This window comes from Pseudopodoces humilis, chromosome 2 (genome assembly GCF_049639895.1).
Source record: "Pseudopodoces humilis isolate 2021_Gansu_Grassland_sample_001 chromosome 2, ASM4963989v1, whole genome shotgun sequence".
Classification (NCBI taxonomy): domain Eukaryota; kingdom Metazoa; phylum Chordata; class Aves; order Passeriformes; family Paridae; genus Pseudopodoces; species Pseudopodoces humilis.
In genome coordinates this window covers 27,131,347-27,419,704 of record NC_142201.1, presented here as the reverse complement: position 1 = coordinate 27,419,704, position 288,358 = coordinate 27,131,347, and the positions used below count along the sequence as shown (strand labels likewise).

Sequence of the window (288,358 nt, the reverse complement as noted above, 5' to 3'; positions counted from 1 at the left end):
TCTTTTTTACTTTTCAGGACTTTTTTTCAGGGAGAAAAGTATGATTCACTGATCTTCATGATTTTGAAAACTTTGAATTGAAAATTTTAAAAACTGGTTTTGTTCAAAATTTAAAGAGTTGTTTTAGTCAGCAGAAAACATGTATGATGAATAGAGTACTGATTTTTAATGCTTCTTAGAATATGGTCTTCCCTGCTTCTATGCTTCTATGCTCTTAATATGAGTCTGATGGTAAGCAATGCTGACTCTTTGTGTAGCCTATTAGTTAAACTGTAAGGCTGCCTTGCATCTGTAAATAGTTGGAGAGCATGTTGACCAAGAAAAGGATTGAAAAAATTGTAACACCTAATTTTTCACATGGGAGGTGAGAAGAAAAGAATTATATATTGAAGCGTAGACTTGCTGCTTAGTCATTATTTTCCACTTCCCACCTTTCCCCCTTGACATTATTTGATTTGTCATCAGTTGCTCAGCATATTTGGCCATGCTGAATCAGAAAGGGAACAGAAAACAATTAATTCCACTTCCTGATGCATCATTCCCATTCTGTTCATTTTTCCAGGAAGTGTTCAATCCACTGCTTACAAAGCAATTTTATTCTGAGGCTTTGCAGATAATGATGAAGAAAGTTTAATACATATTTTAAATTATAATTAGGCATGACTGATTACTCAAATTGAAGCAGAAATTATAAAATCAGGTATGTATGTATTTAAATCCAGTACTGTTAAGACCAAAATTAATGGATTTTCTATTTAACATATAAAAGCCAAAAAGCCATATATTGAATACAGAGGGCAACACTACACTCTGATCCCAAACTCATACATAAAGAACAAGAAGCACTCGAATTTGGACTTTGACAGGCTGTCCCCACCAAAGAAACTGAAATTCTGCAAGCTCTACTTAGAATTTGAGAATTTTTATTTTATTCATTCATTATCTTAATAGTGCATTGCAGGTCTCCAGAAGGATCCTAAGAAAAGTTAAACAAGAACATATGTTCTAGAATTAGTAACAGAAAGAGTGGATCACAGTTTGGATTTCATTTCCAAGCTTTGGACATATCGTGAAGACAAGAAGTTCAGCATAGAAAAAGTTTTTGTATGGCAGAAAAGTGATTTATTTATTTTTTAATGTGACAGACAAAACTGTTGACAGGCCCAATGAGTAACCTCTAAAGGTCTTCAACATGGAGAACAATGTCTGAAAAACTGCAGTTTCTCACAGAGTCTATCTATTCTGCTTTTTTAAAAAAATGTTCTGATTAGTTGAGCTTTTATCCAGTAAGATTTATATATGATTTCATGTCTGTCCAAAAATAAGTAGGAAATAATGAAGTTGTATTGGTTTTAATGTGATTTTTAATCATAATAGTGGAATTCACTTCCACAATCCCCTTCTTTCCCCTAAAGTTTCTTATTTTCATTAATATTCCACATGCCTACCAAATATGTAAAAGGACTAATGTGCACATCTAAAATTTATATTTTGGTCTCTATTTTGCTAATGGTTTCATACTACTTCTCCTGATGTAAAGACAAGCAGGTCATAGGAGACATTACTTGCCATTAGCTGGTGCATATTATGGGGATCTGTAGCTGCATCTACATTAGACTTTGCTTTGGTACACAGCTAAAGCCAGGTAGTGAATGCCTCTATCTCTAGTTGTGCACTGGCTGCACTGACTTGTAGAGTAGTCAGATGTGTACAAACTCAATATTCTTTTGATGAATATTAAACAAGAATCTGTGCTCCTACTGTGAATCAAGTGCACCCCAACCCCTAAGAGACCTGTGGGTCTAAATCAATCATGGTCCTTCAGACAACTTCAGTCTGCTGCCAGAGGTGTGGATAAAGGTAAAAGTTCTGTACCATCTTGTACAGCTATAAAAGACAAACACTGCTTCCCTGCTGAGCCACTTCACACCCAAGTACTTGCTAAAGTTGATGTTGCCTCTGATTCTTCACTTCCTATGAAATATTTTAATCTCATTTCACTTTGATGTCTTACATGCCTCTATTTTCCTATGTTTTTAATTTTTAAAAATTTAATATAAGCAAATGGCTCAGAAAGTACTCAAACCCCATGGGATTTCCCAGTCTAGCAGTTGATTTGCTAAATCAGTGCAATACCTTAATATATTGACAGCTTGTTCAGACATGTAACATTCCAATTATCTAGAACAATAATCCCTGGGATGGAAGCAGATAATTTCATAGTTTTTTAAGAATCGACTTTCAGTAGTCTGATTTAGAGGGAGTGCAGTAGTTTAGGATTTACTTAGTGCATTAGCACTGAGCCAAATCAATGTGACATATTTATTCCCTTTAATCACACCACTGTTATCTTGACAATTAACCTTTGATGATTCAAAAGCCTTTTGAAATGACTAGTGGCACTATAATTCTATATTTAGAACTAATTAAAGCTTTTGTTCTGAACATGATTTTTCCCTTTAATGCCAATTGCATTACTATATGTGCTACAAATGCAATCATATAATTGAATGTTTTTGAAGTAGTAACTTGAAAAGAACAAATGGACAGTCTGAGTAGGAAAACACTTCAGGAAAAAATGAAATGGTAATTAGCTGGCTAGCACAGCATTTTTATATTATGAAGAACAGAATATTGACATTTTGTATTTTATTTTCATTGTGTCACCTCTAGATTTTGCTATTTGTATATCTTTGCTCCTTGAACTAATCTAAACCTATGTCTCTATTTATTTTTTTGTCCAAAAGAAGATTTAAAGATAAATATTACTGCCACTCTTCTTGTAGTGCAAGTGACTACTGGGTTTGAGCTAGTTTTAACTGAAAGCAATAGAATGATCTCTCTATTTTCAGTATTTTCAAGATAAGCAGAAGGCTTAGCTATTATTCTGAATTGCAACCACTCTTAATTGTTTCCTATGTTCTAATCTTATAAATTATCTTTTTAATTTCTTTTTAATGAGAAAAATTAAATTCAATGACTAAATTGAAAAATGTGATCCTTTACATGTTGTCTGTATATATATAAACATGTAAAATCCGCAAAAATACCTGTATTTACACTTCTCCCTCCATCCTTATTCCCATAGACAACACCAGAAGCAAATGAATGCTTTATCTGGTAGCTATAAATTAACTGTAGCAAAAATAATTTTGGAATGTAGCAAAAATAATTTTGGAATGTGTGTTTGGTAGCAAGTATCAGCACACAGATTTCATTTAACAGAGCTAGGAGAATGAGCAAATTAATGGAAGAGGTCCCATCAATTTAATTCCTTGTCTTTCTCTGGCCCTGGTTGGGATGGCCTTTATCATGGTGGGGTGGGAGAGAAGAAAGGCCAGAGGAGGTGGAGTGGATTTATTGGAATGTTTTCCTCTGCCAAAGGTAATGACACCTGAGTCAAAAGGGCAGACAAGTGAGAGGCAAAACAAGCAGAGGGGTGATGTAATTTCATTTCAATGGGCAGGGGACCAAAAAGATATAAAGACATAAAGACGAGAATGTAATTTCTTATTTCTTTTTATGTAGTGTATGGCATTCCCCATATTGATGCTGTCCCATTTGCCTTTCTGTGTCTTCTGTAGAGATTTGGTACTTGCAGATAAGGAGTTGCTGCCTGTGAATGATACGTGAAAGTGGAAATAAATAATTCCCATGCTCTTGGGTGGGGATTCACTGGGGTTTGTAAGACCTGCTATGCAGCTGGAAGGGGCAAGTGTTCCTGGCATTGCTGGGAAGACTGCTCAGCTGTGTTTCTAAGTGGACTGGAATGAGTTTGTATTAATATATTCATTAAAAACTCCCTATTTCCAAGGGAGGCAGAGTTTTTGTAAAGCAGAGGAATTGCAAAAGCAAGAATATAGGTGCCTCTCAGATGGTCAGCAATGGTTTGTTAGGCAGTGAGAACTGTCATACAAATTAGCAAGAAATAAATCTCTCCCTGCTGCCTCATGGTGAAATATCTATTTGCCCCTGGAGTGTGTTTTTTCTGCCAGTGATGAGCAGCAACAAAAGTGCAGGGAATAGAGGGCCATGGTATATCAGCCGTAGGCATTTTAAAAAGGTGTTACTTCTGAGGACTGTGCTAACACTTCTACTGCACAAGGAAAGAGAAGTATTGTTTGTGAGGTGGCACATAACACAGTTGGCAAATAGTATTTTGAGGAAATCCCAGAGGGTCTAGGCCATGATGGAGGATAAGAGAGAATTAAAGAATGAGTCTTCTATGAACTATGCTCTGCATAAAACTAGTGACTGATTGAATAAACAAACTGTAAAAAGATGAGTACACTAATACGACATGAAGTTGGAATGATTTTCTTACCGGAGGTTCAAGCTTTCACAGGAAATCAACCATTCTAGACACATTTTGGCAACACAGCCTGACAGAGATGTAACTACTCATCTCCCAAATGGCACATAACTTTGTTTCCCTGAGGTTTCAGAAATCAATTAAGGGGACTAGATAGTCTTGCTTTGACTTGTGATGTGATGGCTCTTCCTTCAATTTAGCTTGTAATTTCTGGAGAACATACTAGCTTCAGGATGATTTGGAGGTGAAGAAAGGAAGGGACATGCTCTCAAGGCACCCTTCGTCATTCAGTTTCTGAAGGGACACAGGAAAAGGTATTTTTCTGTGATGGTACTTCTGATTAGCTCTTCAAAGGCATAGGTGTCACAGTCATCTCAGTGAGGATGAAAACTGTATCTGCTAAGACCATCTGTCAATGAACACATGGAAAGCAAGGAATTCTGTGCACAACAGAACTGAGGTAGCCCAACCTCCTGCATCTCTTTCTCTTCATGTGTTCCCTGCTTCCTCAGCCCTACTAGAGAAACTTCTGGTGTTTAATGAAGAGTAAAACCACCCCTTAATGGGAGCACCAAATACACAATGTGACTCCACAAGCTTTATTTCCTTGTATGACCACAGTACAAGCTGCCCCTTTCCTAGTTTAAACAGTTAATTACAAGCTATTACCCAGGGCAGCAGTAAGGGAAGAAAAAACACTGCAGAAACATTAATCTTTGTTCAGGTACAGCAGTGGAAGCCTAGCATTGCACTGGTCTCTGAAGGGACCTTCAGGTGGGAGTTTACCTGCCTAAAGATCTTGCAGTTTGTGTCATTGTATGTTTCATTTTGGTTTTGTTTTTGATTTGCTCCTGCTCTTGCTGAGACTGGATCACTGGGTACCAAACCCAGTGCCCATAGGGAGCCTACAAGCAACAGAGCTGTACCCCATGTCCTTGGTTTCAAAATTCTAACCCTCTAATGCAATAAGGCATCTCAGAGCCACCTCACAGCAATCTGTTCTGGTTGTATATATGCTTACAATATGAAATTTAAACTCTTCAAAGATGCATTTGCAGTATTTTTATCTCCCTGGGAGAAACTATATGTATGGTGAAACCATAAACAGATGTAAATGTGAAAACAAATAAAATTTGCAATTTAGCATTTCTCAGCATCAGTCAGGAAGGAAATGCATGAATGCATCAGTGTTCTGAAAGAATTAATTTTAATTTGTCTTCCATTTGATTCATTTCACATAGTTAAGTATTGTTTAAATTCCTGTGTTTCACTGGAGCTGTAATTTTAGCATAATTTTTATATAATATCATGTTTCGAAGACTTTGCATAGTATCTACTGCTAGACGAGGATCCAAAGGGAGAAAGGAAGAAAAGAGATCATTTTCTACAAGACCAGAAAAAGAATGTTTGTGATTGTGGTTAAGAAATTTATTCTTTTACTTCACTAAGCATCTCCAGTGTTAGTGCTCTGTTATTCTGCTGTACATTGTTGTATTTTATTAGATGAGACTTTTGCACTCCTTAATTCTCACAAATTCACTGTTCATGTTGTTATCCTAACTAAAATTGTTTTATGAACAATGGGAAGAAATCTGTATTATTTCATTCACAAACATAAGTCAAAACCCTTCTTTCAGGGAATCCCAAGGATTGGCATGGTACAGTCTGTTTCCTATCCTTGTCCCTTTTGCCAACTGAGAGAATGCAGATCTGAGTGGCTGAACAGGAGGCAGAAATTTTGTGTCAGACATGGCCCAGAATTTGTGTATTATGTATAAAAAGGCAGAGTGGGTGAGAAGCAGCACATGCTCTCAAGCCAGAGGATAACAGTGAGGATGGCAAATGGAAGCCCTGTACCAGCTGCTCTCAGCTCACAGCCCAGAAAGCCAAACGTGTCCTGGGCTGTACCAAAAGCAGAATGGCCAGCAGGTCGAGAGAGGCAATTGTACCTCTCTGCTCCTTTCTGTGAGATCCCACTTGGTGTGCTGCATCCAGATCTGGGACCTCCAACATAAGAAGGATGTAGGCCTGTTGGAGAAAATCCAAAGGGCCATGAAGATGGGCAGGAGAGCTGGAACTAGGTGATCAGTAAGGCCCCTTCCAACCCAAACTATTCTGTGATTCTATGATTCAGTCTATGATTCTATGATTGTATTCCCAAGATACTGTTCAGCCTTCAGCATTAGCTACCAAAATCTGCCTGGCATATGTAGCAATTCACACTGCACTGAAGTTCTTTAGGTATGTCTTATGAAAATCTGTTGCATAAGAAGTGCCAGAGTGAATTCTGGTTAAAGTTTTAGTTTCTTCTAATGAAAATTTTTCATTTATTGATTTTCTCAAATGAATCAGTTTAATATCTGTAGGGAAAAACTTAAAATTTACTTGAGTATTTAATGTTGATTTGAATATGTTTTATAATAAAGGAATTTGCACAGCAACCTTTAAAACTGGGAAAAAGTACTTCATAACTTATCATCAAAATCTATTTTCAACTTAGCTCTTGAATGCATTTTCAAAATTCCTACCTAGCTCAATAAGTTGCAATCACCCAGAGTACACATGAATGATTGATTTTGGCATCTGAAATAGTAATGTTATAATACCAGAGAGTAAAGCACCTGTGTCGTTTCTGCCTTGAATGGCTGTTAGAATAGTAATAAAAAGTAATGAACTGTCTAGTGCAAATAGTGAGAACAGTTAAGCTTTCATGGTCTAAACAGCATGCTTTGTGAGGAGCAAGATTTATAAAAAGCTTGTTTTGCAAGATATAGCACCATCAACCCACATGAAGACCTATGTAATCATGGTTCTTACTTTCAGCTAACAGTACCCAGCACTGCATTTTGCATAATTGAGGTAGCATAGGCTACTATGTAATGCTCCTCAGCTGGCATAACTACTAGTTACAGAAAGGCTTGCTACAGTAAGAATACCAATGTTTGATATTTCCATAAATATCAAAAAGAAAGTGGTTCAAGTCTTTGAGCATAAATGGTTCTGGTCAAGTCAGTGGAACTGTACCCTACTGATCTCAGTTCAGCATACAGCTCATCCTGATAAATATTACTAAAGTAACAATTAAGTTTTTCTGAAAAGTATGACAGTCTTATTAGCAAGTGAATCAAACATTTTCAGAGGCAGTTTTTTGGGTTTTTTTCTTTTCACTGGCTTACTAGAACGCTGGATGTCTTTGTTCTTAGATGCTAGAGCAACATGTTGTGCTTATATTTACAATCCACTGCAATTGAATAACTTTCCCCATGTCTGCATGGTCCTTCCATATATGACAGAAAGAGCTGCTTCTCATGATGAGGTTCTTCAAAAGCAAGAGAACATAACAACATTCTGGCGACCCAGACAAAAAGGTATTTTAAAAACAACAGCAACCTCACAAGAGAAAATCCTAACATTGCAGCCAAAAAATGTAGGGATATTGTGGGCCTAAGGAAGAGGATGATGTTTGAATTAGATTGTGATTTTCTTGCTGTTTCTTCCAGTTTTACCTGTAGCAGCTCTTCAGATTTGCTAAAGCACTGAATGTTTTCAGTTTTTCCATATTTCAAGCTGTGCCAGAATCTTCAAGCTGTACCCAGACATTTTAGAGAGGAAGAACTATTGAATGTTTTAATAATACTACTCAAACAAGTAGTACTTGTTTACTACAGTAACTACAAGTAGTACTATTCAAAGAAGACCAAAGAGATATTTACATAAGTAAGAGTTGCTGAAAGATGCAGAAGCTTGGTTCTGCAGAACCAAATGGAAGGCTTATAATGTAATCCCACTAACAAAACACTTCCAAACAGGAGTATTTAATGCATCAGAGCTTCGTAAAAACACAGCACCTTAATTACCATTCAGAGATTGAATGGAAACTGTATTGATACAAACTACAATAGTACATTTCTGGGCAGGCTTCCTTACTGGGTTTTCTAGCTTCACTTCCCATTACACCAGTCTGTCATGACTGGAAAATATAAAAAGTGTATATAAACCAGAGTGGTCTAATGATAGTGGAATGGGGACTATTAACAATAGATAATTTGGGTTAATTTTATTATTGCTTTTGTAAACTCTTTCAGTGTTTTAGCTTTCTACTATTTTTATTTGAATAGTTTTTGATTTTTGAAATTACTTTTATTGCTTCTTCTCCACTTCTAGCATCTCTGACCAGTGTACTGTGCAATTATTAAAGGGTCACTAAGTAGTTGGCCACTTTTATGGTAGCTGTCTCAAACCCTGTCTTTATTTTGATTTTCTGCAGAAGACTGAACTTCTGAAAAGAGAGGCAGGGGGTTCAAATGTTCCTAAGGTATTTGCATGCTGAATATTGTACATGATATTGCTGGAATAATGCATAGATTTGGCATTTAGTTTCTGTAACAGCTGCAGGCCACTCACCATCACTTAGTGTTAAAGAACAGATACTGCAGGAATCACATCTGTTCTATTCTATTAGATATCAAACTTTTAAATATTGACTACATATAATTAGGTATTTATCCTCGTTCAGGAATGTGCAGGCAAATCATGACCTGCTTCATGATAGAGTCCAAAAGGCTGTTAAATAGAACCATTTCATCATTCATTTGAAAGGAAATAGAATGTTGTCTTTCAATATAATGTATTTTTAAAGCAAGATGACAGAATAGATTTTATCACAGCAGTATGATAAAGGGCTGTCAAATTCATGCTGCTTCCACTTCATAAATATTAGTATGTCTGCCTTTTTGTTTACTGAAAAGTCATCTTTGAGAGAAATGACAGCTATCTGTTATTAAACTAATTTTTTACAGGTTTGCATTGCCAAGAATGTATGGCTAGCTGAAAGCTTCAGTTGTGCTGTTGCAGAAAACAATGTAATGTCATTAATTCCAGGCCCTTTGTAAACAGGTTTTCTTTAAAAGGAGCCATATATCTCAAAAGGAACACTTTGACCAGTTTTTGTTAAGAACTGATTTTTTTGGTTATGACTAGATATATTTTTGGGTTTATTTCTCATATCTTAGATTTATGTTTCGCTTTTCATTCACAATTTTAGTTTGTCTTCAGTTTATATGTTAATATTTGAAGTATTTCTATTCATTGTTTTCCATGAAAGCAATTTATTTTCAATTTTATTTTATTTCATTTTTAAAATATGGAAAAATTGTCCAGTTCTAGGACAGTAGCTGAAGAAAATTTTGGCAAAATATTGTGCATTTTCTTAAGTTAAATGCAAATTTCTTTCTTCATATTTCTGTATTGTTTCCAATGTTTTACTCCAAATCTCTGCTCGGTAGAACACCTGCATTTTTGTATTCCCTCTCCAACACTTTTCAGACCTGACAGAATTGTGTTTCCATTGTTTGCCTTGCATTGTAGCTGGAAGTTTTCCCTATCCTCATCTGGTATTCCTAGTAATCTTAGTACAGGATTTTTCATAGAAACATGGAATCACCAAATCTTTTTGTTTATTAGGGGCCTCTGGACGTCACTGAGTCTAATCCCCTTGTCAGCTTCAGTTCAGATCTGCTCCCCAGACAACCAGCCCCCAGCTTGCAATAGTGCAGGGGTTTGTTCTGCCCCACAGGCAAGACCTTGCATTTGGTTCTGTTGCACTTCATAAGATTCCAGTAAACCCATTCTTTTATCCTGTCCAAGTTTTCCTGAAGGATGGTTTTCCATCCAATCTGCAGTCTACAAGAGGATGAAAGAGATCTTTGGATGTTTGTTGCTTAGCTACAGACAATCTGAAGGGATCTTACATACATTAACAAGAGTTAGATTTATCACATATAGTTTAATTTAACCTAGGACTGAAGAGTATCTTACTGCTTATGTGCACTGTACAGAGTTTGGAGGTATCTAGATGCCTCTAGTGATTCCTCCTTTCTTCCCACTCAAAACCCTATTGTCTTCTGAAAACATCTCTTTTGAGCTCTCCCTCTCTCCACTTAATGCAGAGAGATGCTCAAAACAAGGCTCACCACTATTTAGTGTTTGGCAACCTCAGGTCTTATCTCTCTGGGTCATGCTGGACTTGTAGTAAAGTCATTCCATCTGTGCTCAGTAAATAGATATTAGGTGTTGACTACTAGACTTTGCCACTGATCATACATCCATCTGCACAAGAGTAGCTTCCTTTCTTTTTTCCAAATCGCAGCAAGAACAAAGATGGGGATGAATGCATTGAGAAGACTGTGGCTAGCTACTAATAAGAAACCAGTCTCACATATTGGGTCATTCCTTCTGCTATATCTGCTATATCTGCTTTCACTTCTGCCAGCTTACTTTGATGTCAATTTTCCAAATAATAAAAATTTGATCCTGCTGAAATCATTATTTCTACTGTCTTCTTTCTCTGGAGGCAGCATATGCAATGCTGTACTGTCCCAATGGTGTGTGCAAATAGAGGGCACAAAGAGCTATGTGACAAGTGAACCCTTGAAAAGAAAGAAAGAAGAAAAAGGGGTAGGAAATTCTGCAGGACCATTCCAGCCCAATGTACTGTGCTGGGCATTTCTAGATGGAAACAAGAGCTCATGCCTTATGGTTACACCTTTTGCTGCACTCTGGTTGAATGTGTGACAGAGAACACCCCTTGGGGACATCCTGTACATGGAACCAGGCACAAGTGCTGTCACATACTCTTCAGCACCTCCTGCTTGGTCATGTATGCTGCAGGATATGTTAAAAAATAATACAGTTTGGCTGTAAGACTTCTAAATTAGAGTTGTTAATGGCCACCTTCATATTCCTGTGCCTGTATTCTAGTGATTTCTATTTCTACCCAGGTTGCTTTTTCACTGCTAAAACTACATACTAGTCTGACAGTGTATAAATGACACATTGCATATGGCAGGATTGACTTTTTCTTCCAACACCCTGTCACTGAGGGGGAGCAATATAATGTGCATTTCCATTTTCCTACCTCTAGATTTCATTACAACCATTTCCAGCACCACCCCCAAGAAAACCTCAAAGCCTTACATCCTTGCTATTTTAATTTTTATATTCTCAGTTATATTTTAAATTATATAATCTCTCATTATTACACAATTAAATAGAAAGAGTATGTGAACAATCTTTCTCATGAATCTACATGTAGTGAGAATGAAGGAGCAGTGTGTTGCCATATGGGATGAGGTGATCAATATGTGCCTCCCACATAGGTAACAGTTTCTTAAACACATCTGTTTGGTATATTTAAGACTGGTCAATAAAAAGTAATTAAATTCCATTTTACATAACTTATATATAGGTAAACTTCTTTGGATTTCTTTCTGCCACAGCATGGAATTTCCTGCTTCACCCCAAGGTCTTCTTCTACTTAGTAGCTGATGCAAAAGAGTGACCAAGTTAAACTTTATGTTTTAATTTTCAGTGATTCATTGTGCTTTGAGCTTCTAACCCAAGGATTTTTTTCATACCTGTTTACATTGTGCTAAAGAAAATGCTGATAGAACATCTGACACATCCAATTATGTTTCATTCTGAAAGAAATCACTTCAAGCTATTTTAGAATTCAACTTACAGGACTTCTAAAGCTCTACTATTTATAAAGGCATGCAGGAATGGGAGCTTTATAAAGCTCTGGCTCAGATTGGGAAAACAAAATTAGACCACAGACTTCTTTTAGAACAGATAGTTCTTGCTGCTCAGTTCTTCATTGCTGCAAACAGAAAAACCCAAGATCAATGCCTTGGCAGCTAATGGAGATTGTGGGTGAAGTTGTGAACTTCCTTTGGCATTTGCTCTAAACTCCTCATTGCAGCAATACTCAGATACCCTCTTTCAAGGTAAAAGCCAATTACCCAAATTTTATTAAATTGTTCCTTCACAGAATTATTACTGATCTTGACAACGTGTGACAGCAGCTCCTAAATGAAGCCACAGCAGAACACTGTTCTCTTAAGCATTGGTGAGACCATGATGCCCACATCAAGAGTAGAGCAGACCTTTCTAGATTTAGCTTCTTCCCTGTTTAATAGTCTTTGAGCAATGCGGTGAAAATTCATCTATAGACTTCAATATATTTATCAAAGACATAACATTTTTCTATTGCTTATAACAGTTTATCTAGTAGAAATGGTGTATTAATTGGGCTACTGCCACAGTCATGTAATTCAGTTTTATTTCCGTTTAAAAATGTGTAGATCATTAATACTCATGCTTTTTGCAACAAGAAAAATGACAAATCATCAGCTGACTTAATTGGTTTCATTTCATGCACAGTGACTCTGCCCTAGATTCTTGTTCTTCATCCTGCTATTCTGTTTTAACTAATGAAAACTATTTGTGATCAGCTTCCATATGGAATAGTAATTCCAGGTATAGTGAGAAGCAGAAGAGCTGAATGCAAGCCATAAAGAACACAGTTGTTGAGCTGTTTCCTAGCTGGGCTGGTAGACCCTTGATTTTATTAAGTGTATTCATTTTGTAAGCGCAGGGGAACTGAATTCAGAGGATACATTCCTACAGTCACAGCTGTGTTCAGTTTGACCCATGTGTGTTTCCCCTCTATAGTTCTTTTGGATTTTAAAAGATGTTTGGGCGCCTCCTGGGACTGCCAGGTTGTCTATTGGGGTGGCATTAGCCACTGATGTGCTTTTGAGTATCTGTGCCTCAGAGGCACAGAATAGGATGTAAAAGACGTGCTCTGGCATAAGTCTCCTCTTCTCCCAGTGCCAGAAGAGCTGAGCTGAAAAAGAGCATGGCACAGTCCTAAAAACACTCTCTACTCAGGGGCTCCCAAAGCTGTTAGCAAAGACAGAGTTTAAAGAGCAGTAACAACAAAGGGCAACTTTTGGTCCATTTTTCTCCAGGGCAAGCAAGGTCACTATGAAAACTCATGAAAAACAAACATAAAAGCCATGCCTGGGATTTTTTTTGTCTGACACTTCAATACAAGGAAGGTCACACTAACTGAGCACTGCTGCAGCACAGGGAACATAATTAAAATGTAAAATGACAGCCAGCAATATTACTATCAGTGGAAAGTTTGTCTGACTGCTGCCTGCAAGTTGCTCTGAATCACTTCTGAAATGGTGACATCAATATGAGTGTTCCCAGCAGCAAGAGCCACAGTGGAAAACGTTTAGAACTTTGCCTAATTTCTGACAGTTAATGAGACCTAGAGGGAATATTCACAGAGCAAAAAGCAACTTGTTTTGGCTTGTTTGCTTTATAATGCAGAATATTTATTTGTCTCTAGCCACTCCCAAATGACACTTCTGTCTTTCAATCTTCGGCCTGTGCCATTCAGGATATAAATAAATCAGTAGAAAAAGACTTTGAGACTTTGCAAACCATTTTTAAAAACCGTTTCTTTGCATTTCCCCTGTGGGACCTCTGCTCCTGTTAAATATGTGGAGCTGTTTATCGTCCTGGTGCCTAACCCAGGAGAGCCAAGGGGTGTAGTCCTGAGCCATTTTCTCCAGCTTTCATGCAGAAAAGGCCTTAGATGGTACACCCTGGCATGTACACTGACTGCCAAGGTGGCATTGTGGTGCCTGGGGCAGGATGCAAGGGTGATGGCTCTACCTCATTATTTGAAAGAAGGTCTGTTCATTGAAAAGGTGGTATGAAGAATCCTGCCTGTGCAGCCCATTGTGCAAACACTGATTAAGGAGGAAAATTTTGCTCTGAAAATACATTTGTCCTCTTTTGGTACATAATCAGGACAGATATCTTTCTCAGCCTGCCTGGGCTTTGGCATGCATGTACAGACACTGCCTGTGGCACCAGCACTCACACACAGTTACCAAACAAACTGGGGGTCCCACAGGGTAGAACAATTTGGGTCTTGTCTACAGGGACAGGGAGTGGGAGGAGAGAATGGAGAGACTTGTGAAGCTGGACGTTACAGTAGAAGGTCAGTACTAAGTGTGTGTGTATGAAGGCACAGAAAGGGGAAAAAAACCTTCCAACTTTACCCATTTGTTTGACATTTTAGTAGTAATCAAACTGAGTTTTATACTTCCTTTTGAATTTGTCCTGCTATGTCTAAATTGACTCCTTACACTATATTGGTGTGATTTGCTATTTTGCTTATTTTGGAGATGAACTACTTCGTAAATCTTAAAGAAAACACTATGATGCTCTAGGGATGCCAGGTCAATAGATCTTCACAGATAAAGCTGTATGAAGAGATCTAAACCCTTCCTGGTCAGTGTTCAGTGTTGCTTTAGTTGACCCTGCTTTGAGTGGAGGATTGGACTAGAAGGTCTCCAGCATTGCCTTCCAGCCTTAACAATTCTGTGTTTTGGTATTCAAATTCTTTAGTCTAACCCATTATTATAACTTTGTCTATTTTGTATTTTTCATAACAGAGGCATTTGCTGTGATGGGAGTATACTCTAAACATTGCTATATCTGTGGATGTATAGCACATCTGTGTGCTAAACCATGTGGATCTATGGATGTGCAAAAAAATATAAAGCAGCTGAGGCCTTAACATAGGCTAACGCCACGTGATTACTTCTTTTCATCAGAACATTTCAGAGCAGATCTACCTTCAAGTGTTGTCCAAAATAACATAATGAACTGTCTTCAATGAACATAATTCAGAGTGAGAGTGTGGAACATCCACAGGCGTTAAGAGTGAAAGATCAATTCCTTGATTATCAGATTGCTACTTCTCAGTTTGTGGCATTGTGCCTTGGTTTCAGTCCAACAATATATTTCCTTAAAAAAACATGACTAACTCTCAATTATTTTTTATTTTTTTTTATGAAGAGGGGAGTGCAAAATTTAATTTCTCCCTCCTTCATAACAATGTTACTTTTCCTGTCTTTTAATAATTTAATTTTTAAATAATTATTTTTAATAATATATTTTATTTTATATAATATTAAAAATATAAAAATTATAAAATGAAATATTAAATAATATAATAATTATAATTAATTATAAGTAAAATTATAATGAAATTATAATTTTATAAATAATATAAAATTAAATATTGAAATAATATATTTTAATTTTTAAATAATTATTTTTAATAATAAATGAAGTACAGCCAAATTTTGAAGATGACACTTGATTCTTAACCTCCCTGTTGACCTAAGTAAAACTCAGAATCATGGGAAACAGGATTGTGAAATATATCCTTAGACATGCCAGTAAGCTTGCCCAAGAGAAAATTTCTATCTGTCTTTTTTATGTAATAGAAGAAATTATGCCTTATTTCTGGACATTCTTAATGAAGTGTAAAAAAAAAGACAAGTTTGAGTTTCTTTCTTTAATAGCCATAGAAAAACCATCATGGATAGATCAGTAATTATGAGAACTACCACAGCCGAAAAGTCATAAATCTGTCATTGCAGCTTTTGCATTAGTTCTTGGTTTTCTCCTGACTGCTTTTTGTTAAAGTTCTTGCTCAGTTTCAGTATAGCATTTTCTGATATTTGTTGTTGGAAACATGACTGGGAGGTATCTGGACCATTGTGCAGGCAAATATGAATCTGTGTAGTAGGAAGTGAAAAAATTATTCACACATTCCAAGTCCATTCTTATCTCAAAGTACCTATGAACAGAGATGAAAATATCCTTCACACTCAGATCAGTCTATAAATTTTAAGGGTCAGTCCTCCTCTTTTAGGAAAAGAATGCATTGAGTACATCCATACAATTTTTATAAGCTCCTTCAAACTAAGGAGATCTGGCAAGCATCCTTTAGGCTGGGGCTGAATCATCAGGGGAGCAATTGGAATTTTGTGTCCAAGAGTTGAAAAGGACACATTTTATGTGTATGAGCAGCTAGTCTACCAGGGCCTAACACTAAAATACGGATCAAGACAAACTCATGGTGTATATGCACCCTCTGATGGTTGTTTCAATGCACTATTTAATTTTTATTTTTGGGGAGGAGGGAAATTACTGTGGCAATGAGTTCTTATTCTGTCTTATTATATCCTTGGAAATTGAAGTCTACTGTTTTCCAAGCACAGCTTTCCTCGAAGATCAATCTAAATTACCTTTTTTTTTCAAGTGCGAAATGAATGTATTGCAGCTATTGCTGATTGCTGTATGTGGGGACACACTGCAGCAGAGTCATATGCCTGCTTGTGTTTATCTTCATTCATTCTGAAAAGAAAAGGTCACAAAAGGAGAAAATCCAGTGTACAGGACTGGAATTGATTTGGAATGGCAACATGAAGTGTTGTGATAGGAGAAGTGCTAAAACCAGTGAAAACAGCTAAAAGGGTAGAGGCATTTGTAAAAGTACAATGTGCAAAGTGTGAAAAGAGACAAAAGAAACCATGTCTGGCTGATTCCTGTCACGATGCTTTTATGGTCATCAGTGTCTGTGTTGTCTGCTGGTTGTGACCCTGACACAAGATAATGTGTGTGAACTTAAACATTCTTTCTGGTGGGAAGGCTTCTGTTTGGGTGACCTCAGCTGTTAGTTTGTCTCTGCTCACCAATACATCTGCCATGTTTTTTTTAATTCCTCTGGAATAATCTATATAGAGAACAGTAATATCTTTATTAAAAAATTGTTAAAATAAGGACATTAATTTTTCCTTTATAAGCTTGCTCTATAAAACAAGTCTACTCTACTGGTATGGGTGGCCAAGCCACATATGTCCAGTGAGCACTAGCTAAATTCAAGTTTCATATTAGTTTTGTCCAAAAATAAATAAATTCTGCTTGCTTATTTTTGCAGACTAAAATAGTTAAGAAATTCAGTTCCAAAAGTTACACTGAGGATAGTAATTCATAATCATAACCTTCAAGCCCACAAATCTGCAGAATATTTGCCTCTGTGTTTAAGACAAAGAAATGTTTACTCTGAAAATACTGACAGAAGAGTATTCATCAGCTTGTTATACACACAACCAAATAAAAATGCTGTAATGTTTCCAAATCCTGCTTAGCTTGCTTAGGACCAGCAATTTCCATGCATGTATTAGCACCAATTATAAAACTCATTCTTCACTGCCATTTTCCTGAAGAGTCCACTGTTTTCTTAAAGAAAGCACGTATTCAGTGTCTCTATCTCTAGAGTGCAGATGGAGAAGATGCAGAATAATGTGTAATCCAAATTAAGGTATTTGTCATATACTAACAGGAATGAATAACAAGATCACAGATGTTCTGTTGGAGCATTTTCCTTCCTGTATTTCCTAAGTTTTACTTGGCTTCAAGAAAAAGTGCAGCATGGACTATGCTATAGCCTACTATGGAATTCAGTGTGGTCCATCTGGGAAGTAGGTGTCAGTTCTGGACCACTGTCAACTCTGTGCCACTGAGGCCTGGATTTATTGTGGCCAGTAGTAGTGGCCAAAATCATTAGAAAACTCCAGTCAGTAACCATGTCCAAGACTGGCAATTACACATTATCTTCTCTTGTTTCTTCAGACATTCCTGCAGCAGCCTGGATGCTGGCCTGGAACAGTTAACACTGCAGTCACTCAGACAGAAGGGAAGCTCTGAGCACTGCCTTAGTTCCAGGAGGGGACAGTTTGTCAGCACATCGTGTATCACAGATGGGTTTGGATTTTGGGGATGTGTATGAGACACAATGCATCAGGACAAGTCTAGTGCAGAGGTGGCCTGGCAGAGGTTTTTATCCTCTCTTAGTAAAGTGCTAAATTGACATTTTAAATGAAGAATTTTTACCCCTTGGCCTTCTGCTTCACAACGACCTTTTATTTATTTCTTCTATTGGTACTGCAGCTCTTTACGTAGGTTACTGATTCAGTCACAGTGTGTCATCCATTACAATCAAAAGTCTCATTTCCTCTCACGTTTTACTCTCAATTATTTCCTGCCAGCAGGGGTCATACGGCGACCGCAGCTTCTCATCACCACTCTGCCCCAGTCACTGATGGCAGAGCATCACTTCTGGCTAAGAGACACATGGAGATGCCTCTCAGAGATACTGAAAAGACAGCTTGTAATGACTATCATATTGCATATTTTCTGGGATATTGTATTAATATGTAGAATATTTTCTGGGAGAGAACCTGTCTTATCTGTAGCAGGGTTTTATTTTTTTCTGGAAGCTCTAATATTTTTAAATAGCAATACTATTACTGTTAAGTGTTGTAATAGTTCAGATACATATGCCCATTATGCACTTCACTGTGTTTGCACAGTGCTAAACTTGACTCACAAATCTCTGCTACAAGTGAATACAAAACTTTCACTGGGAAAGGAAAAATGAAGTAGTTGGCTGTTGGAACCCCACTAGGAAAAGCAAATTTACAGTCAGGATTTTTTAAAAAACCTTAATGCTTAACTTATCTGATATACATGTTAGAATTGTCTCCTTAGCAAATTTTGCTTCAAGGAAAAAAATTAACAAAAGAAAGTGCAGTTAAAGAATAAAAGGCTGTTATAGTATTTGAAAAAATGCATTAGGAGGATGTAGTGTGAATCCTTTAGCCTACTTGTGCACAATATGGGTACTTCAACTGCAAAAAACTAAGGATTCTACTGAGGGATCAGGGTTCCCTTGCACAAGACACTTTGCACACAAATACCAGAGGGACAGGTTTTTTCCAAGACAACCGGAATCCTGGTTGGATAGATGGAAACACTGGCTAAATATATTTTTCCTGTCACTGCTAGCTGTTTTAGAGATTCACAGTAAGATCTCTCTTACTAAGATGTTGATACCTCTGGATATTACCTACAGGCTGACCAGAAATGCAGTCTCCAAAGGACACAAAGTTCTGCTTTCACCTCCCTTTACATATTTCATCATGGAATAGATGAGAACAACATATTTGACAACTGTGCTGAAGTTTGGGGTTAAATTTTCAGAAGAAATGTTTCAGGCTGTGGCTGTAGGAATACTGCAGAGAAAGACAAGGTTTGCTGCAAGAGGCATTATACTGCCATGCCAGCAGAACTGCATTCTCCAGCTTCATATGGACTCGTATGCAGGTTTGAGCTATAGGTGGCTTGGTGGCTCTAAGAATGGCCTTTGCTGTCACCACATTTCTGCTGGTTGCTGGTTGTCTGAAGCCAATTTGAAGACCTTAGCTGCATGAGAACTTATTCAGATTTAGTTTCAAATGAACAGCATGAAAATATCTTACAATGGAAAAGGGAAAAGAGAAAAAATATTTCAGACTATGATTATGAAGACACTTTAAATTGTCATTTGGATTACTTGATTGCCCTTGATTTTTTTTTTTTTTTTTTTTTTTTTTTTTTTTTTTGGTAGTGAACTGAAGTGCATAACTTCAAAAAGTGCCAGGAGAAGAAATATCATATCAGAAGTGTCAAAGGGTCAGAGTTTTGTAAGCAGTTTTGAAAAAAAAAGACAAGGAATGAGAGGATGACTCTGCTGACCTTAAAGGAAATAAGAGAAGAGGGTTCAAGTAGACATGAGCAATTATTTCTATAAGGACAATACTAAGTAGACATGCAACAACCTGTCTGTAAATGAGAGAATGGGCTCACTAAATGAAGTTAAGGCTAAAATCCGCCTCACTTTATCTCCATACAGCCCTACTTCAAATGCATTCCAAATCAGTAAAACATTGCCATGTTAGACCAAGAGTTTAAAATCAGATGTTAAAATTAGTTTGTTAATTTCTGTGAAAGTTTTCATAACCTTCAACTTCAATTCAATTCCCAAGCAAATGGTCTGAGAGCTATTAAGACAAGAATAGAGGTGCACTCATCAGCTCTCATTTTAAGACTCTGAAGTTCCATATATTATCTATTACAAACACTGAGATGTTGAAGTGAGACCAACTGGTGAGCTTTAAACATTAGATCAGAAATTTTAAGATGAGTGTAACTAAAGAACTGATACCTAGAGAGCTCATTATCTAGCTTCCTAAGATCTTACTGATGTTATTAATTTCCTTCTGTCAAATAGGCAACATAGTGTGAGATGCTGAATGACCAAGTAATTTCAAGAAGGAATAATTAAAACATTTTCAGCTGCAAATGATTCTTCTTTTTATGACAAATGATGGCCTTTTCCTGGCACAAAATTATACTACAAATCATGATGTTAATATGTGAGATGTGTTCTAATTCCATCATAAGCTGCAGGATATCCTTGTTGGAAAACTTGTCTGTTCACACAGAAAGATTATACAGTGCATAGGCTAAAAAGTAGTCAAAGCCTCTCCAAGGGAGGTTCCCATTAGTGCTGTGAATTGTCTTCTACCTGATGGGAAGTCTCCAGCAGGAGGTCTGTCCTGAAGAAATCGAAAGAAAAAGCTCATAAACATCCCAAGTGTAGTACCTCAGAAGAAATTAAGAAGAGATGCAAGGGATGCAAAGGATGTTGGGTGACAGGTTGTGCCTTGACTCAGATTCAGATGGAGATAAAACTGTGCCTCTCGATGAAAGCCTCCATGTGGCAACACCTCAGAGATGATGAGCAGCACAAAGAGAAAAAGAACAAATGATGTCATCTCTTCACCACTGCTCATAAGGCAGGGCCCTTAAAAGGACTTTTGCAAAAAGGAGTAAATAGTGGCTGGGTTCTTTAAGTTCTCTGAGAGAAGCTGTGTCACTGCTTCTGGAAGTGAGCTCAAAATGGTAATGTGGCCCTGTACAGCACTGTGCAGCAACTCGTTATTAAGAGCTCATAATTTTACACTAGCTAGTTCCACACCTTAGTTCATTAACCAGGTCCTCAGACTCTGGTTCTCAAGCTGCCTCTTGGGCCCCCTGCATTACACCAGAAAGATCTGCCCCCACTCCTCTGCACCCTTTTGACCTTGCAATGAGGCTTCTAGAGGAGATGATGTGAAGTTAGGTATGGACAGACATCCTCAGATAGCTGGTGTGTGTCCCTGTGGCCGAGACCCAGAATCTCTGAGACCACACGGTCCCCTGGAAGGTTTCTGTGGCTTTGCTCCTATGAACCAAATTCTCACTGAAGAACTGTGAGAGAAGAGGCTAAAAAACCTTCTATGCCCTGGAAATTGTGAGTGAGTTTTCCTCTTCTTTTGTAATCTTTCTTTTAGAGATGATGAACTGTGAGTAGGACTCAAAGGTCTTTTAGAGGCTAATCGGGTGATGGTAATGATCTGTAAAGGTTTTGTCAGTGCATGTTCTTAACGGATTGTTAGTGTTTAATCACCACTTGAGGGAATGCTTTATGTGTCTGTAAACATCACTATCCCAAAGATGCTGAGAAGATAGTACTTCTAGGCAAATTCTTTTTAAATGTGGATGAAGTTGCCTGGAGAATTGTATTTTGGCACAATGATGTTAATCCTACTAGGCACTGTACTGTCTTTGTTGCTTATGTCACATTTTGCAAGAGGAGGCCATCAAACCTCTGTTGTTTTGGTTTTTTATTTTTCCTTTGCCCTTTACTTTCCTTTTCCTATTCAGAGAAGAATATTCATCTCAACACCTTGTGTTGAATAGAGCTTCTCAGCTGTCATAAATGCTGACCCAGACTGACAATGCTTATTACAAAGTTCAGAAATTGATTATTTTTTTCTCTGTCTGTGATAAAAATAGTCATATATATATATATATATCCAGTCTTCTAAACATCTGACTGACAAACACTGTGCAAACCTTCCACAGTAACAACGTATCTTGGGAAGATTTATTGGCTGCCAGTGGGAAAAGGATTGAGCCTGTATTGGCTACGGACATGCAACGTGCATGTCCAAGGTTATAGCCTAAAGAATATAGTGAAAATATATACTCTTCATAATATAGGGCCACAATCAAGCAACTTGACTACTTTCACAGCATACAGCAGGGTAGAATTATAATTTCTATGTCACCATGACAGTAATTCAGTGAAACACAAGGCATTTTTTTGCATATCAAACACACATTTTTATAAGTATTTTAATTTTGTTCAGAAAAACATGGATTTGATTGTGAAAACATGGCAGAGATATTAGATTTCAGAATACAAAGTACAGCTTCTAGTGTTGCTCTTTCTACTCCATATTTTAAAAGCCACCAGGAAAAATCAGGACATTACAGTGGCTACATTAATTTTTGTGCTTGCTTATAGGTATTAACAGCATGCTTTAAAGAAAGCTAATAGCATCAATTATCATTGTCTTGAGAGAAATGAACAATTGATAATTACCAAGAAATATCTCTCCTAATTTTGAAAAAGTTTGTTATGTTTCAGGAAAGAAGCAAACAAACTAAGATTAAATCACCCTTCCACTCAGGTCTGAAATACGAGCTTTTACAGATATACATGCTCTGGCAAAAAGGAAACATTAAGTGCATCTGATGAAGAAAAAAACAGCAGGTGGAAACAAGTTGTATGTCACTACTGGTAAATTAGATGAATGATAATTCACAGACTAGCAGTAGAGGAATAAAAAGCCCTTAAGTTAAAAAATCTCCCTAAGTATCAAAAATGGTATCACTGCAGAATTTTATCTGCATAAACAAAATTGACACGAGTGTTGTAGGACAGTGAATATATTCATATATTCTTAACATACATCTGACACTACTGGCACCAGACTCGGTTTATGGAAATATGTAAGACACTTGACATTTTGCTGCAGGGCATAAAATCCTATGCATTCAGTGCCCAGCCCTGAAGCTTGTAGCTCATGAAGTCTCTTGTACTGAGAATTAAAAGGATTAATTGGGTTAGTCAAGTCAATTAAGCTTTTGCTCCCCAGCTTTGAGTTCAGTGTTAGATTTTATCTCACAGTTTATCAAACACCAGGCAGTGAAGCTCTAAGGAAGATTTCAGGTCATGGTTTAATTGTGTGGTGTCTTTGTTGTAAGTGCCACTATCTCAACTCCTACTCCTTCTGCCACCCATGGGAAGCTTTTTCTCTGCACAGAGACTGGGGGGGTGGTTTCTTACAGTAGGAGTAAACAGCAAAGGCAGGTTGGTGGGAACCTTTATCCACCCTGGTTAATTCAATAGTGGAAAACAACTTTGCAATTTTTCCATTTGGTGGTGACATAAAACAAATGTGGTTTACTGGGAACAATATTTCCCATTTCTAAGTGAGTCCATTATTTGTGTAAATCTTTTTTCTTGGACAAAAGAAAGCCATTCCTTAATGTTCTATGTGAGACAAAACTTCTTTATTAGTAATTATACATATCCTATTCTTCCAACTCTGAACTTCTTAGGTTTTCATTCAGCGTTGACAGAGTATCAAGAGGGTGACTGAACCTTTACAGTTCAGACACCTAAATGAGAGATGACCAGTCCTCAGAAGTAGTTATCTGTCTGCTCCTAGTGAGCCTAGGAAGGTAGTTCAGTTCACATACGTAATTTCAAAGTGGTTAAAGTCATCAGAGTGGAAACTCATTCCTTGGTAAAATTTAGTAAAAATTATGGGATGTCATAAACTGAGACACTTGGAAGTCTTTTGAAAAAAGCATCCATGTATAGTTGTCTCGTGGCCTGGAATGCAAGTGATTCTGAAAAAAAAAGTTCTTTTTTTTTCCATCTTGTTTTCTTTTTTCCATCTTGTTTTCCTTTTGCTTTGTTTCCATTTTTCCAATCTGATTTTCTGTTGAAAAACATCTGTTTATCACTCAGAAACTCAGATTTTCCAATGGCAAATATGTAAAAAGCAAAACACAATTATTTTGATAAGTTTAGTATGACTGAATGGTGCATAAAGAGGTGAAAATACATTAGACTAAGTAGCTGGAGAGAAAACCAAGAGTTCATTATTATTTCAGTCTTTGTGGTGGAACCAAAAGCAAAGCAAAGTGCTTATCAAAACACTTTTCAAATAAAACAAAGCATAATCTTTGATGTCTGCAGTTCACAGTAAACTATTCATATATAGTTTTATATATGTAGTATATCTATGATATGCTGTATGGTATGATAACTACAGATAAGCCATAAATCCCATTGTGCAGTGATTTTTAGATCAGAAACACAGAAGTTTAATTGCCATATTCAAATGATCACATTCTAAATAACTATCTAATTAAAGTGAAGCAATGATTGTTCAGGGGAATAAGAAAGTGTACAATACAAAAATCTGGAAAATGAAGTGTGTTTATGCCTTTTCCATCCATCACCAAAGCCATAAGGCTTTCCTTTCTTCTCAAAGTATGACAAATTTTAAAAAGGAAGACATAATAAATAGTCTCAAGAAAGTAGAGCCATCAAGAGGGTGCCAAAGGGAAATCAGATGTGTGACATTGAAACTGTATTGAGAGAAGATCACTGACTTCATGAGAATTCTGTTAGCAAAATAATACATGTGTGGAAGAAGCCAAGGGAAAAAACCCAAACAATAACAAACAAACCGAACAAACATATGAAAACCAAACATACACACAGAGGCATAAAGGAGACAGAAAGAATTCTGTTAGGAATACAGAATTATCTGGAAGATGTTTGCTCAACTTAGTTAAAAAGGGAGAAGAAAGAGGGGCCCTGAGGAGGCTTTCCACAGCAGTAGGTCAGCTAGACCTGTTTTCAGTGACAGGAAAAAAAATTAAGTGATAAATTCTTCAGGGTAAATCCATCTAAAAAGTTCCGCTCCAGCTTCTGTATGAATCAGAGATTATTTTCCACTTTAAAAATCAGGTGATTTTCTAGATGAGAGAGCCAGGGGAACAGAGAGGTAGGAGTGCAGAACTTTCAGTTCAGCAGCAGCAATGCTTTGAAAGCACGTTTTGTATGAAGATATACTATAGATAGGACGGGAATGTGAATGCCTCTCACTCCTCTGTTCCCAAAACTGTTTTGTGCAAGCAAAGGAATGACATTTACAGTGACTCATGTTTGTGTGATCCATTGAATATCTGGGTACGTGAGTGCCCCATGTCCTTATTTCAGCCTGTTCACAGCTTGGTGGCAGAAGCAGACTGGCAGGAGATAAGCACTTTTCTATTCCCCAACTTCTGGCCAGCTGTCAGCTCACCTGTGGCCTGGAAATTTACTTTGTTGTATCCTACATCATTGCATTATTATCTTACATATATTTAAAGAGTGAATAGTTACATTCTTCTGGGGTTTAGTTCCCAGCCTTGTTTTTTGTTAACATTTTTAAGCAAAAATCTAAATTTGTCCTTAGAGAATAATACACTGGACAGACAGCTTTCTGAATGTAAAAAGAGCAAAATCTTTAAAATGTCTAGCTTTAAAAATGCCACAGAAATATACTGAAGCACTTCTATGTTTATCTGGGTTATTAGCACATGTTTTCAATTGTTTAGTGTCAGAAAGTTTTCTGTACCCACGAAGCTCGAATTGCAGAGAAACTGTATTATCATATCTTTGTGAGCAATGGTCATGTCTGACTCTCTTCCCCTTTCCCCTCTTCTTCTTCTTCCCTCCATTATAAATTTATAATTATATATATTTTTTTATTTTATATAATATATAATTTTTAATGCTTTCATAAATTAGGCCCCTAGTCTTATGCACTGGTAATCTCTTAGTCTTTAGAGAGGAGAACCAGCTAGTAAGCATATTCAGCCATCATGTTGAGCATTATATAGTATTGATAAACAATATGGCAAATAATCAGACAACTGTGTGGCACACATGCAACATTTGTGCTGCTGCTTCTGAGTGCAATTCATTGTTATTACACTTTTCTGTTAGGAGAAAAAGAAAATCAAGAAACCTGCAGCTTTCTCAGTATCTTTCAGACCACAGTTGTAAATGTGGATGCAAAATCCATTTACAGATGTATATTGATAAATGAGGTGTTATTTAAGGATTCATTTATCTTCATGTTTATGTTTCTGTGTGTGTGAATTACATTACTATAACAAAATCACTGAAGAAGGGTATGTAGCTCTAATTATGAATAATATAGCAACATCTGGGAAGTTTGGGTAGGTGCCAACATAAAAGCAAATGTAATTTTGGGTTAAGATATGGAAAAGGAGTTTCTGAATACAGAATATCATTCTTGCACATTTTATCCCCCTGGCAACTAGCTCTGTCAAACCCATTCAAAGCTTATGACTTCCATAAACGTTCAAGGCATGAATTGGAAGGTAAGATTTTTAGGAACAGGTTTAAAGATAGTTGCTTTAGGTTAAATATCTCAGTAGAGGACATCCAGAAATAAAAGATGGTTTAGTGACAGAGGGAGCATAATCCCAAAAGACAGGCAGTTGTCAGAGTGGTGGTTCAGGGGTGTAAAGTGATCCTAAACAATCATATCAACTAGCTTGGTTTTTGCCAGGCAAAAATTCAGTTTTGATCATAGCTATACCAACAGTAATCTAACCCTATTCTAGTTGCACAAAAAGCTACATATACTGATGAAAGATTTTTAATGTCTCTTTTGCAGCCTCTGAGACAAATAATAAAAATTAAGAATTTTCAAGGAAGTGAGTACAGTTGTATACTGTTTTTATTGAAACAACAGCCCACTAGCTTCCTCATACATTATCCATTTCATGAAACTTAGTTTTCTTAGTCATATGAATTTCCAGGGACAAAGACAGATATTATAATTTTTCAATAGTTAAAATAAGTGTTCAGACATAGAGATTAGAGGTCCCAACAATCTGCACATTTCTGCATATACATTTCTCTGTAAGAAAGAGCAAAACATAGTGCAGATTATATAAATATATTTGTATCTCCACAGGATTTACTATTTTCACTGCAGTGGTATTCTGTTTATCTCAATGATGATAGATGTACCTGTTAACAACAAAAGTAGTTTTTAAAAATTGCATGAGAAAGGGTAAGTAGAAATTCTGAGTGCTTTGCAAAGAGGTTAAAATGCAGCATCAATAGTAGTGTTTTATTCCCTTCAGTATTACCAAATCAGTGCCCTCACAGAGTAAAAAATCATGGATTAAACTTGTAAACTGTGCAGAGCTAATAAAAAGTCATTGAAAATATTCAGAAAGCAGAAGGAACATTTTGGTTTGCCTTCTTTTGGCCCGAATCTTATTTTTATCCAATGTTTCTTATTATGATCTTTCCATAAAATTAAGCCAACTCCTCTCAATATCTCCAGTCCAGTAGACATCTTTTTTTTGGAACTACCCAAATTATTTTGTCATATTTCATCTTCACACAGAGTAAATGCAGTAGTTTATTAACTTGAACAGTGATCTTTTTAGCAGCCAAGATAAATGAGAAATACTGTTAAAAAAAAAAAAAAAGAAAAACATAACTGGAAGAGAATTATAACAATTAATTAAGTCAAGTACAAGCTTTGACTTTTGCTGGAACACATTTCAGGCTAAAACACATTCCTCCAGAGAAACTTATTGTAATAAAATCAGTACCAAGTTATTTTCCTTCTAACTCAGATATAGAGAGTCCTTCTGCATTCTGGTCATATTGTTCCTGAAGAGAAGTACAGGACTTCTGCTCACAGTAAAGGGGATTTCAGAGACACAGCTCAGAAAAATTTAGTGTCTCAAAATTTTGAAAATTATATATTGTCAATTGAAAATGTTCTCCATTTGTATCTGCTGACAAGCATAACACAATGCAACAAATAAATTTATTTGTCTAGATACAGTACAAATGGAGCATATAATACAACTGAACCAGCTGATATGTAATGATTAATTTTTAATATTAATGAGAACATGAATTTGACTCTAGCCCCTCACCATGTCCTTTTTCCTGTTTCTACTGCCAGAAGCTATTAAATAAAAATGTCAGTAAAACTACACACTTTAAGATAAATTTATATATAGGATTATATGTCACAAAGTAATTTGCACAGAAGGGAGGATAAAGAATCTTACTGAAGAGAGTTAATAAGATTCTTAAAAATGTAGATTCTGTATCTGTAACCAAAATAATCTCCCAAACAATTTCTACTTAATAAAAAAAGAATTGGCCAGGTACTCCAGATGACCATGAAGCTTCTTAGATACTTCATTGCACACTTCAGCATAAGATGCAGCTCATTGAAAAGAGCTTCACTGTTCATTACTCAGTCATCAGATGTCTACTGTATATTTCATCGTGGAACACCAAAAACACAGTCATTCTTGAAAAAAATATATACTTTTGTCATGATTTTCTGAAATAAGCAGAGGAGCTTTACCTTTCTCTTCTCCAATTTCATATTTGTATTATTTTTAGTCTGTGTGTGTGCCCGTGTGTAACAGTATAATTATTCTCTCTTCTTGCTTAGAATTTCTGCCTTTCTTCAGGAACAGCTGCTGAATTACCATTGTTCTTACTGTGTTTATGTCCAAGACACTAAAATCTCTGAGCATCAGGGATAAAATAGAGCTAAAGGCAAGCATAAAGACAGAAATCAGTGTGCAGACTGAAGTTATTTCAGTTCCTAGAATCTTCACATGTCTTTTCAAATATAAAATAATTTCTGTGTAGAAGCATGACAGTTCATGACTAATTAAAATGCATCCTGCAGGCCCCTAGAGTGTTTATCTGTCAGCTTACTTACCTACCCTCAAATTAAGAGCTGTTAAAGATATGACCTCCAAATGGATTTTAAAAGCCAAGGATATTCAAGATTTATATTCTTCAAGTGTGTAATATCTGTTCAGTTTGAAAAGCTCATGACATCTCTTATAAAACTGGGGAATGAAAATTTTACAGTCAGGGATATCTTATAACATCCTTGTAGTTTAGGTAAAGCACCCATTCATTTATATCATGCAAAGAAGATTGAAGACCTAATTATTTGTATTTGTACTTGTAAGAGAGAAAAAACCAAGCCACATCATGCCTTGTTAAATAATGTGTACATAAATAATTCCAGCAGTAGTTTTAAATGGTACACATATTATAAATGTATTTTTGGAACTTAAAAGCACAGCTGGATAAATTAAATTCCTAGTCAAATTAAGGAGAGATAGGAAGGATGGCAAGGATGGGGAGGATGGGAAGGAGGCAGAAATACAAGAAAGCAGAGAGAAAAAACACTCAGGGTACTTTTGTAAGAAACTATTCTCCTCTGAGAGCGTGATGGATCAGTTCATCAGGGAAGTCCTGCTACTTTCCTGCTGCCAGCCAGGGCAGAGAACCTGCCCTGTGTGCTTGTCTTGGCTCAGGTTCAAGCTCACGGGATAATGCACAGGCTACAGGCAGCAGAATTGTTCCTGCTTGGCCTCTATCAGGTTATCAGGCTGGAAAGACAACCCTGAAGCCAAGAAGAGGTTTATTCAAGGTTTGGACATTGCTCATGGGGGGAGGCTGAGGCACGTGAAAGAGGGAGAATGTAGGAATGAGAGCTGCTTGCTGAAGGGCAGCTTAAACATTCCTCCTGTCCTTGGCATGTGTCACAGTTGCTGTGTTCTCTTGCATCCTTAGACAGCTGGTGCCCTGCAGGACCTCAGAAGGTGCGATGAAGATGTGCTGGGAGAGGTGAACTCGGTCCCCAGCTGAGCTGGCCAAGTGCTATTTTGTTTCTTTGCAGGCAGAGGAAGGAAAAAACACATGCAATTCATGAGGCTGTCTCTTTATATTGCCCATCTCTTTCCGTCTTGGAGACATCTCAGTGCTGTATTTGCAGAGAGTGCAGCTGCCTTCTCTGGGTGCTGAAATGATCTACAGGAATGCCACCACTCACCCCAAGGACTTCAGAGGATGCCCGCAGTGGGGACAGAACTCCAAGGATGTTTAGTGAAGGCAAAACAGACTCAGTGAAGATTTTATCTTCTTCAGTGAATAAAGAGCCCTTTCATGAGAAAAAAATTGCCACTTCCAGGAGCAGGGTTTCATTTTAGCACAAGACAGACTTAACCCTAAAGAAGGATATTTTCACTTCGTATCTCTACAGCGGGGACTTGTTTTGTTTCTCAGCAAATTCCCAACATGCATGCTTGCATGCTGTAATCCCTGTTGGCCTTAAAATACTGATCCTGATTGTTCCCATGGAAAACCAAGTCCAAAAGGTTTGATAATTTTATGAAAAGTGAAATACAGTAATATTGCATTTGGATACTAAGGTCAAAATTATTTTCTTAGGGATGCACCAGTGCTTTCCTAGTCTAACATGAGAAGTTAGAAATACAAAGCATTCTCCTAAAATCAGCAGTCCTAAACTCAACATACTTCAAACATGACTGAAATATATATATATGTGTATATATGTATGTATGTATGTATGTATATATATATATGTATGTATGTATATATATATATATATATATATATATATTATATATACATATATTTTTCCATAATCTTTTGGTTCACACATTTGCACAGGATCTGGATAAAAAAAGTCTTACATAAATTAAGCCTTAGAGTATTGACATCACATGGCTGGACAAATGTATTATGGGATTATCCCACCAAATGTAGGTCTCCAAAGCGGGAGGATTATAAACCATGTTTTTAGGAATGCTCTTAGATAGAGAGGAAATAAATCCTTTGGCTGTTAAAGTGTACAGCACTGTTCCATTGTCACATGTAATAGATTTTTTTCTTTAGTTTACAGACTTGCAATTTACAATTGAAATATGCATGACAATACTTGTACTATTAGGTCAAAGGAAACCATCACCAAAGTTGTTCATGTTTCTCATTTGTTTTGTGGGGGACTTTTGTTTGTGGTCCTGATTGCATGGAAATACTGTATAGAATAGGAAACTCTTTGTCACTTTGGCTTACTTTCTATTGTTTTAATTCATTATTCACCATTTATAAAAATTGTCTTTCAACATTTTTATAAAATGACAGGTATAAAATTTTTATAAGGCCTGGTGTTGATGGTGGCAATTTGTCATCCTGAAGCACTTGGAAGCTTATCTAATATTTAATGGTTTATTTCACTAAGAGTCATTATGATTATATTTAAAACTATCCTGTTGCTCTCTATTATATGCAATAGCATTCATGTTCCACCACTGCACTTTTGAACCATTATGTGTTACCTCCTTTCCCAGCTAACACTTGTTCTATGTATGGCAGATGAAATGGAAAGCTCTACAAGAAAGCACATGCTAAAAATTTACTTCCAGAGCCTAGAAATTCACATCTTGTCCTGCTCCCAGCTGTTTGCAGAGCTAATTGCATTTCTAGTATCAATAGAACTAGCAGTCAAGTGAATGGCATTGTGCCTCACAACTGGATAGTTTCAAATGTAAGAAGCCTAAAGGTGTGATAAAAGTTGAAAAGAGCTAAATGACACAACTTCTGTACTAGCTTGACTTCCAAAGGACTGCATCACATCTTTAGCTAGTGCCACTGCTGGGACAGCCAGGGGGAAACAGCACATCACAGGATGCATGTGACTTGTTCAGCTATGAAACTGTGGTGCCCCAGCTCAAAGCACAACTGCAGGTAGCACCAGTTTGCAGAGATCCCTTTGGTGGGATGGGTTTGAGACTAACTCATTTTTCTGTAGTAACCTCTGTGCAGGGCAGCTGCAAGCTCATTTGGATCTCTCCTTATGGAGAGATCTGGCCAATCCAACCAGTGTAGCCTGGAGCACAACTCAATTCATACTGAAGTAGGCATCTCATGTTTACTCATCTAATGTCTTCTCCATTGACTCTCTGTGTTAGGGTCTTTGTTGGCCGTGTATAGGAAGCTGGAGTCATTAAGATGCCTTAGGACCTGACATGGGACATACAGGAAGCCAGTGCTCTTTTAGATTGGCATCTGTGGCATGAAACAACCACAGAAGCTACCAAAAAGAACCCCGTGTGCCACAGACATCCCTTGTGTAGTCCCGGGTTAGGTTTAAACCTTGATTTATTCAATCAACACCTGTATTCAAGTGATGCATATGTTGTGGGTTTGTGGGTATCTGTATATCCAGGACTGGATTCTCTCAGGAGCCCCAGCTTCCTGCCTGTTTCCATAAACTGCAGACTGCAGATGGCAATGAGTGGGAGGTTACAATTTGGGGGCACAGGCAGCACAAGCCAGAGGCTGCAGGACAGGTTGATGGAGAACCAGACTGGGAAGGACAACTGGTCACAAACCTGACAGCAGGAGTGGCTAGAAAAATGTGCAAATAAGGTGAAGTAGATTTCAGGGATGGCAGGATCTGAGTCGCAGAAGCTTGTTGTTAAGAAACAATGTTAAGAAACATTAAGAAAGCTCATGTATAAGAAACTGCTGCACAGCAGCTACTCCACCTTCCATCACAGGGAGACACAAGCTGTATGCTGCTGATTTTGCCTTCTTCACATTCATAGGCTGTCTTGTGTGCTTTCTTTTTGATTCTTCTGCTCATGTGAGTCCAAAATGTTGGCTTCCACAGCACAGCCACCACCATGAGAGTTTTTTCCCTAGGCTTTGTGGGGAATGGAGAGAAAAAATAGATGAGGAGGCTAGGCAGTACTCAAGCTGCTCTGCCCAAGTGTTTTAATTCACCTGAGGAGAAGACTTAGTCCTGAGTGCCAGCAGTCACTGCCTGGAAAAAAGTTTCCACACACGAAGGAGCTAGAGCATCCTTAGCAGCTGTAACAAGCATGGAACCCTCTCATGGTAGTGAAACACAGAGAAATGTGTAAATGTGTTTTATGTGAAATGTGTGAGGGCACAGTCTTTTGCCCACACACATCTCTTCCAGAAACATCATGCATAAAAACTCTGAACACTTAAACCGCACACACTAAAAAATCAAAGCCTTATTGTGTATTTGGAGGCCAGTGACAATTTGCTGACAAATGCTTGTTATCTATTGTTAATCCCCCACAATTAAAGGCAGGAGTTTTCCATGTAAAAGTACTAAATTATACTTTAAACATTCATACATTTTTTTTCAGTTCCCTTAGGCTTATAATGTAGACTCAGAAATTAAAAAACCAGTGTGCCCATGACTGTCAATGGAACAGAGTAATCTCAGTGTATTTTGCTTCATTTGAGGGCTATAATTAAACCATCTAAGTTCCCTGCCATGCTGTTCTTTTTATCTACTTGGTACCAGTTGTAAAATTGTGGTCTCACTGAATGCCGCTGCAAAACTCTCATTTTAGTTACTAGGAAAAAAACAGGACTTCCCACCAGAACATGATTAAAATCATGTAAATAAATACATTCATTTGAGAAAGATAATTTCTAAATGAAATGGAATGACATTTCAGTTTAACACAGGTCAATCTTTGTGCAATTCAATAGGTTTGTTCTCACACTGTGCTAATAACTCCAAACAAGTGTTCTCATGCTTGGGTAGTGAAAGTTGATTTGAATTACTTAGATAAAAACTAGAAAATTAGAGAGCATTTGTGTGAATGAAAATACCTCTAAAGGTTTCTAAGCCTCTCCTCTGTCAGGAAAATTGCATGTCAAGAGTTGATGGCCCTGCACTGCTTCTGCTTTCCCCATTTGATAACTAGAGCAATGCACTAGAACCTTTAAAAAAGAGAGAAATTTTATGCTAGGGGTGTTTCTGGTCCCTACTGCCTACAGTAGAGCAGCCTGACGGGGTAGGAGAGGTGGAGTTGGGCTTTCAGGGCTGCATACATGCCTCATGAGGATGAACATCATGGAAGGCACTTTGTGTGGATTCAGAGGGTGAGCTGGGGTTGGTGTGAGCCTTGGATGTCAGTACATGAGGGGACAGAAGCTCTCCCTCAGCTGATGGCAGTGGATATTCAGTCTAGGAACCAATGCCCTCAGTTTTATTCACTGTGCTCAAACTTTCTCTTTGTCCTGAAAAACTACAAATGCTCTGTAAAGCTTAAAAGATAAGGAGAGGCAATAAAAGCTTGAAGTATGGCTTGTTGCACCTGAGTAACCAGTTAGAACACACAATTAGTTTTAAGACTGAAAACCAGGCAGTTTCAGCAGATGAAAGATATGCATTTGAAGATGTATAGCTGATGAATGACCTCTGAAATAAATGAAGCAGAAGGTAATGCCACACTGCTGGCCTGCTACTGATATTTGCATCAAAACACTTAGTACTTATGTCAATAAATCTCTTTTCTATACAGATGTCCTCTACCTGATAGACTTTCAAATGTAGAAAACCACTGATTATAAACTTGGGTGTCATAACAATAATATCTGCAATGATTTTTGCAATTGCAGTCATTGTAGATGACAGATGTGTTACAGCAGTGCTGTTCTGAGGGATTAATACATTACCCATTTATAGCTGTGCAGGAAATGGCTCAGGTAATTAGTGTCTAGCTAATTAATCCAGGCTCTGGGAAAAAAAAAAAATCCTTAAACTAAAGGACAAAAGATGGCAGGGCTGTGATAGGGAAAATTCTTATTATATTCTTAGATACTGAGTTTTCCTCCAGCACTCCCTAGTGGCTCATTATAATGTACCCATGCTTTCAGTGTTGCATACTGATGAAATAAGCATTATCTCTGAGTAGTTTTCTGATACAACTGTATATCATTAGGAAACATGGGGTGATGTGTAACCACAGCACATCTGTTTCCTCTTCATCCCAGTCCCCTTCTCTGAAAAGATCCTTTGGGAAATGCTTTTAGCTTTAATTCCCTTCAAAGTGTCTGAGAGTTGACATTACAAGGCATAAACTTTTCTTTTTCTAATACCATTACATTATAAGAAATGTTATAAGTAACTATGCATGGGCAATAAAAAGCATGTCCTTATTTTGAAAGTGTTGAAGAGGATTTTTTTTCCTGTAATATCCATCAAATTCATCTGGCTTTATCAAAGCAGTTTTAAGCATAATTGCCTCCAAATGTGCCATAAGAGCACATGAGCAGTAACAACAGATTAAATTTTCTGTACCTCAGAGAATTGTGTGCACATAGCTAAACTCACACAGGCAGGCAACTACCACAGCAGGGGAGTGGGCAACAAAACAACCACTCTGCACTCAAATATTGCTGCAAACTCTGCTGAGTAGGTACCTTTCTTCCCAACTCCTGTAAATCCAGCTTTGACAAGACCTGCCTCTGGGCTGTGCTCTGCTCCTGTGAGCCAAACCATATTTGAACAGCTCAGTACAAGGGAAGAGGGAAAATCTATCTTTGGAGGTATCTCGGTTCCTTTAGAAAAGATGTAAGGCTGCATTGTGTTATTTTAATTGTGATGATTGTTAAGGGAAGAGTGGGTGTGTGTAACCAGAAGCATGATGGAGTTGGGAGTTCTAAGGAGCCCAGAGCCAGCAGATTTATTATGTTGTGCACTTCTCTGGGAATCAGCTTTCTATTGAAGTTAATCCATGGTCAAATCTATTTTCCAGTGTCACAGCAGAGTCATGGCTCTGGCATATACTTGCCTCTGTGCACAGCTAGAGAATATTTCTTATGAGCTCTGCAACTCCAGGGTCAGTATTTTGGGGTGACCATTATGGAGATTTGGCAATGAGAGTATGCCAGAATTATTTTTTTTTTCAAGTACCACCTCATATCCTGCTGCTTCGACCTAATCAATATTTTTCTGTGACTACAGCACCAAAATGCCAGGTTTCCTACAGGAGTTTGGAGGCTCAGTTAGAGCCTCAATTTCCAGTACTACTGTGCTTTACACTATTTGCTTCAGGTTGCTGCATTTCCTGCCTGAGAAAATCAGTGCATTTTTAAGAATGATTTCTCATTCTTCTGTGTCCGTGTTCTACCAAGAGTTGGCCCAAGCAAAGAACAGGCTTTCAAGAAATGGAAACTATTCATTCAGTGACATTTCAGGCAGCCCATAGAAGCTCTAAACACTGTAGATTTTGATAGTGCAAAGGTGGCCAAAGTGGCAACTTTGATTTCCAGTTGTGCATTTTTCACATAATTCCCCCATCTGTATATCATGCTGTGATTTGACAACATTTTAGGGACAGGCCTCCTGATGCCACCTCTAGTTACTTAAGGTCTTCAACCTCTCCTTTTCCTACAATTAATTCTACATCTTTTAAGGCAGAGCTATAATGAGTATATCCCTTGTAGCACATTCCTAAATGGAACAAACACAGCCACACAAGCAACCCCTTGCAGATATTTGTCTCTAGTCTTTGATAGAATGCCTTGCCATTGACATGCTGTGTTTTTTCAGGCATTGTGCACATTGTCAGGTTGCATCACACTGTCTCTGCCCATGACAAAATAAAGCCTGGAAAGTGTGTGACAGGGGTTGAAAATATTTGAATTAATACTGGATCTTTTTTTTAAAACAAAATGCACTCAGCTTTTCTCAATTTTCTTCAACTGCTAGACAGGTTACATCTGTGACTGACACTTCTCTATCCAGTCTGTTAGTCCTTTATCTTTATGTCTGTGGTTTGTCCTGAATGTCTCATTAATTCTCCTAATATAATGATATTACCTTGGTTCAGTTCCTCTCATGAACTTCACTTTATTTTTCTAGTAGAAAAAAATCCTGTCCTGTCTGCATCAGCTCCTGTATATTTAAAATGAATTAATGTTCTGACACCAAATAGCTCTTAAAGAGAAGTCTGGTGTAATCCACATAATGGTATTAATTCAGCAGAAATTAAATGCACAGCCTAAGTCCTGTCTAACAATGGGGAAAGATATTGAAAAAGGAGCTCAGCTCCTGCCTTAAGAATCTGTTGCATACATATAAAAAATCTTTGTGTCTTCCAGCTGGAGTAGATCATAATTCATCTAGCAGAACAACCTGAGTCACCAGTCTCTTTTATAGGATGAAAATTAAGTTATTTATAACTTTTTCTGGGGCATTTTGGTTTCAGAGATGATTTTCAACTGTCTGATGGCAGAATCCAAGGTCATCTCTCTGAGGATGCCAACCCCATATTACACCACTAACCTGTATCTACATCCATGCTTGACAGTGCTTAAAAAGTTAATAAATGCAATAATAATCTTTTCCATTTTACATATGTGACTTTGTGTCCTCAGAGTCTGTTCTCACATAGTAACTGCTAATTGTCCCTCTAGGATATATTCCTTAGACTCCACAGAAACTGGTAAACATCTTCAGATGTCGAAAGTTGTCCTCCTAGGGAAAAAAAATAACTTCTTTTTTTTTTTTTTTTGACATCCCATGGCCTTACTGCTGCTTCCTGACATATTGATTAGTCTGTTTATAGTGTCAGCAAAACAAGGGCTTGAAAGAACTCCAATTTCTAACCTGTAGGCCTTGCCTTTGGGTTGTATCTACATACAGGGTAGTTTACTACATACAGGCTTGTTACTCTCAACTGCAGATTTTAGTTCATAACTGTTCCTCCTTCTGCCTGAAAGTAATCTTTTCCCCATTTCTCTCACAAAGAGCTGTATTGGTGATATTCTTCTTAATTTAAATACTTTCCAATTGTCACAAAAAGTGTGATGATATTTGGTGAATGTATTTTAACAAGATTCTTTGTTTCCATTAGAAAGCTCACAATGCACTTGTTTTAAATATTTTTTTTTCCCCAGAACAATTTTATACTCATTTCTATACAGCTGCCTATCCCTATACCTAAGAAAGCATAATCTTTACTGAGAATTCTTAAAATGTATGAAAGCAGTGGAACAAGTAGAAATATGTCAAGAACAGAAATGAGTCCATGCATGTATCTGACAGATACAAGTTTATACTTGGTAAACACCGCACATTGCTGGTTAATCAGTGAGTAAATTGTTCTTCTACATGCAAGACCTATTCCAAAACCTCTTCCTACTATTTAAAATGTTCAGGATCTTCCCTCTTTTCCTCCATGAGTACTGGAAAAGAATCAGGCAGAAATCCAATTCTGACTTTCACTAGCAGGTTTGTATGTTGGCTCATTGGAGGGAGCTCTGATCCAACATAAATCATGTTATTGATGCTTTCTTTTACTCTGAAGGTTTTACAAAAAAAAATAACAGAAATTTTGGGGAAAAAGCTCCCCACTTTAAGAGCACCTCTTGAATAGTCAATTCAAATTATCTTACAATTATTCTTAATAGTCTAAGTACAAAGGAACTGGAAAATAGCAGTGGCTATATTTGAGAAGATCTTACGGGAGTGTCAGAAATTTAAAGTTTAAAGTACTTTATTTTCATTTATTTTCATTTATTTTCATTCCTAGAGGAGCACAAGGCATGGAAGAATGTGTTCATCCCTCAGATTATTTATACAAGCAGAGGTAAGATTATCTTCCATAAATCTTGAACAACATGCTCTACTAAAAGGAAGAAGTCTTGGGTTGGAGTCCTTGTGGCAGCCAGATTTCAGAAGAAATGTGTGGAAGGTTATGGACACATTGTGAGCAGTGATTGTGTCACCTGGGTCAGCAGAGCAGTATAAGGTTTTTCTGTGTTAGCACAGGCAGGGCATGACAGGAACTGTCTCTGCTTACTTTTGTGGCTAAATTCACTGTCAGAAAGTGGTTGCACAGCCTGTCCAGCTGGATTCTGTTAAAAATAATAATAATTTCTGCCTCAGTTAGCATAGGCTGATTGATCTGCTGCTGAGAAAAGCCTGGGCAGAAAAAGGCAGCAGTGGCTGCTTATGAGTTGGTGCTTCAGGTTACCCACTGAATTCACAGATTTTAACCAAGTGATGTGTCTATTTCTGAAAAGTGGTTCAGGCTCAGTTTTTAGCTTTTCTTGGGGAACCATTGTGCCAGAGTTCAAACCTGGCATTTGCCTGCAGGTATTACTGTTGCTGAGCTCATTTCTTGTGTGCCTTTATCACACCAGGATACACTTTAGATACTAACAGGAACTGTGTCTATAGCCTGCTCATGCCTCATTCACCACCTTAGTTACCACTTAATAACTAAACTGAGACAATAGGTACTGACCTCTCATCTAAATCAAAATCTTTCAAATGTTAAAAAATTGCCCTCCTGAGAAGACAGGAAGTAACTAAAATAGGTGCACCTGGGTGGTTTTTTGTGCTCTGTGATTATGAGTTCCTCTGAGGAGCACTCAAGAGTGTTGTCGACTGCAATCCAAGTAGCTGGAATAATGTGTTCCTTTTAGAGCTTCTTATCACACTGAGTTTCAGTCTATTCACTGAACCTACTGATCCTTTAAAATCATGTTCCACTTTCAGTTTTAAACAAAGGTAGCTAGACAGCAGAGACCAGAAGTGTAACAATGTAATTTGGGTGCTGTGAACTCATGCCTTTGTTCTTCCAAGCTGGTGTACTGAGGTGTAGCTGAATTCTGTGTATAAAAGCAAACTAAATGAAAATTGTGTTCAAAAATGTCAGCCCTTTAGATCAAGCTGAACTGAGCACTGTGAAATGTCATCACTATGAATGCACTAAACACTTTCCATAATTATGACCTGAACATTTTCCATAATAATTTTTTAAGATTTTGTTCACAATACAAGGGACTTAAAATGAGCTTGCATGAGTGACATTAATTTTGTCATAAGGTAACATAAAGATATTTGACTGCTGTAACAGTCATATTCTCAGAAAACAATCAGTATATTTTACCTCTTGCTACTTAGTTTTTTTACTCACCTGTGGCAACAGCACTGTTTTGAACCTTCAGATTGATAACAGAGACTTTGGCCATTGAGAGGCTGCATTTAAATTGTGGATGTTGGAATACTTCCAAATGCCTGGATCCAGAAATTCACCCAGCTAAGCAGTAGCTGTTAGGCGTGGCTTTGCCTGATTTGTTCATCACATCTTGGCTTTCATTGAAGGCAATCCACATGCACTCACCAGGCAGGAGAGAGGACATGCTCTAGCCACAGCCCAGCTCTAGATTTTATCTGATGGTGCTCTGTTATCCAGGTATTCCTCTGCTGATCCCTTTCCACCATGTTCTTCTCTTCCACTGACCATACTGCTCTTCTTATCCATCCAGCTCCCGTCTTATTTCCTCTAGCTCCTCTCCTCTACTCCCAGTGTTGTGTCCTCTTGTAGCCAGTTCTTTTTCAGGTGTCCTGTCACTTCTCAGGCCCTTTCTGCCTGCCCCCTCTGTCTCACATACACATTTTCTTATTTTATTCTTTCTTCCTTTCACCAACACCTTCAGAAGCTATCTCAGCTTCTTTCATTTCCTTGTCTACACTGTTGTCTCAGTCTGTCCCAGTTCTTCCTGATGTCTCCTCTTCAGCCCCTCTCCACTGCTATTCCTCACCTCTTCTCCCCAGCTTTTCCTGTTCTCCATTTAACCTCTGTAGCTGCTCAGTTCTCTCACTGGAACTGGAATGATACTCCAGTTCTCACCTTCTTGTCCAGCTTGTCAATATCCCTTTTACACCTCCATTCCGTTACTCCATGATACACCCTCTGCCTTCATGGACAATGATCCTGACAACTCATATTGAGGCTTTGTTTCCCTAGCAAGTGTATAGATGACATATTTTCTTTCTGATATTGAAGAGAAGATTCTTAGTGATGTTTTGCCTTTTCCCTTTATGTTTACTGGCATAACACTGAAAGTTTTTTCCCCCAATCAATACTACACAATGAAAAATAAAATGTCCACTTTCTAGCTGTTGCTTGACTTTTCTTCTACCCAACTAGTTTGAAGCCATGTCCCACAGACTCCAGTAACTCATCTAAGTCTCTTGTTTTCACTGAAAGGAAAAAAAAAGTGCAAAACTGCTAATACTGCTCCATGATGCTGAGAGAGTAAAGAAGAAAATAAAATGATCATTGTTCACATGTTAAGAAGTCCCATTTTGTGAATACAGTCAGGACACAAATAGACACCGTGATGCCACTGACCCTCCTAGGGTACTTAAGCTTTTTAAATGTTGAAGCCATCTTCAACTTAGTTAATTTAAGCATGGTCCATTCTAAGTTACAGTTTTAGGGAACACTCCTATGGGGTTGTATCCATGCAGTCCTTTGTTAGAAGTTGTAAAAATACCTGCAAATACAGCTGCAGAGTGCTGCCTTCTGGACAGGAAAAGGTGGGGGCTTCAACAATTATTTCCTAGTTAAGGCTTTCTCTTTTAAGAGTAGTAGATCTCTAAGTAATTGCCAAATTAAATACTGTGAAAATCTCTCTGAATGAGACACAGAAGTTTAATAGCTCAAACCAGGATGTTAATTCAATAAAAACCTCAGCAAGATTCCCAGTTTGCAGCATTTTGCAAACCAAGGTCTGAAACTTGTGCCAATCACAGAGGACGAAAGAGAAATATGAATTAAAGAATGTACAAATGTTTTGCATGGGAACGATCTTAAGATGAGCTCAGCACAAATGACTTATCTAATGTCATACTCTAGAACTCCAAGGAAGTTTTAAAGACTTAAAGGTTAATGTTGCTTTAAAACCTGCAAATACCCCTTCGGCTCCCTCTGCCACTCCATATAAAATTTGTGCTCCAGACCCTTCTCCGGCTCTGTTGCCCTTCTCTGGGCACTCTCCAGTTCCTCAATGTCTTTCTTGCCATGAGGAGCCCAGAACTGAACACAGGGTTTGAGGTGTGGCCTCCTCAGTGCTGAGTACCGGGGGCAATCACTGCCCTGGTCCTGCTGGCCACACTATTGCTGATACAGGTGCCATTGGCCTCCTTGGGCACCTGGGCACTGCTGCCTCATGTTCAGCCGCTGTCAGACAACACCAAGCTGCCCCTGATTTCTTGTCTGACTTTCCTCCTCAAACAACAGTTCAGTACTCAAAAAAACACCTGGAAATAAAGAGTATGAGTTCTTTTAAATTAAGGCATTCTTTATACCAGAAATCACAAGGGGAAAACAAAACCTTCACATATGTCATTTAACTCATTCAAAGGCTCACATGCTTTAGTAGACAAAAACAGGGAAGGAAAGAAGTGGGAAAAACAGGTGTATTCAGAAGGTACTGGAGTTTCTTGGGGGATTGAAAAAGGATACCATACTAGGTTTTCTTACAAGAAAAATATATGAGAGAAACATGCAAATGAAAGATAAATATTAATAATGGGAGAGTAATTTCATTTAAAATAAATTGGTAGAAAACACTAAGTTGAAAAGATTATAGTTGGGCTAAAGTTTACTTGTGGAATGCTTCAGGTTTCTAGCAGGAAAGTTGAAACATGATATGTTTGAATAAGTGAACTCCAGCTTCAGGTGTTTGAGTAAAACAGAAAGCATAGATCCTTTGGGAAATTGTGCTCAGAAATCTGGCTTCTGGGCAGGCTCAGTTCTGGACTTCACGTCGTGCTCTCTGATGGTACAGCACAGAAAGTGTTGGTAGTTCTGGCAGTTCGTGCTCTGTAGAAACGTAAAATGAAGAATTCCATCTTCAGAAGAAGCTGTGCTTCACAATGCTCACTGTGTTTTATTTCATGAGACTGTTCTACCATATGTGGGTAAGAGAAATTTTTTAGCCATTTAAGTTTAAAATGTTGGCTAACATTCAGATTATATTTAATTTTCATTGTCAAAACAGAAATTCTAAATTTCAGTTAAGACCAATTGCGAGTCTGTGGCAAAGCACCCTTTGAAAACATTTTATACTGTCAAAACAAGACTCTGACATTGTGGGATTACACATGTCTGTAGCAGATCTGGCACAGGCAGTGGCAATGAAAGATACCACCCTTGCTTCTCCTTGCTGCCATTCTGGAGGGTGACAGCCATGAGAAGTCAGTCTACAATTATTTCTTAGCCCTTCATAGAAGATGCCATGAAGACATCAGCTTCTGAGGAGGGAGGTGATGCAGACCTTGCGCAAAGCACTGTTTGGAAAACTCCTAAACGAATTACAGAAGTGGAAACTTCTAACTGCTATTGACAAGCTACTGATGATAATTGGTACAAGATAATACATTAAGCCAGTCCCACAGAGCACCATTGATGTGTCCTGGGAAGCACAGCACAGGAGATAGGACATATTAACTGTACCAGCAATACCTTTCACCAGCAAGGGGTGAAAGGGTGGGTTGTGCTTGATAATAAGATACTATAAGAAAAGATCAGTCTCAAATTGGACTCTTGCAGTTGCATGGATACTTGACAACTTTGGCTACTCTTGCCATTTCCCCCACTTTAAATAAGGAATACTTGAACAAGGAAAAAGATCATTGAAACAAGGTTGACTTATGTCATTCTCAATCACTCTCAGTGACAATGGTGGGAATATCACGGGTTCATCAAGTATAATTTTCTGTGTTCAGTTTGGGTGAAATGTGTTAAACTAGGTCCCTCTGAATGACAGAAGGAGAAACGCTGAATTTCCAGCTACTGCCCAACACGAGCTTTGGTGCAAAACAGTGTGTGAGCATGTAATTAAAGATTTATAGTGCTGCATATTTAGAAAGGGCCATAAGGACACTTTAGAAACTTCTGAAGTGTTCAGATTTGCAACTTGCAGATTTTTAATTCAGCTATTTTTTTCAAGTCATCTTGAATTTCAGCACAGTAGCAGAGAAAGCAAATGAGCAAATGCTGCTCCTGACAAATTGTCCATCTGTCATGGTTTTTCCATGTAATAGTGTTAGGAAATGTCAGCTGTCACTTGCAAGTGAATGTGTGCAGGTTCAGCTGCCTAAATTTGTCATAGCAGGTGACAGACCTAGAGAATTCATCCAAGGCTTTGTTTCTAGCAGCAGCCACAGATGCATACACTTTGGATGTGGCATTTATGCTCTGACTCACAACACTACAAATTACAAAGCATAATTGGGCAGCATCTAAACTTCAGCCAGCTCCACTGCCATGATGCAGTTCTCCTCAGCCAGCTGGGCACATGCCTTTGCACCAACCAATTTCTCAGGATACTTTGCTGAACTTGGCATGATTACCTGTAAGACATTTTCTTAGACTTCCCCATAAAAGTTTGCCTCAGATGGGGTGTGTCACCTTATCTGGGTGCTTTCATGTTTATTATCATGCTAACTCTAAACTTCCAAATTAAAGGGATGGTTTTTAGCCAGAGAAGGGGACACCACAGGACAAGCTGAGCATAAATAGCCAATGTACTTATGTTCAATCTGAGCCCCTTGTGGTTCCAGCTACACCACCTGAAGAAGAAGCAAAGGATAGACTTAGCTTTTAGAACATGTGCTCTTCATGCCAATGTTTATATTTGAGTTAGCATCTGTTTTTCTTTATTTCAGTTGAACATAGATCCCTTAGGGCACAAGCATACAGATGAATGACAAAGTATGACATTTTGATGCTTGACAAAGAGTATCCTGTGAATTTAAGAATGTTTGATAAACTTTTACTTTCTATTTTATATTTCTGGAATAGTCTCTATATTTTTTTACTTGCAGTCTTTCTTTTATGCACTCAATTTAGAAAGGAAAACCTTGCAGGAAGTTCTTTGAAACAGGCCACAGCAATGACTGATCTAATCTTTCAGAAGATTTCATATACTGACTTTGCTGTAACAGATGACAAAATACAAGTATCCACCGGCTTTTACTGCCTTAATGAACCTTCCCAATAAGCCCATTATGCGAGGAGAGAACTGGAGAGAAAAACGAGGGCAAAATAGTCAAAAAATGTAGTGAAAAAGAAAAAAAGACAAGAAATTATTAAAATTGGTAAAATATTTTTAAATTATTCCTGAACTTTTTATGAATTATTATTTCCAGAAAGTGTCTGTTTTCTCTTTTTTGCCACTTCACATTTTGTGGCTTCCTGCATGTTTGTACAAGGTTCTGCAAAGGTAATCTCATGAGACAGCTCCAAGTGGCTTCCCAAATTTATTTCTATAACAAAGCTACCCAAAACTCCAGCCTCACACAACTCTCTCTGAACTGGGGTTGTGTCCTTAATGTAAGATCCTGAATAATGATTGATGCATGTTTGTGTAAAACTCTGCAATCTTTCTCAAGTGAGGTCCTGCCTTTGTTTTCCACTGTTCAAAACCAGATCAATATGCAGCTTACCTCTGTTAGGTAACAAGAGATGAACTACAACCTCCTCTCTCTTTCCTGGCTCTTATAATTCTCTGAAATGAGCAATCTCTTCTCCAGTCACTACTTTCTATATGTTCAAGTGTATATGGTCCCATTAGACCCCATAAGCTGCAGTTTCAGGCATCCCTTATGCCTTTTTACCAAGGAAACACAGCTGTTTCTCTGTTCCTTGCCCTCCTTTCCAAGGAAACAAAAGCCTGAATATTTCAGTTTCTCACTTCACTTCATGTAAGGTCATACCTACAGACTCTCTTCTACAATGCTTACTGTTGGGAAAAATACAAAATCCAAAAACTCTGACCACAAATGATACAAGCACAAAGAAGTCATGACAGTTTGTCCATATTTATTACTTTTTCTCACTTTTCTACATTGTTCTCACATTGTTGATATGATTGTTTTAAACTGTTGGAATGTTTATTGCAGCTGAATCTTTTGAAATTGTATTTGCAACACCAATTTGCAGGAATTGTCTTGAAGAAAGGTACCTAATAATCTAAACAGAGACAGCTAACTGAAAAAAACCCACTCAATTTCATGTGTTTGTATCAATCTGAGAGAATTCACCATCATTCAAGACACAGAAAACTGGGATTTTCTGACAATATCTGACAATCAGAAGGGGACTTGCTGTGAATTTCAGGCATCAAACCCCTTCTGTTGGTCTGTGCATGGATGGACTCTGACTTCAAGAGCCACCACACCTCAGTGCAAAGACAGAAACTTTGTAATAGTGCTGAGAGCCCAAGTCTGCTCTCTGAGATGGCAGATTTCCAACTTACATCAGTAACAAGGCAATTAGGAACCAGACAAATTTATTTATATGGGTTAGTAAAGACTTGTTATGTGTGATAACTTTCCCACAGGAACAGCTTTTGAGATAGCTGCCAAATGAAAATTGAATGCTATGATATGGTGTTTATTTATGCATCTGTTATCACTTCTCTTATTTACATGATCCTGGTAAATTTTTCTGTGTTTTGCAGTGCAGACACATTTTTATTGCACGTTTGAAGCATTAAGTTCATATTGATGGAGATAAATGGTAAAAAATGGCTTCTGTTCAGCCCTTTTGAACAGAATATGTGTGTTCACACGTTTCTCACAGGAGATGAGAGTTCACACAACTTCAGAAGCTCTGCGTGCTCTTCTGGTCTCATTTCAAATATCAGTTTCAAGTTATTCCATTATGATTCCTTTCCATGTCTGCATCCATATCCCACCTCCAGGTGGTGCCAGGAAGGTGAGCAGAAGTGAGATATCAAAGCTAGGAGGTCGATACTGCAAGTTGCTTATGACAAAAACTTCAAAACTCTTGGAAAGGTGTTATGTCAAAAGAACACAGCAGAAATTAATAAAAAAAGAGTGATAGTGCCAGCTGTGAGACATATCAGGTCAGGCACAGAAACCCATGAATGCATCCACACTTCTCTTGGGTTCCTCAGTTCAGAGTAAACTCCACTGAAGGGATAGATATCTATAGTTTACATAGTCTAGAAAGAAAAGGCTGAGGGAGAATACAATTCCTCTGTTAAACTGCTTCAGTGGGGTAGACATTATGGGAAGATGAAACATTCATGCAAAAAGAGGAAAGCTGGCATAAGACCAAATGCACAGATGCCTAGCTCTAAAGTCTCTTCAGCCTTTAGAAAAAGTCAAAACAAACAGTTTGAAGATTGAGTTATACCACACTATGAGAGCAGCTGAAATAATAGGGTTTTAAGGAAAGCAGAAAATGGAACCTATTAGGTTGTTGAGTCATTCCAGAACGATATTTTCAGATGGTTTGGGGCACTGTTAATTGATTTTCTTTGTCTCTACAGCATTATTTATCATCTTATGTTCTAAATGGTTTCCCACAGTTTAGTGGGAAAATTTTATGACTCAATTAAGGGTGGCTTGTTTTAGACAGAAGAAATTAACAGTAGTATTGTATTGCACTGGTTAAAAAAACCCTGAAACAACCATTCTTTTGGCTCCAAAATAGAAGAGAAAAAATGTCTACAGTCTATCAGATTTTCAAATATGCATTTTTTACAGGTTTTGAACAAAAAGGTGTATAATTTTAGCATATATTATTTCAAAAAGTAGCTATTTATTTTGCTGTTTAGATTGACTGGAAATGCAAAGACCAAAGAGCATTCCTAAAGTTTGCCTTCTCTGTTTCATCATGAAAAATTCCAAGACTTAATTTATGGACAAAACTTTGGCTGCTGAAGTGCAGTGTGCATCAGATGACCAGTGCCTACAAAGATTGTTTTCCATACAGAGCATCTTCTTGATTTGTGAATTTTCCAATTTTTCAGCATGAAGGCATTTGTGATATTTATTTTTATTTTATTTTTAAGGACTATAAATGCTCCTTATGCACAGTTAACTCCAGCAGAATCCAGGTGTGAAGTCACTGTCCAGTACCTTTTTCACCCACAGAAAGGGACAGAGCTGCATGGTGGGAAAGGTTGAGCTTTGGTGTGGCTGAAGACACTTCAGGTGTCCAGAAAGGGCTGGGAGCAGTCAGCTTTGGCTTTGTATTAGGGAGGGCAGTGAGAAAATTCCTGTAGAACGAAACAGCCAGATTTGAATATCTTTTACACACCATTTTCATTTTGAGGGGGCTATTGATTACTAGGCATACTAGATATGCTAGTTATCTGCAAGAGGGATCCCTCTAAAATGTAAACTGAAGTACAGTTAAGTAGTGACTGTTGGGATAATTCCTCCAAAAGCACACCCCTGATGTGAAGTGGAACACAGACCTTCTGCACGCAGGCACCTATTGCTGTCATTTATAAGAACTGAGGAATGTCTAAAGTTTTCTTTTCAAATTTAGGAAAGAGAAAGTGCTGGTACTCCTTTTCTCTTTGTCCCGTATTCTGTGAGTTATCCGTATTCTGATGATGCCAGAGGTGTGGAGGTCTGTGAGCAGCAGCAGATGTTTCTGTGCTGTGCCTTGGAGTGAGCACCAAGCGTACAGGAGAGCACCTGGCATGACCTGCTTTTTCACAGTGGCAGGATGCTGCCAAATCGGTGACATTGCCAGCAGGGCATGAAAAGACATGAAAGCAGGCCAGTGAGTGCCTCTGGCAGACGCAGCAGTTACAGCTGATGCAAGAAAAAGGGGTAACACAGATCTGGGAATATTTCTCACGTGCTTCTGGCATGACCTCATTCCATGGTATTTATTTATGTAAAAAAGGAATCACAGGGAAGGTGTGAAAAGCTCCAATTTAACACCGAAGTTGAGTCCTCTACAGCCAAGGAAGGTGGCAACAACTAACACACCATGGCCCTCTACATTCCCACTGGAACTCTGCCTCCGTGCAGAGGGAATACAACGAGCATGACGTGTGAAGAGAAGGTGCTTGAAGAGTGCAGATTTCACGGGGGAATGGTTTGAGATTCTTCTTTTGTTTTAAACAGTGCTCCATTCAATGTAAATGGAAAGGAAGCCCTCAAGGACAAATCCAGGACTCCAAGGACAGCTCCAGTTTGGATGAAGGCTCCTCCAGCTGAATTTTTTCAGGTGAGAACAATTATCTTGTACTGAGGCAAAAGGGGTTTGATTCCATGTGAACGTCTCCATTGCAGTGAGTGGTGAGGGCTGGCTGGCTCAGTGATGCTGGCTGTGATAGCACAGCAGGTGCAACAAGTAGCTCAGTGTCTCTGCACTCTGTGCAGGGACTGCAATCTTCTGAGACTCTGGCTGGTGTGAGCCACTCACTGCTTGACAGGCACCACTCTGGATGGATGCAGAAACAGAGCCAGAGAGAGCTTGAGAGACTTCCCATCCAAACACGAGTTTGGAAACCTTCTGCTTTTGGTGGATATGGAGAAAAGGTCTCAGACTCATGCATTTGGCTGTTGCAGCCTATGTCCTGCCACGCCTTTCTTTAGATGGAAGCTTTGTTTTTTTAAAGCATACTCAATTGTCCCTATCCAGTTCAATGGAAGTGGTAGCAATGACTCCAGCAGAGGCTTGGAGGGACTAAGTGCTTCTGGAGGAGAGTATTGATCTTAACAGGAGACATGATCTCACCCTGCCCTGCTGGCCACCACCACTTTTAATTAGCAACTGGAGCCACAAAAAATCACCAAGAGTACATCTGACTAATTTACAGAAAGTTCATCTTAATAGAAATGTTTGACTGAAACCATGTAATTTGGTTAAGTGCCCATTTTAGCTGCACTGCTATTGCAAATACTTCGAGGAAAGCTAAATGCAGAGAGACAGCAAAAGAAAATGTAATCTCTTGCAAATCAGATGGAATTTAGCAATCTATGGTAGTTTTTTACTAGCTTTTATTTCTCAACCACTTAATTGGAACAGTACTCTTTCACATTTTATTAGAAACTGCTGGCATTCTTCTGACAGTCCTCTTGAGAAGATCAAGAGAAAGCAGCTATTATTCTTCATGATAAATGGAAATCTTGGAAATCTTGATCTTGATGGATATTCAGGCTGCTAATGAAGTCAGCAGAACTCTGAGGTGGAATTGTAACACATTTTCTTTGGTAGTCCAGTACAATTTAGCGTGAAGTGATGGAGAAAGGAGAACCAACAGTGAAATTTTGTAATGCCTATAGCACCTTGTACTCAGATTTCACACAAATAAAAGGTGGCTTGCTTTCTGTTCTAGAGGGGAAAACACTCTAGGTGGAATAGGCTGCAAATGAGGCACAAACTATGTCAGCATTGAAAGTCTTGGATTAAATCTACTGACTTTCATGAATGTTTGGAGCTGTCAGTTTTCTCTAGTAGTTCTGAGGCTGTATATATAGGTGTTTAAAGAACTGAAGTGCTTGTCACAAAATAACCCATTGAAACATATACTATAAAACTTCAGGAGTGACAAAATGTGCATCAACCAAGTTTATTTTTCCAGATGGAAGAAAATCAGGTTCTTAAATCAACACCCAATTGACAAGAAAACTGGGAAAGGAGAAGTTAGTTCCTTCATTTTCCTGTCTAGTTGCTTCAGTGTCAGGCTTGGAATTGCACCTAAAAATACCAAGATTTTTTTCATTTTTTAGGACTTTGTGTCCAAATCAAAATGATAGAACTCAGTGTATCTATCTATCTATCTATCTATCTATCTATCTATCTATCTATCTATCTATCTATCTATACATATATATACATATAGAAGCACAAAACTGTGACATAGAAAAATGTTTCAAAATAATTTTATTTTCCATTTTTTACCTTCTCAGGTCGCTGCTGTGCTGATGGATCCTAGGGGAAGACTCCCAATGGTTATGTGTGTAGAAACCTTGGGTCAAACTGCATCAAGTATGTATGTGTTCTCCACCACTCCACCAACTCTGGTGTGATTAATTTTCAGGAAAGGCTGGAATTAGGTTGCAAATAGAAGAAAAACGTCACTGGAGAAGAAGACTTCTCCAGTCTTCAGAAGGAATAATTTGTTTCTTTTGCTTTGCCGAAGGAGGTGGATCCAGAGCTTTGTTTTCCTTCTGACCGTTTGTGGCTGGAGATCTGATAACCCTAATATTCAGCTTCACTTTCATTCCCACTGGAGGATCTGGCTGGCCAAATGGACAGACTCTTTTTGCTCACTGCCCATAAATAGATCTCTAGACAATATTTTCTGTGTTGAGAATTATGTTCAAGTGGATTAACTCATTCCACATGCCAAGACAGTATTTCCACTGAGACTGTTATTTCAGTGTCACTAACATACACAGTGTCATGGAGTTACTTTACCTTTAAGAAAGTTTAAGTTGCTGGGAACTGCCTGGAGTCTTTTCTCCTGACCAATTATCGGTCATTGCTGAGAATTGACACCAGTTTAGGCCATTGAAAAGTGGGATCAACTTGTGAACCCTACCCTTAAAGTGTAAAACCAGAGCTCTCTTGGTTCTCTTTGTTTCCTGGCTGGGAAGGGCGGCAGAGCCCCAGGCTTCCCGCTCCCTGCCCAGGCCATGCGGCCGGGCGGGGACTGGGCTGGGCCCAGCGTCTCCCGGCCGGGGGATGCGGGCCCTGCGGAAGGTTTTCTCCGGGCTCCGGCCGGGCCGGGCCGAGCCGATCTCTGGCTCGGCTGCAGGTTTTTTGCTGTAACTAAATTCAGAAAAGAAACTGCTGAGTGAAGAAGGAGAGAGGCTCTGGACCTGCAGCGGGCTGGGCGCGGCGACTGCACTCTCCAGAGCAGCCATGAGGAACTTTCCATCGCAGACGGCTCCAGCTCCTGCACCGGCCGAAGCCACAGAACTACCTACAACAGCCTGGGCAAGATTTTAACTCTTTCATTACCCAGATGAGACTTGCGGATTAATCTTTTTATCCAGAGAGAGAAAAAGAGAGTGATCAACATGAAAAGAGACTTTATAAACTACTAGTGACAGGAAAGAAAAGAAAAGGTAGAGAATTAAGAAGATGCTTTAATTAAGCTGAAATATCTTTCTGTTAAAACTATGGAAATGGACAATAAGGTCTTGAAAACACTCCTTTAATTCATGACAGTAAATAGGGAGGAATAGAGTGTTCAAAGTGTAAATTTTGAGTAAAAAGTAGAGTAATTATGGTACAGTGAAGTGCTGGAAGATTTGAAGCCTTGAGAGGCAATGAGAAAACTGTTTTCTGGTGAAGCTCACGGAAACAGATGAAGAAGACTTTTTGCCTTTGAATAACTTATCCTTAAAAATCCCATCCCTAGACTCATGGCCCATACACACTTGAGAGTGATGTGAAAAATGGGAGGAGTGGGCTCTAATAACAGCAGCTCTGGGCAGCTAACATTAGAGCAATGGAAAACTATAACAAAAATAGTTTTTCTTGTGAGAAACTCCATAAATTAACAGGAAGAAACTTCTGTTTCTCTATAAAGACTGGTGAAAAGACTGTAGCAAGAATTGGGACTGTTTTAACCATCAAAGTTCCAAAGGTTTTGTCTCTTTTGTCATGTGAACAAGGGAATAGTGGGTAGACAGGGGATGAAAAGGTTTTTCTGGAAGTTTATTCTGGTGTTCTTATTGTAGTTTGTCAATAAACTTTCTTTTTTTTTCCTTTTAAGTTTTATGCCTGTTTTGCTCTTGTTCTAATCCATATCTCACAGCAAGAAATAAGTAATTTTCTTAGTTATTGGTTTAAAACCACGACACACAGCTACTCTCAGATTTACTTTGATAGTTTAAAATAACCAAATTAAAAGCAATGGATGGCATAGCAAACTTTCTAACATCTCTTTGCTTGAGTTTGATTTATTAACCCTTTTGGAACTCATAACCTTGTTTATTTCCCCTGGCATCCCCTCAGCAGCCCGGCGTTTGCTTAACCTCACAGGGACAAAGCTCTGTGCACCAGTGATATTATTCTCCTTTGTCTCAAAGAAAAATGGGGTTGTAGTCAGACCCTTCAAGGAGTAAAAAGCAGATGATTATGTTACTCTTGGCTTGGTCACATGTAAGGGATGAGAACTTACAGGACTCCTTAATTTCTTCTGCTCCTCAGGACAATGATTGTTCACAGCATTGGTCCCCTTTGCCTTGATTATTTTCAGTTTCTCTCTAGCCAAGATGTAATGATCATGTAAACTTGAGTGAGTTTTACACACAGTAGGGGTTGAGCACCCTCTTACACACACTGATAATTTTTAATAAAGTTCTGCCATGGACAAAGTATGAAGAACCTTTTTGGTAGAGTGACATATTTTTGTAGCATCTTATAAAATGATTTCCTGAAAAGCTTGAAACCCATTGCTTGTTAGTAAAAGAAACTTTGGTTGGTCTCTCACACTGTCTGGATTAGCTGAAAATCTTTAAATTCCCATATAATTATCATATCATATCATATCATATCAATCATATCATATATAATTATAACATATAAATTCCCAATGATTTTGTTCTCCAGTGCAAAACAACCTGACATTTGTTTTAAGCTGAAAGCATTTTTTTCCCTAGTGTTAAAAGACGATGAAAACTAACAAACAAAAAGATTTACTGCATGGTGCTGGAGACAACCTGTTGCCCACAGTCCCTGTGGGGACTCTGTAGCGATGGTAATGGATAATCTATGAGCTCCAGGCTGCTTGAACAGTTTTTATCTGAGTGCCATTGCTTCAAATGCAGGCATGTGCTCACACATGCTGAGAGCCAGGACTGGTGCATTGACCAACATCAACATGTGCAGACATCTACCAGGCATCACAGGCGAAGTATTCAGCACACAACACCAGGGCTGCACTTACAAATTGAAATTTCAGCCCTCTTAATTAGTCTGAAAGGCCTCAAAATGTCAATCAGTACCCAGGAGGCCTTTTGTGCCTCGAGGCAGAGACAACAGACCTAAGAAGAATGTTTTCTCCATCTGAATTAGCCAAGTGACTCTGAAAGGCTTTAAAACAAAGCATCAGCACTGTTACAGCTATTGCACACTAATACCTTTAAATCCAGGTACACTAATGAAGTGCATTTATTCCAGGCATTGATTAGCTGGTTTAGCTACATGAGGTTGCAAAATATCATCTGGAAAATAACTGCAAGGACTTCGGTGAAACCATTAATGTTGATAAACCTGGGAGGAAAAAAAAAGGCTTCATTACTTTTTGATTAACTGAGATATAAACAACCTGATGTGTTTTATAGTGTCAGCTAAGCACTTATTTCGTAAAGCTAATTGCAAGGGTTTGAGCTGCCTTTTTAATGGGGTCCAGAATCAAAGGCAATTATGTACACAAAGTTCTAGAATTATGTACACAAAGTTCTAGTACATCATGAGTCACTTCAGGCTGGGGTTTCAAATGTGTTTCACACCTGCAGGAGTGCTTTGAGGCATTTGGAAAAATGTATGCAGATATCCAAGTAAAGGATGCCAAGAGGGTACCAGTTAAGAATCTGGATAACTCTACTGGCCTCACTTTCCACATTTCTGTGACTGAAATAATGCTGATCTGCATATCATGGGAATGGAAAGTTTGCTGGAAGTCATTATTAAACAAATAAACAAACAAACAATCTATGTAGGTTTCACTGCAGAGAAAACTCCTATGGAGTTATCAAAATTTTCCACATCTCTCCTTTCACATGTCCAGAATTAACAGATTGAATTTCAGGACTGACTACAGCTGGGAGTTGATGTGAGACACAAAAGTATGCAGAAAATAAATCTGATTTAAATCTCTCCAAATAATAGTTAAACAGTTTTAAGTTAAGTTACTGAAAAAATACAATATCAATTATTCTTACAGTATAAACACATTTTGGTATGGTTAATATTCAGCAAGGACAGTAATGAAATTCTGTGTACTCCATTAGAAATTGCACTTTTTCTGCTTCCTCTCAGAAAGGGTGTTGAGTTGCAGCCTGATTAATCCCAAGGCTACACCCCGATGCTGAATAAAATGCTGCCATCTTTTGGCTGCACTAGACAGGAACAGGTAGAAAAATTGCTACAAGATTTTACCTTCAGAAAGACAAGAAACCATTGCTACTTCTGCAGTAGCTGCTCCCAAGGATATTGTTATCAGCTATCTCCCATCATCCTTGTCCTCTGTCATGCACTGTAACTCATAGGTGCTGAACAAAAAGTGTCTCTTTTCCCAGATAATGAAAAAAATCCAAACAAAAAACCCAAAAGAAAACCCCCATCAACAAAACCAAATAATGAGGGTGGGGGGGGATGGATTCACAGGAGAATTCATCTAATGGCAGAAAACCCTAGCACACAAGGAAAAATGCAAGGTTGTGTTTCCTCTCCTTACATTCTGGAATCCAACATTTATTTATTCTATGTTAAGTAAGGTTTTTCTAGTGTACACGATGTCACTTCTCTCTCTCAGGGACGTGCAGCATGCTACAGGAAAAATATGTTTTCAGAACATAATAATCCATAAATCCAGGGGATGTTTAGTCACTAACATTCAAATATTTGTTATGCTTTTGCACAGGAGTGAATAGTAAAAAAAAAGTAATTGTCCACATTTTGTTAAAATGTAATTGCCAGTTGTACATCCAGCATCAGTTAACACCTGCCCAGCACATAAATATTTTTCAACCTTTCTTTTACATTCTAATACTGTCAAGGGACTCACTGTGGCAGAAAAACTAAAGCCTATGCCTTGCAAGGATCATTGCTCATTAGGTTAAGGATTATTCCTGCATGCATATACCTATATTTGAGGCTTTTGTAGAATTTCGTTTGCTAGTGGTTGGGTTGAATATATCAGGCTTTGGAAAATTATCACTGATGTACCTCCCACAAGCATTCAGGGATCCTGAAAGTAGGTTGATATATTTTGAGACAGGTTCAAAATAACACTCATCTAGAAAATGTACTCATTTTAAATATACATAGATCAGATTTATCATTGTGGTATTATTCCACAACTATATATTTGTCTTGTTCATATTTTTATCAAACATAGCCTAATCTTGATCATAAAAGCTAAAGCCTACCTTTCCTAGAACTGAATCTATAAGTCAGCAAGAGATGTTCCCTCTCAACCTATATGAGTACAAGGAACATCCTATTCCAGGAGGAAATAGATACTGTGCTGTGCTTCCATATTCCTGGCAGAAATCTGCCTGAGAGAAGCTGTTCTTCCTTCAAGCCCCACAGCCCAATCCCACTTTCCTCCCCTAGCACAGCTCAGTTTCAAGGATAACCACAAAGAGGAGATAACTCAGATCTGGGAGAATGAATCTAAATCAAACCCCAAAGAAATCCTTTCTCTTTGATGCTCAAAGTCCAAAGACACCAACATTTCAGTGCTCTGCTGCACTCAAGTAATGGAATTGAAATGGCTGGCAGGAGCTGTGGTGGCTGGCACAGCAACAATACCTGCCTCTGGCACAGTCCTATGCTCTCAAGTCTCAACAGCCCATCGGCTGACGGTTCCATCATTGGAGGAAATCAAGAAAGCAATATAAGCAGAGCCGACTTTCAGAAACCTCAGGGTCACAGTCCAGGTGCTTGAGTACCCATTAATATTTTCAATCTGGGTCATTACTCTGGATTAGGAGAGGAATTTTTGTCTGAGGATACATCCTGAAACATCAGAGATATCCTGCCATCACACCTTGTAGCAGATCCCAGTGCAAGGGACGTGTGTCCTGGCCTTCCACTGGGTCACTGAGGAGACAAGGGCGGAAACACTGGGCATTTCACACAGTGCTTGCCTCACAGGTTTCCTCAACCAGACATTTCTACTGTGGATTTGCTGCTTATTGTTAAAGTTATGACACAGGCTTGGCAGACATTTGACAGAGATGTCCGTCCTTGCTTTCAGAAAGCGGCGATTCTAACTATGGAACATGACAAGTACTCAGCAAATTGGTTTTTGCAGAATGTGAATGTCAATCTCATTCAATTATATTTTTGGCCAGGATTGCCATAAAGCCTCCAAAGTATTCTCTTAGGGATTTGTAATCATTAATGCCAAGAAAAACAGCTGTCATCTTGCTAAAAATCTACTGAATATCGTAAGAAACCTTCGTCTTACATAACATGGCTGCTCCAGTTGGCAGTGTGCATTACATCTGCTGCAGAACCTTGTTCTACAACTGGATCTAAAGGGAAATAGAAAGCAACAAAAAAAAATAAATAGGCAGATAAATATTTAACAAATGATGCCTGCCTTCTGAGTGTGTAACACTCTGAAATACCTGTAACATGGTTATTAATTTTTTTTTTCTGTAAATTAAGTACAAATAAGTACAATGCCTGGGCTACATCTGAGACATAGATGTGAACTGTGTGAGCAAATGCTGATAGACAATTTATGTCAAAGGGTGAACTTGATGCATAGATACATTTTTCATGAAGAATGAAAGCTAGTGTTAATTTTGTAGGTATTTAATGAAATTGTGGGAGACTGCAGATTTCTAATCTTGGAATCAAATAAATAGCAGGTCTCTCAATTTCTCACAGAACAAAGTATATGCTTAGCATTGACCAATTAAAATTGACTTTTAATTTAATAAAAATAAAGACACCATTAGTTTCACTGCTCATCATGTGTTTACAGGCCAGCTGCAAAGCTATCACCTACTTGTATACACCTACAGCTTCACAAACAAGTGATTCAGAAATATGATAAACATTGTCTTTCCTGAGTGGTAGAAAATGCCATGGAATTGCTAATTTTGTAGGACATAATCTGATACATTTTTATGAGAGAAACATTCTGAGAATGAAACAATCTTTGTCCTCCATTTGCACCAAGTTTATATTTTTACCGCTAAACTTTCAGAGAAAAAAAGAATCATTTTATTAAGCTAAACTGAATTTTTTTTCTGCAAATTGAAAGTTCAAATTCAGTTCCGCTCCATCATGACAGACTTATAAGATTTGAGATTTTACCTGAAGAAGGGTAACACAGGAAGAGTAAGGAAAAGAAAGTTTGGGAGAGACCCTAGGGAAAAAAAAAAAGGTGGCAGTAAAGCAACTGAAAGACATACGAGAGATGCATTTTCAAATTTCACTTATAATTTTGACAAGAATGAAATCTGGATCCAGGTAGAACACATTTTTCTAGCAGAGAAGCATTTTGCTGCAGGGAATTGTAAGCAGGGAAGGAAGATTTCCATTAGTAGTTCTTTTTTTTTCCTGAAGGATAAACTGGAGTCTAGTACATGAATAGGAAGTGATCAGAATAATGACAATTGTGGAGCTAAAAATAATATTTTTAAATTCTCTGAGACACCAGCTCATAAGAAGTTCAGTTTGTGTTGCACTGGAAATCTTGTTACTATGCTTTGACAGAGTGTGCTTTGCTTTAGAACTGATGGAAATAATTTCCATCCTCCAGAAAACAGGATGTGTTGATGGAAAAATTACCCCTCCAGGACCAACTGCTAAGAAAGAGACAAGAATGGAACAACAGTTTTGAAAAATTGATTCAGCTCCTGACTTATATAGGAAAATGTACTAGCTAGTAATTTTGAGTCCCTAGCCAGATTTTTATATATTAAGGAAATTCTCAGAATGACAAAAAATGTGTCTTTTTATGTGTGTATAAATCAAATCTCTATATCCACTGTTGAGCTTGTTGCACATTGTTCCATTTTAAAACCAATAGTTACTTCAACTTCATTTAACTTCTGAGGCTTCCAGATTTACATAATTTAACTTTTCCTTTACTTAGCTTTAATGAAAAAAAAAAAAAAAAGTGCATGGGATATACAACCAGTAATTCTGAAGCTCTTTTTCTGAACTTTTCACATCAATTTTAACTGGTATCATGCTTGAAGCATCTTTTAAGAAAATGAAAGATTTTATAAATGAAATTTTTGATTGTCACAGAACCAAATTAAACTGGATTAAGAAATTTAGATAATAAAAAGGAAAGAACAAAGCCCAGCAGTAAGCATCTCCTCTTACTAAGGAAATAATGATAAAAGAACACGGTACTCATCATCAAGTACACAAGGAACAAAATGGCAAAAGCTGTATGATTTAAAGCTGTAAAAATTAAGTCCTGAACATGGACATGACCCTTTATATCACCCAGAAGATGATAACAGCAGCTGATAAATTCTAAGGAACAGATCCCAAAACCTTTGTAAACCTTTGTGCCCTTTATCCCACCCTCTCCATTACCACTCAGTCATGGCACTGACATGCCACAGCCCATATTTCAGCCAGTCACTGCCTCCCCTGTGGCTCCTGGGTACCCAGCCCAAGGATATAGATAATAGGTAATTATAGGATATAGATATAGGGTAATTCAGGACAAGCAGGTGGTTCATAGCTCAGTCCTCCTCCTAAACCAAGGTACAGGAACTGTGAGCTGAGATCTTGTGTGGATCTTAAGCAAGGTTTATACTCTTGGACCTGACAGCATGGAAGGTGTCTGTGGGTCTCTAGCTTAGACAAAGCCAGAGTGTTCTGTACACGTGAGAAAACCTACTGAAATGGAACTGCTGAAAAGTGCACCTTAGTGTTGAGAAATAACAGAACTGGCTTTAAGTGGATAGCACAGGTACCTTCAGCAGTGAAAACATGGCATCAGGTATTTCAGGGTTGTACAGAATTAGCCTGGCCCAGATGGTTGGTGCCCAAACTAGTGTCTCTTACAAAAAGCTGCTACCAAGAATCCCAAGAACAAGTGCAAATATCCACAGGGTACAAATGAGTTTCCCACTCTAATATAGACATTACTTTCCAGCTACCAGATAACCTCCATACTATGAAACAAATTGAAGACTCTTGGTAATCTTTCAATACATGTAATTTCATCCTCCTCTGTGATAACATCTCATCCTTTTCTGCACCCTAGTCTATTCTTCTGTACATCTAATTCTGATCTCGGTGGGCTCCACACCTGCCTCCTTCCTTTTGCTGAAAACACTCTGCCAGTTGAAGGAAGCAAGTCTCACATCCAGTATGAAATGTATCTCCCATTAAAAAAAAAATTACCTTTGATTCAAAGGAACAGCTAAGCAGTCGCTAAGAAAACTGTGGCAAGAACATGTTCAGAAATACAAAACAGCTCAGCATCCTACCTTCTCCCTGTGGCAGATCTGACATTTGTGTGCATTGCTAGCTTGGACTGACAAATTACTCACTATTTTCCATTAACATTCCTGCTGGCAGGTCTTATAAGTAGGGAGATAACAGATTTCAGCTTAGCTGAAGATAATGCTAGAAAGCAAGCTGCCTCAGCCACCTACCAAATGACTGGCAAGCTCTGACTGGTACCCAGTTGTCTCAGCTATTGGTGGAGGGCAGGATGGCCAGACAGAACAAAGCTAGAGAAAAATAGTGCTTTGTCTTCCTCATCTCAAGCAGTGGGTTTTGAATAAGAATCATGAAACTCACAAATTTTGTTCCCTTTCTATTGCCCAGGAGAAAACCTTTTCTCTAATAAAAATCAGATCAGAAAATTGTTCAGGGGTGAAGAGCTCCAGATTGGTGTCTTAGGCTTCTGCAGCCCCTTGGACTTTGATGAGATGGATGCAAAACTCCTCAAGGTGCAAGAGGGACTGACATAAGGATTTGGGAAGCAGACATGGTTGATGAACAGAACTGTTGGGTTATAGTATTTTATAAAGAAGCTGAAGTAGTAGAGGCTGTTAAGGAGGCTGTATACTGTTTAGCATTAATTCCTGGGTACACAGTGAACAGATCTGTTTGCAAGAGTTAAATATGGAACAGCCATCATCACAAATATTCCTCTCTGTTTCTGTCACTGGCATGCTTACTCAGACACACACCAGAAGGTGTGGTGTCCCAGCAGGGAAATGCAAACTAAAGGCTTAAATAACCAGGCCTTTAAAAAGTCCATCTTGTCAGAGGGAGTCTTAGCGATTTTTAGTCTTTATTATTTGGCATATTGCAAAATAACATTCCAAAATCCTTCTTGTCTCCAAGCTACCTTTATTGTGGCCAGGCAACAAAGGAAACAGAAGATGCCTCTGGGCAAGGCTGTGACCCACCTGTTTTCCAGTGTGAGTACTGGGAATTATGGAGCTGAGAGAGTGAGGAAGAAGAGAGAAGTGCCTGTAATCTGTTTTCCTATGTGCTGGCAATGAGGCAGGATGGAGAACATCTGTGGGGGACTTTTGTTGGAAAAAGGCTCTCCCAGCCAAATGTGGACTGCAAACATGTAGAGTGCCAGACCTGTCTTCTGTAGTATTTTTGTCTTTTTTTCCTCTGCTCTTTTATTTTTAATCAGCATCTGCACCAAGTATCTGTCTTCTGAGGACCAATGTATGCTCTGCCCTCTCTTGGCTTCCATGGGAAAGCATGAGAGATGTCAGCAATGGTGTAGGGAATGAAACTTGTGCTATACACCAGGCTTGAAGCTTTCCCATCCCTGGTCTGGCTCTGGTCAGCCCTGATCTTTCTGGATGACAGCAGGGCAGAGAAACACATGATCTCCAGAGGGAACAACAAGGTCAGCTTGCTTCCATCTTGCATAAAAGTGAGTTACGTTGGGTAAAGCCCTAATAGCAAACTGATTTTCCTCCATAGTTCCCACTCTGTCTTTCTGTACAAGTTCCTTTTGCTTCCTCAGTTTCCCCTGTACTACAGCAAAGAAAGATGTTCCTTATACATCCCCCATTACACTAGTGAAGTAAGGCACATATCTATGACCTTGAGTCTCTTGCCTTCTGGGGTAACTTCTATGTCTGTATTTCTGAGAGCTTTCCTGTGGCCTTACGTGATGATGGCAGAAGACTCTGGGCAGAATCTTCTTTGGCAACTTCAAAATAATCTCTACAAAGCATTTATTCATAGAATCATAGGGTTGAGTAGAGGTTGGAAAAGACCTCTAAGATCATCAAATCCAACTGCCAACCCAGCACTGCCACATCCACCACTAAACTATGTCCCCAGGTGACACATCCACACATATCCAGAGTTGGTAATTCCATCAGTTCCCTGAGCAGCCTATTAAAATGCCTTTCACCCTTTCAGTGAAGGAATTTTTTTCTAACATCCAATCTAAACCACCCCTGACACAACTTGAGAGCATTTTCTCTTGTCCTGTCATTGGCTACCTGGGAGAAGTGGCCAACCCCCACCTGGCTACAGCATCCTTTCAGGAGGTCGTGGAGAGTGATAAGGTCCCCCCTGAGCCTCCTCCTCTCCAGGCCAAACACATCCCGCTCTCTCAGCTACTCCTCATGGGACTTGTGCTCCAGACCCTTCTCCAGCTCTGTTGCCCTTCTCTGGGCATACTCCAACACCTCAATGTCCTTCCTGTAGTGAGAGCCCCAAAACTGAACACAGAACTTGAGGTGTGGCCTCCCCAGTGCTGAGTACCGGGGGCAATCACTGCCCTGGTCCTGCTGGCCACACTATTGCTGATACAGGCCAGGTGCCATTGGCTTTTCTGGCTGGGAACACTGCCAACTCATATTTATCTGCCTGTTGACCAGGAAGTTGGCAAAGCAAAGTTACAGGGAGAACGGTTTACATTTGCTATAACCCTCAGAAAGAAAGCTACAATAAAGATAAACATTCTAGTCCTACATAGATATGCCGTGTAGTACCTGGACTTTGGGGTAACTCTCAGCCACACTGACACTGAGAGCAATGGAATTGGTTAGAGACAGAAGAGGGGACATGACCAAAATTATTCACACACTGTGGAGTCAGAGAGCAGCTGGGATCTGTTGTCCAGATACAGACTCTGCAAAATGCTTCTCTGTTTCACAAATTAGACACCTCTTTAGAATCTTTAGGTAAATTAAATACAAGCTGACTGTGATTTAGGAATTCAGATGAAGTCCAAAAATGAGAAAGAAGCTCATGTAGGCATTTCAGAGCTTCACAGAAGCCTTGGAAAAAATCACCCCCCAGAAATAGGGCATGAAGTGAAAGAACTGGTTCACTGAATGGTCACACTGCTCTTGCTGTGATAGTCAAAAGGCAGGTAAGACAAGGTTTCTAGACAGAATTTCTAGCATCTTTTATTATGTCAGATAACATACTTGGAAAAATAGATAAGCCTTGTGCATACAGCTTCTAGCCTCTATTACAAATTATATCTTTTATTTGACCACTTTTTGGAGACCCACAGTCCTCTGGCTTGTCTCTTCTTAGAAAAGAGCTGGACAGGATTTTCAAGGACATCTCAAAACACATTAGGTACCTCTGTGTGGGTAACTGAATCTAAAAATTGTTTCTAGGTGAAGAAACTTGGCTTTGACTCACAAATTCTCTCTTGGTTTATATGAAATTAAAATTATCCTCTTCCACACTGTTCTGAAGGCATTTCAAAATCTTTTAATAGTAGTTTTAATATGATGTAACTTGTTCTTAATTCCAAAACAGAAATTGCTGTATTTTTACATATAATCCTAAATTTTAGTAGCTGCTTTCAGTCTTGCAGAAATATATGATTTCTGCAGAATAAGGAGATTATGAGCAATTTCAATCTTGGACTCACATCTAGTGTTCTCTGTCCAAATTCACAAACTGTGGAATCTGTGCCATCCAAAACATCTAAACATGTAATCCAGGCCAATGCATTTGTCATCTGCTGCCATTTTTTACAAGAAATCAATGAGGTGGTTTCCTAAGCATAAATTGTGGGATACAATTGTGCTAAAACTGAGGATACTTTGGTTTTGCTTCATAAATGCCATCACAGTAAGGACTTTGAGAATTATTAGTGCTTGCAGCTGTGGACAGGCAGAAAAGGAGAGTTTTCCTCTCTTTCCCTACATTTTCTCCTTGTTTTGTTACTGTCATGCAAAACAAAATAATTCCAATGTCATCAGCAGCTGCTTGGCAAAACCATGGAATGCACCACCACTCTTTAGTATCTTGGGTATGCACAACATGTCACTGAGCCCAGGAACTGCCCTACATCATGTGTTGAGCCAGTGAAAAAACAATGGCTCATGTCTTTTTTGTAAAAGTAAGGAAAGAGTCAGAAAACTTTATTTTTTCTTTTTGGAACACCAGAAGAGAGGTTACTCCTAGTGCTAACCTGGACTAGCTGGGTCTTTCTCAAAGAGCAAAGTTAGAGAGATTATAAATGAGGATACTAAAAGCAGTTCCCATAGGAACATAAGAAAGTAACTTAAAGAACTCTTACATGCTTTCAAATAACTAGTATCTGGACAATCTCAACTTCCCAAATGTCATACAGAGGTAGGTAAACACAACAGCAGGTGTTCTCAGTACTGCTCCCCACTTGATTAATCTGCTGTCCCTTCTTCTGTATGGTGTTTCAGACTTCACTGAGATTCACAAGATTTATTCAAAAGCAAGAGGTAAGCAGGAAATTCATGGAAGATGCTGGAATGCTCTATAATTTTTCTAAAAATTAAACCAAATTAGGAATTAAAATCAAATGGCTCCATTTAATTCCTGAAGCACCACCAGGATGTCAGAACTACAACCCAAATGGACACCATCCAGAGCATGGCAACTCTCCACTGATACCCTGGCAATTAATAATGTTGTGAAATTGCTTTGAGTCTGTGAAACAAAAGCAGATTCAATGAATGTACACTGCCTGATGATTCTTTTGTATTGGCAAGGAGTTTTTTGGGTGCTACAACCCACTTTTTAAATTCTTCCAAGTTCATAGCAGGTAAGTGAATTTCAAATTACTTTTTTGACTGTTTTTAGTAAGTAGTTTCATCTGACTTTGTACCAGGCAATGAAGTTCAATTTACCACATATTTTCATGCTGTTGAAAAATTATTCTAAGTATATGCAACTAGTGACTGTGGTGGTTTTTGTAACTAGATGCCATAATGGAGAATTTCAGAGGCAGGCATTTTGCAAGTGACATTTAAAAAAAATGAACAGTTTTAATTACAATTTTAGTTAGTCATCTCTAAAGGAGGTACACTCCTTCTCTCTCTTGGAATGTGACATTTGCACAATATTTTTGTCTTTTAATTTTATTCTGGGAGAAGCAGTTGTTAGTTTACAGTAGAATTCTAATCAGCAAAATTGTGATATAGTGTGTTTTCTGAAAGTAATGGTATAAAGTATTTTCCTGATTTATTTCTTCAGAAAATTCTTATTTTATTTCATGAAATAGTTTTATTTAGGCTGAATTTTGGAACAAAATACTGTTATTAATACAACATATAAGGTCTGCTCAGGCTTCCACTGGGGAAAGATTTTATGAACAAAGTTAACAGCCTATTTTTTTTTTTTTTCTGGACTGTGCAATGGTTGGTCTGTCTTGAAGCCAGAGATGGTGAAAAAGCTGCAAGTGTGATCAGATAAGAGGTTAAATCTAGGTGGACTAATATGACTATGATGATCACTTCACAGGTTTTAAGTGTGATCTACAAATGTAAAAGACTCATTAGAAATTCAGCAACCACCAGAGCTAAGAGATGTTCAACAAAGCAAAATATACTCTAGAATGTTTTTCTCTTGGTGGTTTTATCCAGCAATTCATCACCCATGGGCACGTTTTTTCCTCTGCAGGAAGACCAAAGCAGAATGTCTCAAAGAGCAGTATAGTAGTAGGCAGTAGTAGTGACAGAAAGACACAGTACTACACAGTTTTTCAAGCCATATGCTATTTCTGCAATAGACAGACATATTTCTGAAATTGGTTTCAGCACACAGCAACCATAGTTTTCGTTTGGTCTGCAAATGCAGAAAATGTTAAGATTTCTGTAAAACACAGACAAGGCAGATGACTGATAAATTACACACAGGCTATGTCTGCTTTAGCTTTTGTCAAGTCAAAACCTTCACATCTTGACACGCGTTTAAACTGCATTCCTGACCGCTGCCGAGCAGGTGTCGATACAAAACCAGAAGTGTTTCCCAGCAGTAAGAGAGTGCCCAGCTGGCTCTGCAGACGCGGGGCACACGGGGATGCCGTGGGGAGCAGTCCCGGCAGCAGGGCACAGGGGGGATGCCGTGGGGAGCAGTCCCGGCAGCAGGGCACAGGGGGGATGCCGTGGGGAGCAGTCCCGGCAGCAGGGCACAGGGGGGATGCCGTGGGGAGCGGTCCCGGCAGCAGGGCACAGGGGGGATGCCGTGGGGAGCAGTCCCGGCAGCAGGGCACACGGGCGCTGGCTCCGCGCTCTGCGGGGCTCCCCGGCTGCGGCACCGCCCCGCATAGCGGGCGGAGCTGCGGGGCTGCGGGCAGGGGCAGCGGGAAGGGCTGCGCCTCGCTCCTAGACCTTTATTTAGATGGTTATCTGTTCGCTGTGCCCCGCCCTGTGGAAGCTGGATGTCCTCGCAGCCCTGTGGAGCCCGCCGCCGCCACCACGCCGAGCGGCGTGAGCGCCCTGCGGCTCCGGCTCCCGGCCACCTCCGCCCGGGACGGCGAGCCGGGCACCGCGGCTCCTGTTGCCGCCGCTCGGAACGTCTTTGTGGCTGTTTTCCCTTTGGGTTGCTGCGGATGAAAGATACAGGTGGGTTTTTCTTCCAGTGTGCTGTGCCACCCTCCCCTGCCGGCGAAGTGTAAAAAAGTTTGTGGAAGTAGAGTCCTAAGCGGAGGCTGGCTGGAGAGGCTTTTGCCTGGGGAAGTCTTTAGAAGCACGGGGTGAGCCCGGGCGTTCAAGAGGCGCTGTCAGTGCCGGCTCGGGCTCTGAGACGCTTCTGATGGCTTCAGCCCAGCGCAGGAATGGGTCTGTCTCGTCTGCTCTTAGCATAGACATTTCTGTGCATAAACTTCTCCTTTGCACGCAAGAGAGGTTGCCTTAACTTTAAATTACTAAATGAAAGTAGCTTTTTTCAAAAAAGCAGGGCTTTACCACACTTTGACTTTCCCCTTGAGTAAATAGTACGGCATTCAAATGTGTGAACTTCACCACACGTGTTCTGTACTTATGCTGTTCTCCTTTCCATGTCTGTCTGTGTCATGAACGTGAACTGTTTAAAGCAAATCTGTCAGTCGGCATCCAAGAGGTTCCTCCACAGACAAGAGGTTTTGGGGAGCTGGGAGATACCCCAACTTCTGAACCATAGAGCCTCCTCTCACTCTTCCAGCTTAGTTCTGAAGACCTCTCTCTGGGTCTCTTGAAATCTTGCAGTGTGGCTGGGAGCATGGAAAAAATAGTCCAGAACAGATGGGAATTCTGACTTCAGTGTTGTGAAGTCCCATGAAGACCCTCATCTTTTGGCTGTGTTTTAAAATAATTGTTTCAGCTGATACCTCTGGTTTTGGATATTTTCTGTTAAAAGCAATTCAGTTTCTCATCTGGAAGATGAGTTTAAAATTATGTCAACTTAAAAATGTACTGCTCCTGCCATAATTCTGTCAGCAGATCAAGAAAGTGACTCTTCCTTCATAAAATTTCATCTGGGATTGTCTTTGAAATGTTATGTAAGGGGGTTGATTTTGATGGGGGCTTTGTTTGTTTGCTTTTAATTTAACTTTTCATTAGAAATACAAATTTTTAAGGAAAACGCTTCTAAAATTTATTTTTATATGAACTGAACAACAAGTTGATTTAGGTTGTGTGACGATGGGAATATAAGAGGGGTTTTTATAGCTCCATTATATCCTGAGAGAATAATGTAGATATAATGGAAAAGGGTAAGCTTTTTTAGTACTATGAAGTTTGATTTTATTTATTTTATGCATTTTCTTCAGATTTTAAATATTTAAAGTGAATTAAGCATCATATTTGGCATGTTGCACAACGCGGCAAGAGAAGATGGTGAAGAATCTCCCAGGTGGAAACCTGTGAAGCTAATGTGTTCAATATGTTATTTGGGAGCAAAGTGAGAAAGGAAATAAACCAGCTTCACTGCTCAAGCTAATGTGTGGTGTCAAGTGCAAAAAGAAGCCTCTCCTTCTCAGTATTAAAGCCTGTGCTCCCAGAAGCTGATCTAACATCTTCTGAAGCATTATTTTTTTCCAACAGACTACTTCAGAGAAAATACTAGCAGTGATGGGTGTCTGTTTTGCTGTACCTTTAGACTTATACTGTCAGAACCGGTTAACAGATGGAGCATTTAATAGCTGGTGACATTAAACAAACTTTCAGCCATTTCACCTGGCCATATGTTTTGTATCACTTTGGGTATGTTTTCCATTCCATGTCAACTCTGACAGATTCAAGGGGACAAGCTGGATGCTTATTTATTTGCCTTGGATGAAATTGTAGGTTTTATTGATTTGGGGCTTTAAAATATTTATTGAGAAGCAGAATTGGAAAACCTGAAAGCTCCTGAGTTTTCTAGGAGTTGGGAGGGCTCAGGCTGTACTTCTAGCTGCTGGAGTCCTGGGGAGTGCAGAGTGTCACCTGTAAGACAGGGTTAATAGAGTTCCAGAGTAACATCTATTAAACCAAGCTATCTCTCTGGAGGAGAAAAAAAAAAAGAAAATCAAGTGAACCTTTGAGCACTAAAGTTCATCTATAGGTGTTTTTCAACAATAATGTGTATTATTCAATTAAATGCTAACATTAGGTAAACTTGGATCCATTCTTCGAGAGATTAGTATGGGAGTTTAGAAGCTTTTTTGAAATCTGAATTTAGTTTTTACCTCATCCATAAGTGTAAAAAACATAGCACTTTATACATGAACTCCTAAAAAGAGACTTTACCACATTGCCCAGATCTTCAGATGTCTTCCTCTGCAGACTTCTCTCTCTTAAATTCACCCAGACTTTTTGAAGCTCATCTTTGTGCATCATGTTTGTCATCTTTCGAGCTCGAGTAGTCGCATGGCTTGACCTTTATAGTGTGGGTAGTAACATTTTAAAATGTGTCTTACACCAAACTTTCAGGACTTGCTCATCTTGCCTGTGCTTTAAGGTATAATATCCCAACACACCAGGGCAGAAGTTGCCCAGCTGAAGCTGTGTGAGTGGTGGTCAGTGGGGAAATGACCGGGCTGTGCCTGCACACCTGGTGTCACACTGCTAAATTTTAGTCAGCTGAATCCCATCCAGGGAGTAAATATCCTTTTATAAGCATGATAAATGAGAGCTCTTGGTCTGTTTTTAAGAATGCAGGATGACTATATAATAGAGCTACAATTTATTATTTACATTCTGAGGTATATTTTTAATCCTATGATAATTTGTGTTGGAACAGACATTTAAAGTTCTTCTAGTCCAACCCCCCTGCAATAAGCAAGGACATCTTCAACTCAGATTGTTCAGAGCCCTGTCCAGTCTCACCTAGAATACTTCCAGGGATGAGCATCTAAAACTTCTCTGGGCAACCTGTTCCAGTGTTTCACCATCCTTGTTGTAAAAAACTTCATGATGATTTACCCTGAATTGACCCTCCTTTAGTTTTAAAACCCTCACCCCTTTGCTAGAGGCTCTGCTAAGAAGTTTCTCCCCATTTTTCTAAAGTCCCCTTTAAGTACTGAAAGGCTGCAACAAGGTCTCTCCAGAGCTTTCTCTTCTCCAGGCTGAACAACCCCAACTCTCTCAGTCTGTTCTCCTAAGAGAAATGCTCAGAAGAGTATTTTTAAGATTTGGGGTTTTTTTCCACTAAATTTTAACTCTGTTCTTTTAAACACTTTTACAAGTAAATTTAGAGTATATTGATGGTGATTGTTTCATTCTATAACCTGCAACCAGAATTGGGTAGGAGATTTTATTTTTTCAAAATTGTAGGAAGAGGACTTAAAAAGTTCTTTCTCTTAGATATGCTACCTGGGACCCTTTCCAACATAAATTACCATGTACCTCCTAAAGGGAGAGGAGAAATTAAGAAAGCATGAGTGTTTCAGATTCTCAGTGACCGAACAGTAGAAGGTCTGTGAAGTGTACATAATTTACTCACCAGAAGAAAACCTTAAGACAGTCTGTATATGTTAGACATTAAAATCACTGCAACATTTAGCACAGTGAGTTTGTGGAAGTAGAGAAATGGAAGGACAAAATGCTTATTCTAAATGCTTACCATGACACAAAGATATAAAAGAAAAACCAAGCAACCTCTGGATCTTCAGGAAACTGAACTCTCAACTTTCCAGTTGTTGAATACATATTCTTCTACAAGACATTTTCCAGAAAACAGCAGTTAGGAGTAATAGAGGAGATGCTCCATTTTAACATGTGTGCAATCATTCTAGGAGTCCATGACACATGAAAGAGAAGCTTTCATATTTTTTTCGACCAGCAAGCTATGGGTATCATGCATTTTGCACTGAGGAGTGGAAATTTCATATAGATATATATACATATACACACATCCATTTTTATGGAAAATTCTGTGCAGAATTTGCCTGCAACCAGAGAAGGCAGGCTACGTAGTTATGAATCCACATTAAATACTGTTGTCTCACAAAGTACACAAACAATGTATTCACTGAATGTGGGTAAAATTTACACCTGTGACAGGAGAGATGTGAGGCTTTGGATGTCAGACTGCTTTATGAATAATAAAGGAAGACATCTGTTCACTGGTAAATGTGGGAGGAGAGATACTGTAATCACAGATATGCAAACCTTTGTGTGCACATGAGAGCTTGGGGGACATCATTTGATAGTTTTCTTTCTGGGTAAAGAAATACCTTCTCCTCCTAAACTTGCTATAATTTCAATTAAGGTCAAGCCAAGAATGAAACTTAACTTGGTGTAGATTGATTTAATGTGGAGGAAGACAGAGTTCTTCCCCTGGGAAGCTGATGCAGAAGTTATGTTTTGCCATCCATTTTCTCACGTGAGGAAATTTGCTAAGAAGGTGCAAATGACATTCTTCATGCTAAACTGTGAGCTAGGGAAAAATTGCTTAAAACATACAAGGAAATGTAAACAAACTGATGTTTCTGTTAAAAATCAGAGTGAAAACTGAAAAGAATGAGAGATACTTGTTACAGTTCAAAACAGGAGGAACTGTTAGTAAATTAGATACCTATTTTTTGGTCTCTGTGTTGTTTGCTTTCAACTGTTTGTTTTTTCTTTATTTTCAGAGAGACACCCATTGTCAGAGGAAAGGAGGGTAGCTGCCATTGATGGGGCTGTCCATTTGCTCTGAAGGAGGAGACCCTGCTGATGCATCTTTTTAAGATACCTTCCATTCTGAGCATCAAAAAACATCATCTAATATTATCCTAAGTTTAAACAAGAAAGATGGATTTGAGGTGATTGTTCACTCGGTTCTGCTGCCCTGGAGTTGCTGCAGAGCAGACCCCTGGAAAGACACAGCACAGGAAAATAGTCCTGTGCTGCAATACAGTGTTTCACACCTGCATAACCATCTAGGAGATATCTCATCCAAGCAAAGATCACGGGGCTCCTGAGATGATTTAATCTGTGATGGAATGACTTCTGGGAAACAGCTGGAGTACTTCAGCAAAGGGCACCCAGCATCTCTGCCCTCACTGATCCGTGACAAAGTCCGAAATGAACCACACTTGGATGTATAACCTGAGCTTTGGTGCACCTGCAGATCCTGTTCAGCCAAGGGCTGGACTCTCACGAAGTGGGCACACAGTAGTGGCTATTTTTCTTGGATTAATCTTGTTTTTTGGTTTCTTGAATAACTTGATTGTCCTCATCCTCTTCTGCAAGTTTAAAACCCTTCGTAACCCAGTCAACATGCTTCTCCTGAACATCAGCATCAGTGACATGTTAGTGTGCATCTCGGGCACTACCCTCAGTTTTGCATCCAACATCCGTGGCAAATGGATCGGAGGGGACCATGCTTGTAGGTGGTATGGCTTTGTCAATTCCTGCTTTGGTAAGAGTTCAACAATGATTCTTTACTATTCTTCTTTTTAACACTGGTGCATGAAGCAATGTGATTAGGGAGCTCAATGTTCTTTTGTGGTGAACAGAAGCATACTTTTATTGCCTTGTTATGGTCAAGCACAAGTGACCTGCATAGTTTAAAACATTTTAAAAAAAGACCTTATGAAGGAGTAGTGTAGATCTATAAATAACAGTAGAATAAATATTTCCTATCTCATTCTGCAGAATTACTTATTTCTTAAGAGCTAAAAATGGAATCTAAAAAAAGGCAAGCCACTGGAGGCAGTTGGATTAAGTATATGAAAATATATAATACCTCTTTTTCAAGAAAATCTGCCATTGCTGAACTACAGGTCCCTCAGTGCAGTTTCTGTCATGAACAAAGCCTCCTGAAAGTACTCTATTTACCAATTTAATTATCTCTCAATCTGTAATATGAATTCCTCATGTCCCAGTGAGTTCTCATCATTAGATGATTTCTGTTCTGCAAAGCAAAATCTTTATTTTAGAATTGCATGCTTGCAGCTTCAGTAGAAAATTAAGCTGCAGGAATAGATTTGTCAGAAGTGATGGGAAAAGGATTCAGTTCTTCTCCTGTCCAGACAAAACTTTTTTTGCAACCATCTTTTGCGCTGCCAGATATAGGTGTTATAACTGGATATTTTTAATTATTAATAGAAGATAAAGGACAATGAACAGTCAGAGGGTAGCCTTCATCCCTCCAAGGATGAGGCCTGTGGCTTGAAGATGTCTGTTGCATCACCAAGCAACATGACCCTTTCTTTATTTATTCCTACATTCATAAAAAGATCCACTAAAGCACAAACTGGCCTGTGAGTGCATGTGATCCTTATCTAACCCAGACCAGGGGACTTGGCACAGCTCCCTCTTGCTCTGCATCCTTGCTTTGGTGCCTCCAGGCCATGAGGACAGGACAAACGAATTCCTGGCTCTTCTCCCACCCTGGACTGCAGCACTTCTTGTGTAGGCCCTTCGACCCAAGAAGTTCTCCCACAGATCTTGATGTAAAATCAGGTGGTAGATTGAAACACATGTTCTCTACCTGAATTACAAACTCTTCGCTGCTTCCAATGGTGTGGTCTCTGGTACCTGTCCCTTCCTCAAATGTGTCCTCCACTCATGACCATTAACTCATCCTGACAGCTTCCTCTGGGAAACTGCTGCTTTGCCCAAAGTGAAGTCTCTGGAGTTAGTAATGCTGTGTGGTATAACAGCACTTACTTTGGCCATCCAAAAATAGGCTTTATGGTCAACAGTACCTTGGCTTATTTTGGTAGGTTGTTTTCGGTTTGGTTTGTGCTGAGCAAAATGACACGTCTTCTTCCAGGTTTCATTTCCATTTTTGTGTGTTTTATGAATTCCAATATTTTTGTCAGTAGTTTTCTCAGGCAGAAAGAAGAACTGCTTTTTGGGTTTTTTTCTCCATACATTGAGCTTTCTTTTTATTATTTACCAGTGAGAGCAGATAATAACATTTGAAGAGAGGGGGGAAAAAGAGGTGGGTGTTCAAGGGCTTAGGAAAAAAAGTATATTAAAGGTGCCCTTATGAGCCTGCTGGCTTCTGTCTGGATACATTGACTGTGGAATCAAACCTGCAAATGGGTAAGTTTCTCTGAAGGGTGTTCTGTTTGTGGAATAATTCTTCAAAGTCAGATCTATATGAATTGGATGCATGGCAGGATTTCTGTGCTATTATGATACCTGTTGTCATGTGATAGTTTCTGCTATAATTCTTAAAATTGATTAGATCATCAAGGAGCACACAAGCAAATAAAACAGCAAAACCCAGAATGCCAAAGGTGACCTCAACTCCTCTGAGTGACGTTGGTGCTGTCAGTGGGGTGTCCTGGGAAGATGAGGCAGCCTAAATGCAAGTAGTTATTAAACTGTGCATAGGTCATGTGAAGGTCTTGCAGCACTCACATTTTTTCTTTCATTAGTGTGTATTAAGGGGCATAATGAAGAAGTTTGCCTGCAGATTTATAATTAAATAATGCTGATTGGGATATAGCATGAGTAAAAGCAAATAGCAATAGCAGGTTGCCTAACATTTATGTATCTTTACAAACAAATCTTATCTGCTGATAAATATTATTCATCCTTTAGCTCTTCCTTTAAAAATCTCATACATTTGTTAGCTAAAAAATTAGCTTTCCCTGCTCGGTACCTCATGTCTGATTTTGGCCCATCAAAGATAAAAGAAAGGGCCCTAATGCTCAAGATCCAGAAGAGAGATGTGTAACAGGAAAGGTAATTAAGATGAGCTGAAGTTCGACATCAAGGTTGATAAGAATTGATGCTTCAGTATTCTTATCTGTTTTTTTTTTTTTTTTTTGTCACAGGATAGATGATCCTTCTAGGATAAACAACAGTATGGGAACATACTGTTAATCATGTTAAGTTTTTAAGTGTTTAGGGATATGGTTTTGGGGTAATTGTGGTGCTGAGTTGTTGGTTTGACTAGATGATCTTAAAGATCTCTTAACCTATCTCATCAAACCTTGATGATTCTGTGATGCTCTAAGTTCACTGGCCCCACTAGAATTGCACTTACTTGTAGTAAATGAAGATACATACCTTTTTTTCTTTCCTAACTGCAATATTTCTCTAAATTATGAAGAAACTTTAAGTGGGAAACTAATCTTCATGACTTGGTGATTATTTCAAGATGCGTAAGACACGCCTAAGCCAAATTCAAGCTGTTAAAATATTTATAAATACAGTTCATTCTTACAAGTCCTCTGAAAGGATTGTATTTTAAAGGACATTTTCCCTCCTCCCACTTGTTTTATGATAAGCCTCCTTTGTGTTTTAAACCAAATGGAGAGTGAAGGTGTTGTCTTTCAGGCCTGTGGCTTAGATGAAACCTGAGGGAGTGAAAGTAGGAAGCTGAGATTTGTTTCAAATGTAAATGCAAGGTGAGCGATCACATTTTTTTCTTTTCTTTTATTTTATTTTCTTCTTCTTTTTTTTTTTTTTTTTTTTTTTCCTTTTAAATTTTCCCCTCTCAACTATCTTACCTTTTTTAAAATCACATGCCTGGGAGGTGATCTGGAAAGCAGGTATGATTCCCCTCCCAGCAGTATCTACAGTGCAATATACACTGATGTCACTTAGTGGGAAATCAAGTGAGCTATTTACCAGGCAATCCATTGCCTATCCCAGGCACTGGAAAACCATGACCCAAGAATGAGCATCAGGGGGTTGCCATGGGCACAATGGAGAAAAATTATGGACAAAGGGTAGTTTTTTTGTATAATTACTTGCTGCTATCCCTGTATCTGCTTTGTGATTTCAAACCATACATGGAAAGCACAAGGTTTGGAAGCTAACGGGAAGTGCAGATGCTGATCAATAGCCATGTAGTGGAGATTTTAAGAAGATTAAATATTGTGAGATCTGCTGTGGAAGTATGAGCTCTTGGGTCTTGATCTGGGGAAGCACCAGGAATGAAGCTAGAGGAGAAACAGCATGGTCTATTCCCACAGAAAAGGATTTTACCCTGGTGCTCCTCCTTGATTTCAGCTCTGTTAAGTAGGTCATTACAGTGGAAATTGCCCATGTCACTAAACTGGGGAAATGGATGGATTTTTAAAATTTGCTGCCATTACCCACCGCTTTGTCATGGTTTGAAAGGCTCATGGTTATACATTTAAGCAAACATGGAAAATGACACAGGGACAGGATCTATTTTCACAGCTGAACTTTGCAGACAAGGTGAAAAAATATATATATAATAAATAGATAATAGGTAATAGATAATAGATAATGAATTTATAAGCATTAGATTTTTATTTTAGGAAAAATATATTATTTTTAAGGCACTTCCATAGAGACCATATACACAGGAAGTGATATGCCATACTAAGATTAAGTTTGTCTTAGAGTTTTGACCATCTCACATGTAATCTCTCCACAGTGCCTTATTAAACTTTTCAAATCTTTGTAAAGACGAGATAAAAACTTTCAGAAAAAAAATAATTTTTTCCCCAAGATACTTGCACTAAAGTAAACTTCCCAAACATGTAGGACAGGCAGAATTTGAGCTCAGATGACTTCTGGAGTTCATTCTTAGACTCACTACTCTATGCTATGATATATAAGGATTAAATATTAAATAGATTGATACATAAAAGAAAGACAAAGTTGTCTCTAGTTCCAGAAATCCAACACTGAATTCTGATGCTGGAAAAATTTCAAGGCACATTGCTAGCAGGGAAATTTTTGTGCCTGTTGAACTCTTAACTCTTGTTTTCAGGTGTCTGCTGATTGTTTTCTCTTTCTTAACCTTCATGGTGGTTGAAATTGAAACCTGGCAGCTTGCCCGAGAAGTTGTTTCCAATATTTCATTGTAAAAAATGAATTCTTCCCACACAGCATCCGGTCAGTCCTGGGTGCAGCAGAGGGCCACAGTCCTACCTGAACTGATGTAAGGCAGATAGATGTGTCCTAATGTCCACTGCTAGCTCAAGGTCATACCTAAATGAGGACTTTAATCTTTTTAGAAACCCTGTACTCAAGTTTATGGGTAGATAATCCTTTCAATCATATTAAGGCACTTATCGATTTATTCCCTTGTAAACTGCCAGAGAACACAATGAATGAGGAATGGAGCTGCTCATGAATTTGATTTAAAGTTCAGCTGCCTTGTGAGCTTAAACAAATGATTTTCTTTTTAGAATTTTATCTTGATTTTATATGCTGTATCTTAGACTCACTGCATTAAACTAAGGTACTTACATTTAGTATAGACTTCCAACATACTGGAAACTGTTTATGGGATGCAGTTGAGATCTAAATGACTCTTCTGTGAAAACATACCCTTTTTTTCACAAAAAAAGAGATAATCTCACTTGGCTTGATCCTGCAAGAACTCATCTGATGTTTTCTGAGTTCTGATGCAGCAAGTACTCATCTCCCAGTGCAAAACCACTCTTAGCAGCCCCTCACCTGCCCACTGATCATTGATTGCTCCTTCTCCTGTGGGTTTGGGATGGGATTAAAGGTGATATTTCTATAAATAAAGCTGGTAGCAAACACAACTAATCAGTTATACTTAAGAAAACATAGTTCTGCAACAGACACTGAAAACATTCTCTGTTTGAATGACTTTGTTTGAATAGACTCTGTTATGCCTGCAGTCATTGTGACCCATGTAAGCTTTCCTCAGTAGCTGATCAGTATCAGAAATAATCTGCTGGTTCAAACAGAGGGTGGAAAAACCAGTGCCTGATACATGGGAATAAGTCAAAAGTGTTTACAGTCCCTCTGTCTCAAAAAAAAAAAAAAAAGAGAGAGAAATGCTGTCATGGCCTAGAGAGCTGTAGTTACTTTAATACAGTGTAACAACTGACAACTTGTCCTGAATTTTTCTGTCCTTTTCAGCACCTGATATGCATTAGATTTTATAGTAAACAAAAATACAAAAGTAATTATTAAGAAGATATGTAATCCAAATTCTTCTTTCGGCATCTCCTCTTTAGAGAAACTGAAGTCAGCCTGCTATACTTTTATTTAAATAACTAGTCAATAAGGTAGTTGTATATTGTTAAATACACTTCTCAGGACCATACTCAAATGGAAAAAAAGAAATGCTCAACCCCTTAGAGACAGATGGGAATTGTTTGACTAAAGCTGGACATTTTCCAATCCCCAAGGCTTCTTTTATAATCAATAGAAAACCAAATCTGTACTGCCAGCATGCAAACTGTTTGACACATCTGAGATGTTCTCTTCAGGATGGTATGAGATGTCTCCTACATGCACCCCTTTATCTCCATGGACTATGAAAGGAACCCAAGCTCAGGGGTAGATACCTGCTCTGTACCTTTCTGAAGTTTTGAGATGACTTCACAAATTGGTGTTTATTACTTCTTTTGTCTTTCTCTAATTTTCTTACTTTTGCTTATAATTCTCTCCCACTTCAGTATCCTCTTCCAGGATGTTTACAGGATTTTCTATTTCCTATAGGCATTAAACACTGTACAAAATTGAAATCACTTAGAACAGTTGTTCTGCAACTTTTTTCTTTTTTTTTTTTTTCAAAATTTTTTTTTCAAAATTACAAGAGAATTTTTAAGATGTCCGTTGTGTTTCCATGAAGAGGTGTCCTAGTCCTCATACCAGTTTTACAGTCCTAAATTCATCATATAGGGAAAATGCTGTCAGCTCTTTCTACAGGTATTTTGTAGAGCATGAGTACTGTACTCTTGCATTCAATTTACATGCTTAAAACAGAGAGACAACTTGGGAAAAACTTCTGGAAAATGTGATAAAGAAGGAATCATGCCATGAAAAAGAAGTGGAAATGGAAGACCTAATGTCCTACTTTGAATGTTATCCCTGAAATCAGAGACTTCACTCAGGTAGGCACTTTAACACCTTCCTGAGGTAAGAGAAGGTTTTGCCTTGGTTACAGCAGAGTATCATCCAAGATGTGTGCTGGGCTGAAGATGGAACACTGTGCAGCCCCTTGCTCCAGCCCTCCTCTCTTCTGCCTGTGTTTGATCCTTTCCAGTTGGGCAGTCATGCCTCCAGCACAGTTGCATACTTTTGGTTCTGTGCTATGGCCACACATTGCAGAATGCTGGAGACTTTATGCATAGAAATACACAAACAGTATCAGTTCACATGGACACCTCAAATAGGAATTTAAAGGCAAAGACCGTGTTGGATTTCTTGCAGAATTATCCTGATGGTGAATTGAGTCTAAAAGGTCACATCTATTAACCCTGCTGGAGATGATGAAACAGCATTTCTGTCAGAGTTCAAGTTTAATTGTTGACATTTCCAGGCCCTTTTCCCTAGTGCTGGGTCATGGCATTAACCCAGACGATGCTATGCTTGATGTTGGCTTTCTTTTAATTTAGAAAAGGCAGAAACCAGGTCTGTTGGTAGTCAGGTCACATACATGTGAAAAAATATGTCATTAAAATGGAGCTGGCTTTTTAGTCCCTCAGTGGGTATAATGAAATAAAATAGAGCCCAGTAAATAAGCAATATTAAAAAAAAAACCAGAGAGCAATGGACTTTGCTTGTGAAGGGCTATTAAATAATACTGTTTTTAACTATGTGTTTAATAATCTCTAGGAACTGTTAAGACCATCCACATGCTGACACATCTGAACAGAATTCAGTATTTTTGGGAAAACTTTTAAGCTTCCTTTTTAGCCTCTGAAGTATGCCAGTGAGAGGATATTATCTTTGGCTGTTCACATTCCACTTATATGCCAGTGATAGTTTCTTAACTCATGACATTCATTTTCTATATCTTTTTACTTTAGGAAACATTTAAGCAGTCTTCCAGTCCAGTAAGCAAATGAAACTTACAGACTTTTCAGTGATAAAAAGGATACAGAACCATTGGCATAGTTCCAAATAATGACACAATAATAGGTGATAACTATAAAGTTCTTTTTTCCTCTCAGCTGTGGCAAATACTTCATATTTGAAAGTAATAATTAGGGTTTGAATTATTTTTCCTTTTGCTTGGGGCTTTTTTATGTTAGTGTTTCTAATTTAAAAAGTATATTAAGTGAGAAAATAATTTTGTTAAATTAACATGCTGCTGACACTAAAGAAGAAAAGTTTCTTTGAAAACTGAAACTATGCTGTTTACATTTGTGATTTTCTACATATCAACACTAGCTGAGAAACTGCTTCTGAAACTGAAGGTTCAGTAATGTCAATAAACTAGTCTCTACTGATTCATAGACCACTTAATTGCTTCTGTGGATTTCGCAGCTAACATGATTCACTTCTTAAATAATCCAAATGCCTCCCAATACTAGGAGATTTGTGGATTTGATTTTGTTGTGGGTTGTTTGGGCTTTTTTAAAACTAACTCAAAATTACCTCTGTCTCCTATAGACTTTCCCGTAATTGATACAGGCAGGAGGAACATTCGGAATCTGCAGACAAGTGCAAGGGAGCACCAGGCTGAGCAGGCATTTCATCCCATGACATCCCCCAGTCCTGTTTCTGTGAGATGTCCCTGTGCTTTCCCTCCTGAGCAATGTGGGACCTGGTTGCCCCTCTCTCCCCTCCATGCTGTGCTGGCCCAGTGAGGATCAGGGGATGTGATCAGCCCATGTGAGGGTGAAACCTCAGGTTCCTGGGGCTGCTTGACTCCCCAGGCATCCCTCTGTGGTCTGGATGGTAATGCCTCTAATCGAGGTCACTTGGGTACCATCTTTTCTACCATTGTGCCAGACTTCACTTGCTTCAGCTGAAGGTTTCTTGTGCCAGCTCTCAGCATCAGGCTCAATCGCTCTGGCCTATTTCAGCCAACAAGTGTTCCCATCATGTTGTAAAATTACTATAACAATTGTAAAATTATTACTTCTCCTATTTGTAGTTTCTCAAGCCTATTTTGCAGAAGATGCCAATATGATGGAAGTACAGTCTCATCCTGTGGCCAGATAGAAACTTCTGCTGTTCCTTAAGCAAGCACAGCAGCCACGAAGCAGTGACTCACTGGGCTAAGCTGGCAATCTTTACATCTATTTCCCAGTCTTTTATTAGAGGCAGACATTCACTACCTGCTAATTTTCTAGTGTTGTTTTTCAATTATATCAGTTCATATCAGTAATTATATCAATAATATTGTTTCTTGCCCCACTCCTATTTTTTATTGTTTCTATTGGTTTCACTAACACAATTAAGAGCCAAAATGGTAGATAACTATGGCAAGAAGGAATCAAAGCCAACAGGCTTCAGATGAATCAAAAGAAGGAAACTCCTTTATGTTGAATTATTTTTGTAGGGATTTATAACAGTAGAAATTTTTTCAGGACCAAGTGACTATCAGAAAACAAGGTATCAAAAAGAAGACTTAATTGTAAAACATTTTCATAAGGAATAGATAATTTTTACAATTCAACAGCAATGTAAAACTTTGCTTAGATTAGGTCTTTGGTAAATTTTAAAATTCAAAACTATTAGTTAATTCACATATATGGCATTTTATCGCTTAATATCTAAGTGTTGTCTGAGTCTAGTAAAGACCTCTGAGTACTGGAATAGCATGTTAACATCTGTCAAGAGTTGCTTTCAGCTACAAAATGGTATGAATTTTGCAAACCCATAGATAATCCCGTTTAACTTGACCTTATGAGAATTTTAGGACACGTAATGGTTAGATATAATCCTTATGTGCAAGTGCACACGGAAGCATTACTGTTTGCCAGTTTTACAGTTTGGGGGTTATTTGTGTTCTGCATTCAGGCTGTTTGTGGAGTTATCAGGGGACCCTTTTAGACTGACTGTTTAATCACCCTAATGAAATTAGGCAATCTGTTTGGGCACTGTGCAGCAGGCAGCCCAAGGCAGGGCAGGGCACTGCTGTCCCCTTCACGGCTGGCAGCAGAGCCAGCGTGGGAGGCTGATGGCCATCCTTGTGGCTGCTCTGTCTGCCTCAGTGTGAGTTCAGCAGGAGTTAATTAGAAACAGCTCTAGGGTAGGAGTTAATGTGTTAGTGATGACAAGTTACAAATTCTGCCTTTCAGTGAAAGAGTGGAGTATGTGTGTGTATATTATCTATATGTTCTGTTCACTGACTATAGTGCACCAAGTAACTCTGTGCAGTTCTCTGTAACAAATCATGACAGTTTGCCCTAATTTATCTGAACTTTGAAATTTTGCTCTGCTTTCAAACTGCTCAATTTTCAGAGAAAAAATGTGTGGCGGTGAAAGAGGACCAAGGCCCAGCAGTGGCTGCATGAGTTTGTTGAGGATTGATTTGCTATGTGTACTTCTTAAAATTGAAAATGTATTTCTATTTAATATCTTTGAGAGAGGCAAAGACCATATCACAGGAGTAGGATGAAAGGCTGCCAGATAAATATGCCAGTCAGGATTTAAATAGACTTTTAATAATGGGTAGAAAGAAGGTTATGGGGCAAGACAAAGCCTTATCTTAATATACTTTGAGATAAGAGCAGTAGACATGTCACCATCTGGTTTGCTTCATACAACAGTTTTTCTCTATTGGTCAGTGCACCAAGGGATATTTAACAAGGAATTTGAGAATTAATAGGAGTTTTACAAGTTAATATCTTTCCTAGGGTTGTGGGCAGTCAAAGCTTTGGAAAAGAAATACTGATATCAGATAAAAGCAGATATTAGCCTCTTACTGTGCTGTAATTGTTTTTTCTTATTGTCTTTTCTTATTATTTCAATAACTAAGTTATGCCTTGCCAAGTGTTGTTTGTATAGATACCAAGTATATGCCATTCAAAGTATTTTGCTGAGCTATTCATCTAGAATACTAACCTTAAAGCTGGGATAATTTTCAGTATCCAGTGATATTTTTCCAATACACAGTACCACAGCCTGTGATTTGTGGTGTAGGGACACCTATCTTCCCTGAAGCACTACTTTTGAATCTAATAGGTCTGCCTGCATTTATCTCCCATTCCACCTGCTCTCAGGAAACCTGCAAAATTTTGGTACGTACAATATAATATATCAATGAATTCCACTTAGAAACTTTGTACTATGCAAGGAGAAGTACCTTCTTGAGTCTGTTTATTCTGAGTCTGCAACCTGATGATTTAATAGGAAAACCTACTTCTTGTAGGAAACATGAAATAATATTTCCCCTGTGCACCTTTTCTCTTTCTTTTCTGTTTTCCTTTTCTAATCAGTCCTGATGTTTGCTTTTCTAAATGCTGCTGTGCATTGCTGCCTTGGTGGAAGTGCTTTGTGTAAGGCTCTCTATCATAACTCTCTTTGCAGAGCAATGAGTCAGAAACAATTGCTGTGTATTTAAAGCCAGGTATGTTTTTCTGCACATAAAGCAGTTTACATCAGTATTGCATCTCATCTGCTCGTGGCTCAGATTCATGTGGGTGTGCTGCAGGACTTCATGGTTAGTTTTTGTTGATTTTGAGTCATTCTGTGTAGTCTGGTCAGAAAACTTGTCACTTTTTCCCATCTTTTCCAGATCATTTATTAATGTGATGAATAGCCCAGGGCCTAGCACAGGCCCATGGGGAACTTTGCTGTCCACACTTTCCACTAAGAAAACTAACTTTTTTCTCCTGTTTTTTATTTCCTACCTCTATTTAATTATTTATTCACATGACTATTTCTGTTATTGCAGATTACTATCCTTAAAAGCCTTTGGGCTAATCAAAGTTGTTTGAAAATCCAAGTAGGTTTCATCCAACTAGGCATTGCCCCTGTCTGCACGGTGATGTCAAGGACCTCTGATGAATTAAGTAAGGTATGGCTTCCCTCCATGATAGGCAGGCTTGCTCCAATATGTCATCTACATCCACTACTATACTTTCTAGTGCAGTTTCCACTCATCTATCCAGTGTTGCAGATTAGACTTACTGGTTGGGTGAAAATGTACCGCAAAAGATTTCTGTCTGCATCGGTTATATTTAATTTTTTAATGGATGTAGCAAAAGATCCTCTCTTTGAGGTCCTTTGGGCAACTTAAGGAATATTCTTGTTAAGGAACAGGGAATACTGCTTTTCCTCGCTGCACATCCTTCAGCCATCACAGAGATCTTGGATAGAGACAGGAACAGCCTTCTCTGGTGTTTCATCCCACCTCCACACCATGTGAGATTGTGGGGTTGTAAAACTGCACAGGAAACTCCAGGCTCAAAGGCAGTGTAAAGCCTGGTCATCATATTTAGAGACTGCATTCACAGTATCAGATATGACTATTTATTGATATTAGTTAATATCTAATTAGAATAAAAACCAGTTTGACCACTAGACACTATGAAAATGTCTCAGAAGAGTTAGTATTTGTAGTGTGTTTCACCCCTAACTGCCAAAGAAACCCCCCAGATTATGGAAAATCTCTAGAAATATACTCATTATTAAAAATGAGCAGTTGGATTCAGTGGAAAAGGAGGAGCTCATTGGAAGGACATTGGCTGTGTGCTCTGGTGGACACTTGGCTCATTGGCTAGCAGATGCTAACACTGTCATTTCACCTCTTATCTTATTTGGTGCCATGTCCCACATAGAGAAACCCCCTGAGACTGTACCTTGTGTTTTACAGCTGTGAACATGAACTGTGAGCATGAAGGAAGGGCCCGGGGATGCCCCCACGTTCCAGAAGGAGCTGTCCTGGCAGGAGATGGGGGCCTGCAGGATGGCGTGGGGATGGGGATGCAGCAGTGAACCTGACTGCCCTGAGAGCATCCTCCTGCAAGGCCAGCGCTGCACATCCATTCTTGCTTTCCTCACGCACACGTACCCCAAAGATTTCTCCCGAGATGTTGCTGTACAGGAGCTCCACCTAGTGCTGACATTTCTTACATAAGATGTATTTCATACACAAGATGTATTCTGATTCCCTAAGGCGGCAGAATAAATACACTGATATGGAGGCAGCCGAGTCAGGAAGCTGGATTTCAGCCTGCTTTCCAGAATGCAAAGGGGTCCTGGATAACATATGGGAAGTGAGACAGAAAATAAAGTTCAGGGATGTTTTTGTACTGTGCTATAGTATCATTGAGATGCAAAAGGGAATTCTTTGGGCTGTTTATGCCGCTGGGAGTTTGTTGTTTGGATGGATAGGCATATTAAATGACATTACAGAAAAATATGGTAGTACTCAGTGATGCACATTAAGTCACCAGATACAGCTAGGAATTAATACCACCTTTAAAGCACAAAATAAACATCTTTAAAAACTCAGCAAAGGAGGGGGGGAAAAAGAGGAAAACCCAAGAGATTTCTTTCCAGTTAAAAGCAATACATGCTGTCTGCATTGAAGATACCACCAAATACAGAGGAAAAGGTATGTCAAACAAAGGATGAAACACCAAAATGACCATTGATAAAAGAGAAAAAAAGATTTATTGAACAGGACCAATAATGCTTGTTTTCATACTTCTCTCAGTAGAGTTGTATCCACCAATGATTTCTCAGTGATTTCTTTCAAGTGCAAAGTTAAACTATGACTCCCATTAGAGTTAAGCAGGAGGATAATTCTTTGGAGAAGGGAATGATTGCCTGTTCTAATGGATTCATGATTCCAAATCATCTTTAGCAAAATAGAACAAATTTTGGAGGTGTAGTGAAGAAGGAGCAGGCATTACATAAATGGCAATTGGTGGATTTATTTCTGTTCAGAGTGAATGGTTGATATCAGAGGTAGCCTGTATTTGGAAAATGGTTGTAACTGCTAAGGTTCAGAAAATGATTGTGGGAAATATTTTATCAATTTCAAGTAAGTATCAATGCTTTTAATGCATTAAAAATCAAAAGGAAGTTGTGCTCTGATCACTCATATGTGGGAACAACTAGAATAAGAGTCACCAAATTAAAGAATATTTGGAGTTTTTTTGACCATTTATTCTGTGTTTATAATATAAATATTTAATAGGCATATCCAAATAAAGCCAATAGTGTTTTGGAAGCACACTGTATTTTCAGCTGCTTCTGTCTGTTTTTGAGGCATCCATTCACTCCTCTGCAGTTCATATCCTGTATATTAGCCCTGAACTTACCAGTTCTTATATTCACATTGTGGTTTTGCTATATCACAAAATGTTGTTCTGTGATTTCTTTATTTGATGAACTTCAGCAAAGTCAGGCTAGTAATGGCTGGCTTTCCACCAAGACCAGACCTCACTTTGAGTCCATCCATCTTAACTCTGAATTCTAGGTTCAGTGGTTTTTCTTTTTAACTCTGGAAAGGTTTGGGGTCTTCTGCTAAAATCTGCTGGCAGTTGGATGCAGGCTTATAAAATATGTATCTCTTTTTTGTTTGGGACAGAAAGGAAAAAGTGGACAAAATTCTGGAGGTGTAGTGAAGAAGGAACAGTAGCCATATATGTCTGCCACTCTACAGACTTGTTTGGATCCCTTCTGAATATTCATTTGTATTTCTCATCTAAAAAAATAAAATAAAAAAAATAAAAAAAAATAACAAACAAAAAACCAACAAAAAACCAAACACCAAATCCCCTGCAACAAAAACTGAAACCTTTGATACTAATATCTCGTGAAATTCCATATTCACAATCTCTGACATGTTTCTCAGATTTGCTCATTTTATAGTACCTTCTCACTAGCCCTACTGGTGATGAAAGTTGCTATCTAACCGTGTTCTGTCAATTTAACTGAATTTGTTTCATTCCAGGCTGCCTATCCCAGATTTTACAGACCAATCAACATTCTCAGTGCCACTTTTTGGCAAATCCAGTATCATAAAAAAAAAAAGAGATGTAACCTGCAGAACCTCACTGGAGACTGTATATGATGTATATTTTTCCCTAGCAGTGAAATGTCTATTATGGGACTCTAAGCCAGAAGGCAAAATGGAATTTTAATTATTACTTAAGCAATTAACAGGTTTTGTTATTTTTTCCTCTGTGATGCTGTGACTTAGGAGTTTTTCATATTTTACTAAAGTGCATGTGTGTCCTGGTTTAGGGTAAATTTGGGAGGAAACCTCTGAAGGAGTCACTCTAGAAAGCAAATTCAAGTAGCCTCTCCCCCCACAAGTTCAGGAGACACAAATCTCCTCTGAGAAATGTGGAAAAGACTGTTTACTTAACAAGCAAAGTATTCACAAGTATGTGAAAATGAATAATATTGGACAATGGAACCTCTTGTTGTTCTGAAGAGATGGCAAATTCAGAGAGAGTCCATTTGTAGCTCAGAGTCCTTTTCCTGGGTGTTTCCTCGGCTGTCTCAGTCCCTCTGGGGCTTGGGTCTGGTGTCCTGGCTGCAGCGCAGCTTGGGGGGCCCCCAGATGATAGCCCTGGTGTTCCCAGACCAAACAGTGGCTGAACAGTTCCCAAAAAACCTTCTGGCTTCAGCTAACAAGAGAGAACCCAGCGAACAGACAAGGGAAAGCTCCCCATCTGTCTGCAGAGTGGAGAACTCCAAGAGCACTGCTTATCTCTAGGTTTTGAATACAGCCACGAAAAAAATTCCACTGCTTTTCCTTCTCCCCCACTTTGCTTTCAGATCTAGTTTTAAAGGTGCAGAACTTATTAGTGGGCTAACCAGATGGGGATGCAATTCAGCATCATAAGGTCACTCCAGGAAAATAGGCTGTGAGAAAAACAGATCAACAAATCAGCTTTTGAAAGTTTCTGCTTTTATCATTATAATATTCTTACCTCCTCACCTGCAAAGAAATCTCTGATGGCAGCAACTACTGGAGTGAGCACTACTGTATTTTTGTGGAAGAAATGTATTGATTTTAATGGAAACAGAGCCTGATGATTTTGCTTACCAGCTTTAACATTAACTAATATATAATTTTTTATATATTAGAATATATATATTCTTTTTTATATATTAGAATATATATTATCTTTTATATATAAGAATATACATATTTTTTATATATTAGAATTCCACCACCTTGGAAACCAAGGTGGTGATAGCATGGATTGCTCTTATAAAGCCTCTGATGCTGTGGACATTGTTAGGTAAGGTACTGTGGCCCAGATCAACAAAATTGTTCCTGAAAAATAAGCACGTATTATAAAAAGACTGTTTATTTTTTTTTTTTGCCTCTTGCAGCTTCTAAACCTCTATTGCAAACACTAGACCTACAGATTGTATTTCATGCATAGTCCCTGGAAGATGATAATATGTTTTCAGAAAGACTTCTAAGGAGATACAGAAGTACAGATATGTTGGAAATGTCACAACTTTTAAGCTGCTTAAATTATTTTTGTTTCATTTTCACATGTGGGGTGTTTTATTTTTGAAGAGAACTATCAGAAATGCTCTAGTTTATATTCAGGAAAGTTATTTCCCTTGAAAGCAGTACTGAGTCACTGATCAAACTAGTTTTGTATAATTCAATAACATATTCATATAATACCGTTCAGTAGCACAACTTGTAATTAAACTCAATACTTGAAATTTGAGGTATCAAGAGGCTTCATTTGAAGAGACCTGTTTCTTACTGCTGTTCTTCTGTGTTTAAGTTCTTGGGCAAGCCCAATGTCATCCAGAAGAAACAGCAGAATACCTCAGCACAGGATTCCCCAATACTCCCAACTTGGGGTGTATCTCCATCTTACCTCCTCCATCTTACTGTGCCACAGAGCTTTTTAGCATATTCTCCAGCTAATGGAACAGCAGATTTAGAAGGTGAAAACTGAGGGACTAGAAAGGAGAGAACGTGTTAGGATGCATAACATTTCTGGGAGACCTGCCTCTTGCTCCTGTTAGGCATTTAGCAGTACAGCAGTCCTAAGTGGAGACCAGAGCATGCCTCTTCCGTCCCTGCTAATGTCCTTCCAGCACAGTGCTCTTCCTTGCTCACTGCCTCTCCAAGTTCACTGTTCACCACTGCACAGGGGCCTGACTTCAAAAGGAAAGGTGCAAATTTTGGTGGGTCCCAGCCTGCCAGCTGCTGGTTCTCATTCCTCTTGCACTTCCAGCTGCATGATGTCTCTCCCAGCTATCCTGGCTGTGGAGAGAGGGTGAAGCTCAGCACTGTTAGGATGTGGCCAGCTTGTTATTCCATAACACACACATCATCACTGCAGGTGTGGTTTCTGGGGGAAGAAAAGCTGAGTGCACCCCTGGAAGTGTGTCATTTTGTGTCACTCTTCACTGGGAGTCTTTGCTAGGATCAGCCCTGTGGACTCTGTCCTCTGTCACCACTGCCTGTCCCTTTCCCAGTTCCTCCAAGACATGGCTTGGAGATGTGGTTCTGCAAAAGTGGCAGCCTTGGCTCCAAGACATTGTGCTGAAAAGTAGCTCTGGTGCTTTTGAGGGACCAGAGGGGTGGAGGGGAGCCTTGTCCCAGCCAAGCTGAGCTGAAAGGAGCAGCGTGGAGGCAGGTGGAGCAGGGTGGAACAAGAATTCAAAGTGGCCAAGCCACATGGAATTGAACCAGTGGAGCATGGTGATCTGAGAAAAAACAGGTGTCACAGCATAGACTATCCAGCTTTTAGGGGATTTTTCCATCATGGTTTTCATTGTCTCAGGCTTGGGAACAGGAGTGCTGACTGCAGGAAGTGCCCACCATCTTTTCTTCATCTGGAAAAACCATATGGTGCTGGGCATGGGAATGGCCACCAGCCTGACTTTGTCCTGGTGGCCAAACAGAACTAAGCTGAGGTGGTGAACAACTCCTTGTGTGTAAAGCACCTTCTCTTTGTGTATTTTTTTGTTATTAATATTGCTGCTATTACTGTGCTTTTCTTTCCATTTCTGTTTGCTTCCAATAAATTATTATCTCAGTCTGTAGTCCCTACCTTTGTCCCTCTTTTGCCAGAAGGGCAAGAGGGAGTGGCTTATTTAGAGATTCATTTCTGGCTGGTGTTAAATCAGCACACCAGGATGTTATATGAAAGCTGCCCCTCAGGAGTGGGTATTACATGCACACTCCGTATGAACGGAGTCTTGTGAATGCATGAAGCATCGTTGTTTTTATTCAGCAACACCTTTAAGCAGCGATGGTAGGAGTCCCTGTTGGATAACCTCTGCCACTGGCAGACCCCTCTAGAGTAATTAGATGATCCCATAGATTCCGTGTGGGAACCTGGTATCACTTACTCTCCCCTTGATTTCCCCTCTGCATTTTGTTCATGGCTGGCAGATGGTCTGATGCACACCCAGGGGTGCTCAGCTTGCACCATCCTGCCATGGGGCTCAGCAGCAGAACATCCAGGCACACCCTGCTTCCATGCCTTGCACCAGGCTCTCAGCTGTGTTTTGCCCTGTCTCAGTCTCGGCAGCTGGGTTTGGGCTGGATGTGGGCTGCAGTGCTACTGGGACGTGTATGGACTTGCTGTGGGGTCACTGAGGTTGGTACAGATGATGCAGAGAGGGAATGGTGGTGTAAAAGCCTGAAGACAGCACAGTAGAAGAGTGAGAACAGCTTGTGCGTGTAACAGAGAATTCTGTTTCCAGCAGTAAAAGGTATTGACTCAGCCAAGCCTGAAGGATTGTGTGCTGATAACAACAGAATGTGATAACTCATGGGTGGAGGATCCTGCACCCACTGAGAGGAGCATGACCTCAAGGAAAAGACAACAGGGAGCAGCAGTTTCGCCTCAGACATACAAGGTTTGTACAGGCAGGATTTGTAAGCAATGAAGGATTTCATGACAGTGGACTCCTAAAGTATATAAAAGCTCTATCCAAAACCCAATTTGTTGCCAGGGAGGTACATGTAAGCAAAGGATTTTATGAACTGATAGCTGGAGTCTCTTGTTCTCTCTGTTGCACAAAATAAATTCTAGACAATACCTCTTGAGCACAGATCCTGTGGGTGTGAGAATATGAGCGGCTGAAAACTATGAGACAATGCCTGTGAATGGGTAAAATCAACCTTCATGGAGATTGGGTGTGGGAAATCTATCTTGGGTTTTCTCAAGCCCTTGGATTTAGTTTTTCTCCATTAATTTCTTGTTGAGGAAGGTGCTGTTGCATCCCTCCATTCTCAGTCTGCCTAAGGTTACCTGTGTTTTCTTTCCATTGCTTCTGGTCCTTGATAACTGGAACTGGATATCCCTTTCAACATGCAATCAGGACTGCTCCAGGACTCTAACCATGATGTAGTGTAATGACCTTCAAGCCATTTTAGACGGCAGATATGTCTAAGTTAGTAGTTAAAACGTTGATCCAGTGTAGGCTGGGATTCTCAGATTTTTCCACAGCCTCCAGACCATGGGTGAGCTGCTTCCCCATTCCAATTACTACATCGGTGAGCAGCATAAGCCATCAAAAACTAATAAGAAAATGTAACACTTTTAGCTAGAACCCATGGGAGCAAAGTGCAATGATTTGCTGTGCTTTTCACACAGCTGCTGCCAGGGAGAAATGTACAGATCCTTAAATAAAAGTAAATAATAGATAATGTCTCAGATGATAGCCCTATAAATAGATGTCTGTCCTGGTTTATGACTTGAAATTTAATTTCTTGCACTTTACTCACGGCACCTAATTGCTGTGTAGCAAGCCTTATGCTCCACATCCAGCTAGTCTCAAAGTCACTTATTTCCATGGTTAACTTTTGAATAATTATCTATTCCTGTAATGCAATCTGCAGTGGAATTTTTGACATTTTTCAGTACTGTTCAGTGCGAATCTCATTTTTGTTCCTATATATTCATGAAATATTGGGGGAGCAAATTACATTTCTCACTGTGATTGACTCCTGTGCAGTTATTTGTCTAGGTACCAGCTTGAGGCTCTAAATATTTGTTGGAAACAAATTCCATTTAGATTTGCAATTTGTGAACCTAATTTTGTTGCAGTTCTAGAAAAAATTACTCATTTGAAATTAATATACAGAGTCTACACATTCATAAATGTTACTACTTAATAAGAATGAAACGTTGGCACAAAGAATTATAATTATTTCCTTCTTTTTATAGCTTGCATTAATTTTTTTTAAATTTGTTTTTTGGTTATTAAGGCCATGGAGATTGTGCTCAAGTCTTTTCTTCAGAGACAATCGTAAAGTATTTAATTGCTTTTTGTTTTTAAGCTGTGATTCTCACTAGTTCCTCTGACTGCAACAGATAGTGCGTGAAATAGAATACCAGAAAGCTGCAGGATTTCTAACAAGGGTCACAACAGTTAAATGCACCTGGCATTAAGAGAACTCTGTATGCAAAGCTAGAAGGCAGAATGAAAACTGGGAGGCTTTATTCTACTTTAGCCAAAACAGATTACAAGAAGGGCAGGAGGAAGGGCTGAGGGAACTACAAGCCTATTAGTCTAAAATCAGTACCTGGAAAAATTATGGAGAGGATTGCACTGGGTGCTATAGAAAAGCATATAAAGGACAAGGCAATCATCAGTTTTTTGCTGGCAGCTCATTCACTGCAAGCTGACAGGTTATGTACTCCTGATCCTCATATTTTATTTCCAGCCAGTGTCAAATTAAGTACCGAACACAAAACCTGGTTTTGCCTTTTTTATGAAATGATGTTGTTTCTGTCCAGCAAATTAGTATATATTATAATGGATGAAAGGAGAGTGGTATATTTCTAGGATTCAGTTATTGAACTAATACAAGTGTGAGAATAAAAAAGTCTGTTTAGTTGGGGTTTTTTGTAACGAAAAAGCTGAGGATATTCTTATCAATCAGGGACCTTGGAGCTGCTCTGCCCCAACATTGCAACAAGGTTACTCTTGATGTAGTTTGGTTTTGACCAGTCTTGACTTCTGTGTTAAGGTGAAAAGCCCTCCATCAGCAAGGCTGGATGGAGCTGCAGTGTTGGGGCACTTCTTGTGACTTTTTGTACGCTGTCCAATGTCACACAGAGTAGACTGAGAGAGGGTTGCAGTGGCCTCTGTTGTTTCTTTCTCACCTGGGTAATGTGTTTTAATTACTCTCAGCCAATTCAACCAAATTAATCTCACTTCTGGAAAAAGCTACTTGTTAAATTTTTATTTTGATTTTGGCTTTGGATTTATATTTTTTTTGTCTTTCAAAGCATCAGTTCTGTTCTTTCAAAGTAATTTCAATTTTTCTGAAAAGTTAGCTGGGCTTACTAAGTTTGAACCACATAAAGAATGTTGAATTCTTTTATCTCTTATCTCTTATATATCTTATTTATTTTTCTTTTATCTCTTTATCTCTTCAGTGTACTCCTCATTTTCCCATGTCTTGAAAGTATTAGAAGTCAATGCATAGTGGTATTAATTTTAGTGCTATTAAAAAGTTAAAACCTTGAAGTCTTACTGTGCCAAACCCAAAGATAATGGCATTTTTTCCCTGAACTTTTGTGGTCTGGGATTCCATAAATTACAATTCTTGTCCTCCCCAGAAAAGTGTAGTTTGTGTCATGTCAGTGGAACTCAATAATAAGGTGAGGGAAGATGAATTGGCTCCTGCCAAGATGTACAGTTAAGGGTCGTGAATTTTCTTCTGTATTGAGAAGAAAATTATTTTCTATAATTTAAAGGCAACTTTTGTGCTTCTGTCTGATTGCTGATATTTCATTTATTCTTGACTAACATCACCATGATCCTAATTTAATACCTGAACATTAATCCTATGCTGGTGCAAGACAGAGATTTTCTGTGTCTGAAAACAAGTAACCCTGCATTCATGGTCACTTGTCTTCAGAGCCATGCCATAAAGCCATCCATCATAAATACCAGCGTGAGAAAAGCTAAGCATCTTCCTTGGGCAGTAGGTGAAGACAAGAAGAAGTGTAAATGTTTTCCATAAATCATGACAATACACAGCAGGAGGAGCTGCTGGGCAGTAGCACAGCCACAGGGATGAGCAGGCAGAGCTGGCAGCCAGGCTGGAGCTGAGAGCCCAGCGGTGAAAGCAGCAATCCAGGAAGCAGAACCCTGAGCTAGGGAAACCTGAATATCCTATCTGGGTATTCTAGGCAGCCCCACACATGTAGGAATGTAGGATATCCTCAACAAAAGTACAGCTCACTTGCCATCTCATGACAGCAGGGAAAATGCGGTCTCAATTGCCATCAGAGGTACAGCAAGAACAATAGATCTTTGCTGGAGAGCACCCAGCTGGAATAAGGGGGAGATTTCTTGTCTCTCAGACAGCTTTTTGTTAGTCCACGATTATCTAATCTAAAGTACAGAAATAGATCTGTAACACCTGACAGAGGCCCAAGTTTCAAATATAAAATCTGTATTTTTGCCTTAGGTACCTACATGAGCTCAATGTTTTTGATAGAGAGGAGCTCTTTAGTCAAGCAGATATAAACCTGGAAAGTGACAATGCTAAGAAAGTGAAGATAATTGTGTGGGCTGGGAGCATGAAGAGAGCAGTAGATTCTTTACTCTTGAGTCCAAGGGCATTCAAGAATGGTGTTATGTAGGAAATCAGATTAGGTGAGGGATGATAAGAAAGTCTCCCCTGTCTCTAAAACAGCCTAGCCTTAAAGCAAGTTTATAAGTCAGCTGAATTTAGGGGCGCTATTACAGCTGTAAATGTATCTACTTTTTAGGACTGTAATTCCCAGTAATGTACGGAAAATAATTTAGTAGACTCTTGTAACAAGAAAGACATTTTCTTCTTCAGAAGTTGCCTCTTCTCACACCCTTTTGCTTTATTTTTCCCTGAGAAATAAGGCATCCTATTGTAGCAAGAACTGCTTGGATTTCCCACGGGTCCTTTCCCATACCCAGCTCTGCACAAAGTAATTGCAAATTGTTGTCAGGATGACAGAAATAGCTGTGCCTGCATCCTGTTAACTCAGAAATGAGTCACTGAATTGTAAGGAAAAGTGGAACAAAATGCTGTGCCTGGGGAGAATATCCCACTGTGCCCTGTGTGGGTCTGTGTGTGGGTTTTTTTGCCCAGGTAAAGGATGGAGTAGTGCTATTCCCAAGGGAAGTCTCTGACTCACCTCTGTTTCATGACTGGGAAGGAGCTATAGGAGAACCTGACAGTTAAATGGGGAAAATGGATTACAGCTATGGATTCCCCTGAAGAGCACCTTTTCTTTTAACCCATTTGCTGGGAGTAGGTACCACTCAAAATTAGAGAATTTTGGCAGGCTATATATCTCAGTGCTACTGTATAGTTGGCTGTTGCTAATAGCAAAGATCAAGAAAAAACTCGTGGAAAGAACTGGACTGACATTGATTTATTCAGGTTTTTCATCTTACAGGAGCAAAAGAAGGGGACTAGAAAACATTGGAAAATATGGTTTTAAAGCTCTTCAAACAAGTTCCTTTTGTCATAAATCTTGGAAGTATCCAGTATTGTGTCACCAAGAATTGCAAGGAAGCTGCAAGGAGAACAAAACAATAGGAAATAACAAAACCTTCTTCATTGAGTCGTGACTAAGAACCAGCCATGGAAAGCCATAAAGTTTTGTAGAAAGGGGTTGGGTCTCAAACCTTGAAAAAGAGAATGGAAATATCCTACAACCTGAATTTTAAAGCTTTCCTCTGCAAGATAGAACGGGTTTATGACACCTAGGGTTTAATACTAACCCAAACCACTTTTAAGCCTGGTTGTGTAATATATATATAAGTAAAGCTGCAACTTGCCATATCCCAGTCATGATGTTTTTTCATGTCTGTTTCATGTCTGTTTTTTCTGTATATGAGTGGTCAGAACTGAAGGTTCCTGTAGCTGATGGGGAGAGCAAAAGAAGCAAAAGTTAAGTTTCTTTCACTTTGGTGGTCCCAGTCATGAATATATGGGTTTGTTTTTTGTTTTTTTTTTCCCCCTCTGCCTGTAAAAGTCAATGCACTATTTGAAAATGCTCATGGACTTTAAAAATTGAATAGTTCTTATCAAGGGAATCTTCCGCCATTTTATTAGCTCAGATAGAAAATTGATTTCCCCTGAGTAATGCTAAAACAGATAAAACTGAAAACCTGACTAGAAGATGAATATCTGTATAAAAGTATAAAAATCTTCCAATGTAAGATAAATCTGAGTTAAACAAAATTTGGCATGATGGACAGAGCAACCATGACCAGTGAGGATTAACGCATAGAGAATAATGAAAATAGTTTTCACTGTTGCTTTAAATATATAACCAAAAAAATCATTTCTGGTTTCTTGGGATTTGGAATGGACACATGCAAAATAATGGAAGTAAGCATTTATATTGCTTGGTTCATTGCAGGTGTCGTGTCCCTGATCTCCCTGGCTGTGCTGTCCTACGAGCGCTACAGCACTCTCACCCTGTGCCACAAGCGCAGCCATGATTTCCGCAAGGCTCTGCTGGCGGTCGGTGGCTCCTGGATTTATTCCCTGGTCTGGACCCTGCCACCTCTGCTTGGCTGGAGCAGTTATGGGGTAGAAGGTGCAGGCACAAGCTGTTCTGTACGCTGGTCCTCGGAGTCGGCCGAGTCCACATCCTACATCATCTGTCTCTTCATCTTCTGCTTGGCTGTCCCCGTGATGGTCATGGTGTACAGCTACGGGCGCCTCCTGTACGCGGTTAAACAGGTAAGCAGCTGCCTGCTCCCGTCGTGCAGACTGCTCTGAGGCATGTTCTGCGCTTCTCTTTCATCAAATTTGGAAGTACTGATGGTAGAGAGCAAATCAGCAGGCCAAAATGAAATTGAAAAGACCGCAGAAATACTCAAGGAAGGAGCATGAGGTCTTCACCAGTCTTTTTAATTCTCCTGAAGCTCCAGTCAAAATAAAGTGATAACATCTTACTGATTTTTGTGGTTGGTAACGCTGTGGAAAACAGTATATGGGAAAACTAGCATATCAGAGTGAAGTTTGCATTTGTAATGAAGTAAAAATACATTTTCACCTGTTTGTGAAAATACTTCCTCCTGGTTTTGGAGTAATTTAATAATTTCTGCTTCTTAATCTCTGGAATCTTAACTCTACAGTAATGTAATTCTACTGTGATTTATTGAGTTATCCCAAGGATCAGCTTCTTCTTGTTAATTCTAGCCCATATTTAAATTTCCCTTCTAACTACAACCACCATTTTCCACTACTACTACTAGTACTTCTCCTCATACTACTACAATGATACTTCTCTCAGTGGTTTAAGGTGCACTGTAGATATTCCAGAATGAAACAAAAGACCCTGAAAAGGGTGTGGTATTACGAAGTTTGAATACTCTTGGGACACTAATGAAATGGTTTAATGATGAATAATGAGAGAAGAATTAATGTATAGGTGCTCTCTAAAAAGAAATTCTCTAAAATGTTCAGATGAATTAATTAAGGGTGTTAAAAGGGGAAAAAAACAGTAAATACCTGAATTGAGACTCTCCTACAGAATTAAAGTGAATTTGTACTAGTTTGCTTTGATTAGTCATAAGGAATTAAGTTTGATTGTTTTACACAATTTGTCAAAACTTTAAGAACACTTAAAGCCCAAATGGGAAATCTCTTTGAGTACTGAGTGGGCCACTAAAATCCCTTTGATGAATCACACATTATCACTCTTCTTAAAAGTTGTGCAATATTAATATGGAAAAAAATTCCTGTGATTGTAAACCATTCAAGGGAAGTATCAGTCCATATCTGATCTCTGGACAGCAGTTTCTTTTGCCATCACCTCATACTAAGAAGCAAGATCTTGGAATATGTGGTACTAAAAAAATGCAGAAGATACATGTTTCTTAAAATTTTGGCTTATCTTTCCTTCAGCCCTCATTTCCCTTGCTGGCAACAGTCATCATCCACAATATACAGATACATGTATGGATGAAGCTTCTGTAGCGCACACTTTAGCCTCTAGTGCTAAATGTGGACTTGTGTTATTCTATTCACTTTTTTTTTTTTAAATTCAGCTATATCAAAGGCATTCATAATCTCACTGATCTGCCTGATGGGTCTCAAGAAGTTGTGGCAAACATACTGAGGGAACAAAGTATTATAGAAATTATTTGCAGTTTATAGACATTTTGTATTTGGTCATGAAGCCTGGGTGGAAGATTAGGTTGATTGATTAATCAACTGTCCAGAAGAAAAAAAAAAAGAGGGACGAAAGTCCTCTCTCCTCCATTTTCTTCACGCCTTCCAGAGTAATCCACAAGCCAGTGGGGTGCTGAGGTTAGAGAAATTTTGTAAATGATGGAAGTGAAAGAAAATTGAACCCAGTCTTGCATAACCTGTTGGAGGGACAGGCCTTAGGGAACAAATACTTGTTGAATGCAAAGGAACTGCAGTGAGGATTAGATCATATCTCTAAAGTTGTTGTGACTAGGGGTCCTAAGAGCTGCCTGAGTATTTGTGAAGTCTTAAATAGCTTGTGTTTTTTACACAAAATATCTAGTGCTTTCCTGGGGTTTGTAAAAGATTTTCTTGATAAGTTAAATTCACCAAAGAGAATCTTAATCAGAAAACTCACCACTCCTCAGCTTTCTGTGGTGTACCACGAACTATTTTCACCACCATAATCCTAAAACCTTGCATTTCATAAACTTTCTGTGGCGTATATATAAATTTCTTAATGAACATATCATGACACAGTCACTGAACTATAGGCTTCTTTCCCTTTAGTCCCGGTTAATTGTTCTGTAGTAAATGGGATAATTCATTAAATGCTGAAGTATGTCAGGTTTCAAACTAGAGGAAGAGATGAGCAATATGCAAATTAGCTTATAAGTTAATAACTTATAAGTTAATAACTTTAAGTTCTTTATAAAAGTACAGTTCTATATAAAAATATAAAAAGTAGTTCAATATAAAAGTACAAAAAAAGGTTAAGAGTGTTATATTCATTATAATGCTGTAACTTTCTGGTGTGGGCAAAAAGAAATAGTTATCTTGCCATTTTCTGGCCTTGTAGATTAAAGTCCTTCTGTGATCCTCTGTTAGGTATTTGAAGTAATATGGGAGCATGGCAAACATTGTAAGTGCATTATCTCAAATTCAGCAACTTGCTACATCTTCTGATGGCATTTCATGATGGCCAGATCTATAGAAGCTTTTTATGTTAGAGCATTGTAGCAATAACAGTATTGTACCCTGAAATTGAGAGTGCAGGAGTTATGCCATTATTAATAGTGCAGTGTAAATTTATTGAGGTGGAAGAAATATCTTAAGGTATTTGGGATAGCTAATGCACTAATTGGCATGGTGCCTTCATTTTTCCTTTGCATGGACAGTGATTATAGGTCTGCCTTTCTCTTCTTCTTCTCTAAATTTAGTCCTGTGCTGTAGCATTCTGTCACTTGAAGCATTAATAGATCCCATGATCCCAATCTGTGTAATGATAAAAAGGATTTCAGTAATACAGATTTTATGAAAGATCATCTTTTAAAGGAATTAGAAGTCAATAACATCTTCGAATAAGTGATGTTAATAGCAAATGCCATTAAACAGCATTAAAACACAACTCCACCAGTATCTCAGAGCTCTTGTCATTTATCATGCTTGAAGCCCTGTAGGAATTACATTTTTTTTTAAAGTTATGTTTTTTTTTTCCCAGGCTGGCTTTATCTGGATGGTTGAGTTTGATCAAATGGGCAAAGTCTTCTCCCTCACAAAATTTATTCAAATGTATTTTATTCATGCACATTCTAGAGCACAAGGGAAGGAAATTGAGGATGGTTTATTTTTCCTTGTACAATCACATTATTTTATTTTCAGTTTTTGGCATACGATACTTCTCTGTGACTCTACTCTTTCATTCCCTCTGGAAAAATGTTCTTTATGAAGACAGTGTCAGTTGTTTACACTTTGAAAAGTGGGCTCCCAAATGTGGAATTACAGAGATTAGCATTGTGATCACTGTAGCACAAAAGACACAATGTGATTAAAATCCTCCACTGAGGGGCCCAGAGAACTCATGTGAACCAGCCTAATGAAAATTAGCAAAACTTTTAAAAAGAGATCTCTTCAGCCTGCATTATCTCCTACTTACATGCAAAAATCCTGCCCAAGGACAAGAACAATCCCAGAAGGATGTTTCAAGAAAAGTTTTCAGTTTGGTTTTATAAAAGACTCTCATCTCATTGTCAGTCTTCTTTCATTGAAAGCCGTGCCTGAACAAAGCTTAACAACTTTTCATGAAATGTAGCTAGGATGTGGAAAACAATAAAAAAGACTGTAAACAGAGCACAAAGGCTTAAAGATGCAATTTTTACTCTGCAAAAGACTGTATGTTGAAGTAGGCAACGGGCCAGTGTTTTATAGGATTCTGGAGTAGTTGGACTTACAACATGACTTTATAGTCCTATAGTGTGGTAGCTTTTGCTTTTGGGTTTTTTTTTCCCTGTTGTTATTCCTGTTGTACTTTGTCTCTGAAAAACAAAAAAGAAAGAAAACAGAAAAAAATATTTAGGGAAAATTTAAAGACCACATGAGGCAGAAGTTGGCTTTACCAGTATCTCTCATCCAACATCCTGTGATGCACCTGTTATTGCTCAATTCCTCAAAAACTTCTAGTTTTAACTAGTGACCAAAATGTGAGTCCAGGTAGTGGAATTACCCAACTATTTCCCTTTATAGCAATTATTTTATTTCTTTTGAAAAGTGGCACATGTTTTCTGACTTCCAGATATCATAGGAGAACCAGATAACCTTTTTTTTTCATCCTATCTCCTGACTTTTATGAGTCTTGTCATCTTGTAGGGGTACTGGGAAAGTCAAAGTTACACAGTAGAGAGCTGTCTATTCCTCTTTCTTACCCCTCTTCCAGATTTCAAAGTACTAAATTTAGTGGAGGAAAAGTGCTTCCATCTCTTATGTAAGAAGTAATGCCCCAGAGTGAAATTATCACTTGGTTATAAACCCAAGAATATTAATTTTTAAATCTATATGGTGATATTTTGACTCTGTGTTATTTTTTAAAGATTTAAGATAAAGATAAACAGCAGTGGTGGTTTTGAAATCTTCTGTGCCCACACAGGAAGTAGAGGAGAAAAAGGAAAGAAGGGAAGTAAATTTTTATAATTTCTGATTCTTTAATATCTGTTTTATATCTGTACTATTTGGAACACATAAACAATATTTTAAAATTATTTATTGTATTGTTATTCATTAGTCAGGAAAGGACAACAAGGTAGAAGGACCACGCCTGTGAACATTTCCAGTTTTCCATCTCTTTTGGAAATGATCACTTGGAGGAAGAGAGCACATTAGGGTAGAATGTTTAGTGATTTAAACTGAAAAAACTCTTCACATAATGCAGAGAGTAGGATGGGAATGTAATTATTCTTCCATCATTCCTTCATGTGCTTCATGTGCCTATTTATAGAGAAACTTGATTTTCTGAAACTTCATCTTTGATGGCACTGAAATTATGATTTATGTTGAGAAAACTGATAAAGCAATTATGCACCATTAAATCTTAGAAACCTAAATAAAACCAGGTTTGTAGTCATAGGAGTAAAGTTCAAAATTTTTCTAGTTTTTTAATTAAAAATATAAGAAAAGTAATCCAGGTGAAGATGATGTAGACCTGGTTGTATGGTTCTTGTAGATCATCCCTTTCAAATGTCATTAAGTACATTCAGGGTTTGACTTAATTTCAAGTATGTTTGACTTCTGCTGTATCCAAGCCTAAACACTCATTAGACAGCTATATCTTGTAATTTTTTACCATATGCTCATAAATTTTATTTCTCTCCTTTGGATCTTCATATACCCTTTCCCTCCTGCTTTCTGGTGGCATAGAAGAAAAATGATAAATAGTTTTGCTTTTAATTTTTAAGCCTTGCCATAAATATATAATAATTACATCTTATTCAAAGCAAAAAGAGATTTAGTTTTCAAATGAATTAGTAGATGTTTTCTGTCCCATTGCCATGAAGAAAAGGGAACTTATTAAAATAGAAGTCTCAGTTTAAGAGAATTGTAATAAACTTACAAAATGTAATGAAAGGCATTGGCTGGATTATCAATTGCTATAAAGTAATACAGCCTATCATAAAAAAAAGTTATAAAAATAAATATTTCCAAATTTTCTGTGCAGCATTCAACAAGCACCTAGCAGTACTTACTGGGCAGTTGTTTGACCTTTGCCAAATTCTTCATGTGCAAACCAACTCTACAGCCAGAACTCAAAGCTGGCAACAGACCATTTTTTGTGTTCTGTGATAACAGGAATATTTTGTCATAACAGACACTGGTTTTTTCATTGTTTGATTCTACAGTATTTGCCATAAGAATGGGCTTTAAGATAGCAGTTTACATTCCTGTGTAACATTGTAATTTTTTTCAGAATTTCTAGATCATATCTCCAGTAGAAAAGCTGAATGCTTTTTGCTGTTTCGAAGTAGAGGATCACTGAAAGACATTGGACTGCATATACTATGTATCTGTGATCAGTGATCAGTTCTTTGAAATTCTGATTACTTTCAAGTCTTCTTGGCTTCTAAACATGATCAAAATTATTAGAATTCTGTAGGTGAGGCGATATCTGGAATAAAAAAAGCCATGGAATACTTGAAAAAAAAAAAGATGAAAAGTATCTTGCTATTTTTTAGTAAGTTATTAAATTCTATTGAACATGTAATTTATTTAGACTCAGACTGCAATCTGTAGATGGAATTTCATACATAAGAAATCTTTGCATATCAACTCTTTCTGTTTAAAAAGTTTCTGATAATTTCTGTAACCACTCTCATCTTCACAGCCCATGGAGTCCCATTGCTTCTTTTCTCCTTTACCTCACACCATTCTTTACATAGATAGATCTCCTCCTTCCTTCCTTCAGTGATTCCCATACATTTTTTTTCCTTTGATGGTTTGAAGATGCTGTGAATATACACTGATTTTCCAAGGCTTTGCAAAGCTGATACTACTATTCCTATTGTACTGAAGGAAAGAACATGGTTTTGAGAAATTACCTGTGAAAATTCAAGGCATTTTAAGAATCTGTCTAGCCTATTCTTTTTCTCTATGTTCCCTCTACTCAGTAGAGAAAGAAATATCAAGGAGATTATTCTCAAAAGCAGCAACTTTTATTCGGCTGCTGGTACATATGATGAATAGCATTAAAAGAAGAAAATTATATTATAATAAAACAAGGAAATTAGCTTGACCTTGAAAAGAGGATATGGTGTATCAATTATTACTATTTTTTAATGGCACCTGTTTTCAATTATTTTAAAAAAATATTATACTAGTTAAATTATTATGCCATTATGGCATTGTTATTTGATGCCAGGTCATAATGCAAAGTATAAACATAGCATAACTTTTCAAACAAAATCTGTAGCATTCTGACACTACTGACTTTTATACTTGTATACTTTACATACTTTATATACTTTATATACTTTTATAAACAGCAATTTTCAGATGTCAGTATTTCATGTTTCAGACAGTCCAATCCTTGCATTTTTGTTCAAGAACATTTCAGTGAAGCAAGTGCTGATTCTTCCTGTTAGCTGATTTTTTTTTTTTTTATTTTAATGGGAACCTGTTTGAATAAAAAGTTGCTTTCATTAGCTAGGAGGAAGATTTACTAGCATGCTTAATTTTTAAAGAGGTTACTTAGTCTTGTACTCTTTGATAACTATTAGGGTTTTCCCAGGAGTTGAAGTGATTATTAGGTAGCTCTCATAAAAACACTGTAAAGATAGTATTGATTTTGGGGGTTTTCTGTTTTCAACTGCAAAAATATTCCAGTTTTGAAATATTTTCACTACATTTATACCAGTTTTTATTAAAAGATTTTGTCTCAAGGAAATCAAGTTCAGTGTTTTCTGTAACAGTGGAGAAAAATGTCAAATCCTGAGAAATAAAGGAGAAAGATGACTTTTTTTTTCTTTGTGTATAGCTGCAAGGCTTATAAGCTCACTATCTCAGCTTTTGGCAGAGTAAAGGTACGGTGATCAATCCTACATAAAATCCATTTCAAAGTCTTTAAGGACATCAGCAGCTGTGCTTGCACAGACAGGTTGAGCTCACGAGTGACAGGTGTACTCACTCAGGGCTGTTCTCGGTATTTCCGATTAAAAAATGTCAACCAAATGTTAAAGCATGTCATCAGAGTTGTCTTTGAGGTCTGATTATGCTGTAAGGGAAACAGAAATGAGAAAAGATTATGATCTTCTTTCCCCTGTGCTTGCAGAAATATAAATCATTAGTTAATTGTCTGTGTTTTGCAGAGAAGCAGTGATAAAACTTTAGTGTAAATCAGGCACTGTATAAATTCATTGTAAATCAAATTAATGGCTGGTCAGAAAATAGGAATTCATTGGGTTTTCCACTTTTCATAGTTTAGATAAGCTAGGGAGAAAATAAGTCTGTCATAATCTTTAATAACAAGCTAATAGAAATTTAAGACCTGATCTATTAATCTCTGGATGCATTATGTCCATAAAAAATAGGCTGTGTTTTCGTGAGTCTTTCAGTTTACAGCATACATACCAAGCACTCATAACATCTCAGTTCAGAATATGTTTTGGTAAAGGGTTTTCCTGAAAAGAAAAAGCATGAGGTGTTTTTTTTTGTTTTTTTTTTTTTTGCTCACCACTTATAAAACTGGAAAGGTTAAATGTACAAAGGGTGTTTTGCAGTATAAAACATGCAGAGTTTTACACTTATATTTCAGCATGCAAGAGCTTAGCTACATTTACTTACCCTTCTGTTGTTTAACTCCACTTCAGAGACTAACTTGTGAGCTCAGACAAGCTCCCTGACTGAAAACTTGGAGGAAAACTAATTGTCCTATATGTAGAGCAATGTGGCATTGTCCTCTAGAGGAACACTTCTGAAGGTCTGCCTGCAAAGGGATACTGCTGTGCAATGAAAAGAAGAAATGTGCAATGCCCAAAGGCCTTCTCTGGTGATCACCATGCACTTGGTAACACATTAACTGGGCCATTGTGTCAGAGGCCAGTCCCAGCCAGTGCTGTCCAAGAGGGAAGTCAAAGCAGAGAGCCTTTGTCACTCTGAAAACTAAGCCTTCTGATCTTGTTTTAATAGTTTCTAGCTACTTTCCCAAGAAAGTAACTATAAACATAGATGTTTATACATTCCTTCTAAGAAATGTCTTTTGATGGACGTTTTGCATGACCAGTGTGATTGGGAAGGTGGTAACCTAACTATCCAGTCCCTGGTCATTGTCAAGAATCTATAAATACTGGAGTCAAAAAAATAAAGCTCTTTTTTCCCTATCAGGCATTGAACTGTGTCTGTGTGAATCATTCCGTGTCCTGTAGCGACAGGCCTTGGTTGGCAGCCTGTAAACCATAATGGATATAGCAAAGCCTTCAGTCACAGTGGTAGAACCATGGAAAAGCTTGGGTTGGAAAAGACACTAAACATCATCTAGTTCCAACACCCTTGCCATGGGCAGGGATATCTTCCACTGGACAAGGTTGCTCAATGCCCCATCCAATGTGTCCTTGAATAGTTCCAGGACACAGCTTCTCTGGGCAACCTGTTCCAGTGTCTCACTACTTATCACAGTAAAGAATTTTTTCCTAATATCCAATCTAAACCTGCCCTCCTTCAGTTTAGAGTTATTCCCCTTGTTCTATCAGTACATGCCCACATAAAATATCCCTCTCTAGATTTCTTGTAGGTAGGTCACCTTTAGTTACTGGAAGGTGCTATAAGGTGTGAGTCAAAATGTACTTTTTCCTAGTGGAGCAAAGCTAGTTAACAAGGATGTTTGCTTTGATTTTTTCATCCTTATTTCATCTCACCATTAGTCCCGTGTTACAGCTCCAAGGCTTGGCCAGGGGCATTTGTAACAGCTATTACTGTTCATTGGTTCTGTGATTTATCTTTGTGAACTATGTAGAGTAGATACTTCTGAGGATTTTTAAAATTAAGTACTAACATGTAGCTTTTCAAAACTTCTGCTCCTGCTGAAAGAAAAGAGATACAGTTCAGGCACTTTGCAGTTCTTTTCCCTGACACATTACGAGGGCCTTCCTTTACTGAAGGAGTGCTTGTCTGAACCTTCCCAGGAGAAATTATTCCCATCAGTTTTACATTTCTTCTTATTAGGCAGATGTTTCATTTGAATTTTACTTCATTAGTAATGCAGTTGTTAGATGAACTCTTCAGCTGCTTGATTATAAAGATCTTTATATTAAAAAGCTCAGGATTCTTTATGCAGTAAATCAATATTCCAGTGTAAAGTGAAAGGATAGGAAAGAAAAAGATAAGGTCTTAATTGGCCAATGTTTCCTTCAGAGAAATATGCATAAGGTGTTTTACTCTACTTATCAAGTTGTTTTTAATCTGTTGACTCTCCAAGGTCTCTATTTTAAGATAACCACTGTCCCTTTTGTGGTCTTAATTCATTCTTCCTTGGTTATTTTAAGGTATAAAACTAAAAAGAGTGAACATTTCACTCTTAATTTATAGTGTTTAGGGTCCTGAGACTTCACTTCCCTCTTCACTAAGCATCTTTTTTTTCCATTGTTCTTCTTTTAAAATGTCTACACCATATGCATCTTAAAACAGCAAACTGTCTCTGGCTGGAGGTGGAGTCACCTGGGCTTACAATGAATTCGAGATTATTTGACTCTTAGTAGTACAAACAGACATCTGTTAAGCAGCTAAATTAATCACAGATGAGTATGTGCTAAGGTTGCCTTAGGGTATATTCCAGACCTTCTCTTGTACTTGAGAGTGGTAATCTGAACTTAAGTGGGAGACCTGTCAACTAAACAGCTTCTAATAAAAAACATGTAAGGTGTTTTCTCATCAATATTTGTTTTGTTTCTGGTCACTTACGTGGCAGAAGAGGCACAACATTGCAGTTTCAGAAAGCTGTGATAATAATTTTATATGGTAATATAACATTTCACTTGAAACTGCCCCAAACATGCCAAGATAGATTTCCATTTATCTGTCATCTTGCTACTTATGTCTGTACTATTAAAGATTAAATATAAACAAAGCTTGAATAAAACCAGCCTGCACAGAAATTAAAAAGGAAGAAATTCATAAATATTCCGAGACTAAATTAAAAACAGCCAGACAAACAAAAATTGAGCAAACACTCCCATAAAAAATGGAACTTTCCCTACATGGAGCACACTGAAGGATACACTTTTTTTTATTCCCATTGGCAGTCCCATTAAACATACTTAAAAATGGGGTTGTATGTCTGTAAAACGCTGCATACAAGCTACTGCCTTGCACAGAAAACAGAATGAATATTGCCACTAGTTCCCTGTTGCATCTATGCCTGGTTAAATACCAGTAGCAGTCTGTTCTGCTGCTGCCCTCAACATGGAGATGGGCATTTAAAAACACCTGTCTCTGGGAAAATTAATTTAACAAATTCACCTTGAATATTGCTTTCTGCTTTCTCTATTGTTAGGGCTTGCAAGAGCTCAATAAAAGTCTTTAAAGGTCTTACCTGATACTTTTCTCTCTCTCACTTCCTGAGCAACTTCAGGATATTAGTTCAGTTTAAATGTCAAGTTGAAAGAACTGACTTTCACATTGCTCCAACCTGGCCTTTCTGCATCAATCTTTAATCTTTCTGAAGAAAATTTGTATCTGTGGTTGGTAACTGGCCTTGGCCTTTTGTTAATTGCATGCGACTCCCAGGAGAATTTTCTTTTTATGTGTTTTCTTTCACTATTCAGCAATGTAAATGCTCTTCTGCCCTGCTCATGCTTCTGTGCTCCAGGATGGTCAAGGCTCACTAGGTGTTTAGTCATGTCAGCCTAGAACATTTCAGATTTTTTCAATATATAATTAAATGGATTTGCTTTGGTCTCCATTGCTTGCCAAGAAAGTTCAGGATGTTAATTCAGTCTAAATGTCAAGTTAAAAGAAATACAATTCCAGCCCTGCTGAATCGTCTTGTTAACTCATTCTTTTTACTTTGACCTTTCCTTAGGGAGGTACAGGTATTGCTCGATTAGTTTCAGCTTTTCCAGAAGAATGGTGGAATTTTATATGACTACACCATCTCTGAGGTCATTAAATTCACACTGGATAGGTTTTATACTGGCTCTAACTATGTCTATCCTTACTTACTCATTGCACTATGAAGAATTCCTCTGTCCCAAAACTCAGAAATGAACATGGTGCTTACAAGTGATCTGAACTTGCAATAGCTGTATTGAATAAATACTGACTTGAAGAGGGTTGGACTTGTAAGTAAACCATTTCTAGAATAGTTTATATCTGGACACTAACTGTCCCAGATGTATTGACCCTATTGAAATTAGAATTAGAAAGAATTCTAGAGAATTGTTAAAAATATCTGTGTTGATTTTTCCTGGCTGTAATTGTCAAAAAAAACAAAACAAAACAAAAAAAAAGATACCCAGAACAAAATTAGATTGTAGAAAAATATTGTTCCAGTGCTAGTCTCTTCCTTGGAAAATAAAGGATATATTACACTTTGGAAGTAGTAATTTGCAGACTGAGAGAGTGGAGCTTTGTCAGCAATGTCACAGATGAAGGGTGAGGTGGGCAGCACCAGGTGATAACAGCACCCGAGGTGCAGTTATTTGTGCAAAGGACCTCTATAATACATCATATATACACATACATGTATGACAAAGAGTTCTTGGTTATCACCCTTCAAAGTCATGGCAGAGTTAGTTTGAGTAATTTAATGGAAAATGCAGGTCTCTATTCAGGAAAATCAAGATAAATAAGATGTTAGAAATTGCTGGGAAAGGGATTGAAGGAAACATCCCCACTGTTGTTATACCATTGTATAATACTGAATATTGCAAGGAGTAGTGGTAATCCATTTGAAAAGAATATAAGAAAAAGAGAAAAGCTGCAAAAGGGTAACAAGTGCTATCAGAGCTACAGCAGTAGTGTTCAAGGAGAGATTAAAAGTGAGAGAAATAGACTCAGAAACCAACACTCAAATATTACCATCTTTCAAGTATGGTACTACATTTCAGACACTCAAGGTGAAATCCCAGATTCCAAGATTAATATATGATTAATATAATATGATCCAAGCTGGAGGGCTTCCTATGTATATAGATAGTTTATCAGAAGCAGAACATGAGCTGTGAATTTTCAAGTACCACTCCATAAGTGAGCAAGAGCTGACTGTATCACACCAATTCCTTCTTTCCCCTTCCCTTACCATTTTCCTTTCCTTTGCTCCTCCTTTCTTTTCCCCCAGCATTTCTCCCCCCTCTTCCAACCTCTCCTGTCCTTTTCTCTCCTTCTCATTCCTGTTAATCTCAGTCAACAAGAAGCTTGCTGATAACAGTTGTTTTCATCTAAATTAAAGCACACATTAAGGTATAGCTCCCTGATCATGTTTGCTGGCTGAACCATTCTAGTGGAACCCCTACATTACATTACTCTTAGATTGTTCCTGAAAAGAACCTGCAGCTGTATGAACTGATGCCTTCTTGGACACAGTCAGTGATGTCACTGGCAGAAGACCAGTTTGCCATCTGTTCAGCTGCCACTTTACTCTTTCAGGATTCTAATCACCACAAAAAAAAAAAAAATCAAAATAAACTAAAGAATAGCAATCATGTCTTTTAATTCATAACATTCTTCTACTGCACCTTTGTCTGTTTCCTTGGAGTATGTGAGAATACATGGGAAGTAGCTCAAATGAACCATTATAGTGTGAAAGTGATTTTTCTGCTTGGATGAAGAATTTGGAATCTGTATTGATTATTTTCAGTTGTCATCAGTTCTGTGTTTTTCATCATGTTCCCCTATAACCCAGAAATCTGTGCTACCTGAAGAAATAATTTACAAAAATGTTACCTTTTGTACAGCACCAGAGTAACAACAATATAGTTGTGTTTGCTATACTCTTCTGCTTCAACAAATAAGAAACAAATTTCAGGGAAAAACAATATTACCTAGAAGTAAAGTTCCAAACCCAGGTATCTTGTACCCAGTAATCTTCTAAGAGGTTATTTTGGTCTTTTTCTTACTGAAATTGTTTCTTTGCTATAATACTATTTTACAGGCTCAGAGCTGTCAGGGTTCAAAAGTATTAGTGGCATCAAAGCCAATATAACCTGATGGGCTATTGGTGTTTTTCACTGTTGTTTTCCAAAGTAAGTATGCCTATCAGAAAGATGTGTTTTACTTTATGCATGATTACAGTTCACATATAAAAATTGAAATGGAGCTTGCCAACTAACTAAGTTTTGCAAAGTTGCACATTTTATTTTTAATGTGTAATCTGTTTCTCTTCCCTATCAACAGTATAATTCAGCATCAGTATACTTTACAATTGTGTGTCAGCACTATCTGTACTGTGCTCTTTTTGCAGAGAAATGACAAAGATTTATCTAAGTCTGGTGAAGTTAACACAGCTGATCACTTTTACAAATGCCTGGCTTTCTCCTAGAAATTCCAGTAGGATGGCAGCTGGGCTATTAGTGCTATAAAACTGCCACTTCTTCCCTAAGTGATGATGGTGACTCTATAAAAATCACTGACCTGCCTTTAAGCAAGCTTGGTGAACTTCATTTCAGTGAAGACCATCGGTAGCCTGTTGCAAAGTCAGCAAGAAATACACAGTAGATCCCCACTTCTCACATAAATGTTCTGTGCTGTGGGCAATTTTAATATTTACTCAGCATTAATAGGCTTAGTAGTGGCCCACTGATCCTTAGTAGGATTCATAAGAGAAAAACCTTCTTTTCTATCCATCAGTCTGGCCATTTACTGCAGAAACATTAGCCAAGGAGTTCTGTTTCCCAATAATCCACTACCTGGACAATTCCAATTACCTCCTTTCTATGGACATTAAGTCATAGTTTGGCAACATCAAACAGGAGGTAGAAGGTGTTTTTTAAAGTTTTTCTTTCTCTCACTACTCTAGTCTTTGAAGTCTTCGTAGTTGAATATTCTGAATCAAAACTGTCAACATGAGTTGCTCAAAAGTTGGCCAGAATCAACTGTACTCACATTCTGTCAGATAACCTGGTCTAGAGGATAAAAGGGAAACTAGTCATGATACAACTCAAGTTCTTTCATGACATTCCCATATCAACTAGGAAAATACTGCCCTAGAGGACTCCCTTTAAGGTGCCCATTTCATAGGGATCTGTCAAGTGCTTTCAGCCCTTTCATTAATGGTATTGATCTATAATTAAAACTCGGTGAACATCAGGACTGGTCAATGCAAGTACAGGGTTTTGCATAACGAGAAATCATACAAGATTAATAAATTCAGGCTGGGAATCAGTACAGTCCAAAGGATCTAATTTGAATAGTGAGTCCCACACAAAGGTATGGGAACACCATACCTTTGCAAACAGAATAGATCTTATTGTGGGACAGCTGCGCAGAGGTGTGGAACACCTGACCTTAGTTGTGCTCTGTTCTGTCTGCTTGGTTTTGTTAAAAAGACATGCACATTTTGAGAACAGATGTGTGAACAGTTTTCAAATGTAAAAACACCACTACTAGAGAGAAGCAGTTGTGACTCACTGTGCTTGTGTACCCTTACACTAATGGAAAGCCACAAAGACACATTTTCTAGAAGTGAATATCTAGATCAGATGTTACCAAAAGGTTTGTAAGGATACAAGTGTTGAAATCATGGAGAAGGTTGTTCAGGGGTTTAAAATATCTTTTTATTAGACAGTAACTCTCAGGCTGATTGAGGAGTGTTTGTCCTGCATTTAGTGCATATGGGGGAAGGGGGAATGATGGACAACACCAAATGCCTTGAGAATCCTTACAGCCCTCTGGCTGTAAGATTTTAAGTGCATTAAAATTCATGGAATTCCTAATGTTTATTTGCAAAGATGGTAGAACCATGTCATCACAGTAACAGGAAATGTAGGTACTAGAGTAGTTTATGACAACATGAAAAAGAAATGGTAGGAAAGCAGAGAAATTCAGTCCTTTGTCTCCACCAGCTGCTATTTATTTTAATGTACATTTGACAAAGTAATATAAACTTTCAGAATCCCAGATTTGTGAGTATATAACAACAGCTATAACCTAAAACTTCTCTGACTCTGTCACATTCAGTGTCTGTTTTCACTTAGAGAATATTTTATGACATGTTTATTATACTTTGGGATGCATATTTCAGTGTTTCTGTTGCATTGGAAAACACGTACTTCCTTTTCTTTTCAAATATTATGTCCAACTTCAGAAGATAGACAAAGGAAAAAAAATTGGTGTGATCTGGAGTTGATCATGTATGCTAGTAAAAGTATAATTCAGAGATATTTTACTAAAAATGGCCCATACAGATATCTGTTTTTTAATATTCCTTTGCTCTATTTTCTAATGATGATGCTGACTCTGTGGGGAAGAATCTAGATAGCTCCACTTTAGGCCATAATTTGGTGAAAGATGAAATAAAGAAAAAATGGCATTTATATCCCTCCCTCAGCCATATATATCTAGAACTTAAAAGTCTTCAAGCATCACTGCTTCCACTGATCCACAGTCTTCCATCAGAGAGGATACAGGAGGTAGAAACTGAAAGTCTCTCAACAAACTCATCCATTTGAGTTGTCAGCATTTGGAAAATTAGAATATTTTGAGCTATAAAAGAAAGCATCTTATTTTTGCTAGTTTTGTTCAAAATTCTAACAAGGAATAGTATCTAAAACACAACTGCTCATCTTTTCTGTATTACATGGTGTGTTCTTACACAGGTCATACTGCATAGCACAAAGCTGTGGTCAGAACATAGAAATGCTGGATCTTGCATGTCTCAGAGTACTGGGCATGGATAAACTCTGGTCAATTCTTTTAGACTGGGCACTCTGGGACTTGTCATGTTGCTTCCCACGAGCTGTCGTATGCTATATCTGACACTTTCAAAGTCTTTCCCATTATTTACACCTTTTTTTTCTTCTATCACTTTTGGGTATGGCATGTCTTAAATATCCTTTAAAAGGTTCCTAAAAATTGAGTTTATGGATCTCTGCAAGTAGATCCATATCACGTTTTTGAAGGCATGATGATTCTGAGTGCTGCAGGCTTGGAGGAGTCACTCCCATGCACAGTTTCCACCTGAAGCAATGTCTGTCTGCCAAAGTGAACATGATGCCCCCCTCTTTAGAGAGCGTTTCTGACAGAGTGTGTTCATTCTGACTGAGAGGTTGAACAAGCCCACTACCTTCCCTTTCCTGGTGGACCCTGATGTAAAGAGGAATGCTGCTTTGAGGTGATCCTCAAGGTAGTGTTAGAGGGGTAGACAGAGTAGATGTTCCCAAACTGAAGCTGGGATGCTTCTCCCAAAAGGCTGCAAGTGCCAGTGGGAAAGGCAGCATCAGGAAAGGCAGAGCCTGTAGCACCAGACTAGAAAAACCTCTGTGGACAAATCACTAGAAAAGGCCACATATACGCTAAAGAATGGATGTTACTTACTGTGGTAAAGTCAGAAAGTACCTTGGACTTGACTGGCGTAAGAGATCTGATAGTCAAGGAACAAACTGAGCTTTGAAGATTGCAAGAAGATTGAATCAAGTAGAACTTATTCCATATCTAATTATTTATTCTTTCCTTACCTATTCCCTGATCTTTTTCTTAGAGTCTTTTATGCTGTCTTCACCTTGTAACGTCAGATTTTGGTCTAATGCTATGAATACCCCAACTCCAACAGAACTTTTAAAAAAGTTGTTTTGTGTGGGCAGGAATGAAACTTTTAACAAGAAAAAATAATTTTGTTGTTTGGTTGGTTTTGGTTTGGTTTTTATTAACTATACTTGTGCTAGGTAGATGTAAAAATCAGCCAAAGTACCTCCTGCTCTGGTTATTTCCAGTAGCCACTGATTTTATATCATTTATAAAGGATTGTCTGTAATCCACAAGCTACAGAAAAGGATTTTATCTTCCTTTTCTGTGTGCAAAGATAGATAAATGTTTATGAACACCAGGCTAGGTACAACTTGCTAGAGGAGAGAGAAGAATTGAAGACTTACAGACTTCTGAGGGTTGGTTTTGTTTTGTTTTTTCTGAATACACCTGTGCCATGGCAAGTGTATAAGAATTTGAGGGAAAGCATCTGGAGGAGAACATTTTCAGGCTATTTTTGGCATAATTCCTATATTTTTAAAGATTCCTATTGGATGAGAGCTTTCAAAACACTTTGCATTTATATTCTTTGCAGGGTCTATAGGATTTGACAAGCAGATCCAAGCACATCTATTAAGCTTATTTAAATATAAATAGCTGCATGTCAAAGGCATACCCACATGTCCTTAATGATTCCTTGCTTTATGTCAGTAGAAATTTTCAGGAAAATGTGAGGGGATCCCTCAGTAAAATGTGGGAAAGTCCACCCTGTTCCCAGGAGAAAGATCGTGTTTAGGTACTGAAAGACTGATGATGCCTAAGAGATTTTATCATCTGATTTCACTGTAAGGAGTACAGCAGCCAATCCAGAGGAAAGCAAAGCTCGACTTCTCACCCACATACGCCAGCCTGGTGAAAAGTAGCATTAAATGTGAGTGGGAGCTTACATACCTGCAAAAATGGACCTAGGGGAATAGCTAAGCTTCATTTTCAGGGAAAATATTACCCTGACACTTTTTTTTTTTTTAAATTCACACCCCATATTCAGACAAAGTATTGATGTTTAGAGTAGGAAAGGTTGTGGTTAATTTAATTCATGAGGTGAGGAGGGTGGTGAGTAATGCTTGCATCAAAACTTGCTTTTTCCTAACTTTCCTCTCCAAACTTGGGTGACTGGTGAAAAATCTTCACATAATTATGGAAATATGTATGTGTGTGTATGTATATATAATGTGTGTATATATATTTGTAAGATATATAGTGTGTGGTGTGTATATATTTTTTACATAAATAAAAATATATGTATATACATATTTCAAAATGTTATTTTTTGTCATTGACTGAAAACATTTTTCCTTTAGGTGCAGGAAAGTGTGAAGTCAATTTTCTGTGCAGATGGTAGCATACTGTTGTTTAGCATAAAGTAGCCTAGAAAGAAACCTTGAAAGAAATTTCACACCTGTCAGTTCATCTGTTGTTGAAGAGTTCAACTTTATTAGTGATGTTGCATATACACGTTCTACATTTTGCTGTCTCTGGAAGAAAGAACACAGAAACCAAGAAGGATTTCAGGTCTGAAATTTTTCCTTCCTGCTCCAGAAATTCTTCAATGCAAAATACATCAAAGTCAGCTTTAATTTTATTTTTTTTTTATTATTTTTCCTTTCGTTTATTGTTAGCTTGGCTGTTCAAAGCCATCACAAAAGTTTTTAAAACATCAACAACAAAAACCCTAACCCAAACCAGAAGCTGGTTATTAAATTATTGGTTAAAAAATATCATTTGTTGGCAAGCTTTTCCAGAGGAGGAATGATAAACTAAATTACTGCCTTGATTTTCTGAAGGCAATCTCAGCACCTCCCACCTTTATAACAGCAAGTTGTGTTGCAGAGCAGCAACACATGTAGTAATATAATACAGGTTCACATCTTCCTTGTGCTAAGGACTCCAGGGCTAGATGCAGCACTCCAGGTGGGCTCTCTTGAGGGCAGAGTAGAGGAGGAAAATCACCTGCCTCAGCTTGCTGTCCAGTCCTCTTTTGATGCAGCTCACGATGCATTTGGGCCTTCTGGGCTGAGAGTGCACACTGCTGGCTCACATTCAGCTTTTCATCCATGGGAGCCCTGAATTCCTCTTCTGCAGGGATGGTCTCAATGACTTTTCCCAGTCTGCAGTAATTTTTGGGATCTCCCCAACCCATGTGCAGCACCTGGCACTTGGACTTGTTGAATTTCCAAAACTTAGTGTTTGGACAATGCTGTCAGTCCCATGGTGCCATTATTGGAGCTGCCCTGTGCAACGGCAGGAGTTGGACGTTGATGATCCTTGTAAGAGTATCTAATGGATTTCTCTTTCTAAAACAAACTGTTAATGCAACCCAAATTAGAGCAGGCATATACACCTTTTATCTTCTCATGCACACTGATGCTAGAAAATAGACAGTGAATAAAGAAGGTCAGGATAAAACATGAATTGTCAATGATGGGAGTGACACCATGAGCTCCTTGTTTAATATATGGGAATGTGTTCACTGTGTTAGTCAAATTGCTGCTAAAAGCCCTTTAGCAGTGAAAAAAAGAGTTCTGCATCTAAGAGGATTATAGTGTTTCTTAAGTCCACAATAGAACTTGGCTGATTTTAGCATCAATAGCAGTTATGCTTTAAGGGCAATGTACAAAGCCATGAATTTTGTATTTAAAGCATCACTTCACCTTTAGGCATTCAGGCAGCTAATTCCCATTTCAATAACAAAAATTTACAATAAAACCAGTCTTCAGCTGATAAAATATCCTTCCTGTGGACTTAAATTCCTGCACTTAGCAGTGACATAAAATAATTAGCTATATGGCCCCTTGTGTGGTTTTATGGCTTCTGCCTTCTGTATTTGTTGTTATTAACTCATTATGTGGCTCCAGCTGAGCAAAATGCTCATGTGCATGCTTAAATGTCAGTTTGCTCACTGAATATATAAGTGTAAATGCTTTGTAGAGTCAAGGCCCATTGAATTCTAAGATGACCTGAAACAGATGTTTCTGCTCACTCTCCATTTCCACAGGACAATACGTCTCTTCACTCATTTTGAACTTAACCACCTAACTGGTAACAAAGGAGGCATTTATTTTTTAATGCAGTGAGCCCTCTTTTTCCAGGATTGCCTATTTTAAACAACAGTGTTTAATCCCCCTTATTATTAATCTGTACAGTACTGGTTCTTGGGTACCTCATACTGAGAAATAGATTACTTGGAGAGTATGTTTCCTACTGCTATTTAGAGCTTTATGTGCTTTGGAGGTGTGGTTGGTTTTTTCCTTCTTTTTTCCTTGTTTTGCCTGAGGACAGAATCCACAGAGATGGGAGAGGATAAAGCTCATCACAACTGACATTCCAGTCACTGCTTAGTTTGACTGCAAGGTTTAGTAGAGGTTTATTCATACCAATAAATGGAGGCCATATCTAATTTTCTTTTTTTAGAGATGCAACAGAGAGGACTGTCTTACTTGACTGGTTCATGATGGAAGAAGAATGGTCTTTTTCCAGCTTTTTCCTCTACTGCAGCTTTTGCATAAAAAGTCTAGATGCCTTCTGTTCATTTCAAGAAGCCGTAGTAGACTAAATGTTCAAAGATTGGCAGACTTCCCTCAGTTAATTATGAATATTTTACTTGTGTCTGGTTTTGGTAGTACTGTCGAATACTTGATCATGTCAAAACAAGTACTTACTGCTGATAGTGAAAGATGCTGGTGGCAACAAACACTGCTGCTCATAAATAGCCTTTTCTTCACTGTGCAGTTCTGAAGTAGTGAAGTAAACATGGTTATATGAGTAACATGTATAAGATACACAAATAGAGATCCAGGAATAATATCAGCCATGATAAAAAAGCATCTTATGCCCTGTTTCCATATTGCTTGTTTAGAGCAAGCTACATAAAGGATGTTTACAGCATCCACTATTTAGGTGCACAGGGTATAGTTAGTGATACTATTTTCCATCTTAATAAATAGCTTGAGAAAGTGACTTGAAGGACAAAACTTACTTAGTTACAGGACCTCTGACTTCTAAGATGTTATGAAGTACATGTCCCTTGCTTGAAGTGGCTCTGGATGGTGCATAGTTTTCCATCTAGAGGTTAGATGGATGGGATGCCATATATTCTTCATAACCTTTAAGGATGCTCACAGTTGAAAATGGATGCAGCTAAAACATGAAGGAAATGCTTTATGAGATAAAGCACATAGCTGCATTAAGTAAGGAGGAGAGACTAGGGTAAATGTGAAAATGAAAACACAGGGGAATTCAAAACTGTCAGGTTAAATCTTCATTATTAAAACTTCCCCTTCTTAATAGCTAACTTTGGCCCCGCTCCCTTGCCTTACATAAATAAAAAAACCCCAACTTGCCCATGGATGATGGGAATATAATGAACTGACTGCATATGTGCCTCTGGCACTGTGGGCATCACAGTTACCTCACAGCCACAATGCACAAATATCCTTCAGGTCTTTCCTGCCTTCTTCTGAGTAGATGAAGTGCCACCAGTATTCCCTTGGTCCCATAAGTCATGCCCCGATAAATCCAGAGAGAGCTGAGCAAGGGGCTGCAGTAGATCAGACTTCTGGCTCTGGAGCACAGGAAGGGGCAGGCTGTTCCCCTGGGCAAGGTGCTGCTCAGGGCTCTTCTCCATATGAAGCTGTTGGATGGCTAAAAAATATCTAAAGCAGGGGCAGGTAGCTGCTGTCCTTTTTTGTCTGGGCTGAAGAGCTCCAGTGTTTGGCCAGACAAAAACCCATGGACTCAGCGTGGTTGTCATCTGGCTGCTCCCTCCGGGAGCAGGTTGACTGAACCAGTTGACTTGGACAGTGATGAGGTCTGGACTGACACCTGCAGTACCTCAATTGGGTAACCAGAACCTGCTAACCATTTCCTATGACCTGCACTCCTAGTATTATCTCTCATACCACTGTACAACAGAGTTTATATGTTTGGAAGATTTACTTGTTTTCTGCAAGGACAGACCCATTCTCTTTTCTCTTTAATGAAAGGACAGACTTGTTCTCCTTAGAGGAAGTCAAGCTTCCTCTAGGTCATACCTTTTCTCTGGGTCCTTGTTGTGACAGGCTCACACATTTGCCTGCATCCAGTTTAAAGGCTTTTCTCTCTCCTTGCTGAGTACCTGTCACAGCAAATATTTTGAATCCTTTCTTTGAATATAAAACCTAACCATCTCCACAGTTACAGCAAAAGCTTTTTGCATCTCTTTTTACTCTTTTTGCTTTCCATATCCATATTGTAAGGTCCCCTTGTCTTTGGTTTACCACCTCTCCAGACTTTCACCAGTGCTATTGAAATTTTCTATGCTCTGCTCAGAGCTCCCCAGTTCCATCTTTTCCAAAGCATGGAATAGCAATGCAGCCCATCACTTGGTGAGTGATGTACCTGCTACATCCTGTCAGCTGTGGATGCAGCTTTTCAGGTCAATCAATCAATGTGTCACTTGGTCTCCTTCTGAGGACACTTCTACCATGCCAGCCTCCTCACTGAACACCACTCTGGCTTCTCCCACACTCAGTGGCCTGTCACATCTAATGTACGTGCTCGGCATGCTGCCCTAGTGATCTATGTCGTGGTATTTTTTGTGTCAGATTGACTCGAAAAAAGTGTTGGGTATATGTGAGATGCAGCAGGGCTGCAGGGCAAATCCAGACCAGAGCTAATTGTGCCACTGTTACGCTCAGTGCCTGAGATTAAACAAGCTTGCCTGTCGCTGCCTCCAGCTGAGTTCTGAAAAAACAAAACATATCTGCTACTTCCCAGGATGAAAGCAGGGGAGAAACAGAATTTCCTCATTAAAAAGCCCTCAACAACCAATTAATTCCCCAACCTTCTTCTCTTTAAATATAAAGGTTTCCCTTTAATCCAACCATTATGTTGCTAAATTTGGCAGGAGATGATCTTTGTCCCAGAGAAAACAGCTGATTTTGCAGCAAAGAAGGTTTTTCCAGCTGTCCTATATAAGTACAATCTGATCCCAATGGGCCAGTATTTCTTGTGCCATTTTAAAATGTGATTTAGATCTTCTAAGTATTTTAAATGTATGTTATATATACCCTATATGTTCACATTTAGACAGAGATTTACAATAGCTCGCTCAGCTATTCTAGACTATTATTTGAATCTATTTTTCCTCTTCACTTTCTGATGCTCTTCTACCAGCTGGATATCCAGGGAGGCATTGTCCAGTAGTTTTAAAATAACAAATAGAATTATTTTACTGTTAAAATGTCTAGTGCTTTTTCACCTGCTGAAGTGTAATCTTTCTGTAGGTTACATGAGTCTAAGTTATATTTTGCTGGAGGCATTCCAGTACCTATAAAGAGACAATTTTTAAAGCTAACAGCTTCTAAAGGTAGGCTGCAAAACTGCAAAGGCAATGAAACCAAGAGTTTGAGAACAAATATGGTGCATGATTTCAAAACTTCCCTTCCTATAGAAATGCCTTAAAGATGTGAAAGTGGAAGGATACATGACAAAATCACATCCATAGCCACTTTAGAGATATTCCCTTCCTTCATTTATGGCCTGTATTTTGTCTGTGTTGATGGTAAATTCTTGCAAACTCTTCAAGACACATATCTAGACACAGCAAAAAAACCAGATCCTTCTGTGTTTATTGAAGATCTTCAGCTGTGGATGCCATGGCTGGCTGGGGCTTTGCATCCTTGTCTAATATTTAATTTGTAGCATAGCTGCAGCTCACATGGGATCCTGGATCCATCAGTCAGAGAAATTTCCAATTAGTCATGAAAAATTTAGTTCAAATAAGCAATACAGGATTGGACCATTATCTATTATTAATCCTTTTTTCAAGCTAAAGTAATTATAAAATAAACAGGTTTCAATCTTATAAAAACAGTCCCAAGTCTTCTCAGAATAACAATAGACTTTGTTATTGCCTTTTTGTAGAAAATCATTAAAAAGCAGTCAGGAAAAATACTTACTAGTTTCAAGCAGACAAAGTTAGTGTGTTTCATTTACAGGAACATTTCCACTGAAACTCCAGATAGAACCAAGCACTCTTGAAGCCTAGAGTCAAAATGAACTAAAAAGAAACAGTAACCATATTACTTTGCCTTCATGTGTACCTTATACAGTCACTATATATGTGTTTAATTCACAGACACATTATGCAAAGAGACCCACGCTACAAAGAGGTAGAAAAAGCTCTATTTCTTTGGCATGCACAAGGTATGTGTTAGGCAACAGCAAATGAAATTTGTCTGGGATGGTTGGTGACTTCCACCTTTAACTGTGCTCTATTCATTTACCTGCATCAGTTTAAACCTATTGATTTAAAACTCTTTTTTTATTATTTGATTAAGTAAAGTTTGGATGTGTTCCATTACACAGAGCTGCTTTTTTGCTCATTTATGCTTGTAGTTGTACATGGGCTTCCTTCTCCTGGGTGCAATTTACTCTCAAGTGCTGCACTCAAGAGGCAAAAAGACCTTAAAGTGGACATAAATTAGATCTGGCTGAGTACAAGGCTCAATCAATATAGTTTAAACATTTGAATAGTTCCTGAAGTCCTGTTGGCACATTTGAGTTTGGAAAACACACACTGGGGTAAAGCTGAGGAATCAGCTATAACCTCAGGAGACCAGTGTGCTGAGTCTCCATCTAGAGTCAGTGGGGAGAGAATCTCCAAAATCTACCTCCTTGCAAAGTTTGCTTTGGATTTTTAGGGAATGATCTTGTTCCTCAAATGCGCTCAGCTGCCCAAACACTGGAAGAGCATTCTGTAGTTGTCTACAGAAAAATGTATTCACATCAAGGCTCAAAAATAAAAGTTGACTGTTATTTTAGTATTAAAGCTTTATCTTAGAGCTCTAGACTCCCAAAGGGCATGATGCTTCAATCCAGGATAGGCTAAAAGAGAAAAAATTTTGAAGCACAGATTATAAATACTTCCACAGCAGATTTTCCCACACACTAACTACTGGCAAATTCATAGTAACAAGATAGACTCTTGTACCATCACTTTGAAACTGCTCATTTGCACCTGCTTTTCCTCTTTAGCCCATTCTACTCTATTTCCCAAAAGAACCCCATGAACCACAGTGAGTCAGCACTCAGCACACATTTTAAGAGCACAAAAACCTGTTTCTGATCATTATCAGGAGTGAAGCCCTTTTATCAAAATGGTTAAGTACCAGGAAGAAATAGTCTGGAATTAATGAATCTTATCACTTGAAACTTCAAGTGATTCAGCAAGGCTTCTCTGGTGTCCTGCTCCAAGTATGACCATGGCTAACACTATGCCAGGCCAGCTGAGGCTTTATCTACTGTAGAAAAGATGCAAGGACAGAGATAATAAGCACAGTCCTAGTGTTGCTCTGCTTTTTCCACACCCTCAACAGAAAATACTTCTGGTGGTTCAGATGTGCTATATAAAGCTTGTTCATCTCAAGTAAGTTCTGTGTACTGGCATAATTTGAATGAAAACATGGTACATTTACACAAAATTACATACCTTAAAAACAACTGCAGGTGACCTAATATCTGTTAAGGACTAGATGCTTTGTCACCTTTCTACATTTGGTCCAACCTCTTCTGGTACTGGTTTATGCTGGCATGCAGTGTCAGTGCAGTATAATCTGCAGAGCTTCCCCTAATGCCTAATGGAGATGATGGAAGTCTTTTCACTGCATTCAATCACTTTTGGGTTTGCATTTGTTTTGCTGCTGGGACTACACTGTTGGTTGTTAGTGCTGACCCAAGACCAATAGTCCCAGGTTCTTCATGTAGTCAATCCAACAGCTCCGCTTGCTGAATTTTCTCTCTCTTTTAAACCTTTCCCTAGGTTGGAAAAATCCACAAGAATGCTGCCCGCAAAAGAGAATACCACGTCCTGTTCATGGTGATCACTACAGTTATCTGTTATCTGGTCTGCTGGATTCCATATGGGGTTATAGCATTACTGGCTACATTTGGCAAGCCGGGTGTTGTGGCTCCAGTTACAAGCATCATACCTTCCATCCTAGCAAAAAGCAGCACTGTTTGCAATCCCATTATCTACATACTTATGAATAAGCAGGTAAGACATACATTATTTTTAAACTGTATTTTCTTCAGAGTCCATCAGACATTCTTGTCTATTGTGACTACCAGTCTTGTAGATGTATCTTTAAGGACATTGAAAACTTGTCCAAACAATAGTGCTGGACTCCTGAGGTGGAGGTGTTTGCAAACAACAGCAAAATAACAGGAAAAATGTTTGCTTACAGAAATTGCTTGTGCTCTTCTGAGGGCACACTGGGTATTAATTTGCATCCTTCAGAGTTTGTTGCCAAAGGTATTTACAAGAAGAATACTCAAACATTTGGTGAGGTTGAGGAGTGGGAGAGAAAATGGACAAGGAGACAAAGGGATTTCATGACCTTGAAAACAAAATAAAGGAGACCATTTGTAAATACCATTTTCATGATAGATCCCCTTGAAACCAAACATAATTGCAGTTCCTGTTTTGGTGGACATCTACATCCTTCCTGTTAAATTCACAGTTCAGCTACATGCCAAAATAGATAATGAATTTTGTCTCATGAGTACCAAGGCATGCTAAAATGCCTACATCCAGTTCAGGTCCCTCATTCCTGTAAATGCCATTTTCAGTACTCAAAAGTGAGCCTCCTAATGTGTCTGTGTTGACAATTCTGACTCTAAAGTTTGATAATGGCAGATCTGGAAGTTTTAAAAGCGTTTTGTAGTAGGAAATCTGAAAAATATGCATAGTTTATGAAAACTTTTTTTTATTAGATTATGTGTTAGAGGCTATTCTCAGTTTTCATTCTTCATTATGTCCATTACATTATTACAAAGCAAAGAAACACCCTTTATCTTTTCTTGCTCAGTGTATGCTGGAGCCCACCCTTAGTATTTATCAACAGCAGCATTATATTATTACGGAGCTGAGACAAGGGAAGAGTAAAATGTAATGGGCAAATATATCCGAGTTTTGCCACAGCCTGAGATCATTCTTGGCCTGCTTCATCTAACCTAAATTTCTTAAACAATAAAAGAATCTGCTCTTGGAATTTGAGAGAAAAATCTCAAGCAAACTGTGAAACCTCCCTGAAATCAGAAGGAAAACGTTCTGTTGCCTTCCCCAAGACCAGGGCTTCATACCCAAAGTCTAGTTTGAGCTGACATTGAAGCAAATAGAACGTTCCATTTGAAAAGTGTTAATGCTGAAGAAAACCAGTAACTGTTCCCCCTTTCCTTTTACGATTCTTATGAAAATTTCTCAACAGCAGCATCTGTCTTGCTTCTTTATTCTCTGAACACTTTGACTGAGGTCCTTTACTGAGAGATAATCTGATTGTGCTGTGATCACTGGAGGATGTTATATAATATTGATAGCAGGTACATTTTGATATTGTCTTTATACATGGAGATGCAATGAGCCACCCTGAAGGGGAGGAGCTTGGTCAGATTTGGGATAGATACTTTTGGGATAGATTTTTACTAATCAAACCAAATTGATAGCTAACGTGCAGCATTAACCTGTAGCTCTCCTCTGCTGTGCCACTGTGTATTAGCAGTGAAAATGATTGGTTTTAACTGGCATTGAGAAATGTGCTTCACTCAGAAAGGTGGAACCCACCCCTTTGTCTGGTCCTCCTCCTTTCAGAACAGGAACAATAGTAACACCCCCATTCAATTAATCACTGGTGTTCTTGGCACCTCTGTAGTTGATGTCACACTTTCTTGTAAATTTAACACCTCAGGAAAAGAAGTTGTTAATCTTCCTGGCACTCAGCTTTCCTGGTCTTCATGCTTAGCTGAGAATTGTCACAGAAGGCTGGTGCCTCCCAACACAGAAATTATTTGACCTGCATTTTTCACAGTTCTTTGTTTGCAGATGTGAGGTACCACAGTAGGGTATTTACTCCTGCACCTTATAAATACACAGAACATATGGCATAATTTTTAGCTCTCTATATATAAATCTTTTTGCTCTGGGAAATGCCCCGAAGATTGGAAAACAGTGTTGGTTGCCTTCAGCTGTAGTGTTAGCTTCCAGCTGTCATAAATCTGTGCAGAATATTGTGGAACCATCAGCCTCTGAGTCAGCTTTAAAACTCATCCTACAGAGCACATCTTTAAATTAACTCTCAAGCAGTCTCTTAGTCACTTTCATGGTCCTGGAAATCTAGAGAAAGAGTTTTGTCTTTGGCATTGCCTACTGCACTGACCTGAGGTGGTAAATCACTGAGGAAAATAGTGAATTTCTTTCCAGGTGCAGGAACTCCCTCAGATGGGATGGCATGCCATGAGGTGTGCTGCTGTCCTTCTTCCTCTGCTGTCTTCCCGGAGGAGACAGATGCACTGTTTAAGCTGGACTGTTACTGTGCTCACAACATGCCAGCCAGACAACAAGATTCACTGACAAAACTGAAGCACAAAACTTCCTGAGACCAAATGATGCTGGGGTGAAGCTGGAGGAGACAGTAGAGAAGATTCCATTTTCCCTGTTCTCTCTTTATGGAAGGCTCTCTTGGCTCTTGGCAATAAGGCTGTGTGTGGCTGGGACAGCTTCCCCATAGGTCAGGTCCCAAAAAGGCAGCACACAGCTGGGCAAGGTCAGTGTGCTTACACTTTCAGTGCCTCAGTCCTTTATAATGATACAGTTAATGTAGTTGGGCAGATTTTGTTTCATCTTCTCCTACCTCTCTCTCAGTCTTTTATTCCCTTCGTACATCCCTGTCAAGTTCCCACTGTTCAAACTTCCAGCCATGCAGCCACCCCAAATGGATTTTTAATGCCAGCTCCAACTACCTTCCTTTCACCATGGTGGTGCTAACAGGAGCCTGCTCTTTTACATATTGCCATGTAAGCAAGTATTAAGCTTGCTTATCTCCTGTAACCCAGGAGATAAGGAGTTTGCCTGTAGCCATGGGTTTGCTGCTGAGGAGGTGATTGCTGGGAGAATCCTTCTGTTGTGTGTTTTACACAGGAGCCCCAACATGGAACACTGACATAGAAGTCAAAATGCTGATAATGAGTGTTCAGGAAGGTCTGGTTATGGGTGAGATCACAGTGAGATTGAGTGAATCTCCACTTGCTATTTCACATCATTTGAAGATGGCACTCAGAGAAAATATAAATTTCCTGCATTGCTACTGACAGCCAAATTTAAGCCAAGTTTAAACCTGTGTCACTTTTAGATCTAGAGAACCAATTGTCTGAAAACTATCAATCAGATTACAAGTCACAGTCTTTGCTGAAGTAAAATAGCCTTGCTCCCCTGCAGGTCATGAGCTTTATGCCAATTTCTTTCACATTTTTTGTTGCTTGGGTAGTGCACCTAAGTCTCCTTGGAATACTGAAACTCAGGCTAGCACATCTAATTGCATATTACGATTGGAGAAAAAGCCCACCCAAGCCATGTGACCAGTAATGTGCTATTTCTGGTGTCAGAAAGTGCCTCTGAGCAAAATAAGGAGGGAGATTGTGAGGAAAGGGGTGTATCAAATGTGAATATAAGTCCCTGATTAGTGATTTGATTTCTAGTCTCTGTCTTCTTGTATTAAAGTCATTGCACTTTAAAAAAAAAAAAAAAAAGGTGACCCTGTAATTTTTCCCAAGAATCTTGAGAAGTGATGCTTTAAAGAATGTACACACTTACTTGAAAGTACTTACTGTGACCTTTCCAAATTTATCATGTAATGGAGCATGATGGGTAAGGGAGAAATTAAGGAGAAAGAATGATAAAACCAAGCCAAGTACAAAGACATTTTTTTTTTTTTTTTCCTGAAGAGATTTGAATAGTACTGATAATGCTGTACTTAGTGTTCCTGAATGGGACTTGAGTGGTCCTGAGTGGGACCTGGGCCTAACATTACACATCAGACACCTCCCAGGTGCCTCTGCTGTGGCTCTGACAGTCCCAGGAAGTTATGCCATCTCCTCTTACCTAATGAGCGGCTTGTTGCTCAGGCCAGCCCCCTCTTCCAGGGCCTTCATGGAAATTCCCAGCTGCCAGATGAATAACAAAGAATCTTGCTGTCCATAATAATAGTCTATTTGTTCTCTGTATATGCAGTTTTCTAGAAACCCTTTTCAGTCCTTCTTGATCTTAACTTTTGCACTGAACAGGAAGAAATGCATATGAGCTTTGGGAAAGGGAGATACACATGATTGTGATTAAAAAAATAAATAACCTTAGCATTCCTCCACTGGCTGTTATAACAGCTCTATTTTCAGTCATGTTTCATGGGGTATTTTGCAGTTCTTAGTATTTCCAACAAAAGGTAATGGTTCATTTTTAAAGCTGGAGGAATACGTGCATAAGTTAACAGTATATTTTATAAGTTGCTCGTTTTCCCATTTGGAAAGCTAAGACATTTTAGCTGTGTGAGAACACAAAACTACAGATCCAGAAAGACAGCATGCAATTCAGGGACAATTGCGCCAAACCTATTTTTTTACATAAATTGGGACACATCTGTTAAGTCCTGAAAAGAGTCCTTGTTTTCTTAGTTCAAACCTTTGAGAGGTTTGTGGACTTACCATAAGATTTATTATCTTGTTTTAATTTTCCATTAAAATTCACATAGATTTCAATACTCATGATCTGTTTTCCTTTTTCCTCTCTTCACTGGTAGCTAAGCTGTCTTTGAGTAATTAATAGTCCAAATAGAATGGCACACCCGAGCTCTTCAGTTGAAAACAGGTCAAGTCAAAATGATCTCTTACTGCAGAATACTTTATTGTAGTACAGCTCAGAAATATTTTGACATGATTTCTCTGCCAACATGTAGTGTTATGACTTTTCAAAGCAGAGGGCAAAGAGAAGAAAGGTCTCAAGGGCACCTTTGCTGCTGTCATAAAGTATAATTGCATTTCACACAGTAAGTTCAAAATTACTTTAGGAACTTCTCTTGCAGCTCATGACAAAAAGATCAGTTCAGATAAATAACTTGGGCTTTTAATTAGGGTCCCAAGCAACCCCAGCCAGACTTCATGCTGTCCCAGGTTATATCCTTTGATACATCTTGTCTATGTTGACATGTTCTGCCTGTCCTGGACTGGCTTCAGCATCACAGAAGGCTTTGGAACTTTCTTCTCTTAGACCCAGAGCAAAACTAGGCAGCAGGAAGCTGTACCACCTCTCATGCAAGCAAAATACTGAATAAAGTTGAAAACAAATGCAGATGAATGAAGAGAAATAAAGGATAAGCACATGCTTTAAACTATATAATGATTTTCAATTTATGGCTAGGGAATGCATTCATGGAAATGAAATCCAGTTAAAAGAACCTTATTCTGGAAGACACAGAGAGTGCAGGGCAGCAATATCTCTTTAAATCTTATTTTAAACAACATCTAATATGTTAATGTCTCTTCCTGTATTGCTCTTTTCACAGCGACAGAGAAACATGAGGCTTTACAGAAGTGGGAAGAGACCTCCACATTAGACAAGGGAAATAAATGGGTCAGAAACCAAGGGGAAAATGCAATGAGCAGGGTTTGTAGCAAAGACAACAGAATCCTTCTGTAGTACATATCCACCCTGCAAAAGAAAATAGGCACTTCTGAAAGGAGAAGAGAGGCAACTCCAAAGAGAGTGAAGCTGACGTGTTGAATGTGAAGTGACTAGTACAGCAAAAAGAGAGAAGGAGCGTCCAATATTGTTTGGCATCCTTATTAAGGACATAGGAGGCTTGCATGCACCCTCAGATGACACCAAACCAAGTGGTACCCCTCATGTGCTTGAGGGAAGAGATGCCATCCATAGGGACCTTTACAGGCTTGAGGAGTGAGCTTGAGCAAATGCTACAAAGTTCAACAAGGTCAAGTGCAAGGTCCTGCACCTAGGTCAGGGCAACCACCAGTATCCATACAAAATGAGGAATAAATGAGAGCAGCCCTGTGGAGAAGGACTTGGCAGTACTGGTGAGTGAAAAGCTGGACATGACCTGTGACAATGTGAGCTTGCAGCCCAGAAAGCAAGTTGTATCTTGGGCTGCATCCAAAGGAGCGCAGCCAGCAGGGCCCCTCTACCCTGCTCTGCTGCGGCTCCACCTTTCCTACTGCATCCAGCTCTGGGCTCCCAGCACAGGAAAGACATGAGCCTGTCTTAAGCCCCCTAGGCATGATGCAGGTAAGCATTTTGTTATATTTGGACCAACCAAATTTCAAAACAAAAGTATGATCCATGATGCAAATATACTTTGCATATAGCAAAGTATAGATGTATCTCAGTTTAAGAGGTCATGTCCACTCTAGTGCATCTTCATTGCGATTAGCTTAGAGAAGAGGGAACATTGCCTCAACTGCATCCTGAAAACCTTGTAGGCCATGCTGGTCAATAGAAGGGGTCAGAGTTACACTTATCCTAGTGGAGACAGGGAAATAAATCAGCATAAACTGCAATGATTGAATAACAGGAGATTTACATTGCTGCCCGTTTGAGGGCTAGCAAGGAAATAGCTTTAGGGGAAGACTTGACCTCTAGAATCATTGTCACTACCCAAAAGGCAATAAAACAAACTGTTTGAGGATTCAGATAAATTGTAGGGTTACACATCTCAAATTTTTCCAGTACAGAGAAAACAGCTTCAGTCAAATAGTTTTGCCTATCATGATCAGCCTACAGTTGTGCTGGCAGTTTCAGAACTTCATTTACAATCAGCTGTTTTTCATACATGTCCACCTGTAACATTAAACCTGCAGGATAGATTGACAGGTAAATGGAAATTTCCAGTATTCAGAGCTTGCTGTAGACCAAGAAATGTGGTATGTTCACAGATAAGAAAAGGTGTTGGGATTTTTGTAAGCAAGGTCCCTTAGTAGCCTTGTTGCTCTTGCTAGCAGACATCATAGGAAGCTCAACCAAAGTGGTGTTTCTTTGCTGGCTTAACTTCTGTCCTCAAGGGAGAGTCTGGGTGGACAAGAGCTCAATCCATCCTAAGAGAAATACAGGGGGAAAAGGGACTAGCAATTGTGCTGTTTCTCACTTTCCATTACTTCAGTGTGGTCTTGAAGTTGGTTGAAAGCACTTGGCAGTTGAGTTTTTGTTTTGTGAACTGATTTCCAAGTTTGATGTGGACAGTTCAAGTCCTACAAAGGCATATGTGATCCATGGGTAGTCTAAACTTGAGGTACTCTTCAAAATGGCATTGCCAAGCCACACTGAAAGGATGCCACAGGATCTTCTGCTGCAGTGGTCTAAACTGCAATGGCAGGCCAGGGATCAGACTCAGTTTTAGCCCACACCTTGGTTAAGGTCAAGCATTTATTTAACTTCATAATTCTCCATTTTAATTCTGATGTTTTTGTTTTTCTGTAATATGTCCAAGTTTTATAAGTAGGACTCCAGTTAAGCGTTTGGTACTACTTACCATTTCAAAGCCGAATGCAAGCATAGGTCAGCTGAAGAAAAGAGAATACAACATTCTGTAATGCAATGCAATACAGCATATTAGATAAACAAAGAATTTATGAGGACAATCAAATCCAACAGATGAAAAAGTATTGAAAAATAAATGTAACCCTGGCAGTGACAGAGCCTCTAATTTTCCTCTCCTGTTCAATAACTGAGTAATCTTTTGTCATATGGTTGTGGCATAATACTAAAATTTTATTCAGAGCAGGACATTTTTTCTACATATTGTGTCAGTTGAGATTACTTCTCAGAGTTTTACTGTGTACCAGGCATATCTTTGCAGTCATGTATCTTACTACAAATTGAAGCAACAATTGTTTCAGATTAGATGGATGGAGAAAAAACAAAGTAAGTTTTCCTAGACAGAGAATCTTTTTCAGCATTTATGTAACTTCCACTAAATGAGTATTTTTAATTGAGTTATTCCTTGGTATCCTATTAAAGCATATGATCATCATCATCTTAGTCTTACAGCAGGAGAAATTTGAGGATTAAAAGTTAGATTAGTGCTCAAACCCTCATGGACTTGCTTGGCAATTCTAATTCAAATCTGCAGAACTCTATTTTATGATTTTATCCTGATGTCCTTCTTCCTCCAGGGCAAAAGATCTGCTGTACTCAAGGAAATAATCATTGCCACAGTATGGAAAATACAATACAAAACTGTTCTGGGCCTGTAATACATTAGAATAATCCTCTTTTCATTATAAACTGCATCATTTAATGCAATTCAGAAATCTGACTGTGTCCAAATGAAAATAAATTTGAGGTTTATTGCCTTTTGAAGTAGAAGCTATTACAGAGCTTTGTTCCCCTGATATTTAGTATAATAACTGCTCTCAAACTAGATTTATTTGCAGCCAGTTTATAAACCTTTATTCCTCAAAAAGCCCTTCTTCTTTGTTCCTCATACTGGGACACCATAAGCAAATTGCTTTCTATCTCCACATTGCTAGTGTGAACTAGTTTAATTCTTTTCATATTCTCATTGTCAAAACAAATATTCAAGCTATAATTTTGTTACTCATGCCTGGGACTGGGTATTTAATTTGGGAAACTTTCTAGGCATTCACTGGATGTTAGCAGAGAACCAGCACCTCAATGCAGTAGGAGTTATTTCTTGTTTCTGTCTTTTCTACGGTATCTAACTCTCTTGATTATTATTATCTTCAGAATCTGAACTGAAAACAAGAACATTGGCTCTACAGTGACTTCTTAAATCCCTTTATCTAAATTAGAACCAGATTTTTAGAAATGGGTGTATTGAAATATACACCGGGGGTCCACTACATAAGGAACAACTATTGTATGCTGAGTACTTTATGGATGACCTTGCTTTAGATGTAAAGTTCAAACCCTTCAGGGAAAACACTTACTCAAGACCTTACAGCTCAAACAAACCTTTACAGAACTTCTGTGTTTGCTGGCTTTAGGCCAATAGGAATTCACTACAAGATGGGTTCAAAGGTTTACCAAAAACTTATATGACTTGTCTTCCTTTCCACCTTCACCACTCTTCACCTCTCTCACAGTGAGCACCAACTTCAAAATCAAGAAATTTCTATGTGAGTTAGAAAACAAAAACCAGGCCCTTTTGTCACTGTTAGTCTATTTCCCAGTAAAGTTTTTCTTAGTGAGAAATGTGGCTTCTTCAATATTAGAGAAGCTGTTAATTTTGCCAATTTTATTTTCAGCAGGGAAAAAAAAAAAAGGACATTTCAGCCCAGATCTCCATGCTTAAGCTTCTACACCTTGGTTCTTGCCAGAGGTATCTTCGATAAAAAATACTGTCATTCACCCAACAGCTCAAGCTCTCTTACCAGACTGCATCCCTCTTGTGCAGGAACAGCAGTGGCTCAGTGAGGGGGAGGAAATGCAGTGAAATGTAGCCCAGCCCACTCATCGAATTTATAGGGGAACAGTAAGAATGAAGTTGAACTATAGATCTACATAAAGACATGTAACTGCATATTTTGACAGATTGGGCTTTTTTCTGGAATTTTTTGATAATTTGTTTTGTTGTTGTTCAATACGAGAAAGAAATTATAGAAGAAATAAAAATTCCGTCAGAACAGAAATTCTGATTTCTCAGCCCAATGGGTTCTGTTATGGCATGACTCATATAAAACTAAGTGACTGCTACTAAAACACAGTCACAAATCAACCCCCTCTTGGTAATTTCTAATTCTAGCTCGGGTAAAATCTAAACCTAATTGCCTGCAAACCAAGATAAAAGCAAGAGCCAGGGAATACTTACTCCTCATCCTTTATACCCACCACTTGCTATTCTGCAGCTCTCATTTCTTGAAAAAGTAACAAGTGCTGGCAGCCCATCAGTAGAATGCGTATCAGGGAATGAAAATGTTCTTCCCATCTCAGAGAACTTCCTGTATCTCATTCATTGCACTTGATGGAAGTACAATTTTGGGAAACAGAAGCAACAGGGCAGGTGGTCAGGAAACCTGGGGGAGGAGGAGGCTTGTAAGAACCTATGTTTTACCCAGAGGTAGAATTAATTAGTGCCAAGGAAGAAGAATCAGTAGATAAAATGCCCAAGAACTGCTGAAGTTTGTGTGTGTGTGACTTAGCAGAATGCAAGAGTGACCAACCCTCAAGGAAAAAGACCCTGAGAAATTCAGAAAGGAAGATAGCCATTGGTATTTTACTATAAAAATAGCCTCATGGAAAGAACACTTTGGATTTCCTTGTGCAATGTTCTGGGTCTCAGCCTTAATGAAACTCTGTAAGGAACATCTGGAAGATCTGCTTTCCACAAATGTGTTACATACACAGCCAAAGTAGGCAATTCATAACCTGGCCCCCCCCCCCCCCCCGAAAAACCCCACCCAATCACAAACAAAACCTCCCCAACACAATAAGATCATATTTCTATAAATATTTAATAATGTGCTATATTCATAGCAAGATTGGGGCAGGAATATACCCATCACAGTGAGCTAGAGTCTTTATTTTAATCCATTTGGGTTGATCTAGAGTCCATGGCCGAAGAACTGAAAATATAAGAAAAAACTGGGTCAGCAGAACAGCATATTGACTGTAACTAAATAAACACATCGATTTTTCAAGTGTCAAAATAATTCTCGTTGTTATGCTTTGAACTTCCAGCAAAATGCGAGACATTTTAAAATTATCTGGAGTCACTCACCCCATATTATGGTGGTAATAGAACCTTCATTTCTCCTCATGAAGTAGAATGTTATTGTAGGCACTGGTAAATTTGCTGCTGCCTCTGTTAGTCAGGATCCATCAACCACACCACAAAACCCCAAACTATTCTAATTTATGAAATAGGAATAGGAAGCAGAAAGAGAGTTCATTTTGTTGCCATTCACTGAAGTTTCTCAGATTGCTTTAGGAAACTCTTAAGTTTCCTTTAGGTAGGAGGAATTAACTTCACATGCTACTTGTATTGTATACTATATGGAGTTTAGTAGCTCTGTTTAAGGCCAGGAAAGAGCATTTATGAGATAAATATGACAACTGGTCTGTTCTTCCTGCAGTGATATACCTATTAAAAGCAACCATGTGCTGTCTTAAACCAGTGTGCATTGAAGAAGACACAGTAGCATTGTTAATATTTGCTTTCATGTGCATAATCAATCCCTTTGAAGTTCAGCAGCCGTACACTGAAGAATGGGAAAAGGTTCTCCCTGTTTCCTCTGAAAAAATAACTATCCCCACTTTATGATCCCTTCAGCTTTGATGTCTCACTTCGCTAACTTTATATGAGAGCACATGTTTCATGGGGACTTATCTAAAAGGAGTATTTGAAATAATTATCTGAATAGCATGTTATAACCTTGAAAATAAGGCAATATTTCTCAGACATGGTATATGCTCTGTTGTTTCTTGCCTTCCTTGCTCTTCTACCATGGGATAATTTTGTTAATGTTATTTTGGTAACAGCTTATGCTCTTATTTCTCGTATCTCTCCTTGGGATGATGCTTCAACTGCTCATTAAAATCCTCAATGTCCTGACAGCTACACTCAGCCCCATGCATTTGTAAAGTCTAAGTTAGGTCCATCAGAGAGCTTTCATTTTATAGACAAAAGCAAGCACTGAAATAACTGAAAAACAGCCCAACACTTCCAAAGAGGAATATTGCTAGGGAAGAAAAGTAATGTTGCTTGTTCCAGTTGGAAGCATCAACTAAGACTCCTATCCTTTTTACTGAAAAAAAAGGCTCAGAAACAGGTCCAGAACCAAACCTTCCCCGCTTTTCCTTTCTGTTCATCTGTCTTCTTCATGCTCAGGATACAGTACTTTACATAAACATCCTGGCTCGTGTCCTCATGGGCAGTAAGGCTGGGCCTAGAGGTAGACCTCTGTCACTTTTAGCTTGCCCAAGGCACATGTTGGATGTTTCTTGTCTTAATTTGCCAAAAATTTTTCATGCTGTCCCTGTCTTAGTCCAAAGCACAGATACTTTAGACGGAGAATCCTGCTTCATTTACAAAACATCAGACAACTCACAAGTCATGAACTCAAACTTTCTTCAGGCACGTTCACATTATGTTTCCTACAACTGCTATCACTAAACAATGCTTAAAAGATAAAACAAAGCCTTCTAGATTTATACAAACCAAAACAATCCAGAATTGCCCAAACCTTTTCCATTAGCAACACTCCCACCCCCCTGCCCCGAGGGCCCCACCTGCACAAGAGACATACTTGCTGCACATGGTAGCGGTAAAAAAATAAAATATAGTGTGGGATGCAGGCAGTACAACCTACCCATGAGTGCTCCAGGACTGAGGGTGGAAAACAACTGCTGTTTAGAAAGTGGGGCAGTAAAATATTTTAATCAGGCAGCTCAGTTGCAGTCAGACAATTGTCTGTGAGCAAGGTAATTAACAGCAGCTGATACAGCCCAGAGTCAGTACTGGCAGACAACTACTTGATTTCCCCTCTGGCTGCTTCCATAAAATCAAGGCACCTGTGATGCCTAATGCCTGCACTCCAAAACACTCCAGGTTTCTGGAGTCCTCTCACAAGCCTATAAGGAATTGTTGCTACAGTAATTATCCCCCACCTGTCAGCATCTTGGAACCAAGAGGAAACTTGATTTTTATTTGTCTATGTGCAGAAACAGGTCACCAGAGGAAACCGATTGTCTTATTTTAGTTATCATACAGATGAGTATAAGCACAGGGAAGAGGTTGTTCAGAGTGTAGCAGTGTAACCCTGTTAGTCTTTTCTTAGTTAAATTTGTGGGATTCATTTGTTTACAAAGAAGCTGAACTCCAGCAGAAGTCTGTTCTTAACTCTACTATAGGTCTTCATTTTAAGATCACATCCCAGCACACTAAACCTGACAGCAGCAATATGAGCACCAACAGATGAGTTGCGTTTCTTTCCAAATGTGCAGAAAAACATAAGAAAACAAAATGCCAAACCCAAGTAAGTTACTGTTAGGAAAAAGCAACAGTCCTGCCCATCTGTTATAGTACATCTTCTAGCTGTTTCCTTCTGTTTTCTTGGTGTCTTTCACAATTCCTTGTCTTTCCTTTCTTTCACTGGACCTTGTTCCTTACTTTTATAATTTCTAAGAGTTCAGCAATCATTCCAGCAATGATTCCCCTCTGATCTGTCACAACCTACTTGTGCTGCCAGTCTTTTGGCAGCTATTCTGCCTCCAGTTTAAAAAAAAAAAAAACAAACACTATATTACTGCATTATAGTTACTTCTCAGTCAGCTTAATATAACCAGTTAATATTTTCATCAAACTAAATAAGCATTTACTTAGCTTATTTTAGGAAAAAGAAATTACAGGGCATGTGCCTCTTACTTGCCTTGGTTATCAGGGCATGAAGCCTTGGGGTCAGACTATACTTCCGTAACAGTACAGCCATTTCTTTGAAGTGCATCCTCTGGAGTAACTTACTGTGTATCACAGAATAGTTTGGGTTGGAAGGTCACTTTTAAAACTCATCTAGTCCTACCCCCCTGCAATCATCAGGACCTTCTTCAACTCAGCCAGGTTGTTCGAAGTCCCATTCAATCTCACCTTGAGTATTTCCAGGGATGAGACACCTACCACCTCTCTGGACAACCTGTTCCAGTGTTCCACCATGCTCATCATAAAAAATTTCTTTCTTATATCTAGTCAAAATCGACACTATTTTAGATTAAAACTATTACTCCTTGTCCTATTGCTAGGCCCTACTATAAAGCGGGTCTCATCTCTCTTGTAAGTTCTCTTTAAATACTAAAAGGTCACAATAAGGTCTCCCTAGAGCCTTCTCCAGGCTGAAAAACTCTGTCTCAGCCTTTCCTCGTAAGAGGTGCTCAAACCCTCTGACCGCTTTGTGGGCCTCATCTGGATTTCCTCCAACAAGTCCATGTCCTTTCTATGCTGGAGGTCCCAGATCTGGATGCAGTACTCTAGCTGGGGTCTCACCAGAGCAGAGGAGAGGGGAGAATCACTCCAACAAGATCATGCTGCAGTCAAGACAGCAAGTTGAATTAAAAATCCTGAGATATGTCTTCCAGCCAAATCACAACAGGCAAGCTAATAATGCAGATAAACAGACCAAAATGCCTGTAGGAAGTTTCACCTGTCAAAAGAACTATGCCCCTAAGTGAAACACAGCTGGCTTCTATGAGTAAAACAATAAAAGGTACCTCCAACAAATGCATGTTGTTGAAGAAAGGGCAGTGAAATTTTGGGAATAAACCTGAAAATGAGTTGCTTCCAAGGCTCCCTGAGATACTATCAGAAAGGTAATGTCACACCTCCTCTAGCTGTCCCTGCTGAAGAATAGTGTGTAACAACTACACGCAATATAGTTCATGGATTTACACCTCCTACTGAGGTACAGATTCAATGCAGTGAGACAAGAATGTTCTCTCTGATGTCACAGAGTGAAGTTGACTGAGCATTTAACAGATGGAACACAGTGATCATATTTCTTGTCGGTTTTTTAAATAAAAAAAAACAAAGTTCCTGGATTAAAAAAGTATCAATTAGTTGTTTCACTCATAGGTGTCAGCATTCAGTTTATCCTCTAGAGTATCTCACTGATGTGAGTTTTTTGAGGTGTTACTTGCATACCATGACAGTAACTAGCCTGCCAGGAGGTGGTGCAATACACAGGATGAGCTGTGTGATTACTGTCTGCCAGGAGTGCACATGATGGCAATCTAACTTTTATCATTCCACTAATGAGTAACCAACTTTCTTGTTGGCATAGACTCGAGTCCCTGGGATGAAAATACTGATTAGCACCTCCACTGGCCCAACTCAGACCCCTGTGTAGTTGAAGAACTACCAAAAAGCAGCAGTATGCCTCACATTTAATAGATGGAAGCAGGCTTGTTGTGGTTGAATTACACAGTACTTCATCACAGACTGAAGGGCAAGTTACATCTTCCCTTTGGTAAGCTGTTTTCCATTTTAATTAATAATTTATTTAAAAGCCTGCTCTTCTCCCTTAAACACAACACGGGATTCCTTGAACAGGTAGCACAGCCATTTAGCTGAAGTCTATCAGCATTTCACGTACATCACTAAGTCATCAGAGCACAACCTCCACAGAGGGTTTGACAATCACAAGAAATTTACTGCTCAGAAATTTACTGAGCAGTTTGGTGAATACATTCTTCCAGGGAATCCCAGCACATCTGCTCGGGTACACATGTTCACTTTAGAATAAAACTGGCTTTACAGTATTTGCCTCCTTTCTGTAGTTTACAGTGATACCTCCTTGTCAGATTAGCTGTCCATTTCCATTTGAGATTTCACTGAAATTGTGGGCAGGACTGACAGGCACCTTCCCTCTTTTGTTTCACTGCAGTTCAGTGTCATTCATTTAAGTCAATATGAAAAGACAAGCACTCCTAAACAAATGAAAACAAATGTTTTATTTACAGGAAAAAATCTGTACACTGTGTATACATAAAAATATACAAAATCATAATAGAAAATATAAAAAGTGTTAAAATGTATACAAACACTGCTTAAAAATGTGACTCCTGTAAAATCTTAAGGTTTGTTATTAGAGTACACATTCATTTAAAAAAATCATCATACAAAATAATTCTCAAAGCTATTAAAAAAGTACACAGTCTATATTCGAATAGTTTAATGACTACATATTTTAAGAGTGATGAGATGATATGAAAAAAAGTAAGGCTTTTACACACAACTCTTATTTCAAGAACAAAATTCTGAATCTGATTGCTAAGCCAGAGAGAAGACATCGGCACTGTCAAAATTCATTAAGTGATTCACGTACCCCTGACATGGGCTACTTTAAATTTCAAACAGTTAAATCAGGTATCCTCCTTGTGTGTGAGAAGATAGATGCTGGGAAAGATTCAAATCATTTTAACAGCAGGCTTCTGAATTACCTACTTCAAAGCAGGATTTCATTTAAATATGCATCAACTTCAGAAAGCATGAAGGGAAAAATAGTAACCATTTATTGTTGCAGTCAATGCATTTAATACTCCTTTCACAGTACATCTGTGTCACTGTCCAAATGGCATTTTTCATCCTTAGAAACTTCTGAAGAAAAAATAAATTAAAAACCCTGCTAGGGATTTCTCCACATGTGTTTTGAACTCCTGTTTAATTCAATCAGTCTCTAAAATGACTGTGCTCAGTCTGTGCAATGAGTGAGTGTAGACACTTGTCTTCATTTTTTAAAAAAAACAACTCTTTTGGTTTTTCTGACTTTGGCAAGAGATCTACAACAAGTTCAGAATTCGGATGTCTTCACCAAAGAAGGTGTCCTGACCAAAGACAAGCAATGCTTAAATTAAATTTATACAGAGAGAGTGTACATTAGAGTGTTTTTATCACCCCTCTCTCTCTCTCTCCCAAAGTACATCATGGTAACTTCACTGAATTTACCAGAGTTTCTACAGCACAAAACTGCACAACAAGGTAAAAAAAGATGTAGTAGTTTAATCCAAGGACTGAGCTATGAGTTTATGCTGAGGTAACCTTTAGAACTATAGCGGAATGGAACAAAATAATGGTTTTTTTCTAGTAAAAATATTTTGGCTCAAATTAAGGCAAAATATTTCACAATTTCTTCTTGATTAAACAAAAGAATACCTTGATTTAACCATCCAAAACTGAATGCATAAAATGATAGAGCACCTCAAGTCAGAAAAGTTACAGAATTCACAGTGGGGAAAGAAGAGCATAATTAAATTCAGCATAAACTCAGCGCATTTCCTTAAGCTGCTGCTGTGTTTCTGGTTTGTTTCAGTTAACTTTAACTGTTGTCCACAGCACCAGGGCACAGAAATTTGGCTCAATAGTGTTTGAAGGCAACTTGTTCCTACTTGTCAGCAAAACTCCATAAATTTAAAGCCTACAAGTGCAACGGGAGCTTAGGGGCCCAACAGCAGAGGTAATTGCTTGGCTGATGATGCATCTCGAGATGCACCAGGTTTGTGCATACCTCTCTTGTCTAGGTGCTGTCCCTCTCTGTTAGTGTGTGACAGCCACATGGGAGAGCTACAATGCCATGCCTGGATCTTTTCCCCAAAAAGTCCCATGATCTTTGTGAAAAAATAGACTTCCTTTCACATTGCTGCATTTAACGTGCATCTAGAACTGGCACTCTCACCCCTTATTTTTAGAAGAGCCGTGTTCAGTGTTATTACACGTTGACTGTTTTAAATTTATTGAATGTGGTTCTTTGCAAACATTTCTCTGCTCTCACAAGGGATGGGGCAATGCCCATTAATCCAAAAGCACTTGGAGGGCTCTTATAAAAGCCAGCAATGCTAATGCCACAGAGAGGAAGAAGTGGTAAGAGGAGAACCTCTGCAGGTCCTTTATGTTTCCCCTTTATTTCTGTCCCTTCCCCCCTTGATGCAAGTGAAGGGAGCCCTCAATTAACAGATCAAACACACTTGCACTTGCCAAAAGCTGGAGGAGGACAAGACAAGGTAAGAGAGAAAATGTTCTTTAAGCAATGACAATGTGTTTGAGCAGGCAGACCAGTAAAACATCACAGTGGAAACCAGTGTTAGAAAGCCATTCCAGGCTCATTTTTTAAAGGTGGTCTTCCTCCTCTGTGAGCAAATGTTTGCAGCAGAGCTCTGCAGCATCGTCTGAGGCGATGGTGCTACAACAACTGCATTTGCACGAGTGGAAGGAGGACTGACTGCCATATAAAGAAGGATATGGCAAAGAAAAAATTTTGGCTGCAAGGGCTTGAGTATGAAGTCCAGTAAATTAAAAATATCCAGTTCATTATATAACATCTCCGACGTGGTTCTGCATTGGTACATAAATGATGTACTAAGTAGGTATGCTTAGCACTTATTACATGAAACTTTATAATTTGCCTTGTTCTGTACAATAAACAGCTATGTTGATTATTTTGACAAATTATTGAGAGATTAAATAATACTACATAATCATGTTGTGGGTGGTTGAGCAATGCAGTTAGTATTTTTCTTCTTTGTGAAAATTAAAGTTAAAAGTTAGTGGTTGCAGGCCAGGCCAGTCAAAGTTGGTTTGTTTTTTGGTTTTTTTTTCCCTTTTTGGAACTCTAGAAGTTCCTGCTTCTTGAAAAGTAGCACATTTGCTAGTCTTAGGAAGCTAAACTCTGTTCCTTTACAATTATGTCATAGCTAACCCAGGGTACAGCAGAGAGAGACATATTTGATTGCACTGTTTAGACTGCTTATGTTTGCAAACAGGGTACCAAACATATGGAAAAATAGATTAGTTCTGTGTAGGCTATCTATCCTCCATGCATTTAAATAGCAATGTTATTAATTTCAAGAATAAAGTTGCCACCACACATAACGTTAAAAAGAAATTGGTATGTACTATATCCAGAGTCCAAGGCTAGTATGAGTAAAACCTATTAATTTTGATATGTACCAAAATGCCTTATGGACATAACTATCCATACAACACAGAAGTAGAGTTATTAGATCATCTACACATCATTTCTGTCAACAAGATCATCATACAGCCCAAAAAGAAGGCTATGTCCTATGTAAGACATATATTCTTCATTTTGAGGAAGGAAAATAATCCTTCCAAAAGATCCTTCCAGAACTGCTTCCCAAAGAGCTGAGTGAGAGAAAAAGGACTTTATGATTATACTTAACATTACAATTGAAGGTGAAGTAGTCATTAATATTGTTTTCTTTTTTTTTGCCTTTCTGGCAAAAGGCTTTTTGCTTAAGTCAAAACACAAAAAATACTTTCCACCACAACCATTTAGCTATTCTTTTCAATGCCCCTTTGAGCTGTCTGCTTTTTTACTGGATGGACATGAGTAGGATACAGCTGTGCTTCTTCTCACACATATTGCTGCTGAACTTACTCTAAAAGAAATTGTACAGTCAGGTGGCAAAAAACCAAACCAAACCACTGAGAAAACCACTCCAGACCATTAACTTTTAGAATTGCCTTAAAGAATATTGTTCTGGTGTGTTATGAATGAAAATATCAAACCATCTCCACATGCAATCCGTAGTAAATTTTTTTTGCAGGCATTACAGCTTTTCTGGGTTATAGTCTTTCAAACATTAAGTAAAAAATGCCGATAACATCTTCTTTTGTCAGAAAACATCTCCTTTCTGAACAGCAAGAACTTGTGAACAAGTGACTCTGATTCAGATACCTATGAAATACCTAACAAATATAATGTCTGTATTCCTGAATGCTATCTTTGTTGACAAGAGGTGAGACCCCTGTATGCTTGCTTTCAGTGTGATGGGTGAATGCTGCACAGCCTGCCTTGGCTTTCTCTGGGTCTTTTGTGTCTGCAGTCTGGAGGAAGGCAGCATTTCCATCTCACACCTTCCTGACAGTCAGGGAGATAAGACAGGGAGAGCTTTTCTTCCTAATTGGGAAGAATTACAAATATGTTCTTTTTTCTCTAAAAAAATGTGACATTTCTCTCTTCTCTCTTCAGTCAGTGTGAGCATGGGAGACTGGCATCCAAAAATACATCCAGTAGTTTAACTGGTTTAGCTGTGCACAGCCATCTCCAGCTGCACGCACCTCAGGGCCACCCTAAGTCCCTGTTCAGCTGGAAGCCTGGAACTGAGCCTGTGTAGGAACAGGCATTAAAGCCTGCTCTAGTGAATGACTGCACAGCTTGGAGTAGCAATTACTTCATTCTGGGAGAGTGTGAAAATCCCATGGAGCCACGGGAAATGCTGCATTGTTCAACTGGCCGCTCTGTACATACATGAACAATAGAGGCTGCTTGACAATGCCAGGATTGACAATTAAATAAATTCATTAAAAAAAAAAAAAAAATTACAGTCTAGCAAATGTGGCATGAGACCACTGACAAATTCTGACAGCCACACCAACAACAATACATTATATTTCTGCCTAAGTATGTCCTTTGCACCTTCATGAGCTAAGCCTTTGCTTTTTTTCTGTAACTATTTGCAAAGCAGTAATAAATACTCAGGGCTCAGAAAAAGAAGTATTTCTCATGCCTGCTACTTAATTACAATTTATAGACTCAAGACTAGATTGGTCTAAGATATATTTTTTTCAAGTATTCTCTTCTTGTTTATAGTACGACAGTAGTACCTTATTGCACATTGTTTCTGAAAGACTTACTTCTACAAGTGTGGGAAATTATTTCGTTTGGGGCACTTGACAGCTTTGAAGCCTGGCAAAACGACTTTCCCCTTCCGATACAGATCATCCTGCAAACCTTTGTTCATCCTCTGCACCAGGAGCTTCTCATAGAGCAGTGGATGGTAGGCCCCTAAGGTGCAAGCTGCATCGTAGTAGAGTTCATGGTAGTGACACAGGTCGGTCTGTCGCACTGAAGGGATGTACTCGTACACGTGCACTTCGTTACACATGGACATCATGATGAGGATACCTGCAACAAGAAGTGAAAACAAAAGTGAGCACCAGCTTTCACTTTTCTCGCAGAAATTTCCCTGCAGTGATCCAATCTATTTTTTCTTTCCTTCTTTTCTTTGCTGTCACACACCTTAAGAAATCTGTAAAATCATTAAGTGAAGCAATCGTTCCTTTTATTTGAGCAGCTTTCACTTGTCCCTGATACATAAAGATTGTGATCCCTGTAGAATCAACAGGCTAGGATAACAGTCATAGAGAAAGAGTGAAAAGCCCGTAAAGAACTTGTGTATCACCACCAGACTCCTGAGTGAGATGACTGCTCTTTCCCACCTCCCCCCATTTACTCTTTGGACTGTCCACAAAACATTCCCCCCAAGAATCATTGAAACATCTCTGCCTTATTGCAATGTTGGTCTTTCTTAGTCTGAAATTGAACCAGTTCCACTTTTCCCATCCACTTGCTTCTCTCTAAGCAGCAAGACTTGGCCAAGCACATGCAGAAGGACATACAAAGAAGCATCACCCATGTAGGGGTGGCACAGAAGCCCACAGCTTCAGACAAATCTCTGGAGAGTCTCATGGACAGACACCAGAGACAAATTCCTACTTAAAGCAGTGCTGTCATAAGGAAAAGTCCCTTACCACTTCCTTGCTCAGCAAGGAGAAATCCAAACAATGCCAACCCATTTTATTCTGCTAAGTGCCAATGGCACATTATCATCAGCACCATCAACTGCAATCTTTATAGCCTTGAAACAAGAGAAATATTGCTGTTGCAGCTGCACATTTTCAGATGGACTAATACCAGATAATGATCAACAACATTGCTTAAACTATGATACTTTCACATCAACACAGCTCCTGGAAGCCTTTTCTGTTTCACAAAGCCATGCAAAAGGAAAGTGACATGAAGAAAGTTTTGGATGCCATTTATTTTTTTTAAGATTTCACTTAAAAAATAAATTTGTGTAGGAAATGTATCGAGGCATTTGTAGCACTAGTGGAATCCCTATCTGATCAATGACTCAGAGGAAGCAGCTGTATAACTGCCCACTTGACACTTACAATGAGAACTGATGTAATTGTTGTTTGGGATTTTTTCTGCACAACAGCTTTGGCATCATCAAAGGTGTTTTGGGTAGATCTCAGAAGTGAAATGAACTAACGTAAAAAATTATTTTGGTTTCCTAATTAAGCAAAGTCATTTTCTGAAGTTTAGTTTACAGTTTGGGAATGCAGGGATTTCAATGGCTTGCTAATGAAAAGAACACTATGTTCTTCCTGCTGTGTATCATTAGATTATCCTGTGTATCATTAGACTATCAAAATGACTTTTCCCTGCCTGATGTGTGAAGTAACTGAAAACCAATTACTTCTGTGATTAAATCTTTTATCATAAATTAAAGGTTCTGAAAATGTTTTATAATTGTTCTACAGCTTTACACTCTACTGAATCTATAGTCTTAGAAAAGCTAAGCATATCAATTCTGAAGTTCTTAAATTTGAGTGAACTTTAGTCTTAAGCAGCAAGAAACACATATTCATGGTAAAAAAATATTTAATCCCTATTTGAAAAATACAGTACAATCTCAATAAACCAAGTTTCCTTGCCTTTAAGATGTTACAGAGATGCTTTGAATTGTAACCTGTCAAGCAGCTATATCTAGAATTGGGTTTTTATTGTTGTTGTTTGTTTTAGTTTTACAAATGCTTTCGTCAGCTTTTCCACTGCCAACCTCCTTCTTCCACTGATGGAGAGCCCACCTGCCATTCCAAGGTAACTGTTATCCAGCTGGATCAGAGGGTGGACGGTGGAAATGTGTGCAATAATGAACCACATCCAGAAACAGACACTAAAATTACTTCTCTCCTGCACCCAGAGCCAATTAAAAAAGCTACACCACCATCATCTTAGGAAAACCGTCTCTGATGGAAAGTAGAAGCCTTAACCAAAGTGTGTTTTATTTCAATGCCATATTACCAAGCTAACTCTAAAAGTAATAAAGGAAGTTGCCCTTTGTGGGATTGGAAAACTGTCAAGAACAAAAATTGTGACTCCTTAGTAACAGAAAAATAGCTACTTAACTCCAGGTATGGTTCAACCATGACAAAATTTTAAGCAGTATCATTGACTTTCCTGTAAATTAGTTAATGGAGGACTTAGAAGTGGTAGGAAGCCATCTTTTTTTTTTTTTTTACTAATACAGTCCTCTCTAAAATACAGAAGTGGCTTCATTTCTGTCTCATGCCTTGGAGTATGTGAAACCCCTCCACAGGGATCAGCCCTAGTGTTGTAGTGCCATTACTGCAAACTCAGTTTACAAAAAATGTTAATTGAGCATCCTTAAAAGAATAGCAGTAGTTTAAACCACTAGGGCATTTACATCAGTCCATGTACTAAGATATATTCAGGTTTTTTTCTATTTGTTTTCTAATGCCATGTGTCTACGTTGTTTTTCCCAAGTCCTTAAACAGGACTGCCAACAGAGCTTCCTGGACTACAGGTCTCACATTTCATCCCATGTTTTTTCATACCAGTCTTTAACTCAGTTCCTCTCTTTGCTTGGTTTTAACAACATTGCAGGGAGTTACTGACATCTGTATCCAGCAGATCTAAGTGTGCCAAGCTGTCTATATTTTCATCTACCTTACAACTTAATTTTCCCATCTTCCCTTTTCTCCTCCTCTTAGCTTCAGTGGTATCATAAATTTTAAAATCACCAGTTGGTTTTTGCCACTTACATGAACCCCAAAATATTTTTTAACTTACATTTATACCTTTATGTTTTGGATGCAGACTCAAAGCTAAAGAAGAGGTATGTGCCTGACTGCTTTCAGACTTGGTTCCATTAACTAATTTTGCTTGCCTGCCTATTATGAGAAGTCCCATGTTGCTTCCCATTTCTTATCTTTACATATTTGTTTCTGTGTTATTGCTTCCTAAGTTTCTCTTCTGTGGCTGAATTTTGTGGCATTTTCTCCCACACCTGTAGTGTCCAAATCTGCCTTGTTTATGTCCTATCCCTGTACTGCCCTCTGAGTACAGCTATACACCGATTTCTTTTGTCTCTCTACTTTTCACATCACCACCCAATTCAACATCATCTGCATCAACTTTGTTCCATATCTCAACACTTCTCCAGGATTATCAATATGAATGAAAACCTCATTGTTTGATAGGCTGTAGGGTGAAGAATTTCCATATGATACACTTCTATATTTGTCTTTGCTAACAGTCCCTACAACAATTTTCAGTCAATGCACAATTAATTATATATATAAAACAGCACAGACTGTCTTACATGTGACCTAAAGAGCTATTAATAAACCGGATGAGACAGTAATTGTCCCAACACAATACAGAGTCTGGACAGAATTAATCTTATTGAGATGCTCATGCCCATCTCTGACCTTGCTGGTTTAAAGCATTCTTTACAGACAATGCAGGAGACAGGTATTTCTAGGGCAAAATTCATCTGACATATTTTAGATGTTTTCTTTAGGATCAGTGTTGAATTGTTCACTTACAGAGAACTTTTCTTTTAGTATTTTTTCTCTCCACTGACTAGACAGAAACCAAAAATAAGAGTCTGGCACTTGCCTATCAAGAACCTCCTCTACTCTCCCACATAAGTAGCATTTGGAGTTTCATGAAAAATAATATAATTGGCTTTTCCAGAAGCACAGTGAGAAGCAATACAATCAAATGTGCCCCTGGTGCAGTTACCCACACCTGGGATAGGTATCACAGGCTCCTTTGCTGTCAGCAGAAGAAAGTGGGCACTTTTAGGAAGCAGTGCACTTCTAATGGATCACACAAGCCATTCCCCAGAAGTTCCTGTTTTTTTCTGTTGGCTGTAGGTGAAGCCTGAGTGGCAGCATGGATAGCTGCACTCCCAGGATGGGATGAAAATAGGCGAGGGCGATATGAGGCTCACAGTAATACTTAAGAGGTACCTATTTTTTGCTCTAATAATTCTGAGTGTGACTGATACAAACACAGACCTGCACTGAGAACAGCTGAAGTTAGGACACACAAATCCTGCTCTCTGACTGACCCAGACACGGGGCCATACAGATATGGCAAATTTATGTGCAAGGATTAAGCTGAAGGGAGATGTGGGTTTTTTCCTCAGTATTCATAAATACTAAGGTACAGGAATGTGAGTAAAAGCAGCAAATTACAAAGTATTTAGGGAAGGTCAGCAGACACACACAACTTGAGAAAACATAAAACCTGAAAGGGCAAGCCTATAGGCTGTTTATAGCATCTAAATATCAAAAAGCTTTTAAGATCTTAAATATCCAATCCATATTTCATATTAAGGAAAAGGTCAGGGTATCCAGCCTGATTTTAGCTTTCACAAACACAACTGGTGCAACCATACGTTCAAAATCTCAGCTGAAAATAATTCTGCATAGGCACTCTAATCTAATTCTAATACTCTTACTGGATTTTTGAAAGTCCCATTTGGATTACAATTGTGAAAATGGAAAAATGCAAAATAATTCTGCCTGTACTGTGGTAGAACATTCAAAAGTGTGCTTTATGAATGTTTTATAGTTAAATGGCAATATTCATGAACACCCAACTGGACATTAAAAAAAACAAAAGGAAAAAAAAAATAATTGCGAGCATAGAATACTCTTTTAAAAATACTATAAAATATATTATTCCAAAGAAATGATATGGTTGTCAGAGAAAAAGTGAAATGCAACTTTGTTATAACAGTACAATTGTAGACACTAAAACAGTATTATATATTTTGAAATATTATATATTAGTATTTCAAAATCCTTAGAAAAGTGTGTTATCTCTTTTTGGCCTTTTGGTTAAGATCAAGTGTAGTGTAGTATTTTTATTTTTTCCTATTTGGAAGATATCTATGGTGTTAAGAAGTGCTGGGTACAGTTTAAACTCAGTCCAATTGGCACAAATAAACCTAGCTTTTACAATCTGCACTGAGAACATTTAAGCCAGAATTACATAAAGATTAAATTCCTTGCATGGATGGTTTTTACAAATGAACATGTACTATGGATTCTAATCAAAAGGAGAAAATGTTTTTTCAATTTGTTCTTGGCATTTTGAATAATTCCAAAGGTTTTGATTTTCCAACATGAATATTGTATGGTACAATTAAGCTTTATGGTTAGAACTCTAATTTAAAAAAGAATGTTTTCTAGTTTACAAATAAATAAAATATAGTTTAAAATATAGTTTAATATATATGAATCAACAGATGCTGTATGAAAGCATCTAGAATTATAAGTTTAATTCAAACATTCATCAAGAACACAGAATCATTATACCATAATGTAAGAGATGCTGAAAACATTTAAATACACATAATCTGATTTATAATGTCTCATTTCACACACATTGTAAATTCAGTTACAGAAAATAATTTAGCTAGATATACTAGTAAGTTTGTGTTTCATACCTGTGTATTTGAAAGCATTACAAATAGGCATACAATAAGCATAAAGTATTTAGAATGTACAGTTTTCTATATGATAATCTGCTACTATAGTCTGTCTTGATTGGATTGCAGATAAACTCAAGGGAAAACTCCTTGAAACTGGGCCAAATGTGCCTCTGTTATTCTTTGGTACATGGACTAAAAGTAGATCTGGATTTTTAAAGCACTTTGTTTCTAAAAAAGGGTTATTTTACGTCTGCTCAGTTCATGAACTATGTGAAAAATATTAACCACAAGAAAAGCAAATTATTTATCAAAGAATTGTCACCAAACGGCCCTGTGCCGAAGCTTAATAATTTGTGCAATACTTGTCATCTTTGATGTATAGATACTAGCATTACATAGTAGACCTAGAAAATTACATATTTATAACTTGGTGAATGCAAAAAGCTCTACATTAATCACAATAATACACTCTGTTATATGAGCACAGACTGGAAAATACTGGCCAGTAATATAATGTAATTCTAAATGTATTATTTAATTTTGGATGATACACTAGAATAATAAAATTTTTTATGTGATTTAAGAGGAGAGTTTGCTCTTTTATGTCTCCATTTTGGAAAGTGGGAGATACTCAAATTTCAGTGTGCTTTTTATTAGAGTAAGAATAATTTGAAGCTTATGTACTGGAGGTATTATTTATTTGTGTGCTAATACTTGAACAATGCTGAGCTGGAAAAAGTGAGCACTATTCTGTTCCTGCACCAACTACTGATAAAACAACTGAATAACAGCAACAAAGGCAACTCTTAATATGTCCAATTGTTTCTTTCAGTTCATGAAAGTGCATTTTTTTCTAAGCAGAGCTGGAGATCAGCTGTATACTTCTATGCAACATGCTCTCCGAAGCCATTTTAAATGTAAGTTCTTAGTCATACAACAACCTGCTAATGTTGCAGTGTAATGATAGCCTTGTTTTACTATTGTCTTGATGCATGCAAATGAAGAGTAAAATGATGTTATCAACTATTAGAGTAAAATAATGTTATCAACTATTAATGATGCACAACTGTTAAAACTGTAATGGCAACTATAAGGCCTCAAACAACATTTCCCTTTTCCCAACAATAAAGTCATCTGGGTTTAGTTATTTTGTGTTCAGTGGATTGTATGTTATGCTGAAATTTCTAGCACATAGCAAAACTACCACCTACACAGACAACCTAAAATATAAGAATTTACACAGGTCATGTTCTGATTGAAAGCAAACCAAAATACTGTAGTTACAGCTTTCAGCTAGCCTTTAAAAAGATGAAAGTCACTGCTCTGTAAGAGTATATAAATGTGAATTTCAATTAAAGTCACCTCTGAAGAGGTAAACCAGCAAAGTGTACTGAAGGAGTATGATAAATAGGAATTTATAGAAAATATACTAAGTAAACAGTGGACAGGAGCAAAATCTCCACAGAAAAGCCTTTATATAATCTCAACATTATTAAAAAGCTCTCAAACTTTCCAAATTCTAATGTACCATCCCACCCAATGAACACAGAATTTTGCTCCTGAGAAACTCTGCAGTTTTACTCCTGGTTTTTCAGATGACAAAAATTTAAGGTCAGAATAGGCTGTTTACCTTGGCTACCAAAGAGGGTACAGGAACAGCCAGTTCTTACAGCAGAATGGTAACAGTAGAGACTGACACTTTATATACTATCAGATCCAATTAAAAACTGAACTTTGGTAAGTACAGAAAGACAGGAGGAAGACTGAGCTCACATTTCACAGTGAAAGACTTATTAACAGGAAGTGAGAGGTGACTTACTTCTGTTGCCAAAAGGTAGGACAAATCCTTCCCTAGTAACAGTGGTAATTTAGGATTTGCCAGTGGAATCCAAATCTGAGGTTTGGTGGTTGGATGCTTATGTACCTTCTGAGAAAAATGGCATAGATCCAAGTCCAAGATGTGATGTAAGCATATCAATACTCATTTAGCAAACTTATTTTCAGCCAAATGTGAGCCAACAACTTCAGCTGTAAAAAGCCACCATGGCAATTGCCTAATGCTAATACAAGATGATGAGAATACTGTGCAAAAATTTGTTTGGAAGCATGAAGGCAGCAGCTGCAAAAGTGATGCAAAACTATGAAGGAATGGCTTCTCAAAATTCTTATAAGGACTATACTAGGAAGATAAAGAGTAAATGATTTATAATGAGGAGGGACATTAGGTAAGCTATGACATGCCACATAAGGCAAAGTTACAAGACAGCAAAAGTCCATGCTGGTGTCTCAGGAAACAAACTAAAAGTGACTCCCAGGTTAAAATCAAAAGGTTGGTTTATCCTGTTGGACCTTTACCCACAAACTGTCCCCCCCCTCAACCAATCCTGCTCTTCCCATCCTCTCATCTCCCCTCCACAGCTGGGATACAAACTGTGCTTCCCTCACCCCAGCCACCAGCTGTCAAAGGCTACTGCCTCTCCTCAGCAACTCTGAGCTGGTGCAGAGCTGATATAGCAGGGTCTGAAGGAGGAAGGGGGTCCAGGCAAAATTTATGCAGATATAGGGCAGCACATACCCCAAAGGAAGTGCAAAACCCCTTATTTTCCCTAGCTCCCATGCAGTGAAAAAAACAGGGGAGAAGTTCTACCTCTTCTCTCTCTTTCTCTTTCTCTCATTCCTCTAAAATCAAAGCATGTGTGAGACTACCTCTTCCCCACTGGCCCCCTTTCTGAGAGATTTAATAATACTGTGACTTTAGTACTGTAATACAGTTATTAACAATGTTAAAAGATTCCCCTGGCATCAGTCACTGTGAAAGGATGCTGAGTCATTTCTGCAGAAGAACACCTTGAGGACACATTCCAGCAACATCCTCCCTTTGGCAAGATTCAGTTTCTTATAAAGAGTGCTGCAAAGTGGCAGGAATACAATTGTCAGGAGAAACAAATAATTACTGAAGAAACAGTGTAAGACCATGCTAAAACATTCTTGACATTTGTGAAAAGAAACATTCTGATATTTCCATGTTTTAATTTATACATTTGTTCAATTTTGTAAACTGGGCCTACTGGAGGCTAAAATGCTTGAAGGAAAAGTGCCTTACTTGACTCAGAACCATTTCTCTAACCTTTTCTATATGACCAGAATCATCATGGTCCATGCTAGAAATTGCTTAGGTTCAGGAATGTACATCTCTGTAAAAATACATACCTTCAATTTAACAACAGCCTTCATATAGCTGTTTTAAGCACGGTGCTATTTAGCAGTATGGTCACTTAATAAATTATTTTCTCCTCTTGAAATTAAGCCACTCGTATTTTATGGTGGCCACCAGTTACTCAATCTTTCCACTAATTCTACAGGAAATAATTTTATAGATTTTGTAAGAATCAGGTAGAACCTTTCATATTGTACCTTTCATAGAGGTACAATAGTTGAGTCTGTCAGCTTCAGTTCCAACAGGATTATTTGCTGCATGACTGATTGAGAGATACCTGACCTGAAGACCAACATGACTTTTCAGCTTTCTGCCAAGCTGCATTATATTTTTTATGCTTTATTTTGCCCTTTATGTCCCTGACAATATGCATTTGCTGTTTCTGTGCTACCTCTGTATTTAGCTTATGTTACATGTGCAATGCATAGACATTAATTTGATAATGTTACCAAAACAGGAAGACTCTCTCTAATAAAATATTTAAAAATACATCTATCAAAACAGTAGCTAGTAATGAAATGGGGTGGGTATGACATCCAATAAGCTCATCTTCCTACCTTGTTTTTTTAAAGTTAGTAACAGCCTCTAAAAAGCACTGCTCCTTGGAAAAGAACAATATAAATAAAATTCCCACTAGATAAGAAGGCAAATTTGCATCCGTACACAGAGTATACTTATCTGTACAGCTTTTGTTGTTAAAATGTTGCTTGTTTAATGGTTTATATTTTCAAAGCTTTCTCTGCTTGAAGGATATTTTTTTGTCACTAACATTTAGATTCATGATTGAAGATTGCTCTTCTATTCTCATAGTGAAATTAATTCCATTTCTTCAAAGAATGCTTTTGAAGTTTTTTTTATGTATGGTGGAACTACAAATTGACAGCACAATGATCCTCTTCACTATTCTTACAATCAGCAGCTGTTAACCTATTTTTATCAACAACTTCATTGCTACAAGAAACACTTCTGCAAAATGTGAATGCAGCTGGTGAGATCATTCCACATGAGCTGTCTCCTCCCTGGGAATTTTTACAAGCAAGTTCCACAAAAAACCTCACTTCAAGAAGTAACCAACTGCCAAGCTCCCCTCTGACAACACACCAGGCCTCCTTTACTTTCCACTCATGTTCCAGGTATGCACAATGTCACTCAAGGCATAGATGAGCATCTCCCAGACACCTTTAAATCATCCCTCTGGGAATTTCTGCACCGTCTAAGGCCTTTGATGTGCTCCAAAGTATGCTAGGATGCTTTGCTACTGCATATAGAACACCAGATAAAGGCTCAAAACTGATTTTCCCATATCAGACACAATCTCAGGTGTCTTGGCTTTCAGATGCAGATAGAAATTAAAAAACCAAGCCATTTTGTGACTGCAGCAAATACCTAGATCAATATCACAATGTCAGTGAGGAAAGGATGGAGTTTCCAAAGTGGAAGATGGTATGTGAAGCTCTACTGCCCTCTGAGTCTAGAAGCACAAGCAAGGATGACCCTGGCTCAGGCTTGCCACTCTGACTACTTGCATCCTTTAGACCGGTCCACAGTCAGGACCTGTTGTACATCAGGTAAGTTGTTCTCCTGTATGAATTGTGGACACAGTGCCAAATTATCCTCCCAGAAATACTAAGGAAGGACCAAAAAATACAGTGAAACCCTGTTGCTTCCAGAGAAGAAGAGAAGTGCTCAGATTGAGCACTGGAAGCCCTTGGTCTATGTAGGGAATACATCTCAGCCTGCCATTGATTTCATCCTGTCTATATGATCTGGCATCTGCTTTCATTTGTTGTCTGAGGATTCTCTGCTCTAGGATCCCAACAGGGAACTTCAGAATTGGGTAGGTCCTCAACAGACAAACTGATATGGAATAATACAAATTTCTCATAGATACATGCATGTTTTATAGCTATGGTAGGCATACTATGGATGTGAAGGGCAAGAAAGCAGAACATCAAATTCACTCAACTATTTTCTAGTTCTCATACTGTGTGTTTTTGCTAGTTATTGTTTCTGCATAGAGCACCAAGAACAAACAGTACACATGTATGTATGGACTCAATCCTCATGTAATGTACACATTTTAAATTACTTTTTAATCTAACACGTCTACTGGGACCATCTTTGATACACCTACCAATAAACCCTGAAGAAGGAGGGTTGGGCTGTATCTTCTCTTTAGTATTCTCCTGAATGATGTCCCAGAGCTGCCATATAAACTTTGGATGGAGGATGTAGAATGGCTGGGTTGGATTCTTCCTGCGATGCTGTACGTAGGGAGTGAACAGATTGTAGTCTGGCTTCTTATACCACTGGGAGGAAAAAAGATGTTTTTTAATAGTATTAAATATGTTTTGAACACTTCATGTACAATAGCATAAACTGGCTTCATTTGGGTTCTGCAGAACAGAAGCAAAGGTAGCAAAGGTAGCAAAGCAGCCTGCACTGGTGGATGCTTCTGCTAGAAAAGCATTCGTCACTCTGAGCTATACCGTTTTCTTTCTTCATACAGAGACTCCCAATAAGTAATTGACTGCTGTGGGATCAGCCAAGACCATTTTCCCCTCACGGATCCACATTAAAGAAGAGGTTCAAAGAGCTTTGACATGATATCTGGGCCTGGGGGTGAATCTTCCTCTGAAAGCACCCCGGTCCCTGACGGAGGCAGCAGCAGCGCATGACGCAGGCTGATGGCAGCCTGCGTGGGAAGCAGGCAGCCTCTGGCATCTGTTGCTAAGGGAGTTCAGCAGATGAAGGCTTACTTTCTACTTTTTGCAGCCTGCTCAGCTCTGAGCTCCCTGTGCCAAAAGCCATCAGATCAACTTGCCTACTGGAGCTGCAGCAACAGCCAAAGTAAAGAGTCCCCCAGTGACAACCAGATGGACATCTGCTGCTCTCAGTGAGGGGGTGGATGGCAGGGCACAGATGGCTGTGGGACAGGGGACATAAAGGGAACACTGGTGGGGAGGATGCCTGAGAAACAGGGAGGGCACCCAGAGAGATTTTCACCAGGATTTTGTATTTTCTTTGGGAAGGCAGAGGGAAAGGTGGGGGAAAATGGATGCAGTTTTTCACCTTTCTTGATAAAACCTACTTCTGAAATCTAGCAATGTTCCCTCCTTGGCAAGCACACAAGAAAACTCACTGTTATGTGAAAACAGCAATGTTTTATCAAATGCCACCATTCATCTATCCTAGCATTTCAGAACAGTCCCTTCCAGTATAATTGCTGGCTACTAAAAGTTTTTGACCAATAAACCAATTTTGACTCAATTCCTATAGGCATAGCATTCTCCACTCGGATCAAGAAAGAACCTGGGGTTTGTGGTGAAAAGGGAGAACCAGGAGACTAAAGCAGTAAATCAATTTTCTCCGGTACTTTCAAATAATTGGGAAGAAAAGTCTAAGTGGATATCTTACCACATTAAGATTTGCAGAGTAGGGAGCAGGATCCCAGGCTACTAAGATAACATCTTTATACAAGGAGCTGTCGACAAAGTGATGGTTTGGATTGGTGAGAATCTGCAAACAGAGATGCAAAGAATTGCACAGCATTAAAAGCAAGTAGGATCCAGAAAAATGGCAAAATCCTTCTCTCAAGTGAACAGTCCTACCCACGCTGCTGTTTGTTATGCTTCAGTTGTGGTTGATTTTAAGCATCTTGTTTTGTTAAAAAAATATACAAAAAAAGCTTAGCCACCAAACAGCACTCATTGCAGTTTGAAGTAGCAGTATGCTGAATTACTCTCCATCTGTGAGGGATGTGATGGGACCACTTGAGATGCTGTGTAATTGTGTGTCAACATTACCATGTATTCTGGAACTTGAAAAGGAAAGCTACAGCATTTCAGATGGCCTGTGGGATCCTCTTGGACACATCAGCTTGCTTTGAAGGGCTACAGCCCCTAAGGGCAATGTCTTTCCCTGCCACCCATCCCCAACCACCTTTTCCATGCCTTTCTCATTTTAACAGCAAGTCAGTCTCATTTCAATCCAAAAAATGCAAATTAGACCATGACTGTACAAACTGGAATACCTATAAAAACAATTCCAACAATGGGCATTTTACAGGGCTATTTTTGAAGGAACTGCTCTCATACAACTCGTTCCTGCATCTCCCAGTACTTTGCCTGATCATCCCACTGCACTGGAAGTCTACTCTTTACTCCTGCTGGCTCACCCCTTCCAGGATCCTCCACATCTAACTAGATCTCTTTGATTCCTAGTGCATCCAAGCACCAGGCAGCTCAGCAGTGGTCAAAACAGCATGAATTTTGTTCCAGCTGTTAAAATAATCAACATTCCAGACAAATAAATTCATAATAATTTTCATTTCCCTTTAGGATCCAATGAGCCATATTTAATTATGCATATTTTTCTTCAGAAAAATAATATTGTTGCCATAGCAATATTCTTCCTACCATAAACTTTGAGTTTAATGATTTCCATCAGGCTTCTACAGTAAGAACAGAATTAGTCATGCTGCTATCAGCATCCCCAACTTAATTTCTCAGAACAATTTTCACCTCAGAATGTAAACTCCTTTTTTGGAGTACGCAGAGCAAATTGACCAAAAGGCCAAGATTTTAAAAGCTTGGTTCCACACTTACCACACAAAGGAGCTCTCACTTGCCTTTCAGTAAGCAAGAGTCCTCTGGAGGTGTTGTCACACAATTTTTGCTCTCAGTGAGTCTGCACACATATGTATGAGCTTTTTCTGCAATAACAGTATCTGTAGCCACTGCACAGGTTTCCTTCCTGTCCTTTGGGCTTTCACAATGGAGAATATGAAGGAAGAAGGGGCCACAGCAGCCTTTTAATTAAGTGAATGCAGGAGTGTCCAGCAGTGAGGAGGTAAATAACTGTGTAAATAACCCAGCTACAGTACAGGTAGGGAAAGCAACTTCCATCGAGTGGCCTGTATAGATTTCACTCTCAGCGAAGTCAAGGCTAATTTCTCAGCAGGTGGACAGACTAGCATGGATGGCTTCTGACCGCTCTGAAGGAGCACAAAGCTGGTGGGGAACACAAACACTTGTGGGGAAGCCATGTGAGCTGACCTGGCCAGAACTATGCCATGCCTTCTCTTTTCTTGGGAGGTCTTATGAGGAGCAAGCCTTACACAGTGCAGAAGAGAAGACCACAGGACCATTACCATCCCAGTGGGAATGTACTGCAGCAGCACTGGGAGCCAGAAAAACCCAGTCTGCCCTGCATGGAGAGCAGCTAATTTAACCATTAAATCTCTCTGAATTTGCTGGGGAGCTAAAAAAGCTCAAATCACTCCCTGAGAACATTTCTCTCTTCCACAGGAAGCCCACTGAGTCTAATAAACCATAAAGAGTTTCTAAACCTTTCTCCTTGCCCAGTTCAGGCATGGCCACTGTCAGGACATTTTGGCTGATGGTAAAATGGAGAATCATCAAAGAAAAGGAAAAAAAAACCCAACAAAACAAAAAAGTAAAATAAAATACATGAAAATCCACATTCCCTGATACACTGATTATAGCACTTAAGGCAGAATAAGGTATTTCTGCTTTCTTTTTGTGAACAAAAGAAAGGAGGCATATTTAACCCAAATCACTTCAAAGATCTAGCCTGTTCTGCAGCCTCACAAAGACCTACAAAATGAGTGTGAAGGGAATGGCAGTGCACAGTCCTCTTTTTGATGGCAAATAACATGTGCTTATACACATAAAAAACACACACACCAAGAACAGGCTTTGCAGAGGCAGTCACTCAAAGCAGAAGAAAAAATTAACTCATAAAAATTACAGTAACTGAAAATTTTGGTCTCCTTCAACAAGAATCAATATGCACAGAGCATGATACATGGTCAATCATACTCCTGGTGTTGACTAAGTAAACTCATTTCAATATGTCAAAAAATTTCACAGAAAATCTGTTGCTGATTTTTTGTCTGCATTTCTTAAAGAGGAAAGAGGTTTGGTTTGCCCAAGACAGGAATTCAGGCAATAGCATTTTTGAAATTGAAAAACTAATCTCAGCCATAAGGTGTCACTGTAGCTCAAGTCCCAATGATTTATTTACACCCATAGACAGAAAATCCCATTTTCTTTTGTTTCCATTCAGATGAACAAACTCACCTGATGTGTAATAGCCAGTACACACTAAAGTTTTTTACTAGTTCTTTCCAAATTTTTAAACAATGATGACTGGCCTAGTGTTACACAACTCAGTTTCCATTTCTTTTGCCCTCTAGCAAGGAAATAATTGGGGAACTGGAAAATATGAGAAAACAGGTTTGGAATCACCACAGCCTGAACTTCATGAAAATCCTGTAGGCAATGGCTTCTCCAGGAGGTCAAGGTCTGCTGTACTGACAGCTCTGATATCCTGCAGAGCCTTTACAGATGGGTTCACATGAGAAACTTTACAAACCAGTTCTCTGAAACAAGGCTATGGAGTCACTCTAACAGCAGTGCAAACATGCCTGTAAGGGAAAACTCTCACCTTCTCTGCAACACGACTGTTGAATCACTGCCTGCTTCCCATACTACCCAACACTTCTTCAGAGGTTATTAACCTGCTGTCATATTGTGCAGAAGAGACATTGACTTGAACTCTGAAAAGGAAGATCTTACCTGAGAATTAATGATCCGCATGGTTGTTTTATTTCCAACATCTTTTTCATAGCCACGAGTAGGAGCAGAATTAAATCTTAAAACGGCATCATGAGCATCTAGGAGCATAAACAAGGGGGTAACTCATTTTTCTTAGTATATAGAACAGTAAAATAAAACTAGTCATCTAAACTAATACAAAACTTTCACATCTGTCCTAATCTGGATATTCTAAGGATGATGAATGTTCTGCTATGCACAAACAAAAATCCTCTTGCATCTGCCATATGTTATTAACATAAAAGCCCACTGGGACAAAAGTTCAGAATCATCTATTAATTTAGCATGCAATACTTGAATGCTTCCCTTAATTGGATAGACTTAGTGTGGGAAGACTATTAGTACACCCAGTACACACAATTGCTCACTACTTCTATCACAAAATTTAGAGAATTACTCCATGCAAAAGCATGTAAACTGCAGGGATATCTAATTGCACATTTGAATGAACAACAATGCTTAACTATAAGCTTGTGTTTCACAGTATTTTAAACCTGAAAATCTCAGACTACCCCAAATCTATTAATCATACTGTGTACTTACTCTCAAGCTCAGTACAAATCTTAAAGAGCCTCTGTATGGAAGCCAGCCCACACATCTGCTCACACAAAGAAACCTCAGGATCCCTTGGTAGCAAAGATCTAACAGAGCTGAACTGTCAAAGTTACTCCACAAGCAGTTGACCTTGGAGTCATGGAGAAGAGAAAGCAACTGTAGGTCAAGTATGGGTCAAGGGTAGACACCACGTGCAAGCCTCCATTGGATGAGAGATAATCACCCTCCCAGTGATGCTTTTAAGGGGATCTCAAAGCCCAAAAGGTGCAAAGGAGAGCAAGACATTTTATCCACTGTCCAGAAACACACAGCCCCTGTTGGTAGCCCTGTACTTGGTCTGGTTTTATCTGTTCTAGCAATGGAAGCTGAGAATATGATTCAGACCAAAATGGGCATCAAATACCTTAACCCACAGGTAGTTTGTACAGCTGTTCATCTCTAGTCACTTAAAATGTGTTGTCTGCAGCTCAAAAATTGGAGGAGGCAAAAGTCTCCAAAGATAACCAACATGCCTCCAATGGAGCCTTGGCTTGATCCTATCAAACTGGGATCTTTCATCTTTTCCCTCCTTTACTCTGCACTTCTTGTACTCCATACAGGGAAACACCATGTGGCATGCAGCAAGCACTCCAATCTCAGACATACATGTTAGCATTAATATGTCATGACTGAAATGAGGGGTTTTGCCAGATGCCCACCAAACCAAACTCCTTAGAACCTAAGGAGTGGAAGTTGCAGGGAAAACCCTAGCCTCAACACCTAGACTCCATTCAACAAGCATCTTGATTGTGCAGGAACTAGAGGAAATTAATAGAAGCTTTTGACCCTCAATCACCTAAGTGATTGACAACTTTTAGACAATCTGTTGACTGAGAACTAGATTATGAAATGTAAATTGTATGGCTTGCAGCTTAATTGAGAGACAGTGTGATGCATTTCCAACATCACTCATGCTGGTTCTTCATATACAGATTAAAAACTTCTCCTTTGCCAAAAATGTATGACCAGGACACAGCTTAACACTGATAATAGCTGGTTTTAAATAAACTGATTTTAATCTTAGTACATATTTGTAGATGAGCATTCTAAAGATTCAGAGAAGTCTGGAGTTTGATGCCAAAATAACTGGTTTCCTCAATTAATAGCACGGGAGTGCTTGCTATACTTGCACAATATTTCCATGCCTACTTTCATTTAAAAACAGTCAGGGGGGTGGGGGAGAGAAGGGCTAAAGGAAGAACACAAATAAACATTTTTGCTTGTGTTTCTAATAGGAACACAGAAGAGGGAGCCAAAGGCCTATGAAGGGAAATGTCCTTCGCTGCTTCTTTCATAGGCATTTTCTTTTCTCTTGGGAGAATAAACCATAGAATCACAGAATGGTTTGGGTAGGGAGGGACCTCAAAGGCCATCTAGTTCCAGGCACCCTGCCATGGGCAGGGACACCTTCCACCAGACCAGGTTGCTCAGAGCTCCATCCAGCCTGGCCTTGAACATTTCCAGGGATGGGGCATCCACAGCTTCTCTGGGCAACCTGCGCCAGTGCCTCACCACCCTCACAGGGAAGAATTTCTTCCTAACATCTAATCTAAATCTCCTCTATTTTAGCTTAAAATTGTTCTCCCTTGTCTACCACTGCTGTGAGCAGTCACTTAGCCCCCCACAAATCCTCTCCTCAGTCACAGGTATCTGCCCATGGCCTGAGAGACAGTTAGAAAAAACCTTTGATGATTCCTGGTACCCCAGTGCTTTCTTGCACAACATGTATGAGATCTGAAAATTCTATGTGGGCTTTTTCAAACCACATCTTCTTCCCTTTAGGTGGCATCAGATGTCATTTTCCCATTTAAATCCAAAGCTCTTCCAGGGAAAATATCATAAGCCTCTGGTACCAGAAGCTTCCTAAGAAAACAGGACGAAGCAGGCCCCAGGTACCACATCAAGCACCCAAATCCAAACCTGGGCTGCACCTGAGTGTGCAAATACGACTTGAAGCATGCTGTAATATGTAATTATGTAAATATATCACAATGGTATTCACTTCAAAGTGAAGATTACAGATTCTACAGTATACCATTAATCCATATGTAAACTGGTGTACTGAGGAACTGACAGAAGATTTGATTTCAGTCAAAGATAATAATTGCTTTTTCACCCCACAAATTTCTAAATTAGTGATGCTTCCTGTGAAATTGGAGTCACCCTGGTGTGATTTTAGCTGCAGGCTAGCTGGGCATGTCTGCTGTGCTGGAAGCCTGTTGCAGAAGACCGATAATCCTAGCAGCTCCAACATATCCCAGAGATTTAAGGAAAACCTATCTGTGTTCAAGAGATGATCCAGTGTGATGAAGAAAGTATTGGGATATGAAGTCTTTGGAGGATTAATGAGAGAAAATCAGAAGGTTTTTACAGAGAGCTGAAGGAGATAACTCTTCTTGTTGTAGAAACAAGTTTGAGACATACCTTTCATGCTTCTTTCAACACCCATAGCATACTGCACACGTACTACTAAAATGAAGAACTACTGAGATTAACACAAGTAGTAGCTCTCATTTTTGAAAAGAAAAAATAATACTGACCTAGATTTCCTTTATGGCCCCACCATCCTTTTCTGAATAGCTGCCACAAACCTCCCACCTCGAGGTGGGGGATTCTGAGTGACACTGACATCTCAGCACACCTGTAACCTCACTGACTCGGTGTTGCAATGGGAAAACAACAGGTGAACATACTCAAACTCATTTAAATTCAGTCTCAGAAAAGAGGCCAGGGGACTTGATCTCAGTGCATGAAACTACTCAAGGGTCTGAACTCTATGCCTGTGAACTCTAAAGTGGTAAGAGATGAAGAGGACACTCAGCTGCTTCTTGATATTGAGACAAATGTCTGGGATAGCCATACAACAGCAGCTTATCATGAGCAAAATAACACAGCTTTGCAGAAAAAACCTCTGAACATGGCTCTAATATGCTGAAGAAATAAACGCATGTGGCACACAAATGTTGAATATGGCAGATCTGATGAAACCAGTGCCGCCTCCATTCTACAAGCTGTAATATGATAAGAAGGCATCATTGTTTTCTTAAAATTAGATTATGACTTCAGGCCTGATTTTCCTTACAGTTATGTTGTTCTGAAAGGGAACAGCCTCAGTGAAGTCCATTAATTTACACTCATGCAACTCTAGTGAGAGAGAACAACCAGACTTTACAGATCTGTTCTTGAGAAGTACAAACCTTTTGAAATTTAAACATGAACACACATATATACATATATATATACAGACATGAATAGATGCATTTCACCCACCTATTTCATCCCCTAAAGAGGAGTTCAGTATTGCACCAGCAGACATAACTACGGCACAGCTCCCAAAGCCATGTGTATATAATTTACCCAGTGGAATTTGGGGAACGTGCTTTTCCCATCCAAGAGTGGAGAAGGGAGCCTCCTTGCCATCTATTGTTTTCACATTCACTCTTTCTTTTAGCTCACAGAATAGCTGGTCTCCTGTCAACTTGGAGTTTCGTTTCCCCTTGAACCGCACCCCATGCTTATTGGTACTCAAATAATCTTTCATCGCCTTCTGCAGTCGAGGGTTTAGCATCTTGGAAGAGACATCCCCTTTCCAAAGCTTGTAAAGAAAGGATTTCGACATTGTGGAATACAGCTCATCCCAGTCATCAGATTCATCAAGCATCTGGCCTCTCCTATGCTTTGTGCTCCTTCTCCTCATTCTTCTCTGATGGCTCCAGCTGTTCTGTAAAATATTTCCTTTTGGATTATTCACATCAGCCGAAATGAATTTTTCTATCTCTTGAAGGTGGTTGTGTGACTGAGGCTGACCAGCAGCAAATAAATAATCATCATTCACTTGGTAGAAAGCACTTTTTGATTTTCTTCCTAACTGGGGTGGAAAAAATTCATCTTCATTTCTAAAGGCCTCTTCCAATACAGTCCATTTCTTAGAATTTCCAGTCCCTGACTTAAAAGTACCTAGGAGATCTTCATTAAGAAGCACCTCATTCCCATCAATGGTTTCAGAGAATGATGGGTCATGAATGGCTCCCATGATGACTCTCTGCTTACCCTGAAGGGGCAGAAGTCTCTTAGTTTCAATGTAAGAAAAGGAACTTGGAACTGGTTCAGCAGTGTTGCTATCTGTAAAATAGATGAATATCACCAAGAAAAGCAGGCCCCATGCAAAGATACCAAAGAGCATGAGTTGTTTCCACTGCTTCAAGTTAGGTTTCATGGCAATGCCTTTACCAGCTCCTCTGTGCCTTGAAGTATTGGTGAAGGAAAATGAAACCTGTAAAGAACATCAAATGCTATTAAAAATTGTTCTAAAAATAAATGCAACTCAGAAATATCTTAACACATATTGATAGACTATGCAGAATAATCTCCAAGCAGTAGCACAAAGGATTCAGTAGCAGAAACAGAACTCCAGAGCCCGCAGACGCTGTAGGAGTGACATGCTTTGGCTGTAACCACACCGTGACAGCTGCTAGTTACAAAAGAAGCTGGTGGCCAGTTTCTACAGTAACACTGGATCCTGCCTTCAGGGAGATCATGTGCCTGCCTGCTTCTGCTATACCGAGCATAGCATTGAGACAGCAAAAGCAAAACCCATGCCTGGCTGCATGCACAGTGGGTACAATTTAAGCTGTCTTTACCACTGGAAGTCCTTAAGCAGGGGAACTGTGAGCAAGCCTGTCTCCAGAGGGACCAGGCAGGGAGCAGATGGTCTAAGCTGCAGTTCCCCTCTGCCCACAGCCTGGAAAGGATGGTGCTCTGTCTGTACCATCGGGGGTGAAGGGGAGAGCATCACACAAATGATCCAGAGGGGAACCTCTTCCTCAGCTGGTATGAACTGCCACAGACCCAGTGGCTACATAATTTGTTGCCCAATACCCAAGTAAGGACAACTCCTGTACCTCTGCCACGGATGCTGCACGCACACTGAAGTGGCATGAAGGAGTTGTGCACATCAAGGTGCCTGGGGTTTTGTGTTTTCCAAAAAGGAGAATGGGTGGCACAACTATCTAAATACATTCCTTAAGAGTAAGATAGAGATTTACATAAAGGGAGTGGGTAGCGAATGTCAGACCTAGTCCTGGAAATATGTGCCCTACTAATACCTGGGGGTTTTTGACAGCTTGTGCATTAGTGGAGGGATGCATGGTCCAAATGAAACAAAGTTTGACTGTGACTGGCTGTGTTCCAAGGAAAATACATAACACATTGCTAGACCATTGAGCACACTATGCCCTTACACGAACTCACTTGTTTAATCAAGTGGTGTGACTATCAGTTAGAAGGCTGACTGAAGCAAATCCCCACCATAAGCCTTACCATTCAGGTCCCTGCACCACAGCCATCGTCGGCCTCAGCTGCTACACCGCAGTGTAACTCTGTGTACTAATTAGTGACAGATCACTCACCTGATCAGAATTCAAAATAAGCCAAGCCCCTTCTTCTGGAGTTTTATTTCTAAACCATTTGTTTCAGTGTTTTAATGGTGAGACTTAAGAGCCACTTGTACCAGCCAGCTGTGATCAGCAAAGGGGAATGGGAGCAGAGGCAAGCTTGGATTTTATTACCAGCCCGCACCTCAGGAGCCACCACCTCATCACATCACATCACATCACATCCGAGCAGCACCACAGCTTACACGCCTGTGATAACACACTGCCTGCTCACACCGGCCATCAGGAGGGACCAAAACCACAGTCACCACACGCTATCACCTTTCTGCAAGCTGCTAAAGTACATCAAAGTTGAGTGCAAAGTTTAAACCGAAGCTGTAACTGTGTTTTCACATGAAAAAGAACCCAGCAGTAACACCAGTGTAAGACGTTCTCTTCTCTGTCCTTCATTCCTGCACTGTGCCTCTGCTGCTGCCAACACCCCTGTGTATGGAACTGATACAGCAGGGGAAATACATGTTAAAGGTTTTTTTGGTTTTGTGGGATTTTTTTGCTTTAAACTGGGTCAGCCCCTTTATCCACTTCGGTGTGGTCACACATCCAGTTGTTTCAGCACTAATGGGGAAATCGCCTACCACAATGCAGAGGCGAGAACAAACCGCAGGTGGTATTAGCAGAGATACTTCAGGCTGCGTTTCTGCAGACCTCCTGAGAATGTGAGACCGCACTATTACGTTTCCAAACACAATCTCTTTTAATGATCTAGACAAAGCCTAAAACATTAGGGAAAAGCTGACTTTGGGGCTCAAGGCAGTGTCCAAACAGAGGGAGGATTCATAAAGTTACACTTGGATGACCAAATTTCATTGCAATTTCTAATACACGCAAAAGGAAAAAAAAAAAAATCATGACTGTGATAACCCAGTGCTCCACATACGTTTGGCTTGGCTCACACAAACCACATAGAATAAAGCTATCACTCCAACTGACCTATTTCCTACTTGCACTCTGCTGCTGCAAGATTGCTCTCTGCAGTACCTCAACACTCCCACACCTTCCAATTTTAAATCACTGCAGGTGATGTCCTGTGGGAGCTGCCTTACACTATATGGCTGTTGTGCAAGTTAGGTCTGCCCTGAAGTTATTGCAACCTGCCCACTCATCAGTCGTCAGATGGTTCACATTTTAAAATCAGCATTCTTCACCCATCTGAACTGCTTTCATCTCTTTTTATCATTTTCCCTGATGTGTTTCCCCAGCACTTTTCAACATGTGGCTTCCAAACCACTGTGTGAGTCTTTGCTCAGTCAGATGTTTCTCCTGCTGAATATACATTTCTTACAGGATCTGCAATGGAAGCATCTCCCATGATCTTTTTAACAGATAAGCTTGCAGGAAGTCAAAGCCATAAAGGAAGAGGTCACCAGTATTTTCCATGGAGTCACGTAGCAAGTCCAGACACAATTTAATCTATAACACAATCTTACAATTTGTTCATTCCTCCTCCCCCCACAAGTTTTGTTGTATCTTATAGCCAGAAGTTGCTAAGAAATAGAAAGGTTTTGCCTTAATTCGGGTGTGACACTACAAATTTCTAATTGTCTGTGATCATATGTGTTTAGCACAGCAGACTGCCTCAGCACAAAAAGTCAAGACCGAGCATTCAGGTTACAATCTGAAAAAGGACTGAGTTGCATTATTATTTTTTAATTAAAGCAAACAAAAATCTGCCCCCCAAGCCCTCCACAACACCTATGTCATGAAAGCAAACTCATCTTGGCAGCATGCACATATATGATATGTGCATATGATTAGCTTCCTTGTGCAGCAAAAAATGCCCACGTAAAACAAAAGACAGCATCCAACAGTGTATTTGTCAACACTACAAGCAAAAGGAGAGGCACCAGTGAGAATAAATCCAAAAACTTTACACATTAACTACTGCAAAAGCTTATCTGCAATTCCTTGTTGCAAGTGGGGCCTTAGAAAGGATACCCAAATCTCTTGGAAGACCGGCAAATCTCTGTGCTGCTTTAATGTTTTTTGCTCACAAGAAATGCCTTGTCCTCCAGCAGTACAGCTGAGCTGGAAACAAATTCAAGGTCATTGCTGTATTACTTGCAAAAGGACCTGTACAACCTCACAGGATCTTGAAGGCTGTGTGTCGAAAGCTGCACTAAGTTCAGAGAAATATCAGTTTATCTTATCTCCCTCTACACTAAACATCCAGTCCTCTCCCCCTCAGCCCTTGCTGCTTCTCAGACCTCAGTCCCTGGCTTTGAAAATGTCTGGGAGGAGAGGGCAGCGGTTCCACATGCTCCCCACCACCCTCCTGCTGCCAGCAGACCTCTCCACTGCTCAAAGGGGTGTCTTCCTCAGCACCATCAGGGGATTCACTTTGATTCCTGCCCTGAGCTGCCTTCAGCAGCACATCTCAATTGCAAAGAGAAAAGCATTTGTGTAGGAAACTAGAAATGACGATTGCAACAAATTACACTGGCTAAATAAATAAAAACAGGTGGTTTCATGGGTGCAATTACTGAAGTCCACTGGATGCTTCAGGAATAAGCTTCCATCTCTTTTATCTATGCTCAATATACAGCTTTTAAACTGTTAAAGCAGTTCTACACAAGTTTTTAAATTATCATTAGCATTTCTTATTGTCTCCAACTTCACCCCCCTGCTGTAATAATCCTCCCTACTTACAGACTGCTGGAGTCAAAGCTGCTGCAGAGGAGGAGCAGAGGAATAAGTCTACCCCTGGGGGAAACACCCGAGACTGAACCCAACCCAGCTTCCTCTTCAGCCGAAGTGATAAGCCTGTTTTGCCCCAGAGGCTGAAAACCTCATTTTCCTATGTATCTCCCTTCTGATGGGCTCCTTCAATCATTAACTCATTTAAGGTCCAACTACCATATGGAGAATGGCTTTTCTCCTTTCCCAGTCTGGACATTCACACAAAAACCCTGGAAAACATGAGGCAAGGTACAAACCAGTGAAGTGGGCAGAAAGGGAAGACTTACTTATTTGCTTACTAGAAGTAGTAAGTAGTAGCAGCAGCTGTGAAAAAGAAAGGCAAACCCCAATGGCATCCCAGGAAATAAAGGCAATTCCCCAGAGGAAATTAAAGGCTGATTTTCCAGAAGCAGCACCCACTTGTGGGAAATTTCATCTTGCCACGCTAAGATGCAAGAAACCAAAGAGTTCCCCTCCTTTTATAAAGCCCATTGTTTTGCAACAAGGAGCACTTTTCATTTTTCTAAAGTAGGCCTCCTGACTATTTCTTAAATGTGAAGAGCTGGATAAGGGAGAATTTTTAATTCCTTTGAAACATTCCTTCCTTTCAACACTGTCTATTGTTAAAATTAATTTGTACAGACCCTGGCAGCTCAGAGGTCAGGATGGTTCAAGTTGATGTGCTAAGATGTGCACTGTTATGTTAAACAGGGTTTTTCCTGGCTGCAGCTTTGCAGCGAAGGTCACCACAGGGTTATTTGGGGTAGCAAATGTTAGCTGTGGGCAACCATTCCCAAAGGGCTGAGAATCAGACCAAGGTTTATTTGATGGAAAGAAAGCTTAGGCGGCCTGAACAGATAGCAAATGCTCTGTTAGTTTGCTTCATCTCTTAGTCAGCTAATTCCAGAGTATTAAGAAAGCTCTGGCATAGGGCAAGAAAGCTGGAGGCTGCATTTCCAGGGTGGGGAATACACTCGTCTTCTCATGTGGAAAGTGCCAAATTGGTTTTAGTGTTATCACATCATTTCTGTGGTGGAAGCCATACAGTAGGCAGCAACAGACAGGCAAGCCTGTGGGGAGTGGTGACTGCCAAAAGATGTATATTAGTCTGTGGATGGCCTGTGCATTTGTCTTATTGGCTCTGATTAGGCCTCCTAATTAATGAATCTCTTTTGGACAACTTCCCTGTTAGTCCCGATAAATCTGGCTCTTTCCTTCAGAGGAGTCAAGCTGCATTCAGTATTTTTTGTGGCAACCTAAGAAATTGTCTTCTGAAATAAAGAAAAAACACCCAAAGAAATCTGAAGTAGGATTCTTTTTCTTCCCCACTATTGCCTTAGATAAACCTTTATTTATCTACTTAGAGAAAATTCCTTGGGAGGTATTCAAATGATGGTGATGTTAACCTGAATCACCTACTAGAAGTGAGCCAGGTGTCCCAAGTCAGCATTTGGAAAGAGCGGTCTCAGGCTCTTGCTTGTGAGGATGCAGGCAGGCAGTTTGCCTGTTCTCTGATAAAACCTAGGATTTCAAGTTAAAGGGGGTGGGAGTGAAGCGACCTTTTTTTGTTATTATTTATTTATTTTTACTAATGACCCATTTCCAGGAGCTTAGGCTGTAAGAAAATTGCCAAATATAGTGAAACTTTCAGTAAAACTCGCTCAAGCTGGCAACCCGGCAGCTGGAGAAATGCTCAGTGGAGTTTCTGCCAAGGAACGCGTCCTAGATTATTATGTAGGAGCATGGAGGCTTAGATGCATCAATCTCTGGGGCTTAGTAGAAGGTCAGAGTTATCTTCTGTGCATCTGATATCTATCTAGTCTCCACACTCCATCATCAAGTTCAAGCTTCCTGGCACTGAAGCCAGCTATCACTTTCCCACAGCCCACAGACCACATACAGGTTGTCTGAGTGTGGGCTGACAGGAGGGAAGTAAAAATAGCCGTACCAGCTCTGATCCCTCACACACAGACTTTCCCACCACCAGTGGAAATGTTTAACGCAGCAGCAATGGTCAGGGAGAACTTGGTTTCCCAGTGACTGACTGCAGCTCATAGATCATCCTCCACCTACCCAACCTGCAGCAGCTTTTCTCAGGAGCCATGAGGACGGCTCTCACTCTGACGTGTCCTGTGATTCACCACTCAAAAAATTCACCTCACAAAAATTTCAGGCCAGGGGAGACAGCTGAACCTCTCTGGCTTTTCCAGACTGGTTATGAGCTGACCACAATCTTGTTATTTTAACTGAGGGTTTCTACAGAAGTGTACTACATACCACTTCATGTGAAATTCGGTACAGCTTCAGTGTAGATCACTTCCAGGCTCTTTAATCAAAACTACAAAGGGGCAGAAGTGTCACACAGTTTTGTGAAGACAAGCAGTTTTCACAGCAGAAATCACCCCCCCCCAGCCTCTCAAGGAGTGCCTCACAGACCATGTACTACCTGCACTCAGCAGTATCTACTTCTGACCCCTTTTGTTGCAGTTTGCCCTCGCCACACCTTTGCTGTGTCCTGGCCCTGTTCACAGCAAGATGCAAAGGCTCAAGGCCGCTTCAAGCTGCTGCAAATGGCGGCAGAGATTGGTTCCATCACAGCAGCAACCACCACTTTGGCCACAGTCCCTAGCATGCCCTCACACACAGTAAAGAGGCAGATGAAGAATCTTTACTGCCCTTTCAGATCTACCAGCTGGGTGTTTAGGATGGGTTTTGGTCATATTTCAGCTGCCACGGGCGCTGTCCCTTGATCCTAACAGCAGCGGGGAAAAAATCCACTCGTATCCACATCAATATAAAACCACTGCAAATATCCAAAGACAGTGCAAGCCACTTTTCCCAAGTGAAATTCAGCATGCCACTGCGTAGTCATAAAGGGATCTCAGTTCGCACAGACACCATCCCAGCAGGCTCCACTCTTACACCTCAGTAGTTCCTCTGCAGATCAAACCTCAGAGCTGCAGGTAATTTTTCTGTGCTACCTTTGCAGCTCTCCTCCCCTTCACAGACTGCAGCTTGCAGAGGAACTGCGGTTGCTCCCAGGGGATCTGATCACCATGAAGGTCCTAGGAAGCTGAATGCTGTGCAGACTGAAACATCAAGCTGGCTGGAGATAAAAGCCAGGTGTGGAAACAAGGTGACCAGACTGATGGCCATCACTTACTTGCACACCCTCCACTCATACATAACCACTTTATTAAGGTATTTAGTTTTATTGCTGCAGTGAGGTCAATGAGGAGGATGTGAGTTTAACACCAAGACAGGGAGGAAGAAGCAGGGGCTGGGGGAGGCTGTGGCACTGGGCCAGGAGAGAAGGAAGCCTGGCTGCAGGGCAGCACAGAGGGCAGGAAGGCAGAGAGACTGAAAATAAACTGTGCACATAGTGCGACTGGAGGAGCAAAACAACACCTGCCAGAGAGGCAGCGACACCTCAGCATCACAGGGATGAGAACTGGAAGTGAAAACTTCCTCCCACCAGAATGATCACATCCTTCCCTTTGGGGAAACACCATGAGGGCCTTGCTACTGCTGAGGGAAGGCTCTGGACTTGAGCATCCTACCCTCTTCCTCCCAAGATGGGAAAGAAGCTGCCATGTTCCCTCAGCAGATGGGAAGCCTGGGTGAGTGGCAGAACCCACGCTGTGTCTTTCTCCCCTTATGCTGGATGGCCATTCCCAGATCAGTGTGCTGCTTCCTGCCACCCCTGTGGCAGGGAAAGAGGACCCTGGAGCACTGACCCTGGTCCGTGCAGCTGGAGCAGACTCCTTGCACCAGGGCACTTCCAGACTGAGCTTTGGATCAGCACCCAGAATAGTTGCACATATTTTCCCCTGTGAATGTTACTTCACACCCCATGCAGGGATGCTCCAAAATACAGGCACGGACGGTGCCTGAGGACACACAACACAAGCAGTTTATGCCCATCTTTGGCATAGCCTGGCTTTCTGTGGGACTTACTCCACACCCACAGAAGAAGGTTTTAATCCCATTCCCCCCTGCAAAAGCAGAGTTCAGGAGCAGCCTGTGCTTATGTTCTGTTTTCATGTGTAACTGAACAGGATGGCAGGAACCTCTTAATGCACCAAAACAAGACAGAGAGGCACAGAGGCACAGAGAAATGGATAATACTACTCAGTGTCTAATAAAACAGAAGCAAAAAAATCCAGCCAACATACATAACTGTATTGGGTTCCCCTCCCTCTTTTCAAGGGACAGCTTTTGATACTGTACTTGCAAAAACACATAATTCAAAAAAGGAAGGAAGTGCTTTGAGGGTTTTTATTTAAAGCTTGACAGGATAAACGAATCACAGTCTCATTAAATCACACAAATCTCAGGCTGCACACAAGACTAAACCACGAGAAATAGGACGTTACAAATCCTCATGCAGTTCTACACTTCCAGCACAACAGCTCATTTTATTTCTGCTCTTGGCAAGGTTAGAATAAAAGGCTTCTTTTCTTTGCTCCATAAATGTTTTTAGATGCTATATTACTTGAACTTAACACAGCAGTAATTGCCCTGAAAAAGGGCAATCTGAACTGCTTCCTTAAAGAAGGAAACAGTTACACTAACACACACATGAACAGAGTACAGTTACAAAAGACCTGTTTCAATCCCATCACAAAAAACTTGACCAAATTCACTAACTCTTCCAGGCAGAAGTGATTGGAGAATTTTGATTTTCCACTCAAAGCAACATTTCTGAGATACTCTGATTATCCACATCTCTGTCTAGTGGTATATTTTACATCTGCCAAGTATGTTCTTACTGTATATTTCTAACACTGTAGGCACTGTTTTGTTTTCATTTTAATTACTAACTTCTTTATTAGACTGCAGTATGTCTTTTTACATTTGTTCCAGAAAGCAAGCAAGTCAGCCCCTGTTTAAAAACTCTAATACAGAACAATGTTAAACAAATTGTTCCCTATTTCTCAGCTCTACCTCAGTGCCAGTTCCCATTTGCTTATGTTAGCAAAGTAATTGCAGGAGAATATTTAGATAATTACCATTGTTAACATCTCATTTCTGTATATTCATATATATACATACAAACAACATGCTTTCTATGTGCTTATTTGCCTTAGTCTAAAAGCTTGAATGAAAAATTTCATCCTGGAAGAAGGCTTGCCAAACTGAAGGATGAAGTCAGTTTAGCCCTTTGTTACATTACAATCTAAAAATGAAATTTCCTGGACTGAAACGATTTTCCCCTCTTTTTTGTATATTTTAATACTTAACATGACTGTGCTGATAATAAGCCAACCTACACTAGCTGGAATATTTTGGTTGGCTTCCTAAAACAAAATGAAGTGGTATTAGTGTTTCCCCCCCTCCTCCTTTCTTTCTCTCTCCATTCTGGCACTGTTTTATGCATGGCTGTGGGCAAAATTAGTTTAAACTATGACTAGATCAACAGAAATCTCTTCTGTGGGGGATACAGCTGTTTCTAACCTGACATGAACCACTGGAACTTGAATCCTATCTGTCTCGAAATTTTACAGAGAAACAGGATCTCCAACAACTACCAACATGAAAACTGGCACGAGCAATAGTGACAAACCAAGGTTGCTGGCTGGGTGCTTCAATCTTCCCCCCCTTTATCGATTATCAACACCCATGTGCAGCACACAAGAATCTTTTCCCCCAGCAGTTGCCATTCACTCCCTACAAATACAACTGACTTGTACAAGATGGAAGGTAGCATTAAAAACATTAGGTTCTCTGAAAGCTCTGACACCATTAAAAAAATGAGAAACTGAGGTAAGTGAGAAGCAAGACAGAGCTGGCTAGCTCCCAAGATTATTTACATTAGTTGCTTTTATTATAAAAGTTGGCATAGGATTGAGACCATCCTCATTGGATATAACTGTGGAATTACCATTTGATGGTCATTTTCACCATCATAAGAGACAACAAAACCTAAATCCTTGTATTCTGAGATCTACAGGCTACTACAGACAAATCTGTGAAAGAGTAAATACTTTACTTTCCAAAATACTTGGTAGAGTTTTTTTGGTGCCTTTATCTCTAGAATAAAGCCTCAATTTCAATACTGACTTTAAAACCTGAAACTAACCAGTATAGATGTAATATATTCCCTTTTGTTCAACAGGTGGAATAATCAAATTTTCATTATAATATTTCTTAGTATTTCAAATGCTGGCTATGCATTTCTTGGTTTTCAGCCAACACAAAGGTCTTTGAAATACCACTGATTTCATTAAAAAGCCCTCCTTCTAAGACTCCCTTTAAGCAGCCAAAACATGCACACCACCCCTGCCGTCTTTTGCACACTTTTTACAAGATGTAGATGCATCTGCTGAGAAAGTGCATGCTCCTGCCCAACACTGCATGCAGCCATCCTCTCCTCAAGATGTCAGAAACATCTGAAACCCTCTCCTCTCCTCTCCTGCACACTGACAACTCAGCATCCATGGGAACAGATCCCCTTGGCAAGGAGTAGGTGGGGTGTGTCCACACTGCCCTAGCAAACCCACCAGGCTTGCTTTCCCAGGGAGCCTCCTCACAGGCAGTGCTTGCTTCTCTTCTGGCTCGTGCCCTTCCCAGGAAACAGGAGTTTTCCTCTCACCATGGCACCATTTGCCATTTAGGAAAGCTACTGGCAACCCTCAAACCAACCACTGCGCAAATTAGGAAAAGAGTTTGCAAGGTTGGAGATGAAACATTTATGTGATTTTGACCCTTGCCGAGGATAATACAACCCCAATCCTTGCCTGCAGCTTCTAAGTGCTAAAGGCATGAGACAAGTAATGAAGTAAAGCCAATTCACTGCCCTAAATCAATCAGAAGGTTTTCTCTACCAACATGAAAAGAGACTGTTCTGAAAAAGAAATCCTTGTTTTAACATAGATTGGCTCCTCAGCAACACCCAATCCTATCAAACATTCTGCTGATGGGGTTTAGTCTTCCTTCAATCCCATCCAGACAGTAAATAAACAGGGAAAAATATTAGGCTGATCTAAAAACTAATGTTTAACATTTCTAAAATCAGGATTATTGCTTTTATTTTCTGATTTACTTCTATACTTCTAGTCAGCATGTTAACAGAGATGTCTTAGTAAGAGTTAAAACTTCTATAGCAGATAGAAGATAGACTGTACTACACAGGATGACTCCAAGCAAAGCAAAATTTTCCTGCTTCCATCATGCTGGGTTGTTAGGGTTTTCTTTAATGTTGGAGAAAAATGCATTGAAGTTCATACTAAAGATGAGTATAAAAATGCAAACAGATATATTAGTAGCAATCATAAATGATGTCAAGCAGTGACGAGAGTCTTGTTCTGGTGTTCAGCTGTGTTCAATCTGCTCCAAACTCTTTTCAGTATCTATGAAAAACAGTCTGTTGTGCTTGTTCTGCTCTAGAAAAAGAATAAAATTCTTATGAATCAGTACTTGGACATGAGGCAGTACAGCAAGGTGGTGGTAATCAGGTAAGACACTTGCCACTAGTAGTAAGCCTATCAATCACCAAACCTGATTTGGTGAATTGATTAAACCAAATTTATCAATCCAATAAAGCAGAAGGAAATTTATATGGGAACAATATATATGCTTTAATCCATTTTAATGCATTGTATAATTTCATAGTACTTCCAGCAACTGTAGTGACTTCTGTTACATAAACCCTCCAAATGTGAAACCTGATATTAGATCTAACAGACCCTGGAAGGTCACGAGAGACAGGTTATTCCCAGGAAGTAATGGCAGAATTCTGTGTGTTCCCATTACCCCACCAGTGCATTCATGCAAAGCTACAGGAGAATTCTGTAGCACCTCACAATCCTGAAGTGACATTTAAGTAGAGGGATATAAAGATCTTAAGATGAATTTATGAGCAGTTGTTGACTGGTCTACTTACAAACCACATTTATTCAAATGTATCTTGTACCTCAGATTCTGCTTTTCCACTTAAAGGGCCCGAAGTTGCGAACAGTAACAGCCTGGGGCTGGGTTTTTTGACTTCAGCATAAGAAAACAACCACTGAACTTTTCTTAAATGAGAAGGCAGATAATATGTTATGCCCTACAAGAGCCAAGAGAAATATTGTTTGAAGTTAGATGGGGAGGAGTGAGTACCTATACCCACAGATCTGAGGTTCAGCTCTGGACCCAGAACACCACTGACGGCATTTGCACACAAGCAAGATCTCACTGCAAGTCAGAATCTGTGCTACTACACATTGATGCTGTGCTACTACAGATTTTCTTCTATTTTAACTACTTTTTCAGATTCCTAAACCTCTTCAGATTGCTCCAAAAGCAGCAGAAACTATTAAGAGTGAACTAATTTAAGATGAAATAGACTTATCATACTAACTAGAGATAATTTTTTTAAGCTTTAATTGTTCAGATTTGATACAGCTCTTTAAGAATCCTATCCAATGTGCTTTCACAAATCTCAATGGATAGTATTTATCTGACTTATTTACTAATTACTTCCAAATTACAAGTGTCCCTCAGGTCTGAATCATTTCTGATGAAAGAATAAGCAGACTTTTATACCATGAGGGAAGAGAAATTAAAGAAGAATTTGTATGGTTCAGATCAGGCTAATGGAAAGTTTGATTTCTTTAAAGTGTTTTCTAACTTTATCACCACATGCAGTTACCCATTTGTATTTCCTAAGTGTTCTATGCAATTGCCTTGCCTAGATCTCCTAGGGTTTTTTTAGTAAAAGGAGGTAATCATTTAAAGCTATGGCAAAAGCAGTATTCCAGACTGCAGATACTGTAAATGTCACAGTCTCCATAAACAAACTGCACATGGACAAGCACATGAGGAATAATCATGTATTTTCAGGACACTTAAACAGAACATGCCCAAGGGCACACTGTAGAGGAGCCCATGTTTCCATCAGTGGGTAACATACAGTCTCCTTTCTGGGAGCTGAAGAATCCAAGTTTATGTGAATTCTAATACATCACTTTTCTGCCAAGCACACGGTTGTACAAAACGGGCACACTTCAGTTTAAAATCAATTCACTTGGCTTGGGCATCAGAGAATCAGGGAAAACATAGACTTTTAGTATACAATGTTAGCTCTCCAAAAGCACTGTCCTTCTTGAAAAAATAATATTGTTAATATAATAAATACTTCATGTACTCTATGTACTCTCTCTACTGCTACTATTTCTCCAGCATTTCAGCCAGTGACTGATAACTCCAGATTACAGTGGTCTGTCTCTTCTGGCATCACCATATCACTATAATTACCCCTTGATTTCCAAAATTCAGAAGTACTACCTCTATTCTCTACTACAAGACCTATGAACCAGTCGCATTGCTAGGAGTCTTGACCCAATTTCTCTTTCTCCTGATGGCACTTTTATTTAGCATGCCTGTTTCCAAGTCACTTGACATTTTCCCTAAGTACTTTGCATACATGGGACTTGCAACTGTCTTCTTTAGTAACCTCACTTCAGATTGGTAGAAAATAAGTGAGGGGAATCTTTTGCTTTAAAAGATACTGCATTTCAAAGAACTAAACCGTACCTTTTTTGTTTAGGAGCTCTGAACAAAAAATTCAATTTTAGTTTATATCCCTAAACCACAGTGAAAGTGATGTGGCATTGAATTTTACTTTCTGAGAAACTTAGGCAGCAGGGTAATGAGGAAATCTCTTGTTGCTCTGCTGCTACTGACCACACTTCTGCTTATAACCAATTCCAAACAATGAAGGGGAAATATCACATATAAAGTGGCTGACTTTAATTCAGTGGTAAGGAAGGTAAGGAAGACTCCACACTTCACAACACATACTTACAGGGTAGATTCAGCGCTCATAATTTAGTTTTGGGTCACAAAACCTCACTAGTGTCCATCTAACAGCTTTCTTGCCCTTGCATGGTTGTATTATTGTCTGGCTGTTAGCATTCCTGCCTCATTTACTTAAAATGTTAAAGGCCAGTAAATAAGGAACAAATATCAAAGATTTAAGGGGGTATTTATAATTAGCCATACTTTACAAACTATTCTTTGGAAAATAAGTGAGAAAATTCAGAAACGGTGTTAAAGCATCTCAGACAAAAAGCAAACTGCTGTGGGAAGATGCCTTTGCTTTCTTGAGCTGGATCAGATGTCTGTCTTAGCCATGATGAATTTCTCAGCAGTCAAGGCTATGAATTACTATTGGCTGCTTGACTGATTAACCATGGTGCTGGTATGCCTGAGACCTTCCAAACACAGCAGGGTTATTTCAGCAGTAGACAATACCATAATATTGCAGTATTACAGGCTTTGCAGTTTTCTAGTCCTTCACTCAGCTTGTGCAATGGGTTTATGACACTCCTTGGAAACCTCCACCTGGGAGCACAGGATGAAGCAGCACCAGTAGTAACTCATAGCTTTGCAGCCTGAAGAGTGCAGACATACTATTTCTAGAAACTCCAAGAAGACAAAAATTCTTTGAGGTGACCTCCTCCTTTGAGGCCCTGCTTACTGAAGTCACTATGCAGGCACTCCAATGCCATGCAGTGATATTTATCTAAGCTAACTCAGGAATCAAAAGATGCATCCTCATATCTACATATTTTGCTTTGCATTTCCACTTCGATGGTTTCAGTGCTATCATCACCTGAAGAATTCTCAGGGCACTTTCAACTGCAACTTGTTACTGTTTTACAAAAATAAAGAGCCTAATGTCACACAGGACAGAAGCAAGTTCCACATATACAGTGTGCTCAGACTTAATTATTTTAATTCTGTGGTCCAGGAGTTTTCCATAGGGTTTCTCTCCTGCTTGAGGTTTTTGCAGACTGTAGTGGTATATCTGATCACTGGTTTAGTAGCTGTGATCACATTACCTGCACCCTGCACCCTTCTCAGTGGCTGCCTGTATAGAAGCACATTGATTTTTAGCTGACTCTGTTGGTCTTTTCAGTGCTCCTAACAATAAAAGACCTGAGCAAATAGAAAACCAACTGATGGTTATTTTATGCAGATACCCTTTTACAGGAATTAACCCATGGTAAATTACTGCAACAATTGTATTTTTGGTGCCGGGTGTGTTAGGCAAGAAGCAGGAATGCCCCTCTGCTACAGCTGCTAGCCAGTAGCAGTACAGGTGGCAAAGAGGACAAAGACTGGCCTTGCACAGATACACAGAGCAGCTCCTGGCTTCATCACCTGCAGAGTTCTGCAAGTGCTGAGTGATCCTGCCTAAAAGACAGCCCTAGCAAACAGTGCTGCACAGAGCCCTGTCTCTTCAGGAGCAGCACCTCCTGCCCTTTTGCCAAGTCTCTCCTGGAGCTTTATAACTTAAACCCCAGAAAGAAAAATACAGACAAGCAGTGACTTCAAACACTCTTCAACCCCTGCCTCAGGGTGAGGGCTCATTCTAGCCTGACACCTGTTCCAGCCCTGCTTGCTCTGTCTATACAGTGGCTCAATCAAACTAATTCAATGCCTTGAAATACAAAATATTTAGAGACCTTTGCTCATTTGGCTTCGTCCAACAATAGCTAGTATCTGCAATAGCATGCTTTGGTCTTCACATCATTCAGAAAACAGCAGTCAGAGTAGAGGAAAGGGCTAGTGCACAACCAGGTCCCCACCCCTATATAGAAGTCACTGCTAAGGTGCCTCTAACTTGAAAAACAAAAGGAACTTCCAGGCCCACAAACATTTTCTCTGTTTTCTAATGCCTATCTGAAATCTTGCAATTTTGAAAGCTAGACAGCCTATTTCAGCCTACAGATGTTTAGACACAATGAAGAGCAGCTCAAAAGCACACACGGAGAATACTGATCCCCATCTTAGGCCATTGCCACCTTCACAGCTTTCCAGAGCAGGAGCTGCCATTAGGGAAACCCTAAATGCCAGGCCGGCCATCAGTCAGAAGCATTTTTTGCCTTGAGGTGAGAGTATAACTAAGCCAACAGAGATACTTTCTTCTACTGAGCAGAGAGGGAAATGCTGTACTAAATAGTGATCTCTCAAAGCAGACACTGCAAAAAGCTCTCAGTGACAGTACAGTGGGAGTAGGACTCCAAGTGCAAATCCTTCTCCAGCTAGTGCTTCTGCCTTACCACATGTGCCTACAGCCAGCCAGGCACACTTTGGCTCAACCTACACTGCTCTGAATTCCTTGGGAAAAAAAAATATGAAATAAATAGCAAAAATAACAATCAGTCTGAACAAGCAGTGAACAATGACAATGGAATGAATATTAAGTATGCACAAATATTTCTAATGGATACATCAGCTTTCTGTAACAAACTCTGGTTTTAACCTTCATAACTTCAACAAAGTAAAAGCCAGTCACATGAAATTTCAGAGTCGTGGTCTCATGCCAAGGAAAGCTCCTCTGGAAAGTTTGAGGTAGATCGGCCAAGGCATCTTGAAGATATGAGAGTTCCTGAAAAGTGAAGTGTTCTCCATTTCTTGGACTGTTCCCTATTTTTTTTTGGCTCACCACAACTTAAAAATGGTTGGCTTAGACCTTCCAAATTTGCTTGGCTACTAGGTTCCTTTGACTAGGCTATTTTATTACTAGATGTGGGTTTGTGCAAATTCTGAGCACTGCAGTTGTTAACAGCACATGCTGGCTTGTGCCTGCTGCAGGCAAGCCAGCCTGGCCCACTGCAGGCTCCTCCATCACCTCATCAGCTGTGCTCAGGAGGCAGCCCAGAAGCCCAGGACCCTTCCCTCAGGTCCAACTGGGTGTAAGAACTTGGCTGGACTTTACAGATTCCATGGGGAGAGAAGCTGTCAAGCTGGAGAGAAATGGTCCTGGGGTGCTCCCCCTCCTTGCCAGTACCAAAGTGCCTCTCTTGAACAGGTGAGCAAACACCAGACACAGATGGTTTCCTCCCCCTAGTGTCCTCTTCCGACTCCTTCAATCCATACTTAGCCTTACTCTCTGATGAACCCCAAAATTTTTCTCAGTGAGCATTGACATTGTTCCCAACCCTTTCCTCCATGGATTACTGATCCAATCTATTTTCCATTTCCATGCTGACTGCAGAACCTCTGCAGGGGTCTGGGTGCTTCTACTGCAGCAGATTCCCCCTCTCTGCTCCACTCTCTTGGTCCCCAAGGCCCACTTCTAGACTCGGAGCCTTGTACACATAGACACAACATAGGGCATTCGACTTCTGGACAGGAACACCCAGGGGGAAGATTTCAGCCCTCAAGAAGCAAATTTGCTCCCCTGAGCAAACTTTTAATTTGTCTGATGAACCCTGGAGAGACTGTGCATAAGGAATTCACTCCTGATGGGGACTGTTCCGTTCACAATCTTGATTCTGATCATAGATACCATGGTAACCACATGTATCACTTGACACAGCTTTTAGCATGGTCAACTACTTTAAACAATCCTTAGTCTTTGATATTTCCTTTGACAATGACTATCACCTGCTACCTTGCTGGGGAAACAAGCAGTGCACAGCTGACTAGTGGTGGGAAACATTAGGCTATTAAAACACTTCCCGGTGAAGTATGTTTCCACGTGGAAACAGTGTTACAAAGAGGCTTATTCTTTTGGAGATGCACACAAGCATGACTCCCATTCACAGGAGCTGCGCAAGTGAATCCAAAGTAAAATAGGCTCAAAAAGTATCTACATTTACCAAACATTGATTCCACATAGAAAGCACCTTTTAAGCATGAGATACCCTTTGGTCTTCTGCATCTTACTTTTGCTCTTCAAAAAAAAAAAGACTTTGTAATGACCACGACCCCGACATTAAAAACCAAAACTTGTACTCCAAATAATCACCAAAAAACCCCCATAAAATAAAAATTATCTACCTACTAGGCAGTAAGAACAGAAGTTTTTTTTTCCAAATTTCTTATCCAATTGGAGATTTACCAGAGCTCTTTTATTTGTACCAACTTCAAATATGTCTTCTGTCACCTTTAAAATGCAGATAATCTAACTCAGAGGTGTGCTCTTCTCAGGAGAGACCACACAATGTTCACTCGAGTTTTACAAAATATTTAGCCCTGTGCTCACAGATCTCCAGCCCCAGTGCCCTTTGGGAAGGGTGCTTCCCAGCTCCAGCTCCAGCCCGCCTGCCGCCCTGGGAGCTAATGAAAAGAGCATGAGCAGGATCCGCAGGCACTTTCCTCCCCCTCTCAATCCACAAAGGGCGAGTCACAGCCTGACCCCTAACTTAACACTCAAGCTGTAAACTTACTTAACACTTGCAGAAGAATTTATTTTTTTCAAACATACTGATGGCAGCATATGGCCCATCGACAGGTTTATTATTATAAGACACTTTTTCCACCAGGTTATAGTCTTTTTTATAAACATATGTTTCAGCACATAATAAAACCCCTAAAAACTGTTTCTGAAATGTGCAGGCACAGAAACTACTTTTCAAGGTTTGTCAAGACAATGAAAGAAACGATGTTTAAAGAGACTTCCACTTTTCTAAACGTCCTTCTCTAAATGTCTTTTAAATCCAAGGGTGCTTGAGAGTTACGCATGTTTAAAAAAAACAAAAGAAAGAAAAAGAAAAATTATTTTCTTTGTTAATGCCACATTCTTCTCTATTTTGTCAAAACAATCATTTTCATACTTTGTAAAACTTCTCTTTCCATTTTTTATAGACAGCCCTTTTAACTATGCTTTATGTCAGAACTCATGGCTTATGGGTGATTGATAAGATTCCAAAAATTAGGTGGCATATTATAAAGAAAAAGTCAACACCACACTGTTACAGTCACACAAACTCATGGGTGCAAAGCCACCCTTGTCACTCTGTGCCCTTCAGCTGCTCTAATAAAAATCTGCGTGTGGAGTTAAGGGGGATTGATCACAAACTTCCATCCATCTGCAAGATTGTATCCAAGTTAAATGTCTAAAAACAAGTCACTGCTTGATTTTCCTACAGACTGCATTTGTGTTTTCAAGAAAGAAGGCTTCTTGTCCATGCAGCTATAATGCAATTTCTGTGCTAGCACCACAATCTTTAGGGGGAAAATAAAAGTCACACAATGTACACTGTTTTATTAAAAAAATTCCTACACTCCACTTATTCTTAATGCTTTCTCCCTAACACCTCACAATATATTTAGCCCAAGCAAGCTTGATTTTAAAAGCATCTTCCTCAATAGATCAAAACATGACCCAACTCAGGTATGTTTGCTAGCAGCTTTGTTTCCTACCACCCTCCTGTTAAAAGGAGCCTGCAGCTCTAGAATACAAACTGGGGTTCACTGTGGTCTATACCCTCAGCCCACTTAAAGGAGGTACAAAAGCTTTCATTAGTTTTATGGGTCTGGATATTAGACATGTGGTTCTCTGAAGGTACCAGAGGCCTTACAGAATGCATGATACAATGATATATTAAATACTCCTTAGCACTAAAAAGGTATTTTGCAATCGCTTTGAACATTTCATTGGTATTTAGGGCATTTTGGAAAGAAAGAGCACTTCTTTTCTATGAGTGTTTGTCCTTTTCCCCCGATGATACTCCCCACAAAAGGCAGATGTTTTAAGACACAGGAAAATAAAAATCATACACAAGCAGATTTGAAGCTTAAAGAATAAAAATCTCTAATTTTATCATAGGGATACTGTTAAAATTGGCAAGCATGATCTTGCATTCGAAGAAACCTCATTTGTTAAAATTAATCACTGACTTCTCAGCCAATTTGTCAGTTAAATACTACCACGTCTGGACATGATTAGTTAGCTTCACTGGGAGATACAGGGTGCCCTCTATAATGCTTCCACAGGATGAAATCCTAAACCCAGTGAAACCTTTGAACATTTTGCAAGCAACTTATTCACATGGAGCCAGGACCTCATGAATGCTGCTGTCGGCTCTACTTTTTACTGATTTCACAGATTAAGCCTTTCTAGGAGAGAAAGGCCAACAGCTTCGACAATAAACACACTCTTTCTCCACCAGCAGACTCAGCAATCGCAGGTCCCTGGGCTGTGTTTGGAAACACTTAACTGGAGGGATCGGTGTGAGGCTAAGATGAGGCATGATGTACGAGGCTTCTGACAAGGGGGCTGGCTCTGCTCATCTAATTGCGGTTGCTGCTCCTATGATGTGGAAACCTGTCTATTAGAAACCACATTTCACAGGTGACTGAACAGCCATCAGATGGTAACAGCTTTCATTTGTTACTGACCTCCCTTCCCTGTTGCAGCGTAAGGGTGAATGGCCCAATATTCCATTGTCAGTCCAAAGCCAAACACCTCCTGCTTTGTACAGCGAATTATAAAATATCCGCATTCTTCAGATTGTGTTGAAACAGCTCTCCTAAATACAATTCTCTCATCTGGGCATCAGCCTCGTAAGAGAATGACAAACTCTTCACTACTCAATTTTGCAATGTTTGAGGGCATTTTGGACTATGATTGTAGAGTACATCACTGCATTTTTATAGACAAGAAGTATTTACTCAGAACATCATGGGCAGATGTGATTAGTATTTCACAGAGGCAGGATCAGCCCGTGCTGAGAAACTGGTATGACAGTGACTAGACCCAAAGTAGTCCTTCCAGTGATGGACAGAAAGACAACTCCACTACCAAAAATAAATACAGAACTTAGCACCATTACTTTAAACTGAGGATCTTGTAAAGAGACCTCATCATCCAGACCTCTGGCTCCATCAATGGCATAATGGATTCAGAAAGTGACAGAACAAATCTCCCCATCCTGCTAAATCCTCTGTCGCTGGTTGGCCACGTATCTTCCAGATACATACAGACACATCTTCCACATATCTTCCAGATGCATCCAGACAAATACATATCACATGTGAAGAAGAAACTTTCCTTTCCAATGTTAACAGCCATTTGGTTATTACAAAGATTTTGTCTTCATACCTCACAGTCATTTCACAACCCCAGCTATGTAACACCCTACTCTGGGATAGCATTCCTACAATTTAATACAATAAACAGTGAATCCTACCCTGATGACAACCGCAGAGCTAGGCAATGAATAACATTTACTTTTAATTTACATTTAGATTTCTTAAGCACGCCTTCCAGAAAGCACAGTGCGCTAACACACACAGAGCTGTACAGCTGCATCTCCAATGAAACCTAACAGCAATCCAGGCCACCACACCTCACAGCTACGCTCTGTTCCACCTCCACAGCTCCTCCAAGCCCCTGGCTGTCTTCAGCAGCATGGAAGAACTGGCCTCTCCAAAGTGACTGGTGTCCAAGAGGGCTTTGAAGGTCTGCCGGAGCATCTGTGTCAGTGTAAGCTCCCAAGGTCAAGGACCCTCATCAAGAACATTGGGAACAGCCCCCTGATATTTAACTCTTCAAGTGTTTATCCTTCTGGAAAGAGACAATCTCCGAAAAGCGCATACAGCAAACAGAATGATTTTGGCATGCTTTGCCCTTAAGGCCAACTATTGAAGCACTGATTCTTGTCTATGTAAAATTTTCAGGCCAGATAAAAAGAAATCTGAATTTCTTTACAAGAAATAATTTTTTTTTTTTTAGAAGTGTTACAGAACAAGAAAAACAGTTTTCTACGGTTGCACCTTAGAAAAAACTGGGTCTAAAATACAAAATGTCCACAAAACCTGTAACATGTATTAGGGGTTTTTACAGGTATAATGTGAGCTGTACTCAGCTTTTCACATGATCTTGCATTCTAAATGTCACCATGAGTTCTAATAGAGGAAGATGGCATTTATTGTGAAATTAATATATGTAATTAATGAAGAAGGGTTTGCTGAATCTGAACCTTTATTGTAAATTCCTGATTTACAATAAAGTGGTGCTGATTTCATCCTATGCCACTCCTTTCACACTTTCCACATAATTTTCAGTACATACAACGTCACTGGAAGAAATACACTTAACTTGAGTAACCATTTAAAAACTTTTGAAAAAAAATAATTATTACAACTTTCCCATTTGTGTCATAGATTGATTGATACCTAAATATGAATTAGAGAATTTTAAGGAAGCTCAAAACACATTAACATATGAATGGCATGCAGAACAATTGATCTGAATTACTACCAGCAAAATCAAAACACAACTGCTTTTAGTTATGCAAATTAAAAATGTAGTGTCAGGACTGCAGAGAGCCTAAGAAGTGCAAAGTTCAGGGGAAAGCCATGTATGCAGCTGCTCCAAAAATAACCATAGTCAGATAAAAGTCCGAAAGCAATTATTTGGGGTGAATATTGTACACAGACCACTGCACTAAGCTTCCATAATTAAACAAGGCAAAAGTTCAGATGGTGCCTAATAAGCCATTTACTACATTAATTATATTCAAGTGTGGCAGTCTAATGCTTGGTAATAACTAACAACAAGGGAAATAATTTAAAGAAAGTATCTGATGTTGTAAATTTCTCTCTTTTCCATTCATCAGTACCAGTGTTGCCAGCCAGCCTTTCTAACACACTTCAAACACATGAAAGGGATACTGCTTAGTGTCAGGAAGAGCTGTTTAAGGGTTGTAAACCTTTAGGCTGAGGAAGCCAACAGCCTTACTCAACAAAAATGATCCCTTCACTACAAAAGTAGCAGTAAAGTCAGATTTTCCATTCCTTGAAGCAAGTCCCTATGTCTTTGTTCCAAAATTGCAATGCCACAGGAGCAACCAATTTTTTTTTGTAGCAACACAGCATCTTAGCAAACCTTTGCAGATCAACAGATTTCTCACTGACCCCATTCCCTGGATTTGCCTTCACACTGATTACGCAGCCTTTGCACACATCTGTGATTTTAATAGTATTTTCAGCAAATTCTTAACAAGATAATTATTATTAGAGAGGTATTTAATGTATTTTGGCTTATTTTAATGCCATTAGTAGCTAAATAAATGGAAAATGAGCCTACACCATATGCCCAAATACGTTTCTGTAGACTGCTAGCCAATTCCCTAGCAAGTACAGAGAAGTTTCCAAATCACAGTCTGAAATTTACTTCAGAGAGATTTGCATACTACTTCTGATGGACCAGTTGCATTCAAACAACTCATGTAAAAGTCAGCATGCCCAAATAGTTTATGCAGTAAGCAGCACACACAGCATCAATTCACAATGCAATTGTTAGGATGCTACCACCAGGATGCTATTCTGCCTTAGCTAATCTGCAATTAAAAAAAAACCCAAAAAACAAAAAACCTAAACTAATTCCATTGTTTTATTACAGTATTACAGTTATTTTTAAATTTTGTTTTCTTTATTTTAAATCAGGAAACAGAATCACCAGATTTTACTTATGCACAAGTCTATGTTTAAGCTAAGAGGGCATATAACAATCATTTTGCAGATTCCAAAGAACAAGAGATCAGATGGACATACACCTTCATCCACGACGTCTTTCCACTATGACGTTTACACACACAACCCCAGCATCTCTTTAAGCAGTTTTTTAACACTTTCCCTATTGTTTGGCCTTTCTTTTCATGTCCTTGGTAGAAAACACGTAACAAACCATAGATGTAGAACTCTGTAACCTTGCAACAAACCGCTAACATTTTGTGTACATCCTCCAGCTCTGAATGTGCAGTGTTGGACAATGCTGGGAAATCCTGTCCTCTGCCCAGATGAAGTGTAGAACAGAAAAGAGTTCTCTGACTGCCACACTAGGAGTTTTAGACATCTTAAACTCAATCAGAGAAGACTTCTGCCTACAAATAGTTTGAAGTCTTCACTTACAAGATCTCAAATCCAGCACTTCCACAGCAAATGGCAAGAGGCGCCTGCCTCCTACAGCAGAGGTGCCCACAAAGTTGTCAGCTGCAGAAATCAGTGCTGAGTGTCCTTGGGTTTGAGTACACAGATAGAACCCCACCTCCAGAACCTTTATCACAGCTTCTCATTCAGCAAATACAGCGGATATTTTCCCAATAATGCAGGAGTTGGTCTTAGCAAGATACACACAAAATTAGTAGGTATCCATGGCAGGATTTCCATTCAAAAAGTATTTTAATCAGAAATTGCCCATGAAAGAATAATACCTCTAAACCATACTCAGATTTACATAAATAATAAAACCCCCTTAAAAAACAACAACAAAAAAAAACCACAAAAAAACCCCACAAACAACAAAAAAACACCAAAAACCACCAACTGCAAGAGCTCCATCTTTAAATGGAAAAAAAAGTTGTAATTCTTTCCCCATATCCAACAGCCCCACACGATCCAAACCAGCTGAATTATTTTCACCTAAGTTTTTCAAACAAAATATATATATATACATACACATATATGTATTAAAATTACCTGGATGCAGACACCACGCCTGGAAAGTTTCATTGCAAAAGGGTTAAAGCTCAGAAAGTTTGCAAGACTGAAAAAGGAAAATCAAATTAAAAAATGTGCAAAAAACCTAATTCTTGAGGTTTGCCACTGCCTCCTGCCTTTCTCTTAGCATTTCCCTCCACATCTGAAATAAGATGACTAAACGTTCCTCCAAGTTATCAACTGAATTACTTGAATGAGTAACCCAACCAAATTTTTTCTAGTACCTAAACAAACACATTGCCATAACAAAATAAACTAGAAATGGTAGTTGAGCATTAGAGACTATAGCATTACCGATAAATTATAAAACGAGACCACAGAAGTGTTCCACACCGCTTAGCAGAGGTGAATTCGCCAAGACTTTCTTTTTTTCCTCTGAGAACATCGATTTTTATATGCTACCACAGCTGCCTAACTATTGATAAGAGCAATCTGCAAAAGCAAATATAGAACTAACAGAACAGCCTTGAAAAGCAACCACAAAAAAGGGTCTCATTTAAATTCCTGAAAAGCGCTGCTTCTCTAAACGTGTCTATTCAAGCTCTCTTGAGCAGTCGAGCCCTCCTAAAACACACCCTGCACACTCCCCGCCCGAAAACTGCTAAGCCAAGAAGCCGCTAAGCCATGCCACCGAGAACCCTTCACCTACAGGGTTTTCCTTCCAGCGAACGCTGCACAGCAGAAATCCTCCCCTTCACCATCACCACCCACCACCCCCCCAAAAAAAACCAACCCAACCACACACACAAAATAAAAAAAATAAAAATAAGAAGAAAGAAAAGTGCTCTCCGCCCGGGGTCGCCCGTACGTACCGCGGGCGCTCAGGGCTCTCCGGGGGCCGTGCCCCCCGAGGTGCAGCAGCCGCGTCCCACGCGGAGCCGCTCCCCCCGCATGGTGCTGGCGGCCGCACGCACAAAGCGCAGGGCTCGGGCAGCGGCCGGGGGCGGGCGGCACCGCGGCACGGCCGGATCGCGGCGGCACGGCCGGCTCGGCTCGGCACCGGCACCGCCCCCGCCCCCCGGGGCCGCCGCCCGCCGGGGCCCCCCCCCGCACGCGGCCGAGCCCCCCCCCCGCCCCCGCCCGGCCCCTCCCGGGATGGGGGTGCCCCCGCCCCCGGTACCTCGCGGGCGGAGCCGGGCGCTGGGGCGGCGGGGCGGGAGGCTGCGGCGGGCGGAGGGGGCCGGGCGGACACGGCGGGGCTGCCCCGGGGCCGTGCCGCGCGGCCCCGGCTCATTGTTCGGGAAGGGCAGCGGCGGGAGGGGCGGGAGCTGCGGCGGGAGGGGGTCAGCCCGGCGGCGGGGGTAGTGCCGCGCTTTCCCCCGCACGGCAGGGGCTGGGGACAGCCTTGCGTCTTCTCCGAGCGGGGAGAGCGCGTGGGGCCGGCGGCCAGCGGGGCATCTTTGCCCCCGCCGGCGGGGACGGGGGGGATGCGCGGGGATGGGGCGCTGGCGCTGCGCCTTCCCCCGGCATGGCTTGCCGTGCCCGGGCCGCGCTGCACCTTCTGGGGTCTGTGCTGGAGAAGTTCAAAGCGGCGGGGAAGGGTGGGAGGGGCGCGGACGGGGGGCCGGCAGCCTTCTCGCCTTGTCGCTGTGCCCCCCTGTGCCTGCCGAGCGCGGAGAGCGCCGGGGCGTTCCGGCACCGGGAGCCCGGGGGGGCCGGCCAGGGCCGCGGGGTCTCTCCGTGAGCGGTCCGGCAAGTTGAAAGCACGGTCCTTTCCTCAGCCCTCCCCCGTGAGCCGGGGCGGTGGGACTCCCGCACTCACGCGGTGTGCAAGCGCCGCAGCCGGCTTTGGCTCTTTAAGATTAGGCTCCGTTAATTAAAGAAATATTTTAAGCTTAAAGGTCTCCTGAGAAGAAACACATTAACTCGCTAATAAAGCGGGTAGAAAAACAATGCGATACAGGGCTGTTGGATCAGCGATCACAAAGGAAAGGAGAGATCAGAGAGATGCTACCGGAGTGCGGTAAATGCGCCCTCCTTCCTCCGGACCCACACGGCACTGTTCGCTCCGGTGGGACTTCCAGGGTCTGTCCAGCGGCACAGGAAAAGGGAAATGCGTTCCGTGCAGTCGTTGCTGCGCTTTCTCAGCTTGCTGAAAGGCTAGAAATACCTTAAAGCATATTTTACTTTTGGTTCAAATTTAATAGTAGTTTACTTTGCAAATAGTCTGAGTAAGTCATCACTTAGCAATAATTAGGATAGTGACAGATAACCTTTTTTGTGTGCTGAGTCTGTGCTCCAAGATAAGCATCTGTGTAAATGCATCAGAGACTGAAGCTTCTTTGTGCCCATATTTGTAAGGTGTAAGCTGATCGGAGCAGCATGCCTGCAAAAGGCACGCCTTCAAAGCTGCGAAACAAGTGTCGAAATAAAAGCCATTAGAACTAAAGGAAAAAAGGTGCCATTTCCTAAATTAAGAGGCAGCATCACAAGGATGTGAAAGACAAAGCACAATCAAGAATAGGTTAACATGTTAAAAACTATGATTGTTTTAAATGATAACGCTTAATGCCAAGAGCAAATAATGTATCTAAATTCTAGGTAAGTTCATGTGCTTATTCCTTTTTGAGGAATTCTATTAATTGCAAAGCAATTAACGAATAAAAAGAACGTATTTTCCCCCAGTCTAGGACATTTGGAAAACAAATTTCAAACCTAGAGCTAATTTCTTCAAAAATATAAAAATTCTTATGTATCAGTGTGATGGGAGAGGTTGTCTTACATTCATAAAGACAACACAAATTCTATTCAGGGGCACTGTGATGTAGATATATCCACAAGCTGTTTTTTGAGGGGGAAGAGTGCTGCTTGAGGAATAATCCTGTATAGCATTAATTCCAAAATCTAAATGTGTATATTTCGCAGTTAAGGGATGGATGTTTTCCCACTAATATTTTTTTTTTTTTAATTTTTTGGGCAGACTTGCTGCATCTGTCTACAAAATGATATTGTATTGCGTCCTGCCTCATGGAATGAACTATAAGCACGTGTTTCAAGAAACAAAGTGAAAGGTGGATACTGCTTACTCAAATTTTTAAAATTATATAATTAAAGTAGGAATCTAAATCTGTACAACTCTACAGACATATCCATCTGTTACTATTTTAAAATGCACTGTTCTTTAGTATGCTCATTTTAATATGCCAGTGAAATAGAACTTCAGTTTGGAATAGAATGTAAATGAATAGCATAAATTAGGTGAGTATTTCAGGGAAGCTGGTAAAGCTAAGAGATTCTACGTGGGAATCTGAGATAGTTTAAACACAGTTTCAGGAATGCATGTGGCCTGAAAACTCCCCTTTTTTTCAACAGAGCACTTATAGAATGGGCAGTTGGATTGGTGACAAATAACGCTGGATGAGCATAATTTTTATTGACTGCAGTGGGAGTCTCCCCTATGCATCTAAATGTAAAATTTATCTGCAGAAGGCAGGAGGAGTTATTCTGCAATCCAATAAGGTTTGCTTCAGCCTTTGACATTCTGCTTTTGGCTTAGACTCTGAACTCCAAATTGGAAGAACTCTGCATCCTGTATATTTCCCATCATTGGCCTGATTCTGCCTTCAATTTCAGCAGAGTAATAAAGAACGGCTTCTCTGGAAGCCAGAAGGTGAATTGGGATAAGGAATGTGAGATCAACATCAGGTCTCCATGATGTGGGAGCTGCCTGAGGAAGGATTTTAGATCAGAGGACAAAGTAATATCTGGCAAGTCCAGAACAGTAAAGAATTTACTTTAACATGTTTGCAGCCTGAAGAATTTGTCTTTCATATAAATTGATAGCAATAGGGTAAAGTTACACACAGTTGCTGTTGCTTTGTTATTGAGTTTGACAACTGGTATAGATGCATCTATCACTTTGCTTTGTTACTGTGTTAGAGCAGTGCATATAAATAAAGGGGATAAATAACCTAATTTACTATGAGCAAGAGTCACAGTATATTAAAAACAGTGGCACAGAGAAAGCTTTTGCCTCTCCTGGAAAAAGTTTTTTTTTTTACAGATCTTTGTAGTCATCATTTAAACTGGCAGGTACAGTACACAAAGATCCTTAAAGCCCAGGCACAAGCTTATTTAACATTTTCTGAATATATTCTTGGCTAATATGTCTCCACTGATGGAAAAGGGAATTTTTCTATTGACTCTACCAAAACTGAGTTTCACCCAAGTAATTGCAATTTTATTTCAGAAATATTTTGGGTTTGAGCAAAAAAACTGCTATTAAGGTTACATGAATGAGTAAGCTCTGGGTGTCCACAGATTGTGCATCTCCCACTTCTCATGGTTCCCTCAGATATTTTTCTGTTACTACTTCCAAAGGAAACTTGTTAGGTGGGTTCCCACTGTCTTTCTGCAAACCTCAAACAGCTTGAAATGTGCTTTCCCTCCTTGGGGAGGGAAGGAAGGAACATGCATCAGACTGGTCCCTTTAGCACCTCCTGAGGTGGTGAATCTCCAGCAGTGCTGCCTCTGGGTAACACTTTTTTTGGCCTGGCATTTGTATCCTGCTGCACCTGGAGGGAAACTTGTTAGGTGGGTTCCCACTGTCTTTCTGCAAACCTCAAACAGCTTGAAATGTGCTTTCCCTCCTTGGGGAGGGAAGGAAGGAACATGCATCAGACTGGTCCCTTTAGCACCTCCTGAGGTGGTGAATCTCCAGCAGTGCTGCCTCTGGGTAACACTTTTTTTGGCCTGGCATTTGTATCCTGCTGCACCTGGAGGGACCTGCAGTTATCACACACCAGGATTTTAGTTAGTGCAGACCTGTATTTTGTTTTTAGTCATCAAGCAGTGTTTTAATAAGCTGAAGATACTGTTGTTGGCTTCTGCACACACCAAATGTATTTCAGTGTCGCAGTTGTTCAGTTGCTTATGTGGATTTAGGATTGGAACCTACAGAGCTCAATTAGCAGCTCTCCCTTAGGAGAGAGAGTGGCCTGGTTTCTTTTTCTCATATCATCTCATGGCAGATGATTGGCAGAATTGCCTCCTCTCCCAAGCAAGCTGTTTCTCTGCCCTTCAGAAGCATCGTGACAAAATTCTCCCTGACTCAGTGGTGAGGTGGTTTAGTTTCAGATGTGTATGTACGTTTGGCTGCGCTCACGAGGCTTGTTACATCCTTGCTGATGGGTGTCTGTGCAAAGTTAGACCCTTGTGTGTGCATACAAAGTTTTTCCAAGGACTCTTTTTTTGCTTGCATGGAACTGGCAGGGGAAAAAAGAAGAAAAAGAAGGGAAGGAAGAGTATTTGCCAGCATGGAATAGATCATGTCAGGAAGAATTCTGTGTGTAGCCTGTTGCATGTGTGTCTGAAGAGCCAGCCCAGTTGCTGGCTAATGTTCATTGTGTCTGGGCAAGTTGCAGTAGGAAACAAAATGGATTATGAATCCAGAATCTGTCCACAAAGTGTGAGCTACACTATCTCTGAAACAGCCCTGGGACTCAAAGATATAATGGACACAATTTATTTTTAGTTTTCCCTGGTCTTGAAGGAAAGTGCTAACTTACTGCTGACCTGACCTGTATTAATAAGTAATTCTTATCTTTCAGTGCTGGCTCACATGTGGAAGCCAATAAACAGAGTAAGAGCCTATTCTTTGCTTTCCTCTCCCTCATATTTGACTTAGGAAGGAAACATGGACTTCCAAGTCTATAGTGTGAACTTTTAACAGGGTTACCTGTCCATTTACTCGCTTGTACATGCAAGTCACCTCTCTGACTTCTCCTCATCAAGAATTCAGTTTCATAAGAAACAGTAAAGAGCTGAAATGAAAAGACAAAGGTACCAGAGCTACCTTCAGCCTGGGGTTTTTTTTGCTAGTTGTCACAATATTGCAGAAGTCATCCCCAAGCTGTGAAAAAGGGTGGACTTCAGCTGCATTTGTAAAACAGGTGAGTAACAGGGTCAGATCTTCAAAATGAGCAGGGCTGGGAGCTCCCTGCTGTTGCCTCTGGTGCTCTGTCCCACTGACCCCAGCAGTCATCCCCCAGCCAGTGTTCTCATAGCACTGCACAAGCATTATTGGCAGAGCTATTGCAGTTAAAATCAAAAATGTCATCAATCTCGTCACATTCATCATGTTAACAAGATCACAAATCCTAAACAAGCAAGACTAGCAGCATCCTAAAGACATGGGCAGTAAAATGTTCCTAAAACCTGACTGCTTGATGAACAATGTTCTCATCCAATTTTCTGCTGAAACACTGAAACTTTCTGTCCATTTTTCCCAATGTTATTTATTACTGCTGGCAGCACTCATTGGGTACTATGTGCCTTGACTCCTTGTCAACTTCTAGTGGAAGCTGAAGATGCTAAAATAATTTGTAGTGTTTGGGGAATTTTTATTATAAATCAGTCAGTGCTGGAATTCAAACCCTGGATATTTTGTATAGGTAAATAAATATCTAGAGACAGATGAGTTTTGGAGCAAATTTTATATACAAAATTACGTTGAATTAATCTCTGTCTGCACTCTGAGTAGTTGTGATATATGGAGGCATTACTGATGAGCCGCAGTGAGCTGGCTCTTTGGGTGAAAAGGTTAACTGAAATAAACATGGGTTTATCTAGCAGGCTTTTTAAGAAAAAATAATGTGCCTTATCTGCCAAATCATCAAGATGGGAGAGTGGATAAAAAAAAAATTGTGTTTGGAATCAGAGTTTTCTCAATGTGCAGTGGAATCCTTCCTTCCAAAGAAGAAATACATATTTGCCAGGATGTTGTTATCACTAGGGAGACAGATATATATTCACTTCCTGAAGGCTTTGCAGGCAGAGAGGCTGTTCTGCCCAGCCTGCCCAGGGCAGCACACACTGGCTCAGGGGCAGCCCAGTGTGTGCAGAGCGAGGCAGGGCAGCAGGCAAGGCCAGGAGTAATCCCTTCAGCCCAAGCAGTGCAGGGCAACACAGCCAAGTGCACCTGCATGGAGGAGAAGGCCTCTCCTGTTCTGCCATCTCTTCCCCTTCTCTGACCTCCTGCTGACCACTGTGGAGGTCTGATTTAGGACATCTGTACCTGAAGGGGTCTAGAAGATCCTTCCACCTGTCCTGATCACCACGACCAGCCTTCATCTCCTTAAATTAAGGATTTATCAGACATAAACAAAAAGTCAAAAAAAGAGTCCCCTAAAACCACTAGATCAGAAAGCACTCAAGAATCCATCCTTAGTGCCTGCTCCCACTGCAAGTGTCCCTCCTAGTGTTGTCTGGCCAACAGCATTTGCAGTTCCAGGGCAATGTGCAATGTTCCTGCAGATGACATTCATAGACTCAAGTGGGATTGCAGCTTTTCAGAAGTACCATACACTGGTTTTGCCTGGTTAGGAGCTGCTGGAGAAAGTTAGTTTTCTTACAGGAATGACTTTTTGCATTGAAAATGGGTCATCATTTTCTTCTTGATTTAAAACGCAAGGGCGCTTTCCCCAGGAGTAACTTGGTTGCTGGTTATTCATTGCTCCAGAGCTGGTTATTGCTCGTACACTGTTTCGTGTAACTTTGCATCTGGCCTGGGAAATGCTGCCTTGCTTTCTGCTGTACACAGCCTAAAAAACCCCGCTGGCATCATCTCTGCTTCAAGGGAGTGCAGATAGATGAGTGTAGCAAAGCTGCTCTCATCGTGCATACTTTCCAAATGCTTTAAGACAAGTAAAGAAATATGAAGAGTGCTGTGGTTTAATGGTGGTTTGCATACATACAGGCTATGTATCATACTTTAAATATGCAGATACATTTTTTAAGACAGTTAAAACCACAATTAAAGTAAGGGGAGGTTTAGCCAATTAGTGTCACAAAGTGAGTCAGCAACATTTAACCTCCACTGTTCACAGGAAGAGTTGGCAAAACCTGTTCCTACCTTGCTTTGGTATTTTCATTTCAGAACTTTACAGTGCAAATAGTATCTGGTTTGTTTAAATAACAAAGCCAGGAGTTCTGACGTCAATACGGGAAAATAACTCTTAGGCTGATTGATCTTGTCCTCCCTACCTTTCTGCATACACCAAATATATCATAGAATTTTATCATACTTTACAGGGCCTTTGAATGTGTTGCAGTTACTTTTGCAAAGATGTTAAATATATTGCTGAAGTTGGTTAAACAGAAGTTATTGTACGAAAAATGAGAAAGCAAATAGAGACATATGAGAAAAGCTGTGTTTTGAAATGGTATTACTTTTCTGCAAGGAATAGGCATTGAAAAGACAACTTTAATTAAAGTCTTTATTTTCCAGCATATTTCACAGTTTAAAGATAGTAAACAGTAAGCACTGTTTCCCATTTGGTGATAAAATTTAGTCTTTCCCTGAAAAAAATTATGGCCATGTAGTGCAGGGAACCTTCTCCTCCTGTAGATAGCACTGGATATAAACAGGAGGAGGACTGTCCTGTTGTCAGATGCTAGGTGGCATTCAGGCACCTGTCACCATGGCTCTAAGATCATGTCCCTTTTCCTGATTCTCTTGCCCATCTGATATTGCTTCAGTCCCTGTCTCACCTAGAATTTCTGCACAGAATTGGACTTTACTGTTTCTGTTTTCTATGCTCTTGTTGAAGGAAATAGAAGCCTTACTCTCTGTCTCGATCCTCTCCTGCAAACCTACTCCTTTTATGTTCTAAAATTTTCTGCAGCTTTCTTGCTGGGCTGATACCCTTCTCAAATTTGCAGTTTGTTCCTAGACAGAAATATCTCTGTTCCAAAACCAAGACAGTTTATAGCAAGAGGTGGGTCAGGTTGCTAAAATCGTACTGAAAAAGTTGGAGATCAATGTTTGAGAAGCATTGTTTTATTTTCCAGCTGTTTATATGGAAATGGCTCAGATAGAATCACTTATGGTTCCAGTGTATGGGCCCTCTTCCAATTCCCAAACATTTATTTTAGCCACACAGAAAAGGTGGCAGAGATTTAGGAAAGGATTTTTATGTTACCCATTTTAAATGAATGTTACCTGTTGTTGGAAAATAGAATTTTGGTTTGAAAAAAGAGAAGAAAATCAAAGGAAAATGTCAAGACTTAGTTCTTAATTGAAGTGAAACAGAAGCTTTTTGAATAGGTTCAAGGGAGCACTTCCAGAAGAGCCAGTCGTCACTGTACTTTTCTGAGCTGTAGAAGATTTCAGGTGTATATTCTTACTCTTCCTCACAAGGAGCAGACACTTGAAACCCATATCCCTTCTACTTGGACAACTTGTGACTTCTGGCTTGTCCCCAGTTAATGCTTCTCTTTCCCTCTGGATTTTGAGCAAGAGTCTTGAACTGCAAATGGAAATTTCATTGAAACTGATGTGTTTCTATTTTCATTAAATTGTAATTTCCTGGCAAAAATAACAGTTTGGAAAATTATGGCAAGTTTGACTGACAGAGCACATATAGCTCTCAAAACACAGGGGATGCTGAAGACAATTATTTTAGGTCCAAACTCTGTTCTTGGCTTCAGAGGCAAAACACGGGTGCAGCTGAGGGCACACACCCTTTGATTTGCCAGGGAAGTAAAGCATTTCTCCGAACAAGTGAATTGAATATTGTGTCCCTTTTAGTGCAATGACGATTACACAACTCTGTTTATTCTCTGGGTGTTTTTCAGCTCATCCATCATTCGCAGCTCAGATTTCTACAGTGATTTCACCAAGTTGGTTTGCTGTACGATGCAGAATGGAAGTCAAGTTAATTTCGCGCTCTACCCACCTCAGTCTGATTAACTCAAATTAAATTTTGTGCTAATAAGTCTGAGCGTGTGACCATAATTGGAAAGCCTTGAGCTCCTCTGACTGCAGGGAAAGTGCTGCTCTCCCCTGCATCATGAAAACATTTGAATCATAACATCTGGGAAATTTGCAACAAACAATGGTATCAATTTGAGGCCTCCATACAAAGTTTTTTTTCTGTTTGCCATCAGGATTGCAGCTCTTGGAACATTTGTCCCATCTGCTTACCAGAGGAAAACTAAAGAAGCAGGGACATTCACCTATTAAGGGGAAACTGCAGAACATCTGTGTTTCTCCATTACGTGGAAATTCTCTTGGACTAATAAGTGGCTGCTATCTCTTAAATAACTGGATCATTACTTAAATCTGTTACGAAACTGGCAAAGTGAGTGGGAAGTCTAGCTAAGGTTGCAATCATTCACTAGCAATTGGAGAAAAAGGAAAAAGCACAAAAATGAGAGCTGAAAGATGGAAGGTAAAGCAAGGGAAGGCAAGGTAAGGCTTTGATCTAAGGATAAAGAAAGCTTCAGCATGGTAGGGAAATAGTATGGTGAATGTGAGTTTGAGCTTGTAGTCCTGCAAGATCTATATCTTTCTTGTATTTGCTAAGGCAAAAAGCTACTGTTTTTGTTAACTCCAGAAAGACCTCTTGCTCCAATTATCACATGGTCCCAGAACAATAAAATCATAAACCCAAAGTAAAACTACAGCAGGTGGAGTTTGGGAAAAGGTAACTCTGTGTTCTGAGAAATCCTGGTACCTGTGAAGAAGAGCAGGAAAATGTGCCCAAGTACCCGGTACCAGAGATGATGCAGGAGCACACTGAGATTTCAATAATGTAGAAGCATGTAAATCTGGTTGGATTACAAACAGAGAAGCCTAGTGAATGTCAAACAGGATGGAAGTAGTTGTAAATATACCTGCATTATAATGGAACATCTACACCTTGTGATGGGAATTCATGGGGGTGTATATCATCCATGGGCCATCTCCCGTAGCAGCAGGAACGTCACGATTGCACAGCAAGTTTATTAAGTATGAAACAAGCCAGCAAACCCTAATGAAGGGTTTGAGAGTGAGAAGTGTCAGCACTCAACAGAGAGCTGTTCAGCAGATGTTTTGAAGTCAAGCCTTGCACTCTAACCTTGGGATCAATGTGGATTTGCTATTATTTTCCATAGAGGTAGGATCAAAAGCAGAGGCACGATGAAACACCTTACTGAAAGGACTGTGGCACCACTTCTGTTTCTCTATCATATCTGAATTTAGTTTTAGCAGTACGGAACAGGCCTCTCCTATTTGTCCTCTGTCTCTCCAACAAATAGCCTTTAAACAAAGCATTCTCAAAGCAGAAAGAACAGATTGTACATGGCTCTAACAACATGTTTTTGGTCCGACTGCTCCATAATATAGGAAAATCAGAGTACAAAATAACTGCAAATAAGACATGCTAGCCTACTTGTACATCATTTCTATTGCAAAAGGAAGCAATGGGATCTGGGCTTGTATAGCAAATAGTCTTAAATTTCTTCCTTCCCTGATTCCATGGGAGTTTAAATTAGCCAGGGAGTATTGTCTGTATGTGACATCATCTTGAAACAACAGCTTTAAAAGTGGAGACAGGTAATATTATCCATTAATTATATTCCACATCTGTAAAGCATATACAGTGCACTGTGGATAAATAGCACAACCTTTGGCATGGAATTTCCTGAATATCTGTAGCCAGATTTCTCATTCACAATTTTCTCATGGTTTTGTACAATGGGAGCAGATTGGTCTCTAGCAGTGGATGGGGAAGGGAAGGATTTTAATGAGGTATGAGCATGAAGCAGATGGAAGGGGCTCCATCTCCCAGTACTGTGCACTGCCACCTACCATAGTCGAAGTCAGCTGTAAAACCTGGTGCTAGAAAACATAGCATACACCCAGTGGGCCAACACTTGTGATGGTATAATTGTTTTTAATTTTTTTTTTACACTAAATATGGGACATATTTTTTATTTTAGCAAATAAAAAGCATGAACTGAGGTCCCAAGGATGGAGTTGATACACCAGTTGTTGTGGATTGATGCGTATATGGTCAGTCATGGTTTGACTTAGGTGCCTGCTGAGCCCTTGCTTTAAGTCTTATGTTTGTCTGCAACAGGACAAAGTCACAGAGAAATCTCTTCAAGAGCCAAAGATCTTACCTGAACCATGTGAGACCCCCAAAGCATAGAGATTTCCTTCCGGCACACAGGAGAAAATAGGGTCCCAAGCATGGTGTGATGTTCTGCTATTGATCCCAGTAGCTGCTGTTATTCAGGAGGCTGCTTCAAGCTGGTGGTGCTGTCTCAGACTGCCAGTCCGTGCCAAGTGTGGGCTCTCTCCCACATCCAGACTGGCTAGAGAGAAGGCTCCAAGTCACGCTGCTCTGCTCTTTTCCAAGTGCTCCCACTCTCTTACTCCTCACACTTCTTCGTGCCAGAGGATGAGGCAAGGATAGACTTCAACCCACTTAGGCTGTGGTATGCTTTGAATGGTTTGTTTGGCCTCAGTAGATAAGTCACAAATTTTCTCATCATTGTGACTGGCTCTTGCTATATTATCAGCTTTAATGTTGCTGAGGGGTTTTTGAACCGGGCATATGACTGGGCTTTTAACAGTCTGTGGCATACAGGAATATACATCAAGCCATTGAGAATATTTCGTCACAAAGGAGCTTTGGAAAGAGCGCATCATATACACCTGCCAAGAAGCATCTCAAATAATTGAGTTGATGATAGTGGAACGAGTAAACTGTTTATGAGAGAGTGACATTGCATCCAGCACACAGAGGACCTCCATTATAATTAATTAATGCTCATAGATGTTTCCTTAGCACAGATGCTATGGTTTTCTGTACTTCATCTTTAACAGGGGAATGCAGGAGGAGTGAAAATGCTCTGTCATTTTTCTCATGTCTTTCCTCTTGTTAATGCCTCGTGCAATTGGTAGTTTCAAGGTCACTTTATTTGCTGATGATCCTCTGTCACCAGCAATACCAATGCTGTGCTAAAATGAATCAAAAAATGTTTATTGTACCCCCCTCTAGATCCCTTACTTTATCTCTGTTCCTAACAGTGGTAAAATAGCAATAAGGCAAATTCAATTAAAAGCAAAATAAAATTTGCTTAGAGTATGGATTTTAGAGCCCTAGTATTTAATGACAAATCACATTATTCAAATAGGAATAAAAATATTTATAGATCGTGTTTTTCAGATGGGTTTGCAATAGAGCCAGCATGGGTAATGTATGATGAGATTCCACAATCACATTTCTCCCACACACATATTGATGGGAACCCTCCCAGCCAAACACAATTGCATACACATCTTTTTCCAATCTGTGCATACGTTATTACTGTAGAGGTGGAAGAGCTGCAAACATAAACTGCTCACTGCCCTACCTACAGTAACAGAGCCACAAGTCATCTCTTGGATGCATCCATCTGAATTTTTATTATTTACATAATTTGATGAAGGTGGATTCCTGCCAGCATCCCATTGAAATACAATCATTAACAGATCTGCGTTTTACCAAGACTTCTAAAAAATAAGGTAAAAACTTGGCAAGATAACTTGCAACCTCTAATATCTTTTTAAATCAAGTACACAACAACAGTAGCACTTCTTTCTACCAGTTTTTTAGGATTATTCTAAGCTGAAAGAACAAGATGAAAATATTTGACTCTGATGATGCACTTGTTCCTTTCTTAGGTGTCTGGAACACGATGCAGATTTGTGTCATGTTGTATTCTGGCAGACAGAAGTTCTCAGGATTTTAGTACAGGAATGGCAGTTTTATACAATCTGAATGTTGGATCCATATGTGCTTGAGTATGCAGTGTGCTTGTGCACACTCAACATGATGATTAGCAGTTTTGTCCTTTATAAAAAATCTCTGGCTGACAATCTTGCAAGATTTTATAGCTGTGACTGCTTATGGACTTTTAAAAGCATTATTATGACTGGTGCACTGGAAGTTTACTTGGGCATTGCAGTGGCATTCATTTTAGGAATAATCTCTATCAGTGACAGACAGTCTCTTATTCACAAGGTGACATTAGTTCTGTGAGGGATCTTTACTTTCCTTAACTTTCTTCTTCACTAAGGCAACATCTTTAGTTTATTTGCTACCTCTGTATTCATTGCTCTCCTTTTAAAGAGTGATTTTTCTTTTACTCTGGCAGCATAATTTCTTCTGACAGCCACCCACTGTGTTTGCGGGTTCTCATTCATTTGCCACAGACTTTTCTTTCATTTGCAGGTGTATAACCTCTACATAAGATGCAAACACTGACACCTATGTTTTGATTGGAAATGGATTTTATCAGCACTTTCATCATCCTAATAGTTTTAGCAGTACTTTTTGCTTAGTTTCAGTCAACCTGAATTAATTCTGACTGATTTTTTATCATATATTACTTAGTATTGGATCAATTTCATCTCTATAAATAGACACAGAATCCTTCATTAGCAAACCTGTCATAAACCACTCTGTAGGTTCACTTTGGATCTTGTTCCAAGTCATTAAATTTGTGGCTTGCCAATACTGGATTAGCTTTTTGGAGAGAACAGTTTAGATATTCAGCTAAAATCTAGCCAAGCTCTATCCATGTTTCTGTCTCTTCTTCCTACTCAGGTTAAACAGAAAATGTGTAGTTCCCTCTTTATTGTGACCTGCAGTGAAATGCAAGCCAAGCTTTGTCTGTTGCTTGGGGTCCTACTGCTTGTCAGAAGAGCTGCCTTTCCATCCTGCAGCTACACTAGGCTTGGACTCCAGATTATTCTGTCCTCTCAAGGAATGTCCTGTCCTTTGCCTTGTGCTAAATGCTATCATATGTTGCACTGTACCGAGATTTGGAAATTAGGGCTCTGTACAATGGGAATTATGGCAGTGCGAAGTGCACCAAATTGTGTTGGAAAGTGTGTGTGTGTGAGACTGGTGTTAGAATTATTTTCCTCTTTGCTCTACCATATGTAGGTATAGTAAAGAAGGGCAGTGAAGTCAAAACAGAGCAGAAACAATTACAGTATAACAACAGAATATGCTAAAACCTTCTTTACCATTTTTGTGACAAAGTACAGTCTCAGCATAATTAATGAATTTTACTTCTGGGAATATCCTGTAGGCATCAGCTGTGCCTTTTAAAAAAAGATCCAGTGAGAAGAACAACACCTTTTCCTGCTGATCTGCTCAGCTTCCAAGCATATCAAATGGAAATGAGCATATTAGAAAGAACTGAATAGACCTCATGAAATGATTTACAATAGTGTCATGGGATGACTCACAATAAATTCAGGGTATGGTAATTGTTAACATCTGACTGTAAGTTTTCAGGTATAAACTAAAAAGAAAGAAACAAATAAAAGTATAGTATTCTTCTGGCCAATAATTATAAGTTCAGCAGCGTTCAGCAGAACATTAGTATATTAATTACATAGTAATCTTGTAACAACACCCCAATCATAATGTGTTGCTAGTTGCTATCTTTGGGTAGCATTTTGATAGCAGCCTTCATGCTTTAGGAGCCAATACCAAGATAATGTGGGTGCCTGCATCTCACCAAAGGTCACTTAAGAAATTTTGAGAATGCTTCCCTTGCCTTCAAAGCACCCTTGATCCTGATGTTATCCTTTTATTTGTTATTACTAATCTTGTAGTTTTAAATTAGTTTATTTGTTGGTTTCTCATGAGCTTTTAAATGGTTCTAGGAGCTTCCCCCAGACTGCAAAGTCTTACAGAAGTTCCCAGGAGTGACAGCATCCTGTGGCATGGCCCTTCCAACTCCATGTCTCCTGGGAGGCTTGGGTTGATGTCTGACATCTAAGCCATTGGGTGCAGCTTCACCACTAGATGGGAGCATTGGTTATTTAGCCTTTACTTTGAAATGGTGCTCTCCCAGCCTTGGAAAATCATATTCCCTCTTGGCTCTTGTTCCAAACTTGCAGGAGGCCTGAACCTCCTCATTGCTGTGCAGCACATTCCAGAAACACTGGCTAACTAACCCTGATCCCTAGAGAACATCCCTCTCAGCTGATGCCTTACATGACCAGTGCTCAAAGTGGTCCCTACTGTTTAGATTGGAAGCAGTCAGTTACTGCCCAAGTCCTGAGGGACATGCTGAGAATTGCAAGAATGGTCTAGTAAAGTTGTTTTATGGCTTATTGTTTCATTGGGGAATGGAGCATCAGTAGTTTGCCAATTGTCTTAAAAATCGCCCTGATCACTAGAGAAAATGAAGGAAAAGACAGACTTGACTTTCATGGTTCAAAAAACAGTGGTGGAGTGTCACCCTGAAAACTCAGCTTCTGAGCTTGCTAACATAGTTTTCTAAAGACTTTCCCAGGAGAGTAACTGTAAACATAGATATGTGTACATTCTTTCTGTTACACGTCTTCTGATGGGCATCTCTCATGGCCAGTGCAGTGAGAAAGTGTTATCCTGACCATCCAATCCCTGGCCGTGGTCAGGAGCCTATAAATCCTGGGGGAAAAAATAAACTCTGCTCTTTCCTTCACCACACCTCGACCTGTGTCCACGTGATCTATTGATCTTCAGCGGTAACAGTGGAGTTGCTGCATTTCTAGAAAGATGCACAGAAAGAAAAGGAAACTTTACAGTCTAACCCAGCTGCAGGACATCCACTCCAGCTCCTGCAGCTGCTGGGATGCTTCCACAGCCCTTTAAGGTGAGCTCCAGTGTTTAAACAGGGCCATAGTCCAGTCAATGTCCCTCACCAAAAGGATCTCCATCTAGGGGTGTGGAGATTCAGAGGATTCTTAGGGGCTCTGCTCAGTTAAAATATCCCCTTTCTCACCCAAGCCACGTTTGTAATGCTTGAGCTTGATACAAAGAGTTGTAGCACCTTTTCCAAACTACTGTCTGTCCTTGCCTTGCTGCTGCTTGAATAGGAGGAAGGCACACAGAAAACCAAGCTAAGGGATTTCCCTGGGCTCAGTTTAATTATAAACAAGCTGTTCATGCATTATGAGGGAAATGCTGCCTATAGAATAGGATGGATTACAGACCTCAGTGCACAACCTCTTTTTTGAGTTGAGAACTGCATTGTCTTACATGTGCATGACTGACAGCCACACTTAAGAAACAACCAAGAGAAATAATGCATGTGGACCATTACTAACTCAGGACTGAGACTTGGCATGAGTGCAGCCCAAAAGCTACTGGGTGGTAAGAGGTTCATTGTGTGCCTTCTGCCCTGGGCTGTGAGTGTTATGAGAAACAGGATCTGCAGCAGTCAATCAGCTTTTTTCCAAGCAGCCATTCTTTCCTGAGAAAAAAAATCTGAGAAAGGACATGTGGCCAAGATCTTTCAATGGAAGGTATGGGTTCAATTCAGTGCTTATATGGGAGACTGCCTAGAGATTTCAGGAAGTGGAAGAAGATCACAAATCAAGAAGGCACAAGGGTGAAGAATCAGGCTCTGTCTGCCAGCCAAGTGAGAATGAGCAGTGGAGGAGATGCAACAAGTGGCTGTGGTGTGAACATGGACAACTGAAATTTGCAGATCAGAGGGGAGGGTGGGTTGCTGCACATGCAGGACACGGGGATAATGAAGTGTCCCAGGGCAGCCACTGACTGTCAGCACTGACCTTTAGCAGGAGAGATGTGCCAGCCAGGAAATAGCTGGTGGCAATGGGCTGCTGGAACATGAGGCATGGGCTGCACTTAAAATGCATGTGGTTGTATCAAGGGAGTTTCACTGTTCTCCAAGTACTCTTTGCTTCCAGCTTCACAAAAATAAGACTTAGCCTCTGCAGCTAGGAAGAACCTCTTGAAAAGAGGAAGGCTGCTATGCCTTCAAGATCCTGTAAACTGAAGACAAATGCAAAACACAAAACTTGGGGAAAAATATACTTTTAACACAGTCATGATATTCTCTGAGCATGACATTTGGGATAGCAAATGAGAGGCTGGACATGACCTGACAGTGCATGCTCACAGTTCAGAAAAGCAATCACTTCCTGGGCTGCATCCAAAGCAGCATGGCCAGCAGGGCGGGAGGGGTGATTCTGCCCCTCTGCTCTGCTCTGCTCTCGTGATATCCCACATGGAACTCTGCATCCAGCCCTGGGGTCCCAACATAGAAAGGTCATCAACCTGTTGGAGCAAGTCCAGAGGAGGGCCATGAAGATGACTAGAGGGATGGAGCACCTCTCCTATGAAGAAAGGCTAAGAGAATGGGGATTGTTCCATCTGGAAAGGAGAAGGCTTTGGGATGACCTAACTGCAGCCTTCCAGTACCTGAAGGAAGCCTAAAAGAAAAATGGAAAGAGATTATTTGCAAGGACATGTAGTGACAGGACAAAGGGGAATGACTTTAAATTGAAAAGTTTAGATTAGATACTGTGAAGAAATTCTTGTCTCTGAGGATGGTGAGGCACTGGAATAGGTTGCCCAGAGCTCTTGTGGTTGCCCCATCTCTGAAAGCATTCAAGGCCAGCTTGGATGGGGACCTGCACAGCCTGTTCTAGTGCAAGATATTCCTGCCTATGCCATGGAAATGAGATGATCTTTATGGTCCCTTCCAACCCAAGCCAAAACATTCTATGACTTTTTTCATGTCTGAAGTTGATGTTACCATAATTTCCCTTCTGCTGTGCCAGAGGCTCTAGCTTGAAGTGTCTCATTATGTTTGACTGCAATGACTTGAGCCTTCTAGCTGTGTCCTGACAGCCTGCCTTTCCAAGGTGTGATGCAGAACCATGTTCCTCACTGGCTGCCAGCAGCAGAGATGAAGACACACTCTGAAGTCTGGGATGTGTGAGGAATTGTATTTCCTCCTCAACAGCACCCATGGAGCTTTGATGTGCACACAGCACAGACTTGCCAGTCCTGCAGGAGCACACAGCCCTGTCTGGGAACACAGGAGTACACACCACACCAACAGCAAAATGGCATCGCAGTTTGATGCTGGACGGAGCCTACCTGGTTAAAATCTGACAAACTGTTGAGCCCCAAAGCACACAGATTTGCTGTAAAACACAATTAGTATGTTGAAACCAACTAGTTTTACACAGAATTGTTCTGTTTATCTGCAGCCTCAGAAGAGATTGTAGTTTATTGACCAAGTGGATAGTGAAGTGGCTGAGTATCACATTCCATCAAAATTATGTAGGTTCAGCTAGGAGTAAAACCTGTCTTGAGCTTCGTTTCATGCAAGACTGTAATGTGACTAACACTGGGATCGGATTTCATTGGCAAATCAAGTAAGAAAGAAAGAGAGGTGCAGAGAACTCATTTAAAATCACAGCTGAAATAATACCAAACATGCAAGTGAAAAAATTACTGACAAAGTTAATTGCTTTTATTCCATATTAAAATAGTTTCAAGTTTGTTCCAGTGTGAGAGTCACTTGCAAAGGCTCTAGGGCATTAAAATTAAGCTTTCTTCTTTTGATTTAGTCAAGGAATTAGCTGCATTAGAAACTCAGGCAGCGACACCAGATTTTTCTTCTGAAAATCAGAACCGTCAAAGATATGAGATCTGGTAAAACTCTCAAAGGCAATAGTGACAATTAAGTTTCTCACTAATCCCCATGATACATGTGTGCTTATAACCGTATGGAAATTGTGTTTGACTATTTTTTTTTCTCTAAATTAGTAGGTTATTTCTCCAGTTTTTCATGCTTTTGTTTTGTTTTCCTCTCCTCTCCTCTCCTCTCCTCTCCTCTCCTCTCCTCCTCTCCTCTCCTCTCCTCTCCTCTCCTCTCCTCTCCTCTCCTCTCCTCTCCTCTCCTCTCCTCTCCTCTCCTCTCCTCTCCTCTCCTCTCCTCTCCTCTCTCTCCTCTCCTCTCCTCTCCTCTCCTCTCCTCTCCTCTCCTCTCCTCTCCTCTCCTCTCCTCTCCTCTCCTCTCCTCTCCTCTCCTCTCCTCTCCTCTCCTCTCCTCTCCTCTCCTCTCCTCTCCTCTCCTCTCCTCTCCTCGTGTCTCCTCTCCTCTCCTCTCCTCTCCTCTCCTCTCCTCTCCTCTCCTCTCCTCTCCTCTCCTCTCCTCTCCTCTCCTCTCCTCTCCTCGAGTCTCCTCTCCTCTCCTCGAGTCTCCTCTCCTCTCCTCTCCTCGAGTCTCCTCTCCTCGAGTCTCCTCTCCTCGAGTCTCCTCTCCTCTCCTCGAGTCTCCTCTCCTCGAGTCTCCTCTCCTCTCCTCGAGTCTCCTCTCCTCTCCTCTCTTTTCCATTTAAATAGTTAACTTGCTCGTTTTGAATAAGATTTCTTTACAACATGAGCAACAACTTAAGCAGTAATTTAGAACTCTGAAAATATTTGGGCTTGCACAATTTGGTACTGTAAATGTTTTGTGCCAGGATTTGCTGTCAGCATCTAGATTGACCTTTATGACCATGACAAGATGAGAATTTAAAAAGTTGGACCAAATTTCACCTTATTTACATGTATGTAAGTCCACTTTAATTAATAAGGTTGCATAGTTAATATAGCTACTTCTTTATAAGGCAAATTCTGGATCCCATTTATTCAGTAACTCACTAAAACACATTGGTTTGTTTTAAAACATTCTAAACTCTAACTACTTAAAATGCAGCTCATGGTATTGATAAATATGCTTGGCGCAGGAGGAAAAATATCACATTTACAAAGATGCATATCAGCATTAACTATGGAATTTAAAAGCCCATAGAAATGTTGGCTTGACAGAGGAAGATGGAGCATCCGCTCTCTTCCTCTAAGGCTAGATAACTTCATTAGTGTTCGACTTGGAGTGGGTACATTGCCTCTTTCACCACTCACACTTTCAAAGGGCACAGTCTTCCTTTATAAGCAGACTCACATCTTGGATGCAGTGCTCCTCGCCAGCCACAGGAGCATTTAAAGAAATAACTCTTATATTTTGCTAACATATACTGAATTTCTGCAGATTACTCTGCTCAGTATCCAAAGTTCAGTGCCTTGGAAATATTCCAGAAAAGCAGCTTGGTCCAACATTGAAAAATAGTATTGTCTGGTGCTTGAAAAGTTCACAGAAGAGGGTCAGCTTTGCCAGATCTTCTGATTCACACCAAAGTAGCTGAAATCACTTATAGAAATTTGTTGCTTGAAAATAAAATTTTCCTATGTTATGAAGAAAGATGAAGACATGCTTGAAAAAGATGTAATAAAGGCAAAATACGAAAACTGAAACCAAACATTACAAATAACTATTAGCAGAAAGGTATTTGGATAATTCTTTTGTGCTATTGTTTTAAAAAAAATGGTTGAAGTAACATTTTTGAAGTGACTGATTTGGGATAGAAATGTGCTCTTTATATTAAAATCTCTTTTAGGGCAAAATGCATATGGAGTTCTGTCTCAATGTCTGAGCAAATAAACTGGACACAGTGAACTCAAAGGAATGTGGCTTGATATTGTGCTGGAGAGCTGCTCCTTTGGATCTTAGAAAGAAAATTCACCCGGTCCTGTGGAAAGGAACAAATGAACTAAGGTCTTTTCTCAGGTAACCTTGAAAAGAAAGCTAATTAAGAAACAGCATAGAAAGAAATGCAGGGGTATGCTTGTCTTTTCCAATGGAAGTGAGTAAAAATCATCTCTATATGACAGAAGTCTTCTATGTTTGTCATGTAACCTGAGTGAGTTTGGCAAATCTCATCTGGAAGGGACCTTTGTGTTGAATGTTTGCCATAAGGGAGATTCTATCACCTCAGGACAGCCTCAGCCAGAGTTTTAAATGTTTCACAATGAAAATATTTTTCCTATATGCAGATGGAATTTCTCTTGATGAAACCCTGTGCATCATTGTAAGGACATCAATTCTGTAGCTGCATTTCAGGTATTGAAAAACTGTGAATACATCCCCCTGGAGCCTTTCATTCTCTAGAACAAGCAAACCCAATTTCTTCATGCCATGTTTTGCAATCCTCTCATCATTTTCATGACCCCTCTCTGGGTCCTCTCCAGTTTTTCAATGCTTCTCTCGAACTGGGGCACAGTGTTCTATGTGTGGCCTCTTGAGATAATCGCTTTCCTTGATCTGCTGGCTGTACTCCTGCTGATACAGGCTCAGGTACGGCCTGTTGCAAGGACAGACTCCTGGCTCATGTTTGGTCTGATTCTCACTAGAACCCCTAGCTCCTTTTCAGCAGAGCTGAACCTCCCCAGCCTCTATCCTCAATCTATGACTCAAGTTCTCTTTATTGCAGCTTGGACTCCTTCACCACAACAAAGGGCACTTTTCATTTTTGCATCTTTCTGCACTAGAAAGTTCAGTACAGTCCTTCTGCTGATCAGGGTTACTTCAGTACCACATGAGGAAAAAAAGGGTTTGAGTGGGTGGTAGACAGGATGTGATTCCTCCTCCCACATAGCTCCTGTCTGAAATGTGAACCTCTGGGACTGGCAGTAAGTCCAGCACCAGAAATCTGCTTGGGTAAAGGAGCTTATTGGTATATGACCAAGTCTGAAAGGTTTTGTCTCATGGCCATGCATGTGTGGATCATAACCATAACCATAACATCACAACCAGAGGGTAGTAGTTCCTCCTACTTCGAAGACATGTTAAAGGGACTTCTATGGGGCGGCAAAAGATGGAAAGATGACATATCAGGATGGATGTTGATGCCTCAGGAGGAGAAGCTTAAGGAAGGAACAATATTATCTGAGTCAAACTGCTCAGCTCCTGGTGCCATACACTGAGAGAGCCACTGAGCTCTCCTTTGCACCTCTGCTGCACAGGGGCACCTTCTTCTTAGTGGTACGTTCCTACCTCTTAAAAAAATAAATCCGTATTTTTCCATGTGATGTTATTTATCTTGTTCATTCCCAATTAGTACTGGAAACTTTATAATTTTTAAATTATCAAAGCAAGAGAACTTCTATTGGTTTCTAGAGTTCAGTGATCCATCTCTCACTCCATCTCTCTGTAACCACAACAATGTTACAAAAAGCTCCCAGGAGTTTTGCCTACATTTCCTTTAATCAATGCCACTCTTTTGTTACTAGCTATTCCTTAAATCATTTTAAACAAGGTTTGTCTATTTCTTTGCACCTGCAGAGACTTTTATGGAGTTTTCCTATTCCCTCTTAGTCAGTTAGTGATACTGAGCTAAACTTTTATTTCTTTAATCTTCTCTGGAAATGAATCCCTCAAGTCCTTTAAACATTTTTTGTTGCCCTTTTCTGAATTTCCTGCAGTTTTTTGGAGCCTGTCTGGCAAAGATGTGTTTATACTGGGGAGAAATATTCTACCTGCAGCTTCCTTGTTTGCTCCTCTCTGCACCTTGTCTCTGGGTTCTCAACTCTCCAGCTGGGGAATCAGTGGTACAGCCCTCAGCAGCCCTTGAAAAATGTAGCAGTAGCCAGAAATCAGCTTCAGCAGCACTAATGGTGTTGGAACTGAGCCCTCTGTGTGGTGTTTGGCAGAGGCAGAGGAATACAGATTCTGCCAGTCCTGAGAAAGCTGCAGCCCTCCTGAGATGTGCTCCCAAAGCTTTGCATTTTTACATAAGGTATAAATCAAAGTGCTTTGTAACTGAAAGCACATGCATGTGTAGTAGGCAGACGGAGGCAGTGATTGCATGCCAAAATGTAGTTTTGTAAAAAAAAAAAAAAAAAAAAAATTTAAGAAATTAAAGGGAACAGCATGGTGTTGTACATATTCTCAGCCAAAGTGGAACCCCCCCTTAATATAGGAGCACAGGCTGGGAGTTAGGGGACGTAAAGAGTGCTTTGCAGTTTCCACTTCCTGAGGAAGAGTATACAGCAATTCAAATCCCAGCACAAGTTTTAACACACAGCTTCCAACAGCTGTTGGGTATCACATAAGGAATTGGCAAGTCTATGGCAGCAGCTGTGACTTGCCACATCCCTGGCAGTACCACAGAGCTGTAATAGATGGAGGTGGTGCAGGTACTTTTGCGAGGCATTTTCCACATGGGCTGTATTGAAACAGAGCAGCTGTGGTGACAGAAGACATTCAAAACCTCCCATGTTACTTTCTCTGACAGAGTCAAAAGATCTTTTTATTTTTTTAGTCTATAAAACATGTTTACCAATTTGTGGTACTAAGTCAAGATTCAAGGGTTTGATCTTCCTAAGAGAAAATATGTTTTGAAGTCAGAAGCATCCTATTTCATGCATGGTCAAATGATTTTAGGGGCAGAGCTATGAATTACACTTGCAGAGTAATAATTTCAGGTGCTTTATTTGCATTTGTCTCCAAAACAAGATGAACACATTAATCTCAAAAAAGAATGCTTGTTCTGACATCTCTGAAAACTCACATGTTTTTTCCATCCCTGTTGGTGGGGAAATTAATGCAGCCACAATGCAGCAGTGCTCTAGGTGGGTCTTTATTCAAAGCTGGATCAAAGAACAGGAGTTAACTATATCTGTTCCATGACCTTCATTTCTGTCATACTTCAGGACACTTGAGCATTACTATTCCTTTGTAATAGACAAGCAGCTCACAGTGGGCAGGGAAGTAATATCTAGGCAGAAAATCAGCAGTGTACTTATAAAAGAGAGTTTAGTCCCTTGCAAATATTTTACCCTACCCCCTAGAACAGTTGGTGGGGTTTTTTTCCTGTCTCTGTCCAAAGGAACAACAAAGAGACAGTCTGTGTATGTGTTGTATTTTTCACAATAAAAGCTAGTCTTGATTTTACAAACAGTGAAATATTTGAAGGGGTTAAGCCTGGAGGTGGGCCATGTACTGGTTTCGGTGCTTAAGGGTCAGGTCAAAGAAGGGAATTAATTTTTCCCTGCTTTTACAGCACAAACTACTGAATGTGCAAGATTAAACATCAGATAGGTATTTATACGAGTCTGTACTTTCAGCAAATTCAGTGGCAACACATATGTTCCATGGGGAACACATATATATTCCATATGGAATAGGATTTCAGGGAGCATTGTATGCAGTCAGCTGGGAGTGGGTTCTCTCTACTCACTTCATCTCCTGTTTCTGATTACTTTCAGAGTCCTCAGAGATACAATCTCCCTCCATATATTAATGTCTCTGGATGCAATTCCTAATGTATTCAAAAGAGCTGGACCAGAAAATGAGTATGTATGTACAAATATATTTTTATACAGGAGCTGAGTATCCATCATAATGGAACAAAACTTGTAGTAATGAATGAAATTAAGAAAAGCAAGACAAATCACCTCCTTTCATTCTGGAGAGTCTATCCTTATACCTCCAGGACATCATGCAGAGTACTTCAGGTTTGGACTTGATCTCCAAATATTCCAGGCACTGCCCCTTCTCCCCTTCCCCCAGATTCTCAAACCTTTGCTATTTGTTACAGCACTGGAGGACTCACAAATCATTGATTGTTGATCATTGATCATTTTGCAAAGTGAGGGTGGTAAAACACTGAAGAAGCAGATTTCCCAGAGATATGGGGAATATATACATATATATATATATATATATGTATATATATATATGAGATATATATGCCCCATTCCATCCCTGGAAACATTGAAGATTAGTTTGCATGGGGATCTGAGCAACCTGATCAAGTTGAAGATGTTCTTGCTCATTGCCAGGGGATGGGATTAGATGAGCTTTAAAGGTTCTTTCCAGCCCAAACTCTTCTATGATATTATGATTCTACTGCTCGGAACAAGTCTCTGACACTTTTGGGAAAAAAAAATCTGTGAGATTATCTGCTTGAAAATCTTTTAAAAAAATGTTCTTGTCTATATAACTGAGCTTCTCAGTCCTGGAGTTTATCTTTTCTCAGGTGTCTTAAATAAGTGCCCACATCAGATGTTGATTTCTTGACTTTTGAAGCAATTTTGGATCTCTGACTTCCACAAAATTATGGTAATCCTAGCCAATTAATGCTGTCTCTGATGAGAGTAAAAATGTCTACAGCTGTTGTATTCAGTTTGGTTTGACCATGTACTTATCTCCTTTTGTATCTCAGTATACTCAGTGGAGTCTGCAAGGGATTCAGCTGACCAGCTAATAGGCATTTATGTCAGGATGAGATAAATCTCTCCTCATGTTCTGTCACTGTATTGACTAGCTCCCCACTGAGCTGGGAGGCTCCCAGAACCCAAACCCTCAAACTCAAGCTCTGAGAAAGTGAAGGATGTGTCAGAATGTGGCTTAGGCTGGCCACATACATGTAGCATTGGCCTTTCCCAAGCCAAGCCCTCAGGCATCATATCCATATTTTTAAAAAATGCAAAAATAAATCAAGCAAAAAGCATTCTGAAAGCAGAAAAAGCCATGAGAAAGGCATCATTCTACCCAAGAAAAGGGTTTTTTTATAATTATTTTTTTATAATTATTTTTAATTTAAAGTAAATCCTCTCCTCTCTTTATGCAGAGGCACTGTGCACTTGGCAAGGCTCTGGCTGAATCAGTGTCCTTCAGAACATGGGCAGACAATTCTCCAGTGGTTATAAGGCAGCAAGAGAGTCTGTACAGTGATCTGGAGGAGTGTGGAGGGAGCTGTGCACTGAAAGAGGGCTGGCAAGCTCAGGCCATGCTTGCAGAGCAAGCTTATTTCCAGGCAGAACCCGAAGGCCTTATTCACACATGCAGATTGATCAGGGCTCATCGTTGTAATCAAGCTGTTTAAAAAAAAGCCATTGTTTCAGCCCATGCCCACTCCACTAGTTTGGTACTCAGAAGGAAAGCAGATGTGGTTTTCAATCCCATCTCCCTCGCTGCACTTCATGTTGCAATGAAGAACCTGAAAACTCTGGGAGTGTCATGGATGAAAACAGCTAGAGTGAGAAAAGTGCATTGAAAGGCTTGTTTAGGCTAGCAAGTCTTGCAGCTTTAGCTGCACTAGTAAAGAAGCCATTCTTACTTCCCTGAGACCTGATACAACCATACCAGTTAAAGGTGCTTCTAGTGGCAGAGCTTATTCTTCTTGCGGCTGCAAAATGAGTTTCTCTAGTACAAATGGTACTTTCAAACCGATATAACTACACATAAACTGCAGCTTCCAGAAGCAGATGTAAAACACACAAAAAAGCACCTCTGTCATTGTATGTTAGTGAAAAAACAGGATAAAGCCTCTCTAACACAGGCCAGCCCCAAATGGCAGGCAGAGACAGGGTGTTCTGAGTGGTATTCTTTCTGACACAGAGAGACTTGTGTAAACGGCAAGCTCTAGTCAAGGTGTACATAATATCTCTGCCCCACATTCCTTCTGTATTTAGCCATGCAAAACCGCCATCCCTATCATGTGCATCAGCAGGAGAAGGAATTGACTGGGTAATTTATGGTGAAACTCATCCACCACATACATTGAGATAGCTGTGTTAAACCTCTCTGTAGATTTTTCATAACACATAATGCCGTGCTATTGATTTATTCCCCCTGGATTCATTCTCTGTACCTCAGTACTGCTGCTGAGCATCCAAGCCTTTGAGTCCTGTGCAGCACAAGCTACCCACTTCTTCATTCCACATACGTAAACAATGCCCTACAGTGGTGCTCAAGGGCTTTTTGTTGTTCTTATGAGTTCGAGTGCTTCCTTGCATGGGGCTTCCCAAGGCTCCTCAGAGCCTCCTGTTCACTTAAGCTGTTCAGCAGGGAAGAACTGACACTACCAACCAGATTTTGGAGCTGTCAGAACTGCCCCTGTGCAGGCCAGTCTTCCAGATGCCTTCCTCTTCCCTAAGCTGCAGCAAAAATGAACCAATAATAACATGGCATGCCAGGATCTGAGGCAATCAAAGACAAGTATAGATGATTTCCCTGCTTCTGCTATGCACAGTGTAGGCTGTTTTAGCATAGGACCCTATGAGCCCAGCCTTAGGGAGTGTGGCCTTTCTTGTTTGCATGCTGCAGGTATCTTCAGTATCTAGACTTTGTTTCAATCTAAGCCTCTTGATTCCTTCTGCCCCCTGAAGTGGTGTGGATTGTACTTATGACAGTGACAGACTGGGGGTTCAGATGATGAAGCACAGGGTGCTAAGACTGTCACCTCTGAGTATGTCCAAGTCTTACAGGCAGCAGACAAGCAATTTTGCTTACGTTTTAATATATTTTTGAGCTAAAAAACTATTTATGCTAAGGACTCCTTTTCTTCCACTCCCCAAAACAGGCTTGGAAAACATGTACTGGGTCTTGGAGTTTCACAGCTTACCCTAATGACAGAGTAGAATATTAGGAGGAAGGACATGGAGGTAGGGCCACAAACCCTGGCACAGAGATGTTTGAGAGTATGACAGTTTCAGTACAGAAATCTCTCTGACACAGTAGGTCAAAGTGAACAAGCATAAGATGTACATTGATTTGCACGTGGAGTCTCTGCAGTCACTAAAGTTGTACCTATTCTTGTTCAAAAGCCCTGGTCCTGGCCTCCAAGAAGTCAGCCCTTTCATCATAGCCTTTAGAGATGTTTCATGGCAACCAGAAAGGTTCTTCTAATTCTAAATATATGCCCTTCAACAGGTCTATACTATAGCTGAAGCCCACACTTAAGGCAGATCAAAGTTTCACTGTGTGGCATAGTAGCTGGCATCTGATTTTAAAAGCACAAGCATGCTCTTTAAAAAAGCAATGAAGCGAAACCAACCGACACTATAATTTAAATAGAAATGATGTTTAGTTGCCTTTTCCTGTATCACTTCTAAAAATAGATGCTGCATACACTCTCAGTATTTGCATACATATATGCATACATACAGTGGCTGTCAATCACTTGGTAAGAAGTGCACAGTTTGAGATGGAAGTGTTTGCAGCTTAGGAAATGAAGAAATAATATAACTCAAGCAATCTGAAGATGAGTCTATCTCAGAGATTATATGATCCTTAAGTTTATAAGCAGGCATTTCATTTCCCTCAGAGAATATCTGTCCTCTCAGGGCATTGAGCAGGCCTGGGTGGTGATGATCAAGACTATGCTGTGGGAGAATCAGTTGGCTTTAGGACACATCTAATACATCAACTTCAACCCCAAATGAAAAATTCTAGCTCAGATGGTTTTGATTTCTGCTATCTAATGACAAGATAGTCTTAAGTCTTACAATAGAGAGTATTAAGAATTCTTTTTGTAAGCCATGGAGCTGCTGATCTTTCTGACAAAAAAATAAAACCTATTCTTTTAGGATTTGTGGTTCTTACAGTGTCTTCCCCTGCTGGGCAGAGCTGAATAGATACTGTGTTGGTTAGTTCTTCTTCCTGTTCTGCCACAGGTCTCATTTCAGACTTCTTCAAGACTTTCAAGTCAAGTCACCTTACCATCAGAACTAATGCTTACAGACATAAGCCATAAAAAAGAGCAGTTAAGGACTCCAACATCTAATAACAAAAAGAGGAAAAGAAAATACATTTGAGAACAATTCAAGATGCTTTACCATTCCTCCTTAGAGCTCCTGCCCTGCCACATCTGTTGCTTAATTTTTCCCACAAGAGATAAACTGGAGCACAACCAGTAAATTTTAAAGGAAGACATTTATAGCTCTGTCATATCTCCACAAGTCATTTTGAAGTCTGACATAAGAAGACCAGCTGCAAAGGATATGTTTACAAACATGAATTTTTTTAGCGATTGATGACCACATGCCAAACCATAAATGCTGAGTACTTAATTATCTAAAGTGCCTTGTGAATCTTTATGTTTAGTTAAGCCCTGTTGCAGGACATTATCTAAGTTGCATAAACCAAGTAAGCAAGGAAAAAAAAGTTCCAAAGCAATCTTAAGAAATATGACAACTGAAACCCCACCCCCACAAAAACAACAAAGCAAATGCATGTAACTGTTTAATCAAACTCCAAGCTATTCTTTAATTAATCCATTCCTGAATTATATATCTGTTATCATATCTAGGAATGCATGTGATTTACTGATTCTGACACCCTTCAGCACATGAGTCCTCTTGCAATCAATGAGTTTTTGTCATACAGGTGTAGGAAAGCTTTCCTCTTTATTATCAAGAACTGTTTGATAGCAGAAGGACTGTTGACTCAGTCTTCTCGAGTGTGGCCCGGCTAGCTCAGTGATGAGGTTTCTCTTCACTCGAGTTTCGAGCCAGCATATGTTTGTGGGGTTCACTGATTTTCTTCAAGAATCCAAGTCTATAGAGCGAGTAAAGAAATCAGGGGGGACTCTCTCTCTGGTTTGCATTCCACAGTTTATTTCTGTGAAGGGGAATCCAAAGGATGAGAGACCAAGGATTTGGGGTTTGGGGGGGTCTCTTTTAACAGGGTTTCTCGGAGGGAGGGAACATCAGAGAGGGAACCAATTATTTTTCTCAGTTAGTACATCTTACAAACTTTCTACAAACCAAGGTTACACACACCAAGATAAGAAATAACAGACACCAACTTCTTCAAATGCCCACAAAGGTGTAGGAGTATTCTCCACAGAGGGGCAGAGGGGGAGAGAGGGGGGGCTTGGTTTCCTGGCAACACAGGGGGGAAAGAAAGGGAAGGCAAGGTAAGCATGCCCTCTTAGCTTCCATAGCTCAGAGGCATTCTGGGACAGGAAAAACAGAGTTACAAACTTCCGTGTAGGAAAGAAGAGTTCTCTTCTCCCAACCCCGTGCTTTCCTGGGCTAAAGAAACTTCAAGCAGCTGGAAATGCCAGCGGGGTCCTCTCTTTACTCTATCCGGCCTCTCGCCGTGGGGCTGAGGAGAGAAACTTCAGTAACCATGGTAACTTGACGCCAGGTAAACAGTTTGGAGAAAGAGAAGCTGGGGGTGGGGGGAGAATCACAACTAAAAGATGGGAAAAGATACATTTCAGGCTATCAACTACAACAGACTGTGTGCATAAGATCTAAGCCCTGAAATGAGGAAAATTGGGTTTCCAGCTGAAGGCTTCTCATTTAAGATTTCGTGCATAGGTCTCCAAGTTATCGGCTGCCTTTACATTAAAGCTTCTGTTAAAACTTTCCTACATCTCACATCTCTTGTGAGGGTAAAGTCACTAGTAATAGCTAGGTTACAAGTCTAAGGGTAGTGAGGGTAATCCAAGTACACACTGTATTTCATATACACAAACAGATCAAAACCTCTGTCTTGGACATTTTAATGGGGATGAAATTACCTTTAAAAAATCAGGCTAATATCAGTGGAAGATTTCACCAATATAATTGTCAGCAGCTTTCTAGGGAGAGGAACTGCTGGAGGGATTGGGTACTGGGGGCAAAGGGACATTAAACACACTCTGTCAGCTGCAGACTGCAAACTGTACAGTAGCACTCCCACTGAGAGCTAATGGATGATGAAGAGACACAGCCAAAATATCTCTGCAATGCTCACGAGCCCCGGCTGTGTTCAGGGAGAGAGATTTCTTCCTGGAAATCCAAAATCCTGAGCCCTCCTCCCTTGGAGCAGAGCAAGAAGGAAGAGCAGAGGAGGAAATTGCTTTGAATGAAAACCACATGCACAGTGTGTGCCAGGGGGACATGACCAAGAGTGGTATGTTTTATACTTTATGGACGTGGCCCTGGGAAACTTCTCTTTGGATGGTTTATGAATGTAATATTTGTTCTGCCATGTTCTCAGCCATTTTATCTCTAAGGTCTCTGTGCTACAAAATATAGCCCTGAACAGAGTGGTGTGCTCTTGCGAGGCTTCACTGACTCAATGGGATTCTCACCAGTGCACAGGCTGCATTCACCCTAAAATAAAACTCCAAAGGAGTTAGTGACTTGTGCATGCAAGACTTTGCATGCTGCGTGTTAAATCTATCTGTAGGTGGTGTTAAACTTAGAGTGTGGTCTGTCATTTGTAATGCCAGTGCACTAAAAAGAGATTGTCAGGAAGACATTGTCTAGGAATATAAATGCCATGTGTTAAGTGTTGTTTTTATTTGAAAGCTAGGGGAAAAAATATATATGGTTGTTGTGCTGGTTTTTGTTTGCTTGTGCTATTTCAAAAATGTGGCATTTCATGTATTGCACTCCAGCAAGTTTGGAGCAATTTGGTAGGAATCCTGGAAGCTCTCTTATCACAGTAGACCACTGCACATTCAGAAAATCTGTCTATCATTTGAGTGTTACTATAGCAACAACCTAGTTCCAGCTGGAAAATACTGGTCCACTTCTCCCTGCATACTGTGCTCTACAGGCTAGCTTTCTCCCATGGAGCAGCAGCAAAACGTCTTTTAGCATTTGAGGCATAAAATAACACTTGGGAAAGGAAGCTCCATGGAAAGGACAGCACCCTAGAGTCCTGGCATGCATTAGTAGGCAACCTATCTACTTCCAGATTAATAAAGTAGCGTATCTCTAAAATAGATTCCTGATAATTATTTCCAGTTTTGTTGCTGCATCTACATTAAGAAAAGCAGTTTCACAGCTTTTTAACCAATTAAACACTTTTCTTAGTATGGCTATAAATCAAGACACTTTTCTTGGTAGTTATCATCAGTTCTTCTCCAACTATTGGAAGGGGTGTTCAGTAACAGTGATTACAAATGATCTCCAGATGGTGCCATGTCAGGCCAAACTGATGGCAAATTTAAATCCAAATGCTTATCTTCCCAGTCACAAGCAAGGAATTGTTTCAAAGTGTGCCTGAGGTTTCCCAGGAGGGGAGAGCTAGGATGCCCTGTTTGGACTCAGGAAGGAGCTCTCCTGTGCTGTTCCCAAAGTCAGGTCACCACTGGTGTTGGTGACACAGAGCATGGGATGTTTCTTTAGGACCATATGTTTTGCATGCCCCAGCTGTCACAATTGTCCAGGCATGAGGACAGTGTGCTGGTAACATGCCTGCTTTCCAGCACAAAATAGAGGGGTTTAGCTTAGTCCATCATTGTTTTCCAGCAGCAAAATTTCTGCAGGCAAATTGTTCCCTAGTGGACACAACACAGCTTGTAGGTTCTGTCAATACTGGCCCCAGGACAGACTACTCTGTCCTTAGTGCAGTTGTTGAGGTTCAAAAGGACAATAATGATTCCTTTGTTCACCTTTTTCTTTCCCTGCCTTGTGATGAAAGAGTTTCTAATTCCTTTCCTGCAGATCAAGCCCACAGAAAGCAGCAGGGTTTGTGTCCACCTTGCTGAGGAGAAGGAAAAAAGAAAGTACTTTAAAGGCAACAGATTGCTGTAAACACAGTTGATCAGTCAATTAATGTGTGATCTGGATTTTAATGTACAACCATACCAATGCAAAAAGCAGCAAGGAAGAAAAAATTCTCACAACTTGATCAAGTTAGATGCCAAGCTATTTGCAGGGCTTGGAGTTTCTTAGCCCATTTTGTTCTGATATCCTCAAAGGATGATTTCAGCAGGATTCACTCTGAGTGAATTCCAATAGGATTTACTCTAAGTATTCTTTCAATGTCTTTGGCCTCCTTCTCCATATTTTCTGGCATACTTACCTGTATGAGTGGGAAGAATGTAGGGAAATGTCCCTATTTTTGAAAATTAAGTAGGTAGAATCTTTTTGAGGTTCCTCTCTGATTATCTCATGGATCGTTGGTATTATGCATACCAAGGCAGAGAAACTATTCTCAACTCTTCTGTTAGATATATTCTTTTAATCTTGTACCCTGAAACCAACAGAGACACCACTTCTCTGTGATGTCTGTGTCTCTGCCAACTTCTTAAAAGTCTTAATCTTTTTTTTTATACCAGCACTGAACAGCACAATTGCAATTTTAACAGTGAAGATTTTACTCTGCCTCCCTCGATTCAGGCTGGTAGATTGTTGAGGCTCTAACTACTGAACTGTCTGATCATGATAAAGATGCAGAGATAGTTGCTTAACAAATTTCATCTTCGAATGATGCACTAAGGACTAGAGGGAGTATTAATGCAATTGGTTTTGCAGCCTCCATTAGAATAGAGGAGGTTTTTTACTTCTCCCTCCTTTGTGCCTTAATCCTCTTTGGAGATATCTCTCCTGCACACAGCCCAATGAACTTTATTGGAGCAGGAGCATTGTGGGGGCAGCCAAAACAAGAGGCTACAATAGGATGATCTTACATGGAAGAATTTGCCCAGAGAGGCTAAGACTGGTCAAAACATCTGGAGCAGAAACTGTGTGTGTGGAATCCTGTTATCTTCATTTAAAACTCCTAATATTTAGGATGGGAAAAAACCTGAAGTCTCAATGTTTTTCTCAGAACATCATTCTGTGTTCAGCTCAGGTGGTGCATCTATTTTATGCTTGAAATCCTTGAACTATTATAGAGTATAATATCTTTTATCTCTCCTAGTTCCCTCATGCCTTTCACCCATAGCAAAATTATTAGGGTAATTTATGAAGTTAATACAATGTATAACAGGCTTAACTTCTTAGTAATTTTTCCTCTTTCCTATGTTATTTTCCACCTATGCATGTGGTCTTTAGAGATGGGTAAGCTTCCTTGATAGGGAAGACTGGGAAATGCACCTTCTAGTAATGGCATAAAGTACAATTTCATTTGGTTTTTAATGTGATTTTCAAGGCAGCATGGCCAAGAACTTATCTTTCTAGTTGAAATTTGTTGGATTCTTTAACACCTGTTAGGAGCTTTTCTAAATTAATTTAAGCAATCACACTGTTATGAACATCTCCTATTGAAGGCTTGTTGTCCCAACATGGGTATGGGGTTTATTCTTCCAACATGCTGTTTTGCCATCCACTCATCTCCTTCTGAGCCTGGCAGGCCTGAGAATCCAACCAGTCTCTTGCATGTTAAATTGTGAAGCTCTAACCATAGCCCAAGGGAACAGTGTCGAACAACATGATTTTTTAATGAGCACACTCAGTGTGGGTTGCTCTTGTTTAACGTAAAAGAAAAACATAATCCCTGCTCTAAGCCATTTGCAGTCTAAGGGCTGGATTGTGGCTCTAAGCAACATCCAGCAGTGGGGGGAAGGTACAGAGGGAGCTACTCCTGAAGGCATTTTTACCAAGTCTGTGGGAGCTCAAAGAGTAGCAACTGCTGATACTCTCATGTATAAACATGGGGAACATGACTGACACAAATTGGTAGCTCAGCTCTCACTCAGGGGGAGGCATGAAGCTTCTCTCTGTATCTGAATGCCAGCAATGATGCAGAGAGAAAGGTCCTCGTCTCCACCCCATTTTTCACTTGTGTGGAATTACAGCAGAAGTACACACAGGGATGTTATAGGAGATTGCAGCAGAGCAGACACATTGTTCTCCACAGCACTTTGCCACAAATGCTGATAAGGCTACCAAAGCAATTTTCTTCCTGGGCAAACAGGCTGCAGTTGCCTAAACAGGAAGGGAAAATAGACTCATGTTCAGCCAAAAAACTGACGGTAGGCCAAGTAAGGTACTTTTGAGCTGTGGCTGGTTACACAGATTGAGCAGAGATGGCATCATGAACCATGTCTTGTGTTTGCCCAGCATATGACTCAGAGATGGCTTCCTCTTTATCACCTGCTTTTAGAGTTAGTAACTCACAAAGAGCCTTGATCTGAAACTTTTGACAGAAATGGACTTCTTGAATCTGTCCTGTTTCAGTCCTTCAGAGGAAAAAAACTTGCCCAGCCAAGGAAGGTCTTATTGCTACACACAAAAAGCATCTGTTCCTAAACAACCAGCTGTCTCTTAACATTTTTTTTCCTGCAGGATATAAAACCAGGAAAAAATAGTTTGAGTCCTCAGACTGGAAAACAAAACCTTCCAGGTAAGAACTGATATTATAGATTCAGAGATTTTATTTTCTTCTTAACATCAGAGAGGCATTTTGCCAAGAGAGAGGCAATCAGAAGTAGGGTGTTAAGAAATTAGTTCAGGAAGGCATCTCAAAACATGGAAATCTGCCAGGTATCAAATGGGTAGCTATCTAGGGAATGAGAACAGGAAGAAAAGAGAGAATGGGAAAAAATGGAATCTGGATAATCTGGATGCTTCCTGCACTTCTACATCTGTATATAGCAAAGACAAAATGGTGGAAAGAATATTCATGGAGACAACAGCATATGAATGAAGTGAATGAATTTCATATGAATGAAATGAAGCTGCCTAAAAAATGGAACATTTTTAGACCAAAGGAAGAAACCAGTGGAAAACAGATGCCAACTAATGTCAGGTTAGCAAACCTGACCTTTTGCAAGTGTGTATGACTTCAGAGCCCTATTCTAACAGCAGAAATATACGCTTGTCCTTAAAAAATACAACACCCTGCTATGCTGGTTAGCAACCCACTACACCTGCCCATCAGAGAGCCAGACACAAAACCTGAGCAGTGGCAACTCATAAGTCTATAAAAGATGTTAGGCATGAATTGTTTAGATAAGTCTGATATAAAGAGGTACAGTATCTCAGTATGAACAAAATTCCCAGTACCCCTTCCTTTGTACATAGGATCTATACAAATATTAAGAACTCTTTAGCCTGACATAATTGTGTACACAGTAAGAATTATACCAGTATTACTATCTGAAAAAAGAAAATAAGTAATTTAACTAATTTAAGCCAATGAAAAACCTGTGTTCAAATCAGGTTTAATCAGGATTGACAAAGAGCTCAATATTCTTAATTTGGCAGTGTACCCATACTTTGGGCAAGGAGAACTTTCCAGCATTACCTACTTTGGGAAGAGAATCAAAGAATCTGCAATGGCACCTAAACTAAGACCTCATATGGCAGCACTGAAAACCATCTACAGCCCAGACATCCCCAGCGTGGGATGAGCTTGCAAAAAGCCAGCAAAATCTAGCAATGCCTAAATACGAATGTCTGTGCATGTTTGGACAAAAGACTGGTGAGCTGGATATATTGTCCCTACCGAAAAGCAGAGCCTTCTCTTTAAGACCTCTGGTCAGACATGGACAGCAGTCATATTATGGAATCATAGGATGGTTTATGTTGGAAGGGTCCCTGAAAATATTCTAGTTCCTATGGTCAGGGACACCTTCCACTAGACCAAGGTGCTCAAAGCTCCATCCAAATCAGCCTTGTACACTTCCAGGAATGCAGCATTTTCACCTTGCACCTAATGTGCAGGAACAGCCGCAGCTCCAGTCTCATTTCAAAACAGCTTTGCAAAAGTCAAGGCCCTCTTTTCTGGTACAGTGACTAAAGCCTACATTTGAGATAAGAGGAAGTTGCTTCCATCACCCCATCGATCCCCAAAATATGCAAACCCACATGTCTGTCTTCATAAATGCTGCACAAAATAGACAGAAGATGAGTTTGAAAGGGATGCTGTCCCACTCTCCTTTTGGAGAGATATGTAATCCGTCACAGGCACATAAGCAGAATAGGGCAAGGGCTGCCTGATCTAGCCATGTGCTAGGGCAGAATTTCCTTTTCAAGTGTTTTTGTTCAGCATTAAATGCATCCACCCTGAAGCCTGTGTGGACAGTACAGGAATGTAACCTTTTGATGACAAGCATATGCACCACGGATAACCTTATCAGACCTCACCACAGGCACACACAGGTTGAAAAACATTTGGCATGACAGCACAGATTTTCCTTGCATCCTTGCCAAGCTTATCTGTGCCGATTCAATCAAACGCAACAATGTGTTGTTAAGTAATGAGTTTCCTAAAAAGGGCCAAACTCTGTGTTATGCCTCATAGGAATAACTGTGTGAGTGGTCCTTTTGTGCACAAGGCTATACAAGTTAATATGATTTCAAACCAACATCACTTTCATTTTGCTGTAGTTTCTTTCCAAGAGAAAGCTGGTTATGATTTTGCAACAGTAAATGGGGAACTGTGCAGACTTTTAAGCTTGGTTATTTTTAATTACTGATGCAGACATAGAGACACATGAAATATCTGATGAGAGGTGGGAACCACACTTCCAAAAAACTGTTTCCAGATCCCTGTTATTGAAAGCAGTCACAACTAACACAATTTTTAAAATATTTTTGTCCAAAAACAATTATGTCCGTGTTAAGAATTATGGTTTTAATACTCTTTATTAAAAAAAAAAAAAAAAAGGTAATGAAATCTTTGACCTACTTAAATAAATTAAGCTCAGTCCAACCTTCTCCCTGCTGGAGTACTGAGGTTCTCCTTGTCAGTCTGGCAGGGATACCATCAGTGACTCTGCCCACTAGGACAAAAACAGGTGGCATGTAGGGAACATTCTGATATTTGCTTTTGTGCATTGTCCTGCCAAGACAACAAAATGTTTTCAACACCTCAGAGCTGTCACTGGACCCTTCTGCGTGACAAAGTTTAAGAGTCATTTGTCCATATTGTCTCACCTGGAATTCTGCTATGGGACTTTGCTGTAGTTTCAATGGTGGAAGTTTTGCTCTTGTTTCTGCCCTGTCTTTAATCACCATGGATGGCTCTGACCTCAGAGACATCTCCTGCTGCCAGTCTTCCTGCTATTTTCAGCTGTTCTTTCCCCCAAGGACCGATACCCCTTCTCTGTTCTGAGTGAGCAGTGAGCTCAAGGCATAGTTATCACGTAAATAAATTAGTAATTTCAAAACTCAGACATACAATGGCAGCTACTATGTGAGGTTTAAATGCAAACCATAGGCCAGATGAAGTCTGCACAAATATGCCAGTTTACACTGTTGGTGAAACTGGTCACATCATTCATTATTTTATTTAGAAGTGGTTGTCATATTATCTTTTGTCTCCCCATCTAGCAGGTTTTTTTCCTTGCAAGATTATGGTCATAGGAAAACAAAGAATGTAGGAGAATGGGTAGAAGCAATAGACAGAAACACTTCACAAGATTTTCATACTGGTTGCAACCAGTATCAGGATGCACACATAGGCCAGGGATGTGTGAGAAGTTAGAGCCCACTAATGCTTATGAACAGTCAAGCTCTCAGGTCAGGTAAGCAGTTCACAGAATGACAGAATCACAGCACGGGTCAGGTTGGAAGGGACCATGGTGGTTCATTTGGTCCAACCTCCCTGCAGAAGCAGTGTTATCCTAGAGCACATTGCACAGAATTGCATCCAGATGGTTCTTGAGTATTTCCAGTGAGGGAGACTCTCCAATCTTAGACTCTCTCTTCCAGTGCAGTTACCTGCACACCAAAGTTCTTCATGTTAAGGTGGAACTTCCTGTGCATCAGTTTCTACCTGTTGCCTCTTGTCCCATTCCTTGTCACCACTGATGCTTGGCTGCATCCTCTGACATCCTCCCTTCAGATATTTATAAATGTTGATAAGGTCCCCTCTAAGTTGCCTCTTCTTGAGTCTTAACGGGCCCAGTTACCTCAGCCTATTCTCATAAGAGAGGTGCTCCAGTCCCCTCATCATCTTTTTCACCTACCACTGGACCTGCTCCAGATGCTCCATGACTGTCTTGCAGTGAAGACCCCAGCCCTGGACACAGCAATCCAGGTGTGCCTCACAGGGCTGAGTAGAGGGACAGGATCACCTCCTATGACCTGCTGGCAGTGGTCTTTATCCAGGTAGTTGTTTCATCATAGATGGCAATCAGGTTGGTCAAGCATGATTTGCCTTTAATGAATCCATGCTAACTACTCCTCATCACCTCCTTGTGGATAGAAATGGCCTCCAGAATGAGGCATTTAATCACCCTTTTAGGGGCTGAGGTGGGGCTGACTAGTTCTCTGGGTCCTCCTCCTCCTTTCTCTTTTTGAAGACTGAGGTGATGTTTGATTTCCTCCCGCCCTCAGTCAGCTCTCCATGCCATGACCTTTCAAAGATGATTGTGACCTGCCTCATTATTGTGTCTATCAGATTTCCCAGCACTCATGGATCATCCCAGAAGGGTACCTCAACTTCTGGATTTCGAGTTTGCCGATGTGTCCCCTAACACAATTCTCCATGACCAGAGGTAGGTCTTTCTCTCAGTGGCCCATCCTGTCTTTGGAGTCTTCTCCAAGAGAGAATGGAGCCTCAGAAATTGTTTTGTCCATCATTCTTGAGGCTTCTGGGCATGTCAGTGATAGTTCACAGGCAATGCCATCAATCAGCAGCTACAAAGATTCAGTGAAGACTCTTGATACTCATCTGAAGAGAAATATAGTAACCCTATAGTAACCCTACTTTTGTGGTGTCTGAAATTTACTTCATATGGCCTAGAAAGCTGCAGGTCAGGACATGGCCGTCAATGATGTCACACCTAATCTCACATTGTGCCAAAGTTTTCTGTTTAAAATGTTATTTTTATTGTTGTTATTAATTACTTGATCATTTAATGATAAAACATACAAACAAAAGAAAAAGTGAAGAGAAGGCATGTAATAATATATTCACAGTTAATGGAAACTTTCACTGTGTCAATTGAGTGCAATTGACACAACCTTCAACACAGCTGAGATGGTTCAGTGTAAAATCTGGTTCATAATGCTGTGGGATTCTGACACATATTTAATAGCCATAGCCCTAGCCTCTTCCCTGCCTAAACCTGCCTCAAAAATTTTAATTTCTAGTTCAATAATTCAAGAGCTGTTTTATGTGCAATATCAGTATTTTCTACCATGAGTAAATTCCCTAAATTGGAAGATTAGAAGCAGATTACACTTAATAAAGAGGTAATTGCCAGACACACGGCCATTAGGACTCTAAGACACCTCACCTTTCATGCCAGGTCATCCACACAGAAAATATTGTGACACAGTTTCCTAGTGCTACCAGATTTCTTTCACCTGGAAACACTGAGAACTCCATTTCGTATTTTCAGGCGCCAAGTAAGTGGGAGTCCACAAGCCACAGGAGCTGTGACGAGCTAAAGCCCCTACATGTGAGTGCTGGTTACTCTTTTTGTTTAAAAAAATATTCTAAACCAAACCTAGATTGATCCAGCTATAATCCATGCTGGCTATCTAGCCCATCTATAGAGACAAGTAATTATGATTTGTCCAGGATGTATGTGACCAAGATACCAAGAACACTTCTCCCAGTTAATTCTTTACAGATTAGATGTCTGGTAGCCCAGGGCAATAGGACATGGAAATCATTCCCTTTTTCCCTTGGTCTTAAGCAACACTCTGTTTCCAATTCTAATGGCAAAATAAGAAATTATTTTTGTTCAAATGAAATGCTTTTTCAACCAGCAAGAAAATAATTTAATGAATGTTACTCTTTTTATTATAGGCATACAACTGCCTTTCACATGAAATAATTATTAGACATTTATATTTGATAAACAGTATTGTAAATAATGAGCTCAGATGCCTCAGGGACTGAGGATATAAAATCATAGCTTCTAAAATTAAGTAATTTTTAAAGCTAAGCATGCCCAAAACATCTTTCAATAGGTGTGAGGATATGCTAAAATAAAAATAACTTTTTTTTCATCTTTCTAGTTTTGAAGTGTGACTGAATGTATTTAAAACAAAAATTTGAAGAATTTTTTTTTTTTCTGCTGTGGTTATGAATAGCAAGTTTCATCCCTGAAAGTTGTAAAATGACCGAGACATAAATCTTGCAAAAGAAATGTTTAGAATAAGCATAATAATTCAGACCTAACTGCATGGTCATAAATAGGATTCTTTAATATATAATAGGGTCCAAAGTTTCATAACTCTCACAATAAATCTTATTGCTGTCTGGGAAAAATGGCAGGGTCATGCTCAAGTGCGCTCATTTAGATTTATAATTTTTTTTAGCCTGGTTCATAAGACTATTGCCTCAATATCATTAGTGAGTTTTGTAGGCAATATAAATCTTGGATGGAGTTTTTGCAGAAGGCTAATAATTTGTCCTAAAAACTCATGGTTATATTGAATCATTTTCTCACATCATTAAATTAATTTTGTTTTCTCTCAAAGTCTATAAAATTCTTTCTCACAACATTCTAGACGTTTCAACCCTGCATGGAAAAGAGACATATAGAGGGATTTCACATTCAGTGGCAGTAACATTAAAACCTGCCTGTTTAAAACATTAAAACAGGAATAACTAAAGAAAACAAATCAGAGGCTCCAGTGCCATATTTAGTACATATCATCAGTAAAAATCAGATGTACTGATCAGTGAAGCAATTTGCAGGCAGGAGTTAGGAGTGAGAAAGCCTGGGATTTCCTGCCAGCTGCATCACAGAGTTCCTGTCAGATGCTGGCCTCATCATTCAGCTCTTGCAATGCTGCCAAGCCCCAATATGCAAATTAATTAACCAACTCTTCACTTCACCAGCCACCGAGATTAAAAAAATATTTCTGAAAGTACCTCTTTCTTTTCTTTCTAGGCAGGTGGGGGTCCTCTTTTTTCAGGTTCTCACCACTGCCTTCCAGAACTGCACACATACCCCGTTTTATTCCTGAACAGAATTAAATTCTCATGCAATCTCTTGGCTCTGGGAGGCCAGGAACTGGGGTGTTTACAAGGTATGTACCATGAGGTCTGCAGTGGAACCAAGAATTGGTAACTACTGTCCTTGGTGGGTCCTGCATGCAATGAGAATGCTCTCCCAATGATTGCATCTACTTCACATGGATTTACAAAGACTTCATTCTCATTTGCAGGTCTCTGAACTGCTCAGGAGAAAGGTGCAGTATCTGTGCCATGCACGAAATTTGGTAACATCTAGCTTTGAATTCTGCTCAACTGTTGGCCAGACAGCTGATGAGACTTATCCAATTTCTAGAGCACTTCATCTGCTCTGTGAAATGGAAAATAGCTGTATTTATGTAAATAATAAATGAAATGCCAGGAGGTGGCAGTTGAAAATATTTACTATGCTTCCTGTGCTTTATTTGGACCAATAAAAACATGTTACTGTGTACTGCAAATGGTTTCCTCTATGCAGCTCTTCACATCAGCTTGCAATAAGAGGGGGTTCAGCTCCTGTGCTGTTACATTGGTGCCTGTCAGTGTAACCCCATCTCACTTGGTGCAGCGGTAGGAGTATAAAAGAAGGCTCACATTTAGCCCTGTGTCTGCCTTCTGCATGTGACTGCTTCTGAACTCCAACACACAAGAGGCAGTTCCTTAACCTTCACCCAGACCAAGCACTCAGCTTTGGGAATAGTGGCTTGCAGTGGAGACACTTTTTTTTAATGCTGACTTTCTGAAATTGTATTCTTGCAAGATTTAACTGCATACAAAACAACTGTTAATAAGGTCTTCTTTGATCTTTGCACAGACTTCCATGCTTATTTGATTTTACTGCACTTTGAAGTAGTAGTAGGCTATGCTATGGAAATATAGAAGGAAATCTCTCTAGAGAAACATGGAGAAATTACTGCAGTTGGAGAATCATAGAAAACTGAGCTACAAGGGACCATGAGAAGTTATACACTGAAAACATTTAATTTAGCATGGATTTTGGAAGATTACTACAGTGTAACAATGTCAAATCAATTTAAAATTGTTCTTTGCAGCACTATTGTGTTAAAAAGGAAGAATACTTGCTTCTGAATGCCTGGTGAAATGAGGTAAGTGGAACATTCCCTGTTCCAAAATAGTTTCCAACACCTGGACTCTGTCTTCCTCGCTGCTCAAGGCATTCCATGGCAGTGCAACTTCAAAAAGATATTGCACTTGTAGTTAGTGATCTCTTAGAAATACTAGAGAGAGTAGAATCAGATATGGCATACCACAAAGTTTTATGTGGTGGTTTTGTAATGAGAGAAACAATAATTTTTGTAGTAGAAGGGGAAAATGGTCCTCTGGTGTGCTTTTTTTACAGCAGCCAGGAAAAACTAGCAATATGGTAAAAAGTAATTTTATGTTTTGACCTCATTCCTTCCAAAGTGCTTTCATGTGCTACGGGATCTGAGCTGTCACCCCTATACCAATTACTTGAATTCTCTAATCTCTTTCCATTACTCTGCCAAATCTGAGTCTCTTAATCCCTTCCCTTATTGGAGGGGAAAATCTGTCCTGCACCCATAGAGATTGAAGAGATACTAAAAAGATGAGGAGAGAACCCGTGCACTCGTTTGACTTTCAGCAAGGAATAAATTGTAAAAGTGGGAAACTGCCTCTGAGTGTAAAGGAAAAAAAAGATGTGACACAGAAGTGAACCTGATTTCGTGTCCCGTGTTGTAGGCCATAAGTAAATCTGCTGAAGCAGCAGTCACACAGGGTTCAGTGTCACCAGGGGCAGAGTTAGGCCATTTTAGCATGCCTTGTGTCTGTCACAATAGACACACATGAGGGCAATTTACATTTTATTGCATTGTAGATGTGCTACTCTTCCTATTCTATTTAGAGTCAGCCAGTAAAGATAGGCAAATTAAAATAATTAAAATTTTCAAGGCAGCAGGAAAACAAGAGAAGCAAGCAGTAACTTATTCACTAAAGCATATATCCATAAGCCTCTAAGCATCATAAGGTGATAAAGAGGTTTTAACCCTTTTCTTGCTTTTCTGAAATGTTCTTTGAGCACTCAGGAACTGCCATGATGAACTATAGCACTCAGAAGCTCTCATACTTTTGGGAGCCCAGGAGAGTTTCCTGTTTTAGCAAAAAAATCAACAAAAATAGGCCTTTCATCTGAGGGAAAAGACCACTGTGAACCAAATCCTTTTGCCAGGAGGAGTCCCTCTGTGGTCAGCAGGCGTTCTGATTCACTGGCAAGGTTAAGAGGACACCACTCATCTCCCCCAGAAACCCCCACACTTTTTGTTTTCTTTTTTTTTTTTTTTTTTTAGGAAAAGACACAGGTAAGCATGAAGTAACCTGTGTGAACCAGCAGAGGCTATCAAGTCTTGAAAGTGGGAAAGCTACTCATTGCAGCCATAGCTGTATTGCAAACTGTGCACCAGTTCAGAGCACAACCGCCCCCCATCCCTGCCATCCCACCCTTGAGGGTCTTGGGCTAAATGAGACACATTCCCTCTGGTTCACAGAAAACAAGAACAAGATGTTGGCTGTAATAAAAACTGGCAAGTTGAAGGAAATAACGCCTGCATCTCCATAGTGGACAAAAGCCTCTCAGGAATAAAAAATGAGTTATTTCCTCTAGTAAGGGCTTCCAGACCACACTACATCAGCCACTTCACACTGGCCCGTGCCAAAACAGGATTTGTCTCTGCTAGCAGTGGTTTGGTTGTCAGACTTGCTCTCTAAGTCTCACTGCCAAGGGTTTCTGACCAATACAAAGTTGACTCTGGGCACTGTATCCACCTGGCAACTGGCTCTGCCAGGATGTCTTCCACTCTGAAGCTGCAAATGCAGATGCCAGCTCCTCAGCTGAAAAATACAGATGCTAGCCCTGTTTTTCTCCTTCTCTCATTTTCAGTGAGTAGATTTGCCTTCTGATACTGTAAGCACATGAGCCTGCTGCAGGACTGGAGATCTGGGTTAAGATATGCACACTGGTCTGAGCAAGACCCAGGATTTATGATGAGGCTGTGAAGCACTCAGGAGCTTTTGGGGAAATTGGATTTGATGCTTTAATATGCACAATAAAGACATCAGAGTTACATTGGTGTTTGCATTACAGCTCAAAGTTAAGTGATTTCTAGTTTTTGTGATACTTAGTTTGCGGTTGTCCTGCCTCTGTCATTTTATATAGCAACTGACAGATTCATTCCAATTGTCCCAAGAAAAAGGACCATTTTGCCACATTTTCACAGGGAACAGAGAATCTAATCCCACAGTTTTCACTGAACGATGTGCCAAACCCTCATTCATACAGGCAAATTACCTTTAAAAGTTACTCATAGGTGAATGGTTGTAGGATCATGCCTCCAGAAAGCACTTGTTGGTTTAATTTGCTCCTGCATTGCTTTTTGTCTCTCCTGGTATCACTACTAAAACTGCAGGCAGACATCCTGTTTAATTCAAGTGCATGTATTTTTGTCTCCACAAGTGTGAGAGGACAAGACACGAACACTGTGCTCTCAATAAAGCAGAATCTTCTCAGTGAGCAGTGTGCCAGTGACAGGACACCAAAATTTTGAAACCAAGAGTACAGCAGGTATATAGATTTTGACAGAAGATTAAATTATAGTAGACAGTTCTATTTCCTTGCCCCCTCAATTGCTTCTGTTAATGACATATTCAGATCAATAAAACTATGTTAACTAAAACAGAAAAAGAAATTGCATCAGCTATGTTTGGAACCTGCTCCTAAATCTTTCAAATTGCTTTCCATAAATGAAGAAATTATTTTCCCAGCTCTCGTGGGAGTGAAAGTCTCCTTTTTCAGATGAAAAAAGTAACTTGCATCCAAGGAAGAAATAAAATGAATAGTGTCAGAGGGTGCTGCTTTTTTCGGGGACATTTTCTCCACCTATATGCATGTAAATATGACAGGCATTCTTGCTTTAACCACATTTTCATTGTCAGCAATCCTCCCTTTCCCTCCATATCTATCAGTCACTCGTGACATGTCTCTACTCTTTATTGTCTGACAATACATGGCCTGTGATAACTACCAATTTTCATGTTCATAATAATTATATCACTGTTGCAATCTACTGCTTTGTTGCTTTCAAGTTGTGTTTCTGAGCTTATCATGAAAACAAAAAGCTGCTCATCAATCTGAGAAGTCATCAAACAACAGCTAGAACAACACACATTTATACTGGGAGAATGGCAGACATCCCACTGCATTAACACTACCACTGTGGAGGTTAATGACAATGCAATGCAAACAATATCCCTCTAAACTCTCATTTCAGTTTCACTCAGATTTCCTACTCAGATTGCTCCAGGAGAAGTACATCTCAGATCCCTAAATAACAAGCAGTACTGACTCTCTGAGTGATCCCTTCAGTGCAGGTTTGGGAACTGTGTGAACAACAGCATTTCCAGGGTGGATTTCAGAAATTTTGGGGTTGAATATATTTTAATAGCCTGATGTTCAGAGTCTTATTAATGAACATGTGTTTCCACTTCTAGAAGATTTTTTTCAGTATGTCCAGCCATGTGTGTTATTTGCTTAGTAATCCACAAGTGTGAATCTCAGGTGTGAATTATGTGACTTGCAAATGGCAGGGGGTGAGATGGCAAAAAAGGAGGTGAAAGGTTAAGGGGGTTGTTTCTCCTCTATTAATGTAAATTGTTTGTCGTGGTTTTAAACCAGTAATTAAAAAAATTACTTATTTCTTGCTGTGAGATATGGATTAGAACAAGAGCAAAACAGGCATAAAACTTAAAAGGAATAAAGACAGTTTATTAACAAACTACAAGAATAAGAACACCAGAATAAACTTCTAGAAAACCCTTTTATCTCCTACTACTTGACCATTTCTTTGTATACATGACAACATAGAGACAAACAACTTTAGAACTTTGGTGGTTAAAAACAGTTCCAATTCTTGCTACAGTCTTTTCATCAGTCTTTGTAGAGAAACAGAACTTTCTTTCTGCTAACCTATGGAGTTTCTCACAAGAAAACTATTGCTGTTATAGTTTCCTATTGCTCTGATGTCAGCTGCCCAGAAATCTGTCATCAGTTCTTCCCCTCCCATTTCACACCGCTGAGGTGTGTATGGGCCATGAGTTTAGGGATGTCATTTTAAGGATGAGTTATTCAAAGGCAAAAGTCTTCTTCATCTTTCTCTGTGAGCTTTCCTGGAAAAATGGTTTTCTTTTTGCCCCCCAAGGCTTCAAAATCTTCACTCTACCCAGTTCCAGCAACTCACAATATCACAAGTACTCTCTTTTTCCTCAAAAGTCCACACTTTGAACACTCTATTCCTCCCAATACTCTGTTGTGAATTAAAAGAGTCTTTTTAAACTACTATTGTCTATCTCCATAGCTTTAACAGAAAGGTATTTCAGCTGTAAGCATCTCCCTATTCTCTCTCTTATTTAAAACTTAACTCTTTTCCTCATTGTTTTTGGTTGTTTTATGATGTCTTCTTCATGTTGATTGTCTCTCTCTTTCTCTGTCTTTCTGAGAAAAAGGAATAATCTGTACATTTTATCCAGGTAGTAAAAGAATTAAAAGCTTTAGAAAAGCTGCAAGAGTTCATGGTATCAGGTTTCAGTCCAGCAGCAGCAGTAACTGAGCAGCTCTGCTTTTCTTTTCCTCCCCCCCCCACCCCTTTCGTCCTCTGCGGCCTTGTCCGGCGGAGGGAGGGGGGGGGGGAAGAGGAGGATATGACAGCGCCCTGTTACCTTCTCAAAAGCCGGAAACAAAAGAGGACAAGAGACCTCTGACTGTACTTCTTAAGGGGGTGTTCACAGGTTGACTTAACTTTTTAGTGGTCGGAACTGCTGTCAATTTTAGAAATGACTGATAATTGGTCAGGAGAAAAGACTCCCATAGGCCACCAGCAGTTTCAACTTCCTTAGCTCTCAAAACCACCTTAAAGGTAAAGCTACCCCATGACATTGTTTCAAGGCAGGAAATGTAGCCATGGGGTCACAAGGCAGTGCTGTCCTTCCCTTCAGGCCAGGCTGGAGCTGAGTTTATTGCTGTTGAAAAGAAAGGTACCCACTGCTGTGATCCTAACTCAGCACCACAAGTGGTTTCTTCAAGAAATATTACAGTCTTGGAGAGCACATTGATTGTGAAAATTCTCACACACTTTCATTGTAGGGTTTTTGTCCTATAGCCACCACAGTTCCTTGTGCTGTGCTGCTACACTGATCTGCATTCAATGACAGTCTTCAGCTTGTGCAGAAATTTTGCAGTTTTACTGGCCAAGTATCGATAAAGTTCAAAAGAGGCGGATAATATGCATCAGCACATCAGTTCAGTAAAACAATGCTTTTATTCATTTTGGGCCATGGAAATTAGCTGGCTACTTCTCTTCTGACACTTAGCAGTACAAAGCTAGTGCTTTCAGACCCAAGTTGCTCTGAAGTTACCAATTTTTATTATGTCATCACCAATTTTCTTGACTGACCCAGTCTTCTGAGCACTGATTTGGGGCAACCTGACCTGACCTGCTTTTCCTTTCTAAAAGAATTTGTTATTTTTACAAATCTAAACTTTGGTTTCCAATTCCCTGTTATCTCAGAGAGAAATTAGCTGTATGTCCTTCAATGCTTCCAAGCAGAGAAAAATTCTCTCCACTATGATTCAGTGCTGAAATACTGCAATGAGTAGACGACCCTGTCCAGGCACTATAAAAGCTTTGTCCCTGGCTCTTGTAAGAAAGGAATAGAAACAAAATGCTAGACTATCTTCTCATCTGATTCCTTTTCCCATCATGGTTGCCAAAACTGAAGAGAGGAAAAAGCAGGGGATGGAGGGGCAAGGCAGAGCTCTGTTTATCCTTGTTCTGCTTTGTTGCTCTAGAGGGAGGTTTTCTCAGGAAGTCTGAGAAGATCAAAAGGAAGTAAAGTCCTTGAAATTTGACAGTTTCAGCTATGTTGCCATAACAGTCTATTTTTTGTAACAGTATTAGAATGATGCAGATCACCTCCTTTAGTGTCACTGCATAGGATTCATTCACTTAATTTATGTAAATTACTTATCTATAATCATCTGGTGAAATAGTCCTCTGATAAAGGTGCTTCAGTTAGCTGTACTGTCAGTGGAGAGATGTAAGAGTCTTTGAGGACCTCAGGGAAAGACCCTACTCTGATGCATTCATTTATGTGGAACTGATTGTCCTTGGCCAATTCCTTAGTTCCTCTCCTGCTGTACTGTGTCAGCCTCACCACCAGCCTCAGAGCCACCCTTTGCATTTTGCTCAGGTGTGTTCAGACTCAGCTCCTTTTGGTGTACCCTCAGTGACAGTGGCCATGTTCTTAAAATATTGCTCCCTGCAGTCTGTTTCTCCCACTTCTTCCTCAGCTTCCCTTTTACCCCAGCCTGTGCTGCCAAACACCAGCTAAACCTCGGAGGCAGGATCGGTGGGCACAGTAGGGCATAGCTCCTGTGACAGGGAGTGGAATTTCCTGGGAGATTAACTTCTGGGTCCATGGAATGGGACTGTGCAGCCTCGACATGGAGCCATCCCTTTCTCCTTGCTGTGCTGAGAGGAGCTGCAGCTATGCAGGTGGAGGGGAGGCCACACATCTCTGGAGCCAGAGCTGAAAATGGCAGCATCAACCCCAGCATGGGGCTGCTGCTCTGCAGTGGGCAGGGGGTTGTTCTGTATTGGTATTATTTGTGACTGTACTTTTCTCCTTGCCTTGAATGGTGTCTTCTTGGGTCAGATCAATCACAGCAAATCATGTCATGTAAAGCTTTCAGTGTGGGCGTGGGACAATATTAATTGAATTTTTTTATGAGCTCCACAGAGAAATCAATCATTCTATAAACTAAGACTAAATAAAAATAAAATTTTAAAATTGAAGTTAAAATTAAAATTAATGTTTTGTGTCCTCCTAGTGGGCCATTTGAATATCTGGATGCTGTCTCTTCTAGATGAAGTAACTGCAGCTTTCAAACAAGATGAAATTAAATGAGCAGGTCTTTTCTCTATCTTGCAACATCCGAGCCCACTTCACATCTCCAGTTTAAGACAAGTTCTGTCATGACAGAGAAAAAAATTCCAGATAAACACCTGCACTGAGGATTAGGCCTCCTTCAGTGGTGTCAGCCTATATGAATTTTAGGGTAAAACTAGTCCAAAGTCCACAGGTGAGGAAAAATTATTCCATGTTTGGGTATTAGGCTTATCTCCTGACAGCAAATGCCTCTTCATATCAATAATCATTTCTGCACAGGTCTGAAGTTTGGGGTTACAACCAATAATTAAAACAAAAAACATTACAAGTGCCAGTCAATAAGAAACCCACAAAAGAATTTATGTTTCTACTCAAGGTACACAACTTAAACCAGCTGTTTGCAAAGCCCTAGCACTGGTTAGAATAAAGTCTCAACATGTTAATTCCTCATCTTTTTTACAACATACAATTGAAGTTATTTGGAAATTATAGTTTTGCATGCACTAGTTAGTGATAACTTTTTATTTAAAAAATAATTACAGAGTTTCTGAATTATATGTACTGGCACCTGCTTTGTAGGGGTTTTTGACAAAAAAAAACATTCCTCTGCTTGTATCCAAGAATGTGTAATGAACAATGGATATTGCCAGAAGAAAATAGCAAACTATTATAGAATGAAGTTGTAACAGTAATGCTGGAAAAAGAGGGTAACAATCGGAAAACTGTTCTAGCAAACTGGCTGCACTGTTGGTGCAAACTGGAGTAGTCCTTAGGGCTTTATAGAGTTGTGATGAACTCCTTCAGCTGACAAACCCAATACATTAAATTTCCTTCTCATTCTCTCCCACCATCTATGTAAGATAGTAAAAGGAAGAAATAAATAAGAAGTAAAATACATATTGTCTTGATAGATGAGATGAACTCTGATGCTCTGGTTAACCTAAACACAGCTTTTGTCCCTTTCACCTAGAAGCCAAGGACCTGGACAACAGAAAATTGGAATACCATGTTTTCCTAGCTGTACACCTAACATTTTATAAGGGTAGAAAATACTCTAAGAATATTGATTTTAACACTGTGAAAGCAATAGGAAGAAACTTGTCCCTGGAGGGAAAGAATAAACTAAACTTCTTTTGTAGGCGAAAGAGAAAAAATAGTAGCCAACACCACATGAGTACAGTAGATTTATCTATCTGACCTAGCACAGGTGTAGCAACCACATCTGCTTGGGACTGTAAGCTTGCCATCCCAAAGAAATTTCAGAGTAAAAAAGGCCAAACAAGCTAGCAGTCTTCCTCTGTGATACCCTGGTTTGAGAAACCTTTAACATAACACTTCTCTCAACTATTCCATTTTGGTATGAACGCAGGACATAGCGTTGTTTTTCTCAAAGGAACGGGCAGATTTATTTGTAAAAGGTTAGATATTCAAGCACATGTAGTTGAAGCACAAGTGGTAGCTTTGTCTCATGTTCCAGGTTTAATGCTGACAAATGGTGCAGATACACTCAGAAATGAGAGGCAAGGGATGAAGCTCTGAAAAAGCTCGATGGGTCTTTCATTGTGAGCATAGAACAATCTCAGTTTGGAGTAATATTTTATTTGACTGTGAGTCAGGTAGGTGTGAGTAGACAAAGTTAAATCACATAAGTCACCTATGTAAAAAATGTAACCGAAATATCTGGTCTACTTGTCCACAAGTGTTGGAGGAATCAATACTCTTGATGGACTCAAAGGGTTTACATCTGATGGTGATTTCCTGGCCCCCACTAAAACCAAAGGATCCCAGGTCCTGAGGATCACCCACTGACTGATTTTGCAACAAAAGAGGCTGTGAATCATCAGAACAATGTTCACAGATGGAACATTAGCAGTAACAAAGAGCTGAAGGTTGTAGCTGCTCCAGCTGGGCCTGCACGAGCATTTCTGTCCCTGAGATAAAGACACTCAACATCTGTGAATGATCTGGGTTTAAGATGTCATTGCTCATCATATCCTTTTCCTGAGCAAGGGATAAGAGGAAAGCAGAAAAAGGTGAAGAACAAGTCAAGAACCACATACTGGAACTCCACATTCAGATTGCTAGGAAGAAGACAGTGTTAGAAATGAGACAAGAGGTTTGAATTTGTGAATCTGTTGGATTAAGGCCCAAATAGCGTATTTCATCCTGGGTAAAGGGGATCTACTTTGTCTGGTTCTGCAAACCTTTGTGAGCCAAAATAGCCAAGACTGGTCTGGTCCTGGGTCTATAGCTCTGCCAAATGTTTGTTGATTTCACTGCTTTATTTCACTTGAAGCTCCTTTTCCAAGACCCTTAATTAATTTAAAGGTATGTGAAGTATGTCCAAAGTCATTCTGCAGGTTGGGCAGACATGAGATCAGAGCAGTTTTGGAGCATTTTCCAGGGCATTTAGAGAATGTCAAGCCTTACTGGAATCCCAACAATTGCAGTGTCACTCACAGATATGCAGTGTGCAAATCACCATGGACAGCCCTCAGGATATGACAACTAAGTTATTTTACCCTTGACAGGAAATTCAGTAGCCTTTCTGTAAATTGTTTCCTTCCTTTTCTAGGAGAAAACAGGAATAGGATGAAAATATGTAGTTGAGCATTAAATAATTAATTTATATTACTTTTCCCTTTGCTTAAAATTAATCATTTTATTTTGAACAGTGCCTGCTTGAAATCTGTGGTTTCAGAGAAGGCTGTTCAAATTGGGAGAATTTTTTTTCCTGGCTGTACCATGTATCTTCATAAAGCCAGCAATGTAGCTGCAATTCGAGGATCATTTTTCTTCCTCTTTTTGAAATATCTAGTTAGAAAGGAAATCACTCAGGCAGGAGTGCAACAAAAAAAATTAATTATAGCAGAGAACTTATAATGTAATGGTAAGAATTGTGCTTGCCCTGTTGGATATAGATATGATTGGGAAGAAGGATGATCAGGAGGCCCACAGTGTTTCTCTGGGATCAGAGGCGGTGCTCATCAAAGGAAGATCTCATCTGTACAGAGATTCCCCATGTGCTCCATCACTGGCTTTTCTGTGAAGACCCCAAACCTCACTTAGTGAAATGATCTCATTATATTGGATACTGCTAATACTTGTAAGGGGGGTTAGCACAAAGGCTTAGCTGGATTGTAGGAAACCACACAGATTGGATCCATAAGGGTGAGACAAAGGCACTGTAAAAAACATTATATTCCATAATACTTTACTCTGTAAGTGCCAACAGAGGGTGACATCAATGCCTAGCTCTTTACAAGCTGTGTCTATGGTGGGAGAAGGAAAGGACAGGAAAGTAGGACAGTGAGGAAGATTTGGTGTACTGATCACCGAGGATGTGAGTAAACTTGAGCTCTGCCCTAAATTATTATGTCATGTTTAATAACAGATCAATAAAATATTATGTAGAAGATAAAGAAGTAATTTTTTTTTTTATAGCTACCTGAAAGCTAAGCAGAGAAACTGGTAAAATGAGTAGCAGAAATATGCTTTTACCAGAGAAAAATGCATTGATAGGATACAAAAAGAAAAGTCAATAGTTGGATTTTCCTGTGTTTCTTCTATCTATTTATTGGTTTATATTCTAGAGTGCCTTTATTCTCAAAGCTAAACTTCACTTCAGAATGAGATAATGTGCTTTTCACAGATCTGGACATTTGGGACTGCAGAGAAAAAAGAGTACCACTGAAATGCCAGCAAAAGGTGTATAAACAGTTGCACACTGTGAAAAGAGATTAGGCAGTCTTTATCCACACCAATAAAATATCAAAACATCTCTTTTTGGTCTGCAGTACAGGTGTGACAACCAAAGAATCTGAATTACTCTGTCTTCCAGTCTCTTCTGTCATGCTCTTTTTGGCACTTTGCACAAAGTAGACAGATTAGGGTTCACAGTTGTGAGCAGCTCTGCTGATATTACAGAAAAAAATGATATTTGTTGAAACACAATTCCTTAAATAGCTTTGTTGGTAGGTTGACCCTCATGGAAAAGAGGTGCCCACCAAAGTTGCTCTATCACTTCCCCCTTCAGCTGCAGAAGGAAAATACAATGAAAGATCACTCACCAGTTACCGTCATGTGAAAAACAGTCTCAGCTTGAGGAAATTAAGTAAACTTGCTACCAGTCAAATCAGTGTAGGATAATGAGAAGTAAAACCAAATCTTAAAATATTTCCCTCTCACCCCTCCCTTCTTCTTGGGCTCAACTTCTCTCCCATATTTCTGCAGCTTCTTGTCCCTCCCATGGGAGAGTGTCTTCCAGAAGCTTCTCCAATATAGGTGTTTCCCATGGGCTGCATTTCTTCTTCCAGCATGAGTCCCTTCCACAGGGTGCAGTCCCTCAGGAAGAAACTGCTCCACTGTAGGTTCCCCATGGGGTGACACGTCCTGCCAGCAAACCCCCTCCACTGTGGTCTCCTCTCAACACAGGTCCTACTTCAGTGTGGGTTTCCCATGGGGCCACAGCTTCCTTCAGGCATCCAACTGCTCTGTTGGAGAGTCCTTCATGCACTGCAAATGGATCTCTGCTCCACCATGGACTTTCATGGGCTGCAGTGAAATCATTGATCCAGCACCTGGAGCACCTCCTGCCCTTTCTCCCTCACTGACCTCGGTGTCTGCAGGGCTGCTGCTCTCACATGTTCTCACTCCTCTCTCTGGCTGCTGTTGTTGCTGTGCTGTAACTTTCCCTCTTCTTAAATTTGCTAGCCCAGAGGCTATGCCAGTGTTGATACCGGGCTTGGTCTTGGCCAGCTGTGGGTCTGTCTTGGCTCCATTGGATGTGGGAGAAGTGTCAATTACCTCATAGATGCCATCACTCCCAGTTCCTCCCAGCAGCAAAACCTGACCAAACAAACTCCCTAAAAATATGTGGCACTTATAGAGGTCATAGGCATTGTCTTCAGCTGTAGAGATCATAATTTTATTTTGCTGATAGCAATTTAGTTGCTTGAATTAGCTCATTTCTGCCAAAGGTAGACAATGGTGTTCAAATGGGGGAGGAAAGCTGATCATTACAGATAATTTGTTTTATCTGTATGAAGATAAAATTATAGTGGGAGGTATGTGAAAGTTAACTGCCTTCTAGCTTCACCAAGACTACTATTGACTAATATTGATTAAGTGGGGTGAAATCCTTTTTTAATTTTTTCTCTGAAGAGGAAAGCAAATTGATTCATTCATTAAATAACACATAAAGAAGAGACCTGCTCCCAAACCATGTACTGCTCAGATATTGACACTTCCCACTTCTTTCTCTGTTTGTCTCCTTTAGGTGGGACTACTTTCCCAAAGAAAAGCACTGATGGGGAGAATTTTAGAAGCTCGCTTGTGATATTTATAAAACAAACGGGCTGTGTTGGGCTCTTCATCACAATCAGCTGTTCAGCATCCTAATTAGACTTTGTAAACCCATTCTCCTGGCACAAGAAAAGTCACAGGGTTATTTGCAGTGTGGTCCCAGGGAAAGACAACCAGCTAAGTCTCTGACATGCTAATTAGCAACTGCTGCTTCAGGCTTATTGCTTTGAAAGGAAGAGTCCTTAATGTCAATTTAAACAAGCCTTAAGACAGCATTGTTTTGGATTTTTGTATCTAGGTAGTAAGCCCTTGTAATCCTCTGAGGTCTTTATCTCTATTAGATTAAATTTCAGTTTTATAAAACTGTTCTCTTAACTCTGAGCAAATCTGAGTGTGGTATCCTTGTTGCCTTACTGATTATTCTGATGTGGGAGCTCACAGGAAGTAGATTGGGCTGAATGAGTTCAAAACCATATTTGTCCAGCTTCCTAGTTCATCTGAGGATGTTCCAGCTCAAAATTACCTCATATGTCTAGAGTAGCAACCTGTAGATGCCATTTCTGAGAGAAGACTCTTTTGCCCTTCCAAAATGATTCTTCTGATGCAGCCACATTAACACTGTCAGGATTAACCCCAAATTACTCTTCCTGCACCCCAGAATGTGATGTTTTTATTCTAGGAATTTTTTTTTCCCAGGAAGTATTTTAGGATGGGTTGATCATTTCAAAATATTGTGATTGATTTTGGAATAAAGTGTTCACTGGGAAGACAATGCTATGCAATTTCTGTGCATTAACAGTGCTGTTAATGTTAACTGTGCATTCTGTGCTATTTGTTTTTAATTTAACAAGGAGATTTTGCATTAGGAGAGAACCTTTCCAAGTTGTCCCTATATTTTAAGTGATCTTTGAGTTTATTCCTTGACAGTTCAGCATGAAGAAGTACCTATTTCTGCAGCTGAAAAAAATGTGTGAACTGTTATATTAAAAAATTGTTAACAGAAGGCTGGGGGGGGTCACACTTTGGGCTGAAAGTGTAAGGGCATCCTTAGTTGGTAAAGTGCAAGAAATCTCAGGGAAATGAATACACTGAAAGTCCACATTCCACTTGAGACTGTCACTAACTCCTTATCAGTTCCAGGAGGACAGAGCTTGCATGGCTGTACAACCTGGATTTGAGCTAAGGCTTTCTGAATGCTGCCACTTCTGTGTGCTTCATTCAAAGGAAAGTATTTTGTACAGGAATTTGTCCACTCCTGCATGCTGATGGATTTAGGAAAAAAACCACCACCTTTTCCTTATCAATTAAATTAAAATCTTGATAAACATATAGCTTGATTTCTTTTTTATTTCTTTTTCCCCCTATCAGTTCTGGGTCTGTCACTACAAGAAAGACATTGATGTGCTGGAACAGGGCCAGAGAAGGACAGCAGAGCTGGGGAAGGGTCTGGAGCATAAGGCTTGTGAGAAGCAGCTGAATGACCTGGGGTTGTTCAGCCTGGAGAAAAGGAGGCTCAGGGGGGACCTTATCTCTCTCTACAACTGCCTGAAAGGAAGTGATAGGCAGGTGGGGGTCAGTCTCTTTTCCCACAGTAACAAGTGGTAAGAGAAGAGGAAATGTCCCTAGGATGTGCCAGGAAAGATTTAGACTGGAAACTGTGATAGCATTCTCCACTGAAAGGGTTGTTCAGTATTAGAAAGGCTGCCCAGGGGAGTGTGGTGGAGTCACCATCCCTGGTGGTATTTAAAAGACATGTAGATTTAGCATTTAGGGACATGGTTTAGTGGTGGGCAAGGCAAGGCTTAATGGTTAGGCTCTGTGATCAATTCTATGATTCTGAGTACCAGAGACATGCAAGAAAATTGAATTATAGGAAGCATTTCTCATACTGCAACATTATAGTATCTATCCATATTTGCTTTTGTCTGTCTCATGGCAATATCCACAGACCTCTTGCTGTTATACAGATTCTTAGAAAAGGTTATGATTCTCAGCAGGGGTATTGGAACTGACAGTGACAGAACAAATTACAAAGGTAAAAGAAAACCTGCACAGGAAGATTGTGTTACTGAATTAAGCATATTATCTATTATCATTAAAATAACTATGCTTTATCCAATCGTAATGTGACCAAAACCAGACTAACTTCAAAGCAAAGTATGATGACACACAGAAAATGTGATTTTATGATGTCTTCTCTGTGACCTGAGTGAGTTTGGACAATTCTGGATAATTCCTAATGGATGCTGAAATAACCCTAAAAGAAGTAAAAACTGAGTTATTTTCTCACTGCATTCCCTCACAGCCGCATTATACCTGTGTTTCTATCAGTGATCAGTGAGTTTTAGTATCCACCAAGAGACACTTGATTTTTACTTTTGGAGAGTGAATGTTAAATGTATGCCTCATACCAGCAGGAAAAGAGAGTAGGACAAGGAATGGCACCCAAAATTCCTTTTTCTTTCTCAAAACATGGATCTGAATGAACAAACATAGGTTGCAGCTTAGCCTGCACCCAAGTGCTTTTGCTTAGGGATTTTTCTCACCAAGATGCATAAAAGATCATCATTATTTCCTTTTAAATCCTCCTCAAAACACATTTCTTCAAGAAAAAAACTATGGATTACCCTTCAGGACCTCCAGCATCTGTTATGCTTTAAATTTTGATTTTAAACTTTCTTTTCAATCCTTCCTACCACAACAAAGGAGCTTTTTTCTGGTCTTGCATGCATCCTCACAATTCTAAAACATTCTGCGTCTCCTATCAAACCTGCTGGGATGTAACCAGCACAAACCAGCCTTTATACCCTAGTGGAGTTCAGAGCACCACAAAACTCAGTTACTGTTGTAACTAGCTTCTAGACCCTTCTCTGAAGGTTGGGAGTTTTTTAGTTTTTTGCATTGAAAGTGCACAGGCTCTGCCTTGCTGTCCATCTCCATGTTTGTGAGTTGGTGTTTGTCTGGCAAGTAGGTAGGCCTTAGAATTGATTGGTCATATCAGTGATTTCTTAGAATCTTTACATTTAAATTCCCCTTCCCTTCCCTTCCCTTACCTTCCCTTCCCTTCCCTTCCCTTCCCTTCCCTTCCCTTCCCTTCCTTCCCTTCCCTTCCCTTCCCTTCCCTTCCTTCCCTTCCCTTCCCTTCCCTTCCCTTCCCTTCCCTTCCCTTCCTTCCCTTCCTTCCTTCCCTTCCCTTCCCTTCCCTTCCTTCCCTTCCCTTCCCTTCCCTTCCCTTCCCTTCCCTTCCTTCCCTTCCCTTCCCTTCCCTTCCCTTCCCTTCCCGCACCTTCCCTTCCCGCACCTTCCCGCACCTTCCCGCACCTTCCCGCACCTTCCCGCACCTTCCCGCACCTTCCCTTCCCTTCCCTTCCCGCACCTTCCCTTCCCGCACCTTCCCGCACCTTCCCTTCCCTTCCCGCACCTTCCCTTCCCTTCCCGCACCTTCCCTTCCCGCACCTTCCCTTCCCGCACCTTCCCTTCCCGCACCTTCCCTTCCCGCACCTTCCCTTCCCTTCCCTTCCCTTCCCTTCCCTTCCCTTCCCTTCCCTTCCCTTCCCTTCCCTTCCCTTCCCTTCCCTTCCCTTCCCTTCCCTTCCCTTCCCTTCCCTTCCCTTCCCTTCCCTTCCCTTCCCTTCCCTTCCCTTCCCTTCCCTTCCCTTCCCTTCCCTTCCCTTCCCTTCCCTTCCCTTCCCTTCCCTTCCCTTCCCTTCCCTTCCCTTCCCTTCCCTTCCCTTCCCTTCCCGCACCTTCCCTTCCCTTCCCGCACCTTCCCTTCCCGCACCTTCCCTTCCCTTTCCTCCTTTCTCCTTTCTCCTTTCTCCTTTCTCCTTTCTCCTTTCTCCTTTCTCCTTTCTCCTTTCTCCTTTCTCCTTGAAGGGAGCTGCAGTGTGACCCCCTTTCACAATGATACCTGATCTGAACCACCAGAAGCTAATTTTTGCTATTGAGTGAAGTTATTGCAAATTATTTGGTCAAATTGAGCCGACGAACTTCCAGATTTGACAATAGCATTACTGTGTTCTCTGCACCCTGGATATCTTGTGGGACTATGGCATGGGTGGAATCATGCCTCTCCTCATTCCCCAGCTGTTTTTCTTTTGGGAATATTACAATTTCTCTGCCTCCTTCACCATCCCTGCAATTTCTCAGCAATCGTTTCTGGCTCAAATGGATGTTCTTTTTCCTGGTTTTGTATGTTTGGTTTTTTGTTTGGGTTTTGTGATGTTTATCCTCACTTGAAAAGTTTTCTTCTTTCCAGTAGACCAGAGTGAGGACTTTGTGCCATTCTAATTGAAAGGGAAATTGAGTGAAGAAAGTAAAGAGGTTTTCTCACACACCTTAAATAATGATATATCAGCAAGGAACTCTGGATGCAAAAAATGTTAAATAAAAGGATCACTTTCAAAGGCACAGAACATAGCCTATTGAAGGCTTTAGTTAAGTACTTATCCATAAAAAGAAGTAATCTCCTTTGCTCTGAAAGATCACAGCCTCTCTCTGTAAAGGAAGGGCCTGGCCCAAGGTATGTTGCTGTGACAAGCAATAAAGGTTGAAATGAGTGATTATTTTAACAGCCTCTCCCAATACAATCTGCATCTACCTCTGGCTTTCTACTTGCATTTCATGAGAGAAATACTTCAATGCTCTGTCTGTGATTGAAAGGCTTATATTTCAGAAAGTACATCTAGTCACTGCTGCCAGCAGAAATAATAAAGGTGACAGGCTTTCCCATACGAAGACACACTCCTGTCATGTTTTTATAATCATTGCTTTATTTAAAATGGAAAAATCCTTCTCCCACTCAGCATGTCTGCAGGACCAGATGCTTGTATTAAAAGCTGCATTACTCATTTAGTTTTTTCCTCATCTCTTCTAACATGAAACCTACAGGACTACGAATTTAGAAAAACAAAATGCTGTAGTAAATGTAAAAAAAACCTCTTCACATTAAAAACCACACTGGACCCCTGCATTCACAGTCCATTCTGAGCCCAGGAAGAGGGGGACTCCTGCATGGAGCCAAACAGCTGTGGGGAAGCTGGTTCTTAGGCTGAAGATGGGATAGAGGAGTCAGTTCATGATGGACCTCTAATGTCACTGTGCCTAATTTTTCCATGATGGTTTTCCTCTCCAGATACACATGGGAGGGGTTCCTCTAGGCAGAAGTGACTGGGCAGACTGCAATCCTGCCCTTGCCCTGAATGTCCTTTCCTGATCATCAGAGGCAATCTCTGCTCTTTTTTCCTTCCTGCTTCTAGAGGAGACTCAAAGGCAGCTGTATTGGTGGAGGCATTGCCATGGCTTCAGGGAGCTTAGGTCTGGCTCTGCACAGCTAGAAGTTGAATTCCCTGCCATGACTTTTATTACTATTGTTGTTATGAAACACAGGTCATTTGGTTTATTTTTCTGGCAGAGCTCTGCTGAAGTGGCAAATGTCTGCCCTTCAGTCCTAATTTCCGTGGTCAACAGATGCCCTAGCTGCATGACCTAGTACTTTTTAGTCTTTCTGTCACTATTTCCTTATTTGCTTGTTAGGCCCAGGGTGGAGGTGTAATCAAATATTCTCTTGTGATGGAAGCTGTTCCTGCATGAAGGCGAACTTCTGTAGAAGAAGAAGGTGTTGCTGGTCGTTAAAAAATAGGTTGGAAGGGGGATTTGTAACAAGAGCAAGGTGCTCCCCATCTTCATTCCATGAAGCTTTATGTGTGTGTATGAGAGAGGCTGAGCCCAGCTCCCTCCTCTGTGCAGGTGCAACTGAGAGCAGCAGGAGGTCAGCCCAGATTTTTCCCACGCTGAAGTGGGCTCTGCCACAGCATTAGCAAAGTGGAACCTGTTTTGACCTCTGTCCTGTCTCCTTCAGCATCACCCACTGCTCTCAGACTGCAGAGAAACCAGGAAAGAAGCCAGAGTCGTGGAGAGGCAGGGATGGAAGAGTAGGGCTTTCCTGCAAGTTTCTGCGCTACCCACCCCTGGACTAAAATAATTCACAGGGAGATGCATGATTTTATACATTTACCTACCCATGAAGTATTTTCCAGAAATCATTCTGATTTAAACATACAAAGAACCTCTTGTATTAAGTGCTAAAGAAATACTTTATTACTGCTGACATACAGATAATTGAAGCCATTTGGAATGTACATCATATATTCAATAAAAGCACCACTGGTTACAAGAAATATCTCCTGTTCCCCACACACCCTCCCCCATACCTGAGACGACAATGTGGTGGTTTCAAAAGCATGTCTCTGCCTTTTCCTATCATGAGAATACCTGCAAACAGAAGTTTTTCCTTGTAATGAACAGAATCAGATTGCATCTTGGCTGCCTACATTTTCTACTAATACACAAATAGGCCCGAGTCCAGAACATTTAGCTGTACTCAGAATCCTACATCCTTCATCAGTTCCACTGTGTTTTAAAATATCAACATTTTTACTTTGTTTTGTGCAAAATGGCCCAAGATTTTACTCAGCTGGCACCTGCTAGGGTACAGTTCTATTTCTGATGTTCAGACTGCTCTGTGATGTCACCTTCAAAGCAAATAGGATAAAAAGTTTACTCTCTTGACCAGGAGGTACAAGCAGTATGAGATAAATAAGACAAGTTAACCAGGGTTTGATTTGCTAAGCTATAAGGATAGAAAATCTCAGTGTCTGTCTGTCTGCTTGCCTATCTATCCAGTCATCTCACTCTTATTGTTCTCATACCTTTGGATTTTACTTTGTAAAACCAAACCCAGATCAGTGTAACAAAATTAAATATTAGGAAATAAATATAAGGAACTTAAATAAAGGGAATGCTACACAGATTGAGCTGAAAAGAAAAAAAAAGGTAGATGAAAAACTGTAAGGTTAAGTGCAAAAAAGGTATCTAAAATAATTTCAAAGGAGATATTTTAGAATTGCCATGACAGCAGCCTTTCAACTGTGTGCTGAAGAAACAGGAAAGTTACTAATGATGCTCCTGACACTTTTGCTCCTAGAGTCTATAGTTCTGGTTTCAACTTCAAAGGGAATGATGCTCACACCTTCTGTTTGCAGTATAGAGTTCTCTTCATGCTCACTCCACAAAACAACAGGTAGCTATGCTCTTTCATGTGTACCAGAAGATATGCAAAGGAATACTTCCCACTGAGATGAACTTAACTCCAAGTCCTCTGCCCAGGCCGTGGAAGGCTGTTTTCTGGATCTCTGTGCAGCTGCTGCTACAAAGCTGCTTGTTAGAGCACAGGGGTGTGCTCTCAGCAATCCAGCTGTTTAGCTGGTGCCAATGGCTGAATCTCCCTGACATCAGTGGAGACTCAACCATTTATCCCAGCACAGGAGCTGAGCTAACAAATTCATTCCTCTCCAAGGTGGGTCTAGGGTGTCTGGTCCAATCAAACCTGCACCAGCCTTAAGCTCCCTCATCATAGCAATCATAGAGGTGAAATTATTAATCTATTACCCAGCTATTTGGCCCCTAGTGTCTGAGGGCTGGGAACCAGCGGGAGTGGCAGTGTAACATAGGTATCAACATCAGGCCTGAACTCAAAGCTGGCTCAGGGATGCTGAGTCTGTGCCTGCCTTCAACTGCTCCGTGATCCCTGGGTTGTGGTGGCCCCTGTGAGAGCATTTGGACACCAGGTAATGGTGCTGCATGCCTATTTTATACTTGAAAGACCATATTTATGCAATCAATGGAGATGAAGTAAAGAGTGAAATTTGTGAAAAACATATTTTTTGCTGAATTTCTGTTATTTCATGAGCAAAATTCCTGCAGTAATTTTTGGAAAATTGTCTCCCACTCAAAAAACCTCTGAATATTTTTTCCTTGCAGTTTTGTGTGAGATGTTTTCATGGAAACTTTTGGGGCATATAGTCATGTTTTCTGGCTGTATTTTTATTCCACTCTGGCAGTTACTGATCACATGGTCTAGCTTACAATTCTCTGATTCTTCTGCATTAAGAACAGGAGGTGAAACCATGCTGACTTTGTTTTCCACAAGAGTATTTTATATGGTGAATCTTTCTGTTAGATAACTAGGTGGTAATTAACTCGTCCATCTTTAATAGTTGAAACAAAAGTGGGACATGACTGCTGTGATTCACAACTAACTATATTTCCTTTTCATTATCAAGGCACACTCGGCTAGGTGAGGATTTATCTGTCAAATTTATAACACATACCTTTCCTTGGTCTAGAGGTACTTGCATTTTCCAATCTGTGTGTGTGTTCTGCCCATTCCAATATTTTTAGCCCCCCACTTTGCCTTGATCTGACAAAGCTGCCTTTCCCTGAGATTGCTTTCAGTACCTTCTTTCTTCTTTGTGTGCCATGTTCCTTGCAGTGAGTACCAAGCATAACTTTCCACTGAGTACCAAGGGTAACATCACTGAGCATGAGTGAGCACCTCATGCACACACACGGAGGAGTAATTGCTGCACCAGGATTTGTTGCATTGTCAGTAGAGGAGAAAATCCTTCATTTTCAGACAGTTATAGATATCAAAGGATGCACATACCAAAGGTGCAGAGGACACAGATGTAACATCAGATGCCTACCATTCTGCAAAAATGTCCCAGAAATGCCAAAAGATGTAGGGTGTAGGCACACAATGCAAAGAAACTCTTGGTTACACACGACTATGAATACAAACTCCTTGTGACTATGGTTCCTGTTGAGTTCAGAGGCTGGAAAGTGCAGCTTCTTCACTAAACTGCTGCCAGAGATCTTTCAGGTCACCAGCAGGGGTTCCATGCAAAGCAAGAGGTGCTTCAGATTGGTCTTGTGTGACAACATGGCTGTGGGAGCTGAGAGAGGCAGGTATTAACTGCTTCTCTAGGATGCTCCAGTCTTTCACATCTCTGCTAGAAATAGTGATCCACTCTGTTTGTTTATGGCTCTGAGCACATTGAAGACAAGCCACTGTGCACACATACTAAAACACACTGGAATGAACCTGGACCCTTTGGCACATTATTGGTACGTGCTGACAGTGTGAAGTTTCAAGACCTTTTTCTCTTTTGTTCAGATATAATAAATGTTGATCTTGGCATGGCAATGCCAAGACACATGCACCCACATAAGAACACAACATGCACATGCACACAGATCTGATGGTATTAAAGATGACATTAAATGTGGAAGAAAAGCATTCAGCATCTGTCAATCACTCAGCATCCTTCATTTGAACAGAAACATCATATTTCATAAAAAGCAGGCTGTTGATTATGTAGAATGGAGGCTATAGGATCTTGCTTAGCATAGCATGTCAGCGAGGAAGAGTTTGCTTACAGTCATAGAACACTGAATACACTGGATGATGAAATTAAAAGATGGTACTTCTTTTCATGCTCCTGGTCTTCAGACTCCAAATGCATGGTTTACATACCAAAAAAATACTTTCACATCCAACTGATGTGACTAATTTCCTATCATACTTAATTTTTTATTGTACACTAGATTTTCTTGGAATAGATGTGTACTTAATCCCTTCTTTTGCAGATCTTGAATTTTTACTTTCCTCCCTTTTCATCCTTGCAAGAATATGTTTGACTGTTTCTGACTTCTTCCCATCCCACTTCATAGATAAAAGGACCAATTTTTGGAGATAGTGTGCTACCTAGAAAATATTTTTTGTGTCAATAAATTGCTTGTTCCTTCTCAAAGAACATTTCTAAACCTCTTAGTGACCTTTTGCTCCTGGTGTGATTGAAACATTTATTGGTTTTCTCACAATTCTCCCGTTATATGATCTCTAGGATTTTACACTTGATTTCTCATGTGTTTTCTTCATTTTATTCTTACCATCTTTGTAGTCTATGGCCAGACATTGCTGCTGTTGTGGCCAGCAGACAAGGCCACCAGCTACACGTCTATATTGGGCAGAATTGATATCTATGTCTCTATTTTTGCTATAGTAATATCAGTCAAAGACCAGAGCTCCAAAGCATTGTCATAACTTCATCTCCAGCCCTTGTCCTCAACAGGGGAGGGGCTGAATAGGCAAAGAGTGGCACCATATGCACAAAATTCAACTTTGCTTTGCTTTGCTTTTCTTTACTGGAGTGATTTTCAGCCTAAGCATGAAGGAAGTCAGATAAATATTTATCAACTTGATTCTTATCTGAAAAAAAACATATGCTTATGTATTCATTATCAGGAGCACAGTAACATAAATAGCATGATGGCACACACATACTAGACAGCCAGCTCAGGAAGTGTTTTATTTCATACATTTATGGGAAAGTACTATCGGATTTTGGCAAATATGGCACATCTTAAATCCTAGCTGTACTTTTATGTAAAGCTGCAAAACTGGAAACTCTGTGCTAGCCACTCTGAAGGACAGTAAGTACAAATATTCACACAAGGATGAACCTTCAGGAGGAAGAAAATGCACATAACTACATCAGATATTTGAAATGAGAAGTCTGACACTTTCCTAGTTGGCCTGCAGTAAAGAGAATCTAATAGTAATTTTCCAGAAGTGCCTCCAATCGCAAAGTATTTGTGTTGCTAATTATTTCAGTAGTATTACTTTTGTTGTAAGCAATTCATTAGCACTGCCTTTTCCTATCTTATCATAAACTTTGACAATGAAATAGCTGAATGCTACTCTTGCAAAAGGGAAAAGAAATAAGATAATTGATCAAAGACAATCACTGTGTTAAAACTAAAGATATACAAAAAAGCTCTGGTTTAATATCAGGAAATGACATACATTTTCCTTGTTTTAATGTTTCTCCATGGAATGCTTTTACAGCCATAACAGCCAAACATCACCAAAGCCAACAAGACTGGCAAGAACAATGTCCATATTTAGGGGACTTTGTGGAAAATACAGGAAGGTTTGAAAATCCTGATAAAACTGACCCAGAGGCCAGCACCCACTCCTTGGTTTTGCAGCCAGGACCCTGGGAGACTCCATTCATTCCAGTGCTATTTTTCAAGTCTGGAGGAGACAACAAAGCAAGTTGCCCCTCTAACAGACTCAGCCCTGCAGTCTGTTAGACTGAGTCTGTTCATCAGACTCAGCTGTAGTCTGGCAGAACACTTTCACCAGCAGGTTTTTCACACTGAAAAATTCCACTGTGTTTCCTATTCACTACACTGTGGTCTTAGTAAGAGGGCAGCAGGGTTACACAGCCACCCACTTACCCTGCTCCTCTGTGTCCTGGCAAGTCAACATGCCATCAACCCTTTGAAAGGTAACTAGAACCTGACCTCAGAGAAAATAATAAAAAATTGAGTTTAACCACTATGTAAAATCATGCAGAGAAATATAAAAAAACTACTACTTGTCTGCCTATAATTTTAATTAAATACAAAACGGTGAGTTTATGTAGCTCTTTTCACATACTGGAAAATGATTTTCATTGTTTTCAGGTGTTAGTGTGTCAAAAGGGGAAAATACTGTTATTCATGAATTGTGATATAGAAAAATATTCTGGGGGATTTTGAATGGGTGATATGTTTGAAAGCAGAGGCATGATGAATAATGTTTGTAACAAATAATGTGCTAAGATAAAAAAATTGCATAAAGAAAACAATAGGTTTTAAACTCTGAGAGGTCACATGAAGGGTCATAGCTATGTACAGTTTAAAGAGTTTAGGGTTTAGAGAGAAAGGGTATGGATAATAATTTGAAAACACTGCTTATCCTATAATAATCTCAAAAAAAGCCCCAAAAGAACTGCCTGTCTAGCCTAATCTAGCCTTTTTTCCTATAATATCTGAAAAAAAACTGTCACTAAAAGTAGTTAGCATTTCACAGAGGTTTTCTGGTGCATGTACAGCTGAATGTTCAAAGACCTGTAGCAAGAAGTTAGCTACTCTGTTTTACAGTAAGGGGGAATAAGAGAAAGAAATTGAATTTGTTCAAGAGGAAGAGGAATGGATAACTAAAAGGATTTTACCCTGTTTTTTTAAGGAAACTAGATTTATCCTGCTATGCTGCCTGTGCTCTTTTGTGTCTGTGAGCTGGACATATAACTTTAGAATATATTGACTAATTTCAATTTAATGGGCAGAAAGATAGAATTGTCAAACATATTGAGTTCCTACTATTGTCAGAGACAGAGCATAAACTCCCAGTGAGTTATCCCACCACTACTAGACACCAGGAATGCACATCCAACAGGGAGAGTATGGATGAAAGTTAGAGGCAACCGTTCAGTGCAAGTTCTTTTGCTCACAGTGTTTCTCTAGTTTGACAATTCTTTCCTTAACTTGAAGCAAAAAGATGGATTTGTCTCAAAATGGAATCCAAAATGGGTACAAGCTCACTGGTTAGTGAGCAAATTACAGAGAAGCAGGCTGGAGGCTTATAATTTCCATTTGAAATTTTGCATTTGGTCTTCTAGGGCAATCAGTTTTGCTTCCAGGAAATTCTTGTGATGATGACAAAGAAATAGAGAAAGTGAGTCGGTCTACATTCAGACTAAAAGAGAAAGGTGAAAAACAGGATCATGGAAATAGTGGAAATGACATGAAAGTGTGGCATATGGCTATTTCACAGTGATACATCTGAAGGGATTAAAACAAAGATGATCATACCTAAAGGAGCACCAGTCAGCAGAATAAAATGGACAACAGTGCAATGTAGGAACTTCAGTTATTTTTCCACACTATCTTAAAAAGTTTTTATGCCTACTCTATGCTTCCATATGAAGAAAGTACTAAAATGGAACCTGAAATGTAGCAGCAAAGAGCTTTAAAAATGGCAAGTTTTAAATGAAAATAGCACATCATTTGGTGTTGTTCTAATAGCTATCAGAAATAGACCTTCCTGGGCAAAGTTCCTGTGTTTTCCCTCCTCTGCACTGATGGGGATTATGTTTTGACAGGTTCTGAATTCAGGGGATCAAGATGAGGAGTACCTGGCTAGACAACATCCACCATCCAAATGGAAAAGCACAAAAGGAAAATTTAGTGATGCCCATTAGAAGAGGAGAAATAGCTCTAGTGCTGCCACAAAAAGACCTTCCAAGCACAGCTCAGTTGATAGGTGCCACTCCTCAGCAGCAGATCACTGAACTTTCAAAATTTGTCCCAGACAGAGGGTAAGAAGAAGAAATCCAGCACACAGGCTGGTGTACCAGGGGTAGGTACACAGAGGTGTTCCAGACAGCAGTACTTCTCTGAAAGATAAGGTTAAATTTTCTGTGACAATTGTAGGAGAAGCAAATGACAACACAGCTAAACTATAAATATTATCAAAGTCACTATCAAAAAAGTAGAAATACCTGATCAGTCTTTGTAAATCAAAGTTGAACTTCACTGCCTTCTTACCCTCAAGAGCTTGTTATTTGCTGCAGACAGCTTTTATACAAATATGGCATTGTACGTAGAAGTGAGCACCTATCTGACAAAAGAATCTGGGAAAACACATACATTCCACAGGAGGTCAGAAAGAATTGTTAATTTAGGTGAATGATGACAGTTATAAATATGTAGTGGAGCTTTAAAAAAATAAAGGGCACGATTTATTAAAACGGGACAGTTGCAGATAACAGATTTGGTTTGCAAGGTAAGGCTGCCATTCATATAAATTTATGTTATTCATCACAACTGCAATAAAACAGTATGTAACACAAATAATGTTTTAAAAAATAAATGCACAAGCTTTAGTAAAAGTATTAATTACTATTTTATGCCTAGCACCAGAACAATCTAATTATCCATTTTTCAAGACTCAAAGACACATTTTTAATAAATCTTCAAAAAGTACACTCTTAGTTTAGAGAAATAACCCTCTAAGCGGGGAATTATCTAGTGTGTTTCTTCATTTTCCATTACCACAGTGCTCTTTCTGATATCTATCATGATTAATGCAAGCCAAGATTATTGTTAGCATGAATGTTTTCAGCTCTTCCTGGAAGGCAATGTGTGGAATATTTTATTTCCATCACCTTCTGGTAAAAACTGCAGATAATTTGGATCTGGAACCTCAACAGAACAATTACATTTGTAAGCAAAGAATTGCATAAGGTTTTATAGATAAATTGAATAATAATTGGATGAGAATTCTTTGTGGAATGTTAATCAATTCATAGTCGTTAATATGATAGATCAATGAAGAGTAAAGGTTTCATACATAACTAACATTAGTTACTTATGAGTGAGCAATAGTTTAATTCACAAAGCTCAGAATACCTCTTTAACTACTAGAATATAGTAATTCCCTTGATTTTTGGAAGATCATCTGCAGATAGCACAGACAGAAATGCGAAAACAAGATTGCATGGATAGAATATAGTTCAGATGTAGTTTCTCCACTCAAAATCAAATAATCAAAATATTTCTTGCCCCTTAATTTGTTTCCAGATACAACCTGAACAGCTCTGCAAAGAATATATTTCTCCAACAATCAGTCTGCTTGGTAGTATTGTAACCAAAATATTGCCTAAACTGGAATTGTGAGACACTGACATTTTTTCATGGTGGGTGTATTCTACCTATTTTTGAATACCCCTTCACATATTTTCAGTTTTGCTTTGGAGATCAAATTCAGTAAACATGATTTCCTGAGCATGGCCTAAGCTCATTACAAGTTTTGGTGAGATGATTCTGGGTTTTCTATGCATTTGCTCACACAAGCAGCTTCTGCTGAATCACAGCTTCCCCATTCACATTACCAAGCAGCCTTTTTTGTGCACACACTCTCAGGGTCTCACCTACTTTATGTGGTGAAACAACTGATGACCAAGGATAGTGGTGACAATGGTGACTGTAAGAATAACTGCACTTGTTGGGCAGAAGTATTTTTAGCTTGATGTTTCAATAGTGGCCAGGAGTGGATGCTTAGGAGAAACATAGACCTATAAGCTGACTCTTCTCTAAGCACCAGGACCCTGAGGTGATGACATTTGCAGAGGACACAAAGTATTTTTAATTAGTCAAAACTAGAAACAGATTTGAAGAATTTTAGAAGGGCCTTGGGAAAGGGGGAGATGAGGAAATGACAAATGACATGCTGCTGTTCTCAAATGTCAGGCAAGGGGCACTGAAGGTGACCGCTTGACACCTGAGCCACTGGGACTGGCTGCTGAGTTATACAATAGGTATAATTACATGAGTTAGAGACATGGACATCAATATAGAAAATCTAGTAAATCTCAAAAGGTTTATCCTGTCAAAAAGGAATGTCAAATCACAGGATGTGAATAAATGGGATAATGAAGCCAAGAATGTAGGGAAGTTTTTTTCATTTAAGTGAATAATATGAATCAGATCTAATGAATAAGAACTAATAAAGTCATCTGACTTGTAAGTTTATTGAGATTTCTAAATCGATCCATTCCTCATATTTCTATGTTTGTTTCAAGTATTTTTCATAGCAGTAGCACAAGCTTTGAACTTATTCTGTAATGAAATCCACTAAAGTTACAATGGTGCCAGTGTTCTCAATGAGATCCTGGCAGCCCAATAGTAAAGGAGATGATAGTAATCAGAAAAAATGTAATGAAGTTCTATAGCACTTTAAAATAGTTCAGATACCATATATTTTCAAAACCAAAAGAGAAAAGGTGACTAATGAAATTAATTTTAAATTAATTGGGATTTTTTCCAATACACCTATCAAAATAATGTAATGGTCTGAGTGCTGTCAAATGTTACTATAAAATAAATATATAAAGTGACACTGAATGACCTGACTTGTTCTCTACTCCATGACAGGTTTCTCCAAATCTAATTTGCACTTGGAATGTACTTTGTCCCACAAGAGCAGCTGCAGTGATATTCCAAAAGTTATTTTTGACAAACTACAGTAATTTCCTGATAAACACTCATATTTGTGGTAATGACAATAGAACTGCTAATTATTTATTTTTTTTGTATGTTCCTTCTTTCTAGGATGGGGGGAAGCAGAGGAGACATTTTGAGCTACAGTATTGAAACAGTAGGCAAAATATATCACATATCAAAATCTTAAAATCAAATATAATGAGGATTGCATATTCAGGCTGCTCTGCACTCTAGATCCTTGTCAGATCCTTGTCTACACAGCTGCTTGACTTTTACCAATACAATACATATCAATGCTTGAAAATAGTTATTTAGGTAGCACTGAAAGCACTTCCAATTCCTTGAGCAGTGTTATCCATCATTGTGACTGCTTGCTTGAAAGTTCTGGCATGATTATCCTTGGGGGAGAAACTTTGTTGTTTTTAGAAATATTTTCTCTGTCTCTAGCACCTTATTAACCTGATTAGGGATTCTTGTACTTTTACTCTTGCTGCAAAACAGAATTCACAAATGCTGTGGTGCCTCACACAGGAGTTGATTAAGGATTCTCTTTGAGTTTGCCCAACCTAAAATACCTAATATAACTAAAAAGGAGGATTAAAATAAGATTTCAAGTCCTCAAAATGAATTAAAAAGAATATGAATATCTGCAATGATGATCAGGGACTCGGTCAGTAACAGAAAGTGTGTGTGTGTAGCAGCATAACAGAAATCATTGTTTTTTTCCTGGAACAGGCATAGGTAAAATCATACAGAAGTTGCCTTACACCAGAGCAAATATTTCCATGTCAAAAAATCAGAAAAAGGAAAAGAAAAAGGTAAACGATAACCTTAATGCCAATGCAACAGCGTTTTTACAAAAAAGTTTATTATCCAAGACTCTTCTACATCTAACACGTAAGTGCTCATCATTCATATCCTTTATTCCCGCTGCCTGGCATAGGGCTCTTCTGCCATGATTTCAGGTCTCCTTACCTTTACTTTATTTAGCTCATAAGCTAAAGGTAAAGATTTTTTTCCTTTTCCTGTTCACTTTTGAACCTGATTAACTCAGCAAAAAAAAAGGATAAGCGTGTTGTTAGATTCCATTACCATGGATTCAAGTATTCAAGATGAAAAGTCTTTTTAATTCAGACTGTGCCATCATGGCCTTGGGGCAATCAGGAATTAAACATGGAGCTGCTGGCCCTCTGACATGTTTTTCCTGAGTGCACTGTAGATTTCACCCTTTGGTACATTGTCTCCAGCATTACTGCTTGTGCCTGGACAGGCTTCTGCTTTCTGTGACCAGCAGCAGACAAAGTGAGTTCTGCTCTTTTCAACATCCCGTGTGGATTTTGTGCCACGTGGATGACCTTGTATGATTTTATGTCACCTATTGTGACAATCTTTCTTTCTAGCAAAAAATCCTATCACATGGAACTATTTAATCTCCATAATCCCAATGCCTTTTGTATTATCAGTGGTGCTCAGGTTATTTCTTGTTAGCATCAGTCTAAGATAATTCTTTCGAGCCGCTGTGTTGGGTCATTTTATGTGTCTTGCACGAACTTGTCAAATTTTATAACAGTAATAGGTAGCACTTGAATCGCATTTACTTCAAACCCTTCTTCCTGCAGCTTCTTCCTTTCAGTGTTTATCAGCACTCTTAAAAGCATGTCTGATATAAAAAGCTCTTTACCGGGACAGTATTTCAGTTTAATGAGGATTTTTGCAATTTTATGATCGTTTTCTGAAGTCTAGGTAGCGCTTCTTTGCACAATGACTTCTCTAATAGGGCTTCTGAAGTTTTATAGGCTGCATCTCTTCTGACCTAATTCTCTTTATAAACATATTTATGCAACTTCTCACAAACCAAAATATTTGCTGGTGTCTATTTTCCAGCCTGAGATTTTAATTTTTGTGTTACAGCTAGTGTTTCAGAAGAAGTACACAGCCACTCAGAAGGGCAGAATATGTTTGCTACAGGCTGGATTTGATTTTTCTTGACTCAATAGGGAAGAAGAAGCAGCTGCTACTGCCTCCCATGTGTTGTTTAACCTTCTGGCTAGTTGTTAAAGACTTCTCCCACTCTCTACCTTGCCCAGCATCCCTGTGGCAAAGTCTGGCCTTTTCAAGGTTTCAGTTTTTCAATGTGGGAGTGTCTTACTAAGTTAGATTCAGTATTGAGCTGCTGCACTTTGTAATTGCAAAAAAGGAAATTGTCATAGCTCTAATGAAAGTCTTTATTTTCAAGCCTCTATAATCATTCTTGTAGTCAACTTATTTCGCTTCTCCTCAGCCACAGGCACTCAGTTTAGTCCTGTCATCTGGCCTGTTCAAGAGATTCCCTTTCGTTCACTCTGGCTGACAGGCAGAGCTTACTCCAGGAAAGGAATTTGCAGAGGCTAGATCTGATGGCTTAGTCAAGAGCTAACACAGTTGTTAATTACACCAACTTGGTAATGGGGATTGTTGTGAAAAGCAGAGGTATCCAGGCTCAGTCTCTGCCCTTGCACAGGGTGATGAGCAGGCAGAGTGGGCACCTCTGGAGGCCAGGAGGTCAGGAGGAAGGAGTTATGTGGGTCCAGCCAGGTTTGGTGTAAGATCCTGCATGCTGCCTGGCCTGTGGGTTGCTTAAGGTAGGAGAAAATCAGAAGCTCCTACTGGGCATCCCTCGCATTCCCAACAGCTTTGTGCAGCCCAGCCCGTACTGCACAGGGCACTTGAGTCCTTCCATCTGCTGCTCAGCTGCCTGCACACAAAAGTTCTTTACCAGTGCACCCTTAAACCAGTTTACAAGCCATGTCTCTGTGTGCACCTCGCTCTAGCCCATGGTGTCTGTAACAAACGTGATACACAGAAGCTGATACCGCAGCCAGTAACAATTAATTCATGAGGGGAATTAAAAAGCCAATGTTACTGTACACTAAGTCTCACCCTCATGCCTCATGTACATCACATGATAGGGCTTTAATGGGCTGGAACTGTAACTCCTGCAGTGCCATGAACAGCTGGATGTTGTATATGATTGGGGCAGAGTGGTGAATCAGGGAGCTGCAAACACTCTAGGCGCAGAATGCACTGATTTGCAGCTGGGAGATGACACCAAGAAATGAGTGAGATTTCAAAAGTCAGTAGTAAAACTGATTTGGGTGCTTCACTGTAAGCATCTTTAAAGATTACATAACACAACTTCAGAATGTGGATCTGGGGAGATACCTCTTCATAAAGTAAATTGATTTGCTTATAAAATTGCATCAAACAGTATTTTTGATATTGCTTATTTTTCTCTGCTTAATTAACTTGAACCATAAATTTATTTTGCTTCTGCACAAGAATTGCAAAATGCTTGTGCTGTATCAGATTATAAATAAACATTTTAAATCAAGTAAATGTTAAAAAGAGGTTTGCAAATGGCCAAAATATGGGTAATGGGAAGTCAAGTTAGCAGCCTTAGTCATAAGAACAAAATTATTCCTTCCTCCCTGAGTTCAATGACAGCAAAAATCAAGTTTTCATAAGAAGACTTGTAATTCACACAGCATTAGGCACATTCTGAGTAAATTTCATTTGCACAGCTACTATGTTTGCACAAACCAGTGTGAAACCTGTCCATCATATAAACAATCAAAGGAAATGCAGATATGTTCAGTGCAATTTCACCTTGGAAACTTCTTGCAGCATCAAAATCTCTATGAGTCAGCCAGATGTTCCAGAATGAATTATTCAGAAAAGGATTTTCAAGTTAATTCTGTGAAATTAGTTCCTCATATTTTGTATGAAACAAAAAAGGTGTTGAGCTTGTGAAGGCAAAAAGAAACCATCCAAACTTTCTATTCTTGGTACATTTAGGAAATTAAGTCTGCCTCTTCAATTCAAAACTTACAGACGGGTAGGAAAATATTATGAGTTATTAATATGCCTCCAGCATGCTAAAAGCCACAGTAAAGACTTTAAAATGTTACTGATCCCAGAGAAATGTAAAAGAATCCCTGTGACTGGAATGCCCAGGAAAAAGGAACTTATAGTCTTTCAAGAACACCATAGAATCGTAGGATTGTTTAAGTTGGAAAAGACCTTCAAGATCATCAGATCCAACCATTAACCCAGCACTGCCAAGGCCAGCATTACACCATGTCCCCAAGTGCTTTTAATCCACAGCTTTTAAATACCTCCTGGGGTGGTGAACACACCGCTTCCCTGGGCAGCCCAATCAGTGATGACAATACTCTCAGTGAATAAATGTTTCCTAATAGGCAATCTAAAGCTCCTCTGATGTAACTAGAGGCCATTTCCTCTTGTCTTAATGTTTGACATTTGTAAGAAGAGGCCAACCCCTACTTGGCTACAACATCCCTTCAGTGAGTTGTAGACAGCAATAATGTCCCTTCTGAGCCTCCTTTTCTCCAGGCTGAACAGCCCTACTCCAGCCACTCCTCATAAGATTTGTGCTCCTGACCCTTCCCCAGCTCTGTTGCCCTTCTCTGGAAAGGCTTCAGTCCCACAATGTCCGTCTTGTAGTGAAGGACCAAAACCAAACTCAGGATTTGAGGTGCGGCCTCCCCAGTGCTGAGTACAGGGGGCAATCACTGCCCTGGTCCTGCTGGCCACACTATTGCTGATACAGGTGCCATTGGCCTCCTTGGGCACCTGGGCACTGCTGCCTCATGTTCAGCTGCTGTCAAACCAGCACCCCCAGGTCCTTTTCCAGCAGGCAGCTTTCCAGACACTCAGCCCCCAGCCTGTAGCAGTGCACAGGGCTGTGGTGACCCACATAAAGGATCTGGCACTTGGCTTTGTTGAGCCTCACAAAAGTTTGCAGTGTCTTTAAAGGAACCTGATCCTTCTGTGCTTCCCATACAGGCTTAAGAGCAGACACTCTTTTCAATGTCAGGTCTTTTTTTTCATCTGTATTTGAGTGAAATTTATACACGATCTCTAACACAGAATAGAATCAAAAATCCACAGTGATCAGTGGATTATCTTGAGATATAAAGTAAGCATTAGGTTTTCACTAGGCTGATTTGCCTTGGGAAGGGGTTGGCTACTTAAGAGCCTTGTGTCCTTCATAAATGTGTTTCTGCTTCAAAATTCTGAATTAGTGTCCTTGATGCAGAAATTACTATTTTTTTTTCCCTAGGAAAATTGCAGAAATTACCTGATGCAAAATATATAGAAAACTATGTATGTTTGCAATCTTAAAGTATTTCATTTTTCCCACCCCACATTTTACAATAAATTCAGTATTAGGACTCCCTCTAAAAAAAATTGCTGACTATTAAAATGCCAACTAAACAAATAATTGGAATTAAAGCATTTTGGAAAAAAAAACCAACCAATGAAAACAAAACAGCTGTGGTTAATAGACTTCCCTTAAAGCATAAACTCAAAATATGCTGCAGAGCAAACAAAAATAAAAGAGTATGACTACTTCAGAAGAAATTTGGGAGTTGTTTTTTTGTTTTGTTGTTGTTTTTTTTTTTTTTTTTGATAGATCAGTGTGGATCAGGTCTCCTAAAAACCAGGAGGAGTGAGAACAAGAGGGCAGAAAACCTTATGGGAAGCATTAACTGTTGGAGTTGTGGAGGATAGAACAAAGAGGCAGAGACTTGCTCTGTGGAAGCTCAAGATCCTGCAGTAACACTGCACTGATATTCAAGAGCAGCTTTTCCCTTTATACAAGGATGCCAGGAAATAAAGAGAAAGTGATGGAGAGATTGACAGGACAAGCCAAGGGATGCTTGATCATGGTGCATAACAGGAGATCAGTCACTTCAGGAGGTGGGCCAGACTGAAACTTTGTGAGTTTATGAGTTTCTGTTTTACAAAAGACAGAGGAGTGTCACACTATTCATAGTCCAAGTATATAGTGTTTGTACAGTTGAAGCAGAGGGTGCATTATCACTACCATGCTTTCCTTCATGTCATTCTTGTCAGCAGTACAAACTTTCTGAGTTTGTTTGCAAAGCTTCCACCATTCCACATTTGCATTTGTCTCTTTGCAGTGGCGGGTTTTTACTTAAAAGCAAATCCACATTCTTTTCTTTTGGTTTCCCTCAATCTTTGACTGACCTTGGTATCATGAAATCTCAGGGTCATTTTATTTCCCATGAAAATCATGACTAGGGAGACCACCCCAATAATCCAGGAACAGAACTGGGAAAGACTGAAGTCTGCATGCCTGGAAGACCCCTTTTGCCTTTGCAGAAGATAAAACTTCCAAGGCTGGGGTTTCTCACACAGAAAAGGAAAAGCAGGAATGAAGCTGAACCTGACTAGAATTCCACCAGCTCAGAGTGAGTGCTTCTGAAGTTCAAATAGAATTGAAAATGTAACGTCAGTCAAAAGTGATTATGTCCCAAAAAAAGGTATTTATCTCAGAGCAAAAGGATTGAATAACTACAAAACTGCCTCAGCACCTGCCATTCCTACCTCTATTTCAACCTGTAGTTAGTGCTGTGCTTCTTATGTGTTTTCAGCTGAAAACAAGGGCTGTTTAAACTCTATTCCGGGGCCAGTGCAAACCACTATTGATCAGTGAATGTAAGCTGACTTATTCTGGTTTGCTCCTGTTGGTCCTGGAGCAAGGTACAGCAGAGTTCTGGTTGCACTTTTGCAATTAGATGAGATCAGGGCAGATGAATAGTCTTTAAAAATGCCACCAAATGCCACTTCTCCCACTATGTTATCTTCCAGCTCCATGTGGACAGTCTCTAAGATTGACCCTGTGAAAACACAGCAGTTTTACAACACTGAGGACAGCTGTACTTTTGTTCCCTACAAGGCCTGATCTTTCATATGATATCTTCACAACAGCAGACCAGGCATAAGATACTAAGTCACAACTGGGATTTGCCACTACTCTCTGTATGCCTGCAAACTGCAGCTGCATGAAATGGTAAATGATAGAAACATGAAAGAAAAGACACTTGCACTCCCTCGGAAGTAGAGGGAGAATGTTAATTCCCTAGGCCACACCTCTTCCCTCACAATCCCTGCAGGAGTAAGATGATACCTAATTTTGCTAATTGCTGCAATGTTAGAAGGAGAAATTTTTTTCTTTCTGATTCTATATCGTGAGATGTGCCATGGTACCAAAACATTAGTAATTAACTGTGCTATTATTATACAATCTCTTTAAAAATTTATCAGTTAGAAACAATACATTTAAATTAATACTATTGAAAGCTATAGAAAGAGCCATGTAAACAACTAGTGCTTGTTTTCCCAAATAGTGGGCATTATTCTTTTACAGATATCCCTTAATTGGTTCCCTAAGCATTGACAGCTTATTGATTAGGTGGATGTTTCACTCTTTTTCTCTGTAATGCTCCTTTAATGGTATCTAAAGTGAAGTGTCTAGAGTCCAGCATCTAAACCTCTTAGACATTTCTGATAGCCTGAGCTCAACACTTTGTCAGCATTCCCTCAGTAAATACCCCTCTTTTTGTCTTTTAGCTGACACAAAAGGCTGTCTCAAAGCTATAAAAAAATCATCTTTTTCTTCAGTGACAAAAGGCACTGACACACTTCCTCTTCCAGAAGGGAATTAGGAGCCCCTTGATTAACTTCAGTGGGAGCAGAATCAGACCCAGGATCTCACAGTATCCTTTCTTTTGCTTGATAAGTCATAGTTACTTTTCATTGTTTAGCCATGTACAGATGATATTCATTAGTCATTTTCATTCGTGACACGGATGAGTTCATTAGTTTCTGATGCTGATTTAGATTCATAACTATTACTTATAATTAATTGCTAATGAAGGCTATTAGTGTCTAGCTGACATTTTCCCCTTCCCTGCTAAATGCTAACAAGTTTGAGCACAGGAAAAAGGGCTTGTCTTAGACAGGAATTGACTCATTTTAACAAATAAGCCTAAGCAGTGCTATAGCCTTATAGAGCATGAGATCTTTTCTACCACAAGTAGACAGCTCTGCCTTATAGAAAGTAAAAGAGTGAAATATCAAAATATATATAAAGAATGTAAAATAGTAAAATCAAGGCTACAAAAAAAGCTATTTTGTTTTTCACAGATGTTTGCAAATATAACCTCATTCATTCTTCCCCTTAATCTTCCTCCCATACAGACATACATGACCCACAGAGAAGTAATTCTAGTGCATTTATTCATTGATAAGCACAGACAATGGGGCATCAAGGGAAACTCTCAAGGTCTCTACTGCTTGAAAAACAGTCTTTTGATGATGTCAGAGAAGATATTCCAGACTGGAACTGGTGTACTGAACTTCTGAAGCCCAGATTTCTCCATTTTCATTTCCCTCATACACCAGGCCAGCTGCAAAGAGCAGTTAAAGATAGTTAAAGACCATGGGTCTGAAACCAGCATGACATGCAGATGAAAGGGAGCCTTCTGGCCCATGTCAACTTTTGAGAAGACAGTTGTCCCCCGTGTACTTTACTGGTTGAACACATAAAACAAATAAAATGGCATAAATGAATGCATTTCACCTGGGACATGGTAGTTCCAGTTTTATTTCAACTTTACATTTGTCTTGCCATCCTCAACAGAAGAAACAGAGAAATTTTTATCATTACCCCTGAAACATAATGTCCTCTTCTTACCCTATTGGAACACAAATTTACCTCTAGACCTTATGAGGTAGCTGCTTCATGAAACCTGCTCTTCCCTTGATTTTGGAAGACTACAGGACATACAGAGCTGTGGTCGGACAGATATACCAAAAGGAAAAAAAAAAAAAAAGGAAATGAGCAAGTATCTCAAGTATCTGTTCTATCAATTGCCTGAGTACAAGATGGAAACTAGTCACACAAAGTGGTACTCACGGACCTTGCAGAAACACTCACTGTGTCCTTTTGACTTTTTTAGGAGTCTTTGGCAGGATGAAACAGGAAGAGGGAAAGCCAAGGTACCAGATATTTTCCTCCAGAAAACATGGCTCCTTTGGGTGATTTTTCCAGCTTTATTTTGGGGGAACACTCTCAAAAGGGATTTATGAAGAAGCATATACCAAGGAGTCCAGTGTGGAAATGGGAACATAAAAGGCATAGAAGGTTGAAAAGCCAACATAATTTGAGGAAGTCTTGGGCATATACTGTGAATTTGACATTACATGGTTTTGCTTTGTAGAGAAGATTTTTATTAATTACTTTTGTAATTTAATATTAATCAGAAGAGCCTATTAACTCCAACACTTTATAAAAGCTATTTTCAAAGGGTTTTATGTAAGAAATACTCGGTTGTGCTTAGCATTAGGTACTGACTAACAATTTCAACTGAGATATCAACATGCCTAAAAACATCCAGGGAAATCTTAAAACAATCAATGACCATAGGAAATCTGAAGGATGTTAATATAAAAGTAAATGACCTGCAAAAGGCATCTTTCCAAACCATTGGGAAATCAGAATGTTTATTTATTATGGCAAATATGTACTTGCCATTTGAATTTTTATGTTATGTCTTCCTAGCTCTTCTAATCATTAGTACCCCCGTGGGCTCAGATATTTCATTTCTGTTTAACTCAAGTGTGCATGCAACCTCAACTAGTTTTCCTGTATGGTATTTGTTGATGCTTTCTCAAACTTGTTATTCATAAAATCTCACTGATACAGCCACTGATAATAGCCAAACTCCAAGAGTGGTGTCTAACAGTTGCTATCCACTCTGCCTGCACCAGTAGCCCAATGTTTTCCACCATGCCTGGACTGTTCTGTAATTATTAGAAGTTTAAAATGGAAAGGCAATGGGAAAATGGAAACACAAGGGGAAAAGGAGAAGCTTCAGGACTGAGTGACAGGTTGTGTACCAGCCCAATAAACACAAAAGAGACTTGGGTGTAAATTATGAACTTTGCTGGTAAAGATCAGTGATGTGCAGTTGAATAATGGTATCTATAACTGACATTCATCTTGGAGGTGTGGGTAGATCATGGAGATCATTATGTTGAGAGAATATCTGGAACCTGATGCAAAGGGGTTTTCCTTTTGGTATTCAAGGGGACATGTATTATGAAAGCTGTTTTACTGTATGTGGATAAATAAGAGCCACTCATGGAGAGGAAACCATGCAAACAGAGATCACAGAGAAGAACTGCATGCTCAGGACTCACTGTTTACAGCTCTGTTTTGCTCTGTCTTTTTCCATCATTAGCTGTGGAAAGTCGGACGACAGGGCAGAAAGCCTTGAATTGTGGCTGTTCTTTATGTGTTCTATAAATCACATTCCCCCATGAGTTCTGAAAGATCTGAGGCTAGACGTTTACTAGCAATGATTCTAGCATTAATCAAAATTCAGCAGAATCAGTGTAAAAGTTTGCACAGACATCTATAAACCTTGGGTCAAAGAAGTAGACACGTGTAATGTGCTCTATCCCCAATCCTACAGTGTCCCAGCACTGCAGTTTCACACACTAGGCTATTTACTATTTAAAAGCAATGCTGAAACAACAACATATTTCTTGTCTTGTCTGCTGCATTATTATCATGGATTATTAACACACATTCATAATCAGTCAAAATAAAAATAACAAAACTGTGTTTTGGCAACTGTAGGACTAACAAAACATAAATAAGAGAAGCAGAAAATGATCAAACAAATTTTCCTTTATAGCATTTTTTTTATGAAGAAACATCAGTAGTGCTTACAATTCATGGATTATAATTAATATTCAATACAATTTTTAAAAGAAATCATTGTATTCAGAAGCTGATGTGTTAAGAAAAAGCACCAGACCTCATGACACGTGATGATTCTGCTGTATTTCAAATATATAAAATAAAGATGAAGGCATCTTATTCTTGGGGTGCAATCCGTGAACCAAAATTGCCTCTGGATTTACAAATATGTAGTTAAATATAACACTAATTGATTTAATGCAATTCATGATTAAAGGCCATCCTTGTAAATGCAGCTTCTAGTTAACATTCTTCCCAGACGCATCCTTGACAGATTCTACATTTAAAATTATTAGAATCTACATTATTGATGTTCTTTCTCAATGCAATTTTTATCAGCATTTGTGCACTTCTTCTTTTTCTTTTCTTAATATTTGAAGTCAGTTCTAAGGACAATTTCTCCCTGAAAAATTCAATGCCAAACCAGGTGCAATTGAACTTCTCTCACAGAAGAGCTACTCTCCTTCAATGCCTCTAATTTGCAGTAGCTTATAACTTTCTCTAAATTACCTTTATGCAGTTTCAGTGCTAGTGGTTTTTGCTCATATATAATTTGGGGACATAAGTTTGGAGGAAATCTACTTAGCTAGTTCAGTTATCCAGGTATGATTGTAACATATTTCACCCTACTTACTTTTGCTAGCATGCTGCTAGCATGGACACACACACCTGTACACATCTATACACTCTAATGGATGTCCACGTGCCCAAATACAAACATACACCCACTCTTAGTGAAATGGAAATACTCAAACCTGTAATAATGGATGAAATCTCCAGATGGGTTAAATCAAGGCAGTTAACTGCTGTTAACACAATTTTGGTGCTCTCTTACTGAGAAAGAGCCCTGTGTTCTCTTCAGTAAGGAGCATGTGACTTCCTGGAGTAGGAGAAAAAAATATCCTGGGTGGACGTGAAAATAGCACCACTTTAAATGTTTCGGTCAGTGTTTCTCAGCATGACTTAAATATACCCTTTCAAATTTTGTTCTGTCTTCCATAATCTGTCAAGGAATACAAATAGGCCCAAAATCTGCTTCCAAGGAGAGAGGGTTTTCAGAACTCCTGGAAAGCTGAAGGAGCGATTGTGGCCTGTGAGCCTGTTGCTCATCAGGTGCTGATACAAGAGATGGAGTTGATCTACCAGATAATGGCATTTAATAAAAAAAAATTATTACATCCCACACACATATACACACAGAGATTTTTTTTGCTTTCAAAGACAGAAACATACAGAATGGAGGAGGAAATTATTAATATTCAAAGTATAATCAACCTTCTGGCTTGTTTTGTGTTTTTTTGACTGATTGTTTTTGTGGGGTGTTTTTTTGTCGGGTGGTTGTTGCTGTTGTTGTTTTGGGGGGTGGGGTGAGGTTAGGAAATTTGGAAGTCCATTGCTATCATAGGCTATGGAATCCAGTTTAATCAGTCTCAACATTAGTCTGACATTAGTCAACAGCAGTCTCTGGAATAGACCAGAGCTCTGAGTCTGGTGACTTTAAAGAGAATCTGGGTAATGGGGGAGGAGGGAGATGAGGAAGGAGATAACAAATTTGCAGTCACTTTCCCAAACTTTTTCAGAAGAATGTTCTTCTTTACCATATATAATTGAAAAGCTGAAATCATTGTATGATTAAAATGCTCCACTCCTGACTATGTGGGGGGCTTGACTGACTCCGTGACCTTCTTTTTTTCCCCCCCCAAAAAAACTAGAGAGCCCAGAAAATTAATTTGTCATGGCTCATAAGAACTTCTGCTTATTGAAGTAAAACAAATGTCTCTAACTATGATGAGAAAATGTACCAGGATCTCTCTAATCACAGCAGAAGTGGAAATGGTACATCTAAGACAAAACATTAAATACCTTTTAAAGGGTGTATACAGGTTTTGCTTCTGGGGATAGGAACTATAGAAAAGATTTGGTTGGCAGTCAGGTTGAGATCTTAGAACAACACAGGAAGCAAAGATGATTTAGACTGAAGACTGTGTAAACTGAGGGATGTGGAGTGGAAGCAGAGAGGCTTTATTCTTGATGTTTTGAACAATAGTGGGGAAATGGCTTTGTGTACATTGCAGGTGGTTGCAAGACTTGGAATTCAAAGGCAGAAACAGTAGTTGTTAGAGAAGACAGCCAGCATGATCAAATAATTGGAAATTGTCCTGTGGAGTGAAACATGACAGGGGAAAAAATCTATTTCATTTCTCAAAAAAGAAGCTTTAAGAAGGCTTGATTGCAACCTAGCAGAAGGTGGAGTAACAGGAGCCAAAGGCTGCAAGCTGAAGTTCAACAGACTCAGAGCACAAGCAGGGTGCACATTTCAATTGTGAGGATGAACAGTCTGAGACAACCAAGCAATTGTTGACAAAGACCCAAGAATCTAAAATCAAGATAAATTTTTTTCTTCCCTCTTCTCCCTACCCTCCCCCACCCCCAGGAATATACATTCAGACTAAACTAGAAGACTCAGATAAACTCTTTGAACTATTTTTTCTTCAAGATGAAGCCTAATGGTTGCAACTGTCTGGAAAATGTTCTCTTCTACCCCATCAATATTTCTGCCTAAGCTGTTGGTTACGAACTGAACCTGTGGCAGGTATGTTTCTCTGACATGTCTCTGATTGCTAGTACACCACTGGGAAGGTCTCTTTCTCAGAATTTCTCCACATTTCAACATGTCTTTCCTACTGCTCTGTACTAGAAATTCCCTCTGTCTGTTGCATTAGTTCTGTGCAGACACTTGTGTGGTTTTATGCTTGTACCACCAGCCTGGATGCTCTCTAAACTCTAGGAAGCAATGCTTTTACAGCAGGTCACCTTCAATTCTCTGACTCCACTGGAGCAGCTTTCTATTTCAGCAGGGTTACATTGCAATAATAATTGACACAAAAATCAAACTACTGTATTAACATCTATTTAAAAAATATTTTTGAAAGGACAATAAATATCAAAGAAACATAACTATTAGAAGTATAGTCACAACTTACTAAACTCACACAGGGGAATTCTTAAGGTGAGGAAGAACTCTAATCTATATTGGTGTGGATGAGTATAAAGTATATGTAACCCACTGCTGTGTTTTTAAAGTAGCTCCTTCCCTAAGGTGCTGAATGTCCTCTGCTTCAAAATAAAAAAGCAAAATGCTGCACAACACATGTTCTCCAGCCTTGGAGTGATTCACAGGAGTCTGTTTTAAACACATTGACCAGGTTCCTCCCACCTGTAACTTAAAGGACCAACGAATCCCTGTAGTTTTGAGAGAGAGAGGAAATATCATCTTGTTGAATTGTTCTAGGCTAAAGTAACTATGGCTGTACTCAGAATTGAAAGTAACTGTGCTCTCAAGTTTGGATCTTAAAGGTCTTAAATGAGGAAAGGAGAAGAAAAGAATTCAAATGCTAGTATTTAATTATAACATTCATTTAAGAGGACATAAAATATGATCCCAGACCCATTTCTTAGCATTTCTAATTTCTGTTTTCTTCATCTTTCTATTTTATCCTTTTTTTTCTTTCATTTTATCCTTTTATTTATACCAGCTCCTTGATTTACATCAGCTGTGCCATATAAGAAATATGTTCCACCAGATAAACATGTACCAGCAATATTTTCATATTCTGTCAAAATGTTCTTATCTGCCCTCTTTGTCAGCTGGGCAAGCTTCCCTTTCCACAACAGTTTCTGCATATGGACAAATACTCTGATGTCAGCAATTAACTACCTGGGAAAAAATGTGGCAAGGATATCTATCCCTGTTGTATATCCATTTTTGACAGTCCCATCACTGGACCAAACCAGAGACATGCTGCTGCAAGTGAGGAGGAAACCCAGTTGTGAATGCAAGTGAAAGAAAAGATAATGAAATGAAATGATGTAGAAATGAAGAGTGATATTTCTACCCATGCTCTTTCAGTCATAATGCTGTATTAACAGAAGTTTTGCATTTTGTGATCATTAATCATGTGTTGATTTCCATACAAACTATTATAAGTGTAAATCTGATCCGTCACTGAATACCTTATGAGTTCTACTGTAAAAATCAACCCTAAAAACACATTCAGGTTAATTGAACTCCTGTAGGATTTTTTTAAGAAAATCTACAGTGCTAGCATCTCTACATACATTATGCCGTGTCTATGCTTGAATCAATTCTGATCTTGTTTAAGAAATAAAAAAGGCTGCTGCTTTGAAAAATTACAGAAGTTTTGATAATGTCAGGTCAGCATTACTATAAGAGTTTCCATCAGATGGGATACAGCTGGTGCATTCTTCCCTCCCATCATCAACAGGAGTTATTCAGTAAGGTTGCTATGCTATAAACCTGAGGAGTAAAGCAAGGGCACTTGTCATTACTGATTGACAGCAGCAGTGGGAGGCATATATCACCATTGTTTGAGTGCTGTATATGTGTGATAATGGGTATGTTAAAAATTGATGTATATATTATTACAATGTAGCTTTAATACATAGCCTTATGGTCTGAAAAGAGTAAGATTGCTCCATGACTAAACATTGCTGAAGGACTAAATTTTACAGAGGTTGGCTTAAAGTCTGAAAGATTGATGAATATGCAGGTACTCTGAAGACTATTTTTTTCCTTCCAGTGTTTTGGCTAGGAATCTGATTCTGTATCCCTGTCCAGGTGCTGTCTGTGGCTATCTCACACTTTATTGTCAAATCAATCCAAAGAATTTCATTAATGTTTTTCCTGGGTCACACGAATAAGCTCAGATCAGGCCTTGAGGCTCCACTGGCCTTCCATATGTCTCTTCTAGAGGGATTTAACCTATTTTTCCCCAGCTTTTCTGCTGCAAGATATGTTTGTTCTTTCCAAAATCAAATCCTTAGGATGGAGACTTAGGCCTTTCTCTCCTGGAAAACATCTGTGACCACATTTGCATGAGCAAGCTAAAAACAATGGAAGCAGAGGACAAAGTACTGTCCCTTGACTGTCCATGCTGTTGGGTATTTGGTAAAGCCATAGGAGAAGTTTTGGGCTGTAAGTAAGATTGGAAGCTGAGGCTGTCTGTTTGCATGTGGTTTCGCAGTTATGGAAGGGAAAGAGCAGTGATTGCAATGCCCCTGAGTTGTGCTACACCATTTAGTCTGAGTCTGAAATCCTTTCATCAGTTTCCAGCTCATTTATTCATACCCAGCGGTGTGCCACTGGAGAGAAGGATTTAAGTGTACTGGTGGATAAAAAACTGAATATGGCCCAGCAATGCACTCTTACAGCCCAGAAAGCCAACCGCATCTCAGGCTGCATCAAATGAATGGTCAGAAGGTCAAGGGAATTTGACAACACAAAGCTGGGAGGAGTGGCTGGTCCACCAGAGTGCTGTGTTGCTCTTCAGAAGGACCTTGACAGGTTGGAGAGATGGGCAGAGAACTGCCTGAAATTCAACAAAGGGAAGTGGAGGGTCCTGCACCTGGAGAAGATTAATCACACCTACAGACAGGACTGACCTGCTGGGAAGCAGCTCTGATGAGAAGGACCTGGGGGTCCTGGTGGACAAAAAACTGTCCATGAGCCAGCAGTTTGGCCTGGGCCCAAGAAGGCAAATGGTGTCCCGGGGAGCATTAGGAAGAGCATTGCCAAGAAGTCGAGGAAGGTGATCCAGACCCTTGGCTCAGCCTTTTGAGGTCACATCTGGAGTGATGGCACATCTGCCCACTTCTGGGCTCCTTAGTGCAAGAGAGAGATAGAGTTCCTGGAGCAGGTTCAGCAGAGGGTGACAAAAATGATAAGGGGATGGGATATCATCTCTTTTAGGAGGAAAGGTTGAGGGAACCAAGACGGTTCAGACTCAAGAAGAGACAACTGAGAGGGGGCTTCATTAATATCTATAAATATCTGAAGGAAGGGTGTCAAGAGGATGGAACCAAGCTCTTCTCAGTGGTGACAGAGAATGAGACAAGAGGCAACAGGTAGAAACTGATGCACAGGAAGTTCCACCTGAACATGAAGAACTTTGGTGTGCAGGTAACTGTGCACTGGAAGAGAGAGTCTAAGATTGGAGAGTCTCCCTCACTGGAGATACTCAAGAACCATCTGGATGCAATTCTGTGCAATGTGCTCTGAGATGACCCTGCTTGAGCAGGGAGGCTGGACCAGATGATCCACCATGGTCCCTTTCAATCTTACTCATTCTGTGATTCTGTGATTCTCTCTCCCTGCCTGGAATACTGTGTCCAGCTCTGGGGCCCTCAGCACAGAAAAGACATGGACCTGCCCAGATGAGGGCCATGAAGATGATGATTAGAGGGATGGAGCACCTGTCCTATGAAGACAGATTGACTAAGTTGGGGTTGTTTTGCCTGGAGAAAAGGTGGTTCTGGGGAGACCTTAGAGCACTTTACGGTATATAGAGGGGACCTAAAAGAAAAAAGGGAAGGGACATTTTTACAAGACAATTATTTTAAATTGATAGAGTGTAAATTTAGATTAAATATCAAGGAACAAATTCTGTATTGTGAAGGTGGTGAGGCACTGAGACAGGTTTCTCAGGGAAGTTGTGGATTCCACATCCCTGGAATGTTCAAGGGCATGTTGGATGAGCCTATGAGCAGCCTGGTGTAGAGGGACATGTCTGGCTATGCAACAGAGCTGGAACTAGATGATCTTTAAGGTCCTTTCCAACCCAAACCATTCTATGGTTCTACAGTTCTATGGTAATATTAAAAATACAGTGTCATGAGTGGCAGTTTAAAGACATAATTTCAGAAAGTACAATGACTGGCACAGTATATATAACTATGTATTTATGTGTACATACTATTTACTTTCTATGTGTTGTATATTATGTGCTTAGATTTTCTTTTCAATGCCATTCGTGTGTTCATGTTTTTGTTTACATTTAAAGTTTTCATGAAACAAGGAACTGAAACATCTATAAGTATTTAATTCAAATAAAAACTTCTGAACTCTACCAAATTAAAATGTTTTGATTCCATACGTATGCTTTCAGACTATTTTCATTTTAGGGCAGAAGTGATATTTTTAGTGCCTTTCTTATTATGAATCTCATTTTCCTCATGGAATTGTCATAATTTGCAAGGAAACAGCAATTTCATTTCCTAACTAGCTGTGCACAATGAATTTATCAGCTCCTCTGGTTTGCAGAATTTGCTGTGTCATGAAATTGAATGAATGATAACTACTCCATTTGGACACATCTCCTATTCAAGATTTTTTTCAGAACAGCAATGATCATTAGTGTATTTGAACAGTGATACAAGATGAAAGGAAAATCCAGACTTTTGAAAGAAGAGAGAGACTCTCAGGAACTCTTTGTCAAAACCTATTACCATGACCTTTCCCCTGCCAAGACAATCCTGCTGTGAGAAGCTTTGAAAGTTGCCCATTAGTGCAGAGATTTTCTATCCCTTGTGCTGTTTGGGATAATAGCTGAAATAAAGACATGTAAGTATATTTGTCATGTGCACAGACACCATCTGGAATTTGCTTTAATCATTCCATTGCAGGCCTTTTCTAGAATCTGTAGATTGAAATCTTGTGTAAGACCAGAGAATGCCCAAGAAACATAGATGACCATTTATCTTCTTAAAATAAAAAGGAGAAGAAAATCTTGTTGAAAATTAGTTATCCAGGCAGTTTGGATTTTTCCAGCTGGAGGGGAAAAAGGCTTAAGGAGTAAAATAAACTAAAACTGTCTTTTGTAAATAGCAGAGACTGGGAACTAATTATGAATTAATATTCATAAAGAAAATGACAGGTCTTGGATGCCAAGTTTCAAATCTGCAACATGCAGCAATCAGAAAAAATCCTCCCATAAGTCAGAGCAAACTCAAGTCCAACCTGAAATTCTACCTCCAGAAATGCATGCTGTAAATATTCTGTTAGCCAGGCTGTAATGTAAAAATTTTCACTCATTTAAAACAAGAAAAAGAATAATAATAATGCCCAAAACCTTTCTTTTGAGAATTGCACCTTGACTGAAAACAAGTGCACTCCCTATTCACTACAAGTGGTATCTCTAAGAACTCCCAGAATTTATAGAGATTGGTAAGGGATGGTCCAGTGCACATAATTTCAAAGCAGTATTCTGATATTTAGGGTCAAAGTCTGGCCTTGGCACAGTCAGGGAAGTTTTGACAAAATTGGGAAAGAATTCAACATGTCATGCTTTGCATGTTTTCAGAAGTATGTGTATTCTTACAACCTCAGCATCCTGTTCTGTCAAAATACCTGTGAACTTTTACCATTTTCATTCCACTTAGCAGGCAGTAACAGGACAGATTATTAAAACCATTGGAAATAATAACTTCTAAGACTATATTAATTTTTCTAGGTCCAACTTTTCTTCCACTTTCTGAGTGAAAGCTGCCCAATTCTCATTCACATTGAGTTCTTTTTTGCAGCACAGCAGAACAGGCGGATGAGGCCCAATAAGAAAAGGATGGGCTTATAAACTATGAAACAAAAATAGAAAGAATAAAGAAGGAACAGTTGCTGAAGAGAAACATAGCCAGGTAGAATACTGAACTGAGGAGTAAGAAAAGATCTTACACATCTATGATCATCACAGTTCCCCTTTCCATACACAGCTTCATAAACCTTATCTCTTCATGGGGGATTATTCAGAAAACATGCTTTAAAATGGAGGTGTCCCTACCCTACCTCAGTACTGTAAATTAGATTTTAGACATATTTGTGTGGCCTGTGAAGAAATGATTGAGCTTGCAATAAGTAAAAGGGCATGGTAATGTGATTTACAAAGAGTCTACAAGCCCCCTGGTTCCTACGTTGGTTCCACAAGCAGAAAAAAAACATGTAATAAGTGGGAAAAAATATAACAAAACTCCTGCACTTTGCAGGGCCACCAACTCAGAGGCAGAAAGATGAAATAAATTAGACAAGAAAGCCAAACACTTCCATAAAGACATGAAGAAGGAAAGCTACTGGCCACCTGCCAAAGCTATCCCACCTGCACTAGAGTCAGGTGTCACATTCACACCTGCCTGTCAGTGCTACAGGAGAAAGAGAGACACTAAAGGAAGTATAGGAGGACAGGAGATCTCTTTTCCTTAGATTGCTGACACTACTTCTGTGCTGTTACACACACCATTTTGTCATCTGGACAGCAAACACACACATCCCTAAATGTGCTCCCAACCCAGCTGGTGAAAAAAACAGAAGGACATGCTGCTGAGGTGGAGGGGGGAAGATTCGGGAAATTTAAATACTATTCAAGTCCAAGACATTATAGTGATGGACAAACGCCAAATGACAAGCAGAATGTGCTTCTTGTTACCAGGAGGTCACATCTTGCTATCCATCTCCTAGACTCGCCTTTTTAATCACTCTTATAATTGCCTCTATTAGTGTGTTGCTGATTTTGACTAATATTATGATTGCAAAAGAAAATAAAATGGTAACATTTCCAAATCCACAGCATGTTGTACTACTGTAGAAATGTTAGTGTTTCAGAACTCCCCAGAGTTATTCCAGTGCTGAAAACCTGACTATCTATTGTGTATTTTATAAATTCAAAAGCATACACTGGGATGATGCATTTCTGTTACAAAACAAAATGAAAAGGGGCAGAAATTTGAGAGCAGTTTGAGTTTGGCGGAGCAGACTGAGTGGCAAAAAAAGCTTGTGGAATCAATGATGAAGTTGAGTGTCTTAAACACTCATTTGCAGTCATTCATCTCTGGCAGAAGATGTGAGCTATTATTCTAGGTGTCAGGAATAAACCACAGTGCTGGGTCTGTGTGCATCTTATGTGAGTAGAATGTTTGTGCTGGTGAGTGCCTCCTTGCATTTATACAAATCCAGTTCCTAAACCATGTTGCTCAGGATGGATAATGAATAAGATAAAGTCTCCAATGTTATTTGTATTTGAATTGAATCCAAGACATGGAGATTTTATAGGTTCGGTAGGGGTTTTTTTTGCAGGTTTTTGGTTGGTTTGTTTGGGACTTTTTGGTAGGTTTTTGGGGTTTTTTGCTTGTTTATTTGTTGGGGGGGGTTTTGTTGTTTTTTTGAGGATTTAATTCCAGAGAGAGTGAGAGCTTAACTCCAGGGAGAGAGAGCTTTGGTGGACATGTACTTAATATTTTTTCTGTTACATTTTTTTAAAGACTAACAATAAATTATTGGTTTTGTTTCCATCAAAATCTCCAACACACTACACCTTTTATTTTGGGAGCTCTGTTTTTTGGTTTCTATCTAAATGTAAAACTAGGTAAATTCCAAGGAAGTTGTCATAATAATGAGAGAAGTTTCTGATACCTCTAAGAGTTATTTTTCCTAAAGAAACAAAAATAAAAATCAATAGTCAATTTTTGGACAGTTTTTCTGGAATGAAGATCACTTATTATCACATGAGGTGGTATCCCTTTAGCAGTGAAGCACCTTGGTTCTATTCTAGATCTCTGTCACCTAAACCAGATCATTCTTTTCTGTTTTCATAGGGATAAATCTTTTGTCACTTCAGACAGCTTTTTTTTTTTATGGGCTTCAAATAAAGTGTTGATAAAAGAAAGAAAATTATTGTTATGGACTCAAAATAAGGAATCAGACATTAAGACCTAAAATACTGATTGAACCATATACTTGACTCCTGCTCAAAACACTGCATTCTTTTCCTTTCAGACATATTATGAATGGTTATGCTGCAAATACTTAAACTTACAAGTTTAAGTAAAAAACTTACAAGTTGTTCCTTTATATATATATATATATATATATATTTAAGAATCTGGGGTTTTTTCCCTGCTAGTTGGAATATCAGGAATCACTAGAAATAGCAGCCCTATATGTCTCCATTTGGATGGGAACTGGAGGGAGGATCCAGGTGATCCTGTTTCAGCACTGCTGTTTCCCTCTGCTGATCCACATGGTAAGTGAATGCCTTCAAAGGAAGTAGGAAGACACAACTACAAATATCTCTGTCATGCTTTGTGGAGATGCATTAAAATATTTCTGTTATGTGCATCATTCTACACAAGAAAAGTCACCACTGATTAGGACCTCTCTATGTGGTTAATTACCATATTGGCTTGCTATCAGCACCTCTAAGACCTTTATTGCATGAACAAAAATGTAACAGTGATAAATAAGAAAAATAATTATGTCTGTAGAAGGCAAAGACATTCATAGATCCAGGACAGTTGAAGCCAGGCCAGTCATTGCACTGTTTTCACATTTAATTATAACCATTTTATTTTCTGACATTCATTCTCACAAGACCATTTACATTTTCTCCATTCCAAAGCCAAATCATCTCCTTTCTAAAGGGAAACAGAATTATCTGACTTAAAAAGACACTCAGGCATCTGACTGATGAGATGGATTTAAGTAGTTAGAAAAAAAGGATTAATTCAGGAATAAGATTTTGATTATATGGCTGAAAATTAAAAATCCACATTTATCCACATGGGACAACTTTTATCCTTCTGATATAGAAATCATCCTCTTATAGCTGCCCAAAGAGATTTTGGAATAAAAATGTTTTCTTCATGAAATTCAGTATGGGGAAAAAAATAACAGAAATACATGGGGGTTAATTATACTTTTCATAGTCTCCTTTAAGACTTGTTATGACTCTTGTTGAGATTTGCTTCCAGATGGGTTTATACACACTTTGAAGCAGATCCTTGTCTGGTGTAAATGGTTCAAGCTTTATTGACTTTGATAACAATACAACAGTACAATAGCTAGAGACATGTATGTGAGCGTCCATGAGCTTACCTTTTCATGTGTGTACAGATAAGAAGAGTTTTATTTAATCAGATTAATGTAAAAGGATTTTCCTGTGGAGCAGAGGGTTAGTGGCACATCAAACAATGATAGGATAGCCAGTATTTTAGATTTCAGAATGTATCTTCTTCAAGCTTTTATCAAATAAAAGGACTAACCTATAAACAGTATTTTAATGAAAAAATTTCTTGTGGTGCAAAATCAAGGGAAAATAATTTTGGTAGCTCTTTAAGAAGTTACCCACTTTTTATTGAGGGCTACCTCTTTGTAGCTATAGGTATAAAGCACTTATCATTTGTTATCTTAGTCACTCTGCCAGCAATCTTTGCTTTAGAAATGTATTTCATCACAGAACTGTCCAGCTAAATGGATGGCATTTCTCAATGCTAAATTTATGGCTCAATTAAAGTCAATCTTACCCTATCAGCTTCCTTGTGTGTATACAATTAATAAAAATAAAATGGAAACTTATCATTTCTCATGTTGTGGTTTTCAAAGCAGAAAAAATTTAAATCAATGCTCTCTTTACAGGTAATGGAATAGAGCATATGTCTGTGGGCTGTGCTACTTTCACCTGAGCTGACAAAATTCAGGCATTATTTTGCTTTCCTGTAAATGAGTCATTTATTCCTGTTTTGTAGGCTTAGGGCTGACATCCACACAAAAGATTGCAAAAATTAAAGAATTAAAAAAATTAAAGAATTAAAAAATTTAGGAGTGGTGTTATTGGAGGTTGTTTGTTTTACCCTCCAAAACATGTGCACAAAGGCTTTTCAAAACCTGCAGAACTCTGCTGGTTGTCACTGTGCTTTATATGAGGCAAAGAAATGATCAGGACACGACAGGGCCCAAGCAAAAAGTAGAGTCCTTGCCTTGTAAGCATGGAGGGGCCCAGCCATTGCCACATTGCCAAATGGACCACAGCCTGCACATTCTCAGGATGCAGGAGTCAAAAAACACTTTTAAATTGTTTTCTTTCTTGTGTGGAAAAATATACCATTGCTCCATGTAGGTTATCAGAACATGGATTAAGTATAATTATATTTTGCAAGTGTTTCCATTAAGGTTTAGGGAAAAAAATCACAAATTTTGTGACCCCAGTACTCCAGTTAATGACTCAGTGGTTTTTAGCCCTTTTATTTTTATACAGATCTGTGTCAGGAAAACAATGTGAAATTGCAAATAAATCCTGTCAACACATTCAGCTGCATTAAAAAAAATAAATCTTTATACGCAAGGATTTTAAAGGATCTACAGGGGATATTATTATGTCTGATCATTCTGTGGACCAGCAAATATCTAAGTTGCATAGCAAAACATTTCTTTTTTCTTTGCTTTCTTTTTTTAGTTTTCTTTTTCTCTTTTTTTATTTTTAAGAACAATGATGTGTCAGTTTATCTTGACAGCATTCCATGTTATTCAGTAATAGATGTCACCTCAATACTTTGCCACAAACTCATCTCCAGATATGGTTGCTCCTAATCTATACACTTCTACAGAGCTGCAACAGTAGGAGGAACTATTTATAATTACATTGATAAACCTTTTTACCATACAGCCAACTGATTCTGTATTTGTGCCTGCTGCTTTGTTTAATGTGGTTTTCTCAATGAAATGTTAATATGCTTCAGTAAAACACTGACACTCATAAGCCATCGATGAGGTCATCCAACACGCAGTCCAACATGCAGCATGTATGCCAGAGTAGAATAACTTAATTAAATCCTTCCTCTGAGGATTAAGAGGGTTATTCTGACAGGCTTTTACAAGCCTGGGCGTGCTTGCATGGCGCAGAGAGTGGTACAGAGACAAGGAGGCAGCAGTGCAGCTCGAGACAGCACTGGTAGAGTGCAACGCCTCCGACTGAGCTTGCTGGGACACAGCCAGGATCTGCAGACTGCATCCCTCCAGGCTGTGCCCAAGGACCAGCTCAGGGTTATTCTCAAGTCTGAGCTGGGCACAGTGGGGGCTGGAGGTGTGCCAATGTGGGAGAAGCCCCAGGACTGACAGTGCCAGAGCAGGGACACCAGCAAAGACACTGCAGCCACAGGTGACCATGCTGCTGCTGGGATGCCCCAAAGCAAAGAGCAGCAGAGGAAAGTCAGCAAGAAGCAGATATCAGCAGATAAAAAACCCCCAAAGCACATCACAGACAGAAATCATCATGCCCACAACAACAAATCCCCTATGCCTCACATGCAGAGCTGAGACAGAGTACAACCTGTGGTGAAAATAGGAGAATTTGAGGAGGTGGAATGAGAAGTGCTCTAAGTGTCTGTGGGTTTTGGTTTTTTTTCTTTCCTTAGTACCTGAATGAATGATCAGAAGTTTGTGTTGTCAATATATTAAATAACTAAAACAAATTGCTTCAACCATAACAGCTGATAGCTGCTGACTTTTCTCACCACTTAATTCAGATTGCATGATTGTACTGGGTTTACGTGGCCACGTTTTGGCAACAGGGGGAACTATAGGGGTGGCTTCTGTGAGAAGCTGCCAAAAGCTTCTTTCATGTCCGGCAGAGCAAATGCCAGCTGGCTCACAGATGGATCCACCACTGGCCAAGGCCAAGCTCATCAATGACAGTGTTGGCACCTCTGGGACAACAAATTTAACCAGTGGGAAAGTCGCTGTGCAGCAACAACAGCAGCCAGAGAGAGGAGCGAGAACATGTGAGAGCAGCAGCCCTGCAGACACCGAGGTCAGTGAGGGAGGAAGGAAGGGAGGAAGGAAGGGCAGGAGGTGCTCCAGGCAGCAGAGCAGAGATTCCCCTGCAGCCCGTGGTGCAGCCTGTGGTGAGGCAGCGGTGCCCCTGCAGCCCAGGAGGACCACTGTGGAGCAGAGATTCACATGCAGCCCCTGGAGGACCCTGTGCTGGAGCTGGTGGTTGCCTGAAAGAGGCTGTGACCCTGTGGGAAGTTCACATGGGAGCAGGAGCAGGCCTCTGCCAGTACCTGTGGATGCCTACAGAGAGGACCCCATGCTGCAGTCTCTGTGGGGAACACTCACTGGAGCAGGCTGCTCCTGAAAGACTTCACCCCTTGGAAAAGGACCCATGCTGGAGCAGCTTGTGAAGAACTGCACATTGAAGGACTCACATTGGAGGACTGTCTCCCATGGAAGGGACCCCACACTGGAGCACAAGAGTGTGAAGAGTCCTCCCTCTGGGGAGAAAGGACTGGCAGAAATAACATGATGGAGTGACTGCAGCCCACATTCCCTGTCCCCCAGTACCTCTTGGCAGGAAGAGATAGAGAATTTTGAATAAAATTAAGCCTGGAAAAAAGGGAGGGGTGAGGGGATGGTGTTTTTAAGATTTGGCTTTACTTCTTATTATACTACTTTGATATGATTGGTAATTAATTAAACTGGATTCCACAAATCTGTTTTCCATTATGACAACTGTTGAGTGAGTTCTCCTTTTGTTACCTTGACCCAAAAGCCTTTTGTTGTGTTTTCTTTCTCTTGTCCAGCTGAGGAGGGGAGGGACAGAGCAGCTTTAGTGAACACCTGGCCCAACCAGGTCAACCTCTGACAATGACCAAAATATACTTCTGTTTCTCTAACATATTCAAAAAGCCTTCCTCTTGTAGCCCTCCATTTAATCCTGGTCTGATGTCTCTTGCTTGTATGATGATGCTTTATGCACTGGTAACTTTCCATAACCTTTTGTCCTTTCCCAGCATCTATTGGAGGCCTTCCTCTCACCACCAGGTTACTGGAGGCCCAGACACCTATTTTGGCTGTTCAGCATCAGCCAGGCTTTTCAGCTTCTCTTTCCAGGATACTGACTCTCACTGTGGGCCTGAGCTCATTCAATCTTTTGGTTTCTTTCACCTACCATGACCATTCTTTGGCTTCAAACATCTTCCCAGTCAAACATTAGTCTGGCATAAGTAAAGACATATGTAGATAAACTGTTTGATGAGTGGATTGAAGGCAGCCCCTCGAAAGCAAGCTTGATGTGGGCTGTGGTAAGAGGCTTAAAACAGATGAGTTCATTAAGATCTGAGTGAAATGACAGATGAGAATGGCTCTGAAGTAGCGAAGTATAGGTTGATTCCAGTACAACTCATACCAACAAACCTAAAAACAAACACAGAATCATTGCTGGAGAAAGTTTCTGTCCAACAGGAAGTCAGAATGAATTGAAAAATGAAAATTATTGGTTAAATTATTGGTAAATACTTTGATGTATTTCCAATTAGTTATATATATAGATATAAGACAGATAAAGAAAAACAGCTGGTTAGTTAGAGAAGGAGACGTGCTAAATAAACTTTTAGATTATCTAAATCTAATCAGAGGAATATTATTTTTTGGTACTTTGATAACCCTGAACACCCTGCTAAGGAAGTAGCTCATGTAAAACACATTAAACACAGAAAGAAGAGAGCCGAAAGGATTAATGCTGTTCTTCTACGTGTAAACAGAAGAATATTAATCAAGAATGGAAAGGTCACATTGCCTCTCTAAGTACACTGAAGGGATTGCCTGTTCTGAAACTTAATGAGTCTCTAAATATATAAATCTGAATATATAAATTCCTTCTCTAGTCATGTTACAGAAAATCTACATAGACTGCATATTGCTGTTCCTCTAGGTCCCATCAATCCTTCCTTTTCACTGCATCTGTCTTATCAGTCCTCATGCTCCCTCCTGGAAATGAGTATGCTGAGCTATGTCTGATCTCTGTTCACTGAAGTGAAAGAAAAATCAGACTCATGCTTAGATCAGCAGTTAATAAAGTAATTTATTTCTTGTGTTTATTTATTTGAAATTACTGAAATTATGTAATAATTGATTTTAAGATGTCAACAAAACCAATCTTATCTATATCAGCAATAGAGATCAAGGCTTATAATTTCCATAAGACCTACAAGAGGACTAATTTATTTAATTCAGTGCCAATGAGGATAATTTCTTTTCACTTCTTGTCGTCAGGTTTCACTGAATCATATTGTTCATCAAGCTGTCTTCATAGGGTTAATTCTTTACTGTAGTGTCAAGGGATACTTGGAGACAAAATTTCAGATCTTGACAGCTGATTTGTGCATAAAGCAGCATGTACTGCATTTTTTTTTTGTTCAAAATCCCAAATGATGCCTTGGTACCTGCATGTTAGTACAAAGAAAGCCCTGTTCTCCATTCCACCTGAATAGATATGAGTGTACAGGCTTATTATCTTTCCTCAGGTTGGTCCTCAGGTTCTGGGAACATACTTGACAGATGAGTACACTCATTTGGTCTCTCTTCTTGGGGAGTAATATTTTCCTTAATTTTTGATCTCCCCTTGGGTAAAGTATGTTGTTAAAATTTATTCCATTCAAGATATCCTGCATTGTAATTTTACCCATTCTTTGGGAGAAAATTTAAAAAAAAAAAGCTTCTGCAGTGTCTCAAGTTTCTACTAAGACCACACTGATAGGGACCTGTGCCACTCAAGGGATGCAAGTGATCTGTATTCATCTTCATTTAGGCATTTACCCATCCATAAATATATGTAAGAAATGGAAAAGCCACTCTTCCAAATGGAAGCTAACATTATGCTTCAAGTCAGATCTGAAATAATTCTCTGACTCTCGCTTCTCTAAGTGTGGAGTTATGGGTAGAATAAGATGTTGATCTTTATGATATCATCAGTGCTTAGCATTCTAAGTGCTGGCATGGAATAGAGACCTAGAAGCGTCACAAGACAAAAAAGAGCTCTCTTACACTGACAGCAGAAGTAAAGACAAGCCAAAAGGAGCAGAGACAAAAGCCCCTGCAGTTCTACAGGGGAATTTAATCTCAATGGGGATGGACCTAGAAAACCATGGTAAGAACCCTGAAGATTTAGAGCAGTATTTTAAAGACTCAGCTCTCTCTGTACCTTTGTGAAAACCTCCAAGTAAATGTTTAGTTTTTGGAGGAGACCTGGATTCTACCTTTGTGCTTCAGCTGTCATCATAATTCCAAATCACAAAATGTTTTTAGCAAAGCTGCTATGTGCAAATACACGTTTGTAAACAAGAACCAGCTTCAGCAACTCTTGTCACTAGTCACATATCAAGGAAATAATGCCAAGTTCCTTTTCAATTCTTGACATCCAGTTAAGAGTGACATTGAGAAATGCTTTTCTAAATGTCACCTCCTAATTTCTCAGTCTCCTAAAATAGTGTTCCATAGCAATAGTTTGATGTACTTTAGCATCTCATAAGTAATCCTGCTGTTTTAATAACAACACCAACATAAACAAAATTAAATCCCTGCCTCACACTCTAACTGATTGCTGCAACAAATAAAAAACCCCAAAAGATATATCTTGTCATCATTGTCTTTTGGACAGGGAGAGTGTATTCCATATATCAAATTATAAACACAGTTCAAGAGTATCCTTATTTCTGTAAGTAAAGAAAACCCATTATTGGTTTATTCTAGTGATAACTAAGACTAGTCTACTATGTTTTTCTAAGACTTAAAAGAATTAAAAATGTCACACCTAATATGGAGATGAAAAATTATGCTATATTAGGAGGAAATAAAAATTTAAGTGTGTCCTCACATCAGCAGTGTGCAATATTTATTCATCTATGCCCTGTAATGTCTTCTCCCTCATAGATTCAACACACAGAATACAGTTAATCTAATTACTGAAAATTCATTGTCTGCCTTTAATAGCTTAGTTGTTGCTAGCAACTAAATCAAATTCTTGTTTCTTCTCCTTCCTTCCTTCCTTCCTTCCGCCACTTCCTTCCGCCACTTCCTTCTGCCACTTCCGCCACTTCCTTCCTTCCGCCACTTCCTTCCTTCCGCCACTTCCTTCCGCCACTTCCTTCCGCCACTTCCTTCCTTCCTTCCTTCCTTCCTTCCTTCCTTCCTTCCTTCCTTCCTTCCTTCCTTCCTTCCTTCCTTCCTTCCTTCCTTCCTTCCTTCCTTCCTTCCTTCCTTCCTTCCTTCCTTCCTTCCTTCCTTCCTTCCTTCCTTCCTTCCTTCCTTCCTTCCTTCCGCCACTTCCTTCCGCCACTTCCTTCCGCCACTTCCTTCCGCCACTTCCTTCCGCCACTTCCTTCCGCCACTTCCTTCCTTCCGCCACTTCCTTCCTTCCGCCACTTCCTTCCTTCCGCCACTTCCTTCCTTCCGTCACTTCCTTCCGCCACTTCCTTCCTTCCTTCCGCCACTTCCTTCCTTCCTTCCGCTACTTCCTTCCGCCACTTCCTTCCGCCACTTCCTTCCGCCACTTCCTTCCTTCCTTCCTTCCGCCACTTCCGCCACTTCCGCCACTTCCTTCCGCCACTTCCTTCCTTCCTTCCGCCACTTCCTTCCTTCCGCCACTTCCGCCACTTCCGCCACTTCCGCCACTTCCTTCCGCCATTTCCTTCCTTCCTTCCTCTTTTATTTTTTTTGTTTTGACTCTCTGAGGAGCTAATTAATCCATCATCACCAAGCAAGCAGATATCTGAGTGTTCCAAAACTTAGATATGGAAATGCCAAATGTAACAGGTTTGAACAGTAATTTGACAGCTCCAGCAAATATTTACCAGTGAATTTATAAAGTTTATGCATGGCTGCATGCATATATGTTTATGGGCTACTTCTCGTTTATGGGCTACTTCTCTACTAACTGTAGCGGTGAATATATCTGCATTTTAATGAAGATAAACATTTTCACAGGCAGCTAATCTCACTGAGGTAAATAAAAGAAATTACCCACAAAAACTACTATGGAACACTGGATTGCTCTGTACTGCATTTCTTGGTCTGTGTAGCCTTGTGCTTGTATTTTGTTCTGACAGTTAAGGAAATACATGGTTTAATGGATAATATCCTGTAGTTTCAAAAAGAAATTTAAAAGCAAAAAGGCATAATTTCTAACACAGGTTTTCAACATCAAAGCATTTTTTTATCCAAAGATGCAAAGTAGCTGCCTTTTGAAGGTCTTGGTAATTGCATGTCTCCAGTCTCAAAAGATTTCTATTGTTTATCAGCTCTTCTCAACTAAACTTACCTTATATAAGGACTTCTCTTGTTACTTTTACTTTCCCACATGCTATTTTGAATAATTTCCTGTTCTCTCCTCCATGACTTTTTTCTCCCTGATCCACAATTTCTAGTTTAATCTGCCCTCATTCTTTCCTGCTCATACCTCACATAGCTCCATAGCTCTTTCTGTTCACCCTATCACCAATCACTTGCTATTTTCTTCTCTAAACTTTTTTCTTTTCCCATTTTTTCCTATTATTATAGGCATGTCTTTTTCCATTTACATCCTTTTCTGGAAGTACTGATCTCCTTTGATTTTACTAGGCTCTGGGAGTATACAATTTACTTATAGCCAAAGCAACCAAAACCAACACATGCTTGGAGAGCCAAAAGCAGTCCCTGTGGAATCTCAAGGATCATCTTCCATCACCTATGGAAATAGGATTTATTCTACTGAACTCATTTAGGTGTCCTTTTAAAGGCCTGAAAACACAACACCGTCCTTTGGGGTTAGTATGTCTGCCAGGAATATTTCTCAGTGAAAATTCTTATAATATAATTATGTCCTGGCTGAATCTCCTCCTTAAATTCTGGCCAGCAAAGATCCTATCAGACAAGACCTCTCCAAAAGTTGGAACCTGCAGTAAGACCTTGGGTGAGATTGTAAGGAGAGGTCAATAGCTTGAGAAGGAAAAAAAAAAAAAAAGAAAAAGAAAAAGAAAAAAAGAATGGCAGAGAGAATGATCTGTAAAATATTTCAATCTCCACCTCATAAGATTGAGCTAATCTTCTCTTGGGCGTGAATGCACTTAGCAGAGGTACACTCCCTGGTAAACCCCTTATCCAGTAATTTTATTTCCCCCAACATTTTATGAGTACTTTATTTTTTCCAAAGTAGGTCAGAACCCAATACTGAGCACAGGAAAGTCGTCTGTTAGAAATGGAAGCATTTGCACACAGTAGAATTAATTTGCCAGTGCCTTATTAGTGGTCTAGTGATGCTAGTTAAGGTTGCTAAGGCCATGTTCAGTTGAAACTGGGCTTTGGAAATGAGGGTTTGATAGGGCTTAAACCTTCAGTTCATGATCTCTCAATATTGAGAACAATTGTATCAAGTCAAAAGATAACTCTTCACTTCAGAACTCTGCCATTCTCTAGGAAATGTCGATTTACATGTCAGTACTGTCATCTGTCCACACAAGATAATTAGTTGCATGTCAAAAACCCCTGGAAACTTGTGTTAGAGTGCTGCCAAAGGTTTGACTTGATCTCTACACATAGGTAAACCTCTCTGTGGTGCTGCTATTAACTTACCTGGCTGAATGAAGTATAAGGCAGTAATTGCAATATAAGCTATGAATTTTGAAAGACTTCTGACATTCAGAAGAGAAATAGGATGACTTAAGAAAGGAAATGCAGGTTTAACTCTGAATTTTCCCAGTTTGTGTGGATAAAAAAATCAAACCTTTTGTTATTTTAATTTCTTGGGGTGTGTTGTTTAACTGATCTTTCAGCTCTCCCTCCTTTAGGTTTTCTATTGTACTTACAATCACATAAAACCCATTGTTATTATATAGGATTATGGTTAACACTGGGATCTATTGATTCTACAACGCGTTATTGGTGAACATATTACACACAACCATGATTTCACATTGTTCTATAGAATTCATCCAGAATCCACCCTACAACAGTCTTGTAAAAAAATGTTGGCATTATGGATTAGACACCTTCACATGCTACCACAAGCCAAATTTTTCCAACATGCAGAGTACCCATGCTCCAGAGAAGTCCATGGGTGCTGTAAGACCTCACCAGATTTGCAAACATTCAGTGTATTGAAAAGTACTTAATTCACAATAAACACCTACATACTTGAAAACTAAAATCTGAGTTTCAGTCTCTGATGGCATGAAATAACATGACACAAGTAAAGAGGGATTATCGCCCATTACTTCCAACTCTTTACACTCCTGTATTAGGGACATTCAATGAAGTCAATGGGAAAAGAGCTCAAAAGAACCAAAAA

General features: G+C 39.6%; 2 protein-coding genes and 1 long non-coding RNA gene across 4 annotated transcripts; 1 reads left to right on the top strand and 2 right to left on the bottom strand.

The window, feature by feature from the left end:
* Positions 1–70,530: 70,530 nt before the first annotated feature.
* Positions 70,531–142,864, top strand: LOC102110002 (pinopsin-like). Its single transcript, XM_088051352.1, has 4 exons — positions 70,531–70,876; positions 94,443–94,768; positions 120,519–120,752; positions 142,649–142,864. Exons 1-4 carry the CDS (start codon positions 70,540–70,542, stop codon positions 142,862–142,864), a joined length of 1,113 nt encoding a protein of 370 aa, XP_087907478.1. The 5' UTR covers positions 70,531–70,539.
* On the bottom strand, positions 125,408–132,938 carry LOC148184816 (uncharacterized). Of its 2 annotated transcripts, none has more exons than XR_015771920.1 (5): positions 132,863–132,938; positions 131,050–131,116; positions 130,383–130,567; positions 128,062–128,116; positions 125,408–127,893 (listed from the first exon to the last, which is right to left on the bottom strand). It is a non-coding gene; the product is annotated as an uncharacterized LOC148184816 (long non-coding RNA). The 2 variants fall into 2 exon arrangements; XR_015771921.1 differs by lacking the exon at positions 132,863–132,938 and adding an exon at positions 131,272–131,402.
* On the bottom strand, positions 140,246–186,048 carry ST6GAL2 (ST6 beta-galactoside alpha-2,6-sialyltransferase 2). Its single transcript, XM_005516566.3, has 6 exons — positions 185,998–186,048; positions 160,101–161,103; positions 156,198–156,295; positions 153,013–153,114; positions 151,730–151,904; positions 140,246–140,965 (listed from the first exon to the last, which is right to left on the bottom strand). The coding sequence occupies exons 2-6, from the start codon at positions 161,044–161,046 to the stop codon at positions 140,697–140,699; spliced, it is 1,590 nt and encodes a 529-aa protein (XP_005516623.2). The 5' UTR covers positions 161,047–161,103; positions 185,998–186,048; the 3' UTR covers positions 140,246–140,696.
* Between the last annotated feature and the right edge of the window lie 102,310 nt (positions 186,049–288,358).

What these genes read in the sequence shown, in the direction of transcription:
- LOC102110002 (XM_088051352.1), top strand. Translation starts at nt 70,540, where the DNA reads ATGAACCACACTTGGATGTATAACCTGAGCTTTGGTGCACCTGCAGAT. An exon ending in TCCTGTACGCGGTTAAACAG is followed by an intron (nt 94,769 to 120,518) that starts GTAAGCAGCTGC and finishes ACCTTTCCCTAG; the next exon opens with GTTGGAAAAATCCACAAGAA. An exon ending in ACATACTTATGAATAAGCAG is followed by an intron (nt 120,753 to 142,648) that starts GTAAGACATACA and finishes TGTTTGTTTTAG; the next exon opens with TTTTACAAATGCTTTCGTCA.
- ST6GAL2 (XM_005516566.3), bottom strand. Translation starts at nt 161,046, where the DNA reads ATGAAACCTAACTTGAAGCAGTGGAAACAACTCATGCTCTTTGGTATC. An exon ending in CTCTTTAGGGGATGAAATAG is followed by an intron (nt 156,296 to 160,100) that starts GTGGGTGAAATG and finishes TTATGCTCCTAG; the next exon opens with ATGCTCATGATGCCGTTTTA. An exon ending in TCCTTCTTCAGGGTTTATTG is followed by an intron (nt 140,966 to 151,729) that starts GTAGGTGTATCA and finishes TTCTTGTTGCAG; the next exon opens with GTATCCTCATCATGATGTCC.